The sequence below is a fragment of the Vicugna pacos genome, chromosome 10 (assembly GCF_048564905.1).
Source record: "Vicugna pacos chromosome 10, VicPac4, whole genome shotgun sequence".
NCBI lineage: Eukaryota > Metazoa > Chordata > Mammalia > Artiodactyla > Camelidae > Vicugna > Vicugna pacos.
This window is the reverse complement of record NC_132996.1, coordinates 58,817,782-59,104,320: the sequence shown is the minus strand read 5'-3', so window position 1 is coordinate 59,104,320 and position 286,539 is coordinate 58,817,782. Positions and strand designations below refer to the sequence as shown.

Below are 286,539 nucleotides of genomic sequence, written 5' to 3'. Positions count from 1 at the left end.
CAGGTAAAGTGTCCGGCACACTTCTGGCATATGTTCCTCTAAATGATATTTGTTGTGATTGTTATTTGTATCATTTGTTCTGGGTTAGGCGTTCATGAACTTGCCTTATCTTCATCAAAGTCACCTAGGGGGGCTTGTTAAAAGATGGGTTCACCTCCAGAGTCTCTGATTCAGTAAGTCTGGGATGAGGCTGAGAATCTGCATTTCCCATGAGATCCCAGGAGATACTGCGGCTGGTCCAGGGACTGCACTTCGAGAACCACTGCTCTACTGCATAAGCAGCTTAATGACGGACACAGAGTTGATCTTGAGAAACAGACATGAAAGAAGGAAACTGGAAGATAACTCAGACCCAGGGGAGCAGCGCCTTTGCAGGGGTTGTTGGGGTGGAAGGGGATTGGGAAAGGTCTCAGAAAAGAAGTAATACCTGAGCTGAACTTGAAGGACCAGGAGAAATTCGCCAGGCTGGCTAGATAAGGAGCATCTCCAGCAGAGGGAACAGTGGGTGCGAAGGCAAGAAAGCAAGAGAAAATATGGTGCATTTGAGGAACCATGCCCATTTTTCCTAACTCCTAAGCCATCTTTGGAGGGCATGGTGGAGCTGACGGGACACTCAGAAGCCTGTGTGTGCATTTGGAGACTTTTTGAAGGGCTGGAGTGATGAACAACACACCTTGGAAGGTGTGTGAGTGTCCGTTCCTGGGGTGGACAGCTGGAGCCTTGAAACCAAAGGGCCGCCTTCATGCCCACTGGGCAGGATGTCCTCGATAATCTTCAGGATTTCAGTGACACCACACACATAGGGAGGAGGCTACTGAGACTCAAAAAAGTCTTTAATCCCAGTGCTGCCCATTCCGTGGGTGTATTTTCACATCCTCATGGGAAATGTAGCTTGGCGGCTCAAACGCTGGATTTCCAGGGCATGCTTGGTGGGAGAGCAGGGTAGACCATATAAAATGAGGTCTGGATCCAAAACCCCAGGTAGCAAATTTACCCAAGGAGGCAGCTTTCCTCTTTGGAAGGCTCCTCTCCTCCTGGTCCCCCAGCCCCTCCTCTCTTCCTGTCTCCATCGTGCCTGTTGCCAGGCTATTTCTTGCTCTGCTGTGAATCTAACCCCAGAGAACACAGCTACCTGCCTGCAGTAGCAATTACACATTAATGGAGGGTCAGTGGTGACGCACACAGGCAGTTTCTAGGTGTTTGAAGGTGCCCATGTGGAGCTTGGGGGCCAAGGGGGGCTGCTGGGCCCCTGCACCTCTCTAGGGGATCAGCAGGCTGGAGGCTTCCAAATGTCACCACCTGCGTCCATGTCCCACGTTAGCTCAGCCCCTACCGTGTGTGAGACTGGAGGCTAGTTGCCGTGGGAAGAGGTCGGGGCTCTGTCTGCTCTGTGCAGTGACCTCTCCTATCAAACGCCTGCCGCGCACGGTCCCTGTGCTAGGGCCTGTCCATGCACTCATGATTTTGTTTTGTTCTCTACTTTCCCAAATGTAATAGGCACTAATGTACCCATTTCGTAGAGGAGAAAACGGAATTTCAAGCAGCTTAATTAACCAAGGTGCCTGACAGGGAGTATGGTGTAGGGGTTAAGAGCACAGACTCTGGAATCAGTCTGCCTGAGTTCAAGTCCCAGCTCAGCACTGACCAGCTGTGTGACCTGGGGCAACATACTTAACTCTCTGTGCATCTGCTTCCCCCTCTGTAAAATGAGGGTCCTTCTGCAGGTGATGCAAGTCAATGTATACTGAACAGTATGTCAGTTATTACTAAGTTAATTCATGGACAGCAAGTTGGCTGACCCAGTCTCTCATCTACCCTGCTGCCACTAAGGCTGATTTTGGGGAGGAAGGGGATAAGGACGTGAGGGATTATGATAGTGTCTGCACCCTATACTTTGTAGAGTCAGTCTGCCGTGGCTTAAATCCTGGCTGTGTGACCTTGGTCAAGTCTCCTGACTCTCTGAGCCAGAGTTTCTACATCTTTATAATTCGTGTCATGAAGTGCTTGTGGGGATGAAATGAAACCATGGCGGGTTAGCATCAGAGTTAAGAGCCAGGCTCTGGAACCACACTGCTAAGGTTACATCCCCAGTTCTACCATCTTCCAGCTGCAGGACTTTGGGTGAGTTACTTTCTCTCTTTGTGCCTCAGTTTCCTCATCTGTAAAATGGGAATGATACTGGTTCCTCGTTGTAGAGCTGTTAGGGAGGATGACACGAACTGTCCCATGCAGAGCCCTTTGAACCGTACTGGATGCACAGTAAGTGCTGAGATCACGGGGCACACATAATGCTCATAATGCAGCTCAGGCCCGGTGCAGAGTATGTGATCAATAAACGGCAGCAGTGATGAGGAGGCTGCCAAACCCAGCCTCTCCTCTTACTAAGTGAAAAGCTCAATCCTGACTGTACAATGGATACAACACGGGTTTGTTTTCTTTCCTAAACACCAGCACCCAGGGCCCACACCCCAGAGATTCTTAATTAGCCTACACAGGGCTGGGCACTGAGTGATTTTTTTTAAGTTCCTCTGGCAATTCTAACAAGCAGCCAGGATTGAGAACCACTGAGTTGGCAAATAACTGAGGGGCCCTCTTGGAGGAGACATTTTAACTGGGTAGATCAAGGCAGGCTTCTTGGAAGAGAGGGCATGTGAGCTGAGGTCTGAATGGTGAGAGGGAGACAGTAAGGCAAAGATTTGGATTGGGGTAGGAGAATGGGGCAGTGTTTCAGACACAGAACAAAGCAGGTGCAAAGGCCCTGAGGCATGTATGAGCTTCAAGTATGTTGGAAGAAGAACAATAAAGCCAGGGTGGCAGACAACCATTCTGGACGGAACCACTGTGGACTCGAGCCAGGGTGGCAAATAAGGGATGCTGAATCATGCTCTGGCCAGAGGGACTAAGTTTAACCCTTGGACTAGGCAGAGAGCAGCTGGTGGTATCCACCACTCATATCCACAGTTGATTCAAGTCCCCCAAGTATCCTCGAGTCCGGGAACTGGGAATTCCTTGGGAATCTGCTGATTGAGGACTCAATCTCCCTGGGCAAGTTTCATCCTGGCCATTAGCCCCTGAAGGATCCTTTGGGACAGCAAGGTGGGGTGTCATTCCAGTGACCAGAGAGGGCGGAGGGGGAGAGAGGCTGGGCCGAAGGCCCCCTGGGGCCCATCACAAAGGCCCCTCGGGCTGGTGGCCGCTCTGGCAGCGAGGGGCAGCAGGGCTGCCAGGAAAATGCCGGCCTCCTGTGAAGTCTTAATTAGTCTGCTCCTGCCACTGCCCGGTGATGGTTGGTGGGAGCAGGTGCTTCTATTTTCTGGCACAATTATCTGGAAAGTGAGGGCAGGACCATCAACGGATGTGTCTGCAGCTTTGCGTGTGTGCTGTGAAGAGCGTCTGTGTGGACGTGCGTGTGTGTCTGCTTTGTTGTGTAGAATTGCAAGTTTGTGTGTCGCATCCTCATAGGAGAGTGTCCTACTGAATGGTGTGTGTCTGTGTGTGGGTCTCACGTCTGTCTGTGTCGCCAGGTCTTCGTGTTTCCTATCTTACTGTATCAGTTTTGCCTGAATCTGTCTTCACCGTGTGTGGTTGTGTGTGAGTCTGTGTGTGATCATATATCTACACACATGTGCCCAAACTGAGGGCACAATCTGGCTCTCAAAGCACCACCCTCCCCGGGCAGGCCAGTCCCATGTCAGAGTCCCGTTTCCTCGGCTGTCAAGTGGGGCTGCTGGTCTCCATCCTGGGGTCACGCAAGCATTTGTGCTGATGCTCCTTCCAGATGGCTGAGTCTTATCTCCTGAGGAAGAGGTCTCCGTCCAGCTCCTTTGTCCCAGCATTGGATGGCCATTCCCCAGGCCCCATCAGCGTGCACACTTCCTGCTGCAGGTCCAGGTTGGGCCCAGCTGCATCCGGGCCTGGCCTCTGACGTGGGCTGGGACGGCGCGGCCTGGCCCGGGCCCCGCGTGCTGTCTGTGCGTGCGTGTGGGCGCTCCCCGGAGGAAGAGCCTTCCAGTCCCCACGTCTGCGCGGCCTCTCTGACAGCTGGGGCTCAGGGAGACACAGAGGAAAAGGAAGTGACTCCCTTCCACCGGGGCTCAGGAAGTGTTATCAGCCCAGGGCCGGCCAGGACCAGAGGATATGACACCTTGGGAAGCCTCTCTGGTTATCAGCAGGGAGTGTGATGGGTTCCCATGGATGCGCCTCTCCTTTGTCAGCCACTTGTCCTGCATGAACTGAGCATTTACTCTGGATCAGACCCTGAACCTGGGCTGACATCAATGTCAACAACAACAATAATAAAGCAGCCCCTGTCCGCTTCTGCCACCCGCATGGGCTCCCCACCTCACTCCTCTCACGTCCTTGCAGATCCTCTGGGTTCCTGGGTCTCATCCACCTCTGTCTCTCCTCAGGGCCTTTGCATGTGCTGTTCCTGCTTGCTAGAACACCCCTTCTCCTGATCTTCCTGTGGCTGGTTCCTCCTCCTCATCCACCAGAGACATCACCTCCCTAGGAAGGCCTGCCCTGATTTCCCTCCATCACTTTCTACCATGTTGTGCTTCAGAGATTGTATAACCATCTGCCATTGTCTCAATTTGTATGTGTTTATTCTCTGTCCCCGCCTGCCCAGCATGAATATAGACTCTTGGAGAGCAGAGGCCCTGTCTGTCTTACTCAGCCCCCTAACTCCAGGGTCAGTGTACATGTAGTAGGTGTTTAATCAACATTTATTGGCAGTTTAATAAACTTATTGAACACTTGCTATGTGCCAGACACTGAATATTATTTTGTTTCAACCTTGCAATAACACATAAGCCAAAGGTGTGTGCCATTAGTATCCCCATCTAACCGAAGGAAAATAAAGTTCAGAGAGGTTAAGAAAGCTGTCTAAAATCACACAGTAAGTGGGACAATCAGGATTTTTATCCAGGTCTGTCTGATGCTACTGCATGCTCTTAACACTGCTGTGATCTGGAGACAGAAAGAGTAAGAAAAGTCTGGCCAGACAAACAGCTCTATCAGTTGTCTGTTGCTGTGAAACAAAGCACCACAAAACAAAGTGGCTTAAAAGAACAACCATTGATTGCTCACGATTTAGGATTTGGTAATTAGGGCAAATTTCAGCTGGCATGGCTCCTCGCTATTCCAGGTAGCGTTGGCCAGACTAAATTTAAGCAAGAGGAAAGGTCACTCGGCAGGTTGGTGGGGGGCTGGCTGGTCCCAGATGCCCTTCTCACATAGCCTGGTAATTGGCTGAGCTGTCAGCCAGGTGCCTTAGTTCTCCTCCATGTGGCCCCTCCAGTAGGATAGCTGGGGCTTCCTCCTGTGAGCCAGGTTCCAAGACAGCGAGAGTGAAAGATGCAAAGCCTATAAGAAGTCACACAGCATCACTTCTGCCACATTCTATTGACCAAGGCTGGGCACAAGGCCAGGCCAGTTTCAAGACATGGTGAAATGGATTCTATTCCTTAATACAAGATGTGACAAAGAATTTCACTTTTAATCCACGACAGTACCCCTATTTGACCATAATTATTGTTCCACATGCAAAATACACTCACCTTCTCCCAAGACTTCCTGTGAAAGTCTCACCTCATTATAGCTCTGGAGTCCATGACCTTATAGGGTGCATTTTGGGAATAGGTCCCCTTCTCCAAATCCTTTCCCTCTACAAAGGACACCATGGGGCTAACAGCAGACATTCCCTTGGCTTCTGCTTTTCAGCATTAGACATCCCGGTCTCACTGTGCGCCCTGCGCTGGAGACCAAGGCCAGCGCTTCCTGCAGAAGCCTCAGCGCTTTGCAGACATGCGGTCCCTGCTCCTCCTCCCAGCCCCCTTAGGAAACCAGAAGAGGGGCCTTGCTTCCTCATTTCACAGATGGAGATGGGAGAACCACAAAACTGGAGTAACTTCCCCAAATTCACTGGAAGAGTCCCACGGGGATGGGAACAGAGGTCAGGGGTGCCGAAGTCGCAGTGCAGGTTGCTACTTCAAAATTTAGGTAATGCCCAAGTGTTCACGAGAGTAACCCAAAGCCTTGGTTCCAGGCAAAACTTGTAGTGGGATGATAAATTGATATTCATTCACTCATTCATTCATATAATCCTTCAATCGCAAACTATTTATTGAACATCACTGAGCCAGGATGTACCAGGATGATACTGGGTACTGGGGATATGATTGTGAACAAAGCAGAGGGTCCCCTGTCCTCTTAGAACTCACAGCCTGGTGGCATAGACACACATTAAACACATAACACAAGAATAAATATGAGATTTGATGCAGGACATTACAGTAGTTGCTAATAAGGGAATGACCCAGCCTAGGAGAAGCTTCCATTACAAGGTACTGTTTAAGCTGAGGCTTGAAAATTGAGTAGGTATTTACCAGATATGGACAGGGGGACTGGTTGACCAGATACAGGTTGTAGGCAGTGGGGGGTGGGGAGCAAGTGCAAAGGCCCTGAGGCTGGAATGTGCCTGACATAGTCAAGAAACAGTACAGCAGCCATTGTGACTCCGTAGGCCATGTCGAGGAGGCTGCACTTGATCCTTGCTACAGTGGCAAGCTTCTGAATGTGGGAGAGGCGTGATAGGTCTGTGTTTCTAAAAGTTCATTCTCCTTGCCCTGTGAAGAATAGATTGGAAGAAGGTCTGAAGTGAAGCTGGGCTGATTGATAGCAGCTGCAACTTGTTGAACATGTGTGTGCAGGTGATTCCAGTATATTATCTCATTTAATTGTTCCAACCAGCCAGTGAAGCAGATACCATCAGCCTTGTTTTACAAACTTGGCAAGCAGTGCTCAGAGAGACTGAGTGGCACAGGGTCACTCAGCCATTTTCTTAATGCCCAATATCTAAACAGTGATGAGAAGCCACTGTCTCCCCTCCCCTTGAACTTCAGAGGGCTGGAGGAGATCCTAAGAGGTCACCTCTTCTGGCCCCTGCTCCTGGTTTGAGGGCTTGGGTTGCAAGTGGCACGTTATCTGCAGACCCGTATGTGTGCAGGTTGATCCCATCTCCTCAGCCTTCCTCCTTGGGCCTATTTGATGCCCATCTGTTACAACCTACAGTCCCCCGCCTCATAAACTCCACCAACAGGAAAAGCCACCTGGCCACGCCCCCTCCCCTCTTCCTACACACACATCCAAATGGCCATTCAGTCATTATCAGCTTAACTGCTGTGTGCCTCCGTAGGTTCTGTGCAGTGAGGAGCCACGTTCCATGATCGCTGAACAATTGGATGTTTTCCCAAAGCCTCAAGGGTTTGAAGATGCCAAAACATTAAAACTAGAGCTGCCCCTTAGACTTCATTAAGTCCAACCCCCAAGTTGTTCAGGTAAGGCTACTGAGGGTCAGAGAGGGGCAGGGACTCACCCTCGGTCACACATTGAGTAAGCATCAGAATGGGAGCCAGAGCCCTGGGATCCTGTAGCCGGGGCCTGGCAGACGTTGATTTCCATCCTCCACACTGAACTCCAGGTTCAGGTGAAGAAATGACAATGAGGAAGTGTGGGGCTCTTGCCCAAGGATATTAGGCTACACACACAGGATTGGGCTGCCCTCATACGTAAACTCAGATCCATCTGACTCCAAATTCAATTCTTTCCTCCTCCTTCCCCATGTGTGCATCTGTCCCACAGGAGTGGACGAGAAGATCTGGCAGGCGGGTACCACTCAACTTCCTGGCCCTGGAGCGCCCGCAGCTGCAGAGCCAACTGAACGGATGGCCGCCCTTTCAAGACACTGCCCGGCCGCATGGGTAAGGCTTGTTTCCCTGGTCGTGCCTGGCAGGCATTTCTTTCCTTTTAAAAAGAACTGTCAGCAGCATGTTTATGGTTTGGTTTTTGTCTTCTCCCCCGCATCTCCCCACAAAGCTGCTGGAGGAGGACACTTCAATCTTTGCCTTCTGTCACGTCTCAACATGGCGACACTGGTCTCTCACATAGGCTCAGGCACAGACTCCGCTTTGGGCATCCCCACCTCACCGGACCCCTGACACCTCTAAAAGGTGGGCTGCCGGCTGCGCCTGGCTGTGCCCCCAATCCCAGACCGGGGCTGTTGTTCATATAACTTTTAAAGATGAAATCATTTAAGACTCCAAAAAAATGTCAGTTTCTACATAGTCTTCACCCAGCTTCCCCTGATGATAATATCTAAGTAACCAAAGCACTTCGTCAAAGTCAGGGAACTGAGGTTGGCACAATGTTACTAGCTCAGATGCAGACCTTACTTAGATTTCATCAGTTTTTACAGGCATGCCAATTGTGTTGTTTTTAATTTCCAGTTGTCATCAGTTACCCAGGCTCCCAGTTTAGAGAGTGGGCTGGTTTAGGAAGGTAGTTAAGACAAGCTGCCGTTTCCAGCCCTTCTCCCCACCACTTCCTCTTTTTTTTAATTGAAGTATAGTCAGTTTATAATGTGTCAATTTCTGGGGTACAGCATACATACATACATATATTCCTCTTCATATTCTTTTTCACTATAGGTTACTATAAGATGCTGAATATAGTTCCCTGTGCTATACGGTATAAACTTGTTATTCATCTATTTTATATATAGTAGCTAGTATCTGCAAATTTTGAACTCACAATTTATCCTTTCTTATCCACTTTTGCCCCTGATAACCATAAGCTTGTTTTCTGTGTCTGTGAGTCTGCTTCTGTTTTATAAACAAGTTCATTTGCGTCATTTTTTTCGATTCCACATATAAATGATGTCATATGATATTTGTCTTTCTCTTTCTGGCTTACTTCACTTAGAATGATGATCTCCAGGTCCATCCATGTTGCTGCAAATAGCATTATTTTATTCTTTTTTATGGCTGTGTAGTATTCCATTGTATATATACATACCACAGCTTCTTTGTCCAGTCATCTGTCAATGGACATTTAGGCTGTTTCCATGTCTTGGTTATTGTAAACAGTGCTGCTGTGAACATTGGGCCCACCACTTCATCTCCAGAAACAGCCGCTTCAGTTCCTTTAGCTGATCATTGCATGTTTAGCTCCCAGTGACTCTGTAACACACTTATATCGTTATGTGTATTTTTTCAGGTTAGGCATTATCATTGCTTCCCTGCTCTAGGACATGCAGTGTTAAATCTCTGTCCTCCCCACTCAACCCCACACTTCCATGCCTCCTAACCCCCCCAAATAACTGGGCCGTAATTTTGGTGACATTGATTCTCAGTGTTACAACTGTTATGATTTCTTCATTTGCTTAGTTTTCTGTGCACAGATTACTAATTTTTTTCTCAATATCAAATTCTTTGCCAATTGTTGGATGTTTTCTCAATACTTTCATTCACATCCGACTTTCTATTAATTTCACCATCTTGAAAGCCATCTCTTCTGGAACCTTCTGGCATTCCCAAACTAGACATATTGCTGTCTGTAGCTGGCACTCTGGAATCTCTGACACCCAGCACCCCACCTCAAACCTGACCCCTCACTGCCCCATCATCAGTTTGAGGATCCCTCCACCTCCCTTCTGAGTTGGATTTCCTGCTTCCTGGATTCTACGTCTTCCTGTTTCTTGCTTCATTCCTCATGTCAGTGGAGTACATCCTCCCTCAGTCTCCTGAGAAAGGGTAGGTGGGAGGCAACTTTCTTGAGTCCTTGGTTGTCTAAGAAGATCTCTACACTTTTGGCTTGACCTTGGACTCTAGGTTGGAAATACCTTTTCTTTCAGAATGTAAAGGCTTTGCTCTTTTATCTTCTCCCTACCAGAGTTGCTCTTGATAAGTTTAGAGTTATTCTGACTGCATTTTTACCTCTCTAGAGGTCAATCAACTCTCCCCGCACTGCCGACGTCCTGAGATCCCCTCTTCCCTCATGTGTTCAGCACTGGTGGGGCCTTCTGATCTTGGGATTCATGTCCCTCACTTTGGGGAAATTTTCCACAATTACTTTATTGATATTTCCTCCCCACCATTGTCTTTCTCTTTCTAGAACTCCTACGATTTGAGTATGAGAGTCCCTGTACCAGTCCTCTCATTGTCTCATCATTTAATGCCTGTTTTCAATGGTTTATTGTGCAATATAGTCTTGAGAAATATCCCAAACTTCATCTCTCAAACCTTAAACTGACTTTTATGTTTCTGCTCACATGTGTTTTTCCAAGAGCTCTTCTCTCTCCTGTGCTTCTTTTTTTACAGCATCTTGTTCTTTTTTTGTGAATGCATTATCTCTTATCTCTCTTTGGATCTAGAGGTTTTTGCCTTTATTATGATTATATTTTTTATGACTTTCTCTGGGTGTGCTTCCCACTTGAGCCAATAGAAGTTACAGTGTCTCCTCTCTCGTTTAATAGGTATCTTAAAGGAGAGACCAAAATCAAAGCTCAAAGACTGGAATCTGCATATACAGACCACCGGAGCTCTCACTACCCATCCTCACCACCATGCCAGACATGACTAATCAATTGTGACACCCTTTCCTGCCAAGCCCAGAGAAGAATTTTTTGCCTTAGCATTATTGCCGTTTGGGCAGGATAATTCTTGGTTGGGGGGCTGTCTGACATATTGTAGGACTTCAGCAGCATTCCTGGGTTCTATCCACTAGATGTCATTACCCCATGCACCCTAGCTGTGACAAAGTGTCTCCAGAAATTGTCAAATATCCCCTGGGTGACAAAATTGCCCCTGGATTAAGAATCACTGACCCAGCATCCTTGTTGACACAGCATTCCAAGCAGCCACTGCTAATCTCATTTGGACCATGGAATGAAACCTATCTGGCCAACAGAGCTGCCACTTCACAGAGATTCAGAGCCTAGTAGATCAACAGCCTAATTTGGCAATTCTGTGATTCAAATTAAGAGATTTCTATTTGAGGGTGAGAGCAGCCCCAGCCTGCCACTTCCTGAGAACAGAAAGAGAGCGAGGCAGGCTGGACTTGAGGGTCCCAGCCCTGCTGTATTAAGTCTGATGCTGACAGGTGTGGATGTGGTCCCCCAGGGCTCCCAGAATCACCTAAATATACCAGGGATGCAGGCTAAGGTGTTCTTTGTCTTGTCCGCAGAGTGTGGAGAGAAGATGTGCTAGTGGCCCAATGTCATCAGCATCCCCCTCCAGACCTCTATCTCTAAGAATGGCTAGTGTTTACGAGGTGTTTATCATGTACCAAGCACTGCACCAAGATGGACTGTGTGTTGGCCCTGCTGATCAATCACTCTATATGTAGGTTCAATTTTTAATCCCCACAGTTTAGATGGGAAACCAAGACTCAGGGAAGTTAAATATGTTGCTCAAGTTAGCACACCTAGAAGTAAGTAAAGTTAGGATTTGAGCCACGTGGTCCAATGCAGAGCCCTTCACAATTATACTGGAGTCTAAAAAGCTAAGCATAGGCTCTGGCAGTGGTGATGGCTCAACCCCCAGCAGTGTTCTTCGCCTTCACCAGGGGGAGGCCACAGGGGTGACTTGGCAGAGGCCACCTCTCCCTGGGGCTTGGGTTTAGTAACAGCCCCAGGGTAGACAGACCTTGTGCAATATACCAAACCCCAGAGACTTTGCAGGGACAAAGGAAAATCATTCCAGCCTTAGACCACAGTGTGGGGTGGCAGGTCAAATGGGAATCTAGAAGCATCCTAAATAAAAGGAGAGATCACTCAGCCCATCAAGATGGACAAGCCGTCTTCTCCATGAAAAAGGATACCATTTGGTCCAGCCATTCATCCACCCCATCTGCCCTACCCAAGCTTTTCTGAAAGGCTGCAGTGGAAGAAAGATACATAAGTAAAGAAAGATTGCATAGTCCTGTGCATTCTCACAGCAATCAGAATGAAGGTAAACCAAAAATATCTGAAACTACAGCCAACCCCCTCCTACCTCAAATACTGACAAGATAAAAAAGGCAGAGGATGTTGGTGGTTGGGCTAATTACAGGTAACTGAGAATAATTGAAGCTATTTCTCAGCCCCAGCTCAATTATACGCTAAGCAAAATCTGGACGAGCAGCCTCTCAATCCAGCCATCAGATAGCAGAAAGGGTTTAGACTTTACAGGAAATAAACAAAACAAAACATCAACATGACACTTCAATCTCAGTTGTTCTTTTATATATATTTTCAAGAATATAATAAAATTGAACACTAGGCAAGAGAATAGATAGGAAAATGTGACCCATAATTAAAAGAAAACAGAAGTAATAGAAGCAGACATGCATTGGTTATTAGAATGAACAGTAACAATGAAAGACCTTAAATACATACATGAACACATGAAGACAGTTACAGGAAAAAAAGAAGGTAGATTGGGCCAAGAGATAAGGTTTTTCAGGATATTGATGGAAATTCTAAAGAGTAACCAGATGGCAATTCTAGAAATAAAACTGGAAACATCAGAACTGAAAAACTTATTGGATAAACAGTAGATTTAACATAGCAGAAGAAAGAGTCAGTAAACTTGAAGAGAGGTCAAAATACATTCAAACTGAAGCATGGAGGAAAAAAGACAGAAAAATATGAACAGAGCATCAGTAACCTGTGATATAATATCAAGCATTTTGCAGGTGTATAATTGGGATCCCAGAAGGAAAGGAGAGTGCAGTATAAACACAAAGAAAGTCACAACTTGGCATATTATAGTAATATTGATACAAACTAGTGATAAAGAGAAATGTCTTAAAAGCATCCAAAAAAAAATCAAACAGAAAAAATGCATTACTTGGAGGGACATGAATAATGAGAATGATGGCTGACTTTTTACTGGAAACAGTGCAAGTCAGCAAACAATGGAAAGCATCTTTAAAGTGCTGAAAAGAAAAAAAAAACACACCCCAAACTATCAGTGAAATTATCCTTCAAAAATAAAAGTAAAGATAAAGATACTTCCAGATAAAAAGAAACTGAGAGAACTCATTGCCAACAAACCCACACAATAAGAAATGCTAAAAGAAGACATTCAGGCTGAAGAGAGAAGATACAAAATAGAAATTCATATCTTCAGGAAGGAATATAAAGCATCAAAAAGCTAAATATATGAGTAAATATGAAAGACTACTTTTTTCTCTTTTCTCCTTTAAAAAGCAATTGACCATACATCGCAGGTTAAATATACCATGTTCTAGCCACTTTGTAAGCACTGTTTGGCAGTTTCATTAAAAGTTAAACATAAATTTATCACACAACCCAGCAATTCTGCTCCCTAAAGTATTACCCGAGAGAAGCGAAAACAATTGTCCATGCAAAGGTTTTTACAGGAATGTTCCTAGCAGCATTATTCATGATGTCCAAAAAGTGGAAATAATCCAAACGCCCATCAACTGGTGAATGAATAAACAAAAAATGTGACATAGTCACACACTGGAATATTATTTGGCAATAAAAAGGAACAAAGTACTGATGCAAGCTACAACGTGGATGAGCCTCAAAAACATTACACTATGTAAAAGCAAGCAAGTGCAAAAAATTGTATGACTCCATTTATATAAAATGTACAGAAAAGACAAAACTGCAGACACTTAAAGTATATTATGTGGCTTGAGGGTGAGGAGGGGGAGGACAATGGGAATTTACTAAAATGGACACAAAGGATCTTTTTGGGGTGATGGAAACTTTCTAAAACGTCATTGTGACAGTGGTTGCACAACTGTGCAGATTTACTGAAAATCGTTGAATTACACACTTAAAATGGCTGGATTTTATACTACACAAAGTAAGCCTCAATGAAGCTGTTACAAGTTGACTATAAAAGGCAAAAATAATAGCTATGTGCTGTAGGGTTTCACATCACATATGGAAGTGAAAAACTTGACAAGAGCATAATCGATTGAAGGAGGATAAGATGGGAGTGTAATGTTTTAAAGTCTTACATTATAAAGGAATGTGTATAATATTAATTCAAGACAGAATATGATAGTTAAGGATGCATATTTTAATCCCTGGAGATGCCCCTAAAAATAAGCAAAACAAAAATATGAAGCTTAAAGGCCAATAGAAGAGATAAAATGGAACACTAAAAAATTCATACTTGAGCAAAGTATTCGAAAGAAGGCAGGAGAGACAAAATAAAAGAACAAAGAACAGATGGTCACAAACAGAAGATAGTAGGATAACAGACTGAAACTCAATGTATCAGAAATGATAATTGTATTAAATAAATGGTCTCACACAGCAATTAAAAGCAGAGAATGTATTTAAAAAGCAAAACATGCCATCTACAAGAAACCAATTCTAAATACAAATACACTTTTCCCAGTAAAAGGCTAGGGGATGATTAACGATGCAAACACTAGCTTAAGAAAGCTGACATGGTCATATTAAGACCTGACAAAGTAGAATATATGACGAGAAATATTGTCAGAGCTCTTCTTAATGATTAAATGGCCAACTATTAAAAAGAACTAATAACCCTAAATCTCTAGGTACCTAGTAACAAAACTTCAAAATATGTGAAATGGAGATTAACCAAACTACAGGAAGAAATAGAAAAAGAAACATATTGATCACTGGGAATTTAACACTCCTCTCTTTGTAATGGAAAGGGAAAGCATCAGTAAGCTTATAGAAGATGTTAGCTAATTGACATCTGTAAAACACTATACCCAACAGAATATATATATATATATTTCTAAGTGCATGTAGAAAATTACCAAGAAAAACCATGTGCTGAGCTAGAAAAGAAGTTTCCAGAAAAGTCAAAGGATCGTAATCATTTCTTATAAAGTTAAACATACACTTACCTTATGACCCAGCAATTGTTTTCCTATGTACCCAAGAGAAATGAAAACATGTCTACAGAAAGTCGGATACAAGAACGTTCGTAGCAGCTTTATCTCCAATTACCCTCAAGTGTGAACAACCCTACTGTTTATCAACAGAAAAAATGGATAAACAAACTGTGGAATATTTATACGATGGAATCCTACTTAACAAAAACAAGGGACACACTACCGTATACACAACAAAATGGGTAAACCTCAAAATATTAGGCTGAGCCAAAGAAACCAGACTTAAAAGAGTACATGCTGTATGAGCGTGTCCATTCATGTGAATTTCATGAAACCTTCTAGTGATAGTCACTATCCTAGTGTTCATCACTGTAAACCTAGAGCTATCTTGGGGAGAGGAGATGGCAGGAATTGACTGGAAAGGGGCACAAGGATCTATCTGAGTGATGAACATTCCGTACCTTGATTTGGGTGTGGGTGACGTAGATGGAGACTGTATATAATTTGTCAAAACTTTTCTTGCTGTATGTTTAAGATGTGTGCATTTCACTGAACATAAACTATTCCTTGATTTCGAAAGAGCAAAAGTAAAAATAAAACTCTTAACTATTATGAGCACCAGGCACACACCAAATGGCTTACATGCATTAAGTCACGAAAGCTTCACAGATCTTAACAAATAGGGAAACGGAGACACTGAAAAGTAGTGTCACTTGCTCAGCGTCATGCAGCTCGCTCACAGCAGCATCCAAAGGCAAGGTTTGTGCCTGGCTTGCCCACCTTTCTACCCTGATGCTTGAACAACAATAAAGGGTAGCTTTTGTTATTAAGAACCCTGTGAGGCAAGAATCGTTAGCCTGTTGCCTGAAAGAAACTGAGGCTCAGAGAGGCTAAGTGACTTCTCGTGGAAAGTGGTAGAATCAGGATTTGAACCTATGTCTGTGTGACTGCCCGGCCTGGCCTCTAAGCTTCCTGTGTTGCATCACACCCCTGCCCACTCTTGTGGGGCAGGTATGATCCATATACAGCCCCTCACACACAGTCAGGTGAGTTTGACCTTCACACCTGCCTCTTTGGGAAACACTCTAATGCTCTGCCCAGGAACTCACCCTATACCATCTCCACCTCCACCCAGACGGCCACAGGCACTCTATGGCATGGAGGTGGGTGATTTCAATGAATGTCGTAAATTTTAGGGAAGGAGAGTTTAGGGTTTCTCAGTTTCTCACTAATTCACTCATTCAGCAAATCTTTGTAAGCACCCACCACATGCCAGGGCTGGGGATGCAACAATGAACGAAATAACAGAGTGTACATCCACCAGTATGAGCCAGACAATCAAGGGGATGGTGTATATGATCTAATTTCTGATGGTGCGATGAAAAATAAACTAGGGTAAGGGGGGAGATGGGGAGGGGTGGCCTCTCTCAGGAGGTGGCAATTGATGGGGGTGACCTGCAGGAAACCAAGGAGTGAACTTTGGGGCCATCTGAAGGGAGGTGCCTCAGGAGCTGCAAGAGAGAAAGTGTGAGAGAGGGTCAGGGAGAGGGTGTGCACACAATGTGGGGTGAATAGATGTCATTCCTGCGGAAATGGTCCTGATCAAGTTCACTCAAGGTCTCCGAGACAATGAGGGGAAAAGGAAGACGCCAGCTCAGCCAGACCAAAATTAGGTGACAGCCGAGAAAGGACCAGGGCCAGGTTTTCTGCAAGGGGAGCAAAGAGACTTCCCTCCCTGGTGGCCCTGAGCACTTCTGCATGACAGCAGGCCCGGGACCCCCCTGCTCACCCCCACACACGGAGCACTCAGACAACTTGCAACCATCGAGCAGGTTTTGAGGCTCTACCATACTGTAGGAACTCCATCAGGGCTTGTACACACTGCCTCACTAAATCCCCACCATAATCTGGAGGCAGGAAGTAGTGATTGCATTTTACATTTGAGGAAATTGAAATTAAGCTCATTGCTGAAAGATGGCAGAAAAGAGGCTTGAGCACAAATCTTCGCAGAATCCAGGTTCTTTCTACTTGATGGTACAAAGAAGACCAAGAGTTTAGAGGCAGTTACCCTGGCTGCAAGGAGAGAAGGCCAGAACATCCTGAGGTTTCAGTACCTATTAACTGGATGGATAGATGGATAGATGGATGGATGGACAGGTAGATGAATGGATGGATGGGTGGATGATGGATGAAGGGATTAATGGAGAGATGGATGGATGGATGGTTGGACAGATGGAGAGATGGATGAATGGAAGCTGGGAGGGAGGAAAAGATGAATCGGCAGATGGACGAATGGATAATGACACAAACACAAATAGGAAGTAGACCCTTTTCTATAACTTATGTGCATGTATTTTCAAAAAAATATACTTCCCCTTTTCTGAGCTTCAGGAATCCACCTAAAAAACGAGAGGACTGCACTTGAGCAATTGTTTTCTAACTTCCGTTTTAGTCATGAAATCCTGTCTTTAGAGGCTATCTAATGGGCAAAATTGGGAATGAGAAAGGAGGGAAAAAGGATGCAGAAAGAGGTGGGCAGTGTACTAGAATTTCACCCTCACTCTCTATGGGAAGACCAGAGTCACCTTTGCAAAGCCAAGGAAGGGTGGACAAAGGCAACCCAGAACATTCTGGTTTCAAAAACAAGGACAGATACACTGGGGAAGGATGGCAGAGGGATACATCCTCAGGAGATCTAGAATCAGACATCTCTGTGCTCCCGGAGTTACACTTAGCTAAGCAGGCTGTTGCTGACCCAACAGGAAGTGACAGTTGATGTGGGCAGGAAAGACAAATAGTTGGGCCGAGATCTCCCACACAACATATTATTAGATGGATGGATGGATTGACGGACGGATAAACAGATGTCCAACAGGAAGGACAGACAAGTCTTCCTCCTACAAACCTCCAAGCTTCCCATGCTTCAGCTGCTTCTTGGTTCTCTGAAAGCTGGCGGTGAACTGGAGACACTCTAGTTGTACATTCTTATGACAGCTCTGTGAAAACGCTAAAGCTGAAGGGCGCGTCTTTCTCTTTTTATAGGAAGAACTCCACGAACCCCACCAAGTCACCCCTTCTCCTTTTATCCCCTGAACAATTTCTGTTTTCTCTCCCGGTTCAGCAGACCTCCCCAGAGCTATCGCAGACTCATTCTTGGACTGCAGTGGCATTGCTTCTCCTTTGTAACATTGCTCTATACATGGACCCTGTATGGGGGACTAAATCCCCACAGCAGGTAAGGGCAGGACTGCACCTGAAGGGCGAGATCATTCCTGGGGGCAGTGACACATGGCTCTCAGACCAGGAACTGGGAAGAAGGGACATCGATGGACAAGACAGTGAAATATCTAGGAAATGGTGAGTATGAAGACGACATTGTCTACACAAGAAGATCACCCCAGGGCTAGGAAGCAGAGAGTCTAAGAGCAGACTGGCAGGTAACCTAAAGGGAGGGTGGAAGCGGATAGGGCAGGGGCAGATCTCACTCTATGAGGTCCAGGCTGCCTTGAGGAAGTCACATGGTGTTTATTTCCCTGTCATCTTCCTAGAGTGATTGGTCTTTCTGAATACCCAGTGAGACTCAGGTATGCTGGAGAAGGTCTGTGGTTCACCCTGGCGCCAACCTGCTAAAGGGAGACGGACAGCAGCTGTGAACCACGAGAATCTAAGTGAAAAGGACCACAACCATTATAGCAGCTAAGATTTATTGAGCACATGCTATACACCAGGCAATACTGTTCTAAGCTCCTCACTGGATTAACTCAATTCTCAGGCAGGCACCATGGCTATCCCATTTTACAGCTGAGGAAACTGAGGTGGAAAGATTTGACAACTTGTCCAAGGGCACCAGCTAGTAGGTGGCCTGCCTAGGACTTTACCCCAGAGAGTCCCATCACCCTGGGGCTGGTGAAACTCACACATGTCTGAACCTGCACCTCTAAAGTGCTATCAGGGTGTTAATGTTGGTGTTTTGAAGATCTGATAAGTGTGTCCCCTCTTCCCTGAGTTCTGAACCAACGGAGATCTAAGAGAAAAATATTATCGTTATTACTGATAAAGCTGAGAGTGGAAAATGTAGCCCATCTCCCTGGAAAAGTGAGCTGCCCAACGCTGAACACTGGAATTAGGCAGTGCTAGCCACACCACCCCCTACCCCAGCAAGGAGCTCTGCGCACCATCCGCCCTGGGACAGCTGGGCTGCGGTCTCCGTGCTGAGATGGAGAGAAGTGGGTGACTCTGAGATCTTCAGTGGAGGTGGAGCTGCTGGCAAGGTTTGCTGATGGATTGGATGTGGGTGGTGAGGGAAAGGAGGGAACCTGGATGGCTCTTGTGTTTGTAGCCTGGGGAATCAAGAGGAGGCAGTGCCATTTACAGAGCTGGGGAAAATGGGCATTGGAACAGGTTACCTGGAAGGGAGCAAACCAGTTCAACCACAGACTAAGTGATGGGCCACAGATGGGCACTGACCCCAATTACATTGACCCTTAACCCTGCTTACCCTCTAAGTCCTTTCTCTGCTGATATCCCCAAACTTGTACCTTTGGTTTCCAAGGGTCCATGGATGAGTGTCAGCTGGATGGGGTGGGACCCTGGGAGCACCATTCAGTGTCCCTCCGAGAGGTCAGCTGTTACTGGGCCTCCCTCTGCCCAGGCCCCAGTGGCTCCCACATTCCCAATACAAGGGGCACCTCTAGGACTTACGGTGCACCAGGCCCTCTAGCAGGCCATGGAGACCACAGACAAATAAGACACTGGTCATGCCCTTCAGGAGGGGACAGCCTGGTGGGAGAGCCCCACCCATGCTGCAGTTACCTCATCTTATAAGAGGCTGAGTGGTGGAAACACAGACTTCAGGATCCCCCTACCCCAGGACTCTTTCTAAGCCATCAGCCTTCCATTCAGAGCAACCCCTTTTCTGCCCAGGACAATCCATTCCGCAGGGGCTGCCCTCTCCCCCATCAGAGGGGACAGTTGTAGTGATGGTCCCTGAGGACCTGTATGATGCTGCTTGTGCTCATAGGATACTGAGGATTTCACCTCACTCTCTGCCTCATTCATTCCTTACACATTGTTCCAAGGTCACCCCAGGGAGCTTCACCCAGGTCACAGACAGATTGTGTTCAGGAAAATATTGCTCTCTCCCAGCAGGGAGCCCAGCAAGTGCTGAAGGCTGGGGTGGGATGGGGCACCCCACTCTACTGAACTCAGCCCTACAGGGCAGGGGTGCATCCCTGGCACTAACAGCCAAGGGCAGAGGCCCCGCCCCCATGCGATGAAGTCTGGGCAGCTCTTGGCTGCCTGATCCCGGGATCAGCCAGTCTGACCTGTGAGAGTGGGAGGGAGAATGGCCGTGTGAATCACAATCGGGGTGGAAAAACAATCACAACAAAACCAGAGAACCACCGGGAAGGTGAGCTGAGGCAGAGGGAAACAATCTAAGTTTAATACCTAAATGGTCCCACTGTTGCTGAAAAAAATGTGTTACAACTCAGTGTTACAGCAACCTGGATCTGGGCGAGAGACCAAGCAGCACTGGGAGAGTTGGAGAATCAGGTTTATTACGCCAGCGGGCCCAGAGGAGTGAACTCTACAAGCTCTGAACCCTGTCTGTCGCTTTACACAGGCTTTTTATAGGCTGCCAGTTTACACTTTGCAACATCATATGTAAATAAGGTATAACAAAAGTTGACTAATTAGGAACAAGCTTAGTAGGCTTTGTAGAAATGGACCAATCAGGAGGGAGAGAAATAACCAATCAGGAGTGAAGAAAAAAGCCAATCAGGAGTGAGCTCAGGGAACCAATAGAATTTTAGGGGTAAGTAACCCTTTTCAGAGGCAAAAAGTGAGATAGAGCCTCTGGGCCAGGGAACCAGATGGTGCTGGCAGGAGAGTAGTGGCCCTGCCTGGGGGTCCTGCCAGTATTTTTACGGGGCTTCCCGCCTCACCACCTCCCAGCTGTTTGGAGCTCAGCACCAGCTCCAACTGGGAAGTTGCACCAGGACCCCAGCAAACAGTAACTGAAAGATGCAACTGGCTTTTCCTTGCCCCATAAGCCAGTTAATGATGTACTTATTTTGTACGGTTTTTAGTGAATAAAATAATGTCATCTATGAGAGTTTACTCCAGGCACCAGGCTAAATCCACTTACACTTCAGCTTATTGGATTCTCTCATAAACTCTGGGGCCATTATTATCCTCATATTACTGAAATGAACTTAAAGGAAATAAGCACATAACCTAAGGTCCCGTAGGAAGAGGGAGGCAAGAATTGAACCAGGTTTTCCCATGCAAAACCCACACTGTTTTAATTATTGTCATTTGTCACTCCATAGTGTATTTTGGTATCAATAAGGTAAAATCTAATTGTCATCATATTCTCATTATTCCGGTCCAAAATTTTCTTGGCTATTCTCAAGCAAGTACTCTTCCAAAGGAAGTTTACATTCCCACTGTTCCTTCCCCTGGAATTGCCTTCTGTCTATTAATTATATGAGAGAGAATTGACATCTTGACATTTGGGACTTCCTTTCTAGAAATATGATTACGTCTCTATTCAGATATTCTTTCTTTGTTTTCCTGCAGTAAAGCATTAGTAGTTTTCTCCCTACTGCCCTTGCAACCTTGCAACGCTTCTTGTTAAGCAAATTCCTCATAGGGTTTTCAGCATTTTGTTGCAATTATGAGCAAGATCCTTTTTCGAATAACATTTTGAAATGAAATATAGTGACTAGATGGGAAAACAATTTTTACCTAATTCTCTAATCTATGTCTTTTACCAGATGTTCTTACCAACACCGCTCATTGCCACCCCAGGAGAGTTGTTTGGATTTTTCAGCTTAGAAAATCATATTGTCAGCAAATTGTTACCATTTCTGCCTTCCTTGTCAATGTTTATAATTCCTATTTCTGTTTTTTGTCCTTGTGACCACCCGGAGCAATTCTCTCACGTGCTGAGACTGGAGCCACGTCCTGGCGAGTTAAGAGCATAACACCCTTTTACGTATCATTTGCTTTTCATATTTTGTGAGCACCTTCACATACACTGGCTCATTTGATCTTCACAACGGTCACACAGTCAATCAATAACCATGTGCTGAGCACCGCCTGTGTACTATGGGACCTGAGACAGGTGTTTCCTGTCTCTATGGAGTACACAGTCCAGTATGAACCCAGGAAGTAAACAAGAGCACAAATTAATTAAATGATTACAAGGAAACAAAACATGGGTCATTTTACAGATGAGGAATAAAGACCCACGATGGGGATATGACTTCCACACGGTCCTTGGCAAATTGGTGGCCAGGCTGAGGTGCAAATGCTTCTTTTGCACCTTGAGGCTGGGGGCAACCCCCCAGATTTCTCCAGCCTGTACGTGGTCTCTCCTGGGCCCAGAGGGCCAGCTGTCTTCCAGGCAGCTCCAGTGTCTGGCTGAGGGCCGAGGAGAGAGCTCTCTGCCTTTCCTTGCTGGCCAGCCCAGGAGATGAACATTGCTGTTGGCAGGTTTTCCATGGAAAAACCTTGAACCCCACAGCTGTTGCCACTCGCCGGGCACTGCCTGCCCTCAGGGTTGGCCCTACTGCTGAGACCCACTTCCCTTCCTGGAAGGCTCTGCCCTGGGAAGTGAGGTCTGGCTCTAGATTGTGAACTGGTTCCAGGACCTGTGGCTTCAGGCCCAGCCGAGAACCGAGACCAACGCCAGGCCTTCTAAAGTGGGAAGGAGCATGGCCATTGGAAATGAAGTCACACTCATCTGCAGATTCCCGGTGGCTCCATGGTGGCTCAGAACCTGGTGGGGTGGGGTAGAAACTTCGATGGCTCCTTCCAAAACCAGTTCTAAAGCTCCCACCCTTTGACCCTCCTCCATTTAGTCCGGCCACATTTCACCCTTCACAGCCTTCATGTTCAAGGCCAAAGGGCGCTATTCCCTGTTCTGCATTTGCTTTCCAGACTTACACCCTTGGTGCGTTTGCTCACTCTGTTCTCTCCACCACTAACTTTGTCCCCTTCTCACCCCAAACCCCCCAGTCCTTTCTCTACATGACCAAATCCTCTCCATCCCACGTACCCCAGCCCGGATGTCTCCTCCCTCAAGCCTCATGCAGCCACCCCCACTGGAATTGATCCTGCTTCCTCTGAATGCCAAGGTCTGACAGCCAGGTACCCTGATCAGGGGGAGCCGGTGGACTTCTCTCAGCCTCAGCTTCTCTGTCTGCAGAATGGAGATGCAGGGCCAGCTACCTCGGAGATCCATAGGCTCAGAGGGTAAAATAACCACGGCAGTGGGCACTCGGGCAGCATTCGCTATGTGCCAAGCATTGTTCCGGGTGCTTTACAAAGGTTAGTGCTCTCATTGTTCCTGGTCTATGAAGAGAAAACCAAGGCCTGGGGATGGGAGGGAACAAGTTCAAGGCTTAATCATCAGCCAAAGTGAGATTGTGCAAGGGCAGCTTAGCTCCAGCTCCCTGCTCTAAATCACGGTGGGATCAGCAATAAGCATGTGTGTGTGTGTGTGTGTGTGTGTGTCTGTGCGCGCGCGCGCCTGGGGTAGCACTTACTTTCCATCCCCCCTCATCTCCGCCCCTCTGTTTCAGCTACTTCTACTTCATTTTACAATTCTCGTGATCATAGCTTATCTCTTGACCCAACTACGAGCTCCCAGGGAAAGGGTGCGGGGCTGACCCTAACCCGGGTCTGAATCTCTAAGGCCTAACCCCGGGGCTCAAACACCCTCCCGCCCTCCGCGCTTCCTTTCTGAAGCGCAGACACATCTTGCTGGTTTGCCAGAGAGCCTGGCTCAGCACATAGCCCAGGGTTGGACGCTGGGGAGCCTCTGCTCTGGCCCCTGACTACTGGAGAAGGGCGACTCCTCGCCATTGAGGTCTCAGCTCCTGGGTCACCTGCTCAGAGAGGCCCTCCCTGGCCGCTTGTCCTAGAATGGCCCACTTCTCATCCTTTTCTTTTACTTACTTCATAGATGACCTCAAGATATTTATTTGTTTATCTTTGTCTCCCTCCCACTGGAATCTAAGCTCTGTGAGTAAAGGATCCTTGTCCGTGGAAGGGTGTAGAGCGTGTGCTCATAAATCACCTGGGGCTCTTACTAAAATGCAGATTCCAACTGAGTAGGACCAGGGTGGGACCTGCGAACCTGAGAGTCTGCACTTCTAACAAGCTCCAGTGATGCTGGCGTGGCTGGTCCCCACACTCTGAGCAGCCAAGTCCTAGCGCTGTGGGTCTCAGCCCTACGGAACAAGAAGTTCTGGGGTGGGGCCCAGCAGCGTGTGTTTTAACAGGTGTTTCTGAGGCTCGCTTAACTGTGCAAACCTCTGATCCAGATTTTGTTAAAGCAACCAGCCCTGGAGCCAGGCTGCCTCGGTTCAAATCCTGAGGTGACTCCATTTCCCTGCACCTCTGTTTTTCCGGCTGCATAATGGGGGTGATAACATCCCTTCCTCACAGGACTGTTTGAAGACAGAGTGAGAACACGTGTTCGCCACCACCACTCTGGTGACTTGTCCAATGAGTGATTAGGCATCAGCTGGAAGCTGTCAACAGGAGGTCATGGGAGTCAGAACTGAAGGTGGTGCCAGGCTGGGAATGACTTTCTGGGCCAGCCGACTCCCTGGCTGATGAGGATCCCTGTTCGCACTGACTCCTGTGCTCCAGCAAGACTACAGGGTTGACCTAAGCACCAAGCTGCACCTGCTTCAAGGCATTTGCTGAAGGGTTGGCGGCACAGGAAACGAGAAGCCCTGGGTTGCCAGTGGTGATCCCTCCCATGGTCTTGTTCCAGGGCTGCTGGCTTGGGAGTTGCCTGGGTACCACAGAGGACAAAAAGTGGCTCTGTCACCAGTCCAGATGGATGACATGTCACTGTTTATTATACTCTTTCCCAGGCAACCTCATTGGAGTGTGTGTTAGTCTGTGAACTGGGCCTTATTACCCCCAGTTTACAGACAAAGAAACAGGCTCAGGAGAGCTCCTGGAAGGATCCATGAACCAAGCTACCTGTCCTTGGATGATGGGGAGGCTAGAGGACTGGTCTTGACCCAGAGGAAGGCAGGTACAGATCCCCTACCCTAGGCATCACCACCCTTCATTAACCAATTCCTGCAGTTTGAGGGTGGCCCCGTGAACAAATTCAAGGTCCCAAGCCTGCCTTATAACTTAGCACAGGGCCACAGGCCTGGCCCCTGACAGCCGACTGGGGACCAATACAAATCTGAGAGTGATATGCTCACTGGGGCCAGAGGCGAGGCAGGTTCTAACAGGAGGTCGTGACCTTGTCTCTTCCATAGACCCCACTGGCCGCCTCATGAAGTTTACAGACCCTTTTCCAGAAAAAATTCATTTTCAATTCTTAGAACAAAATACATAGAATTACACAGGAAACAAATTATGTTAAAATATGATCAGAGTAAGCAAAAAATTGTGATACAGTAAGATCGGGCTTTGTTATCAAGGCATTAAATAACAAGATCCAGCAGTAGGTTTAATAACTAATGTGATGTCAGGGTAGTGATGATAAATGACGAGCGCAAATGACATCTCGAGATGCCTGACGCACCTGGCGGATAATATGGAAATACCTGCTGTTTTGTGTGGCAGCAAATCACAGGCACAGCTCATCACCGTGGCTTGTTGCTTACACATGAGGGAAAAAAATGGTAAATTTCAAAGAATAAAGATGGAATTTTTTTCCTCCATTCAAATCCATGGCCCTCGGTCAGAAGCTCTTTAAAGGAGGTTGCGGTCCAGTGGTAGAGCCAGTTGGGTGATGGCTGAGGGAGCAGCGGCTTTGGATGGAGGGAGACAGAGCTTCATCAGGGTCTTGACTGTCCCCACAGATGCTCACATCCCATATTCCATACTGCTTCCTCCACTGTCTTCTCAGCATCATCTGAGCAGCCTTTGAAAATGTCCATTTGGGGAGAACAGGCTCTTGGGAAAAGCCCCCTTCCATGCCCATTCCCAGAATCCCTCTCCCCTGGACTTGCACAGGCTGCCTCGCCCCTACTACCAAGGCCAATGGCACCTGGAGGGCGGGGTAGACGGGGCAGGGAGAGCTGGCTACTGCACTGCTGCCCAAGCCCACCCTTGTCAACAAGTCCTTGCTGTTTACAAGATTTTCCGCCTCGTGATCTCATTTCATCTCCACTGCCTTCCTGTGAGTGAGTACTGCCGTCTCCGTATGACAGGCAAGGTTCAGAGAGGTGGAATATTTGCACATGGTCACAAAAGCAGGAAGTGGAAGTTGCCCCTGTGGCCACTGTCCTTTGCTTGGGAATCCTACTGCTCAGAGAAGGAGACGGCAGGTCTTCTGTTTCTATGGCTGTGGCTGGCTGGGAAGCTAGAACTTCTATTTTGTATTTGGCTCTTTTCATCCATCCATCCATCCATCCATCCATCCATCCATCCATCCATCCAACAAACACATGCCAGGCGTTGTGCTAAGAAAGCCCAAGTGGCGCAGTAGAAGGAGACACGGTCCGGTCCCGTGGAGCTTATGGTCGGGGGAAAACAACACAAACAAGTAGAAATGACAACGGTGCCAAGTGCTCGGAGGCAGAGATGTGTCGCCGGGAGAACGTCTGCTGGGCTTTAGCAGAGGTCAGGGAGGGCCTCCCAGAGCTGAGATGGGAAGGATGAGCAGGAGAAAACCAGGTGAAGAGACGGGGGAGAGCCGTACCAACTGGGGATGGGGGCAGCTGGGCAGAGAAGGGGTTGGGTGTGCAGGCTCTGGGGTCAGGCTGGATTCAGATCCTGAGGGTACCACTGACCAGCTGTGCAGACGTGATAAGCCCTTCACACTTTAAGCCTTGATTTCCTGAAAATCAGGATTATAATAAGCATGCCGACTTCACAGGAGGGTCATGAAGATTTAATGGGGTGATGTGAATAAAACTTCCAGCGTGGTGCCTGGCCTCTAATAAATGCTCTGAGTCAGCATTTTAGCTTTTAGTAAGTGTGGACACGAATAAACAAATCCATAAAAGCACTTTGCACACACAGGTCTGGCCATCACATCAATTTAGAGGGCGTGTGGAAAGTTCTACTGGATTGCCTAGCAGTGGTTCAAACTTGACCTCACTTTAGAATCATCTGGGTGCTCAGGGCACACCCCATATCAGTTAAATAACCAGGGCCTCTGTGGGTGCATCCCACATCAGTAGCTTGTAAAGCTCCCTATGTGATCCCAAGATCCAGTCAGGACCGAGAGCCCCTGTCTGGGAGGGAGGTTTCATTGGTGTCTGGCAGCAGCTGGGGAGGGTTCCAGGGCGGCTGGTGATCGAGGGGCTCTCCAAGAATACAGAAGATTTAGATACACAGAAAAGACCAGGGAGGGAATTCCAGACTCTGGAAAGAGGCTAAACAAAATCCTGGAGATGGGGTGGAGCATGGCATTTGGGAAATGAGGTTGGTCATGGGGACTGGACTGGCTGGGGAGGAGGCCCACACAGCCGGGAGGCTGGACACAGATCAGGAGTCCACTGCTGGGGAGGCTTGAGGGCTGAGAGAGGCCTTTGGTCTGGTTGGACTAGAAACATTTCTTGTGGGTGGATGCGTCTGGAGAAACTGCCATCTTCAGGGCTGCCTCACTGGGAGGAGCAGAGATAGCAAAGGGGCATCATCTTACATGCCAGTTCCCACTGATCTGAGAAGGTCTTTGGAGCACTGCGTTGAGAAGGATTCTGAGCTTGCATCTGAGTGTGGCAGTTGATTCCCAATGGTGGCCAAGGCGTGGAGGCCGTGAGGGCAGCACATACAGCAGGGACTTCCTACTCTGGCTGGGTGGGGCTGCAGGGGCCAGCTAGAGTAGAGAAGGGGCTGGGTCTTTCCTTTCCTTCTGTGGTGCCTTCCCTGAAGTTGCTTCAAGAAAGAGAACCGTTCCCATACCTTGGCGATTAAGAAGCCAGCCAGGAGGAGGGAGCTGGGTCTATACTGGATAAAGTACAGGCAGGAAAAGATACGGCCAGGAAAAATGTGAAGTGGGCAGGGGTGAGAGATTCCTAAGATCCCTTCTAGGTCTGATACTTGGTGGAGAGGAACTTCCCAAAGTACCTTCTAGAGGGTGTGAGACTCCTGTCACTGGAGGCATTCAAGGAAAAAGCTAGAAGACCAGAGGACTGGGCTGCAGACTCAAACAAGGGCTGGTTGAGAGGGGATCCCAACATGGTGATTTCTGTGATACAGCCAACACCTGACCAGGAGACTGAAAAGTGACTTGCTCCTGAAGGCAAGAACAAGGACTGTGTAGGGCTGGGTCTGTGCCTCAGAGGCCAGAGAGCAGAAGTTAGGACCCAGAGCGAGAGGTGTGAGAGAGGAGGAGGACTCACGGAATCCACAACCTAAAATAATGTTGACTGCATACTGTGCTCACCCGCCTGTCCCAGGCACAAGACCTGGCAGTGACCCAATGGCCTCTCTGAGTTTCCTTCCTCTGTGCCAGGTTTTACCTTGGAGCTATTTGGGGCCTGGCTGGTGTCCCTGGAGACTCTCTTCTGAACCAGAGACTTGTCAACATGTGCCCTCTCTCCTCTGCTGCTGGTCCAATGAACACATCCTGGAACAGCCAGCTCTGCTCTGACCCGCCCTGTCTGCCGGGAGTGGGGCAGGAGGACAGGAAAGGAAGTGCTGTCCTCGGGTTCTGATGGGGCATGGTGACCTTCTAGGTCCATCCGTTTCGCTACGAATTTGGGGGAGGCCATGACAATGGAACAAGCATCACCACTCAGTTCTGTGTGCACTCTTCGTGCTGTGTGTGCACGGACTCAGCCTCCAGCCCCAGAATGCAGCCTCTGCCCCTGGATACAGAGCTGCCTCAAGACAGACTTGGCTGCACACAAGTTTTCCTCCCATACATGTAAAACTTAAATTCAAATTCCATGTATGTTTCTGCACAGACTATCTCTGGAAGGGTATTCTAAAACCAAATTTTCATGGTAGATATTTCCTAGGAAAGGAACTGGTTGGCTGAAGGACAGGGTGAGGAGACAGACTGGTTTTTCATGACGTAACTTTTTGTATCTTTTGAATTTTGTACCATAGGCACGGATTATGATTCAAAATTAAATCAATTGCAGAGCACCATCCTGCAGTCAGCCTCTCTGGGGGCAAACGTGAGGCCTCAAGCACATTACTTAGTCTCTCTGTGCCTCTGTTTCCTCTTCTGTGAAAGTGGAGTTTAGTGGCACCTGGTTTGCATGTGGTTGTGAGGACTTACAAGAAAGTGCAGCAGAGGCGCCCAGGTGCAGGAAGCCCTCAGTGATGCTGAGCGACCACGGTCACATGGGTTTAGCAGAACCATTTCCATCCAGGGAGGTTTCTGATGAGGAAGCTGAGGCTCAGAAAGGTTAAGCAATCCGGCCAAGGTCACGCTGTCAGGAGCCTGTTCTGGATGTGAGGTCCAATGGGACACCGTCCGTTCCTGTGTTGGAGGGTGGGGTGCAAACGCTCACAGATGTGGGGTCAGCTGTACCCAGTGGGCTAAGTGTGTGACAGAGACCAGTATGAAGTGCTGTGCAAAGGCAGAGAAGGGGCCACTGATTCATCCCAAGGAAGGAGAGGGCGCCAAGGAAAGTGAGGGGGCTGCTGCAAACTGGGTGGATGGATAGGTGCTTGTCAGGTGGCAGGAGGCGTGCCCGGCGGAAGGCATGGCATGTGCAAAGGCTCAGGGGCACTGATCAGCGGCAGATGAAGGGAAAGTGGAGAAGCTGAGGTGAAAGGAAATAGCAGAAAAGTGAGATGACTGGGTAGGCGGTGAATTAGCACAAGGAAGTAGGACAGGAGGAAGCAAACAATAGCGGGAGACCAGCACGAAGTCAACGGGAGAGGAGGCTGAGCTGGGGAGAAAGACAAGAATAAGTTTCTCTCATCTCCACTCTCCTCTGTCTTCATTATCAATCCATCTAATAGATTAGTGGGTGTTTCCCGTTAAACACACACACACACGCACACTCATATATGCACAGATGCACACTCAGTCTTCATGCTTCTTTTGTCTGGGGTGCAAAAGACAGTCACAATTTGGCACCAATTTTACTGAAGCAAATTCAGGACATCAACACATGGCTAGATGAAGCAAGACAAAGCTCAAACTCGATGTTGTCTTCTCCATGGGGCAGTCCTGACCCCCCCAGTGTAAAGCACAGCACCCCTCCTCCACCGCCCCACCCTCCGCAGCGTTGATCATCTTCTGATCTTCTGATAATCTGCTTATTTGTTTATTGTCTGTCTCCCTCCACCAAGACAAACGCTCCATGAGGGTGTGGGTTTGTTTTGTCCTCTGGTTCATCCCCAGGACCTAGAATGGTGCTTGGTACACAACACTTGCCATTATTGAGCAATTACACGCCAATCAGTCCTCGTGAATACTTGATTTTACTAATTTTCACCATCCCACCCTGTGAGGTGGCTTTCCCCCTCATTTTACAGAAGAGGAAACAAGACTGAGAGGGATCCAATAAGTCACCAAGATTTGAATCCAGCTCCTTGGGTTCAAACCTTGAAAAGCCCCTGGGGCATTTCAAGCCCCTTAGAAGCAGGAAGGAAACAGCCAGGCTTCCCTCGCCCCAAGCTGGGCGCAGACGCCTGCGACTGGCCGGCCTGCAGGGGTTGGTTCCTTTCACCAAGGACCCTTTCTTTGGCAGCCACCCCTCATTTCGTAGCTGGATGCAGCAGCCCACCGGGTGCTCACCCAGGGTTGGCACACACTGGATGCCACTTCTTACTATTGGCTGAGCGACCCAAGCCCCACTTTCCCCTGAAGTGGAAAACCAGCCGTGAGGGGTAAATAAAGTAATGGAGTGCAGTTTCTGACACATGTCAGTAGTTGTGTCGGTTGGAATCCCACAGGAAGTACAGCGCACCCTCCAGGGTTTAACGGAAAGGAACTGAATGCAGAGGGGATTTACAGAAGGGTGGTGTATTCGTTTCCCACTGCTTCTGCAGAAAATTACTACATATTTTTATCCCTTGAAGCAACACAAAGTTACTCTCTGGTTCTGGAGGTCCCAAGTCCAAAATGCCGGTTCCTTCTGGAGGTCCCAAAGGGGATTGTTCCTTATCTTCTCCAGCTTCCAGAGGCTGAAGGCTTTCCATGGCTCTTGGCCACATTTTTCCAATCTCTGCTTCCATCATCAAATCACCTTGACCCTCTGTCTCCCTCTTATGAGGACCCTAATGAGGACATCATTGAGCCCACCAAGATAAGTCAGGATACTTTCGCCATTACAAGATGCTGAATTTAAGAACATCTGCAAAGTCCCTTTTGCCATATAAGGTCACAGACGCACAGGGGCCAGGGAGTAGGGCATGGGCATGTTGGGGCCATTATTCAGCCTGCCAGATTTGGAAATGACGGAGAAGCAGCCAAGGCTTCGCATCAGTGGGGAACTATTGCTACCCCTAGGCCTGAAAGGGCAAGGGTGGGGGAGAAATGAAAACTGACCTCTCCTTCTGGTGCCTCCCATGGGCTACAGCCCAGCCAGAAACAGAGGCACAGAGCAGGGCAGGGAAGGGATGGGGGTGGGGAGACAGAGAATTAATAGCACCGGACTCGAGTTCGTTTTTGCTCTGACCATCCCGGCATTTGAGGCCTGGACTTCTGAAGAGGGCCCCGGGGCCGGGGGGCTGCCTGCCTCTGTCCCACCACCACCTGCTCCAGGAAAAGCAGAGCCCTCCCACACTATCCCAGTGCGCAGGGTGGAGAGTCTGTTCTCTCCCAGCCACGCTGTCAGGATCTGGGGCAAAAGAGCTGCTGGGGAAATTCAAAGCCAAACTGCCAGCAGGCTCTTCAAAGCCCTTCTTTGCAACAAAGGACTGAGCGGAGGTAGGAGGAAAAAGACACTGGCAGCAGGGCGCTGGCTCCGCAGCCGCCGTGGTAGCCCAAGAAAGGTGAGCCATCCGAGGAGGCAATTAGAACCATGCAGGCTCTCTGATCTGCCATAGAACCCCTCACAGACCTGGAAACAAATCCCTCCAGCTGGAGGCTGACCAGTGAGGGGTGGGGAGCCCAGGACTGGGATCCAGCCTAGCTATGTCCTTGACTTGCTGTGTGCCCTTGAACACAGTGTAGTCATCCCCTGTGCACCTCAGTTTGCTCATCTGTCAAATGGGGATAATAGGACCTGGTGACTTAGCTCACATTCTCCAGAAGCAAAGATTTAGACAAGGATTCTTGCACAGGTGATTTACTGGGGGGAACCTGGAGGGGAGTGAGGAAGCAGGACAGGCTGGGGAATAATCCTGGCAAAGCTGCGGGTTCCGCTGAAGTCTGGCCTCAGTCTGATCCCACAGAAATGTGAGGAGCACCACGGAGCTGTTCCCATTGAGACAAAGGCAGGGTTTTCATACCCATCTTGGGGGAGACCCATGCCCCATCCTTCCCTGACTACAGTAGACTGAAAAGAGGGTCAGAGTCAGTCGTGGGAGAGGTGGCAATGGGAGCAAGAGGCTGGCGTGATGTGAGAAAGAGGCCAGGAAACAAAGGCAGCTTCTAGAAGCTGGAAAAGGCAAGGAAATGGATTCTTCCAAAAGGCTTTCAGAAGGAGCTCAGCCCCATGACACCCTGATTTTTGATTTCTAACCTGCAGAACTGTATGGTTTCACGCCCCTAAGTGAGTGGTGATTTGCTAGAGCGGCCATAGGAAACTAACACACCCGTCAAGGCACAGCGGCCACACGGCTTGCCCCAGGCTCCGGGGTCCTGGTCCCAGGTCTGTGCAAGAGATGTCGCTGTTCCCACTTAATGAGCACTTTCCACGTGTCACATGGGTGACCCCGATCCCCTGGATCCTCTTGTCAATTTCAAGTGCCCCCACCCAACCCCTGGCTTCCATGCGCTTTGGCCTCTAAAAGCCCTCATGCCTGGAGCTGCTTTGACCTCAGTGCAGAGAGGAGTGACCCTCAGCCAGTGACTGATGACACTGCCTTGAGTCTGGCCACTTCCGAGGAGGGATCTACACAGGAGAGCACCCCGGCACTGCACCTTGGCTCTACCCACCCCCGGCCCTGCCCCCCACTCCCTCCTCCCTCCTGTTCCCTCAGGTCCCCTGGAGCATGGCCCTAATGGACTCATAACACAGGGACCCCCCACCCCAGGCTCTGTTTCTGAGGGGCCCTGGCCCAGAAGCCATCTCTATATGGTTGTCACAATTACACCCCGAGTTGGGGAGGATGATGATTCTTACTTTATGGACAAGGAGACTGAGGCTCTGTCCAGCCATGACCACAGAGGTTAAGCCAGAATCTGAATCCAGACCCAGGAGACAGTGCTTCAGCCCATGGACTCGACCGCCTCCCCTTCCCCTGGGGTCCTCTCTAGCCCTTAGGAACAATCATCTACATTTCCTGGGGGCGAAGTTGGGAGCAAAGAGCTGGGCTCTGTAGAAGAGGGATGCCTGTGGGTCCCTGCCCATCCCACCCTTCTGGCCCCAGCCTGGGTCCCCGCAGTGGGACAGAGTGGGAGGGGAAGGTCTAGAAAAACTGTTAGACCCTGGAACTTGGTGTCAAAGCCATGGCTCCATGAAGCCATCAATTGTTGAATGTCACACAGGCTTCCTATAGGTTCTTGGACCAAATCCTGGCAGATGATTTATCCCTCTCCTCCCTCACTCTCTCCTCTGCAAGAGGAGGATAATAATCCTGTGCCCAGGATGAAAGGAGTAACAGATGGGAACATGGCTAGGACAGAGCCTGGCACAGTGGGGGCTCCTTCCCTGCTCAGCTAATCTTGCTGAGCCTCAGTTTCTTCCTTTGTGAAATGGGGATGATAATATCTGCAGCTCAGTCATGCAGCAGAGATACTCAGCACCCTGAGAGCCTGCCACGGGGGTTCAGGAGTACAGCCTCGGAAGTCCCATTCCTGGGTGTCTTTGGCCTAGTCACTTAACCTCTCTGTTTCCTCCTCTGGTTAGTGGGAACCGTGTGACTGAATACAGATGAGATGCTCAGAAGGGCACCCAGCTCATAGTAAGGGCCCTTGTATCCAGGGGGCTTGGCTGGCACCTAGTACATTATAAGCGCTCAGTAAACAATGGCCATCTTGTTATCGGAGCTCCCAGGCCCCTGCAGTGAAGGTCACCTCCCCACACCTCCACAGACCTCTGGCTTCAGCCTCCAAGGCCCAGGGCCACAGCAGGCTGATGGCTGTGCTCAGGTCAGCTGGATGGAGCTGATTTTGTGAGACTCATAGACCATCCTTTTCCCTCAACCTCCTAGGGGCCTCTTCACGCCTCCAGCTCTCACCTCAAACACATCCCTTCCACCCTCTTCTCTCTCGACCCAAGGGCCCATCCTTCACCCAGCTTGCTCCCCACCCTCCAGCTAATCCGTGGGGACTCACAGGGACCCGGGGCCAGTGCTGTGATGCCAGCATAGGCGCACCAGCCTTCCCAGAGGCACCTACCTTCCCAGAGCTCCTGCGGGCACGGGGCCTGCCATCTCTGCAAGTTTGCCAACCCCTGGGACCCTCAGGGATGCTGCCTCTTCTCCCCCCCCCCCCAAAAAAAACAGGCTAACGTGGCAGCGCAGTCCCGGAGGCAAGAAGTTCCCTGTGAGGGCCTGCGGACACCCCGTCCTGCTCCCGTGACTCCTTGTGTTTGTGTTGGTGCATTCCTGCCCACATGGGAAAAAGCAGCTTCTGGCATCTCAGTCTGACACGCCTGGAACTGAAAACAGCCACTGTGGGGCTTTTTTCTTTCCTTTTCCCGGATTAACAGGTGTGGAGGGCAGGGCTCATCTTCCACCCTTCTTGGGGCTCAAATGCCTGGGACAGACAAGGCAGCCCAGAATTGGACCAGCTGCCAAGAGTAGGAGTTCCCTTCAGCCCTCTGACCCCTCAGCAGCAAGCTGGCCTTACCCTCCCTCCCCTCCGGCAATTCAGTGGCCGGGCCAGAAGCCCCTCATGGCCTCCTGTCGCACCCAGGAACTCAGCTGGGCACGGGGCCAACCTGAGGCGACCAATCCATCTTCCAGGCAAAACCAAAACCAGGCAGGGGAGGATTTGGGTCTGAATCAGAACCACTTCCTTTGTTAAAAGAAACCAACCTAGAAAACAAGCAAAGAATGAAAACCTCCAAACACGCCTGCATGGAGCTCTGCCAAGCATGGGAGGTCGTAGGAGTTTGAGCGACATCGACCCTGGCGATGGTCCCGGCTCTGGGTGGTGTCCAGGCTCAGGGATGAAGTCATGCATTCCCACCCCGGGACTGTCATACCGAGTGGGAAAGAGGCTGAGGGGGCTCCAGGGGCGTGGGTACACAGACACAAAGTGGGGTCTGGTGAAGAGGCCAAGGCTGCTGCTGAGAGCAGCGCATTCCACTGCACATGTCCTGCCCACCCCGACCCCCCGGCCCAACATGACCCTACTCTTCCATTGTTGTTTCTGCTGGTCCTGCCTCTAACACGTAGGACCTTCTCTTTCCTTTCCTCCGGTTCTCCTGGAAGCAGCCCCAGCATCACTGGCTTCAATCTCCTCTCTCCTAGACCATGTCCCCCCACCAGACACCCGCTGCTCACCTCCTCACGCACTCTGCATCCCCTTGTATCACCTCCTGTTACTCGCATGTCCCCTTTGGCCCTGTGACTGTCACCACCATCACCCTCATCCCCACCAACCAAGAAACCCAGCTGGAGAATCCCAGAAGGGAACTCCAGTGACTACAGATTTCTCAGCCTGGTTTCAAATCGAAAGAAGCTCAGTTTCATCACGGACTAAAATGCTCAGGAGTTTTTAAGATTAAACACAAGACTTCAAAGGCATTTACTCCTAATGGGATTAAATGAGATAACTTGTGAAGCTTGGCTGGCTTTCTGCATGAACAGAGGATGCTTTGGACCGAGCCCTCAGACCACTGCTACCTGAGTCCTTGTGCCCCTTTGCTGTCAGGGCACTTTGGAGAGGAAGTTTGCAAAGCTTCATGGTGTGTAATGCAGGGGACGCAGGAGCCATGGAGCAGTCATGTGGCACCGTGTGTAAAGGGGTTTGTGTGCATGAGTGGGACCTAGAGGTGAGGCGAGCAGCGGGGTGCGCTGTGGGAGCAATCTGACCACGCCCAACTGAATCTCATCACTCCCTTGAGGTCCTACTCAGCTACTGTCTACCTGCCACCACCATGCTGGCCTCAGGAGGTCTCTGTGCTCAGCACAGTCCCTGTTGGCTTGCCCTGAGCCCCCTTCCCGTAGTTCCCCTCAACTGAGCCAAGACCAGCTGTCATTTCCAATATCATTTTGCAGGAAGAACAAGATGAAAACCCGATTCTGTTTCTGCTGGCTGAACGCCCTCTAGTTATTTCTTAAGGCCTAGTTTCTGGTTCCCAGGGACCCCAAGGAATCAGCAAAGACACCTACAGGCCTCCAGTTCTCCACCCTAAGTTAACCACAAAGGCACATCAAGTACCCATCCTGGGCATGCACGTGTTCTTCTGGACACTCTCTACTGAGAGGGGTCAACCATGGTCCACGGGCATCAGGCAGGGGGAAGGCGACTTTCATGTACTAAATTCCTACCCTACCCAGCACTGTGCCAGCAGCTTCATGGTAACTCGCTCATTCCCCATAATAACCTCGTGATCCAAGGCCCAGATAAAGCACGGTCCTTGTCTAAGGGCACAGAGTTGGAAAGAACTCCCACCATGGAACATCCTCTGTGCCAGGTGGAAAGCTAATCCAGGTCATATACGTGCTAGCACTGGACCCTCCCAAACCAGCAGTGAAAGGTTAGGTGCTATTATTGTCCCCATTTTACAGATGAGGAAACCAAAGCTCAGGGCGGGGAAGTGATCTGCCCCAGATCCCCCAGCTGACTGGATGTGGCTCTGGGACCACAGTCAGGGAGCCACTTCCCTTTAGCCTCCCAGGCTTCCTGAGGAGGAAACGGGCAAAACTAGCAGCTCCTAACATTCTGAGGGCTTCCTGTGACGACAGTCATTTCAAGGATTTACAAGGGCTCAAGCTCAGCTAGACAATAAGTGGGGGAGCTTGGCGGTGTGGCTCGGCGCCCAGTTTTCTGAGGGACTAGTGGAGACATGGCCCCTTCTGCGACTCAGCTGGAGCAGGAACTTTGGATGCTGGGTCCTGGTAAGTGTCTGCAGTCCTCCCAACCCTCCCCCATCCCCCAGCCCCTGAGGTCCTCCTGCCCCTGCGTGGGCCGCCTCCTGGGTCTCCAGGCAGCCCTCTCTCCATTCAGAGTCCCCACGGACTCACCCTTTCTAGCCCCCTAGCAGGATCTCTGCTGTCCCCTCCAGAGCAGGGTGGCCTGGCAGGGTAGGACCAGCAGGAATTCCAGTGCCAGGACCCCCAGGCTTCAATCCCAGGCCTGCCACACACGTACCTGTGTGACCTCAGGTACGTTAACTCACCTCTCTGAGTCTGTTTACCCCCAAGATGCAATTAAAAACAGTACTCTACCTGAAGAGATGATGTGAAGCTTTCTTCACCTCCGCCCCTTCTTTTCTTTTTCATTTTCAGTGAACACTATTTATATAGCACTTACTTTGCACCAGGCACGGTTGTAAGCATTTGTATTCATAATTTAATCTTCATTACAACCCTATGAGGGAGGCACTGTCACTATCTAATTTCACAGATGAGGACTCTGAGGTACAGAGAGCTTAAGTAACTTGCCCAAGATCACACAGTCTTTTGAAAAATAATATAATTGACACATAACATTATATTACACACAGATGAAATTTGAAGAGGCAGGGGAAGGACTCAGACTCAGGCAGGCTGGCCCTGAGTTCAGTTTTTGAACTTCCTCCTCCATCCTGAGATAATATGAATAAACCATTTAGTATAAAACTCAACCAAAGGGAGAAGCTTAATAAATAGTAGCTGTGGTGGCTGTGTGACCTTGGGCAGGAGACTTTACTTCTGTGAGTCTCTATTTTTTTCATTCCTAAAATGGGGCTAGTGATGCTTCTCTGACAGGCTTGTGGCAAGAATTCAGTAGAGTAATGGGTGTGGACTGTCATCACAGATCCTAACACAGAGCCACCCTTGGTGGCTCTCCTCTGTAGAAGGGACCGGGCGAGAGGGCTCCGGGCTGACTTTAGTTAGACACATCCACCAAGCCGGCAAGAACAAGGTTTAGAAAACCCACCAGCTCTGGTGAAGCAACAGGTGACAGAGCATAGTGCCTCTGGGGCAGGAGATGGCATCTGGGGATCCAGGCAGGGGAATCGGGGAGAAGGATGTGAACACTTATGGGGCCATCTAAGCCTCACAACCGCCTTGAGAAAACGAATCTGAGAGGGAACTTGACAAGGCCACACTTCTAGAAAGGGGTGGTGATGAGCTTGGCATCCAGGACAACTTTTTGGTTTCTCTCTAGCCTTCAGCAGGATGTAGGGCCCGTCCCAGCTACAGAGTCAAGATCGAGGTCAGGAGTACCTGTTTTCTCCCAGGGTCCAGTGCAAGAAAGGGGAGATCTCGAAGAAGCATCCTGAACAAGCAGGTGCTGCAGCTGGGCCCTGGGCTGGGGGGGAGGAGGAGCCCGGCTAGGACAGGGCACGGGCAGGTGGGTGAGGTGAGCAGGAGCAAGCATGGCTTGGCCCAGGGAAGGGGCAGGGCTGGGCACTCCCCTGCCTCTGCCTATCCCCCCAGAAGACTTTCCCCAAGCACCACCCAGGGACCCAGCTAGAGGGTGATGAGAGCTCTTTCCAGAGAAGCTGTCTGTGTCCTCAGAGGCAGGAAAGCCACTTCCTGTGGCCCCAACTGTGCCCTGGGAGAAACCCGTCCCCAGCCCAGCAGCCTCTTCCTCCCTGTAAACCAGATGAGGCCTGGGATGGATTCACCCAGAGCCATTACCCTAGGAGGGCAGAATCATTTTTTCTGGAGAGCCTCTTCACAGTTTTTGCACTTCCCTTGGTGATAATGACAGCCCAGTATGAGTCTAGTGGCCCCAGAGGTCACAGCAGTGAGGTCTGACCTCATTGTTGCCATGGGGACGCTCAGGATGCCACTGTCGCCTGCCAGCGGCACCTTTCCACCAGGGCGAGCGGGCGGGGACAGTGGCTGATGTTGACTATGTCACTCTGCTGCTGGCTGCTGGGATTGTTTGCCCCCAAACATATGTTGTCAGATCTCAACTGAGCAGGGTGGGCCAAGGGACGTGTTGGGGGCCTGCTGGCTCCATTGTGCACATCTATGTGTTGGGGCAAGAGGGGGAGGTGTTTATGAGACCCCTCAGGGTGCCTCATTTTCCTCTCCGCCTGGGCCCAGCTGGGATGCTGATTGCTGTGCCCCTCATGGACCCAGACTGACATTCTCAGCAACCTGGTCTCCATAGCAACCAGCTGTGACATCACAAGGAATCTACCGACACTTTAGCTGGAGTGGAGGAAGCAAGAATGCACGTTCAGGGGAAGAAAGAGCATCTCCTTCCCCTCCTGCTGCCCCTCCTGTGACAGGGGAAGTGGGCTTAGAAACATGGAAAGGGCAAGGGGCCCAGCTTGCAAATACCAGGTTTTTCTGTGAGTTGCAAACTGAGGCTTCTCTGGAGGTTTGAGTGAACTCTAAATGAAGCCACTCCCTCTTTTCCTCCCTGCTCTCTCCATGCCTTAGAAATTACATCTCAGTTTCCTTAACTGCAAAACGAGGATAATAGAAATCACTCTTTATTAAGGGCTTATTATGAGCCGGGCAATGTTTTTAAGCACCTCGTGTGCCTTTTCTCATTAACCTCATTACAACCCAGTCAAGTATTTTCCTCTCAGTACTGCCCCACTTATAAGCAGAGGGAAACAGAGCACAGCTAAAGAATCTGAACCCAGACAGTCTGGCTTGAGGGTCCACATTCACAGCCTCCCAGGCACTCAGTGGCACCTCTATTTTCAGCCACGCTGTGGCAAACAGTTCTACTTGGGCATCAATTCACTTTGCACTGACAGCATCTCGCCTCATGTGAGCAGGAGGTATGTTTCTTTTTCTGCCCTAGGGCTTGTGCAGTGCCCAACATGGGCTGCTGGCAGGAGTCCACTCAGCATGAGGACGTGTGGAGGGAAGTTGGCTTCCACTGCGCCCGCCTCAACCCGCGGGGTACAGGAGCTGATGGATGAATGCTTCTGCCAGCCTACCATCTGGCTGTCAAGTTCCAGGGTCCTTCTAATCCACTGCTTTTGGAAGGTCCCAGCAGCGCTGAGCCCCAGTCATCCACAGCAGTGACCCAGTGATGCACTGGTAGCTTGGCTTTTTGACTTTTCTTTTTTCAGTTGTATGGGTCCCCCATTTCTGCTCCCTGGGATCACCTCCAAAATAAACTTCCTGTACACATGTCTTTACATTCTGTCCTGTTCTGAGGCGACCCTACGCTAAGACAGTTGGCACTAGAGTGGCCCTGAGAGCAAGAGCACAGGTGGCATTCTGGAAGTGGATCACTCGGTGAGATGTAGTGAGGATCCCATTGCCATACTGAGCATCATAGGTATTAAGACTGTCACCTGTGGTGGGCTGGGATGACGCAGGGGTGCAAGGTGAAATCTGAGGTTACGGGAAAGCCCTAGCATTTAAATGATACAGACGATGGCAATTATAAGGACTGTGGGCTTGGCTGGCTCCTGTTAACTGCTTCGGAAGCCTTAAAGAAAGAGGCTCAGGTCAATCAAGTACCAACTTGTGACATTTGTGAAGGCTTGAACCCCCCCCATGGTGCCGTGTAAAGGCTCTCTTCCCCTGCAGCCAAAGGGCACCTTGTACTGAAGATGAGGTTTAGGGCGGAATTGGAGGGGTGGCAGGGCTGCAAATGAGACTCATGTACAGTCTAGACAGATCTCCGAAGCAAAGTCAGAGCCCTACTTGGGAGAGAGAGGAACCCTGAGACCTGAGATGGGGACCCTTGGGTAGATGCTCAGGCAGAACACCAAGCCCCGCAGCCCAGCTCATTACAGATGAGCTTGGGATTAACTGAATCTTGAGCAGAAACACAGCCTGGGCAAGTGGGGGCTAGAACTGGGCCTAGGGCTCAGCTGGACCTGAGTTCGAATCCCACGTGGGGCCCAGGCAGAAAGCTGCCGCGTCAATTGCATCACTCTTTGGGACTCTTAGGGAAGCTTGTGGATCCATAAAAAAGTATCAGTACCCAGGCAGGTATTTACTATAGATATCAGACTGCAGCCATAAATAGCTCTTGTCTCTCTTTTCAAAGCACTCTCAGTCCAGTGGGGAACACAGACTCGTATAAAAAAAATAAAAACAGTAGCAAATGGGCTTCTTCGAAATTTCACTGAATGCCAGGCTTTGTGCTGAGCTCTTCAGGTATGTGGTATTATAAGGGCCTTACAACAACCCAGCGGGGAGATTTCCACCCGCATTTCACAAATGGAAACAGGTAGTAGGGCTGGGATTCGACCCCAACTTACCTCACTCTGAAGCACGTGCTCTGCCCTTGTCTGCAGTCTGCTTGCTTTGGGAATGTGACAGCCACAGCAGAAAGAGGTCTAGGATGCAGAGAAGACCACGTTGGTCTGATGGGAAGGTCTGGGAAGACTTCCCAGAGGGTGACAAGGCAGCCCGCATCTCTGAAGAGCTGAATAACTGGGAACCATGCTTAGGTTATCATTAGGCGTCTGTAGCAAGGGCTCTGTCTTGGGATCAAGTTTGCAGAAATGGTTCAAAACAGCACATATCAAAGCAAGTATGAGCTCTAGCCACTGCCCCATGCTCAGGCGGTTAGAGGGCCGTCCTTGGCCTCGGCAGCTCCCTGGGTTACAGAGCCTCAGTTCTGCACTCCTCCCCCAGAACCCGAGGAGACCAAACGCTCCCATTCCCAGATCTTCTCTCCCAGGCTTTCTGATGAACGAGCCCTGGAGACGGGGACTCCCCCATTGGGTGTCTTCTGGCCTGGATGGACGTAGGGCTGTACTGGTTGGGCTCCAGAGTTATGAGTCAGAGAAACCAACTCAAGCTGGATTCAGCACGAAGTGGGGACTTCTTAATGAGGCCCAAGTGCTGTCTTCCAGGCTGGGCTGGCAGGAGGGGCTGGGCCTGGGGAGGCCAGAGCCGGGACAGGAGCCGTGGGGACCGTTTCTCCCGCCTCGTCTCAGTTCCTCTCTGCCAGCTGGCTTTGTTCCTCTCCCTCTTTGCCAAGCAGCAGTCTCCATTCCTCAGAGGCCATGGCTGCCCCAACTGGGGCCACTCTTCTGGCTCTGACCCAGCCACGTAGAGACACCAACCGGCCATGTCCTCACCTCACCTTCCCTTCCCAAACCCTGATGTTCTGTTCGAGAAAGGGAACTGATTGGCCCAGATTAGGTCACGGGTCCAACTTAAGTCCAATTACCCCTCGCTAGGGTGGGGTCGTGCAGGAGAATCCCACAGCCTCCCTTGGGGATGGGGAGGGAGAAGTTGCCATAGACTGGGGGGCTTTCCACTCCTAGGCTGTGCAGACCCTCCGCAGGAGTGGCCGTGGCCAGGAACCTACCTCCAAATCCACCTCTCCCCATCCCCACCCTGGCCAACAGCCCACAAAGAACCTTTTTTTCAATTGGCCTTGACAGTAGAGTTGATTTACAATGTTGTGTTCATTTGGGGGTACAGCAAGATGATTCAGTTATACACACTACGTATCACTTCTTTTTCGGATTCTTTTCCATGATAGGTTATTACAAGATACTGAATATAGTTCTCTGTGCTATACAGCAGGACCCTGTTTATCTACTTTATATACAGTAGTTTGTCTCTGCTAATCCCAAATTCCTAATTTATCCCTCCCCCAACCCGTGCTTTCCCTTTAACCATAAATTTGTTTTCTATGTCTATGAGTCTATTTCTGTTTGGTAAATAAATTCATTTGTAGCATTTTTTTAGAGTCCACATATAAGCCACATCATATGATATTTGTCTTTCTCTGTCTGACTTAATTACTTAGTATGATAATCTCTAGGTCTACCCACGTTGCTGCAAATGGCATTATTTCATAAAGAACCTTTTTTAAAATGTTCCACCGGCCCAAGGTCTCAAGCAATCTGTAATTCATCAGCTAAAGCTTTATCCCATCGCTGGAATTAGTACTTTCATCCTTATCATTATTATTGCCTATCATTTATCGAGGTCCTCCTATATTCCAGGCCCTGGGCATAGCCCTTTACATGAATTACTTCATTTAACCTTCACAACAACACTATGAAGTAGATACCATTATTATCCTCACTTCACGGAGTAAGAAGCTGGGGCACAGAAAGAGGAAGAGACACGTTGGCATCAGGGTAGAGAGGCTGACCTGGGATGGGTCTGCTCCGAACGGGCGGGCTGAGCTCTGCGCTGGAGGCTGCGAGACTCAGAGCAGTGGGGTTCTGGTTAGTTAGCGAGGCCCCCACCCCAACCCCACACACCACAATGCCAGGGCCAGGACTGGCTGAGCACATGGCTGTGGCCTGCCTGGAGGAGATCACAGGAGAGAGAGTTCAAAGAGGGCCTGATCAATGAGGGAGGGGTTCCTAAAGGTTGAACTTGAGCCTCAGAGGACAAGGGAGATTTGAGCCGTGGAGAAGAGGCATTTGGGAGAGAGAGAGACCTGACTGGGGAAGGCTTGTGTGAAGACAGCTGGGGGGTGGCCCAGGCTGGCTGCAGAGCAGACTCCAGGACAGATGTTGGGGCAGGTGGGCAGGCACCAGGTGGGCCCTACTTCCCGTTGCTCCCCTGAAACCCAGTGCAGCTGAGCATACCAGCTGCAGCTAGCATTTGTTGTATTGAGTTGACCCGAAATAGCAAGTAAATGTGACGCAGAGCAGGAGGAAGGTGTTTTAAGCTGTGGCTGAATGAGAGCGAGTCCTCACACAGTCCCTGCGTGTGCGTCTGCACGTGCAGTGTCTCTCCACGTAGATCCCCACAAGTCAGTAATGTCCATGAGGATCACTTTTCCCCTTTTTGAGATGAAGAAACCAAAGCACAGAGAGGCGGAGCAAGTTGTCCAAGGTCACACAGCAAGTGGGGATTCAAACCCAATGCTCCTTATTACAAATCCGGGGCTATTAGTAAGAGAGAGTTTCATTAAATGTGGGCACAAGTTTCCAGTATCTAAAAGACGTTATGAAAGGCTAAAACCATGACATTTAGAGACAGAGGAAAGTATTTTGGACCCACGCCTACCTGGTTTTGAATTCCGGCTTTGTCACTTCCTAAGTTACTTATCTTCTCTGTGAGGACAATGGCGGTGCCTCAAAAGGTCCTTGTGAGAATTAAAGAAGTGAATCGATGCCTGTGACGCCCTCAATAAACGTGAACTATGATTTATTACCATCACAAGTTGCTTAACATTTGCGCCTAGGTTTTCTCAGCTATGAAACGGAGGGAGTGTTCTGAAGATATCCTGAGCAGGGCAATTGGGAAGACAAAACAAGACAACACGCCCAAGTCCCGTCCCCTCCCATCGCCTGGCTTAACACACATTCCGTCGCTCCCCGACAATCTTCCCTCATGTCAGATTTACTCTGCTAGCATAAATGACACGCAGATCTAAGAAAAGCATCACTTGTGAACTTGAATGCACAGGCGTGAGCTGAGGAAGCATAAAGCATGCTCCCTCTCCCACCTGATAAGAGAGCCTCCACTAGCTTCAGGTAAAATGGCCGAGAGCTGAGTGGGTGTAGTGGGTACCAGAGGGATCCTACTGGATTCGGCTCCCTCAATTCTCCTGGGATCTGGTGATGCAGGGAATGGGGCTCTGGCTGCAGATGTGGGCAGTTGGGGTGCTTCTGCAAGGAGATCCTTTTGGGTTGACCAGGGGTGGGGCAGAATGTTCTGGGTGCAAGGCAAGGACAACATTCTCTACCAGAGACTGAGCAACAGACCTGAGCTCCCTTTTTTCCCTTTTAAATAAACTACCAATGAATGAGTACTTACTATGTTCCGAAAACTGTGCTCAGAAGTGGATGGATCTCAGCTGCTACCATCTGTGCAGCCTCAGGCAAATTTCTTAACAACTCTGAGCTCCAATGTCTTCATCTGTGGAACGGGCTTAATATGGTGCTTACCGCCTAGGGTTGTGATGAGGATTAAATGAGTTAATACAAAGCAATCTTAGTGAATGCTAGTTAGATTTTGGTATTTTTTTGTATACAGTTCACCAATTTAATCTTCATAATGACCCTGAGAGGTTGAAACAATTGTCTTCTTCCTCACCTCACTCCCAGTTAATTTTTTTGGTGGGGGTGTGAAAATTCAGAGGTTAAATGAGTGGTTCCTGAATGTTGACCTGACCACATATAAATGCACTTGGAGAACATGTGATAAACCAGGTTCTCAGGGCTGACTGTAGAGGGAGATTCCATGCATCTAGGATGGGCCCAAGGAGGCGGTGATGCATTTGCAATGGCTGTAGCATCCCAGGTGATCAGGAAGTGGGGAGCTGGGTTAGGTGATCTGGCAACGGCCCCACAGAGGAGGCAGGACTTGAATACTGAAGTAGCCTCATTTACAAAAAGAGCACTTCCGCTGGTGGGTGGGCAATAACCCACTCTCTTCTGCTCCCTAGGGCTCCGGAGGGATGTGGGGTGGCGGTGTGGTTCTGGCCTGGCCCTCTCTCTAAGGAGGAAGGCTGGGTGGGGCTCTCGAGGATGGTCCCCCATTTGCAGGGCACTCTGCCCTGTCATGGCTTCCCTTCCCCAAAGCCACCCGAGACAAGACAGTGGGGGGCCTGTCAGCCCTGTACATTCTGAAAGGTCTTACCAATGGTCAGGCACCTGTCCCTCGTTGGCTCCCCACAGACTTCTTCTCCAGGGCCCATCTCGGCCCTCTGGTGCCACTGGGCATGTGGAGAGCCTCTGGCAAACGTCAGGAGCTGCCAAAGCATTTGGTTACTTTGCTCTTTTATTAATAAATGTGTACTGATGCCAACAACATGGAAACTGCTGCCTGGGAACAGGAGTGGGAACATGCTCTGGGGAGCTTTCTGGCTGGATCGTGGTGACAAGGAGAAACAGACAGGGATCTATGGGGACAAAGGAGGCGGGCAGCCGGATGGCCCAATTTAGGGCATCTGGGGGCGTCCAAGGACCTCTGCAGTTTGTGAAAACCTTTTTGGGAAAAGGAGAGTTGGGAGGAATTGGACAGGAAGGAGCCTGGTATCCTGACCCTCTGGCCAGAGGACTTGGAGCTGCTTGGGGCTGGAAGCCTGGCTTAGCCCAGCTGCAGGCAGCCAGACACATCTTCCCCCAGGTCTGCTGGACCCAGGGTGTATGGCAAGGGGCAGGGGAGATGGCCACAGTGTGGTACCTGTGGAGGATCTTAAACCCCAAAGAAACAAGAAAGGCAGGGAGGCATCTTCCCCTGGAGGAGCTGCTGGTCTGATGCTCCCAGGAAGAAAGAGCGATTGCACGTGTGACCCGGGGCCTTGCACACAGCAGACACAGTTAGTATCACGAGCCCCTTTCCAAGATGCTGTAGAGAAATACTCAGAAACAATGTGCCCAATAAGGACAGGACAGAAAAGTGGGTGTTGGTGTAGAAGTCGCTGGCAGGCAAACCCCACAGGGGGCCAGCTCCCGGCCTCCAGGGCTCCAGTGCCCTGTGCAGCCACCAGAAACGCCCTCTCCTCCAGCCAGGATATGCATTCACTTCTATTACTGGGCAGTGAATAAATAATCAGAAAGCCTTGCCAGGATCTGCCGTTTACCCTTTAAAGGAATGAACTTCTGTTTCATTTGGGGAGTTAAAAAAAGGATTCCCAGACGGAAGCCTGGGCCCGGGGCGGGGGGAAGTGTTTCTCCCAGGCGCTGTCATGGAGTGGAATGGTGTGGATGCCGGTGGGAACCTGAGCATTCCCAAGAGAGGTTCTCTCACCCTCAGCAGGCTGAGCCCGGGGGCCGTGGCACCCCCTGGACAGTCCCCTCCTGCAGGACACCAGCACTGCCCCTGCCACCCCCATCCTGGGCCCCTCACATCGTAGCCCAGGAGTCTCCACCAAGTTTGCTCATGCCCTTAACACAGCAAAAAGTTTGTTTTCTTTTAATTGATTTATAATCATTTTCCAATGTTGTGTCAAATTCCAGTGTAGAGCACAATTTTTCAGTTATACATGAACATATATATATTCATTGTCACATTTTTTTCCTCTGTGAGCTACCATAAAATCTTGTATATATTTCCCTGTGCTATACAGTATCATCTTGTTTATCTAGTCTACAATTTTGAAATCCCAGTCTATCCCTTCCCACCCCCTGCCCCCTCGGCAACCACAAGTTTATATTCTATGTCTGTGAGTCTATTTCTGTTTTATATTTATGCATTGTTTGTTTTTTGGTTTTGTTTTTTTTTAAGATTTTTTTAAGCGATCTCATATGGTATTTTTCTTTCTCTTTCTGGCTTACTTCACTTAGAACGACATTCTCCAGGAGCATCCATGTTGCTGCAAATGGTGTTATGTTGTCAGTTTTTATGGCTGAGTAGTATTCCATTGTATAAATATACATCTTCTTTATCCAGTCACCTGTTGATGGACATTTAGGCTGTTTCCATGTCTTGGCTATTGTAAATAATAATGCTATGAACATTGGGGTGTAGGTGTCATCCTGAAGTAGGGTTCCTTCTGGATATATGCCCAGGAGAGGGATTCCTGAGTCATATGGTAAGTCTATTCCTAGTCTTTCACAGCAAAAAGTTTTGATCACAACTACTCAACATATTTATTCATTTATAAATAATAATCCTGCATCATTGTCCTAATGTATTATGAATGTTATCAAACATGCACAAAAATATAAATTTAAAGATAAATTTGATTCAATCACATTAAAATAATATTTTAAAATGTTTTAATAACTTAATGATAAATGACCTATTATAAATTATTTAAATTAATACAACTTAATAATTTAATAAGAAATAAAATGTTTTAATAATTGTGAGTGGTATTGTGCCATCATTAACTAAGATTTCAACCCAAAAATCTATACTTATAGTTAAGCTCATTTATAATAATAGTGGATATAGATTCCTATTGCAAATTGTCTTCTCGCTCATATTTGAACTTTGGGGACCACTATCTTGTTAGACCCAGTTGGATCATCTCAGTGTTTGCTTTTCCTGTGGCTGTTGGAGCAGACCCAGCAGGAAGGCAGGGCCCACACCATGCCTCACTCTGGATTCGAGTATTTACGTTATGTTCAGGGTTTCTAACTTTTCTTTTTTGTCCTTCCTTTTCCCACCTTTTTTAAAAAAAAAACACCTTTATTGTAGTATGGTTCCACCAATGTTCATAGCAGCACTATTTACAATAGTCAGGACATGGAAACAACCAAAATGTCCATTGACAGATGACTGGATAAAGATGTGGTATATTTATACAATGGAATACTACTCAGCCATAAAAAGAATGAAATAATGCTGTTCCCAGCAACATGGACGGACCTGGATATCGTCATTCTAAGTGAAGTAAGCCAGAAAGAGAAAGAAAAATGCCATATGATATTACTTATACGTGGAATTTCTGCTTTTTTTTTCAATCCCTTGTCCACTAGGTAAAAAAATCAGTTGAAGGGTATTCTAAACTATAAAACTGCAGAACTGGTCTCACATGAAGAGAACAGTTGTTCAAAATGCTCACAGCAAAGAAAAAGGCCCGGCCGCCAGCCTCTCGGTGTGGTCCAATCGCAGCCTTCCCTCAAACAAATACAGACATCAGCATCAATCTATAAATACTGGTGAAACTTAATTCTTTTCCTTTTTTTTTGATGAAATGGAAATAGAAATAAAAATTTTTAATATTCCTTTCCCCTCACAGAACTACCCTGCACACTCCTGGGGTGATCGCACCCTACTCTAGAGACCTCTGTGTCAGGCTCCTCCCCATTCCCCTCACTTCCCAACCATCTCTGTTGCAAACAGTAGCCAGCAGGAGCTTATGAAAATATGGAAAATGTGGATTTGATCAAGCCACTGCCTCTTCGTTGCTTCCCATGGCTTCCCACGAGTCTTGGGGAAAAAGTAAGGCTTCTTACCTGGTCTGGCTGCTCCTCCCATCTCACCTGCACCCCCACTGCCCCCATCCCATCTCCCATTGCCTCTGCCAGGAGGGCCTCCTGGATCTGCTTGGCCCAATCGTGCACCTCCACCCAAGACAGCACGTGGCTGGCTCCTTCTCAACCTCAGGTCTCAGTTCTACTGTCACCCCTCAGAGAAGCAAGGGTCAGCTCTTCATCTAAAAATTATTACTACACTTCCCCTCTGCAATTATTTTGTCTCCCTGATCCTCTATGGCCTTTAAAGCCTCAATCACATTTTGTCACTATGTAAATCTGTTTATGGACTCTGTTTGCTGTCTCTTTCCCATATGATAAGCTTGGGGACCACTGGGGAGCCCCCACATCTGCCTTTTCCACTGATACGTGAACAGAACCCAACACCGTCCCTGGCATATTGTAGGTGCTAAGTGAATGAATAATGAAATGAATGGATGAGGTCTGGGTGGATCTACAAATGTTTAGTTGGACTGGGCTTGTCTTCTAGCCACAGCTAGGTGCTCCTGGATGTGGGGAACCAGCTTCCCCTCCCCTGGCCTCAGACCTCTCCGGCCTCCCTCACACCAGGGAGGCCAGATGTAGCCGAACCCATCCAAGGTGCTTAGAGGAAGCCTGGAGTGGTCTTCCAAGGGCCAGAAGAGGCTATGAAGAGTGAGGTGGCCACCCTCCTCCTCTGAGGGCTGAGAACCCTGGGGGTCAGAGAGGGATAGTGTCGTACCTAAAGACACACAGCAGGGTCAGGACAGAGCGCACTGCTAGCAGCACAGGTGAAAAGCTAGTTGGAGTTCTCTTGGCTCAGGGGACTGAGGCACCGTGGGAGGTGTGTGTTTGTTGAGGGAAAGGGTGCCTTCACCTGGGCTGGGCCCCTTTGAGGCGCAGAGGCTGAGGCCTGACTCTGCCCTTTCTGGGTACTGGAATTTGTGCTCACACGACCCTCCTGAGATGTCCTCACAGGTCAGGGAGGCACAGATGCGGCTCAGAGACGGTCCAAGCTCACATAGGTAGTAAACAGTGGAGTCAGGACCACACCTCGGTCTCCCCACCCACAGCGTGATGGCCCTCCCCCTCCCCACCCAACTGCTCTTTGTGAGCCAACATTGTGGGGCAATTTGCAGGGCTCAATCACCTTGTGATTAGTTCATACACAGCACACAGGGGAGGCGCGAGCACCGGTCCCACCCGGTGTCGGCAGGTGCGGCTGCTCAGCTGGCACCGACCCCGGCTTCTCCAGCTCAGCACCTGCCTCTGAAAAGAAATGAAATCCAACCCCCTGGGAAACCTTGGAGCGAAAGCAGGAGAAAATCTCTCTTTTCAAGAAAGAGACCCAAAGGGACTTTTTTTAAACCAGATTCCTTGACAGCTTCTGGTGAAGTGAAGCTCTTTTTAATGTATTTTTAAAGAAAACTGAAGCACAGGAGAATGACTGGGGCGGGGGGACAATTTCTGAGCATCTTTCCCTCTTTGGATCTCAGTTAGTTCCTTACCATGAAAGGAACTGGCCTTAATCACCCAAAGCCAACAGGGTGGGCCCCCCACTTCAGACGTTTAGGCTCCAAGATGGGACTGGAAGGTTCCCCCCGAAGTGGGAACTTGACTTGGGTCTTAAAGGATTTGCGGGAGAAAAAGTTCAAACAAACACACAGGTGGAGGGAGGCAACCTGGGCCTGACTCGGGTGGGAGGAGGGAGGAGGGAGCTGCAGAGGGGAAGGGGGAGGTGAGGGACAAAAAGCCTCAACCCGGGAATTGCGAAGCCTGGGTTCCACTCCCAGCTCTGCCACTCACGTGCTGGGTGAGGTGGAGCGAGGTCTCTGCCCCTTCCCAGGCCTCAGTTTCCCTATTGGCAAAACTGGTGGGAGAGGGCTAGACAGAGTGAACCCTAAGCTCTCTTGGGCCAGATGTGGCTGTGACAGCCCCTCCCCTCCCCCACTGGGTGGCCACAGTCCTAGCTGCAGCTGAGGCTGCAGGTGTCACACTTCTCAGGCCTCTTCCAGCAGCCCAGCCGTTGGGCCCCCGCTAATCCCGTTTAAACCCACTTCTTCCTGGCTGCTGTCGTTGTGAGCGGCCTGTGGGGACCTCCTCTCCCAGGAAGGGAGGACTTTGTGACTTGGCAGGGGGGAAGGGGCAGGCCTGGCCTCGGCCCGCCCCCTCACCCGCTGGGGGCCCCCAGGCTATCTGTTCTTCAGACTGGGACCCAACAGAGAGGCCATTCAGTGCTCTGCCTGTGTATCCCCTGCTTCCCCAGCCCAGGCCTCAGCAGATGGCCCACTTGCCACCCCTCCATGGAGGCTGGAGGCCCAGCTGGAAGCCAGAAGTGGTAGGGTCTGCCCTCCTCTTACAGAAGTGGTCAGTGCCTGATTCCAGGTCCAGAGCCCCTACCTCACTGGGCCTCTGTTGCCAGGCCCAATGCCCTCCTCACCTCCCACTGCCCAGCCAGCCCCACCTCTGACCATTCAGAGAGGCACAGAGGGCCATGCTCTCAGACACCACTCAGGCCAGTCCCCTGGGTCCACACAGACGGCACCAGCCACCTGTCTGAGGCCACACAGCTCTTCAGAGGTTAGGCCAAGACTGGAACCCGAGTCTCTGGCTCCTGATGAGTGCTCACTGCTTCACAGCTGTGGTCCTCAGTCTGCCTGCGCATCAAGATGACTTGGGGTTGGGGAGGACTGGTTAGAGTCTGACCCAGAAGGTCTGGGGAGGGGCCTATGAATCTACGCTCTTGACAAATTCTCCAGGCAATTCCCAGAAGGCCTCTCAGATGCTGCTATCCTGGCTGTCTTCTCTGTTTATTTCTACCCTGAATAGTAGTTAAAATTCTGTGATGTTGGCAGGACTGGAGTAATTATCTCCATTTCACAGGTAAGGAAATTGAGGCCCCAACAGGCACACAATTTCACAAAGTAAATTTCACATAGTAAGGTCCTGCCAGAGCCAGGCCTTCATTAGTGACTTTCGGGCAACAGTCCCCTGCCCTTTCTCCCGGGGGAGAGCAGGAAGGGCCCTGGGACCCTCCTGCCATTCCTCCCCTCCCCCAACTTATAACACTTAAAGGCCCAAGTCCTGAAAAGATGATAGTGTTTCCCTTTATCCCTAGTGCGATCCTAAATAAAAACACTAAACTCTAAAATAACTTGTAAGAAAATCCCATGATGGCAATAGCACTTTGCATCTTTTAAAACTATTAAATTCTTTTTTATATAATTTTTATTGAGTCTGTAATTTTCATTTCTTCTTTTACTAAGTGGGAATTTTGATTTTATACTTTTTAAACTTTTTTTTTTTAAATAGAGGTACTGGTGATTAAACTCAAGACCTCGTGCATGCTAAGCATGTGCTCTACCACTGAGCTACAATCCTCCCCCCAAAATTAAATTCTTTAAAAACATCTCCCCTCATTTTACTGGTGGCTCTGCTTCTGTGGTGCCCAGAGCAACATCCCCACTTCCTAAGAGATAGCTCACTGTTGTCAGGGTCCCACCCAATGTGGGGTCTGGGTGATGGGCCTGCCAGCCACTGAGAGCTACACTCTCAATCCCGGGTCTGGTCCCTCCCCAGTTTCCCCAGTCCCACCCAATTTCCTCCCCAGAAGCTGCAAGGCATTCACCAGTGGAGCCTGGTATCTATCTCAGATGGGCCCTGGCAAGGCAGACTCTCATTGATGGGGACTTGAAATGGATGCCTCTCGTCTCCTTGACCATCAAACTTCTGTTCCTGTGGGGGCTCTGAGTGAAAGCAAGGCTCCCTCCTCACCCCTCTGGGGAAGGGGCTCATCCCTAATCCTCTTTAGAGGGGAGAGAGGAGGGCAGCCCCCCAGGGACGCAGCCCAGAAGCTGCTCGCTTTCCTCTTGGAACCACTGGTGTTAGCCGGTACTAGAGAATGAAGAAGTTGGGGCTTCAGGGGCTAAGATAGCTATGCTGTGTGTCCTTGAAGAAGTCATTTAACCTCTCTGAAACTTACTAAAGTAAAACAGGACCTATATTCTAATTCTTCCTTACAGGATTATCCAAAAATGAAAGAAAACAGTACATGCAGAGAAAGCATTTAACACAGAGCCTGGCTCACAGTAAGCATTCAACACACGGCCCTTATTGTCACTATAAGCTAGTGTGACATCAGAAGAAAGAGCACTGGAATTGGAGCCAAGGCACCTGCAGTCTAGCTTGGGCTCTGCCACTAATGGGTGGGTGGCTTTGAGCAATTCCCACAAGCCCTCCTGGGCCTCAGTTTGCCCATCTGTAAAATGAGAGTGTGGGGCCAGAAGAGGTCTCTAGTCTCTCCCAGGGATGACTTTCCATCACTTTCCAGAGCTCCCCTTCGTCCTTTTTAGCTCAGTTAAATGTTACTATTTCTAGAAAGCCTTTCCTCAGACCTCAAAGCTGTGAGCCTTTCTGCCTCGCCCCACTCGGCGCCCCGCATCGATTCCTCTCCCTGGCCCTACACAGGAAGACTGTCCCATGATGACTCCCACACTGGCTGGATGTGTCACCTTGACCTCTGATTTGCAGCCCCAGGGAGAATCATGAGATTAAGGCAACCCTTTGTCACTTCCTTTGGGCCAGTATTATTTCCTCCACTTTACAGATGGGGATGCTGAGGTCCTGGGTATTAGACAACTCAAGTGGCACCACTCAGGGAGCCTGGGAGTCCCAGAGCCTCAGCCTGATTTTCTGCAGTGACTCAGGGCTTCGGCAATCATTACAGCAGCGATTACTCCTTAAATTGGTTATTTTTCACTGTTGATGCCACCGTCACCGAGTGGGACTTTTTTTTTCCAGTTTGCATTCACCAGGCCAGGGGAAGGTGCTGAGTGTGAAACAAAGCAGAAGGAAAAGAAAGAAAAAGAGAGGAGGTGGGAGGACTGGACAGAACGGAGGGGCCAGGGGGGTTACGAGTTTTCTCGCCATCTTCCAGGCTGCCCTGGACCCCTGGTGGGGGCAGGGGAAAGTAGGAGCTGGGGGATAGGGGTGGCAACAGCAGGTGTCTGGGTGGGGCGGGCAGTTCAGGGGTTAGCTGCACCCACTCCAGAGGTCCAGTTCAGGCTTCTTGGACTCCAGGGGGTAAGGCCTGGGCTGGGGCAGCTGAGCCCACCCCTGCTCTCACAGTCTCCCCTTGTCCCCCCAACACTTTCCCCATACTCCTCAGACACCGACCACGTGCCGGCACTGAGCTAGGCACAAAGGTACAGCAGCGAACAGACAGTCTTGTCCGGAAGTAGCTCTCAGCTGGCCCAGGGCACTTAGAACCTAGCTCTTAAATCCACAACAGTGCCCTTGAGGGGGGCTGTAGAGGACGGCTTGAGTATGGGGGTGCTGGTGAGAGGTCAGGAAAGATTTCCAGGGAAAATGAGCTGAGATAAAGAAGCATGAGCAAGAGCCGGCAGATGAAGACTGGGGCGTGGTGGGGGATGCGCAATCCAGCAAAGGGAACAGCACACAGGACAGGTCCCGACGCAGCATAGAGTGATGCACAAGAGGGCAACTGGGAGTAGCTTCTGCGCGGGTGTCTGTCTCCTCTACCAGATTACCAAGCTTCTCTGAGGCAAAAATCACTCATCTTCTGTGTGTACATCCCTGTATTCATTTTAGCTTGAACAATATAAAGTTCATTTACAATCCTGCAAAATGAAGTGGCAGGTCTATGATGGCCTTTACCCTTGGGCTGCTGTCTACTGCTGCACAGGCTGTGCACTGCGACACTCCCTCGGCAATAGGATGAATACCCGGTGTCTCTGCTCTACACTGTCATTTATTAGTAGTAATTATTCTCAATACCTCTCTCTCTCTCTCTCTCTCATGCAGTATGTGTAGAATAAGGTGCTGGGAATACAATGATGAGTGAGACAAGTCAAGTTTCTATCCTCAAGGAGAGTATATTCTAGAGAAAGCAGATAAAAGAAACAGATAAATTTAAAACTGGAAAGTTAATCGTAGATAGTGACACATGCTATAAAGGTAGTGAACAGCTGAAGCAGTTGGGTGATGGGGGTCAACTGTGCCTTGGTGGCTGGGAAGGCTCTCCAAGGTGACCTTCTAGCTGACACCAGTGGTGAGAGAGAGAGAGACAGAGAGACAGAGAGACAGAGAGGCAGCTATGGGAAGAGCATTCCAGGTAGAGGGAACAGCATGGGCCAAGGGCTCAAGGTGGAAACATTTCAGTAGCTACAGGAACTAGGAAGATGGATGAGGTGTGGCTGGAGCAAAGGGAATGAGAGGAGGTCAGAGGCTACAAGGCCATGCTGGCTACAGTGACGAGTCTGGATTTTACTTGAAGCAACAGGAAAGCCATGTTTCACAATCTTGGATCAACTTTTTCAAAGCTCTCTTGGATGGATGAGTGGAGAGTTGGAGGAGGCAAAGTTAAGAGCTGGGGGACCAGTTAGGAGGAAAGACAGCAGCCCCAGGGAGAGATGATAATGGCTTGGGTTAGGGTTGGGTAGCCGGTTAACATAGGTGATCGTAGCTGCATGGAAGAGGCAAAATGGAGATGGGTCCTCTTACTGCTCTCAGTATTAAAAACAACAACAACAACAAGATGATTCATGAATACAAAGCATTTTTACCGTGACTTTTCCACCTTGTGACATGGACTGGGCACTAGTAATGGGCCCATTTTCATCTGTGTAAACGGAGGCTCAGAGTAGTTAAAAGTCCTGCTGAAGTCCTCATGACCTGGAGGGGACACACAGGCACTCTCTCCCTGCCTCAGGATCCCTTCTGACACCTACCTACTCGCCCTGTAAGCCTGGCTGGGGTCAGATGCTCTTCCCCGCCCTGGGACTGCGGGAGCAGCCAGGGAGAGTGGGCTTCTGTTTACTGCCTTGGGCTGAAAACTCATTTTAGCAATTGGCAAAACACAGGGAAGCTGCAGCTCAACACGCTTCGATTGGCAAATGCACACTGTGCCGTTCTCTTAATATAAGGATATAAAACAATAATTTATTCATACTCAGAAAGCAGAATGCTTCCTTCTGCCAGGTCTTTCTGCAACTCCTTCCTTCAGCCCCACCCCCACAAAGGAGCTCCCAGAATGCCCTGGGGGCGGGGAGAAAAGGGAGATCTATCCTGGGAGCTAGAATGGAGGGGTACACACATCATTGAGCACCTATTGTATACTGGTCCTTAACTATTTCTCATCCAATTGTCAAAATAATTCTGTAAAAGGGAGATTAGAACACAGGAGGCCTAGAGAGCAGGGTTTGAAGCCAGGCTCTGTCCCTTATCAGCTGGTGATTTGGGAGAGTTATCTACACAGTGGAGATGATGGCAGTGGCTACTTCTTCAGGACTGGCTGCAGAGTCTATGAAGTCGCCCAGTACAAAGTAAGTGCTCCATAATCACTAACTAGCATCATGAGACTGGGGGTGCCGTGATCCCTGTTTATCAATGGGGAAACAGGCCCAGAGAGGCTACAAATTTGCCCACGGCCACACAGCTGGGAGTTGGCATAGCCAAAGTCAGGGCAATAGAGTTCTAAAGAGCCAGCGTCTGGAGACGGTCACCAAGACGGTCATTAAATCCATCTGAGGGTTGCACCTCTCACCTCAAATACACCCAGTGTTAGGAGAGGCCTACTGTGTGCCAGCTTTGAGGGACAGCTCCGTGGGGATGAGCCAGAAACAGGCCACCATCCCAGAGCTAGTGGTCTAATGGGAGCAGACAGATAACAATAGCTCCTGTAATGCAGTGTGTCAGGTGCAGTCACCAGGTACTCCTGGGGCTGGAAGAGACAGCCTCGAAGGCATCCTGGTACATGTGTGTTGGGATGAGAGATGTGCTGGGAACGGCCTCCCAGAAATGAGACTGCCTCGTGGAGGGAAGGAGGGCATTTCTGGCAGATGGCCCAGCCTGGGCAAAGGCCAGGAAGGCTGAAGCACTGGAGTGTTCCAGGCATGGCAAGGTTTGTTCTTAGGGTCTGGGTGCGGTGGGGAGTGTGGGGGCAGGGCCTAGTGTGCTGATCCCCACTCACCCAAACAGCCATAGCGGGTCCTTGGCACCATGTGCTCAGTGAACATCAGCATCATAGCTGCGGCACTGCCTGTGGGAATCCCGTTTCCTAATGGGGAGACCATCCTATCCCCAGCATCCTGGCACTTGGACCCTAAATGGGGAAAGAGAGGCAATAATGGATCCACGATGGTTATAAAAACCCTTGGGGGTACCAGGGAAAAAACGTGGATTTTGGAGCTAACATATTCGCGGATTGGAATTCTTGGTGCATGAGCCAGCCCTTTTCTGGGCCTCAGGTCCCCATTTGTAAAACGGGCCACGTCAAAGAGGTTTGATATGCGAAGCACCGTTTTTGCACACGTAGTTTTGCCCAAGTGTTGTCTTTTTTCTCTCCCTCAACTCCAGGCGAGGGTGGAGGCAAGGACCGGAGGCCATGATGGGGTTGAGGAAGTCCTGGCTCAGCCTCCGGGGGTGCCTCGGGGACTGGGGATCTGCCCGGGGGTGGGGGGCCCTCGCCCAGGGCGGAGGGCTGCACTCAGCCGTGCAGGCGTTACGTAACTCGCGGCCGCGGGCTAAGGCGTGGGAGGAGGAGAGCGCGGGGTGAAGACTCCTCGGGAGGTGCTCCCTCCACCTGGCGCCCTGCAGGAGCAGCCACCCCGCCAGCGGCCGGCCGAGCCCCTCGCCCGACACGCGCGCGCGGCCGCGGACGCCCTGAGCCTCAGGCACGCCCGGCCCTCTGCTCCTCCTCGGAGCAATTACATAATGATGCCTCCCGTATGGAGCGCGGCGGCGAGGCCGCCTTTGTTATTGCGATCCGCCTCGGCAGCGCCCTACGAGTATTAATAAACCGATCACTCAAAATGCCAGGCTGGGCTTTATTTATGTCGACTTGGGTTGGGGCATCTCCGAAGGAACAATAAACACGGCCCGCCTCCTCCCTGAGAAGGAGGGAAGCGGGTCCCCCCCACCCCGCATCCAGCCTCTCATCTCAGAGCCCCTCCCCCTCTCCACCCAGGTCAGCAGGCTGGTCCCAGGCAGGAACTGTGGGTTCCAGGCCCATCTCTTCCACTTCCCTGGTAGGTTATATCTGGCAAAGGGAGACTTGTTAACTCCCACCTGTAAAATGGGCCGAATGATACCAGAATGTCAGTTTAAATAAGAGCCTCTAGGAATTCAGTTTGTTTTGCAGACTCTCAGGCAATGGTTCCCGAACTTTAGCTGAAGTCAGAAAACACCGGAGAGCTGGTTGAAATTTAGATTGCTGGGGGTGGGGGGACGGGGAATGGTGTAGCTCAAGTGGTAGAGCACATGCTTAGCATGCACAAGATCCGGGGTTCAATCCCCAGTACCTCCTCTAAAACTAAACAAATAAACCTAATTACTAGATTGCTGTCCGAGCAACACAATCCCTTCAAAATTTCTGATTCTTTGTTGTCTAAAGTGGGGCCAAGAATTTGCATTTCTAAAAGTTCCTTTGTAATGTACGTAAATGTAAAGATGATGTTCTTGCCCCAAATTTGGATGCCGCAGGAGGATCAGCCAGAGCCATCTGGGGCACTAGACCTGCAGATTCCAATCTGGACCTCACTGTCCTCTGGGTGTGGCTCTCTGGGGCAAGTTATGTAAAATGGGCCTCAGTTTCCTCATCTATAAAATGGGCTTGATGGTACCAATTTATTAATGTTAAGATTAATACATGTAAAGCACCTAGACCTGGCTTGGCACATGGTAAGGGCTCAGAAAGCTATCTACTGAGATGATGATAGAGCTCTCTGGGGAGTGGTACCCAAGTGGCTTAGCATCTCCTTGGTCGGGAGCCAGGTGAGGTGCTGTCCATGGCCCTAGCTGGCCACCCAGGGTACAAGGCCCTGACCTCACAGCCCATAGTGCTGCTGTATGCTCTCACTCTAAAGGGGTTCTAGGGGTCTCCCAAGGTGAAGATCCACTACCTGCTCCACTCCTCCACCATAGCAATTCTTTCCTGGTGAAGGCATAGCACTTTCAGAGAGTCTACACCCAGTAGACATGACAGCTGTCCCCATGAGAGATAGTTCATACTCCATCCTGAGTTTTGGAAGCTGCCTCCTTTATACCGGCACAGATCAATGGGTGTCCTAGGCCCCTTGACAGCCCCTGCCTTGGCCCCAGCTGGTGGAAGCTGGCTTTCCCAAAGACAGCCACATGCACCTCCCTCTGCCCCGACTCAGTGCCATTTCCACGTGTTCATTCATGCACTGAGTCAATGAACATTAACTGAACACTTACTGAGAGCCAGGCTCTGAGCTCAGGGCTTACATGTTGCACCTCAATCAATCCTCCAGATACCCTGGGCATCATCACGATTTTCCTCTTTCCTTTGACAGATCAAGAAACTGAGACTCAGAGAGGCTGAGTAACTCGACTAAGACCAGGGACCTAATTAAAAAAAGACTTGGGCCTTGACTAAGTCCAGGATGGTCTCAAGTCCTGCATTCACGCGCACCCTTGAGCTTACCCCACTGGAAGCAGGAAAGGGCTGGCTGTGGCCCTCTGGTCCTCAAGCTGTCACACACTCTTCCTTTAGAAGCTCTGAGCCTCACTGCTTCCGCCCCCGCACGAATGGGTTGTCTCTCCCACAGGTGAGGAGCTGCTTGACATTCTGCGGTCCTGGGCAACAGCAGCGGTGGGGATGATTCACTGGAGGAAAGGCATCGGCAGAGGAGCAGGTGGAGGGAAGGAGGCCTGGGCAGTCTCCACCCAACCCCCCGCACTGGAGGCAGGGGCCAGTCAGTGTGGGAAAGGCCTGTCTCAGAGTTCCTGGGCTCCCAGCTGCGCCTCCCAGTCCCCAAACCTGTGCTCAGCCTGGGCACGCCAGGAGTGGAGAGGAAAGGCCCAAAGGTCTTCGGAGGCAGGCTCACAGGGAAGGAAGCCCTAGAGGAAGTGCAGGGAACCAAGAAGCAGAACCAGCAGGAGTTACGAAAGCCCAGCCCCTCTGCCTCACTCCTGTGTCCTGGGACCCTGGCCCTCTGGGCCTGGGCCAAAATGGTGCTCTTGGTGGAAGCTTCCACCAACCCCTGGCTTGACAAATCTCACCCTAGAGCTACTTTTTTACAGTTTACAAAAGCACCAGCTCCTCTGAGGCCCTCTCTCTCCCTCCCTCCTTCTTCTGGGCTTCCTACTAATAATATCAGTAACAATAGTTTACTATGTGCCTGCCCTTTGTTAAGGGTTCAACCTGCATTCTCTCTGTTAAATTCCCAATAACCCCTAGGAGGTAGGATGTACTATTATCCCCATTTTACAGGCCAGTAAAACTGAGGCTTAGAGACATGAAATCACTGGTCTATGACTAGGATTTGAACCCAGGTCATCAGCACCAAAACTCCCAGGCTCAACCACAACGGGGTGTCTGACAACATCTTCTTCTACATGGCCCCCATCCCCAGGGAGGAGTCACTGGTGAGACCTATCCCCAGCCCCTAGCCCTGAAGACTAGGCCCAACCTGCACTCCCATGAGCCTCTCTCCATCTCTTGGGTGCCAACACTAGTCCCACTGCGAGCATCCTTGAAATATTGCAGCTGCATTCTTCCCCAGGGAGTCACAATCCACAAGTGATTTCTAGCCACAGATACTGGCATTCCCTGTGCCCATGTCACCTTCCGACACCTACCTGCACAGGCGCACACACAGACACGCTCATGCACACTCACTCACTCACACACGGGCACAAAGGAGGTGCTGCCGCCCCTGGGGGCTGGGACCCAGGCAGATGGAGGCTCAGCTGCTCCCAGACTCCCATGGGAGGCTGGAGGGGAGCCACCCTCCCCCAGCCCAGCGGCTCTGGGCTCCACCCTCAACCCCATCCCTACCCTCCTTTGAGAGAAACATTTCACCACGATGAGAAACACAATAACAGTGGTAATCATAGAAATCAGCATTTCCAGTTTGCAAACCTCTTCCATCTCATCACCTCACATGACTCTCACCCAGCTCTGAGAAGCAGGTATTTTTATATTTCCATTTCTCAGGAGTAGCAGAGGTTCCCAGAGCTCATTAGGAGCAGAGCCAGGGTCCTAACCCCCTTCTCTGGCCCCCTCAGTTAACAATCCCTCTCAGGTAAATAATGATGACACCTCATGGCCACCACATGTCAACCACCTATTTTGCCTACATTTGGGGAGCACCTTACAAATGTCAGTTTTAAGCCACACAACAGTCCGGTGAGGTAAACTTTTTTTAACGCCCAATGTAAAGATGATGTAACTCAGGAAAGTTAACGGCAGAATGGCAGTCTAAAGAATGTTCCTGAAGTAGAAGCACATCCCTTTAGAAAACTGTATAGGAAGGAAAAGAACCGAACTTCTAATGGGCTCCTTTGGGGAAGTGGATGTCGAAGGTAGTGGAGAATGTCCCTTCCTTCTCCTCAGGCCCCCCAGACACTTTGGCTGTTACTGTGAGCTGGTTCCATTGCTGCTCGACTATCTATGTACGTATCTGTCTCCTAGGAGCTGTGAGCTACCCAAGGACAGGGACTGGGTCCTATTTACCTTGGAACCCTAGTAGCCAACACCTTGCCTGGCACACAGCCCAGTCAACACTGCCTCCTTTGTGAAGGACAGTGGGACAGCCTGTTCTCCCAGCCTCCCATCTGATGGGCTTCGGAAACCGAAAACACAAAATCAAGATATCCAGAGTTCAAAGTTTGTCTACATTAAACACCATCTAAGGTGTAAGCCCCTCCTCCAGCACCCTCATTAGCTCTTCCCTGGCTTCTGCTTGCATGCTGCTAGTGACGGGGTGCTCACTACTACTAAGGCAGCCCCTTCTGTGTTGGAGATCTTGGAGCGATTGCTATAAAGTTCCTCTTCCCACTGATAAAAGTCAGGCTCTCAGGTATATCCAGTGGTCACACATAGGGGAGCATTAGTAGTGTCTCCGAGTCAGGGGGAGCAGTCAGGGGTGGCACTGCACACTAGTGAGGCTGGGGCCCTCCCTTCAGCAACCCAGAGCTCTGCATGCCAGGAAGGCAGGAGTAACAAATGAATTCATTACTTCCATTTGAGCCAGCTCTGCTAAGGTGGTGAGTTGGGACTCTGAGTTGTCACAAAGACGATCATTAAGCCCTGAGACCCAATCAGGTGGATCTTGGGTCTTCACCCAACACATCTAGGAACAATCGTGATCTGTAGTCATATTCATTCACTCATTCATTCATTCACTCACTCATTCATTCATTATTGGCTATCACTGGCCAGGTGCTAGGCTGGGAGCAGGGAAGGGGGCACTATGGGCCACAGTGGTGTCACAGGATCAGAGCTGTTACCTTGGTAATCAGGACAGCTAACAGTCATTGAGTCCTTACTTTGAGCCAGGCACTACTTTGTTTACTTCCAAGTAAAGTGTCTAGCCTCTCCTCCCCAGTCCTAGGTCCAGTGAGGGCGATGGGAGTCTGCTTGGGGTGCCAGCTCTTAGCACTTGGCACACAGTCAGTGGTCCGTAACTGAGAGCTATTGCCATTTAAATCTCCAGAACAACCACTGGTGATTCCTACTATTGGTTGCCTCCATTTGGTACACCGAGAAAACTAAACACTTAGAAGTTAAGTAATTGCTGAGTGCCACAGTCACCAGAAGGCTGAGCCAGAATTTGAACCTGGGTAGTCTATTTCTACAGCCAGCTAGATCAACTCTTAAGGAAATGGCGCAGAAAGAACTCAGACCTGGAGTGAAAATGCCCACCTAGCTAGAAGCCTGGGGAACCACTCACCTTTCTCTACCCCATTTGCTTATCTTGAGAAATGAAGCTTGTCATCAACCTTGCCTTCCTCTTCCCTCCACACCCTCTCTCCCTTTGTGACCATCAGCCGAGATAAAGAGACGCAGGCATTTTTCTAAGAAGGAGGATGGTGGGAGTTGGAGTGGGGGAACATGTTCCTGGTCACACGGGGTTGAAATGAGCTCAGAATCTGGAGGAGGGTGAGTGTTTGCTGTAGGAGTCTAGTTATTTTAGGCTGAAAGGTTCCCAGAGAGCCTCTAGGACCCCCAAACTCCACTCTCACCCCTCTTAGCTCCACAGGATCTGTGGACATAAAAGGTCTCACAGCTGTGCCTTGTCCCTCCTCCATGTGCCAGTGAGCCCCAGGTAAGATCTTTGTCCCCTGACAGCGCAATTTACAGCAAATGGCTGAGGCTGGATTTTAGGGTGGAGGACGTAGGAGGTGTGTGTGTGTGTGTGTATGTTGGGGGCGGGTAGTGGTGTCACGTTATTTGACTAAGTCACACCAAGCAAGGGGAGGACTAGAACGGTGAACCTAGGCTGGAGGCCAGAAGGCTAAATGAAATGAAACATTAATGACCACCATCTGCAAAACGGGATCAGTCATCCCAGCCTCTTAGGTTGTGAGAATCACATGAGTTAATACTTAAGCACTCGGTGCCTGGCACGGAGCGGGTGCTTGGCGGGCCAGGCCCATTGTTGTGACTGTGTTATTACACACTTGGGTATCTACCAGCCAAAGCAGTCCTTTCCATTTCAGACACTGGCCTAGGCCCCAGGGGATACCCCAAGGATATTTAACACATGATGGTTTGCCAACCTATGGGGGTGTTGATAGTCTCACGAAAGGGGAGCAGTCTTGAGAACTTGCCATGGAAGTCTTCCTGGGCGGGGAGGGGGGTGGCCCTCTGTTTGGATTCCCAATCGCCTTCCCCCGAGGCGTGAGCGCGCCCCCCAAAGGCGATCTCCCGGAAATCCTCAGCTGGGGAGCCCGAAGCCCCAATCCCCCCAACCCCTTTCTCCCGCCCGCCCCGGCGGCCACCCTCGGGGGCGAGGCAGCCCGGCGCGTGGGAGGGGACGACGCGCCATTGGCTTGCGCGCAGAACTGAGAGGAGGGACCAGAGCGGGCCGCCAGACTCGGGCAAACCCCGGCCGCGCAGGGCGCCGCGCGCACTCCAGCCCGCCCTGCCCTACCCGGCGCGGGCGGCGCGATGTGAGGCGCCCGAGGGCCCGAGCGTCCCCCTGGCACGCCAGCTCCGCGCAGCGCCGGCGCCAGCAGGCGCTAGGAACGTAAGTTCTGCTCCCCGCCGCCGCTTCGGAGCCTCGCACTTTCCCTTCCCGCCGCCAGCCGGCCGGTGCCTGCGCAGCGCAGCCCAGCGGGGCTCCCACGGCCGCAGGGACCGCCGGGGACAGTGAGGACCCCATGCGCGCGAGCCGGGTGCCCTAGCACCTCTTGGCGCCAGCGGGTTCTGACCCGACCCCAGGGATCACCCCCTCCCTCGGCTCTCCCAGGCGCCGTCCCGAAGCCCCTTCTGGTCCTCTCCTTCGCGCTCTCCGCTCGCTGCCTTTTCCTCTGACTCGGTTTCCCTCTAACCCTCCGGCTTCTTCCCTCCGCCGTCTCCTCCCTCGTGGACTGTTTATTCCGCCCTCGGCCTTTCTCTCTCAGACTCACGCTCTCCGCTTCGGAGCCGGGGAGAAACCGAGCGGAAAGCAGTTTCTCTCCCTGGGGTCTGACTCTGTCCCCGCGCTCGGTTCTCTGTCCCCTCCCCCCTCCATCCCTGCCCCTGTCCTCTCTCCATTGTTCCCGAGTCCGGGGAGTGTGCAGCACAAACTTGCGAGTCCTCTTCCTCGCCCCCGCTGGGTCGCGGATGGAGGTGGCGGAGTTCCCGCTGCCCACAGGTCTGGCCCGACCTTCTGGTTCAGGGGACCATGGAGGCAGGGTGTTGGGCCGGAGCATCCGGGGGCGCCCAACAGCCCGGATCTCCCCGCCTGGGGTCGCCAGCCCTCAGACCCGGGTCTCATAAAGTGGGTGGGTGTCTGGTGCTGGGAGATAAAGGACCCATCGAAAGGGGGAGGATAAAGACCAGGATACCCCAGTCTCCAGGCTGCAGGAGTAGGGGGAGCCGAAGCCGAAGCCACGCCTAAGCTCCAGTTGTTGGGGGGCGGTAGGGGGAATCACAGGTGGAGACCAACGCCCCTCACTCCCCCGGGTAGTTCGCTCAGCAGGACGGGGGCTGTGTGAGGCCATTGTCCTGGCGCTGAGTGGGCTGGGACTGCCCGCCTTGGGCGGTATACCCGCACCCACCCGGGGCTCCGTAGGGGAACCAGCGGAACGCCGCGCCCACCCGCGGCCCGCCCGGCGTGGTCCGGCGCTCGCTTCGCGTTCTCTCTCTCCGCCCTCCCCCGCCCCCACCCGGTCCTGGACTCCCGCCGCCTCCTCGAGGCTCGAGGGGGGAGCAGGTTTCTATGCCGGAGTGGAAGGGGCGGAGGCGGAGCCGGGAGGAGGCCGAGAACCCCAAGGCTTTTCCAAAGCCCAGCGCTGACGACCAAGGCCGCCTCGCCGCCCCACCGCCGCACACTTCCTGGTTGATTTCCTTGACAAACTTTTCCTGGTGGGGCAGTCCTGCGGGAAGAAGGCACCCGGGCTGCAGGGATGCCCACACCAACGGAGCGGCCTCTTGGACCTCCAGCTCTGGCTGCCTGTGGAGGGGGTGCCAATACCCTTTCTTCCTGCAGCCCTCAGAATCCCAGGGACACGGGGCGGTTGGGGATTTTGGGGGGACATGGGAGGGAGGTGAGATGGGTTGTTGGAGACCCAGGAGGGGGCAGTGTCCATTCTTTAGCCTAGACTCACATTCAGCCCAGGGGGAGAAAAGAGTTTTCTTGTTGAGTTGTTAGTAAATAAAGACTGCGTTTTCCCCAGGCCCCTGTTATCCCATCTGTAAAATGGGCCCTCCCCCCAGGTTCCCTCCCAGCCCAGTGTCCTGGGAACTAGCCGCCCTGACTTCTCCTTTTCTGCCCACATGCTGTCAGCTTAATCGATCCTTCTAAATTTGGAATGAAGGGCTGAGGCCCAAAGCCCTCCGCCCACATTTGGCTGTCAACACCTGCTGGATTCACAACTCAGACCTGTTCTTCGCAGGGCCCTGTCCCCAGGTCCCTGTCCCCAGGTCACCCCACCCCCAACCCAGCTTCTCCAACTCCACACTCAGCTGCCTCCCCTCCTCCAGGATTTTATGGTAGCCCCCCCTCAGTCTGCTGGAGACGGACTTGCCCCTCCTGGGGTTGGCGATGAGAGGAGTGGAATTAACAGTGTCCCGAGATATTCACACAGCCCTGGACTGTTCTTTACTTTCACTTATTGAACAAGGTGTGATGACCAGGCCAAAAATGATTTAATGAACAAAATGCCAAATACAGTTCCAGGTACTGGGAGACAGCATTGAACAAAATAAAAAGATTCTTGCCCTCAGTGGAGCAGTCACTTAAGGATGGGGAGAGGCAAATAATAAAGTAAATAAGCAAATTATATAGTGTACTGGGAGGTGAGGGGGAAAAGTTGAGTGTTGGAGGGTGTTGAGGCCAGGGGTAGGGTTGCCATTTTGAGTGTTGGAGGATGGTCTGGGAGTTCTCCCTGAGGAGGTGACTTTCAAGCTAAGGTTTTGAGGGAGTGAGCTATGAGGACTAAAGATCCCACAGAGAACAGTGCAAAGGCCCTGGGGCTGGGGTGTGCCTGCTGTATTTGAGGAACTGTAAGGGGCCAGTGCAGCTAGGGTGGAGTGAAGGGGTGGGGAAGAGATAGGAGACAAGGCTGGCAGAGAAGGAATAATCCTCCCCATTTCACAGATAGGGGAAATGATGCTCACAGATGACATATAAGTCACCCCAGGACCAGCCACCCAGGAGTGGCAGCTGCAGGGTGGGGTGTCTTATGTTCTGACTCCTAGCCCTTGATACTTTCCCTTCATCCTGCGTCTCGACCATTTATCCACAGCACTGGTTGTGCCCCTCCCAGGGCCAGGCCTGGCTGAGTGCTGGGGATCTGAGGGAAGCTACCCAGGGACGAAGGGACTCCATATTCTGCAAACTGTTGCTGTCGCCCTCCCCAGTTCTCCCTGCCCACCTGTCAGGAAGCAGCATCTTCCTACTGAGCCAGAGTGACCCTGTTCTTTCTCTTCCCATTTCCTTCCTGTGGCCACCCCCTTGTAAGCATCCCACTCTGTATCCACATGTAGCCCTGGAAAGGGGCCTGTTCTGAAGCTCAAATGGTCAAAGGGGAAACTGAGGCAAAGAAGTTGAGTTTCCTAGTCTGAAAATAATAGCACCATTATTTTTGAGTGTCTGCTATAAACAGGTACTTGTTCTAGGTGTTTTTTTTTTTTTGCGCATCTTACCTGTGGGAGGTGGGTGTCATTATTACACCCATTTAACAGATGAGGAAACTGAGGCCCAGAGAGGTGATATCATGGGCCCAAGTCCAGGTAGTTAATAATTGGTGGAGCCAAGATAACAGCAGAGGTCTTTTGAGACATGACTCACTCCTTTAGCCACTAAACCAGAGCTCCAAACCCTAGGGAGATAGTTTTAGACTGTGATTCTGGCCCATCAGAGTTCTAGGAAAAAGTATAGGGACCTTCTGCTTGCCTCCCCCAACCCACCCCAAGGGCAAATAACTACTTGCTTATGAAAAAGTTAGCTCAAAATAGTGCAGCTTCTCTCTACAGAAACTCCCTTCCCACCTGTCTCTCCTCCCCTCCGAGTTTCTAAACATCTACAGGGGTGGGGGGAGGTGGGAGGAGCGGAAGGGGAGAGGGGTTTTTCCGCTGCCTTTTCACAAGAGTTCTGGCCCCATGGGATCTAGAAGTACCAGCTGTCTTTGAGGGCCCTGATGTGGTTACTGGGCCGAGGGGGAGGCTGGCCCATTCCTGGGTTGAAAAGGACAAGAATTCTCCCATGTGCTCTGCCCTTTGTGAGTGACAGTAGGGACAGGGAAGTCCCTCTCAGTGACTTCCGAGTGATGGTGGGCACCCCCCACCCCCTTGGCCACAGCAGCAGCTTCAGAGCCCTGGGTGAGGTCCCCAGTGATGTCCCCTCCTTGCCCCTTGTCCTGCCCTGCCCTCTCACCCTCTCCAACACAGTAGGGAATGTTTATTTTTTGTCCCTGAGGCTTTGGAGATGTTTGTTTGGGATGAAAATTTGGGCTTTCTTCTATCCTTCTGGAAATTAGGCAGCTTCAAAAGAAAGAGAGATAGAAAGAATGCGTGTTTCCGGAGCCAATGAGAGAGAGGTGGTGGGATTTGGGGGTGGGGTCTTTGTTGTAGCTGGGGTGTGGCTGGGGAGCCTCAGGGTTTGGAAGCCAAATCACCAATATCACAGCTGCAAGGGGCCCTGGAGACCACATTCCCATTTTTTAGACTAAGAAACTGAGTCCAAAGTCAGGCCCTGGCTTCAGTGATGGCAGAATCTGCTGGTGACCTCAGCTCTCCTGTCTCCCAGCCCAGTGACTCAGGGCTTACCCGCCAGCCTTCCAGCTTCAGTGCAAACCCTCTGCTTCCAGCTTCTGTGTTCCTGGAGTTTCTTGGGATCCCGTTCTTGACTACACAGCTTTGACATAGGGACTGGCTTGTGCCCCAGCAGGATTCCCATCATGTTCCTTCCTTTCCCCAGCGAGTTCTTCTCTGTCATCCTCGCCCTTTGCAGCAGCGTAGACACTGACACAGAGCCCGGAGCCCGGTGGTGATGCTGGGACTGGAGAGAGATGGATGATGCAGTCCCCACCCTCAACTGGCTCACCGGCTACGTGGGAGACAAGGCGGCATTAGGCAGGCTAGCCTTTAGAATAATTACGCTATGCTCTCGAGGGACACACTGCAAAGAAGTGCTGCCGCGTGGCAGCCTCACCTTGGCTTCTGCTCTTAGTCTGTGTGCCCTGAGGACCCCCCGACCAAAACCTGCAGCCCAGAGGCCTCTTTGATAATGTCAGTGTTGTAGCTATGTGACTTCTTAGTTTACTGTAACCCTGCTGAACCTGGTAAATCAGGTATTGTCACCTCCATTTATAGCGAAGGAACAGAGGCCCTGGAAGTTAATCTGCCCAAAGGCACAGGACTAATGATGCACAGCCGAAAGACTTGGACCTTTGAGATTCTGAGATTCACCCTGCCAGAGGGCCCAGGTGGTAGGTTCTGGGGTTGGGACCTTTAAACCTCATCTTGCCTAAGGGGCTGATAAGCTGTCCCAGGAAGGCACCACCAGGAGGGCGATGCAAGCTCTGGACCACCCAAGTCCCATGGCCCCCTTGCTGGGGCTCTCCCGGCCTCCCCTTCTCTCTGGCCAGGGCCAGAAGGCTCTGTCTCTCACTGCCCCCACTCCTGTGCTGCGTGTCCCAGACCCCATTTCCAGCTATTTTGCACCACTGTGATAACAGAACAATGGACCTCCCACAGCCCTTCCCCAGTCCTGCTGGAGCTCTGGGGCCTTAATCCAAGGGAGGCTGGACCTCAGCATGGAGTTCAGAGGCTGGCGATCTGCCAGGGACTTTCAAGGGGAGAGGTGATGGGGGAGATGGCTTAGAGCTTAGTTCTTTTTGGAGGTCAGGTTCACTACACAATACCCACCACCCCTCCCCCGACACACATGCACATGCACACGCACACCATCTCCTCTCAGAATATCCAGCTAGGCACAATTAACTTGATTCAGAATTCAGCTCTGCCACTTACCCCAGGAAACACTTGCATAAGTCCCTTAGGCCTTAGTTTCCTCATCTGTAAAATGGGAGTCATAATACAGCCATTCTCATAGGGCTGTGGGGGTTACACAGAATTCATGGTCTGAAGTACCTTCCCCACCCTCCTTTCCTGGGGCGGATGTTTTTGGGGCATTTCTCCTTACCAGATGGGGAGGAACAGGTGTGCTGCCCCTCCAGCAGAGGAAGTGGTTCTTGGCTGTGACACTCAACAGCAGTGACTCCCCCCTGAATCACCGGAGGCTTGGCAGCTTGTGGGTGTTCTGGGCCCCAGGCCCCTTTCTCTCCCGACTCCTCTGCCTGTCAGATTCCTAGGCCAGCCCTCGTGGGGGCACAGTCTCCATGAAGGGGACGACTCTGCAGTCCATCTGTTTCTATGGAAACCAGGCTTCCTGGGAAGGCTACGGTGGGGGAGGGGTGGAGAGGTCCTCCAGGACCAGCTCTGAATGATGCCCCAGCCCCATATGATACGCTGGCAGGGCAGGTCCTGGACAGCCACCCTGTAATGTGCTTAATTGCTTTTCTTTGGGGAGCACATAACAGGTGCCGGGCCCCTCCACTGCCTTTCTTCTGTCTGATCGCAGTCGTGCGAGCTAAGAAGATGTAGTGTGGTTTCACAAATGAGGAAATGGAGGCTCAGAGAGCTTTAAATAATGTTCTTGTGATCACAGAACAATTAAGAGAGAGGATTGGGGTTTGAGACCAATTTTGCCAAATCATTAAGCACGTGCCCCCCGATCCCCCCTGACACTTGTAATGCCCTCCGGCAGCCCCCATGAGCCCTCCCTTCCTGGTCTGGTTCTGTCCCGGGGGCTCTGCTTGGCCTCTGGCCTCCCCTTCCATCTTGCCACCACTGGGGCTGTTCCTCTTTGGGGATGTTCTTTCCTGACCTCAGAAAAGGAAGGAGGAAGGAGCTGCAGGGGAGGGGGACCTTGGCCAGCAAGGACCCTCCAAGCCCCTCCCCTAACTTAACTACTTTGTCACCAGTGTTTGTTGGACTGTCTAGACCCAGAGAATAAAACTTTCAGTAACCCTCTCCCTGAGCAGTGATGCAGCAGCTTTCTGCAGTGGCAGGGGTCTCACCCTACGTTCTCACCCAACCTCTGACCGTTTCCTGGGCCCCCCAGATGCCAGGCTTTCCACCCACTCTTCTGGAGCCTTCAGCACCCCAGATCTGCTTGCCCAAGGCCACCTGGTCAGTAGGGGGTGCGGATTCCAACCCTGCTCTGCCTGACTGTAAAGCTCGCCTGTGGCTTGGGGCAGAGCCTGCAAGCTCTGGGCCTCCTTCCTGCCCTGTCCAGAGCAGTCTCCGCTCGGGCCCCGCCCGGTCTGAGTGTGATCTGAGTGTCCTTAGCGGGGTTAGGGAGGCCTGCTTCTCTCAGTCGGACTGTCCCTTGTTTGCCTGTGCTGACAAAGTGCCTGTGTGCCCGGGCCAGCGGGGAGGTTCTTGGGCCTGCCTTCGAATCACTGGGTCTCGGGGAGGCCAGCTGGCCATGCAACGATGAGATATATGGGCCGGAAGTGGCCCGTGGCCACCACACTGAGACCCCTGAGAGTCAAGAGCGGGGAGGGCACTGTGCCCTGGGAAGGCCTCCTGGAGGAGGGGGCTTTGCAAAGACCCCAAGGAACAGGGGGCACCGGGATGAGGGGAGCCGAGGGCAGGGTGAGCCTTCCTGGTTGGGCAGTGGTTCAGAAGGGGAGCCAGCTGTTGACAGGACAGTGATTTGCTGGTTTACTGGGAATTGAGGTCAGAGCTGCTGGCCAGGGGCAGAGCGCAGAGGATTGTGAATGAAGAGTCTGGGAGCTGAAAGTCATGTTGTCTCTTCTTGCCTTGGGGGTGCCTCTGAGTGAGCGTGGAGGTGGAGGGGCATGCCTCCTCCTGCCCCGTCCCCTCGCCTCAGGCAGACTGGCACCCGAGGGGCCCTTCAGAAAGCAGTGGGCCTAGGAAAGGGTGCATGATAGCTGTGACAGGCAGGCTTTTTCCACTGTGCATGGCTGAGTGAAGAAAAGGAAGGAGCCAGAGGGCAGGGCGCTTCGCTGCAGGGACCCACCTGTACTCGCTGACACTCCCCCACTGCACGGGGCAGGGCCTGGGGCTGGGAGAGCTGCGGCATCTTGCAGAACCAGGATTCAAACCCAGGTCTGGCTGTTCCAAAGCCACTGCTCAGCTAGTGTGCAGGGGAGTGGGGGAGGCTCCCTCTGTCCTCTCTTAGTAAAAATGGGGATAGTCCTAAAAGAAACACCTGGAGTGGCCTTGTAAGGAAGGAAAGTTCAAGGGCAGATCAGAGTTGGGGGGGGGTGTTTAGAGGCGCATGTGAGTTGTAGCTGCCCGCCTGCCCCCACTCCCCTAGGCAGGGCCCAGTCCCGTGGGTAAAGGAACAACAGGACTCAGGGCTGAGAGCACTTAACTCTGCAGGGCCAGGTGCTGGGTACCCTTCCCCCTTGGAGGATGTAGGGCCCTTTGTTGGTGGGGAGCTCGCTGCTGGGGCTGGGCTCTGGGGGTGGCTGCAGTGGGTCCACCAGTCCAGATACCTGAGGGCAGTGCCTGTGGATGAAGCCCGTCCCACCTAAAGGTGATGCTGGACGTCACATGGAGCCCAGGACACTGTAGTCCCCCTTCTGTACCAGCCCCGGGCCTGTGATACAGAGGGAAGCGCTGTGTCTGTGGTGGTGGGGAGGGCTTACGGGCAAAGGAAGGTGGCTGACCCTCTGAGCAGGGTTTGTTGACACAGCCCAGGCCCGAGTGTCAGCCTTATGCCATGTGACTGAGGTCTGGGGGCTTTGCCCAAGGGGCAGAGAGGTCAGGAAATGCTAGTTGGCCCCTCTCCTGATCCTCTCTGATCCCCACTCCAGAGACCCTGTCACGTGGGGAACATGGGGAGGAGCGAGTGTCTGTGTCTAAGTGCCCATCTCAACCCAGCACTTTGGCCAGGTCAGGCACTGCCCCACACTCTTCACGGATATCCCATCTTGTATTCTCACAGCATCCCTGTGAGGGAGGGCCCTTTATTTTCCCAACTACAGATGGGTTGACTGGGGCACAGAGAGGTTAAGTCACTCGCCTACAGGCACACAGCTAAGCAGTGTAGATGTGGGATTTGAACTCAGAGTATGACTTTAGCAGCTAAGCTCTCCCAGCTTTACTTGTTAGCTGGCACTTCATAAAATACTCCCTGTCCATTATCTTGTTTCTCCTTTGACACGCCCTGGGGGAAAAGTAAGGATTGTTGTTTCCGTTGCACAGATGAGTACACTGGGGCTCAGAGATAAGCTTGCTCTGATTCATGGCTGACAGATCATGTCCCTCTCCCCACCCAGGCTGTAAGCTACCTAAGGGGAGGGGCCAGGTCCCTCCAGCCTGTACCTGGCTCACAGCACATCCTCACTAAATGCAGTTCTTTGATTTAAATGTGCAGGTGTTCTGTTGTGTGTTCTGATCAATCTCTTCATTTTGCCCCTAGAGCTCTAGGAGCTGGGAATTATAGCTCCATTTCACAGATGGGGAATACTGAGGCAGAGCAGTGAGGTGACTTGTCCACTAAACATAGCCAGTAAGGGACACAGCAGGGTTGAGTGAGGCAGCCTAGCTGGCCTGGGTGAGAAGGGTTTAAACACCAGGGAGACCTATATGAAGGGCTAAAGTCAAGTCTGGCCATACCTGGTGCTGGCGAGGACGTGGAGGAACGGGAACACTCGGGCATTGTAGGGCAACATACATGGTTCGCTGCTCTGGAAAGCAGACTGGCACTTTCTCCTCGAGTTAAACGTAGATTTCTCGTATCACTCAATATAATCCCACTCCCGAGTGTCTACCTCAGAGAAAGGAAAACTGGTGCTCACGCAAAACCTGCACGTGAATGTTTGTAGCAGCTCTGTTCGTAATCATCAAACTGGCCACAACTCAGACGTCCTTCACTGAGGGGTAAACCAACCAGTACATCCATGCCAGGGGATTCCACTCTGCTGTCAAGAGAAAGGGACCTTGACAGCATGCACGCAGAGGCCTGGGTGAATTTCAAAAACACGTTTCTGAATGAGAGAAGCTGGTCTCCAAGGTTATATATTGTATGATTCCCTTTAGGTAACATAGTTGAAGAAACAGAACTATAGCAACGGACAACAGATGGTGGTTGCCAGGGGTGAGGGGAGGATGTGACTGGTGATGTGGCCGCCCCGGGCCCTGATTTGGAGGTGGTGGTTACCTAGATCTAGCTATACATGTGCTAAAATTCGTGTAACTGCAAACCACAAAATTGGTCTATTTTGCTGTATGCAAATTAAAAAATAAAAGGCCAGAGGGAAGGCCGGAAGAGGAAGGGTGGCGACCAGGCTGCTGGGTGGAGGGGCAGGTGAGGGGGCCAGCTCTGTGCTGTTCTCTGCAGTGGCTCCCGTGGGCAACCTCCAGTGGGTCCAACCTGGCAGCTGGTGGGGACACCAGGCTGATTGTAACTTCTACCTGGATTCACAGGAAGGTGGTGGCAGGTGGCCGAGGTGTTGTGACAGCGCCCCCTTGAGGAGCAGTGCAGTTAAACCCTGGCCGTGGCAGTGGGGCGGCTGCCCTGCTGACTCGCTTCGGGCAGAGCTGCCTTCCCGGTCACCACCAGCTGCCTCCCGTTCCGCGGGCGTGTGTTTGTGTGGGAGGGAAAGCACAGCTGCCCCCCACTTTACAGAGAGCTGGGCCGGGGGCTTAGGAGGGCGTCGGGCCTGGACATCACTCACCAAAGACCTCCAATGGTGACGTTGGCCATTGTTTCCCAACTGGAGCCGGTAAGCTACCTGCCCAGTTCATCCAGTCTCTTTAGAGACCACGTTATCCAGCACCCTACAGTGCCTTTGTTCTGGTATTTACTTGCTGGGTGCTTTATTTTGTTTTAAGCCCCTGGGAAGCTGGAAAACTGGAGGTGACCTGGGGACATTCCTGCCCCTAGCAGTCCTGGCTGGGGCTGGGAGGGTGCGACTTGCCTGGGCCCACACAACCGAAGGCCTGACTCTGAGGCCTGGGCAGGGGTGTCCAGCAAGCCCACCTCGGGCCCCTGGCTGAGGGACAGGCAGCTTCGGAGCCTTGTGGTTATTGGGGTGGTTTTCCTGCCTCACTGGACGATGGCTGTGGGTGGGGATGATGGGCTGGAATCTGGGAGGCACCCAGAGCTGGCTGGGCCTGTGATAGGGTGGGGGGTGCTGTGCTTATTCGACCTGGTTTCTGTTGAACCTCACTGAACTCGGTTTCCTCGTCGGTAGAGTGAGTGGAAATAATACCCATCTTGCAGGCCGCTGTGATCAGAGGAGCCCGGGGCCAGCTTCCAGAAGCCTTCACCTCGCTGAGGTTTATGCTGTTGTCTCCTCCGCGTAGATTTTGTGCTGACTGAAGGCAAGGACAGCCACTTCAGCGTCTTCGTCACCTAGCCTAGTGACTAGCACACAGTAGGTGCTCAAGAGCTGGCCCGAGGTGGAGCTGGGGTGAGGCCGGGACTAGGGGCCATCGAGGATCATGGGCAGACATGGAGGAGGTCAAGGGGAGGCGGGTGGGGGATTGCTGATGGCAGGGAGGGGCAGGGCCCAGAACGCTGCCCTGCCCCTCTTCTGGCTCAGCCGGGTTCTGGGGTCACCCCCTCCCTTTCTTTTCAGTCCTGGCAGGTTTGAGGGAGGTTGGGGGATATGAGGGAGGGCTTGCTCAGCAGCAGGAATTGTCTGGGTGAAAGTTCAGTGGGGGCCTGGAATTCAGGCCCCAGAATTCAGGAGCTCCTGCCTAGGCTTGGGCAGACATTTCTTCTGGCAGGACTGACCCAGACTTCAGTTTTACAGACGAGGAAGCTGAGGCCAGGAAAGGGCAGTGACTTGCCCCTTTTTCATCACATAGCTGGGTGGTTAGGAAGCCCAGTACTGAGCCTAGGCCCTCCGATTCCTCCTGTGTACACTTGCTGTCCTAGCCTGACAAAGAGGCCTCCCTGGATCCTGGGCCAGAGTCTGGCCACCTTCTGAGATCCGGAAGCCAGGCAGGACAAGAAGCTGAGGCCAGGTCTCCCCCCAGCCCTCCCGCAGAGGCCGGGCTCCAGGACAAGATGGCAGCCAAGCAGCCCCCACCTCTTATGAAGAAGCACAGCCAGACGGACCTCGTGAGCCGCCTGAAGACCCGCAAGATCCTGGGCGTGGGCGGGGAGGACGATGACGGGGAGGTGCACCGCTCCAAGGTGGGCCGGGAGTGGGGGCCTGGAGCCGGCCACACGGGGGACTGCCTCTGAGCACCAGTTTGGGGAGTCAGGTCTGGCCCATACCATTTGGGGAATAGAGGAACTGAGATCCATAGAGCTGCAAGGAGACCCGGAATTTAGCTCATATTTTCTGGAAACTCGATGGATTTGTTAGAAGAATAGCAGCAATAATGAAAACAGGTGCTTAGAGTTAGCTGAGTGCTTATTATGTGCTTGTTATGGCACCAGCTGCTTTATAAGCATTATTTAATCTTGCTAGCCCTGGGAGGTGTTGATACATTTATTAACCCATTTTATAGATGAGGAAACTGAGGCTCAGAGAGGTTAAGGACTTGCCTAGGGCCACACCGGTAAGTGGCAGAGCAAGGCTTCAAGCCTGCATTTAGAAGACCCCTGAGCTTTCATCCTCAGCTACCCTATTGTCAGTGTTTTCAGCTTCCCTAAAGCCCTGTTGTTAAGAGGAGGCAGAGGGGAGTGGCCTCAGTGTGACTCTCCCAGCTTGGGGAACCCTTTAGCTAAGCAGAGGCACCCAGGTGGGACACTGGGCCTCCCAGGAGCTCTGGGAGGGTGTGGGTTGGCTGGTTGCCTCTGATCCCTCTGTGTCCACAGATCAGCCAGGTCTTGGGTAATGAAATCAAGTTTGCTGTTCGGGAGCCTTTGGGGCTCAGGTGAGCATTTACCTGTGAGTTTTGGTGGGGGGAGGGGCTGCGTTAGACCCCGCCTCGTCAGCCTTGCCCCTGTGTAGTCTTGTGCTTGGTACTGCCCCTTCTCATTCCCTCCCCCAAGACCAGCCATCCCCGGGCACCTCGGCTAGAGAGAGGAGGGTCCCAGGAGGCCTGGGGGTGGCAGCGAGGGGTCTGGCTGTGACCTTTCTCTCCACGCCTCCCCAGGGTCTGGCAGTTTGTTTCTGCTGTGCTCTTCTCTGGCATCGCCATCATGGTGAGTCCCAGCCCCACCCCTGGGACCTGGCCCTGGGTCTGATTCCACCTCCCTTGCCCTGGGGCCCCTGCTGCCTCTCCCTACATGGCCATCATGCTGAGGCCCCACGTGTCCAGGCCGCCTCCATGGCCTGGCTCCCGGCACTCATCCCCACCTGTGCCCTGCCCTGGAGCATCCTAGATCCCGTGGTCCATTGTTCCTGTAACCCCAGATCCTCTGTCCTGGCATAGAGGGGTAGGGGCCAGTCAGTGTCCTGACCCTGGAGTGCTGCTGAGGGATGACATCCAGGGGAAGTTTCAACAGTGTCCCCTCACCCCAGGGCTCCCTCCCGCTGTCCACAGGCCCTGGCCTTCCCTGACCAGCTCTACGATGCTGTCTTTGATGGAGTCGAGGTGACCAGCAAGACCCCCATCCGCCTCTATGGTGGTGCCCTCCTCAGTAAGTATTGCTGGGGTGGACTCTGGGGAGATGATGGGCAGCTGGGGGAACAATGACAGCCGAGAGAAACGTGGGGAGCCTTTCATTGTGCAGGGGCTCCCCTTCCCAGAACCCGCCCGTCTGCTGATGTCTGTCTCTGCTGAGTGTGTGCTGCCATCTTGTGGCCACTGGTAGAATGTACCCAGTGGACTGGGGCTCTGTCTTTGGCAGCATCTGAGACAAAGCCCTTATCCAGTGTTTGCTATGTGGAGCGCATCATTGGGGCATTGGGGTACAGAGATGAATGGAGCCCAGGCTCTGCCCTCCAGGGCCTCACAGCCTAGAGGAGGAGGCAAAATCAACATGGTGTTTGTAAAACCCTCACCCTTGGGCCTCTCATTTGAACCACTTCTGTTTCCTCTTCAACTTGAGTTACATCCAAGCAGTACCTGTTAGCAGGGCGAATTACAGCATTAAAACCCAGCACTGGTGGTGTTCCTCCTCTTCTCCGAAACACTCTATGGCTCCCTACTGCCTGCAGACTAAAGTCCCATCTAAAGTTCCTGGTATTCTGGGTCATCTGTGGGGTGGATCCTATCTCCCTTCACAAACCTCCCTCTTGCACATCCCATGGTGGGCCCCGGACTCCAGCCACGCCTCGTCATGCCCAATCCCCAGATCCAGAAGGCCTCCATGCCTTTGCACACTCAGTTTCCCCAATCTTGTGCCGACATCTACTCAACCTTCAAGGGCCAACGCCAATACCTCGCGGGTAGGGGGTGAGGGGGTGGAGACTGGGGCAGCTTCAGGCCCTTCAGCCACGCAGCGTAAGAGCTAGAGTGAGGGGGTTACAGGTTAAATTGGATGACAGATGAGTTTTTATGAGGAGTTGAGTAGGGGCACTGTCTGTTGGGGATCCTGGCCACTTTGCCAAAGGGAAGAGGAACAGGCCTCTTGCCGCTGTCCCATCTCCAGTCCCCTCTTTGTCCCCCACCCCAGGCATCTCCCTGATCATGTGGAACGCTCTCTACACGGCTGAGAAGGTTATCATTCGATGGACTCTGCTCACTGAAGCCTGTTACTTCGGGGTCCAGTTCTTGGGTGAGTCCTGAGGTGGGCAGTGAGGGAGGGAGCAGATGGGGTTAGGGGGTGCTTGGCCCCTGGCCTCCCAGCTCTTGCCACTTGGTTTCCAGGATGTGAGGAGAACCTGCGTGAGGGGGAGGGACTCATGTGGCTGTGTTTACCTGTTCACTGGCACACCTGTGCTCACACAGCTGACATGCACCAATGTCTTCCTGAATACACACACGCCGTGCACCTATAGCTTCCCATCCCCCACTGCTCACCTATGTACCCAGCACCAGCATGACGGTGCACACCCAGTTTTGCCCACCTGCTCATCCTGTACCTGCCACGTGGGGGACATCACAACACACACGCCTGTGGAGTCGGGCAGCTGGCAGGGTGCCCCAGCTCAAGGCGGGGTCAGCAAGGCAGCTGCCCCAGGACTCAGCAGGGCATCCCCTGATGGCGGTGAGGGGCAGCCCCTCTTCTGACCTCTGCCCCCTCCCGGCCTCTCTCCCACAGTGGTCACTGCCACGCTAGCCGAGACGGGCCTCGTGTCCCTGGGGATCCTGCTGCTCCTGGCCAGCCGCCTCCTCTTTGTCGCCATCAGCGTTTACTACTATTACCAAGTCGGCCGAAAACCCAAGAAAGTTTAGCCGCCCTCCCGGCCAGGGGCCCGTCTGGGGCAGGGAAGCCCTGACATCTCGGTTCCCCTTTGGTTCCGGAAGGCAGGAAGGACCCTGCCTCCAGGCAGGCAGGGATGGCCGCCTTCCTCTCCTCCTGGGCACTCCCCAAATGCTGTGATCTCCTGGGCCTTCAGGTTTGGGGAGGGACAGGGCCTCGGCACCCCTGTCCTTCCCCCCACACAGTGACGCCTCCTTTTCTTGAGTCTCTTGGCCTCTGGGTCCCCTGGACAGACACTGACAGAAAAGCCTGAGCCATGGGGCATCTGGCCAAGGCCAGGCCCTGCCCCTCTGCCAGGAGACCCTTCCTTCTTGAGAGAGGCTATGGTCTGCCTCCCTGTCCTCTGCCTACACCCCCAGCCAATCTAATGCCCAAGCAGCTGAACTTGGCTTCTGCCCATTGCTGGAAGACCTGAGAACTTGACCCTGCCCATTCCTTCAGTGTGGGCCCTCCTCACATGTAGGTGTCCCCTCTGTCCCCTAGACACCCAGCCCAGTTGTGGGCTAAAGGGCAGTGTGGCAGTCCCCTTTCAGCCTTCTGTGAGGGGGCCCACGGGTGGCCAGATCCTTGTCCTCGGCTCCAGGCCTGGCTGCCACGGGCTTTCTGGGGGCTTTGCTCTTGGCTACTCTGCCTCCACCCCAGCTCCTGGAGGCCCCTGGTGCCCCCTCCCCTAATTGGCTTGGGCCCAGATGGACACCTGGATAACCCCAGATGAAGGCCACCTGTAAGTGATGGGGCTTGGAGATGAGGAAGAAAGAAAAGCATTTCCTGTCTCTTGGCCTGTCCTCCAGGGTCTGGGGCTCCTGGCCCAGCCCCCTTTTCCGCAGTAGCCCCCTCCCTAGGGTGCTGCCCTCTGGCCTTCCTGGGTAGGGAGGCCTTCTGGCGCAGCCTGGCCTGGCTGTGTAGGACTAGGTGCCCATCAAACTGAGCAGAAGAAAAAAAATAGAAATTACATCAGGCCACCTCCTTTCATGCCCAGCCCCCATCAGATGCCCTGGAGGAAGCCAATGGCTGGCTCCCTCAGCGCTGAAGACCCCTGCAGGCCCAGCGGCCTGTGTGCCCCCATGAGTCCTTTCTCTCCAGCATACCCAGGACCATGGCCCTCATGTCCTGGGGACGGATGGGGAGAGAGAAGAGGCTGAGACCCTACACTTGGCTCCTGTCTTGGAACAGAGTCGGGGATTAGATCAATGGTCCAGGTGACGCCCAGCTCTGGCCCTGCCACCAGGGCCTCTGCCTGGGAACCTGGCCCTGCCTACAGTGGGCCGCCCTGCCCTCCCCTGGGCCCAGCTGCCCCTGTAGCCGCACTCCCAGCCACATGGCCTGTGCCCAGCGGAGTGGTGACACCACCGCTATTAACACAACCAGAAAGAGACGTCCAGCAGGTCGGGTGCCCAAAGCTGCTGCCAGTAACTGGCCGAGCGGGAAGGAGCCGACACTGAGTGAGGGCCCCGCCTTTCCCGGCCTCCGTCTCTTGCCCCTGAGGTTCCTGCCTCTGCAGAATCCTGCCCCCACCGCCGAGCTGTGGGCAGGCTGGGTGCCACCACAGCCTTGGGGAAGTGGTATCGGTGGCTGGTAGGCCGTGCACCTGGGGCAAGACCATGTCCTCCAAGCTGAGCCACGCTTTTTGAGGCCCGGTTAATGTTCCAACAAGTGGTGGAAAGGTTGTCCCAATCACTGCTGGGCATGGTAGATAGGTTCCCTCCCAGGGAGGCTGGCAGGGAACCATTGGCATCGGAGTTGGGCCTTTGTTGGGCATCTGCTGGGGCTGAGCCAGCCAAACTGGGGGCTGGGTGACGTGGCCTTGCCCTTGGGGGTGCTTTTGAGGCCTGCTAGAACAGTGCTGTCCAGCTGTGGCACAAAGCAGTGCTTGTGGAAGTCCATGCTGCCTGGTTAGACATCAGAGTAAGGGGGTGGGGGTGGGGTGCTGGTAAACAGACACGGCCCGGGGATGGGGGACGTTAATGCTAGGAGGAGCCATGGTGGTGGTGGGAGAAGGTGACAAAAGGGGGAGGAACAAGGGGACCCATAAGTCCAGCGAGGAAGGCCCGGTAGGAGCTTGGCTGTCCCTCCAAAGGTTTGAGAAGACCCAGAAGGCCCCTTGCCTGGTTCACTCTTGCCAAGCTCCTGCCTCAGCCCCAGCCTCCCCCTCACCCCTCAGTCAAGATAACCTTTCCTCACGGTCACTATTTATTCTTCGTTCCTTTTCTTTTTGTAAGAAACAGTCACAAAAACCAGTGCAAAACCGTCAGTGTGGGCGTCCTGTTTTATATTACAAAAACTTCTCTTGGTATAGAATATAAAAAAGGGGGGCTCACAGGAAATAAACATGATAAATTAGCTCTGCTATCTACTGCGAGGAACATTTACAGTTTTCAAAATAGACTTTCGACATAGGACCCACCAGGGAAAGGAAGGGGGCTTCTTGGGAGATTGGGGTGCTGGGGCCTCAGCTGGTTTGGGGGATCCTGTCTGGGCCCCTTAGGCAAGGAGGGGGGAGGGGAAAAGGGAGGCTGGGGGGGACCCCAACCATCAGACCCTAATTTTCTTCCCCAAGAGGTGGCAGAGCAGGAAGGTGGCCTCCAGTACAGAGTGGGGTGTGTGACAAAGTGTAAGGTCTTTCCGAGCACTTGGCCAGTTAACAGGGGTCAGAGGAAGCCTCAGCGCTGCACACCCCCCAGCAGTCCCAAATTGCCACCTGCACCTATGATGGGCTGTTGTGAGTGGTGCCTGATTGGGGCCAAGCTCACCCTCTCATCGTGCCCCACCTCGGGATGGCCGCAGACAGCCATGCAAACAGCTACCAGCCTGCGTTCATGCTGCAGAGCACAGACCCCTACTTCCCCTTCCCAGCTCCAGGGTGTGACCAGCGGGGGGCAGATCAGGGCTCCTTGGCCCCTTTCTGGAAAGCCTTAGGGGGTGAGAATCTCGCATCCGTCCTTGAGCCCACCTCAGCCACGCCAGGCGCTCCTCCTCGGCCTGCCCATCCTCCCTCTCACGGGGCTCCGAAGGCTTTTCTACCTTGAAGGTCCCAGATTCTGGGCAGTGGGGACCAGATGGGGCCCAGGAGCCTGAGAGGCCCCTGGGCTGGAGCCACACAGCTGCCCAAGTTGACCTTAAGCTGAAGGGTTTTTTTGTTTCGGTCAGCCTCACATCAGCCATTTGCTTCTGCCAGGAAGTTGGAGCTAAGCTTGTGGGTGGCTCTAGAGAGGGGCAGGCCCCAGGCGGTTCTCAGGCTGGGCTGGAGTAGGAGCTGTCTGCCCCCCACCCCGGGTACTGGGCATGCCCAGTCCACATCACTTGTGGAGTTGCCAGAGCAGGCTGTTATAGGGACTAGCTCAGAGACCAGGAGAGAGGGCTAGGATTGGTGAGGACAGCAGGAGGGTCAAACCAAATCTACAGCAGGCACAGAGCTCTGGCTGCATCTCAGATGGGGGTAGGTGACAGAGCAGGGGAGTACTGGGCTCTAGGCTGCTGCTTTGTTTCCCAGTGGCTGGAAACCTGGGGGGGAGGCTAGAAGCTGGCACAAGGCCTGTGAGACGGAATAGGCTCTTCCCAGACCCTGAAGAGAGACAATGGAAAGAGGAGAGTAGGTACCACACTGTCCCTCCCATGACCATACCTGTGGCAGACATCACCAATCAAGCTTAAGTTGTTTGGCAGACATCACTAATCAAGAGTACGCTCTTCTTCCCCACTGAGCACAGACCATACCTCTGATCCTCACCACAGCCTCCAGCAGTCACTCTTGATTGATCAGGTTCAAGGCATCTTGCAATACAGGTGCCAACACTGGTCTCGAATTTGAGACCTACGTATGAAGGGCTGATTTGTGGGTTCTGTGTGGGTGTGAGTCTGTGGGAAACCTCCCTGCCAGACCTGGAGGGAACACTCAGAAATGTGCTATGGACGGTGAGGGGACAGAAAGCCATGTCACAGCAGAAATGATGAGATGCCCTGGGGTTCGTTAGCCTGGAGATAACAGGGGAACAATGTGTGGTCTTAACACTTCGGGAAGAAGCCAGAGCGTGTGGGATGCGTTGGACGGAACCACAGAAAAACAGAAACCTTTCCTGTGTATTCAGCTGATGCTAAAGTCAGAGCAGTCTAAAGGCAGCAGCCTGTCTTGGGAGGTAGTAAGCTCCCTGTCCTTGGAGGTGTGCAAGAAGGTGGAGCAGTCTTGGCAGGGATCTTGCAGAAGACATCCAAGCCTCAATTCTGAGTGGGGAGAGGAGAACCACATGATCTTGGGGGTTCCTTCCAGCCCCGGGAGCCAGAGAGTTGGAAAACGGGACAGCTTGTGAGGAAAGGCAGGCAGTGCAGAAAAGGGGCTGGGGTGTGTGTACGTGTGTGTATTCCTGGGGTTTAGAAGTGTGGGAAGGTGGGAGAGAGGGCAGAGTCCAGAATTTTCTTAGCTGTGGAGCCAGGAAGAGGCAGTTCCTGACCATCCTGCCCTCTGTCTTCTGGGGTAACCAGGATGCTGAGGCCAGGGTCGGGTGTGAGCAGCAGGTCTGCCGGGACCAAGAGCCTGGGAGGGAGTGACCGGCAGTCTGGGGATGGCGGGGTTCTTGTTCAGAACTGTCGTGTGTGTACTGTGGGCTGTGAATGAGAAACTGCCCCTCTCGCTCGGCTTTCTGGATTATTCGGTCCAACAGATGGGGGAAGCATGGACCCTACCAGCTGGGCCATTCGTGGATCCAGTGTCTGCAGCCCCCTCTCGGCCCCAGTCTGAAGCAGGGACAGCGCCATCCTCCGAGGACCAGGGACTTCACGTGGGTTCCAAATCCTTAAGGACGGCTCTTCTTGGGGCCCCTGGGCTTTGGCAACCTCTCTCCACAATTTCCTTTGGCTGCCTTCTTGTCTTAATCCTTACTTTCTTGGCGTCGGGTCCTGAAGCTAGGAGTTGACAGCCCAGGTCCGGGGCTGCCAGATCCGTCTGGGCCGAGGATGGCGCCTGGCTCTGGTGTTGCTTTGGTCTCTAGTGCAGACTGCGTCCTGGTGCTGGGGCCCCTGCAGAGAGCCCGCAACACTACTCTGGAGTCCGGACAGGCGACATCAGTCCCTATTTTTGTCTTCATTTTGTTTAGTTAAAAAAAATAGCTATTTTCCTCTGCCCCTTCTCCTGGCCATCACGATGGCCTCACCTCCTCCCCCAGGGCCTAGAGGGCAGAGGTGTGGGGGAGGGGAGGGCATTGGGTGCTGGGCGGTGGTGGGCAGGGTGAGTCTTCAAGCTGCAGGCCACGCCCTCTACTGGATGCCCCGGAAGAGGCACATGGCAAAGATCATGGCAAAAAGCTGCAAAGAAAGTAGGAGTTGGCTGGTCAGGCTGTCTGCCCAGGGGCAGGAAGGGGGCTCACCCATCACTCTTGGCACGCTCCTGCTGAGGGGAATCCCTGACATTCCCCTGGGGGCCAGCCCCTCCTGCCAGGCACTGGTCCCCTTCATGCAGTGCAGTCATGAAAAGAAGCGGGCTTTGGACGTGGATTCAAACCCAGCTCCTCCATTTGCCAGCAGCAAACTGGGACCAAACACTTCCCCTCTCTGGGCCTGAGAATGTATCAAGAGCTTACTGGGTGCCTGGGAACAGTTCTAAGTGCTTTCCCAGAAACATTTTCACAGACCAGGAAGCCAGACACAGAGAGGTCATGCAACCTGCCTAAGGTCACACAGCTACCATGGGGGGCATCCAGGGTAAAGTCTAGGCCTTCTGACCATACTCATTGCCTCGTACCCTCCCCCTTGTAGCTCACAGGAAGGTGGTGAGATTGAAGTCTAAGGAGATTAACAACGCAATGAGGCCTGTTACAGAGTAAATGCTTACTGAAAAGCTACCAGGATTGTTAGTAACAGGCAAGGACGATGCAGCCTTTCCCCAGATTAGGAACACAATCACTGAACTTGTCTCAGGGCCCTGGGGTGGGTCGGTGTGCAGAGACCTGGACTCAGGGATGCTCACTGATTCAGACTGGCTGATGCCCCCATGCCACAGTGCTTCCTGCAAGTAGCACAGGGCACAGCCCCCAGACCACAGGCTCCTAGTTGAATCTCCAGGAGGGGCAGTGGAGCGGGGGAGGCAAGGCACATGGTAAAGGTCCCTGTCTCAGAGCAGGGTTCTGCCTCCCACAGGGGCCACAGCTGGGCTTGCGGTCCGGGTGTGAAGACAGTGGATCAGGGACGCAGACACTGCTTAATGAGCCCCTACCATGCGCCGGGCAGAAGTCCTCATCACCTGTAATCCCCACAGTGCCCTAGGGGCAGGCTTTTAGCCCCATTTTGCCGATAAGGAAGCTGTGGCTCAGGTGTCCTGTGTGTAGGGAGAGGCAGAGCTGGGAGTCGAACTCTAAAAGCCCAGGTTCTTCCTGCAGGGGACCCACACCTGCGATTTCCCGAGGGTCTGGCCCAGAGTGACGTTTCCTGTTCATTGTTTCCTCCCAGGAGAGGGCTTGACCACCTAGAACAGCGCTGGCACACAGTTGGGGTTCAGTCTTTGCTTGATGAATGACTGAATAAATGACCCCTCCCTCTCCTCCATCCTCAATAGCTTCCACAAAACCGCTCTAAGCACGGCTGTAGGACACAGTAAGAAATTAAGCTAGGCCACGTTTACAGTGCCAGGTGGGAGGGGGAGGCTGAGGATCCGGCTGCCTGACTTTATTTCCCGCCCGCCCAGGCCCGGGTACACCCCTTTCTTCAGATGGGCGGGCATAGGGCAAGCTGTCCGTCCAACCTCCCAGAGCAGCGGATTTGAGACCCCGGAGAGTGGGGTAGAAGGAAGAGGGCAGCTCGGCCCGATGACTGAAGCGCCACCTAGTGGTGGCTGTGCCAGTCTGCAGCTGCCTTCCTTTTGAGGGGGCTGAGGGGTCAGTGCGCTCCTGGTCTTCACTGCTGGGTCTAAAACTGCTCTTGTGAGATTAACAAGGCCCCACAGGCCCTGAACACCCCACAGAGAGAGGGCTTGATCTAGAAGCACAGGCTGAAGCCCCTGTCTCAAATCAGCTGTGTCCATCCTTCAGTTCACTCTGGACCTTGGGCGGGATGTAGCGGGTGGGTGGAGTGACTCTCAGGGCCTGACCATCCGCACTGCCTAGAGACGTGCTCAGATGTGTCCAGGGTCCCATGGTGACTCTCAGGCAGCAGACAGGCACGGCCGGGCTTACCACCCCATAGTCCTGCAGTGGGAGACCCACTGAGTCCTGCGTTAAGGACCTGGAGACAAAGGTAGGCTGGGGGTGTGGGCTGTGAGGGATTTGCCCCAGACCTCGTGTGGGCATTTTGCTTCTGGGGAGCTGCAGAAGTGGGGTCTTTACTCACCTCGATGGCCAGCACCCCTATGGCGAGGGCTCCGGCCAGGTAGACATAGGTTTCGAAGGCATTGAGGATCACCGTGTAACAGCCCTGGCAGGGAAGAAGGAACAGTGTGAGGTCAGGAGCCAGCCTTAGGACCAGGTGTGAAGCCTGGGAACTGGCCCGTGGCCCCAAAGCCCAGGCAGCAGCAAGCCTACCCTGCTATACCGCTGTTGGGACAGTTTGGTGGGAAGCAGGAGGCCCATAAATGCAGCAACTTTGCAGCATTACACCAAAGACCCTCCAGGCCCGCAGGCAGAGCTGAAAACTGCGTCTGACTGCCACTGAATCAGCCACAGACCCTTTCTGTGTGTCTGCCACAGTGATTGGAATATTGGGAAATTTCCTATAAATATCTGGACTCCCTGCTGCTCTCAAAAAAATCAGAAGATCCAGCAAGGTAGGCTATCATTTCTCTGTGGCAGTACCTGTCAGATGGGACAAGTGCTCCCTGGGGGTCCACTGTCCGATCATTCCCTGTCATTCCACACCCACCCTCTCTACTCATTCTCATTTCCTGCCTTGCAGCTGAAGGATTTTGGTTTGCAGCCTCTGCCCTAAGGAAACACAGAGGATTCTTCAAGACCCAGCAAATATCTAACCTCCTCCAGGGAGACTTCCCGGACTAGCCCAGCTCTCACAGGGCCCCTTCTAAATGGATTGAATTCCTCTGCTATTACTGCTTTCTCAAGCAGTCCTCAGGAGATACAGACTGAGACAGAGATGGAGTCAGTGGGAGAGTGAAAGCAGGGTGGGTAGAGATGGCAAGTGCTCATGCACGCCAGCAAGAACAGAGCCAGGAGCTGCCAGCAGGTGACTGCTACCCCATCTGACGCTGAACACCTCACGCCTTGGTCATCTTCATGACCGTCTCCCTCCACCTGCACATGCTGACCAGAGACTGCTGCAGGATAGTTGCCTTGAATGAAATGTATTTTTAAAGGGGGAGAATTTTCTTTTATGAGAACCCGCATATTCTTTGGGTGTAGCCAGAGGACCTACCTTCCTTTCATTGGAGTTCAGTGGTAAATAGGGCTGGTGGACTAACTCAACACTACAGACAAGTGCCTCTGCCCTAACTCCTGACAGCCAGGTGACCGAGTGCTGGCCAGTGAAAACTAGGCAGAGGTCTACTGGGGCTTTCTGGGAAAGAAACTGGTGTTACCCTTTACCTTCTTTCTGTCCTGAACATGAGTTGGATGTCTGGAACCATGGCAGCCATTTTGCCACCATGAAGTGCTAAACACAAGGAAAGGCCACAGGGATCACAGAGACTGGGCCTTGACTGACATGACAGAGCCACTGATACATGTGAGAAGCCACTGTCTTCCAGAAGTCTTAACATGTGTGAAACACAAAAGCATTTTCTTAATCCCCTTTAGTTGGGATTTTAGTTACTGGGAATCAAACATATTGCTCCCTGACTCAAGACTGTGATGGGGATGTGAGGCAAAGTCAAAACATGCATCCTGGACTTCAAATGAGCTTTGGAGAAAAAACAGATAGAGTCTCTTGGCAGAGGCTTTTAAAAGGGAAGAATACTCAGGAGGGGTGGATGTCAGTGTCTCAGAAAAGGAATCGCAAAAGTCAATCTCTGATAAGCCTCATGAGGAACGGGGAAGAGTCATTGTAAAGAACTAATGGAGCTGCACAGGGACCTGTCTGATGAGCTTCGACTTCAAGGCCATGCCCAGGAGTGGGAAGGAAGCATCACAACGGAGGATGAATCCAGAAACAGGAAGTATGTCAGGATGCAGCCCTAAAAGAACGGGGCCCGTGAGAAGCCTCCCTGAACAATTCACAAGTGGCCTTAGGACATTAGGGCAGGTTTAGGATATTGGGGCAGGTTTGGCTGTGGGCAGCAGGTAGTCCTAACGGCAGCTTCTTCAAGTTAGAAGTCTGTCTTTATCGCCTCCGGAGCTGTGCTGGCCGCTCTGCTCCATGGGGTTGTCCGTGGCCCAGGCTCCTTCTATCTTGATGCTCTGACATTCTAAGGGGTCACCCACCTCTGCAAGTACTGAGATGGCTGTCACCACTAGCTAGGGGCGGGCACAGCGCTTTCTCTTAAGGACATGACTCAGCTGCACAGATCACTTCTGCTCACCACCCTTTGGCTAGAACTTGGTCATGTGGCCCAGCTGCAAGGGAGGCAGGGAAGGGCAGCCTTTATCTGGTGGTCATGGTGTCTTATAAATCCCCTTTCCAAAGAAGAATCATGACCTGAGCCTGGGGACAGACAGCAGTCTCTGCCTCTGTATCGGGAATCTGAGGGCTAGAGAGTGTGTCTGGGCCAAGGTGACACAGCTGTTCACAGCCCAGACCTGGCTGACCTCACAGCCTGAAACTTCCCCCACGTCCTGCAGCCTCTCCTCAGGGCTGGGACCTAACCCCTGGGGCGGCCGTCCCTGCCCCAAGCTCACAGCGGCCTGATCCCAGGACCTTTGTCTCTTTGTTTAAGTTTCTTTCTCCCAGTACAGGAATACAGGGAGGCAGGACTGTAAGGGGCAGAGGAATATGGCTCCCAGGGCCTTGTGAATCCTTTGACATGACGTGGGCAGGTGCGGGGGAAGGGAGTGCTGAGTTCATGAGGCAAAGCTGAGGCTGGAAACAGCCTCCCCAGAGGGCCAGGGTCAGGCCCAGCCCGGCTGTCCTCCTTGGGACTCTCAGAGGCCTGCCTGGAGCCCTGCTCCCACCCCACCCCACCCCACCCCAGTCCCGCCTAGCCCCTCAGGCAGTTTTCCTTATAGTGACATTATGACTTCATGTGAAGTTATTGCTTCACGTGAAGTTATTACTTATTTGCTTCTTGCTTATCATCTGCTCCCTCTAACTAGACTGTGAGCCCCACAGGAAACAGGGGCCTTGTCTGCTGACTCCAACTGGGTCCTCTGCATCTGAAACTCTGCCACGAGATCCTCATTAAAGGCCTACTTAAATGAGGGGCATAGGGTTCAGTTCACCTCATTCTCCCCCCGCTGCCCCGACTAGTCTGGTCTTATACACACACCCGAGGGGCATGGGGACCAGAGGGATCAAGTCCAGGGGCAAGGTCTGTCTCACGGAGGGGGCAAAGCAGGGGTGGCCCTGGTGTCCCCCAGAGATGGCACACGCAGGAAGGGAACGGGCTTCTTCTGAGTTTGAAATGAAATCCTTGGGTTGTAAAAGAAGCCAAGAAGTCAAGGAGCTCCCCTGACCTTGGAGGATATGGTCAGGGAAGCCTTGCTCCCTTGGGGTCTGGAGGCGCTCACACGTGGCACATATGAGCTTCCCCCCAAATAAAGTGCACGGCTGAGGAGGAGCCCCCACTGTGTAGTTCTGGTTCTGGCCCCTGAGACCTGTGTTGCCTGTATTACTACTCAGGGAGTGTTCTATGTGGAACACTGGAAAACTCCTACTCACCCTTTAAGCCCAGCCAAAATGCCCACTCCTCTGGCCCGTGGCTTCACAGGACTGTCTGCCACCCTCCTCCTTTCCCCACTTTGGTTGGATCTCAGGGGTAGGGATGGAGCCTTCATCAGCCCCCATATCACAGCCAACACTTCCATGGGATTCCCCGAGTGCCCTCAGACCCTCTGGGCCCATGTGGCTACCCACCCAGCTCTGGCCACCTGAGTCCAGATGGACTGGTTCCCCCTGCCAGGGAGGAGCAGGGCCTGGTACCTGCTTGTTCAGGAACAGGTCCCTTCCCAGGAGGCAGTCCTCCCTGCTCAGCAGGATCCCATCCCGACTCTGGGGTTCTCTCCGGCAACAGGCCTCTGGCACCTCGTCACTGTCCAAAGTCAGGAGTCGGAAAACTGATGCATATTTAAAGTCTTCAGGCCCATTGACCCCACAGCAACCAAACTAGGAGAGCAAAGAAAAGGGTGGATGGGAGCTGGACCCAGGTACAGGGATGCAGAGACAGACAGACAGACTCTCCAAAGGCCACTGTGAGGCAGCTTGGTGGAGCGGAGTCAAGACCCAGGTGTGGGCTTGGCTCCACCTACTCCTCCTGTGTGACCCTGGGAAAGTCACTTAGCTTTTCTGAGCCTCTAGTGTCCTCATCTGTAAAATGAGGGTGGTGGTAACAATTCCTACTTCACCAGGCACTTAGTCAGCACTCAGTAAATAGTTGCTATGATTACTATCCTTGATGACAGTTACAACTGCTTGAGGACTCAAGTTAGGGATAACAAACAGGTTTCACCCTGAGTTTGGACTGTGATCTTCGGGCACTGGCTGCCCGGGATGCTGTGCAGATGCCGGTGCTGAGGCTGGGTCTGGGCTTGGTGGATCAGTGCCTGATTGATTATTAATGTCTGCATGGGCACATGATCAAGGCGGGCTCTGAGGACCAGACACTGGCTGCACTGGGATCAGGGCTCTGAATGCTCACGGCGTCCCTGGGGCCACTCACTGTGATCATGACAGAGTTCCAGGTGGCAGAGAAGACATCTGTGTCGTTGTTGCCCTGGTAGTGCTTGGTGAGCTCCTTGGTGAAGAACTCGCGGGTGAGCTAGAGGCAGAGGGAGGGGCCGGCTGAGATTCAGGGCAGTTTGGTGCAGCCCCGCTCCCTGGCCTCTCCCTTGATCTGCTTTTCCGGAGGGAGAGGGAAGGCCTCTGGGCCCTGGTGTCAGGGATCCTCCTCCTGAACTTGGGGTGAGGGGCCCATACCCCCTACTTCCCGGGCCTGTGCCTCCCTGCATCGTCAGATCCCCAACGTGAAAAGGAAGTCTACCCACACAGCCCTCAGCAAGCCCGAGGCCAGGGCAGCCTGGGAACCTCCACTGGCCCTGCACTCTTCTCAGAGGGAAGGCGTATCCAGGGTCGGGGGCTCACCCCTTGTGCCACCCCTTCCACCCTGAGCTGTTTCTCAGACAGAGCTGAGCGGATGCGCTGGGTCCCAGGCCCTGAAGAAGCTGTGGTGTGCAGAGGTGGTCTCTGCACATCCACCGTTTCCAGAGATGTCCCCGGAAGTCATTGCTCCCCTCAAGATATTCCCTGAAGGTCTGACCACCCTCCTCCGTGCTGCAGGGAAAGGGCAGGGCCCCGGGTGGGGCTGGTGCCCAGCAGAGGGAGACCGTCCAGGCACCACTCTCTGCCCACAGGCTGCTGTCCCCTCCTCCCCTGTGTCTTCGCCTGCTCACCTCCCAGGCCAGCTGGTGTCTCTGGCCCCCTGGCCCTTCCTCCCTGTCCTCTGTTAGTTTCCAGGCCCCCTTTGCTTGTGAGGTTTGGCTCAGACAGACTCAGGGGAGGGAGCTGGAGTCCCACGTGGCTGGATCTCATCTCTCTGGGATAAGATGAACTATGGGGGCAAGTTGCCCAAGTTGGACACTTACCAGGGCCTAATCTGAGACTTCTCTGCCCTGTCCTGCACATCACACATTCTGTACTTGGGGGACAGCCTCTCTGACTATTCCCCAGACTGTCCAGTGATTTATTGCTGGGCAAAATGTGGAATGGAAGATTCTGGAACCAGATGTGGAGTTGCAACGGATGCTTTGGAAGAGCAGAGACCCTTAAAGTTTCTCTGACTTTGGCCTTCTGGAAAAGCCTTTGCAAGAAGAGGCTTGCTGGGGTCTCTCTGGGCTGCGGGGCCTCGCTGGGGCGATCGGTCATGGTTTAGGCTGCAGTTGCTGGATGGGAGGCTTCTGATTCTGTGAGACCCTTTGAGGAGGGAGGAGCTGGCCATGAATGGCCACCGACCTCTCCCTGGAAGCAGGGGCCAGGGATACACCGGGTCCAGTACGTACATTTTCCCTGAAGATGAAGGCCAGGATGGCCGCCGAGAGCTCTGCCAAGAAGATGATCAGGATGAACAGGAAGAACTGCAGAGAGAAGGGGGCAGCTTGTGAGCCCCAAGGGCAGGCAGGAAGGGGGCAGGTGACTGCTCGCCAAGACACCCTTTCATCTGTCACACAATTGACACTATGTACTGATTTTGTAAGATTATGGAACTTAACTGCCATAAGCCAGACATTTTTCATAATAAGCACATCAACAATCCATCTTTGACAAGGTTACAATATAAATATGGAAAAAGTAAACATATAAATATGCCTTCTGTGCAAATGGCACCCCTCGGATAAAGCCCATTGGGCAGTGCACAGTCTGAACAACCCTACTTGGCAGTCCTGGAAGGAGATCAATGTCGAAACCTGTTTGGGGCCCTTCCAGGTGGACTGTCCAAGCAGTAGGAATCCTGAGGTACTTGGGGATCCCTAATTGGCTTCCCCTGACCCCCTATCCCCTGCCACTAGCCCCAGGGCCACCTCTGCCTGCCCGGCTGCCTTTCATTTTTGTGGGAAGCAGGAGGTGATGTTAACCTTCAGCTGCAGTAAAGGAGCAAGATTGGAGGAAAGGTGGCTTGTCTATCAAAATCCGAGAACCTGGGGGCTGGGAGTTTGGAAACTAACAGCCCCCCCCACCCCGCTCTACTCACTGCATTTCTCAGTGTTGCCCAAATTAACCATGATGCCTCTGGCCTCAGGGTCCGCAGGCTGTGCTCCCTCTGCTGAGAAAGCCCCCACCCTTCCTTGCCAGCTCCTCATTTTCCAGACCCAGTTTGGCCCCAGCTCCTTCCTGGCTCCCCAACATCACTGTGCCCTGCAGAGGTGTCGCAAGGCAGCTGCTGTGCCCCCACGACATCACTACCATCAGCACAGAGGCTGTGACTCAGCATGCTGCGTTCCCGACGCCTGGACAGCACAGGTGTCGGTACACGGCTATCAGATGAGTGAATGAATCCATAAGAGACCAACTCACCATAATGACCTTGCTCTCTGCTACCCTTCAGGCACTGGTCATGTCACCTGGAGGCCACCAGCAGGGTGCACATGGAGACCAGCTTGGGTCACAGTCCTTGGAACTGCCAGCCCACACTGCACATGCCTGGGCTGGAAGGAGGCGAGGGGTCCCGGGCTTGGCGTGGGGACACCTCAGCCCACCCTGCCTCATTTTGTGACCTGAGACAATTGCTCAAACCCCTTCAAGCCTCAGTTTCCTCATCAGTGAAATGGGGATAACAACACCCACTTCCCAGGGTCACCGTGGGAATAATGAAGTAGCGGATGTGTGTTCCGCGGGTCATCAACGAGGATGAGCAGAGCTTGTCGCTGAGGCTCTCGCACATGGACTAGGAGCCCAGGAGCCAGCTCACGTGCAGCTCCTTCCTCGGCCTCCAGAGCCGGGCTCTGGTGCACACTCCGCTCCGGGTTCCTCATAGACACGTAGGGTGTTGACGATGCCCTCGGACCTCTCTCCTGGATTGTATCTCATCCTCTCAGGTTTCTGTCACTTTATCCTTGTCCTAGAAAGACTCCAGTCATATTCCCTCCCTGACTTTTCAGCACTAACAGCGGCTGCCCCGTAGAGGTCCTGAGGTTTCTCTAAACTCCTTGGGCTATGGGGTGATCACTACCGGGGAGAGCTTAGCATGGATGTCAAGTTGATCTGTCCATGATCTGGACATCTCCTGGACTTGCCAGGTGGCTGTTTTGTTTTTTAAATGCCCAAACCCCAGGAGAGTCCCTGGCCTCAATTGATCAGCTGGCACAAGGCATGCATCGTTCACCCCTCAGCCGCAGGGTCAGGGGGTCTCCTCCGGTTCAAGCTCATGGTCTCTGGTCTCATAGAGGTTTGCTTGGCATCAGAACCTGAAGCCTGTTCCACAGTCTCTTTTCTCTTTAGCCCCCAGAGAAGGAAACTGACTTTTCCTTCCAAAGGGGCGCAGTTCGAAAATTTGAGAGCAAATCCTGTCCTCTTAATCCAGCTCTTCTCAGAGCACCACACTACCCCCTCTCTTTCTCTGCTGAAGAGCGAGGTTCAGTACTGGCCCGGCAGTGGCTCTGCTGAACTCTGGGGCTCTGGTTGACAGGTCAGGGGCAACCTTGCTGCAGTCAGCTGTGTGTGGTGACCTTGGACTGAGGGTGGGAGGCAGAGCTCCCCAACCAGGGAGGAGAGTGACAGAAGGCTTCCTGTACCCAGGCAGGCTGCCTGTGGCCACGATACTTGCATTCCACTTGGCCAGCCCCAGCCCCACTCCACTTCAACCAGCTGGCCTTTGGGCTGAGAGGTATGTCCCCCATCCCTGCAGCCTCTCATCCCCATGGCAGTGGGCGAGGCCCATGGCAGGGCTCCTGGCACCTCCGTTTGGCTAGTGATGGGTGGTCACAGCGTTCTATTTCATGTGGCCTCCACGGAGCCCCACCCTGCCCTCTGCCCTCTCAGTGGAGTTGCTGGCGGTCCTCAGGCTGGCAAAGAGCAGCCTCAGACATGGTTTCCACCCTGGCAATGTGATTGAGCTGTCTCTGGCTATCGATCGCGGCTTACACAGTTATAAACTATGGATGAGACAGAACTCGTGAACTCCGCATGCTTGTCACTCTGGGAGCGTGCGTGCACTTTCCAGGGGACTTAGCACCACTTCAGCGAGATGATGCAGCTGAAGTGCTGTGCACAAGACTGGCACGACGTGAAAACTGCTCAGATGGTGGCTCAGAACCAAGAGGAACCACGGCCTTCCTGAAGACAAGTGCTGGCGTGGGCGTTCTCCAGAAGAACAATAGCTACCACCTATTGAGCGCTGAACACCTAAGTGCTGTGGATCTTACATGGATTTGAACCCTCTGGGCGCCTGGGGAGGCAGATGCTGTGATCATCAGCACCTCTGCTTTACTGATGAGGAAACTGGGACCCTGAGAGGGGAGAACTTGACCAAGCTGGCCCAGCTGGTAAGTGGTACCGCTGGGATGAACGTGGGAACTTTGCTTCCAGAACACAGCCTCCCAACACCATGTTATCCTGAACCCATAAGAGCTTCCAGGTCTTAAGACTTTCAGATGGCCTGTGAGGTCCCTTGTGGATCAATGCCAATTCCTTTAGTTCCACGTTTTTCAAATGCTTATCTGCGCCAGGAACAGAGTTAAGTAAGACACACATTTTCTTACTGAACCATGATTACAACACTATGGTTGGGAAGGAAGTGTTATTATCTTCATTTTACATATGAGGACTCTGAAGTTCAGAGAGGCTAAGTAACTGGCCTCAGGTCACACAGCCAGGAAGTGGCAGAGCAGGGATTAGAATCAGACTTTTCTGACTCCAAAGCCCCTGCTTTTATCCATACTTCTGAGACTACCTTCTCTCTGTTCCTTCATTCCAGGGCTGTTTATTGAGCACCTACTCTGTGCCAGGTACTGTGCTAGGGACCAGCAAACAAATCCACACAAGGCAGATGGGGTCCCCATCCTCATGGAGTTTCCATTGAACCAAGAGTCATGATTCAGGAATCTTTTCAAAGCATAAGATTCATGAGACGAAATTTAAGAATGAACCTGGCAACTCATTGATGGGGAAAGCGGGCTTCCCCAGAGGAAGGGAGTCTGCAGATCTCCTGGCCATTGCTCCCACCTGGAGCAGGGCCCCTCAAGCACAGGGACCCAGGGGTGACTTGAGTGTGAGTCGCCTGAAGGAAAGTGCAGGGCTGTGGGGCCAACATCAGTAAGTGTTGCTTCTGCCAACTTCTCCGGCATGAAATAATTTCCTCCTGCTTAACAGGGCTACTACTGGTTATTTAGAGGGGATCCCCCTGTGCCCCGCCGTAGAGCTTGTCCTGATGCTTTCTGGGGCTCCCCCTAACCGGGGCCTTTCCCAGAGTTTGTTCGCCTCGAGTTAATCTGACCTCATCCCATTTGCCTAAGGACACATTCGCCAGTAGTTCCTGAACATCAGATTTACAACACTTTGCTTTAGGATGGGAGAATTAACAGAGGGGTAAGAAACTGCTATTTTGCCTACTCGTGAGCATTTCTAGACTTTTCTAACCTATCTGCCTACAGCACGTCTGCTTTTAGTTCTCATTTCTAATAAATATTTACCAAATGTACATACTTTGTGAGCAATTCAGCTCTTTTATCACTTTCAAATTACACTCGTCTCTTTTTGCTGTTCTCTTTTCCAATTTAGCATGTTTTTGTTATAAAATATTTTAAAACTGTGAATCTTTAAATAAATGGGCTAAAAACATTCCTTGAACTGCTCATAGGTAAGCAACCAGGAAAAAGGGGATGCCACAAATGTCAGTAACAGGCTAAAATTGTCCTATTGTACAAGAAAGTACTGCAACATTGATCAACGAGAGTGTTTGGAAAATGTCTTCAGAAAAGTTGATCATAGGGTGACGTGGATATTAGGCTCATTGTCCCTGGGCTAAGGGTCACCAGGACACCACAGGGTTTAGCCTCAGAGCAGGGGGAGGGGACGCCCAGCTAACTCTGTTCCCAGGCCTCCTTTGTGGCAGGTCTTTGAGCCATGGCTCCAGAGGTGGCTAAAGTCGCTCCCACCTGGCCTCTCTCAGGACAAGTCCTCTCTCCCTCCCCGATGGTGGAGGAGGCATCTCAGGCTTCTCAGAGGAACCCAGTGGCTAGGAAGGGTGAGACTTGGTGCCTCTCTTCAGCTGGAACCACCCCACAGCCAGTCAGGTTGGAGGGGAAAGTGGTCCTTTTTATTTCTTTGGTCATGACTCTTTCTGAAAACCTTCCAGAAGCTGTAGTGGCTCCAAAAACACGCATGCACACATACCACACACACATACAACACACGTGTACAGGCACACACACAGAGGCCCTGATGTAATGTTTTGCATGTAATTTTAGGTGCGTTTGGGACCACTTGAGTCCGTTCCAGATTAGGAGCCCCTGGGCCAGCCCTGTCTGAGAGACAGGAGACCTGGGTCCAAGAGTCCCCTGCCTTTGCCCTGCACTGTGACCTCAGGCCTGTGTGTGCTGGGGGAGGGGAGAGGGAGGGAAGGGGTGGGGAGGGGCGGGGAGGAGAAGAGGGTGGAGGGGGCAGTAAAAGGAGAGGCAGGGAGAGAGGAGTAGAGGCAAGTCAGGTTCAGAAGAAGATCAGGAAAGGCAGCAGGAAGCGAAAACAAGCGATCAAGAGAAAGGCAGAGAGAGACAGGGAGACAGAGGCAGAGAAAGAGCGATAAAAGAAAGGGAGACACATGGACTGAAGAGACAAAACCGAGGAAGAAGGCAGAAGGGAGGGGTGGGAAGGGGCGACATTAAGGTTCCGTGAGCCGGGAGGTCACAGCCAGGACTTAACTCTCTCTCCAGGGTCTTGGGGCAAGCCTCCTCCTGCCCCTGGGTCTCAGTGATGTCCTCATCCAGGGGCAGGCTCAGAGAGAGCCATTTAGCTGGGCCAGAGCCCCAGTCTGCTTCTGGCCCAGAGCCCTAGCCTGGTTTCCTGTCTTGGCTTCAGAGATGAGCCCATTAATGATGGATGAGCCCCGGGGGCCAAGGTGCAAGGGGGTGTTGGGGGAAGGGAGGTTTGGTGTGTCCTGGGTCCCAGACTCAGCTCCTTTCCAAGTCCCCAGGGCTCCCCAAGCCCAGACTTTTCCAAGCACCATCCGACGTGGTACAGAGCCCTCCACCAGGGGGCGCCCACAGGTTTCTTTGTTTCTCTCCAGATGAAAAGTTTGCAGTATTTAGGCAGCTGCCCAAGGCCAGAGGGACCCAGGGCTCCCGTGTCACACATTTCACAGCTGATTTCACTTTCTGTGACACAAGTGGGGGCTGAGCCGTCTGTTCTAATCTGGAGAGGAGGCATTGTGCCAGATCTCTGCCTCCCCAAGCCACTAGTTCTGGCTCATCGGTAGGAGTGGACAGGCCCCTTTTAAGGAAGTCCTCCGGCTGACAAGCCCACGTCACTGACCAGCCCAAGTCTCCCCATCACATAACTCCTGCCCCCCAGCCGCTCACCCATGAGGAATGCCTGCAAGTTGGCCCATCTACACGCACACTTTTCTAAGCTGGGCTGTTTTTAGCTTACCCTGCAGCAGGACAGCGCTCAATCCAGTTTTCCTGGCCCACAGAGCACAGGACCTTGTAGGGGAAGGAGCCCTGTCACCAAGGCCAGGGAAGCAGGCAGAGGCCCAGAGGACCACAGCCCGTGTGAATACCGAAGACCAGAGAAACAGAACATGCACTCTTGGCTTCGTCTGGTTCCAACCTACAGCTGAGCTGGTTGCCCCTCTCTTAACGAGCAGACGATAAAGCTCAGAGAGGCTGAGAAATTAGGCCAGGGTCATATCGTTAGTCACAGGACAGAGCAGGGCGCACACACGCACCCAGGCCTGCCTGCCCGCCTCATCCTCATAGACTCAATGGCCTCCCACTGCCTGTCCCCCAGGGAGGGGATGGCCACCCTTGGGCCTTGATGCAGTACCTAGTGAGCAATGTGGCCCATAATAGCAGTTCAAGGACTATTTATTTAGTGAATAAAGGACCTTCAGAGAGCATTGCACTTCTATTTTACAAGTGGAAATGCAAAAACTGAATGATTTATCCAATAGCTATCTTAGCTCTTTTACCACGGAGTTGTATATTTGAGTTCTTAAAAGCAAGCGGGTAAAAAAGCATCGTGAGTCAATGCTCTCGGTGGACCCTGCCTCAGAGAAGCCTGGCTGTTCAGACCTGGGGGCCAAGACCACTGTCAAGCTGGGAACAGCTCGCCCAGTCGGCAGGCGTGGGTCCAGCGCAGAGTCAGGATGGGCTGGTGTGGCTCCCGCTCCCGGAGGATGGACTGCTAGGCTCAGACCTCAGGGCAAGTCCCCCGCAGAGTGGACACAGGCCCCCCTGCCCACCCCAGGGCATCCGGGGTGGAGTGGGGGATGGGCACTCACAAACAGCAGCAGACACTTGTTCTCCCGGACGGCCCCACAGCAGCCCAGGAAGCCGAGCAGAAAAAGCAGGCCCCCCATGGCCAGGAGGATGTAGGCTCCCGTGATGAGCAGGGGGTTGGCAGCCACAATCTCCCGGAAGCCGGTGGGGTCCACCATGACCCAGATGCCGATGCCCAGCAGGCAGGCACCCCCAAGCTGCTCCCCGGGCCAGTCCAGAGTGGAGAGGAGAAACAGACACGGAGGTTAGATACACCAAACACACACATACACACACACACACACACACACACACACACACACACACACACACACACACACACACACACACACACACACACACACACACACACGTTTCCCCGGGAGGCCCTGGGGCGCAGGCGCCAAGGGCCCAGTGAACTGGGCGGAAACTCCATTTGTTGCCTGAGCCAATGTCCTGGCAGCACTCTCCTCTGCTTTGAATTTCCCTGTTTACCCTGACCTGAAGCACATCACACATCATCTAAGCCCAGTCTCTGACCCACGCCCCACCTCAGGCTGCCAAGAACCATGTTCTGTAGAGTTTACCTGCCACCTTATATTCTCCTTAAATGTCAGGGATGTGGGATAATGAGGTCATTCAGTCCAACCCTCTGATTCCACACTGAGTCCCATAGGGGGCTAATGACTTGCCCAAGGTCACACAGTAAATTCATGGCAGAGCCACGGCTGAATCACAGGCTTCCCTGACTCTAACCCTAAGGACCCTCACCAACTCCGTGAACATGCTCTGACTTCTGTGCTCTGCCTGCACCATGCTAGGGGCCAGGAAAGTACAGACAAAAGCCATCCTCTTTGTCCTCAACAGGAGCTCTCAGTCAGGTGGGGCTCCCCCACTCTCAAATCCGCTCCTAGAAAGCCTTGTTTATGTCTTCATCTCCTTGGCCCATCTCTCTCTGCTTTACTTATCTCTGGAGAGAGGCAGCTTAGTCTAGAGAAAGGGCTGTGTCATTTATTAGCTGTGTGACCTTAGGGAAGCAGCTTCACCTCTCTGAGCCTTAGCTTCCTCATGGTTAAAAGAAGGCATAAATTCCCACCTCCCAAGGTGGCCCCAAGGAATAAAAGGACAGAATGGATGTGAATGTGCTCAGAGGGTTCAATATACATCTGTTCCATTGGTCCTGGGCACAGACAAGTATTGGAAACAGATCCATTGCAGGAGAAATAGTTTGATGTTATCAGATTTTGAAGGTTAGGAAGAGTTTGAAATTCCTGTGTGATGAGAGGACCTGAGGGAAGACAGCAAACTGCTGAGCTCTGGCATGGCTGAGAAGGGCCTGTAAGCTCAGGGAGGAGTTGGTTGGTTTGGGGCAAGAGATACATTTTTAGGTGCAGTCTGGGCAGAGGTGTGACAGAGAGGCCTGAGGGACCCAGGGACAGCCAATGACAGAGTCTACATTTTGGTGTCTGCTGTGCAATGCCTCTCTCCTTGGTCTCCCCACAAACCTCCAGGAAATCCCCCGTCCTTCCTCCTGGCTGTTGGAGGTTTGGGGGTTTAACCACTGCAGGTAGAGTTCTGCTTCAACGTGGGGGTCAGGCCCCTCATGTCAGGTGGGGACCCTGGGGCTGCGCAGGGTCACCCAGGTCCCCAGCTTGGAAGTTAGGTCTAGAATTCCAGTTTGTGGGTCTCCCTACTCTTCAGGATTAGGGGCAGGGAAGGGCATCCAGGAGAGTTGCTGAAATGTATAAAAAATAAATGGAGACAGACAGACAGACAGAATCAGTCTTGACCAGAAGGGGCCTCCCTTTCATAGTGACTCCACCCTAGAGGAGACTAGTGGATGTCCACTCCTCCGGGTCTTCGCTGCACTAGGTCAAAGGTTGAGGTGGGGTCACGAGAGGACCCGGCTCTGCTCCGGGGCCATGCCCTGGGCCTGAGCAGATCAGGCACACTGTGCTGCAGGGCACTGGAGCTCTCGGGGCCTCTGCTCTGTCACGTACAGAATCTACAGGTTGGATGGAGATGGAGGCGACACATTCCAGGCACTTCCTAAACTAATCTTGCTTCATTTTCAATAACCCCACTGAGGTTGGTGATGAAGGGATGAAGATACTGAGGTTCAGAGAGGTAAAATGTGCTTCAGATCACGGAGCTGGTAGGGTGCAGAGATGGAACCCAGGTCTCTCGTCCCAGAGAGGTTTCAGATTTAATCAGGTGGCTGCATCAGCTCAGCCCATCCAGCTCCGATGTCCATAATTGCTCCAGGGGTCAGGGTGGGGCTCCCTGCTGCCCTCTGATCACCCCATCCCCCTTTCTCCCCAGTTCCCTACCAGGGGTCAGATCCTAAGACAGCAGCCAGGACCAAGGCCCCTATCCTTTTATTTTTTAGAGTAGCTGAACCATCCCAGAAGCTGTGCAAAATGTCTCTCCTGTGATGGTGGGCCCTAGGAGTCAGGGCATGGGGGGCACTGCTGGGGGGCCTCCCTGCCAGACTCCTGGCTGGGCAGCTAGAGCTGCTTCTGGCACCAGCCCTGGTTCCTGTCCCTGGGACTCAGCCCAGTGTGACTGTTTCCAAGCAGGAGTCAGTTCTGCCCACCCCACAGAGGCCTAGAAAGACCCGAGGCAAGTTCTGGGAATACTTACAAATATGAAGAAATTGAAAACAAACATTAGATACTTCATGCAGCTTAGACAGTCACCTTCCATGGTTCTCCACCTACAAAACAGCAAGGCCCCTTCAATCCTCCTGCTGGGGGATCCCCTCCAGAAAGAACCCTGGCCTCTCCTCCCTCCCCTCCTCCTTGGGGTGTCCCAGTGGCTGGCCTGCTCTTGTAGCCGGTGGGGGAAGAGGGCACTGATAACAACTTCTGCATCCCAGGGATGGTGCTGTGCCTTGTGGGAGCAGGGTTAGGAGCGAGAACTCATGAGCCAGCCTGCCTGGGTTAAAGCCCCATCTCTACCATTCATTTGCTGTGTGGTCTTGGGCAAATTATTCCACCTCTCTGAGTTTCGCTGTCCCCAGCTTGGAAATAGAAATTAAAAACAGAAGCTTCCTCCAAGCAGGGTTGGGAGGGTTAACTCACATAACACAATAATGGGCTTAGCACCACGTGGCAGGTGCTCAGTGGTGTAACATCATGATGTTACTTGACTGCAGATGTGAACTTTCTATTTGGTAGATGAGAAACTAAGGCTCAGAGCCTTGAGCGATTTGCCAAGATGGCAGAGTGGGATAAGAACCCAGGCCCGACAAACTTCCTACCACCCTACCTGCCCTCTGGCCTGAATGACTGACTGCCCTCTGAGGAGGGGTGTTGCAGGGGAAAGAGGTAGGGGTGCCTACCTGGGGCTCCAAGCCCCGCTCCTGGGACAAGACCCTCCCTCTGCCCTGACTCCCTCCATCATGAGACGTGCAGCTCCCACCTCCCCCCGGAGTCTCCCCTGTCCCTACCTAAGTGTAAGCTCATAGTAGTAAGTTACTGGATACAATTCTGTTCAGCTGACATTTATTGTGCACTGACTGGATGCCAGGCTCTGGGGCTTGAAAACAAGACGTAGCCCTTCCCCATCCGTGGGGGAAGCAGACAGCCTCTGTGATCACAAGGCAGCCCTCAAGGTACACAAGTCACTGTCATATTTAATACACAATAATCACTATTTTCACACTTTTTTTACCCAGGAGGACCTACCCCTTCCCCTGTTCCAGGCCTCATCCTCCCAGCAGGCGGTGGAGGGCTGAGATTCAGTGGGGACCCATGGGTATGGTGGGCCTGTTTAGCTAGCATCTCCCGGTCCCTGCCAGGCCCACCAGTTGTTAAAGCATCATCCTTGACGGTGGGTCATCCTTATCTCCTGTATCATCACCATGTCCAGGCTCTCTTCCTCCAGAACAGGTCCCCAGGCCAACCCAGCAGCCCTTCTCCGTCTCCTCCCCCTCTGACCTTCTAGAAGTAGCACCTAACCTGCATCTAAACACAGTGGTTCCAGGCACAGGCTCTGAAGTCAGACACATGTGGGCTCCAAGCCTGGCTCTTCACACCTCTCTCCCTCTGTGTCTTTGGTAAGTGATGTAACATTTTAGAGCCTCAGTTTCTTCATCTGCAAAATGGGCAATTATGACCTACACTGTGGCATGTTGTGAGAATTAAGAGAAGTCCTATGTCAGGGCCCCCCACGGCACCTGGCTTAGGGCGGGGTGGGCAGCTCTTACTAAGAACACACAACTTTACAGTCCTGGGTGACTTGATGGGTTGTCGTTGTCCATGAGATCAGGACCACAGGACAAGGACCTGCACCCTAGGCACTGCATGATGACCCCCTCTGCCTTGGGCACTTGGCTGATACAACTCCACACATCTGCTGAGACCTTGTGCTGCTTGGAAAGAGGGATGAGGACAGAAAAGAATGTTTACTGAGCAGCGACTCTTTGCCAGCCACTCATGAGCTCCATGAAGCGACTGCCCTGAATCTTTCAACAACTCCATGAAGCAGGAAGCACTGTGTCCATTTTACAGATGAGGACACAGGCCCAGAGAGGTGAAGGTGCCCAACATCCTGGAGCTTGTGAGCACGCCCCTCAGCCCACTCCAGATCCTGTGTTCCCTCTAGTCTGGGGGCAGCTGTTCAGGCAGAGAGACACCCGCTCTGCATATCACTTCCTCTCTGGCCCCAGTGACCTCATCTGCAAAGTGACAGAGGTGAAGTCTGGCCTGTCAGTTCCTGCCATCAGGCTCGGACTTAGGCGGGCCTTTGGAGGGCAGAAGGGGCCACCCCAGTGAGACGCTGGGAAGTCCGCAGGAGGCCAGGCTCGGGGCTCCTCTCTTGTCCACTCGGGCAAAGCTGTTCCCCAGGTTCAGATCTGGCTTCAGGTGGCTCCGGCTGTTTGGCCATTAAGGGACATAATAAATATGGCAGCTCATAAATGGGCTACCTGTATTTATTATGTACCACATTCATTAGATACTACATCTAACGGAGTGCTGGGCTCCCAGATGAATGCAGTCAAAGGAGACGTGACTCCTGGGATCAGCCTCAAAGAGGGGAGGCGGGTAGAAAAAGAGATGATGTGAGCTGGAGGGTGGGTGGAGATAGGGAACTCTGGGTTCCAGCCCAAGGCGGGGTGCACTAGTGGACAGAGGGCTTTGGAGCCTGACAGAGAATCAAATCCCAGCTCTGCCAGGCTTAGCTGGTGGCCTGGGGCAAGCACTTGAATGGCATGCATATGAGTTTCCTTGTCTTTAAAATTAGTATAAAAAATAATGCCTTCCTCATGATGCATGGAAAATACTGAACACAGAGCTTGGCACATGGTAGCTGATAACAGCAACAGCGAGTAACAGCTGGCTCCCCTTGATTCTGACTATATGCCAAAGAACATGCACAGTCTCATTTAATCCTCATAAAGCGCCTGGGTGGTAATGTCATTTCCCTTTTTTAGGTGAGGGAACTGAACCTCAGAGAGGTGGGACCATTTGTCTAAGGTCACACAGGATTGAGCACCTGAGCCAGGATTTGAACCCAGGTCTGTCTTAATCTGGAGCCCCAAATCTTAATCATCATTTTCAATGAATGCTAATTCCCTGGCCCCATTCATCCATTTTCCTCCAAACTTCAGGCCTGTCTTCACATCTCCTTTGCCACTTTATTTCTCATTAGCCAGGGGAGACAGCTTTCTGGGCCATCACCCACCGCGGGTCTCAGGCCCAAAGACCAACAACCACCAGCTCCTGCATCCACAAGGACTTTTGACTATGAGGACACATCTCCATGGCTAATTGGCTAGACAAGAGTGACAGGCACATGGCACCTCAAATCGTTGCCTGGCTCTCCACCCACCCACAGAGCCTTTTGGAAGCGAAGATCATCACCACACAGTTTCCTGATTTACCTTTAAGGAGAGTGGGAACATAAAATCGTCTCTGGAAGGTGGATTGAGAAAACAGTGGAGACCATTAAGTCCAAAGGCTTAGTTGTCCCTCAAGAAAGATGTTCAAAAGGCACTTACGAAGGAGATGTGCGGGGATGAAGGGGAATGCTAAGAGGAAATGACACGCACTCCCTGGGGCGGGGTGAAAGGTCTACTGAGGTTTCCCCATTCCACGGAGCTGACGGTCAGGCAGGGAGAACGGCAGTGTGGGTGCGGGCTGCAGGGTCACACAGGTCCTGGCTCCACCACTTTCTACCGTCGCGACCATAGACAAATCACATACCCTCCCGGGACCTTTGCTTTTGTGTCTGCAAAGTGGGGCCAGGAATGCTGATCTGCTGAGGGAATCCTGAGGATTTAGGATTAAATGAGAGCACACGTAGGGCGCCTCACTTTACACCAGACGCACAGTGGCTCCGCCCCTTCCTTCCTCCGCCCCGCCCAGCTCCCAGGCCGTCCTCCCACGGACCCTGGCCAAGGGAGCCACCATTCTCCGTGTCAGGAGAGGGGAGGACTCCGATGGGGAGGATTTCTCTGCGGAGAGAATGAGCGTGGTTGGTGGTTCTCAAACTGGGTAGCACTATCCTAAAGCCATTTTCAGGATTTCAAATAATAACTCAGAAATTATCCCCTCACCACCGGCTGGATCAAGGGGCAAGTGTCTTGGGTTTTGGAGCAATTAAACCCCACTCCCCCACCTCGGCAGGGAGGGTTGGGGGCTTACAGCTGGTTGTTTTATCATACAGCGTGACCCTGGATGCAACTGTTTCATGTGTAACAAAGCCAGGTGTCTAAGGGCTTTAAGGGGGTTTAAGGGGACCTTTTACGTGACACTACTTCATGTAAGCGCTGATTTAGAATCCAGCCCTTGAATAACTCACATCACCAGCATTTCAATAAAAGATGATGTTCTTGGTCATGAAAAGGTAGGGCAGCACTGGTCTGGCCCAACACCCTCACTGTGCAAATGGGAAAACTTTCATAAAAGGGAAGGGGATTTGGCCAAGTCACAGAACCAATTAGTGAGGGCTCTGGGCCCGGAGCCCTGTTTCCTGAAGCCCAGGCGAGTGCCCTGTGGATTCTCTACACACTCAAATGTTTTATTTATTTTGGTAGCATACACCTTCCCTTGTTAGGATGTCTGCTTAGAAAGGCATGGGCTTGTTTTGTTCACTGCCATATTCCTAGTGTCCAGGGCAGTGCCCGGCACATGTGGGTCCTCAGTTCACACATCTGAATGAATGAATGAATGAATGAATGAATGAATGAATAGTAGGAAAAGAGAAAAGAGCCATAAAGAATAGTAGGGACTTAGCAAATCAGAAAAAAAGACAAAGTCAGAGAGGGAAAGATGGAGAAAGACTGAGGAGACAGAGAAAGACAGACAGCAAAGAAGGATGTAGGAAGGGACAGACGGAGACTGAGAAAGATTTGATGGAGAGACAAGGTGGTGTGTGAGGGGGGCAGAGGTACACGGGGAGCAACTGCAGACTTGTCACCTGGGCAGTTCTTTGGGTGTCAGCAGGACAGAGTCTCCCGGTCACAGGGGTTCCTGTATATTTCTTTTATGGGCCCAGCCTGTCCTGTAAGAGAAAATATTCAGTTACTCTAGGAAGTCAATAAGGAGCAGCTATCTTCAAGAAGCTGTTTATAAAACCCCGTCCCCCCAGACACACACATTCAGGGCAAGGGCCTTGCTGATCTGGGCCCATTAGCGCTAATGAAAAGCTCTCAGCACCTGGTCCGCTCCAGCTGGGGAGGCCCACATGGGGTGCCCGCCTTCTGCCCAGATGGTGGTTCCCAGGTGCCCTTCCTGGGGCCGCGTGGGGAACCACATCTTCAAAAGATTTGCAGTTTCTGGCACGGGCTGCATCTCTGCTGACATGCTATGTGTGGCTGGTGAACCGGGAGGAGAGGATGGGTGTAGTGATCCATGCACCTGGATGCTACCTGGGCATCTGCAGTGATGCCTCAGCAGAGAGAAGGCCAGCACAGCCCTGTTCATCAAACACTCTCCCTGGAAATCCTGACTCCCAGGAGAGAGAAACTGGATGCTGGAAAGCATTCCTTAGCTTTGCATAAGGATCCACCAGAAGGCTCCTCTAGAGAGCCAGCTCTGAGTAGTAGAAATGAGGGCTTGATTTCAGCAGTCAAATGGGCCCAGATGGAGACCCCTGTTCTACCACACCTGTGAGGGAATTCCACAGCTGAGTCCTGCTCAAACACTTCCAGGAAAATTCTGAGGCCCGGGGAAGTTTGGGCTGCAGTGAGCATTCCTATGGGGAGGAAGGAGGAATTTCGGGGTCTCGGGTGCCAGTCAGATTCCCTCCCATTCTCGTCAGTGGAGAAGCAGTTTGTGAAAGATTCCTCTCCATCACTCCATCTCTCCATCCACCCATCCACCCATCCATCTATCCACTCAGCAGCTCCAACTGTGTGCTGGGTGCTCTGTTAGGGAATGGAGACGCAAATAGGCAGGCACTCACACTTGGGTCGTGGCCGGGGTAGGGGACTGGAGGAGACATGGAAAGGGAGGACAATAGGGCTGGGGACCCACAGGAAGGAGGACAAACTCCACGGGTGTAACTCCACTGGTGGCAGTTGGGGAGGCTTCACAGGGAAGGGGAGGGAGTCTTGAGGGCGTGTAGAGGTAGAGATGGGCAGATGGAAAGACAGAAGAAGGGGCCGCCTTCCTGAGAGCTCTCGGAGGCCCTGGGAGCTGGTACCCATTTGACCTAAACACACACACGTGGCAAGCGCTTCAACCTCAGTGTCGGCTGTAGGGCTCTGGGCTATATGTTTACATGCATAACCTCATTAAATGCAAGAACAACCCTAGGAAGTAGATATCGTACCATCACCCCCATTTTACAATGGGGAAGCAGAGACCTGGAGAGGGAAGTGACTTGTCTAACATCACCAACTAGTAAGCGATGGACCGGAAAATCCATGCCCAGGAGTCAGAATCAAAACTAGCTTTCACGGAACGGGCTTCATCCACCCATGTGATTACGGTGAATCCTTGTGACAGCCTTGCTAGGGAGCCTATTGCCTCACTTTACAGAAGGAAACTGAGGCTTAGAGAGGTAAGGGGCAAAGCTGAGCATCCTCCTGGGTTCTAGGCTCTTTCTCAAACTCCAGGCAAGATATTAGAAAACCTGTGTTGGGGGCCAGGAGAGGGGAAGAGGGCAGATGTCTAGCACCATCTGAACAGTGGTGGATCCTTAGAAATTGACCGTGGGGGTGTGGGGAGGGGAGGACACTGTCACTACCTGGCAGGACACTGCTAGCTGAGTGGACATCTAGGGGGAGGAGCCCCCTGGGTCTAGGCAAGGCCCAAGGAGCTTTGGGTGCAAACTCTGTCCAGGAATGGCTCACTGGGCAGCATGAAGCCAACTTAGGCTCCTTCCTAGAGCTCAGGTCTCTGTGGCCTTAGGAAGGGGAGCCCCAATGTCTAGTTCAGGGGTGGCATCCCACACCTGGCCCCAGGGCTCAGGGAAGCAGGGAGGAGGTCATCGTTTTCTCTTACCCCTGCTCCTCCCCTGCCCTATCCCAGCCCTGGTGCCTCAACATCACCATTCTCTGCCCAGCATCTCAGGCTGGGAAGGCCCACCTTCCTCTGGACACTGAGGCTGGGATGAGAGGTGTGGGTGACATAGAGACCCACCCAGGGACAGGGAGGAGGTGCTGAACTCCGTTGGAATCTCTGGTGTCTCCCTGACGCCCCCTCCATCAGGATGCCCCCCTCCCTGATTTTTTTCTGACACAGCAAAGATCTACACTAAGGAGACGCTGGGAAAGGACAGCCTGGGAGACCCCTGCCAGGCTCAGCCATCACCCCTGCCTCTGCACAGCCCAGGTGGCACCTGCCTGGGCCAGCTCCCTTGAGACCTTCAGAAAGTCACTACCCTCCCCAAGATGCTAGGTTCTCCTCTGAAAACTGCAGTTCTCAATTTTGAAGCCAAAGGTGGTTGCAAGAATCTGAAGCTCACGAACAATGAAGTGATATGATGTGAAAACACTTGGAAAACTGCAAAGCACTGTTCCCGTGGGGAGTATTATTATCAGCATCATCATATATGGAAGAAAGTGGATGCCCAAACCACATTCACTGGTTATCAACTGAGGTGGGCGTGGGGCAGACCACGGACACATGGCTTGGTCAGTATGGATATACATTATCTTTCCTCTCAATGGCCCCAAAGTCAGACTAATCGCTACAATTTTGTGATAAACCTAATCATAATTAGCAGTGTTGAGCGTTCACTATGTACCAGACTCTGCTAAGTGTTTCTCCTGCATTCTCTTACTTAATTTCACCTAGGAGGTGGGTGTCATTATTATCCCATTTTACAGATGAGGAAACAAAGGCTCAGCAGATAATTAACTGGCCTGGATTCACTCACATGGTTAGTAAGACATGGTCATGAATCAGACTGCTAGACTCTAAACCAGAGCTCCTGATAAGACACCAGACATTGACGTGGCACTAGAGACAGGACCTCAGAAAGGGAGTTCTATGTCTCAGTCTCCAAAATCTCCAGCTCAGTGCTGCTCTGCCCTGAATCAGGCAACCAGGCAGCATCCCAGGGAGCCAGCTAGCATCCTCCCCCGTGCCAAATGGAGGCCTCTGGGGGATGTCCCCAACCTGCCATCCTTTGACAGATGGGAGCCCTGAGGCCCAGAGAGAGGCAGAGATGGGGTGAGGTCAGACAGTGCCGCTGGGTTCTCCTCTGCAGGCCCCGGCCTGGGCCAGACAGCTTTATTAATCTGCCTCTCCCACTGCCCCCAGATGGCGGCTCAGTCCCATCTGCACAGAGCAGGCCCAGGAGGGGTTCTCTGATTAAGAAGAACAGCTCAGTTCATAAATCACTCCTTTTACTTTCACCACCCCCACTGCCCGGGCAAGCTTTCTGGAGAGAGAGAAAAGGAGGCAGGTGGACAGGAGCAATGGAGAAGCCCCCACCGGAAGAAGCAAAGCTAGACCTGGGCTGGTGGGAGCCCAGAAATGTCTTGTACGAGCCCTGGCCAGGGGAGGGCGCTGTGGTGCAGAGCAGAGTTTCAGGGGGGCGCAAGGGAGCAGCCTTAACTCCAACAACCTGGGTTGCAATCAGTGTGGGCTCTGACTCCAACAGGCTGTAAAACCTGGGCCAGCCTCCTCACCTCCTGAGCTTCTATCTCTTCATCTGTGAGATGGGCGTTCTCAGATCTAACTCCCAGGGTTATTATGCAGATCGAAAGAAATGATGCTGGTGAAAGCACTTTAGTGGCTGTACATCCCGTTCCTTCCTTCCTGGGCCTGCCTGGCACCTGCTAGTGCCAGCACTGGGCTTGGTCCAAGGCATGGAGGCCAGCGACTTCTGTCCCTCAAGGACTCACTCAAGTCTAGTGAGAATCAATAACCCGGTACTTGGAGAGGAGTGTTAACAGCCACATCAACCAAGTATCCTGGGCATTTGCTGGGCAGGACAGAGAAGCGAGCGCTGACCGCCCCTGGGCCTGCAGGGGGCGCCTAGAAGCTGGGGGCCTGTGCATGGGGAGGACGGCACAGGGACTGACATTTATTGAGCCCCAGTGATACTGCAGAACATCGTGTCACGGGCGTTTACCTATAAAGATCCTACTCAGTCCTCCAAAGAGACTTGCAAATTAGATGATATTACCATCGTTCCCTTTTACAGAAGAGGAAACTAAGGCTTTGAGGGGCTAGAAAGGTCCCAGAGCCATTACTGACACTAGGCCTGCCTGCCTCTAAGGCCTAGATTTTCCTTCGTCAGAACTTGGGGCTGAGGGTTGTCAGAATAACAATGCTTCTTGTCATCAGGTTCAGAGCTGATGGGGGTGGGGAGAACTTATTTGCTCAATGGCTGTGCCTGCTGGGCCTCATCCCAAGACAGACGGTCTCATAAACAAGCAATTGGCCCCAAATCCTGCCGTGCCTGGTGATAGCACGGACGCGGGGACACGGACACAGCTGATGGGGAATAACATCTAATTAGGCTCCCGGAGGTACAGCCTGCGGTCGATGTATTGGATCCTAAATGACAGCCTTCCCCAGCCCCCACACTCATGGAGTCTTGAATGTCAAGGAAGCAGAGAGTGGCTGCAGCTTCTGGGAAGGCCCGGTCTCTAGTCTGTGAGCCAAATCAAGCCTGGGCACAGCATCCCTGCCACATGCTGTCTCCTCTGCCCCACAACTCCCATGGAGCCTTTCCATCTGAGAATCTTCAAAGGAGGAAGCCTTAGTGAGGGCTGACTCCAATTTCCTCTTTTCACACTGGGGGATGCTGAGGCCCAGAGAGGGGAAGGGCTTGGCCCAAAGTCACACAGCAAAGCCAGAATCAGGAGATCTTGATTTTAAGCCCACTGCTCTTCTCACCACTCAAGGCCGCCTCCTAAGACTAACATCTTAATTTAGTTTGACTTCTAAAAGCATTTTACCCACATTATTTCATTGAACCTTCCAAACCTCCCCAGGAGATGGGGGTTCCTGCTTTACAGATGAGGAAACCAAGGCTCAGAGAGATGAGATCCCTGGCCTAAACTCACACAATAGGTTGGAGGAATTTCTGGAACAAAGCAGGATTCCTGTCCTTCTGCCCTGGCTGTCCCCCAGAGGTGTGTGGCCCCAGAGACTCTAAGTTGCTGGTCCCCAGAGTGACCCTTGCTGCACTCCACACCCTCTGCCCCATGGACCTGGGCTGGACTCAGGCCACAGAAGGTGCTCATCCCAGACACCTCCTGGCTCCATCCTCCTTGCTTTACACTGAACTGGCCTCTGGGGACAAAGACTCTGCACCCTATTGTAGAGAATTTGACTTGCCACAGTCAGGGTGCTGAAGGCAAGACCACCTGGGCAATCTGAACTTGAGTGTGAGCATAGAAGGGTGAAGGTCGCTCTGTGTATCAGGAAGAGGATTTGGCCTCAGGACACCAGTGTCCAAGTCCAGTCTGGTACCCGACAGTGAAGCGTAGCTGGAGCAGGACAAGGGCTTGAGTTCCAGGGCCAGGAGGGACAGAGGAGGGCAGGGTGAGGACACCTCCCACCTCCTGAGGCCAATCCTGCCCTGTCCCTGAAGCCCAGCTGAGAACCCCTAGGAAAGTTTCCCCGAGACTGGAGATGGGGGAGAAGCAGGTGTGAGGAGGAGACCAGGAGATAATCCAAGCAAACAACGGGTCCCAGGACCCAGGGAGGGCAGGTGCAGTCGGGCACACCTGGGAGATCCTTCTGGAAGGTGGCAGGGACACTCGGGTACTGGGAGGTGTTGTGGGCACCAAGGGGACAGGGAAGAAGGTCAGCCCCCAGTGGGGGAGCAGACAAGCCACAGCCACCTCTAAGGCCCTGGGGAAGAGGCTGCAGGCAGAAGCTGGTGGGCAGCCTGGCTGTTTCCATGAGATCCAGAGAGCGTCTGCCTCGTGACCTCCCTGGATCGCCAAAGGACAAACTCCCTCCCAGCCAACTGTTACTTTTGTGGTTAACTCACATCAGAAGGCATTTCATTCATTTGTAGGTTCTTTCATTCATTCCTTGTTCAGTAAGCACTGTTGGCCTCTGCGGGAAACCCACAGTCCTGCCAGACCTGGGTCTGGGGGATCCACCCGCAGACAGCCTCTGCGGCTCCTCGGGTATGGAGAAGCATCCCTGCGCCCTGAGCCTCCAGGCAGCCCTCTCCCCAACGTGGGTTACCTGCCCAGCCTGGTACAAACAGTGACTCCTCATAACTCCTCTGCCTCACCTGGCTGAGTCTGTCTCCTTCCCCTCCAGGGTGCCTCCCAGAAGCTTTTGTTAAACTTCTTGCTAACCAGAGCCTGCATCCAGTTAGCTCTTACTGTATATCTGGCCTTGAACTAATGGCACAGAGATCCTCACAAGAATCCTAGGGAGTGGGTCTGCTCCCCACTGACCTGTCATTGAACCGGGCTCAGAGATGGTGAGCAGCCTGCCTCAGGTCACTCAGCCAGGCTGTGGGTCTGGTCTGACCCTAAAGCTGAGCTCTTAGCAGGGGTCTCTCAATTTCCCCCCACCCCTTTGGCATGGTCCATGGACCCCCTTTTAAATACATAAAATAAAATCCATAGGATTAAACTATATGAAATATGGTTATCAAAATATTTTTTAATTTATCATATGCAAATGCTTCTTCATTAAAACATTAAGTTCAAGATCCAGCGATGGATTTGATGACTACTGTATTTTCAAGAAATCTTCAACAATTGGGGGGTGATATGAAAATATCTGCTTCTATCTCTTGATGGCAAATGACAAGGACAGCTAATCATGTGGCTGGTTGCCCATGATCATCGTTGGAGGAAATGCTCAATAGCAGTTAAATGTTAGTGAAAGTAAAGATACAATTTTTCCCCAAGTTCACAAACCCCTCGAGTTCCATGTGAGCCATGGACCCTGGAACGGGAATTCCTGCCTTAGACACAGTCCATCCCTGATGGTAACGGCCCTTTCCATCTGTGGCTCATCAATCCAACTTGCCACTCAGTAATTTCCACCCCTCCTCAGACAAAGGATGCCCTTTCCCATCCATCCCCACCCCCAGCACAGGGGTAGAAAGTTTGCAGCAGGAGCAAATGGGACCATGGCAGTAGGGAAGAGGAGGAGGGTCAGAAACCTAAACTGACTGTAGCCAAACGTGGCCCCCTTCCTGCGCAGGGAAGGCCCAGCCAGCTTGGATGGAGGGTAAGGCCTGGGAGTCAGCCAGTCTGAGAAGCCCCTGGAGAACTTATTAAGCCCTCAAACTTCCAGGCTCCAGCTCTGAGATTTGGATTCTGTGGGCTGGAGGAGGGGGCCCGCCAGTCAGTCTTTCCTTCTGGTATACCCCTGGGGGAGCTCCACACTGTCTTCAGAGACCTCAAGGTGAGAAGCCCCCTGAGGTCTATCTAGGAGGCAGGGGCTCCAGGCAGGCTGAACATAATGCCCCCCAACTCTAGGATGGTAAGAGGGTATAACCAGCCAATGGCTGGCTGCCAGTCAGATGCCCAGCATCCTTCCCCCATCACTTTCTGCAGCCAGAGCCCAGGTTCCCCGATGTTACCCAGCATCCAGCATTTGGCTCATGGCCTCTTCCTGGCCTCCCATTTGCCATCTCCCCTCCAAGAGGAGGACACTGGACAATGATTCCACACCACCGGCCTCCTGCTGGGACCAGCCAGCGCGTGTCTGGAGTGGAGATTTTAAGTCTCTGGAAATTCTCTTTTTGGAGAGAGCTTGGGGCTGGGGCAGTCTTTTCTGCTTCCTCCAGGGGTTTGAGAGGGACTGAAATACTGGAAAGTCATTGAGAACTGCTGAAGTGTGCCCCAGCCAGGAGTGGGGGCTCTGGGCCTCTCGACCGCCCACTGAATCACCTTCAAAGAGCACAGTCCCCGTGGAGATCAGAAGGAACTGGCAGGATTGGCCTCATCCCCTCGGGCTCACTCCCTAAGAGGGCACTCACAGGATGAAGTGGGGGAGGGGCAGAAACCTTGCGGTTTGCTGGTGCATCTGTGCCAGCTGGAAAAGGAGGCTGCTGCGGAAAGTAGCTCACAGGCACCCTCGTCCTGGAGCCAAGGAGGCTGACGTCCAGAGGGGCAGGGACTCGCCTGAGGACACACAGCAGAGTCAAGGCTGGATGGCACAGTCCAGACTCCGAGCCTGAGCACTCCCTGCTGCACACGGTGTCGGGGGAACCAGCCTCAAAACACATCCCAGGCAGGGCCAGGCCCCAGGAGCCATCGTCCACTCATGCCGTGATTGGAGGGGACAGGGATGGGGGACACTGGACGTGTCCTCAGAAGTTACCATCGCTGGCAGAGCTTCCCCACCAGATACAAGTCTTTGGTGGCTGGGGCTGAGTCTCCCACTTCCTCTCAGTCCCCTCAGGGCACACAGTGTGTCCTGGATGGAATATTATCCATATAAAAACTGCTCCTTCCTCACAGGTGCCAGGAGCCATGCTGAACACCATTTCAGCATCATCTGAAATGGATGAATTAGCCCAAAGTTACCCAGGAGTACACAGAAGCCCAGAGAAGGTGAGTAAGTTTCCCACGGTGGCCCAGCTGGTGAGAGCAGAACTGAGGTTCAGATTTCAACCCAGACAACACTCTGGCAAGGCGGAAACAAGTGAAGAGAACAAACTGGCAGGTGTGAGTCTTGGATTCAAGTCCAGACCCTTGAAAACTGGGGGGAAGCCTGCTCTCTCTCTGACCCTCGAGTCCTCTGGCTCTTTCTCACGGCCAGCTGCATCTAGAAGCCTCGGTGGGGAGCAGGGGCCCCCAACCCTCCCTCCCACTAGCTCTCCCTTCCCATGTTTCATCACCCCCACCAGGGCCAGAGCAGCAGGAGACCCTTTGAAAGACTGGATAATCCATCCCAAAATATGCAGGACTGTTGCTGGGGCAACCTGGCTGCCACACAGCCCGGATTTAAATATTTAATGGCTTCGCGGGTATTAAGGGACCCTGGGAACTGGGCAGGAAAGGGCACAGGTCTGGGCTTGGCTAAGAGGGTAGGGGAGCACTGGCAGCTCCTGCTGGAGCAGCCCCCCAACCCCGACCCCCATCAGAGAAGGGCGTCCAGGGCTCCTGGCTTCTGTTGCTGCACTAATTGTCTGACAGGACAAAACAGGAACCCAGGCAGTGGATGAGACACAGAATGCCACTGAGGCGGGTAATGGGAGGGGACGGGCCCCAGGGGAGAGAATTTCTCTTTTGCAGGTGGACTGTTTCCCACAAGTGTCTACTGTGCAGTGGACACTGTGCTAAGGTCTTTCTTACATTCTCTCCTTTGAACCCCACTATCATCCGATGAGGCAGGCATATTATTGTTCCCAATTTACAGCTGAGCGAACTGGGATCAGAGAGGTGAAGTGACTCACCCAAGGCCACACAGCTGCTGAGTGACAAACTTGAACTCAAGGCAAGGTGGCTCCAAAGCCAGTGCTCTGTCAGCTACATCCATGCGGAGCCAGGACCAGAAACACTGCTGATAGCTAGTAACTGTAATGGCAGGCAGGCATGAAGTCCTTTCTGCAGGCCGGGCACTGTGCTAAGGGCTTTACGGGTTCTAATGCACTTAACCTTCACAACAACCCTGTGAGGGAGGCACTGTTGCCCCCATTTTACAGATGTAGAAACAGGCCTCAAGAGGGCAGATCAGACACCAAGCTCACAGGCAAGCAGAGAAGCCTGTATTCAGGCCTCAGTGGGATATTCAGGATGGTGTTCTTCATCCAGCTCTTCTTAGCCCACGTTTAGAAAGGCTTTTGTTGTTTAGAATATAACAATGACAAATTAATACAAATCACATCGAAAATGCTTTTTCACCCTGGTGCTTTGTCCACGTCATCCTAAGATGGATAGGAAAGTGAGGGGAACGTCTTTCAACTACTTTGTAATAAAGACTAATCACTTTGAGGTTTGGCTTCAGTGACTTGCTCTACACACAAGACAGAGGCACACAGACGGCAAAACAGACACAGCCTCACAGACACACAGACAAACACATAGACAAACATACACTACACAGACACATATAGACAGAGATATAGGCACACACATAGGTACATACACAGGCACACACCACACATACACACACAGATGTGGCCTCTGGTCACTTTTCGCCTGATTGAACTGACTATAGTGTCATGAAAGAGGTAGAAAAGACATCCAAAGTCATTTGGCCAATGCCTCTGCCAACATCAAGACTATTTTCTTAAAGAGCTTCAGGAAGGACAAGCCCCACAACTTCATTCTGATGTTTCCTCCTTAAGAAGGGAAGTTCTTCCTGGCATCTAACCAAATTCCCTCCTGCTTTACATTACTCACAATACAACTCTTACCCTCAGTACTCTCTGCTTTACAGCTCCCAAGCCCTTCTATTTTTATGCTCTTGCTAGACCCTCACAGCCATCCAGTGAGGCATGCAGAGCAGAGATGATCATAATATTTTATGGGGAGTGGGGCCCAGAGAAGTTAAGGAGCTTGCCTTAGATAACACAGCTCCTGTTGGAGCTAGGCTTCAACCCAGGTGTTATGCTGCTGATTTCACGGCTCCTGGAACTTCACCAGGTGCTGTCAATGTCCTGTCGATTTCACTGTCTTCTCTCTGCAGTGAGCTTTCCTGGATCTCAGCCTCTCAGTGTTCAGTGAGGGGACCACACTGGCTCTGGCTCACTTCCCTCCTGCCTGAGTGATGCCGGGGGGCAGGGTGAAGGGGAGGACTCTCAAAGCTGGATTATTCTGGTGCTCCTCCACCCAGAGGGAACCAGTATCCTTCCTCCCCAGACAGAAGGTTTCCTGTGCTGAGAGCAGACTGGCAAGGCTTCCCCTGACTTCTCACAGCATTGTCCACCTCATGGTGGGGGAGGGGGTGGGTCCTTGAACTCCCCAGGGACCAGGAATTGTCACTAGAGCAGAAATCAAGCCCTGCCCTGAGACTCAGGTGCACGGGGTACACTGCCCCACTTACATTTGCTTGGTAGTAAATATTAACGACACCAGGTCTTCCCAGGGCAACTGCAATTGATTCTAGGCACCTGGCCCAAATTAGGGAGGCCACAACCCCTTCCCATAAGACGAATGACTACAGGTATTTGGAGCTCAAGTTATAGAGGGAAAACAATGGAAAAACAGAGAGACCATGACAGAGAGTCCTGCCTGGCTTGAGAAAAGCCTGAAAGGAAATGAATCAAAGGAAGATTGTGGGCTGGGGCCCTGAGTAGACGAACAGGCAGAGAGACCTGTTTTCTTTCCTCCCCATAAAAAAAATCATCCCAGCTGCTCCTGGAAGCCCTCAAGAAAGATGCGGGTCAGGCCTGAGGGTAGGGAAAGGGCTGGGCTTAGACAGAGCAGGCACCGGCTCAAAGGGAGTGCTTCGTCCTTCCATAGAAGCCTGGTCACCAGTTCCACCAAACATCACTGATTTCCAGGCCAGGAAGGATGCTCGCGGTCCAGGCAGGAAGCCTCAGGGATGGGCACGTATTTGGATCTTACAGAGCTCCAGGAGAGGATTTCTACTTCCTTTTGACAAAATAATAATAATTAATTAAGAAGAAGAATAATAAATAAAACTTCTCCAGGTGTTGGTTTCTCCATCTGTGGAAGGGGACAGACATCTCCACCTTGTTCATCCAATGGGCTGCTGGGGTCTGGGCAGCCCTGGTCAGCCTGCCTGCTGCAGCTTTGGCCCGCCTGCTGCAGCCTTGACCTGTCTCTGAGGATCTGGTGGATGACAGATGAACCATGCAGAGCATATTACAAGCCAAGGATGTGCCTGCCCTCGGATTAGCCAGCTGTGCCTGGAAGGCCTCTTCTGTGCTCTGCTGAGGCCCAATAGTCATTAGAAGGGACAGAGGTCTGGTGTGCGGTGAGCTTGTATCTGAGCTTGTCGTGGTTTCTGTATCCCTGGGGAGTGGAGGGTGGCGGCGATGGTGGCCATGATAAGAGTTAACACAGAGTGTTTACTATGTGCCAGGCACAGTTCTAAATGCTTCATATTTATTAACTTATTCAATTTTCACAACAATCTGGGAGGTAGGTATGATTATTATGCTCATTTTACAGATGAAGAAACCGAGGCACAGAGAAGTGAATTAACTTGCCCCAAATCACACAGCTATTAGGCTGGTATTTGAACCCAGGCAGTTAGTTCTGGTATCTGGGTTCAGACGGTGTCCAAGATGTCCCGAACTTGGTGGGGCAAACCATGGAGTGTTCCAGAATTAGGAAATTCACTAAAAAAAAAAGGTGTTGCAGTGGGAAATGGGGGCTCAGGGTCTAGAACTTGCTATGCCACTAACCAGCCAGGTGATGTCAAGCAAATTACTCAGTCTTCCGGGGCTTCTCTGGAAAGGCGGCTTGCAGAGTGGCCAAAGGCATCTGAATGACCAGATGGAATCGCTACCTCTGTGGCCTTAGCCCCTCTGAGCCTTAGTGAACTCTGCAGTCTTGCAGGTCCTCTGAATGTCGAAGGGACCACACTACCTGAGGCATGTAAAGTTCTAGAAGTGGGAGCTTTCATTGTTCATTTGGAAGCGAAACCTTTTGCTCATCCACCCTAGGCCCTGAGCCACAGTTTCGTGGCTCTCAACGCCAGTGCTGAGCAAACATCTGGGTGTCATTGGCTGTACTTTCAGTGGAAAGGACTCACATGTTGCCCTTTTAGAAGTGGAAATGGTGGCCTGGATATTCGACCAGCAGAGCTCATCATTTAAAAACGTAAATACAGCCCAGTGTGTAGCCTCCAGAGCAAAGAAATGTCAGCGAAATAAAGGGGTCGGGGCTTAAGAAGGCCCCAACGAAACAAGGACTCTGCGGGCAGAGGGCAGGGGGTCCCCGGTGAACATGGATCTCAGGGTGCATGGGATGTGTCTGAGCGTGGCGGTGAGGGAGGCCACACACCCGCTCACACGTGCTTCAGCCTCCCTGCAGAGCACACAGAGCAATGTGCCCGTTGCCTGTGTGCCCCCTACTTGGTTGAGGAGGAGGAACTCAGAGAGGGCCATAGAAGGGGGCTTTAGGCCAGGCTCCAATCAGGCAAATCAGTACTTTTCCCACAGCTCCAGAGGATGTAAGGATAAAAGGTCTGGGATCTGGATTCAGTTTTGAACTTCATGGCCAGCCAGCAAGCTCTGTGGCTGGGCCAAGGCCCCTCTCTCTGTCTTGAGTCCTGGGTGCCAGGCTCCCCCTCTGTCTCTCCATCTCAGAGTCTCAGCTCTTTACTTCATCTGCACTCTCTCTCCTCTGAATGTACACACACAAACACACACACACACACACACAGTGACCACTTCCTGCAGAGGTGAAATGCTACCTGCTTATGGTGACCTGGAACACTTTTCTCTTAAAGCACATCTCACTGGGGGCCTGGACATAAATCCCCTAGTCCTGCCATGAGACTCTGCCCCCCAGCAGGCGGCGGCCACATTTAATTTAGAGGCTTTACATGTGTGAGCCACTGTACAAAGCCTGCTTGCCCAAGGCAACCTCAGGACTGCCGGAGACCTGCTGGGAGCAGAGGTCCTGGGGAGCCTCCTTGCTGGGAAAAGGAAGAGGCTAGCAGGTGTTTCATTTCCCCCTGGCTGCCCAGTAATTAAGAAAGAGGAAGACTCAGCATGTCCGAGGGGCAAGACTGGGGTTTCCCAGGGACCTGGTGAAGCAGAGAGGGGTGGGTGCCCAGAGCAGGCTTTAGAGCTAGGCTGTCCTGGCTCCAGTCTGAGCCTGTCCCTATGTGCTTGTGTGATCTTGAGCAAGCACCTCTGAGCTCCTCCACAGGGACTCCAGAGCCACCAGGGCCCTTTTCTGGGAGGTCCTCTAGGGCCACCAGATGAAGATGGGGGCCTGCAGTCTGCTGCCACCACCCAAAGTAGAGTGGGGGTGTCCTGGTGGGTGGGCTCACACTTTCCCGTCTTAGAATGTCAAGGCTTGAGGGGCCCCTGAGGTCCTAGAGTCCTTCTGCTTCATGGTACAGATGATGGCTCTGAGGACCCGCCCCCAATCACAGCACGTTCTGAAGGGCGTCAGCATTGTGGGTTGGTCTGCAGCCTGTTTCATTCTCTGTAGTTCACTTCTCAGGTGAGCCGTGGCCAGGACCTGTGTCTCAGAGGTGGCACTCAGGCTGGGCCTCAATCCCAAGAGGTTCCAGGGAGTGGGTACCTCTCATGCTCTATGGGCGTCACCTGCCCCCTCATTTAATCCTCACAACATCATTATCAGTATCCCAGCTTCATCCCCTCGGTGAGGCGAGGCTCAGCTGCTCAGACAAGGAGAGATCTTGCCCAGTCGGGGGAGGAGGCAGAGAGCTAAGACAGGAGCCATACCTGACCAACAGCAGAGGGCCCGGCCCTGAGGCTGCCACCTGTCCCTGCCCAGGGACAACTTGTCCCTGAGTTTCCAGAGGACAATGGGACACTTCGTCCTTTCCCTTGTCATTCTGGCCTCCAGGTATCAAGCCTGGGGGACCACAAACAACCAGCTTTGGTTGAAGGAATCCTCTACTCCCTAGTCACTTACTTACCCCCATCACACCCTCACAACAGCTTACGAGGCACCACCCCTACACACACCTTGCTGAGCTCACCTCTGACCACCCACTTCCTCCCTCACCCCATTCCAGCCAGCTCTAGCCACACTGATCTTTTCTACCTGTAAGCACATACCTACCCCAGGACCTTTGCACCTGCTGGTCCTTCTGCCTGGGACTCTCTTTCCCTCTGATATTCCCCATATTGTGTTCACTCACTTCATTCAGGTCTCTGATCAAATTCCTCAGGGGCATCTTCCCTGACCACCCCAACCATGCCCCCTGACAGCCTAAAATAGTCCCTCTCTCCAGTCACCATCTGTCTCCTTGTGGCTGACACTTATCTCCAACAAAGTTTGCTTCTGGTTTTTTTCTCTCCCTTCCCTTGAATGCAAGAAGGCAGCAACTTTGTCTGTCTGGTTTAATCACTGAATCCCAGCATCTGGTACCATGCCTGCCATGAAGTGAGTGCTCAATGGATGTTTGGGGGAGGGAGGAAAAAGGAATAGGAGGGCAGGAATCAAGCTCCTTGTGGACCTCTTTCATATATTTCTGATTTAATCCTTGCTAGAACTCTATCAGAAGATGCAGGACCAGCTAAAGAATCCATGGGGCCCAGGAAAAATGAGGAGTCTCTTATTCAAAAGTTATTAAAAATTTCAAGATGGCAACAGCCAGAGCATTGAACCAAGTGCAGGGCTCTGTGCTCTGCCCAGTTTGCATACTTGTAAAGCTAGCCCCGAGGAGGTGTAGTTACCATTTCCATTGTACAGCTCAGGGATTGGAGGATCAGAGAGGTGTAGTGACTTGCCCAACATCACACAGCATTATATATATTATGGCTTAGAACCTCACAAACTCTCCCTCCTCAGTTCCTGCAATGGCTATGGAAGGAATCCTGTTATCCCCACACATCTGGAAGTCTGGGGACCCACCCCAAAGAACAAAGTGGGAGAGCAAAATTGCCTGTAAATCTCCTGTTTCACCTCACATATTCCTGCCATAGATACATATATATTGCATTTTACAGCAAAATATATCCACAGTTGTTTACTATAAAAATGAGGTATTATCTTCCAAATCTTCCAGACTATTGATGTTCTGTTAGCACACACAGGCCTAATCCTGAGAGTCTGGGTACTCTCCTCTGGCTTGGGGAGGAGTACCCCAGGCGCTGTGGGCACCCTCAACTCTGCTGAAAAAGCACTGTCCTAGGTGGAAGATCCTAGCACAAACTTAGCAGCCAAAATGCATGATAAATGTTGATTTCATCCCCTCACTCATCACCTCCTTCCTGCTTGGTCCAAAGGAAACCTCTTCCAGGATGGCCCCAGACCCAGATGGTGGGGCGCCTTACACAGATCTCATTATTCCCGCGGAGAAAGGGGGAGCCTCCCTCCTGGGGAAATGTGCCTCGGCCTGTTAGCGACAAGAGAAGAGTGCTATTACCCTGCTCAGCCAGCCAGGTTCGCGCGCCATGCTAATTGGAACACGTAATGGTTTGTTAATACGGTCTAATTTGGGGAGGTCAGGATACTGGGGTCTCTGGGGTGGGGGTTTGGCATGGGGGAAGGGGCGTCTAATGGTACGGCCAAGGAGGGCCGGGAGAGCGGCTGAAATGCTCATTGGTTTTTGGTGCTTGCTTTGCAAAATGATGTCTCAATCCAGCATCCAAAGACTTGCAGTCTGTTGTGCTGCTGTGTGTGCGTGTGTGTGTGTGCACACGGTCATTTTGATGGTCAGTGGGTGTGGATGCTGTGTGCACGTTCATGGTGCAGGGGTGTAGGCCTAAGGGGAGTGGGGAGAGAAGAGAACGCAGCTGAATCACACCTAAAGGCAGAAAGCTGTGGTCTAATTTTGAGAATGCAAACAAAGACATCTATTTTCCCAGGACTAGCTCACACAGCCCCTATTAACACTAATTAGGAGGACTGGGAATTCCCTATAACTTCATAATTACTGTTCACAGACTTCACAGGGGCCATGAAGGAAATGGAACACCCCGTCCTGTTTTCATAGCCAAGGTGACGATGGTTCAGGTGGTCACTCCATCCCTCTGCCCCGGCCACCAGGCACCAGGATTCCCCCAGGGGCCCCAGATGCCCAGGCTGCCCAAGAGGGAAGTCAATCTAACAGCAGTAGGGGGCCAGGGGTCCCTCATAGGCTGCTATAGCTGCCTTACGTTAAAGGATTGTCTAAGTAAGTAAGGCCTCTGGGGAAAATTCGCTGACATTGGGGGCTGGGAGAAATGAGGCAGGAGTCCAAGAAAGAGGTGGGCCTACACAAGAAGACACCTCAAGTTTGGCCTTGGACCTGAAGGTCCAGGAGTGAAGAGATCACTCCAAGCGGATGTTGACCCACTGCTGCCGGCCCAGGCCACTTGTCCTGGACACCCACCCCGCCCATGCCCACCCGGTCTTAGCCCCTGTCCATTAAGATGTACCACATTTTAAAGGTGGCGCCAAACAGTTGGCAAGATCACAGCAGTAACTTCACAGTGTCATTAGACCCCCTCCCCTAGCCTGCCGTGCCCTGCAGCCAGACGTCTGAGGAAACCACAGCGAAGCCATTACGGGGACCCCTCAGCTGCTTGGCGGCGGGGTGGCCACTTTTGCCAGCTGACAGGCACGGGGACTTTCCAGAAGCAGCAGTGCCAGCCCTTCCCACAAGCCTCGTTCATGCACACAAAGACCCTCTCCCGGCCTCCCCTGCAGGCACTGCGCCGCGAGGGGCCGTGGGGAGCAGGCACCAACACCGTGCTGCTTCCCCGGGTGTCTGCCTGTGCGGCGGCCCCCACTGGTGTGATCTTCCCAGCCCCTGCCCCCAGGAACCGCTGTCCGTCTGTCTAGGGCTTGGAGCCTGGCTCTGCTTCCAGAAGACGGGTCTTTGTTCTGCTTAGAATTGGAGACTCTCCATTTATTAGGGAGCTTTATTAAAGGCCACTTTCTTAATCATATGAAAAGGACTGAAATGGTATCAGATATTAACTGCCTATTGGTGATCTTCCTTTTATACTTTATATTCAGATGATTTTTTTTCCTTGCACGGAACATGTATTACTTTTATAATTAAAACAAGTCATTGCAAAAGGGCCATTTAAACCCCACACTCTGAAGCTGCTGGGTCTTTGTGGGTACTGCACCCTGGGCCTGGAATACCTTTTCTCCTGTCGTCTGACTGGAGAACTTCATCTCACCCTTCAATGCCCAGCTTGGTGTCTCCTCGGCCGTGAAGCTTTCCCTGATTTCTCCAGCATAAGCACTGGCCTTTGCTGTCTGTTTCTGAGACCCTCATTTTGGAGATGAGAAGACAAGGCCCAGAATGGGGCAGGGGCCTCCCAAGGCCCCACAGTTACGCCACCACGGGTGGTGAAAGTGAACTAGAACCCAGAAGGGCTCCTTTCACAGCACAGGGTGGGGGTGGTGGGGGGAGAGGGGCGCGCAGACCCTACTTGATTCTCAACTCCCCCTTCCTTCCCTGGAGCCAGTGCCTGCCCTGTCTGAGACAGCCTTGACCTCCGTCTTTGTTCTTCTCGGGAATAAGCCAGGGTGCTCTTTGCCCCGCCTCCAGGGGCACAAATTAGTGAAGTGTGGGGTTAGGAGCAGAGAATGGTTTGGTTGTTGTTCCACAAAGGGGACTGGGGACAGGAAGCACTGGGGCCGCTCCTCCTGCTCTGGGCCCGGAGGCTGTGTCTGAATGCCCACCCACCAGGGCCTCCCTGCCCACCCAGCTCCTGCCCTGGGCCCCTCCTTGGGCGGTTGCTTGGAGCCCAGCTCACCCAGGGCTACATCTTCATCACCTTGAGTCTGAACCCCAGTTTTGCCACTGAAATAAAAAGCTGTGATTTTGCCTACCTGAGGCTTATTTTTACCAGAAATACTAAGATTTCAGAAAACAACCTACCATTAATTAAGCACAACTGGGACCCGGGCCCTGGCTGGTTATTTTATATACACCCCGACTCATCTTCATGACCACGTGCTGAGGCCACTCTTATCACCCCCATTTTACAGGTGAAAAAAATTGAGGCTCACAGGGAATGAAGCCCCTTGCCCAAGGTCAAGAGCTAGAAAGTGACTGAGCTGGCACTTGAGTCTGGGTCTATTTGGTGGTCAGTAAGCCAGACTCCCGAGGTAGTTCTATGAATTGGATGAGCTAATTGCAACTGTTCCACACAGAATAACGCACTGAACATTATAGCTGCTTCTCATTTCCATTTCATAATGAGAGCAGGCACTGCGGGGAACTGGGCTGCAGAACCAGCCCGGCCGATGGTGAGCAGGGAGGCGAGACGTCCTGGGGACCTGGCAGGAGATGGCAGATCCCCTGGCAGCCCCTATTCCCGGCAGCCCCAGGGCCCCAGACTTGCTGCTGGACAGAGTATTGTTTGAGAGCAAATATTATTTTACCCTCCAGCTTAATCCAGACCAAGCTTATCTTTCCCACTGAAAAGCCCACAGCCCAGAGAAAGTTAAGCCCTTTGCTGCTTTCCTAATTGCAGGCTTGGAGCTCTGCTTGGGGACACCGGTTCTCTGGAAAAGCCCCATAAGTGGTCTGGTATTTGGCAGTGGCATCAGAGCAGCTGGCTCCGGGCTGGGCTGTCTGGCTTTCCAGGCCCATGCTGGGCTGGGGGCCCCACAGGGGAGAATGGAGGCTGGGGCACAGAGATGGTTCCAGGGGTCTCCTTTCTGCATGGGGCCTGCAACCCCAGCCCCAGGGCAGATCTAGCTACAGCGGAGGTGGGAGAAATGAGTCTTGCCCTGTTGTTTGATGCCAAGTCCCACTTGGCTGGAAAAGCAAAATGGGTCAGTGGGCCGCAGACCCCTCCTTCTCTCCCAGTCACCATGTCTGCTTCCCGCCTGCCTCTCTGAAGTTCAGACAGAACTGGTTCTTCTTCAAACCAGAGGCCATAACACCCCCACCCCCAATTTCTCAAAAAACGTACCATTAGAGGGGAAGGGTCCAGTCTGTGGAGGACTGGGGACCCTCAAATGGTTCAAGGAGCCAGCCCCCACCCCATCCTCCCCATGTGACTGCCGACTGGGTAGTGCCAGCCAGGCCAGCCCTAGACCTGAAGGACAATGTACCCCCACCACCCTAGACACTAAGTATCCAACTAGTTCTCTGGCTGGCTTCCATCTCACTGTTTTCCTCTTTCTCCCCTGTGTGTTTCTAGAAGGATGCCTGGGAAGAGAGGTGATTAGTGTCCAGGCTTTGCAATCAAGACAGACCTGGGTACAAATGCTTACTCTGTCCTCATCATGTGACCTGGGACAACTTAGCTGCCTTCTCTGTGCCTCAGTTTGCTTGCCTGCAAAACGGGATCACTATACTAGGATCTCACAGTGTGGTAGGGAGGACTACATGAGATCATGAGTTATAACTCTTAGCACAGTGCCTGACAAAGGTAGCTTTCACGCTGGCTCTGCCCAGGGTTAAAACAGGGAGGTTTTGCTCAGAGGCACAGGCACAAAGACTTTTGACTTTCCTGGGGCCATGGAAGGCCCTCCCTTGGAGAACCACCCTCTTCTCCATATCCAGGGTCCTTGGCTGCCGTCTCTGGTTGGGTGTGGAGGAGTTAGGGGTCTGGGAAACTATAGTGTGTCCTGCACTGTGCTAGGCCCATTCCCCTTCTTACACTTGAGGAAACTGAGGCTCCCATGGTGGGAAGGAGTGTGTCCAGGAGTGCACAGTGCCTGTGGTGAGGCAGGAGTATGACCTTGTGCCTTCATACAGGGCTCTCCCCGACCCCACTTGGCACCTCGGGCCCCTAGTGAAACAGGAAGGAGTGTCATCCTTATTCTTCAGGCGTGGGTCCGAGGCCCAGACAAGTCCCTCAGCTGGCCTAGAGCAGTGAGTGGGGCTGGGATGAACCCTGCGATGCTGGTCTAGGAAGGCTCAGCTCATAGGAGCCCCCTGAGGGGCTAATGCTGGTGTCAGTGAACAGAAGCATGCCAGCCCCTTCTCGGACAGCCACGACCTCCGGGCCCTGCTCAATGCATCTGCTGGGAGCATCTGAGGAGCGATGCCTCTGTATCCAACAACAGGTGCATCCGTGGTCCTCTCCAAGACACAGGCCTGCAAGTCAGGACAGCGCTCCCCACAGACCTCCAGGAGGTGGCTAATTTTCAGCTTTCCAGAAGGAAACAAACCCTAAGGAATCAAGATTCCCTGGCTTCTCCAGGCTTTTGGAGGCAGAGGGGTTCCAGCCACATCTCCTTAGACTTTCCGCCTGCTCAAGCCTTGCAAATGCACCTCCAGATACAGACCCCTCCACACTGTTTTCCTTTTCCCCAATCAAAGGTTTTGTCTACTATGAGTCTGCACAGTCTTCTTTCAGCAGCCATAAAGAATAGGGCTACAGGACTCTGGAGATGCTGTGCAGTCCTGGGGGTTGTCACAGAATCCCCAGGTTTCAAAACTCCTGGAACCCTTAGAAGCTGCCACAGTGCTCCTGGGAGTGACCAGGTCCCTGGGCTGTCACAGGGCACTAGGACCACACAGGTCCCTTGAATGCCAGAAAAAATTCTGGGCCATCATATAATTCCCTGAACCAGCATGGAACCCTTGGGTTGCCATGGGGGGCTGGGCTGCTTCAGGATGCACAGGATATTTAGAAACACTGTGATGTCAGAGGCTCTGGGCCACCAAAGAACCCCTGTGCTGTCATAGGACCGCTGGAGTATCTTAGAATGGAAATTATTGGCTTAGAAATCCTTCACCAACCCACACTCTTACTCCCAGTTCCTCATTTATGCCATTTTCCCACCTTCTTCCAGACTTCCACTTAAATGTTTCTTCCTCCAGGAAGCCCTCCCTGGTGTCTCCCTGGGCCTTGCTAGGTACCACAGCACAGATGTCATGAGCTCCACGACAGCTCCCTGGATTTGCCACATTAGAACACTCAGCATACGGTACTGCTGTTACCTGGCCACAGGTCTGTCTCCTCTACCAGAGTGTGAACTCCTGGTGGGCAGGGGCTGAGTTCCTGGCATGATCAGATGGCCCTTAATGAGTATATCTTGAAAAAATAACTGTATGCTATTAACTTACTAGGCACTTGATGGCTGTGTGACCTGGGCCAAGTCACTTCACCTCTCTGTGCCCCAGTTTTTTCATCTGCACAACTGGGATACTAAGAATATCTACCTCATAAGGCTGGTGTGAGGCTTAAATCACTTCTGTAAAGCACTGAGATGGAGCCTGGTAGAGGAAGCATGATACTAATATCTGCTGTTTTTAAAAATTTTTTTTGTTTGTTTTTTTGTGGTGAGAACATTTAAGATGTACTCTCTTAGCAACTTCCAAGTATACAACACAGTATGGTTAACTGCAGTCACCGTACTATACACCTGCTGACTTATTAATCCTGTAGCTGGAAGTTTGTATCTTTTGACCAATATCTCTCCATTTTCCTGACCACCTGGCACCAATCTGCAATTTCCACGAGTTCAGCTCTGCTAGATTCCACATAGAAGAGAGATCATACAGTATTTGTCTTTCTCGATCTGACTTCTTTCACTTAGCATAATGCTTTCAAGTTCCATCCGTGTTGTTGCAAATGGATGTCCTTCTAGGATTTCCTTCTTTTTTATGGCTGAATATAGATATCTGTTATTATTAAATGTGTGTACTCACTAGGTTTTCACAGAGTCTAGACTTGCGGAAAGGATAGACAGGGGATTCTCCTACCCCCTGCAAGCTAAATGGGGCAATAGTAGCATACCCCAATATAGCACTTACCACCTGCCAGGCACTGCTCTTAATGCTCTACACACATTTGCTAAATTCATCTCAGAGCAACACTCTGAGGTTGGTGCCTGCTGTGGACTCAATAGTGTCCCCACAAATTCACAGGTTGAAGTCATGACTCCCCCAGTTTAACTGTATTTGGAGATAGGACCTTTAGGGAGGTAATTAAGGTTAAATGAGGTCATAAGGGTGGGGCCCTCCTCCAATAGGATTGGTGTCCCTACAAGAAGAGGAAGAGACACCAGCGACCTCTCTGCTTTCCCTCTCTGTGCAGACCAAAGGCCAAGTGAGGACAGAGTGAGAAGGTGGTTCTCTACAAGCCAGGAAGCGAGGCTTCACCAGAAATCAAATTTCCTGGCACCTTGATCTAGATTTCTTGACACCAGAACTATGAGAAAATAAATGTCTGTTGTTTAAGCACTCCTACCCTCAAGCCTGTGCTATTTGTTTGGCAGCTGTAGCTAACTGATACAGTGTAGTACTATTTTTAATCCCATCTGACAAATGAACAGTGAGGCATGGTGAACTTAAGGGACTCGTCCCAAGTTCACACCTGGTGAGTGGCAAAACTGGGATGTGAACCAGGCTTTGGCTACAGAGTCTACATTCAACTACCTGAACCTGTCTCCAAGGTCAAGGGTATAGGCTGAGTGTCCCAGAGATAGGTGGCCAGGCCTGAGCATCATGGACAGTCTACCACAAGAATGGATGGTGGAACTGGGTACATTTCATCCAAGACTTCTAGGCTGCTTCCAAGACCTGCCTACTATGATCCTGCAGGCTGGTGATGGGGAGAGGGACTCCTATATGGTTGTAAACTGGCTGTGAATACAGGGAGGCCAACTTCAGGCTGGCCTAGAGCCAGAGCAGCTCCACAGTGGAAAAGGTTCCCAGGTAAGGTGGTAAGCTCCTTGTCCCTGAAGGTATTCAAGCACTGCTATTGGACCACCATTTACTGGTGATATTCGGGGAAGAATGAACAGTAAGAGTAGAGTCAACAGTTCTCTCCAGCCTCAAGCAGCTGTGACATATTAGAAGGGCTGGCAGTTAAAAGAGTTCCTGGAAAAAATTTTTCCAGGACAACTCTGTTCATTCTTGCTCATTTTTCAAGTTCCAACCCAGATATCACCACATCCACGAAGTCTTCCTTAACTCTCTCCCCATCTGTCCCCACCCCTGATACAAAGATGAGTCTCCCCCATCTCTCTGAAATCAGAGACCAGGCTTTAAATCGTCGCTTTCCCTGTGTGATTTTGGGTGAGTGCCTCAAGCCCTCTGAGCTGCAATTTTCTCAGCTGTGAAATGATTTCATCCCAGAGGAGGGGGAACCAAAGATCAAATGACATCAGCAAGCCTCACACTTAGCCTGTGATCAGGAAGTGCAAATTTCCTTCAGTCTCTGGTAGGTTCAGAGGGTGGGGGGTAGTGAGCTGCCTGCCATTGGCTGTATTCAAGCTGATGTCAGAGACTCTTGGTGTGGGACTGGGTACTGAGGATTTCTTTCTTGCACTGAGGTAAAGATTGCACTCAGTGTCCTTATGAGTTCTTCCAACTCTAAAAAAACACACTTGTGACTTGGCCTTGGCTGGCTGTGGGAAGATGGGCACATCACTGAGTGGACGCAGTCTCCACCCACCTCCACCAAGCTATAAAAAACCAGGAGTCCACACATGCTGCACGATTCCATTTATATGAAAAGTCCAGAAAAGGCAAAATTTATAGAGACAGAGAGAAGATTGGTTGTTGCCTGGAGCAGGGGTGGGAACAGGAATTGATGGCAAATAGGTACCAGGTTTCTTTGGGGGGTGATGGACATAGTCTAAAATTGGATTGTAGTGATGGTTGCACAACTTTGTAAATTTACTACAAATCGTTGAATCCCTTAAAGTGAGAGAATTTTATGGTGCGTAAATTATACCTTTACAAAGCTATTAAAACAAAAACAAAACAGCACTGCCACCAATAAAATGGGTCCAGAGGGGCCAGTGGCATGGCTGAGGGTGTTGCCTGCACCCTGTGGGGAACATGGCAGTGGCAGGCTGAGGTCAGAGGTCACAAGGCCTGAGGTCACCTCCAGTCTCCTCCACTTGTGGCTTCATATCAGTACTCCTTTGTTTTTTTATTCTATAAGATGCAAGAAAATGAAACGGATTCACCAGCTAACCTCATTAAAACCCTGAAGTGAACCCCAGGTGATGTGAGTTGGTGGGATTCTGCAGAAGGGTGAGGAGCTGGAGGAGGGGGCGGCATAAGGGAGGGGGCGGCATAATGGAGGGGGCGGCATAAGGGAGGGGGCGGCATAAGGGAGGAGGCCCGAGGGGACTGGCCCCCCTGGAAGACCCTGGAGACCAGTGCTGGGCTGCAGCTCAGGTCATCTTGTGGTTCAGGGTCTCTGAGTAGAATAGAATAAAGGCCAAGGACTTGGCCTGGCCTGGCCTTGTCTTTTAAGACACTGATGGGTCCACTTGAGGGAAGAGAGGAGGCAACCAATCATGTGCTGAGCACCTACTACATGCCAGGGAGGGGTGGACATTTACCCTGGTGATGTGACTGACTGGCCGAGGGACCTGGAGACCAGCAGAGAAGCCCTGAATGGGCACCAGGTCTATGCACTGTGGAAAGATCTGATTTGCTCATGGTTATAAAGATGTCTGATTTAAACTTTGCTGTAAATGAGAGGTTTATCGAATCCGTTTAACATGAAAGGAAACCAGAGCTCTGGAAGTTAAGTCACTTGCCTGAGGCCACACAGTAAATGGTAGGAATCACATTTGAACCTAGGCCAATGCAAAGCAGAATAACTTTCAGAGCAAGTTGATCTCATGGTTAGTAGTGAGCTCCCTATCGCTAAAAGTATGTAAGAAGAGGCTTAATGAAACCTCTCAAGAAGTCAAAACCAGTGACCTTGAAACCCCTCCCAGTCCAGTTAGTTTGTGAGGCCACAAATTCTTGCTGATCGGTTCTCTTGAGAGTTAAATCTGGACTCAGAGTCAAGTAGAAAGAAAGGTCTGAGCCATCCTGAGGGAGGGGACCAAGTGGGCAGGGCCTGGCTGGCACCCTGTCAGCTCGCCACACACGACCGCTGATGGCTGGTTGGGGCCAAAGTGATACTTGAATACACACGGGCCGGGCCAGGGCAGGCAGCACAGGGCTCCAGGCAACTGCGCTTTGGCCTAAACTAGTCCGAGGAGCGGGTGCATAGGGAGCAGGAGCCACCTCACAAAGCTGCTGCCCAGTCGGTCAAACGGGGCCCTGTCTGGCCCTCCAGCCAGTGGCCTGTCTCACACCTGCCCCACTGCTGCCCCGCGGGGGCACCCCACTCTCCCTCTCCCCAGTTGCTGCCTCCCTGAAGGACTCAGGATCCCAGCTGAGGTTCCCTCCTCTCAGCCCCGGACTCCCTAGAGGATGAGCTCACCAGAGGCCACGTTCCCAAACAAGAGCCCTGGGCCAGTGAGAGGCCCTGGCTCCCCTTCATTTGCCCACCAGGCCCTGGGACGGCAGTGAGGGAGGCTGGGGCCTCTGAGAAGGGAGCTGGGCTGGGGGCTTCCCCTGCCATCTCCTCTCCACGGGGCTCCCCAAGCCAGCACTGAGGTGGGGAGGCCAGGGGCCCTCCTGACCCACACCGCCATCCACCTCGGGGCGCCACCCTGCTCCACACCCAGAGGGAATCTGGGTTTGCTCTTACATATCCTGGGGCCTCCAGGCCAGACCTAGAACCCACACATGCGGGCGGCACTTTGGCCTCCTGTACCCCAGAAACAGCAGCTGGAGACTCTGGGGGTGGAGGGCATGAATGCGGAGACTAATTGCAGTATAAGAGTTACAGCACTTTTTCAAGATCCTGAGACAGAAAGGGACACGATGGCTTACCTCAGCTTCCCTGAAGGAATATCCTAGCAACAGGGCAGGGCTCCTTCAAGACTCAGGGTATCTCACTCCCACCCTGCCTCCTTCTTTCCATCCACCACAGGTCACCTGCTGTGGTCCAGGGCCCTATACAACAATCCATCTTCCACCATCTCTCCTCTGCATAAACTCTTCCATGGCTCCCAGCACTCCTGAGGAAAAGCCCAAACTCAGAGCACAAGAAGCCTATTGATTATGCCTTCCCTCCCCCCACGCCCTCTTCTCACTCCACCCTAGCAGCACCACTGGTAGCTCCTTGAATGCTTTGGATCTACTGCGCCCCAGGGACTTTGCACAGGCTGATCCCTCTGCCAGGAATCCACTCCCCTCCCCCAAGTCACACACAGATTTCTTTGTCTACCTTTAAGTCATTTATAATCCAAGCCTTCCCAGCACCTCCCCCTTCCCCAGCGTGGGCTCCTTCACCCATGCTATGTGTGGCCACATCACAGTTTATTAGATCCCGGCAGCCTGCCTGTTGTTCTCAAACTTGACCCTGCATCAGAATCCCCTGGAAGACTTGTCCAAGCCCCGATTGCCGGACCTCATCCCTGAGTCTCCAATTTATTAGGTCTGGGGTGGTGGCCTGAATATCTGCATTTCTGACAAGCTCCCAGGCGACACTGATGCTGCTGGTCTGAGGACCACATTTGAGAACCGCTGGTTAGACCTGAAGCTCTTTGAGGCTGATCTTGCATGATGTTTTATGTCCAGACTCTGAAAGAATCTGGTTTATAGTTGGTTTTAATAAACACATAAATGAAAGGTATTGATTCATCTGGTGTAGCCAATGTGGGTGGCAGGAGAATGGACTGGGACAATTTTTCCCAATTCGTCCACTCTGCTGTCGGCACTCTCTTCCCTTTTCCCAAAATGGTGGCTGCGCCTTGGGGGCTGCTGGCTTCTCAGACTGGGCACAGTGGTTTCTGGGCCTAGGAAGACAGACCACCATCTGGGTTTTGGGAATGTCTTCAGAGGCATAAGTCTGGAGCCCATGGCAGTGGAGGGGTGTGAGCCTGTGAGGGAGGAAGGTGGAGCAGAGATAATAGGCCTGGGGAGACGGTCGGGGGCAGGGAGGGTGGCATCTGAGCATCAGCAAGGAGAAGTGGATTTTGTGGGATCCAAGAGCTGCAGGCTCATGTGTCCTGCTCCTGGAATAGCCCTCCAAGAGGTGATAGGACTTCGATGGGGCCACCCTAAGTTGCCGAGAAAGGCTGGGAGTCTAAACACCCAAACCCATGGCTTGGAGTTGCCACCAAAGACCAACCACACTGTATCCAGGCTGGCTTGGAAATGGCCTCTGCCCACGCGCCCTTGCTGGAACCTGGGCCGGGCAAAAGAGGCTATCTGCAGGGTCCTGTGCAGGCCGAGGTCCAGCAGTCTCACCCAAAATGTTCTGGGCCACAGAAAGGCCATGAAGTCTTCCCCATGATCCGAGAGGGTGAGAATCCTCCCTCCCATCATGGCTGGGATTGAATGTCCTTCAAATGGGCAGGGGAGGCTCAGCCGCAGATCAAGTCGGAGCTAGAGAAATAATGGCAGATGGCATGTCTTCAGGGATAAAACTCAAACCTGCTGCGAAGTCCATTTAGCACTGATGATGGGCTGGGCCCTGTGCTAGGCCCTGGCCCCTTCCTGATGAGGCATGAAAGAGTGTGGGAGCAGAGGACATGGCATGGAAGTGCAAACAGTCAGAGGGTGGACAGGAACGAGCAATTGTCTTGCCAGGAACATGGAAGCCTGGTTGCACGGAGCCCTGGGGCACAGAAGAGAGCACCCTGCCAGGCGGCCAGACATGGTATCTATGAGCCTCTTACTCCAAACTTGGCCCCAATGTGGCATCTCAGGCCATGGCCCCAGGACTCCAGGACACAGAGCACTGGAGACCCTCAAGGCTCAGAGCGTACCAGAGCCAAGGATACACAGGCTGCCCCCAGCTCCAGTGGGATGACTAGGGCACCAGCCTCAGCACTTTGGCCTGGATGGCAATTCAATGCAACAGTCATCTGGCCACTGTCCCCTCCTGACTGCATTCCTGCCCCCTACACTTGAGGTAAAAAGAAGGGGAAAAGTTCCAGATTTGGGAAGCTCCACATTCAAAGAGGATACTGCTGGGGACAGAGAAAGAAGCTGGAAGCTGGCTGGGGTGGGGGTGGGGAAGCATTTGCTTTTAAGTCCTTCCAGATCATTTGAATTTTTAAGGAGCATGTATTACTTCTGCAATAATAAATTCCAAAAATAATTTTTGTCTTAAATATGCAAGGCAGTCTGCAAAATTCTGTTGGGAAGAGAGAAGTTTATGCAACAGCAGCTTTAGGGGTCATTAAATACATCATCATCATCCTTTCTTGAACATCTACCACGTGCCCAGAGCGCTGCTCCGTGTTCTAACACCCAGTATTTAATCTAATGCTCATCAGCCCTATGAGTAGGAAGCTATTAGTCCTATCATTTTCTAGATGAGAAAACAGAATTTGATAGAGACTAAATAACATGCCCAAGGTCACCCAGCCTTGCAGCTGGGGTCTGCACTCGCCAGTGTCTGACAGCAAGTTCTCATCCTTAGATCCGGGCACACCCCATGCTGCCTCCTGCAACTGAAACCAAGAAATTGACGGGCCCAAGAGCCATTTGTTTTGAGTCCACTCCACTGCTTGAAAACCACTGGGATTGCACAGGAGCCCACATGAAATTGTCATGGGAAAACCAACCCAGAGCCTGGTGTCACCAACCACTTTGGAAATTTGGGCCGAGGGTAGGAAGATGTGTTTGACTGTGCGTCCATTATAATCCATGCATCTGTCCAAACATTCACCACCCGCTAACTGAAGCCCTGGCATGCCCGGCTCTGTGCTAAATGCTGGGGACCAGAGTGGGCAGGATACCTTCCGTCACCAGGAAAGGACCAGGTGAACACAAGGCAGATTGGACCCCTCAGCACCTTCCAATTTGCCGACTTTGTGTCCTCCAGAAAGACCCCAAACCTTTTGTGATTTGAGATCCAGACAAGCATTACAGGTGGTAAGAATGCAACACAGCTCTGTAATCCATGCCCACTGATAGGCTTCCACTCTCAGATGCCTTAATTGGCATAATGCTGAGCCTGGTTTTGGCCATCCAATCCATCTCGTTGGTCCAGGGACAATGCCAGACCAGCGAAATGTGGTGGGTTCTCTGGCATTTCATCCATTAGCCCCAGGATGGAAAAAGAGGGGTTATGCAAAGCTCCAGGAGCCATGGGAGGCCGGGTGGGATTTCTCCCCTCCCGGGGCTCCAGCCTGCAGACCTGAGTGTGGTCAGGCTAGCCAGGAGCTCCTTTAGCCAATGGTGTCCATGGGGCCAGCTGGAGGGCAGAGGCGGCCCCAAGTGCAGCTTGAATGCAGAGAGCAGGCAACTTGGGTGTCCCATTCAATAGGATCCCATGTGCCCCTCAGATAAATGTTTGATGAAGGAATTAAGTGTGATTTTTGAGGAAGGCTGCTCTGCCCTCACTGGGAGATGGGAGGGGTGTGACTCTCAGCCCTGTCACCAGATTTTGGGGGACAAGGCCTTAGGCTGCCCTCCAGGCATCTATACACCAAAGACTCTGTTGAGGACTCCTCTCACAGAGTTACGAAATTAAAAATATAAATAATAATAACACCAATAGCATCAGTGCTATCACGAAGGACGGACCTTTGGCCGGTGTGCCATCACACACATTATCTCATTTAGTTATTCATTCAATCTTCACATCAGTCCTGTGAGATATGGAGTATTATTACCCTCAATGTATAGATGTGAAAACTGAGGCTCCGGGGGCCAAGGCTGTACTACCAGTGGAACCGGGATCTGACTTGGAATAAAAGTTTAAAGTTGGAAAGGGCTTCATCCCTCATTTCACGATCGACAAACTATAGGACAGGGAGGCTGAGGCCACCAGTAGCACAGCTAGGACAAGAACTCAGGTCTCCTCACTTCCAGCCCAGGGTCTGCTGCTAGGCCTGCTGCTTGCAACACTGTAAGTGAACATGATTTCTAAGATCTGCAAAGGACCTCGAGATGGAAGGATGAACTGCACTTGGCCCCTGAGCAGTCCCATCTCTTCTAAAGCCCCTCCACTCCCCCCCCCCCAAAAAACCTCCCTCTCCTGGGCATGGAGCGGAAAGAAGCGAAAGTGGACCTAAACCCAGGCTGTGATTTAAGGCAGCCCTGAAGATGGTCACAGGCCTGCCTGGCCAAGCCTGGAGGCCTGCAGGGAGAAAGCTGACCACCTTCATCTCACTTCCTGCCTGGCACAGTCTTCGCTCCCACTGTTTCTTCCTCCTGGGTTGCCCAGCATCCTCACCTGTCCCATATCCTGCCCAGTTTTCAAAGCCTAGCTCAAATGCACGGCCGTCTCTGATTTCCCACCACCATCACCACTCTGAAGTGACTTCTCGATCTGGTCTTGGAAACTCCAAGCCTTCCTTTACATTTCTGCTCCAAACCCTCCCATTCTGTACCTTGGATGACAGGGGTTGACTTTCCTGTCTGTCTCCCTTCTAAGGGGCTGGACCCTTAAGGGGCTCTCAGTGCTGGTCTCTGAGGTGTTGCTGAATGAACAGTGAGGGAGTCGGAGCAGAGAGGTCGGCCTGTCCTTTTTGTTGACTTGTATACATGCCTGACCGGCTTTGCAGACAGATCTCTAACTGTGATCTTCCCTCTCTCTCCAGGACCTATGACCAGCTGCATCTTAAATTCTAAGTCCTAGAGGGTGAGGACGAAGTCATTCTAGCATCTCTGCAGCATCAGTCATAAGTGGGGGCTTTAAAAAACAGTGTGGAAAATAATCAGGTGACAAACATCCACCAATTCCGGCTATGGTTTGGCACTGAATGAGATACTGGATGAGGGGTTGGGGACAAGACACCCAGAGGAAGGGTCCTGCCCTCAGTGGATCTCCCAGAGAAGGCAGGGATCCCTAAGGGAAGGGACCTTTCAGCTTTGCCTGTTCCCAGTCCCCAGCAAATGAACAGGGCCTGCCACACAGTCAGTCAATTACCATTGGCTGAAGAAATGAATTAATAAGCATTGACCCAGCAGCAGTGAGCACCCCATATAAGGCAGGGTGGTGCTGAATGCTGAGCTGGTCTGGGCCATGAGTCAGAGCTGCAGAATTCACCGGCGAGAGAGAGGCTGGTACAGGGCCAGGAGGTTTGTGGTTGACCGAAATCAACAAAGGCCAGATCTTCAAAAACACTCGGCCACAGTTGCCTGGGAGGCAGCATTACACACTGTGGTTTCCCAACTGTTTTCTGCAGAGCAATCTTTTTTCAAATGAAATCGTACACCGCACCCTAAATGCATAACAGAGCTTCCACGGTGGACGTCAACTGGGGCATTGAGGCTGGTCTGGAAACCCTGGAACTCCTGGGGCCCCTCAGGGACAGGGCTCCTGCTCAACCAGTGATGGCGTCCTCTCTTCTCCCTCCCTCAGAGAGTCGCCAGGAAGCGGGAAGCAGAGAGGAGGGCTGAGGCCCCGGGCTGGGCCGCCATGGGCTGGGTCTTCAGAGGGGCCATTTAGGTAGATAAATGCTAAAGTGGTTCGAGAAACTTTCCCCAGTGATGAGGGGTTGGGCCGGGGGTTGGGGGTGTGGAAAGAAAGCAAAAGGCCTTCCCAGCGAATGGAGGGGAATCCAAAGTGGCCAGATGTGGGGTGGCTGAAACAGCGGGCTGGCCTCTAGGAGCACAAGGACTCAGTATGTGAAGGGTCTTCTGGGCCGATCCTTTAGGAAAGTGAAGCACCATCTGTAGATACATTGCAGATACACGCCCCTGCAAATCGGGCTTTCAGATACATGAGCCACTGAAACCAAGGCATACCTGTCCGAGAGCGGCTAGCCCTGCACTGTGAGCCACAGCAAGGACCCATTTAGGACAAATCAGCCCTCCTGCTCGCTCACCCACCCACCCCCTGCCATGGCACCAGCAGGGAGCACCTGTTGTTTGGTCTGCTTGGCATTCCTTCTTCTGAAAATAGCACCTGGGTTTTCCCTTTGGAGTACCAGCCCTCTCACATGCTCAGGCTGACTCCTCCCACTCGTAACACCCCCACCCCTAACCACAGACACTCAGCACTGACCTAGTCTGGCCAATCAGCATATTCTGTCTTTCTGGTTTCAGTGAGTGGTCAGAGATGGTCATGTGACCCAAGACCAGCCAATAAGATTTGACTCTAGTAGTTTTGTAAGAACTCCTGGGAAAAAGAAGCTTTCCTTCTACTGGCTTTGTGTTGAGCAGGATGACTGTCCGGAACCACATGGAGAGTGTCTACCAGGGACCCCAGCCCACAAGGAGGGAAGCAGAAGGCACAGACATGGGCATCATTTAAGTCTTGGACACCAGTAAACAAGCCCCAAACTGCCACTCTATTGGAAACCAATAAAAAATGAATAAATCGTGTTTTCTTGCTTAATCAGGTTGAGTTTGGTGTTGGCTCCCAATTGATGCAAACTCTGACCTCAGTTCAGCCTTTGCCTGGCCTCTCATCACCCCAACCCACCCCTACCGGCCCCACCCTGTCTCCCCTGCAGCCAACCTTCATGTCAGGCCCGTCATTGGTTTTTGCTGACCTGGGCGGCAGCTCCAGCCTTCCCCTCAGATCCAAGCACTGGGCACAGATCAGCAGCCTGCAGGGCTCACCTGTACCCCAGCCGTCCCAGGTGTCTAGCCCCTCCTAGGGTTGTGTTTTGGCTAATCTAGTGCGACCTCTCCAACCTGGGCTCTTTGAACTTCAGTTCTACTGGGAGAGACAGATACTACACAGTGAATGAGGGCCCTGGAATCCAGCCACTCCTGAGCTTGGGGTGGGAAGAGTCACCCCACGGCTTTGGTCCATGGTCTCAGAGAGACCTGCTGTGGGCAGAGGCTGTGGGGTGTGGCAGGATAGGCTTGGGCTCAGCTGTCAAGCAGGCGGGGAAAGTTCCTGGATCTCTTACCTGCTCTATCACCTTGGGCAAATTGTCCCCTCTAAATCTCAAGATCTTCAACTTTAAAGTGGAGATCATATTACTATACACCTGACAGAAGGACAAAAATCTACAAAGCTGACAGCATCAATTGGTGGCGAGGAGATGATGCAAAAAGAACTCTCACTCATTGCTGATGGGGATGCAAAATGGTACAGCCGCTCTGGAAGACAGCTTGCAGTTCCCTACAAAGCTAAATATACTCTTACCATATATTTCAGCAAACATGCTCCTAAATATTTACCCAACTGATTGAAAACTTATGTCCATACAAAAACCTGCACATGAATGTTTATAGCAGTTTTATTCATAATCACCCTAAACTGGAAATAACCAAGATTTCCTTCAATAGATGAATGGATAAGCAAACTGTGGTACATCTAATGGAATATTATTTAGCAATAAAAAAGAAACGAGCCATCAAGTCATGGAAAGACATGGAGGAATGTATATGACATATGCATTATTACAAAGTGAAAGTAGCCAGTCTGAAAAGGCTACCTACTATATGATTCCGATTATATGATATTCTGGAAGAGGCAAAAAAGAAAGGAGACAGTGAAAAGATCACCGGTTGCCGGGGGTGGAGAAGAAGGGAGGGAGGATAAAAAAACGAGGTACTCTCTTATCTGGCAAGGCAGATGGCCTCCCACAATAAACACTCTAACTCCCAGCCTCCCTTGCAGCTAGGTGTGCCACATGACTACAACCTGGCCAATGGGACATGACAGGAAGTGATGTGGGCACCCTCTCCTTTTCTTATTTCCCCATTCTTACTGACCAGAATGGAGAAACTGTCATGGGCCACCATGGATGATGGAGACAAGTAACAGTCAGAGAGCCACAGGACAAAAGGAACCTGGGCCCCTAATATATTTGTGTCAAAGACTCCCCTGAGCTCAGAAGTTTCCTTAGAGATAAATCAACCTGTCTCTCATTTAAGGAACATTATTTTTAGGGGAAGGTTATAGCTCAGAGTGCTATGGCGTACACAAGGTCCTGGGTTCAATCCCCACTACCTCCATTAAATAAAGAAAGAAAGAAACCTGATTATCCCCCCAACAGAAAAATTAAATTAAAGAACATTATTTTGCATTTTTGTTACACACAACCAAACCATTATCCTGACAAATGCAAGAACCTTCAAGGATTGTCCTGAGAATTCTGCATAATATACGTAAAACATCTTCACTCACTTATTCATTCATTCATTCATTCAACAAATAATGACCTGTGTACTCTGCTGGGATCTGGGGGTTCAACCAAAGATAAGACAGACAAACCCCTGTCCTCCGGAGTCTGCATTCTAGTGCAGGAGACAGGCCATCAAGATGAATTTATTACAGATTTTCACGAGTGCAGGAACTCTACTAGTATCAGCTAATGCTTATTGCCTTCTGAACTTACTGCATGTCCTGTTCTAAGCCCTTTTCACATGTTACCTCATTGTATCGTCACCACAAACCCAGGAGGTGGGTGCTATTGCTTCCTCATTTGACCAATGAGGAAGCTGAGCCACAGAAAGGTTGAAGCACCTGCCCAAAGTCACACAGCTAGTAGTTGGTGGTTCAGGATCTGAACTCAGGTCTGCTGGACTTTACAGCCTTAACCACCGGGCTCTCCTGCTAATGAAGGGAACACCCAGGACCCTGTGACAGAGAACAGCGGAGTGCCCTGCTGATGGGTACGATTAGCAACAACCACCACAGCAGCAAAAGCAGCATAAAAGCCCGCACTGAACAGCCTGAACTCCTTTACCTGGGTAGCCAGCGTTGAGAAGTCTGGAAAAAGATTGTGTCCACTTTTTAGAAGTTCAGATTCAAAGGGTTCACGCTGCTTTGATGCCAGTGTCAGAAGGTCTGGCCGCTGCAAGCTCAGGGCTGTCCAGGAGATGCCCACCTGTCAGAGACAAGCAGAACCAGCCGTGACTGCCTAGCGGGGGTCGGGGGTGGGGAACCCATCAGCTCACACTGCCCAAGGTCTCTTCTTTTTGTTTGAAATGCGCTTGGGGCCCCTGAGGAGACCGTGTGATGAGCAGATGGCAGTAACCTGGGGTCATGCATCAGGACTGGGGAGCCATCATTAAGGTCCCGGCTGAACTTGCCTGCAAACAATTCCAAGACACAAAGATATGCATATGCCTGTGTGTACGTCCTGAATAAAAATACTTAAGTGTCACACCCACTGTGTCTAGCATGGTGCCCTTTGCATAGAGGGAGGCTTGACAAATGTTTCCTGATTTGCTCTGCTGAAACATAATTTTATATGTCTAAGTGGGGGGGAGGAAACTCTGAGTTCATGCGCACTGGTGGAGAGATTCTTCTTCATGTGAAAATGCATTCCTGGGAGGCTCCATCCAGCCAGACCAGTGGCCTCATTAACTAATGAGGCGACCAATACCCAGAGAGGGGCAGCGACTTGCCTAAAGTCACAGAGCAAGTTGGTGGCAGAGTGAGGTCTAAAGCCTGGTCTCTCCTGACTCATGGCTGCTTGCTCTCTCCAGGGCCGCACCCTCCTTTGTCGTTGTCAGACTGGTACCCCTGGAGCAGCCTGGGCACAGGGTGGGAGCCTGCTGCCTGCCTGACAGCTGGACGCTGGTCACAAGTCAGAGCAGAGAATTGCTTCTGGGCTGTGTTCAAGCCCAGAAAAGGTGCAGGAAGCAGTGTCCACAGTGGTTGGGAGCATAGGCTTGGAGGCTAGTGGACTCATCCACATGGCTGGGGCAACCTCTTTCTGGGGTTGGGACCCTGGGGAAGTCAGATGTCCTCTCGGAGCATCAGTCTCCTCTTCTGTAAAACAGGACTAATAATAGCATCTCTCTTTGAGGACTGCAGGGAGTGAAAACGACTTTCATAAGTCTGTGAAGCCACAGCAGAGAGCATTTGGCTCACAGCAATCGCTCAATAAATGTTAGGGAGGCGACACAGAGGAGGGATTATGTGCATTGCGGGGGGCGGTAGGTGTGTGGGTGGAGCACTGGACTGGGAGTTGCTTTGTGTCCTTGGCAAGATTTTGGACAAAAATCTCTCAATTCCACCAGTGATTCGCTCCCTCTGTTCCCACCTTCCATCCTTGTCTCTGCCTTCATAGACTAGCGTCGGTCCCCAGCATACCTGCTGCTCCCTCCTGGCTGCAACCCCCACCTGCCCACGAGAGTGATCGCTACACCCCAGCCCACTTTTCACCAGCCAGCAAAATGCAAATGTCACTAGCACTCTGCAAGCTGGTGAGCTAATGTCACCAGACGGCAGCCAGTACAGAAGAACTGTGGAGGGGTGGAGGGTGCGGGGCGAATTCCCCAGGAGGGGTGGCATTCTCGGCTTTTTCCAATAAGGGTATGATCAAGAAATAAACAAATGGCTGCAGGAAAGAGGTGACAACGGAGACTGTTTTAGCAGCATGCTGTGAGATGTGACCGCCAGTGGTCCCTGCTGTGGCCCCCATCCAGCTGATGTATGTGTCTTGGCCCCTCTGGGCCTCCTCCCCACACACAGCCCGATGGAGGCTCATCTGAGGGACCCCCCAGCCTCCACCTTTCATTTCCACCCCAGCCCACACTCCCTCAAACCTGCTGAGAGAAGCAGACCACCCACCCAATTAACAGCCATGGGAGTGGGGAGTCCTCTCCCAGGAGGAGGTGGCAGCAGGGGACCTCAGGGATCCACAGGCAGGAATCCTGGGTTCCAGTCCCAGTGCTGCACTAACTTGCTATGAGCACTCTGGCACATCCTCCCTTTGGGGGGGCCTTAGTTTCTCCATCTGTGAAAGGGGGTGTCAGATACATCATTGATCCCTACCATTTCTCAGGGTCAGCTCTAAACCTCCCAGCTCACAGGCAGAGATGCCAGTGTAAGGCTCTTCCTCTTCTAATGTCCTTATGACACTGGCACTGTTGACACCTGCAAGCACGTAAGGCTTCCTGGAGGAGGTGCCCCATATGCGTGTGTGGAGACAAGAGCAGGGCACTGTGGGCAGGAGGCCCAGGTAAGAAAAGATATGGAGATACCCAGAGTGGGGACTTGGAGCCAATGCTGTCTGTCAGGGCGGAGTGGGAAATGAGACAGAAGAGTCCTGTGGTCAGTGCTTTCCATACACGTTCCCATTTTATTGATGAGAAACTGAGGCTCAGAGAGGTTAAATAGCTTGGGAGATGCATGGTTGTTAAATAGCACAGATTGGATTTGAGCCCCATAGTTTTGGGTTTTTTAATTGAAGTATGGTCTGTTTACTAACTTCTGGTGTACACCTGAGCCCATAGATGGTTATGGGGTGCCGCCATCTAGACTCTTTAAAGAAGAACTGGAGAAATTCAGCAGCGTTTGTGTTATAAATACATGTAAATGAGCTCAAGTTCTATGTGAGGGTGGGCAACATCATGTGTGTGTGGGAGGGGTGGGGGAGTTTCCTGTGTCAGTCTGTGTACTTGTAAATGTGAGTGGGTCATTGCTGAATGAAGCTGCTGCCCTGTGGGGATGCCGGATGGGGAGGGTGTGGCTGAGGAGCCGATGATGAGGCTGGGGATCGGGCAGGCAGAAGGTGCTGGCCATCCCATGGCAGCCTAGGAAGCCCTGGTCTGTGGGCTGTGAGCTGGGCCTGTGCTCATGGGTACTGCCTCCTGGTCCTGACCTACATTGCTTGTTCCTGGCTCCCATACTCCCCTCACTGCCGCTCAGGAAAGCAGCATGTCCTGCCCTTGGCCTCTCCCTCAGCTCAGTCTCCTCCACAATCCCTAGGGCTATATGCAGATCCGGCAGATCGAGCCAGGCATACAGACGGGGCTGCTGCCAGCAGACAGGGAAGCCAGTGAGTGAGTGTACCTTGCACCCACTGAGGACTGGCCAGACCTGTCTTCCAGCACTGGCTCTGCCACTAGCCACTGGCTATGTGATTAGGGCATGCAATCCACCTCTCTGAGCCTCAGTGAACCCTCGCAGAGCTGCTGAGATGACTATTTAAGAGAAAAGACATGCAAACTATAAAGTGCTGTGCCCACAGACAGGGCTGTGGTTGTAATCCCAGTGGCCAAGATAACCCAGGAAGTGTAGGGAGTTCCCTAGAGAGTCTTGACTGGGAATCCAGCCAACGTCTTTATGTAAGTCCCCCTTGCCCCTCCCCTGGGCCTCAGTTTCTCCATCTATAAAGCCAAGGACCCTTAAGTTCAGATGCAGAGTGGTGCTCAGCCCTCAGTGTCTAATTTTCTTCACCATGATTCGCTATTAACATCATAGATGGATTTCATTTGCCAGAAACATGAAGGCCATTCACGCAGCAGTAAGCAGTAGGTTGAGTAATTAGGACCCAGGACAAGTAAGTTTTGATGGGAGGAGAGAGGAAGATGATCTCATGTTCCAGTCACTGACCAAGAAGGAATGTGATCATCCTAGGAAGACAGAAGGAAGCATGTGGGAATGGAGGGAGGCGGGGCTGTTGGAAGTTGATAGAATTTGGACAAACTCTCTCCCCAAGTTTGCACTGGGCTGGCTATGATGCCACAGAGAAGACACAGGAGTTCTATTTCCTGGAGACCTCAGGAACAGGAGCATTCACTCATTTGGTGAGTACTCATTGAACAGCTGCTGTGTACCAGGACTCCAGGGGTGCCAGGGATGAGTGAGGCACCAACTATGCGGGGAAGTGTGACAATGCTCTTGTCCCCATAGTTCAAGGTGGCTTAGGAGGGCTTATCACCTTGTTCTCAGTTTAAAGAAGGGAGATGCCCCTTCTTTCTTCACCCCCAGGGAAGGCTTCCTGGAGAAGGAGGCAGATTTGAATGTGCAGAGATGAGCAGAGGGCACTGTGGGCAAAGGGACCAGGGGGAACAAAGACACGGAGGTGCCCAAGTGTGAGGTAAGTATTCAGGACCAGGAGGCAAGGCTGCCTGCAGGAGCAGAATGAGAAGGGGTTGGATGGTTAAGGTCCTTGAATGCCAGGCCAACGATGATGAGGCATAGGCAATGGGGAGCTACTGAAGGTCATACAGCAGAGGTGTGTTTCAGGTGGTTGAAAAGCAGCAAGAAGCCCAGGCAAGTGGATACAGATGATGAAAAGGTGGAAAGAGGATGAGCAGGGACTGTGGGGCTGTGGTGAATAAAAGGATGGTGGAGGGGTCAGTAGAGTAGGAAGGACAGTATTGAAATTGGCAGGTTGTGGGGAGGTGACCCAGATGTGGAAGGAAAGATGATGATGGATTTAAGCATACAGGGTTTATATCCCAGCTCTGCCACTGTCACCGTGTGCTCTCAAGCATGTCATTTTTCCTCTCTGGGCATCAGTTTCCTCCCCTGTAAAGTGAAAAAAAGCCACTTCATAGAGATGTGGGATTCAACCAGATAACACACGAGGAAGCACTCTGAACACAGTAAGTGATTGGTGGATGCTTGCTTTCTAAAATGTAAGCATTTACTGCTTTTATCAATTAGTGGTGACCTTCCCCTGTTACAAATGAGGACACTGAAGTCTGAGGTCAAAAGAGTGACTGGAATTGGCAGTGCTCGCTCCAATCACAGGAGAAGCAAGTTATGAGCAAATAAACGTGGGATGACTCAGAGAAGAGTCTTGATTTTAAAATATTGCTAAAGAAAAGGGCTGTTTTATGACTTTTGTGCTGTGTGCTTATTAAACCCAAGCTATAAATGTGAACTAATAAGTAAAATGAGTTAAGTTAATGAAAAAAATCAACCTTCAGGATGGATCCATATTACCTAATGGCAGTCCATAAACATAAACATAAAATTTTAAAATACAAGAATGAATTACAATGCCCAGCAGCTCAAGGAATCTGCAATTTCTCTGTCTGAAAAATAAAAGCTATTGATTTTAGCTTGGGTTCTCATTGCTCATGAGTGAGCCTTTGAGAAGTCATAAAGGAAGGAATTATTTCCAATTGTTTACTCACTAAGGATCATATGTATTGAATTTAAATTGTCTCTGATTCCTAATTAGTACAAACCAAATTAGAATCTGAGTACAGCAGATCTGGAAAGGCCCTTGGAGACCCGTAAGCTCAGTTTTCTTCATTTTATAGACATGGAACCCGAGGGACAGAGAAGGAGTTAGTTACCTAAGATCACACAGCAAGTAGGGGAAGGATCCAAGCTAGATCGGGGCTCCTGGTCCCCAGGTCAGCGTTTTGCTGTGGTCCTGGCAGCATTAGGGATCATCAGATCATTAAGTCTAATCCCCATGGGTGGGCAGGGGTGTTACCTTGGCCTTAGCCCCCATGGCTCCTACAACAAGGGCCTTCTCCCAGCTCTCGAGAAAAGTCATCTGCTCAGGAAGGGACCCTCAAAGCCAAACAGTCTAACACTGACAGCAAAGTGAGTTCTAAGACAGTCTAGCACACTGCCACATATGGAACCCTGGAGCTCCTCTGCCCATGCTGCTCTCCAGGCAGCTCAGCCGGGAAGAAAACCCACACTGGGGGCCCCAGAGTTCTGTTCCCGAGGTGCTGCAGTGCGGCACAGCCCAGACCCAGGTCAGTTCCTCCCCCTGTTCCAGGGGAGGCCGGGGGCACAAGGGCCTCATTGTATATTAGGAAAGGGAGGGGTGTCTTAACTCAGCCTGGCTCTGTCTCTCTCTCTCTCTCTCTCTCTCTCTCTCTCTCTCACACACACACACACACACACACGTGTATGACACCACAGGGACTAAGGAGCTTTGCGTGTGGCTCTGGCACACATGCGTGATGCGTGCGTGTACGTTAAGCTTCAGCCCACACTCGATTATGAAGCAGATGTTTAATTACTACCTGAGTGTTATTAATCAACACGATTAATACACAACCCATAGCACATAATTACTTTGCAATTACACTGAAACGAAGTATTTTATCACCAAGGGTTTGCTAATTACCCGGCCTTGCCAAAGGACAGGTATAATGGTCAGCAATTTTTCTTTTTTTTTCCTTTCCTTCCTTTTCTCCCTCCCCTGCCCTCTCATTAATTTTCTGAACTGATGTCCCCACTGCACAGAACCGGGAGCCCAGGCAGGCTGCCGGCCTCCTCCCCAAGGTGTCCAGTCTGCACTCACATCGGTTTAATGTGACTCTAAATCGCCCTGGGCCTCGCCTCTCAGCTCCCCAGCTTGGAAAGGCATGTCCTTTCCCCAAGTGCAGCCGGCCTCCTGCAGGCTTGGGGATGGAGAGGCAGCGTCGGGCAGGGGTTACCTGGGGAAGCTCCGCAGGCAGCTGGCTGGACTTGAATCCTAGTTCTACCAGTTTCTGGTTGTGTGATCTAAGCCAAGCTACCTGTGCCTCAGTTTCCCCAAGTGCAAGATGGAGGTGATAACAGTATTTATCTTAGGGGTTTCTTGTGAGTATTTGATGTGATAGAAAACGTAAAGCACTTAGCACAGTGTCTGACACAGAGTAAGTCTCCAGCAACACCTGTTATAACTATTACTATTATCCTCCCAATCACAGAATCTCCCAAACGTTCAGGTTTTTGGATTCCACTCCCTATCCCTCAGATAGAGCGCTCAGTCCCATCTACCTGGAACCATCTCCCTGCATTGCCCCTTCCCGTCTACCTGCCACTTCCATGGGCTCCTCTTCTTTAATCCAAGCCTTCATCCTCTCTCACCTGGTCCACAGTCATTAGCCTCCACACAATCTCCCTGCTGTGCCCCCCTCCACCCACCACCATTCCATCCTCCCCTGGGCAGGGAGACAGATCTTCAGGGAGCAGAGCTTGGACCATGGCACTCTCCTGCTCAACAGCCTTCTGTAGCTCACAATTGCCTACGCAGCAAGGTCCACCTCCCCCTACTAGAAGATCACTAATGCCCCAGATTCCCTAAGTTTTTGATGAGTGAATGAATGAGTGTCTTGCTTTTAGAGACAAGAGGCTTTTAGAGATTTTAGAGGCATCCACTCTCACCAAGCTGGGATGTCCGAGAGCATTTTACAAGCCTGCATATCTCCATGGACTTGGGGTTTATTCTGGAACTCGGGGTCTGTCCCTTACTGTTCATTTCCAGACCAGCTTGTTTCCCGCCCCCTCCGCTGGCAAAAATCTTCCCCAAACCATCTGTATTTAAATACAATCCATCTTTCAGGGCACAGAAACCACAGGTCCAGCTGAGCAAAGAGGCTTTATAAGGTGCAGAGGCCAGTGTGTGGTCTGCTTGAGAGGTGAGCTTAAGGGACATGCTGACAAACTCCAGCACAGACAGCATGTGTTCGAGAGAGTCAAGGGGGTGTACATGGGTATGTATGTGTACGTGGTGTGCACACGCTCTCTCTCCACTGCTCTCTCTGCATAAGTGAGGGCACTGTAGCTACTTCTGAGTGTGACTCAGCTCGTTCAGTTACAAAAATATCAAACACTGAGAGTCATTCATTTACTCGATAATCATAAAATATTGGGCTCTGGCGTCAGACCGCTAGTGTTAAAGACCTACCTTTACCTCTGACTAGGTGTGTGACTTTGGGAAAATCCCTGAACTTCTCTGAGCCTCAGTTCTTAGTTGTAAAATGGGGCTAATCACAGCTCTTACTGAAAGCGTTGTTGTGAGGATGGAACACACACTTTGATCAGTGCCTGGCAGGCAGAAAGAGTCAGATCAGTGTTAGCTATTTTGTTATTATTATTAATAAGGACAATAAACCTTGGGAACATAGAAACTCAATGTCTAAAGCAGAATATGGTATATAGTACTAGACCAGTGGGTGGAGAAGTCCCTGCAGAAACATCAAAACAGAAGGCAATAAAGTGATATGTGTTTGTCATTCGTTTATTTATTCAGCAAACACTCACTAAGTGCCTACTGTATAAATCTCTATGTTATCACCGCGGGAGGGAAGAGGGACTCCCTCTCTTCGCAGTGACGCCAAGTGGAAGATGCAGTTCACAAGTAGCTGGGAGAGGGCAGAGGCTTGGGAATGTTCTAAACCACTAGCTGCTGTTGCCCACCCCTCGCCCTCACCAAAACCTCAAATTGCCTGTCACTCCCAGGCACTAGATGAATGGATAACAGCACTGTTGCAGATGCGGGAGATAGCTCCTGGGTGAGTAGGCTCAAGTCCAAAGAGAAGGGAGGAAAGGCATTCCAAGCAGAGGGCACAGCCAAGGCAGGTGGAGGGAGCAGCCAGCAGGGGGCGCTCTGGCAGAGGCGGGAAGGGGGAGAGGTGGGAGGTGGGGGGTCAAGGGTGCCGAGGCAGAGCTTGGGTGAATGGAAAATCAAAGGAAATTCACAGAGGAGGTGATGGGGGCCACTTCAGGTCCTGGGTTTTCCTTCTTCGTCTGATGTTCCAGTCTTGGTCTTTGCAGCTCTGAAGCCCCCTCCCGGGAAGCTGATGGAACTGTTTCCAGGAGACATTGGATCTACCTCTCTTGCCTGGGATTTACATAAGCTCCCTGCTCAGCCACAGGGCAAGACCACAGGGCAAGTGCTCCGGCCACCGGCCTCTAGGTGGACAGCGGATGCGGGACTAACCCAGATGACAAACCCGAAGCACGATGCTCCAGGTAGGTAGGGACGCGCAAAACCGGGATGTAGCTGTTTTCACTCAGAGCCCGCCAGGCTCTCCGCTGGCCCATACTGAGGCTGTATGTGAAGAAGGTGACCAAGCAGAGATGTTTCCTTCCTTTCCCACGGGCCCCCCACACCCCCTCCCCCAGTACGTTCCGGCTCTTCACTCACACACGCGGCAAAGTCTGATGTTGGATTAAAGCAATAAGGTCAAAAGATCAAGAATGCTGACCGTGAGGCGGAAACTTTTGTTCTAGTCACAAGTTTGAGAGCGCTTTGCTGTGTGCCCTGGGCAGGTCACGTGCCCTCTCTGGGCATCTACTTTCTCCTCTACAAATGAGACAGAGGTATTCAGTCATCTTCAATGCTCGAGTCAAAGGAAGGGGCGAGGTCCCCACAGATGGGTGAACGTGAGGTGAGGGGGAGGCTGAAGAGCCTGAGTCCCCAGAGGCGATGCCCTGTACCTGGGAGAAAGTCAGCCAGGTACCGACGAAAACAAGAATCCTGCAGCCTTATTGGCAGCTGAGGCTGAATTCGAACGCTGGACCCAACATTCATTATGAGACTTTGAAGACCTTATGTGAACCCCTTTGAGCCTCAGTTTCCTCACCTGTAAAATGGGATCAAGGACACTTCTCATTCACAGAGTCAAATGAGAAGACACAAAGATTGCCCAGCACAGTGTCTAGGCCACGTAAGCCTCAGTAAGTGGAAGCTACTATCAGTATTGCAGTTATAGCTCCATCCACATCTGAGGGAACCCTGGCGGCGGCTCCCTCATCTCTTTGTGCCATCTTCAGGCCAGCAGGGACCCTGGGAAGTGGCTGGTCCTCACTGGGATGGCGTGGGTTCCTCCCAGACCCCTGGCAGCACCAGCCCTGAAGGGGGGCTTTCCTGACTACACCTCAGTCACACACAGACATGGCTCTGGACTTGACATCAGTTTTTTTGAGAAACAGTGGCCACTCCTCAGAGCCATGGAGAACGGAGCCTGGCATTAGGGCTTCCAACCTCCCCCTGAAATGTGTCATTTTTTAAATAAGGGAAATTTATCCATGTATCACTTGCAAATAACAATGAGAATAAATCAGTTATTTGGGGACAAACACCTCTGGGGAAATCCCAGGCCTTGGTTGACCCCAGTGCTAAGGCTCTGGCTGTGTTTCTCATTCTTGGAGGAAGGGAGCCAAGAACAATGGCCTTCTCCTGCCTTGGACAGGGGTTATTAGAGATCACTAGTCCATCTCCTGTCTGTAGGGAAGAAAGAGTTCTCACGGGCTGGGCCAGGCCAGGCAGGAGCGACCCATCCTGGGATGGTCTCCACGCAGATGGTAAGAGCAGGAACCCACCTTCAACCCACCCAACAGGTTCTGAGGGCCTACTGTGCGCCAAGCCCGTTGGAGCTGCTGTCCACGTGGCATCACATGTGTCCTCCTGTGGACCCTATGCAGGAGGAGTCACTAAACGTAGACCCAGGGAGGTCGATGTTTCTAGTAAGTGGTAGAAAGGGGCTTCACACTTGGGTCTGTCGGATGTCACAGCTGATGCTTCCTTCCTAATTTCAAACTCAGGGATCCTGGGTATGTGCATCCTTTCCTGGAGGGTGCACCCCTCCCCGAGTCGCAGCACTGCTGGCCAAAGAAGTCCACACCTGTCCCTTCTCTAGACAGACTGCCAGCTCAGGCTGTTTGGAGCCAGGTCACCAGAGATGCTTGGGAGGCTACATCCTTGTTCCCACCCCCCTGCATAGCCCATAGCCCCCGACAGAGGATGCTGAGCACAAAGTCTGAGATGTCATTCACGTTCAGGAGCTCCCCCTGGGATCCAGCTGAGGCTACAGTGCTCTTGAACCTCATCCTTGCTTAGCCTCGCTCTCTGCCTTATCCTCCTCCCTTCCCTGGTCCCGAGAATCTTCCCTCAATAACTCACTTGCACAGCCATCTCTGCTCAGGTTCTGCTTTTTTAGAGAACCCGACCTAAGTCAAAAAGGAGACAGACATGGTTCCTGCCATCTGGGGAGTCAACGCCCAGCGGGAGTCAAACCCGAGACAGGCTGACCATGACAAGACCCCTTCAACCATGACCACTGCGCCCCCCACCTCATTCTAACATCAAGAGCTTATAACACACTGTGCAAATCCCTTTCCCACCTGATGGCACTGAACACCAACAACAACCCAGCCAAGAGGGTTTGTTAGCTCCCTTTTACAGATGAAGAAGCTGAGGCTCAGAGAGATTGTAATTTGCCCAAGGTCGCTTGCAACTTCTATGTAGCCCCACTTAGATTTTACCTCAGTCCTGCTTGATTCCTGGGCCCCAGGGCTTTCCTCCCACTAACCAAGGGGACCTGAATTCAGCTGCCAAAATGGGGACAGGGATGCCCAGTGGTTAGGGCCCTCCCTGTGACAAAGCTCACTGTCCTCTCTGCCACTTTGTATAACTCCCGGGCCCCAGGCTCAGGGACCACAGCCTGGGGGAGGGCAACTTCAAAAAAGGAGAGGGGGTGGGACCACTGGTGACCGCTTCCCTGGTGCCCACATCCCAAGCCTGGCACTCTCTCCCTCTCAAATGACTCTCACTGACCTGGCTCCTCCCCCACCCCCCTCCCAATTCCTGTTATGTCACAGAACATGCAGCTCAGCCAGGCTGGTAACAGGCAGAGAATGGGAATTTTTACCTGTTAATTTGGTTTCTGAACCCCTGCTGCTTGCCAAGCCTGAACAGCTCCATGGCAGGCTCTGAAAGGAGGAGGGGAAAGAAAATGGTTTCCAGCAAATGGGGGTAAATTACGTCGGCAGGCAGTCCCTGGGGGCTCCCCGGAGGTGTGAATCCAGCCAGCCCCCGGGTGAGGGCAGCAGAGGGGGGCTGGGGGAGGCTCGCCTCCCTGGATCCAAAAGCAGGAAAGGGTTCTGGTTCGCAGAGCACCAGCCACCTGCTCACTCTGCCCCACCCTTGGTGAGGAAAGGGCAGAATGCCTCTAACAGCCCGCTGCTCAGGGGCAGAGCCAACCCCACCAGGCACAAGTGCCCCCTGCCCTCTCATCCTTCCTGCCCACACCTCCAGCCCTCTGTCACAGGGCCTCGCCCAGTGCACCTTGAGCCCTTGCTACCATGGGCACCAGACTTCACTGAATCCTCAAAAACCCTTTCCCATCCACCTCATTTGAGAGAGCTATCATTATCATCCCCATTCTATAAATGTAGAAACTGAAGTTCAGAAAGGTGATGCATCTCCAACAAGTTCAACAGAGAATTATCCCAAGACCCAGCAATTCCACTCCTGGGCATCTGACCAAAAGAATGGAAGACAGGGACCAAACACCTGGACACGAATGCTCATAGCAGCACCAGTCACAGTAGCCAACAGGTGGAAACACCTCAAATGTCCATCAGTATTTGAATGGATAAACAGATGGACCACAATATATCCTTTCAATGGAATATTATTTACTCAGAAAAAAGAGTGAACTATGGCTACATGCCATAATATGGATAAACCTCCAAAACATGAGCTAAGTGAATGAAGCCAGGTACAAAAGGCCACATGTCGTATGATTCCATTTGTATAACGTCTCTAGAATAGGTGAACCCATACAAACAGAAAGCAAAGTAGTGGTTGCCAGGGACTGCGGGCAGTGGGTGATGAAAATGTTCTGGATCTGGTTAGAAGTGGTGGCTGCAAAACACTGTGAATGTACTAAATGCCACTGAATTGTTATTTTACAGTGGTTAATTTCATGCTATGTGAATGTCACTTCAACTTTTTTAAATGCCAGGAGAGGATGGTGAGGAGGACGGGGTGTAACTCGCTGAAGGTCAAAGAGCAGGTAAGTGGGGTGCCCTCGGCTACCATCCTCTGCTGCCTGCCCCATGCCTTCCCACCTCTGGCCTTTGCCTCTCCTGTTACCTTGGCCAGGAAGGTCCCCCTCCCTATTTCTGTTCTCAAAATCCTACCCATTTTTCAAGGCCCTGTGTCCTGCCCCAGTCGGCTTTGCCTCCTGCCTCCTGCCTCCTGCCAGAGTTCGTAAAGCACAGGGTTATCCCTTGGTCCCCCCAGCCTGAGGGGCTCATCACATTCTCAGGGTCTTTATGAGGGTTAAATAATCCAATGCCTGCAGAGTTCTCCACTCTCTGGGCTTGGCATGCAGTGAGCGCTCAATCAATGGTGCTTATTAACAGGCCGCGTTCACTCCTGAAGGGCTGGGACATGCTGGCTCATCTCTGCATCCCTGGCCCAGGCCCGGCTCCCAGCAGAAACTCTCCAAACACTTGTGGAATGCAAGGGGGGAGACAGACAAACTCCCTGACAAGCAGGCTCTTTCCTACCTGTTCTCCTGCTGGGCAGGAAGCCTGTCTTGGTTCACAGTTTATAATAAATGCAACTCCATTTCCTCTCAGTGGAGTTGGCCCCAGCACGCACACACCCAGAGTTGGCTGTTTCTGTTAAACGTTTGGGGCTCTTTGGGCCAGCCAGGCCCTGACTGAGCTGTGGTGTTTGTTTTGCTCCACGAGGCACCTCCAGTTCCAGGTTCTGCAGATCAGGAAAAAATCGGAAATTCTGATCTCTGTGAAAGTCTACAGAACATGATCTCTCTAGTAATTGTTGCCCTGCTTACCTCACTGACTTAACTAATGAATATGCAATAAGATATTCATCCTGGAAGTACATTTATTAACTAAAGGAACTATATACGTTTAAGGTATTGGCATTAACAATCATCTCAAACATCAGACAGTGCCAATCTTTTCAATACGCTTTTGGAAGCTCTTTTGAATCTGCAGTGGAATGTGAGTTAAAGATGCCAAGAAATTCAAACAAAACAAGGCAGCCAAATTAGGAAGCCCTCACTCCAAGGAAGGCGAAGAGACATGGACTTCCCTGAATTTGCTCTCTATCTGGTGTTGATGGTAAGACAAGCTAATGACAGGGGGTGGCGGGTGGAGGGGGACCTCTCCACTGTCACTCAAAGCAGAAGAAAGAGCTTTGGGATGACAGAAATCCAGCCTAGCCACTTGCCAGCCCTGAGATCACGGACCAGTTCCTTAAATCCCTTATTGTTAGGTGGTGTGGGGCATGGAGGGGTGGAGGGTGGTGATGCCCACCTCCCTGCATGGTGATTAGCATCAGGCCAGGTGAGACAGTCAGACACACAGAACACCCGGACTGGCAGGAAGGAAGCTCTCAATAAGTATTCATTTTCTTCCCTCTCAAACTATCTGCAGACACAAGAGAGTGAAAAACAAACTGCCGACTGAAAGACATGTTTGCAATACATATGTATTACAAGGAACTTGTATCCAGCATATGTAAAGAACTCCTACAAATCAATAAGAAAATAAGAAAACAACCCAATTGAAACTGGGCAATAGAGCTGAACAGATACTTCCCCAAAGAAATTATCCAAATAGCCGATAAGTAGATAGAAAGGTGCTCAGCATCATTACTCACTGGGGAAATGCAAATAAAAACCACAGTGAGATACACAACCACCAACTGACTAAAACGGAACAGAAGGATGACACCAAGCATGGGTGAGGAGGTGAGCGACTGGAACATCCATACGCTGCTTTCAGGACCATCCAATGGCAGAACCACCCCCTCTGGTACTGTCCATTAAAGTTAAACCTACAGCGGCCACGCATTTCCACTCCCAGTTAGTTATACACCCAAGAGAAATGTCTGCATATGCCCACAATGACCTGGACCACAACGTTTATTGCAGCTTTATTCAAAAGCATCCAAAACGGGAAACAACTCAACATCCATCTACAAAAGAATAGACAAATAAGTCGTCATATATAATCACACAATGGAATATTACATGGCAGTGAAAAAAGAACAAACTGCTGTCATGTGCAACAACATGGATTGATCACAAAATCATTGTGTTGAGCTAAAGAAGCCAGGTCTGGAGGAGTTCATGTTGCACAATTCCATTTATGTGAAGTTCAAGAATAAGAACAACAGCTTGATGGTGATCGAAGCCAGAACAGTCGTTACATGGGGCGTACAGGGGTGGGGTAAAGGGAGTAGCCACTGGGATGGGACACAGGTAGCCTCTTGGGGTGATGGGCCGGGAATGTTCTATATTTTGATCTGCCTGGTTTTTACTTGGTAAATAAAACCATCAATCTGTACATTGGAGATGTAGGCACTTTACTGTATATATATTATTCCTATTTTTTTCAATTACCAGAGGATCAATTGGACCAAGCCATCTCTCAGGCTCATCAGCCCTATCATTTTATGATTCTCAGAGCCTGGAGAATGATTCTTAGGTCCTAATGCGGGAATTCGGAGATTGCGTATTCATTTTATTCTTTCTCTTCCCTTTCTCTTGCCGAGAGAGGCCCCTTCTCTTGCTCATTCTCTCTCTCTGACTTTGTGTAAGTCAGTCAGCCACTTCTGGCCTCATCACCCCATCTGCAAAAAGAGGGTCACGCTGCCAGGACTCCCCTCCAAGAGAGAGAAACATGGTCATGCACGGGAAATGCTCTGTGCATCACAGAGCAAAAATGCTAAATGCATTCCCAGAATTGCAAGCAGATGTCTCTTTGCATGGGGTCAAGCACATCCAGGCATAATTGCAATTACTACGGTGAGGGTGTGGTTTAAAACTCAGACTTGGCCCATGTGTGTTTCTTTGGCATAAAGGGATCTAAGACGGTGGCCATGGAACCAGTCATCATGGGAAAGGGATGGCCACTGATTTGACCTGGGAAGGCACGGATGCTGGCATGGTCCCTATGGCTATTGGGCCAGAGCCGTGCAGGGCTCATCCTCAAAGGAGACAGAAGCAGTGCCTGGCCCTGGGCTTTCCAAGGGAAGGAGTACTAACATAAAAAAGTACTCAATATCACTAATTCTCAGAGAAATGCCAATAAAAACTACAATGAGGTATCACCTCACACCAGTCAGAATGGCCATCATTCAAAAGTCCACAAATGACAAATGCTGGAGAGGCTGTGGACAAAAGGGGAACCCTCCTACACTATTGGTGGGAATATAGTTTGGTGCAGCCATTATGGCAAACAGTGTGGAGATTCCTCAAAAGATTAAAAATAGACTTACCCTATGATCCAGCAACCCCACTCCTGGACATATATCCAGAGGGAGCCTTAATTTGAAAAGATACATGCACCCCAATGTTCATAGCAGCACTATTTACAATAGCCAAGACATGGAAACAGCCTAAATGTTCATCGACAGATGACTAGATAAAGAAGTTGTGGTATATTTATATAATGGAATACTATTCAGCCATAAAAAGTAATAAAATAATGCCATTTGCAGCAACATGGATGGACCTGGAGATTGTCATTCTAAGTGAAGTAAGCCAGAAAGAGAAAGACAAATACCATATGATATCACTTATATGTGGAATCTAAAAAAAAAAAAAAGACAAATGAACTTATTTACAAAACAGAAACAGACACATAGGCACAGAAAACAAACTTATGGTTACCAGAAGGGGAAGGGGGTGAGAAGGGATAAATTGAGAGTTCAAGATTTGCAGATATTAACTACTATATAAACTAGATAAACAACAAGTTTATACTGTATAGCACAGGGAACTATATTCAATATCTTGTAGTAACCTATAATGAAAAACAAAATGAAAATGAATATATGTATGTTCATGTATGACTGAAGCATTATGCTGTACACCAGCAATTGACACAACACTGTAAACTGACTGTACTTCAATTAAAAAAAAGTAAATAGAAAAAAAAAGGAGCACTAAAACTGGAGTCTGGGATCCTGGGTTGAGGGCTGCTTCTGCCCTAATGTGCTGTGTGACATTGGCCATCGGCTTCCCACCTTTGGGGCCTCAGTTTCCCCACCACGCTATGAAGGGGTGGACTAGATCATAGTTAGAGATCCATTCAGCTATAACTGTTTATGAACTTACAAATTGCTTACTGAAAATCAAAACCACGTTGTGTCTCTCCCTGCTTAAATCCTCGTCTACAGCTTCTTATTCAGCATAAAGTCCAAACCCATGACCAGATCCTCATGGTCAGGTCCCTGCCAACCTCCCTGCCCAAGGATTGAACCACGCCCTCATTTCTCACTAGGCCCCAGCCACAATGCTCTTCCCTCCATCCTTTAACACTTCAGTCCATTTCTGCCCCAGGGCCTTTGCTCACCTTGCCCTCTCAACCTGGAACCCTCCTCTCTCCAGTTCTGCATGGCCAGGCTCTACCTGCTTTAGGGCACAGGCTCAGAGGTCCCCTCCTCAAAGCCTCTGCTGACCAGATAAGTAGTCCTTCTCCCTCGTGTTTTCTTTTTCCACCTTCAAACCACAGATTACAACATGCAGTCATTAGAGGAATTTGTGGCTTCCTTATTTTCTGTCTTCTGCCCTGGAGTGTAAGTTCCATGTGGGTAGCCACTGTGTCTGTGACTATTAAACCCTCTGACATAGACACAGTGCTCACTAAATATCTGTGCCTTTTTCCATCCTCTCAGGCAGCACTCCAGAGCCCTTGCTGCCCTAGGAGGCTCACATAAGAATTTCCCAAAGAAAGAAAATGTTCAGGTGTAGCGGACCCAGCAGGTACTGTGAAGATGCCAGGCTCTCTGCATCCTTGTGTCATTTCATTCTCATGACAACCCTTGGAGATACTATCATTTGGGTAACCAAGGCTCAGAGCTGTCAAGAGATGTGCCCACAGTCACATACCAGGAGCCCCAAGCTTGGAGAATGGCTCTGTGCCACTTGCTGGCATGTGATTCCATCTCTCCAGGCTGTGCTTTTCTTGTCTGTAAAGTGGGGCTAAGATCTCGTGCCTGAACTGCAAGCTGTGTCATGATCAAGCAGGATAATTAAGGTGGGATGCTTTGCACACCAGCCAGCAGCATGCAGCTGCACTAAAGTTGAAACGGAAACAGCCTGAGGTTTGCTTTGAGCCTCGGAGTCTGTGCTTGCTCCTCCGGGAGGCGGCCAAGGAGGGGAAAGAACGCCTTCTGGAGCCAGCCTGCCCTGGACGGGAGTCCCGCTCCATCCCAGCTCAGAGCTGGGTGCCCTCCAGCGCTCACCTACTTCACTCCTTTGAACTTTGGTCTTCTCCTCTGCAAAATGCGAAGAATAATTCCCTTCCCCTCAGGCTGTTAGGAGCGTTAAACGAGATCGCCTATGAAAGGGCTTTATTCCTTCTGAAGTGCAGTGCAAATGCTGCTTGTTTGTTGCAAATGTTGATGTCCCACAGCTTCTAGCTCTGATTATGTCAACTCCCCCAAAAGAGGGAGAAAGACACCTCCCCAGGTGACGAGGGCAAGGACACTCAAGGCTGTCCCCCCGCCCCCAGGTGACAAGGCTGGCATGTTTTTATGGGGCCCACACTGCATGCCAGGCACTGCAGGATGCCCTCCCCAAGCAGTCTCCATATGCAGCACCATCAGCCCCATTTCACAGACGGGTAACCTGAGCTTCGGGTAACCTTGCTCAAGGTTCCCTGGCCGCAGTGGTGATGTTTTCTCCCTGTGGAGGATGGCCAAGGCGACACCTTTGTTTCCCATAGAGCAAGGCTCAGGCCGACCTGGGATAGTGCTCGTTCCTGAGGTAGCCCTGGGCTCTGGGGAGGTCCTGGCCGTGGGCTCCTCTCTGCGAGAGGCCGAGCACAGCCACCTCAGCCACCCTGAGTGTGGCATCTAGGAGTGTGCATACAGAACGGGGGTGTGCTTGGGAGGACACGACCCAGGCTGGGCCCCAGGAAGTCCATTCTGCTGGGAGCCCCGAGAATCAAACCACTCCCACCTTGGCCTCCCTGGATGGCAAGTCACTGGCCCACCTCCCACCCTGCCCTCCAGCTGCTCCCCATTGGCCAAAGGCCGCCCTGACCCTTAAATGGCCCTTGAGCATCTAGGGGCATCACTCTGTCAGCCCCCACCCCCCATCACATGCTCAGTTCTGACGGTGCCAGTCTTGGCTCCAGAAAGCAATTAGACAAGATTAGTGAAGCAGAGAGAAGGCAGAAGTGGTGAGGGGGGAAGAGTTGGCAGAAAGAGACCCCTGGGGCAGAGAGACTCCAGGGGATGGGGGAAGAGGGAGGCAGGCTGGATGAAAGGGAAAGAAGCAGAGGAACGTGGATTCCAGAGAAGATGTGCAGGGGAGACACAGAGAGATGCAAGGACTCACCCAAGGCCCCACGATGGGGAGAGAGATGGACCAGAGGCCCCAGGAAATGGGAACGAAGAGCTTGAGGGAGAAAACTCATGAGAGAGAAATAGGCAGACACACACGGGCTCATTTATTTGGCCTTGTCCCACAGGGTGTCTCGGAAGAGATTTCTCCTTACAGGAGGCAAGGGAAGCAGCCTTCGTGGAGGGAGCAGAGGACCAGGAGCCAGGAGACCAGGGTCTAAGGCACTAATGCTCCGAACCACAGGGCAGCTCCCCCATGGAGGCAGAAAGAATGGAAACATATTTGTGTGTCCACAGTGTTCCCAGTAGCACTGTCCATCACAGCCGAAAATACCAGAAGCCACCTGCAGTAGTCAGTTCTCCAGAGAAACAGAACCAATAGGAGTTACATACACACACACACACACACACACACACACACACATGTATATATGATATGCATGATATCACATATATATGATAAATCGTGTGTGTGTGTGTGTTTGTGCATGTGTGTAGAGAGATTTCTTTTAAGGAATTGCCTCATGCTGTTGTCAGGCTAGCAAGTCCCACATCCGCAAGGCAGGCTGGTGGGCTGGAAACCCAGGCACTGATACAGCCTTGAGGCAGAATTCCTTCTTTCTTGGGAAATTTCAGTTTTTGCTCTTAAGCCTTTCACCTGATTGGATAAGGCCCTCCTGCATACCTAAAGTCAACAGATTGCAGATGTCAGCCACGTCTACAAAATGCCTTCACGGTAACACCTAGATTGGTGTTGGGTTCCAGCAACTGGATCCTACAGCCTCGCTCGGCCGACACATCACACCGCCTAGCACAGTTTCCTGCGGCAGCTGTCATCAATCCCCACAAGGGTAGGGACTTAAAGCAACACACAGGTATTAGCTCAGACTTCTAGAAGACAGAAGTCCTTTGAAATGGGACTCACTGGGCAAAAATCAAGGTGTTAGCAGGGCTGTGTTCCTTCTGGAAACACGAGGGAGAATCCCTTTCCTTACTTTTTCCAGATTCTTGACGCTGCCTGTGTTCCTTGCCTCATGGTCCTGCCTGACTTCAAGGTCATGGCCAGCCTAGTCTTTCTCAGGCTGCATCACCCTGAGAGTCCCCTTCTGTAGTCAAACCTCCCTTCGCCTCTTTAAGGACCCATGTGATTAGATTGGCCCCACCCGGATAATCCAGGATCATCTCCCCATCTCAATGTCCTTAAATCAAGCACATTTACTAAACCCCTTTAGCCAGGTAAAAAAATATATTCATAGGTTCCAGGGATTAGGACGTGGACATCTTTGGAGGCCTATTATTCTGTCTACCACTCCATCCAAATGCTCATCAACAGTGGAGTGGACACATCTTGGAATGACCATCCACCCAGTGAAATATGATGCAGCCACAAGAAGAGGAGTCAGGGAGAGACATGGTCAGAACTGGGCTCCAGATCCCTTTCCCAGCAGAATCAGGCCCCCGGGAGTGGTCCAGACCTCCAGGGAAGGTGCAGGCCTCTCAGGAAATAAGAATAAGATCTCAGCTTAGAACTCAAAGGACTATGATGTCTAACAAAGGATTTACCCACTCCAGCCCCTGCATGGATGCACTGTGCATCTTCAGGTCAAGGTCCTGACCTCTCTGTGACCCTTTTCTTCATGAACTGTCTAGTGACTCTGATCCCAGGGACCATGAGCTGCACACTCACTATGTGCCCACTAAGAGCTTCACATATGGCAACGGCATCATCAGGGCTCCTCCTAGGCCGTCTCCTGTGTGCTTTTTCCTCTGAAGGCCTGCACCTGCCACTCTCATGAGAGGACTGCCCTCGGGCTACTGGAGACCTCTGTCCAGCGCACAGGGAGCCCGAAGTGCCTGGGAGCCAACATCCCTCCCACATGCTCAGGGCAGCCCTTAGCCAACGTCTGAGGGTGTGGGAGGATGCGAGCCCAGCTCTCTTGACTCAAATTGAGACAAACTTGGAGATGCAACTAACAGCCCAGAGTTCCTGGCGGGTCAGGCGGTCAGCAACCTTCACAGCACTGTGCCTGGCATCCCTCCCGCTCTTGCCTTCCTCTTCTTCCCTGTTTTGCTCCCCAGACTTCTCACTGGTTTCTTCTGGGAATTCATCCTTAATAAATCCATTGTACACAAATGTTTGTCTTGGGGTCTACTTCTAGGGGACCCAGACTATGATACTTATGTTATCTCATTTAACAGCAACACTTTGAGGTGAGCACTGTGATGATTCCCATTTTTCAGACGAGTAAACTGAGGCCAGGGAAGTTTAACGATATGCCTGAGTCACAGAGCGAGTAAGTAGCCGAGTGGGATTTCAACCCACATCAGCTGACACCAAGCCTGCGTGCCTCACCTCCTCTCTGTGTGATGACTTCCCCCAGCTCCTTGGAGACCTGAGAAAAATGGAGGAGGGGGTGCTGGGGAGGTGCATCTAGTAAAGGACAATGGGGGAAAACTCCTTGTGGGGTCTTGGGTTTCATCAAAGTGAAAAAGAAATAAAAATAAAATAGATTCATCATTTGCCAACTCAAGCCCGCACAGTGCGATCTGAAGCCGAATATGTTGGGCTGTTCCCTGGGGCTGTTTCTTTCCCTTCCTGAGAAGGACCCCTCAAGGCTCTCTCCTTCTGAGCCAACGCTGAGCCCAGCTCAGGCAGGGATTTGTCTTCTCAGCAGGGGAGGGAGGCTCTGGGGTGGTGGGGTGGGCAACGGCGCTGGCAGGTCCTTGTGTCAGAGCGGCCGAGGTACAGGCTGGAAAGGAGTTAATGACCCACTGTTCAGTGCCTCAATCCCCCCATCTCCCTGTGGGTCCCTTTGAAAGAGAGAAAAAAGAATCATAAAAAGCCCCCTCCTTGCTCCTGGTCTCGGAGATCTCACAGTTTGCCTGGGTTTAAACCTTGGAAACAAAGGCTGATAGCTGGGCTGCACGCAGGAGGCAGCAGATTAATGACTGCCTAGCCGCCGTCATAAATTCCTTTTCTGTGTGTTATTTACCTGCCCAGCAGGCTCCATCTGGGCAGGTTATGGGCAAAGTAGCCTCCTCTTCTAGGTAGGAGTGAGTACTTAATTGGAGACGATCAGGAATAGGTCGGGGGTGTCATTATTCCCTGCATGTCCCCAGATCCCAGAGACCCACATGACTTTTAAGAAGGAAAAAATTAAGGGAGAGGTAAGCTGTGGATCCGATCCTGTGTCTGCACGCAGGCCAGAGGGGCCAGTACCTTCTCTGCGCAGCAGGGTGGCCTGCCTGCTCCTGGTGCCGCTTCCCTGCTGGCCACCCTTCTGGGTTGACACAGATCCACAGTGAACTTAGCCACCTCAGCAGAGCTCCCTGAGGTAAGACTATGGCATTCATCCTCATAAGCCTCTAGCATAAAAGATAAAATCATTCAATAACTGTTCTAAGGGTAAAAAGTGGTCATTAATGAAGTGCTGGGGGGTGTAAGAGGAAGGAAGGACTAAGCCTAGGAGGTCAGGGAGGGCTTCCTGGAGGAGGTGGAAGGTAACATCCCTGGCATCAAGGTAGCTAAAGACAAATGAGGAGTAATTATTTAACAGTCACCATTTGTAACATGCCAGCATGGAACTGGAGGCTTTACTTAGTCTTTAATCATTAAACAAGTCCAGCAAAGTAGTCTTATTATTCCACTTTACAGATGAAGGAATGGGACTCAGAGAGGTTAAGCTACTTGCCCAAGGTCACTAAGCCAATAGGAAGGAAAGCTAGGATTTAAACCCAGATCCCATGTCCAGGACCCTGCCCCTGTAGCTGGGTCATGAACAGCCAGGCACAGAAGTGGACAGTAAGGGGAGTATTATTATACAGTAATATTCTATGGAGCTCCAAGTTGGGAGAGGGTGTTTCTGTTGGAGCAGTGGAGGCCGGCCTCCTGGAGGAGGTGTCCTCCAAATGTAGAAGCTTTAGGCAGGCAGAGAAGGGAGGAAGGGCATTCCTCGTGGAGGGGACCGTGTGTGCAAAGGCACAGAGTGGGAGTGCAGGGAGGTATTAATGAACTGCCTTACTTGGTAGATGTCAAAGGGGCATTGTTGGAAAATAAAGTCCCAGGGATATCCAGGCCCATCCTTTTGTGGAAGGTCTGGAAATGGCACTGGGAGGCCATTGAGGTTTCTTTGAATAAGTGAGTGTCTCTGCAGCTGGTGAGGGGAGGCTGTCAGCTGAACGAGGATACGGCTGCTGGGGGTGGGAAGAGCAGGAGCAGGTCAGGGGGAGGGTGTGGCCCAAGGCAGCGGGGATGTGAGGAGGGGCAGCTCCAGGAAGCCTGGCCACGGCAGACCTGCCACCTTGGGCTGTGGGGTCAAGGGAGCGGGGATGGGAGGCCCCTCCCCGGGTCCCGGAGAGAATGAGGATGCTCCAGAGAAACAGATCCCCCCAGGGACAGTGGTGGTTTGGAGGGGAGACGAAAGGCTAGTTCAGGCTTATATTTCAGCTGTCAAGATGGAGACAAGCGGCTCAGAGTTGGGAAGATTCTTTCCGGACTGGGGGAGGGTCAGATTCGATGTGGAAGTTGAGGGTCCTGGGTTGAGATATGGGTGGATATGGAAGCTGGCTGGGCTGGGGAGGGACAGAAGGAACAGAAGGAATGAGGGAAAAAGAAAGAAAGGGGAGCTGAGAATAAAAATGTTTCCTCTCCGTTGAGAGGGAAACTTACAAGAATCACTGATTCATCACAGCATGGACTCTGCCAGGACTCATGCTGGGGGCTAGATATACAGACAGGGGCAAGATGCAGAAAATGTGCTGATGAAAAGGAAGCAACTCAGAGGCGGACTGCCTGGGTTCAAATCCCACACACTGGACACTCAGGATGGATGCCAACTTGGGACACCAAGATATGTTTGTGCAGTAGAAGCAACCTGAGTGTCCATTAACAGATGAATGGATAAAGAAGATGTGATATAGAAAGCTAGCAAGATAGCTACAGTGGAATATTACTCAGTCATAAAAAAGAATAAAATACTGCCATTTGCAGCAGCATAGGTGGACCCAGAGATTAATGCACTAAGTGAAGTTAGGCAGACAGAGAAAGACAAATATTATACATCACTTATGTGTGGAATCTAAAAAAAATACATATGTATTTACAAAACAGACTCACAGACATAGAAAAGAAACTTATGGTTACCAGAAGGGAAAGGGAAGTGGGAGGATTAAATTAAGACTATAGGAGTAACAGATATACACCACCATATATAAAATAGATAAACAACAAGGATTTACTGTATAGCACAGGGAACTATATTCAATATCTTGGAATAACCCATAATGAAAAAAAATCTGAAGCTGTATGCCTGAAACTAACACAATATTGTAAATCAACTCTAGTTAAATAGAAAAACCATACATTTGTGAATGAATAAATGGGTGAGTAAATGAGTGACCCAGACCCTCTGATGACCCCAACTTCTCCAACAGGACAGGGAGTGGTCAGTGTGCTGTGTGAATAAGCACAGTGATATTCAGGTCTGGATTTGTGGGCTTGCTTGTTCCAAAGCCAAGTTCTGGGGTCCCTAGGGCTGGAGCCTGGGTGAGGGACCCTGAAAGCAAGGAATGAAGAAATGGAACACCGCTCATCAGCTCCAGTGCACCAGGAAGTCCTAACATCTTTTCTCTGGGCCACATCTTCTGAATCCAGAGCTCCAAGCACACATTATCTTTTCATTGGTTCCTGAGGTAGGAGACAGTCTTTCAACAGGTCTGATAGGGCAGGACAGACTAGGATTTCCAGGGGAGCCTTCCTGCTTTTCTGCTTCCCATACTCTAAGCCAGAGTTGAAAACCAGTGTCTGGTGAAGCACAGCTCCACTGGCCCATCATAGCAATAGTACCGTGGCATTTTTTGAAATTATGAATGAGTTAGCAGTATTTAACAACTGAAAAATTCTCTCTTGAAAAATCTGAGTTTCTGACTTCTTTTTTTTTTTTTAATTTCAGGAGATCTGAAAATACTGGAGCTGAAAAGTAGCTTCTCTCTTTAGATGGAGTGTGTGTTGAAGTTTACTGCACTCCCCACTGCTCCCTGGTGTCTCCCAGACAAGCCCATCATGGTTAAATGGCCACTATCATTGAGCTTGGGCTCCTGTTTCTTTGTCTGTTTGCCACTCAACCTGCTCACTAACTTGTGTTAGCTGCCCCACCCCCTGTAGGAATTTGAGTGACTCCTCATCTAGCCCCCCTTGCCTCAGTTTCCTCATCTGCAGAGTATAGGTGATCTTTCCTCCTAAAATCAAAGAAGATAATGAACATGAATGTGGCCAGACTACAGCTGGTACCTAACTGATGCTCCATAAATATTTCCCCTTCCCTTTCCTGTCAGGCTAAACCTATCAGCCAATAAATTCTGATCAGCAAATACAGTTTCTAACTAGCAACTAAATACTGAGCAACACCTTTTTGCCAACTACCGGGCATGACCATGGGATGCAATGGTGAACGCTAAACAGACATGTCTCTGTCCCCATAGCACTCGCACACTATTATTAAATAAATAATCCAGCAGATCAATCTGTAAATCCAGTTGGAAATATGCGCCACAAAAGCAATAAGTAGAGTGAATTGAGAGAGAAGAGGAAGAAGGGCTCCCCAGCGAGGTGTATCTGAGCTGAACACTGAAGACTGAGAGGAGCCTGCCGGGTGCAGCGGCTGGACAAGTGCTCTAAACAGAGGGAACAGCCTGTGTGGGGCCCATGAGGCAAGAAAGGGCTCATACTGTTCTAGGACCTGAAATGAGGCTGGTGGGAATGGCGTGGGGTGGGCGAGAGGAAGGGTGTGCGTGGTATGACCTGGGGAGAGGGGTAGGGGCCGACCATCACAGGAGTAGGGATTTTATTCTAAGTGCAGCAGGAGCACAGAACACAGGGAGATGCATAGTTGATTCAAACTGCCTTTTTCAAAAAGGCAGACAGGAGAAATGGCATGATGCAGAGGAAAGTCATGCCCTCCCCCTGAACTCCCAGAGCAACACCCCCCACCATGGCTGACTGATGCTCTGCACAAAACACAGGCACCTGTGTGTGTCCAGCCACAAGCCACACTGATTTTGAGAGGCAGACTCATGGCATGAAGGGCTCTGGCTTTGGAGTCAGACATTTCTGGTTTCTGTCCTGGCTCTACCACCTGCTAGCTGTGTGACATTGGCAAGTTACTTAACCACTCTGTGCACCAGTTTCCTCATCTCTAAACCTAGTGAGAAGAGGTGAGGGAGGTCAAGCCCTGAGCACAGCGTCTGGCGCACAGAAACTCAGGTGCTAGCATTGGTGCTACGTGCAGGCAGCAGACACAGTGACAGTCTGAAAATGCCTGTAGTTCATGTACTGGTGATGCAAACTTTTTTTTTTTTAGCTTTCCTTATTCCAGGAAAGCTCTTCTTTATCCTGTATCCCCCAGACTTGGGGATGTAAAGAGTATTTACTATCCCCTGTCTCCCACTGTCTTTCCTCCAGGCTGTTAAGGGAGATTTTATCATTGTTCCCTTTTAATGATGGGAAATGGGAGGCGGGAAGAGCTGAAGCTCCCTGCCCGAGCCCCACAGCCAGGACAGGAGCAGAGCGAGGGCACACAGGCTGATTCCAAGGCCACCTCCCCTGGGGGTGCTGTAGGACAGGCTGAGGGAGCACCCACCACTAAACACACTGATGGAGACACAAGCCCAGCAGGGCCTTGTGTATAATGGGGGCGGGGGTGGGGAGCTGAGAATCCAGGAAATGGCCTTGTAAAAGAATACAGGCCCCAGGTGATAGGAAACCCGTAGAACTCTCACCCTGATGCATTTCTATCAGGCTCAAGGGCTGACTCAGAGACCTCCTGGAAACCTTTAATGAGACAGCCAGACCCTGGTTCCTGTTTGCAGCTCTCATCTGTCAAGAGCCTCCGCCCGCCCCCCAACAAGGGGACGCCTCTTGGATGCATCAAGTCAGGCAAGACTATCCTTGTCCTAGGAGGGGCTCAGCCTCTGCTGATGCCTGAAAACCCTGCAATAGAGCACCCCGAGGGGAAGGTGTGGTTGACCAAAGGCAGCGGGACACAATGAGAACGCGAGGGCACCAGAGTCATGCAGACCTGGGCTCCCACCCAGCTGCCCACTTCTGCAGTGATGTGAACTGGGCCAGTGCCTGGGGCTCAGTCCCCTCATCTGTGAAATGGGGATAAAAGTCAGCCCTACCTCATAGGGTGTCCTGAGGATTAAAGGATCGCTGGGGTAATAGTGTGTAAAAGCTCCCACGACAGTTTCTGCAAAGTCCTGGATAAATGTCAGCCTCCTAACTGACTGCCTTCTAAATGTCCTTCGGTTTGGAGTCAGACAGAGATTCAAAAAAGGGAAGTCTTTGACCACCTTTGGTATTTGGGAGGCATCAAGGGCGCTCGAGTCATAACACCCTGGCCTCCCAGCCCAGTGCTGACCGGTGCCCATCCCTCAAAAGACAGTCTATTGCTTCACTCTCGGCCCCACTTCTGAACCTTGGGTGCGCTCCTATTGTTCGACTGGCCACACTGACGCGTGAGGATCTGTTTGGTGTCTGTCTGCAGGACCAGAGAAGGGTTTACTGAGGACAGGGGTAGATGGATGTTGATTTTTATATTCCTAGCACCAAGCAAAGCCTTTGGCACCAGGTGGTGCTAATAAATGTTTGTGGCATGAATGAATGAATGAATGATGGCAGCATCCCCCGTGGAAGCATCAGACACGCAGTCTGTCCTTACTCAAGCTTCTGAAATGAAATGACAATCTCAACAGTCACAGTACAAAGAAAAGGGCACTGGCCCCATAACAGCAGGAAGCCCGCTGCACTGGGGTGAGAAGAGCCGGCCTCAGGCATCCCGGCACAGACCCCAGGGCCCTGGGCTTTATCTCCTTCCTCCCATTGTCCCGCCTGGCTTTGTTTGGAGGTCACTGAGGGGCCCTGACTGCCCCGAGGTCCAAAGTAGAGCAGAATGGCTCATTCCCCTCCTGGAGAAACATTCCTTTCAGGATCTTTCCCAGGGACCCTCCCCCTCACTGCGTGGTTTCCTCTGAAACATGGAGGCCACCACATCCCCTGTCCCCACCCCCATCCCTAGCTGGCTGGTGGTTAGAAGTCCCCAAGAAGCCAACTCATTAGCTAAAGTGGGAAATATGCAACAGAGTACCCCACCCAATATGTAACCGTGACTCAGAACTCCGAGTGCTACATGTTGAAGCTAACAAGGGCATGGGATGGGGCACCACCATCCCTCCCTAGCAGAGGGGAAAACCTCTGGAGGAGGGCATGTGAAGGCACTAGAAGCCCATGGATTTCCTAGAACTCAGCTTAACTCGAAGAAACTCAAAGGCCTGAACTCCAAACCTTTAACTGCGGTGGTGAGGCAGCACCTCACTGAGGGAAGACCCAGAAAACAGGAGGTAGTGGGTAGAGGGTGGGGTCAGCACCAAGCCTTGTCTTCTAACTGATTTACAGCAGCTGGCCACAGAGCAGGAAGCCCAGCAGCTGTTAGAGACGGCCAAGCAGAACCTCACCGGTCAAGCCTGGACTTCCAGTGGGAGTGGGACCGATAGACCCAGCTCCCAGTGGCTGACTTCTTTCTCCTCCTCCTCTTCCTCCCCCTCCTCCAGCTACTGGACTCCAATGAGCTCCTCTAACTGTCACAGAGAGTGATGGAACATGCTGAAGAAAAAAAAAAAAACTTCCTGACAATATCAGTTCTATGCACTGTGCCCTTAAACCTGAGTCAAGACCTTTCACTTCCGGTGATGTAATGAAGAGATGATGTGGATACTGGCAGCAGCAGCACCTCACGTTTCCTGGGGGCGACTCTATGCCAGGATTGTCTTGCTAATCCTCCTGGCAACTCAGGAGGATTTTATAATGACTCATAAAGTTTAGAAACTTGACCAATCCCATGCAGTTAGTGTTCATGCTTAGCACACAAACGCAGCTGATGCCATCCCTTAGCTCCTTTATTCCCATTAACTTGGTCCATCAGCAGGACTTAATATTATAAAATTAGGGAAACTGAGGTCCAGATCAATGATTTATCTCTCTTTTGCCCTCGGAAGCAGAGCCTGGTCTTCATTTAAGGTCTAACACTTTCTCAGCTGGATAGATTGTGTCTCCTCAGGCTGCTGAGAAGTGAGTGGGCCTTAGACAGCTGAAAGGGGTTGTCATTCCAGGGAAGAAAGTTTAGCTGTGCCCCAAACACTCATGCTCCTTCCAGAGTGAAGATTATGGCTGGAGAGGGCCTGCTCAGCCAGGAACTACATTTCCCAGGCTCCTTTGCCATACAGGGCCATGTGACTTGCCTCCACCAATGGGAGTGGGAGTGATGTGAGCCTTCCCAGGCTAATGTGACAAGGGAGCAGATGAAACCTCTCTCCCTTTTCTTCCTCCTTCCATGGTGACCTCGGAAGCCACCTTGAAGATGGAAGAAAATAGAGGCCCTACATAATGTATGGAAAGCTGCCCTCCACTTTTATTGAGCTGTTGCTGAGTGAGAAATAAATCTGTGCTGTGTTAAGCCACTGAGATTTAGGCTTTTACCTCTTACAGCACCCAGCACTGCCTTACCCGATACACTCATCGTGGACTTTCATCTATTAGAACCACCTCACCCACAACCATTATTGCGAGTGCTGGGAAAGACCCTGGCAAACCCATGGGCTCAGACAGAATTTCGTTTAATTCAGGCCTCCACCCCCAACCATCCCAAGAAACGGAACCAGCAAAGGCCATCCTTTCTCTAGACCCATCACAGTTTGGAGTAATCCTGACTTCTTGGAACCTCCGTTCCTGCATCAAATGGCCTCACCTTTCAGGAGCACAGCTGTCCACATGGCCTGTCTATGAAGCTGACTTCTTCTGACCCTCCCTACTTCCACATGGGACCATTTAGCTCATTTCTAGAAATTTCTGCAGTTTCCTACTATGTGTTGGACAACCTTCTAGTAGAGGAAGAAGAGGTGAAAAAGAAACCGTACCTGCCCTTGAAAGCTTTCAGTCCAGGTAGGGTAATATATCCTCATTTTTCAGATGAGGAAACTGAGGCTCAGAAAAGCTGTGCCTAAAATAACGTAGCTGGGGGGAGGATATAGTTCAGTGGTAGAGTGCATGCCTAGCATGCACGAGGTCCTGGGTTCAATCGCCAGCACTTCCATTAAAAATAAATAAATAAACCTAATTACTTCCCCCCCCAAAACAAACAAACAAAAAATAACATAGCTGATTGATGACATCTTCCCACTAACCCAACACACAGGAATCATCTGAAAAAGATCAGTGAAGATGATGTACCTCCTTCAAAAAATTAAAACATTAATATGAGCCTCATTCAGAATTCCCAAAAAGAGATGAAGAAAAGAAACAGAACAACCCTAGGCTTATCTTCACTTCTACCTTATTTTATTATCTGTAACATTCTAATAAAAATACAGCAGTCTTAATCATCCCCAATGAGACCTAAGGAAATGTCTTGGTCTTAATTTTAGCTCCATGCCAAATAGTCCAATATTATATTAGTTAAAATTATTTGACCTTAATAAAGGTTACATCCCCTCTCTGCTTATTTCCCCTTGTGTATGATTAGAGGGCTAACCTAGATGGTCACTCAGGCTCCCTACAGTCCTCAATGTCTGTGACTCTGGGATTTTCACATTTGCTGATCAGACACAGGGTGGTGCCTCACCTGTCCACCTGACCCTATTGATAAACATTTTATTGAGGGCCTATCCAGTATATTACAAGATTGAAGTCATTTATCTTTCATAACAACTCTATGAAGTAAGGGCTATTATTTTAGTGATGAGGATACCAAGACACAGGAAGTTTAAGTAATTTTCCTGAGGATGCACAGCAAGAGAGTGGTCGAATCAGGAATCGAACCCAAGCAGTCAAGCTCTAGAGCATCAGCACCTCCCACAGTCCCAACCATTTGCAAAAGGCTCTGTTCATAGGTCCTAAGAAGTGGACAGCAGACCACATGACCCCGCCCACTTGCCACAGCTGATGGGACCAGGGAAGACACCTGTGCCCAGGGCTGCCCACCCCTTGACCTTGGCCTGGTGGGGAAGGCGTTCAGGCTTGCACAGGGAGGCTCTGAGTAGACAGTCTGGCCAGCTGGCTATGGGGAGGTGGACTGAAACCCATGAAAACGCAGGGTCCACTCACCAAGGTCAGAGTCAAGATGAATTAGCAGACACTGCTAGTCAAAGCCGAGAGAGCAGTGAGCCACTCTAAGGGGGCCTGACCAGCGTATAGAATTCTTCAGATGGTTTTCTGGTTCTAGGAGCTCCGAAGTGGTGCATTTTTGCCTCTTGGGTTTCCCGGAACTCTGAATGGATCTTGACAGCAACCTCCCTGGAGGGGCACTAGTGCACGTAGCCCTCCATCCCCCGCCGTCCCAAGGAGCTTGCCCAGACCAGCACCTCTGAGCAAATCAATTCCCCTCCTGCTTGCCAGACACCTTTGCTGGGTCTGACTGCACCTTTCCAAAACCAATACACTCCTAATAAGTAAGCCATTGGCTCAGGCGCTGGACTTTTCTGTAATATAGAGACTTGTGCTGTCACAATATTTACTGTAATAGGATTTGACAAACAGAGCACTGGTGTGAGAAACAGTCTGTATAAAAGGGAAAAGAAGAGAAAGTTTTTTTTTTTTTCCAAAAAAAAAAAAAAAACCCTTCCGAGCTCAAGAAAATGGAAAAAGCAGAGTGCATAACAGAGGGGAAAAAAGTCAATTAAATCATGATAATTACTTCCGCTGCCATGCCCAAGAACAGCATGAGTGTCTATTAATTAGGATTTCCACGTTGACTGTGGCTGTTTGACTTCAACGAAGCTGCCAGTGGGCTCAGTTATAACGTTCTCCTGGAGAGCAAATGTGTGAAAATATTTTCACCCTGACAATTAGCAGTTTCAAAGAAATACACACACACACACACACACACACACACACACACACACAGAGAGAGAGAGAGAGAGAGAGAGAGAACCGGGTTCCCTGGACTTCTGTGACTGGCATGAAATTCAGTAGTTCTACAGTCCCCACCCACCCAGAAGTCAAGGTAACCTAACCTCACTCTTTATAATTACAGCTCCTTCTAACTCTCAAGTAGCATTTGTCAGGGTGCAAATTCCTATATGAAGGCACAGACCAGGAGCCTGAAGGAAGCGGCAGGGTCATCTTGTCCAGACCCCTGCCTCTGGCAAGACCAACCCAAACCACTCAGGAGACCAGTCTGAAGCCGACATTGAAGGAAGGATGTTCAGAACAAGGTGACTCTACCCTGAGAACCAGATTCACATCTAGAAACCAGAAGCTTCAATACCACTGAATGTTCTAAACAAGCCAAAATCTGTGTCTGAGATGATTCTCCCTGTTCAGACAGGCAAAGGCCCATGGTGCTTGAGAGGGGCCTGTCAGGCCGGTCTCTGGAATATCAGGGTCAGGAGTGCTGTGAGCGATCACACGGGCCACTTGGCAAATGAGGAAACTGAGATTCAGGGAAATCAGGCCATGTGCTTTTAGTGGCAGCGCCAGGACCCAGGCCCAGGTCTCTTGAGTCCCAGTCGGATTTCAGACAAATGCAGGACACTGGGCCAGTCACCCTTCAAAAGGTGACACTGAGCCGTGCCACCCTCCCTGATTGCCCTGATCAGCTGGAAACAGAGAATCCTGGCAAAGAGCCTGAGTAGATGCCCTGCCAAATGCCCTCTGGCCAGTTGGTGGGGCTGAGCCAGGAAATCCTCCAGCCCTCCAGCCCCAGGCTGTCCCTGGCCTCAGAGCCAGGGAAAGATTAGGGTCAGGACCCAGGAGAGTTGCGTCCCAGAGGATGTATTGAAATAGCGTCCCCTGCACGGGCAGGGCTCTCAAAGGGAAATGGGCTTTCCTGTCATTCACCGTCTGTTCTGCACTGGCCAAGTTAAACAACAGACTTGCCCACATCACACACCTAGTCAGAGGCAAAATTTGGATATCCTGCCTTGCAGGCTAATGCTCTCTGCCCTCCTAGCCTCATAAATATTTAAGGCGAAAAGGAACAGATATTAGCATTCAGCGGAAAGAATCAGAGGTCTGCGGACAGACTCTCCAGCTTCCTGGATGGATGGGTGATCTCAGCTATGGGACTCCCCTCTCTGGCCTCAGACATCCCATCTACAAAGCACGAATAACAGCAGGTACCTCTGGGGACCATTGTCAGGTTGGACGTAAGCACTTCGGTGGCAGCTGGAGTTAGAGTTCCCAAGTCTTCCCTCCCCTGTAATAGAATTACTCATCCATGCCCTTGCCAGAGCCACACATGGCCAATGACCATCCACCCCTTGACTCTGGGCCTGAATGGGTGACTTGCTTTAACCAAGAGGATGTCAGAGCAGAGGCAAAGATGTACCTGCATGGCTGAGAGGGCTCTCTTGGGCTCTGGTCAAATGCTATGAAAAGAACACATCTCAGCAGCCACTGCCCCTTCAGCCTGAGCTGCAGGATAAAGATGCATAGAGCAGACCACAGGCTCCAGCAGCTGCTGGCCCCAGAAGGCTGGGAGACACGTGAAACAGACGGAAACTCAGTGCGCAGCCAGAGCCTGCAGTCCAAGCCAGCTTAGCCAAGGTGCAGTAGACCCATAGCCCTTGAATATGATAATAAATGTTGCTTTAAGCCACTGAACTTTGGGGTCTTTTGTTCTGCGGCATTATTTGGGAGATAACTCACACAACTCCCATTTCACTATGAGAAAGAGAGGTTAAGTGGTTTGCTCAAGCTCACAATGCTGGCAGACAGCAAAGCCAGAACTGAAACCTGCGACACGCCCTCAGCTGCCCCTGCAGCATGCTGAAACAGCGATGCTCACCAGGTCCCCCTGAGGAGTTGCCCCCTAGCAGCCACATCCACCCCTCCAGCCTCACACTTCCCTGAAAGGGGCCTTCATTAGAGTAGGCCCATCGGACTGTACCAGGGCCGCTAACCAGAGCTCTGAGACCAGACTCCAGCTGGCTACAGGAGTCCTTGCCCTAAAGGTCACCCTCATCCAGGTCTGGACACTGATTTATCACCCTCTCACACCTCCTCCGCAGGGGCAGACGGAGGTGAGATGGAGGAAGAGAAAAAGTTGTCAGGCTCTTGTTGGGTCAGTCCATCTCCTGCACCCAGGCAGCAGGCAGCAGGCAGCAGGCAGCCGGGGAGCCAGATCCTTCTAGCAAATCTACACTCACTTTGATGGGGAGGCAGGATTCACTGGAGACCCCAGGGGCAGGAGGTTGGGGGATGGGAGCAGGAGGGGACAGGAGAAGCAAGCGGTCAGCATCCATTCCCACGAGCTCATTCCTCACGTGATTCTCTGTGTCAGGGCATGGTCTCCAAATGTGTGCAGGGCCCTCCCCTTTTCTGAGAAGGCAGCTGTTACAGGAGGAGGAGCATGGTGTTTGCAGTGAGATGGGTTCCAACCCAGGCCTCTTCCTGGCTGCATGACCAGAAATAAGTTCTCTGGGCCTCAAAACCCTGTGTAAGGAGAAAAGACTTAAGCCCCACACCTAGGGATGCTGTAAGGACTTTATGGGTTGTGTGCACCAGGGTCTGGTGTAAACACCAAGGCAGAATAACACATCAGCAAGTACTGTTCTCTAATGTTGTCTGTGCCAAGGGTGGGCACACAAGTACTCAATTCCCATGAACTGGAGGGGAAAATACACAGATGCTGAGACTGGATACAGTCAGAAACACATCCAAAGTGGTCTCCTATCAGTCTAGTCATGGTGACACAGGAATGGCAAATGTGTAGCATGCATGCAGCTGCCTTCTAATTCCCACCCGTGGCAGACATCACTAATCGATTACAATACTCTTTGCTTATCAGTCCAGAAGGGACCTCAGAATCCTTTCAGCCCAGTGCATTGGCAGCTGATATTACCAGTTTGAACTGGCACTAATAGTAAAAACTATTTCTCTTCCCTGGTCTAGTCCAGCAGTCTTGTTTCACAGAGCAGAAGCACAGAGTGAGCAAGAGACTTGCCCCAGGTCACATGGGGAGGCACGACAATAACTCAGGTCTCAAGATTCTGGTGCTTGCCCCACCTCACCAGCATTTTTCCATTGAGATAATGGGAGAGATGCTCCCAGCCCCCTGGTTCATCCCACTCTGTGCCTGGATCATGTGTCAGGGAAGGCAGGTCCCAAATGGGGCTCAGGAGGCCCCCAGGAGTGCTGCCCACAGCATAGACTGCCATCCAGGTGGGCTTCCATCTCCACACTGGCCAAACCTCAGGCAGACCCCCAGCGTGAGGTCTGTGGGAGCCCCAGGTTCAGGCCTGCTGAGCATTCAGCCCCTGGGCTTTCCCCTCTGAGCTCTGCACCTGCCCTCACTCCCTCTCTCCTCTCCCCTCTTTACTCGCCACCTCCGGCCTCCACTCTGCAACCTTCGTGTTGCTGCTTCCCACACCAAGCCCATTTCCACCTTAAACCTTGGCTTGTGCCATTTCCTCTGTCTGGAAGGTTCCTCAGCCAGTTCTTTGCATGGTCAGGTTCTTCTCATGGTTCAAGTCCTCACACAAATATCCCTCATCAGAGAGACACACCTGACCACCTCCACGGTCACTCTCGTGTCAGCCCGTTCCATTGTCTTTGTATCACTTTCACTCCCTAAAATCATCTTATTTATTTGCTTACTTTAGGTTATCCTTTTATCTGTCTCCCTATCAGACTTTAAACCCCATTAGATGGTACGTAGTGACCTTGTTCATAGTGTTGGCTGGTCAATTGCAGTGGCTTGATAAGCTGTTGATGAATGAATGAATGAATGACTCTTCCTGTGGGACCCAGTCCTCCTTGACGAAATTTCTCTCTGAAGCCCCACTACTAACCCGGGTGCAGTGCATCGCACGGCACCGACACTCAGTACGTGTCATCCAATGAAGGAGTTGTCTTGTTTTCAGGGTCTCAGATTCCACATCTATAAAATTAGCCATTGGGGTAAGTCATTACTCTTCAAATCGTGTGACCAGATACCCCTGGAAATGGTTCGCACTGGCTCCTTTGCTGCCGCAGGCTTCACATCAGCCAATGAGCAAACTCAAGACGTGGCAGTGAGGCTTCAGGAAGCCAAGTATCCTCCTTGCAAAGTCCTGTCCTTCCTGATTGGGATGGAGAGGGAGCAAATCTTCCTTCTGTGTAATAATAGTGATGAGAGATGGTAACTGTCTTTTTTTAACATCCTCATTCTGCAACAGGAAGAGGTTGTCAACCAGATGCAGATGTCAGTTCTGACTTCTTTTTTTTTTTTTGTAATTTTATTGGTAAAGGAAATGAAGTCTGGGCCCCTCCATCCTGGTGCTCTGCCGAGATGCCCCCAAACAATGAGGCATTTTCCACCAACAATGAAGAATTAAAGTGCCCAAGAATTCCTTGGCTTGTGGCTGTTTCCTATTTTGGGCTCCCTTTGAAAAAAGTGGTCATGCTGCTTTATAGTTTGACGATCTCTGAAGGATCTATCTCAAGATCCCATTCCCATGGTCTCTGTGCCTGTGATTCTTGTCACATCTCGGCCCCTGTGTTGCTCAGACGTTCCACCAGGTCCAGTGTGCTTGTAGCCCAGGTGTGCAGAGCCGGGCTGACAGATCTGGAGGACCCAGAAGGACTCTGGCCAGTCCAGCTTGGTCCTCCATGCCAGTCCGGCAGCAGTCACTGCCCTCTACCCCACCCTCCTTGCTGGGCCTCTCAGCTCCAGGTTTTGTGTATCTTGCAAAAAAAGACCAAATAACCACACTTGAGGTGTATTTGTGGTGGATGCATCTGGGGCCCCAGTGCTGGCAGTGTTTGTCCCACCCCATTTTTAGCCTCATTCAGAGAGACCCAGTGTCTTGTTCGAGGTCGCACAGCAAGGAGAGGCACAAGCCAGTTCTTTAGAGGTCTCTTTCCTGGCAGGGCGTTCTGAGCGGAAATTTCAAGAGCCCTTTGGCAGCCTGTCCCGGACATGAGAAATGTAAGCCTGTCTCCAATTTATTCACCCTGTGCGCAAAACCCCCGGCGTGAAGCACTGGGGCTGTGCCAGGCACTTCAGGGTATCATCTCAGCCACAGATGCAAGCCTGTGTCAGGAGCCCCACTCTTCCCTGTGGAAACTGAGGCTCAGGAGGTTCTGTGAAGTGCCTGTGATCACACCGGGTGGCCCAGCCGGGATTGGGGCCAAATCTGCTCCATGCACACTCTCTTTCCTTTCTGTCTGACCTCAAGTCATGGCCGCAGGTCCCTGTCCACAGAGCATTCAGCTGGCCTTTCTCTGCACAGGGTCCTCTCTCTAGAAGCAACCTAGCTGAGCCCCTGTCTTGCAGCGGAAGGAAGCACCAGGCAGCTGGGGCCAGGAGAGGCTGGAGAAAAATCTGAGACTTGGAGGCATCAAAGCTTCAGGGCCACCCTGAGGGAGACCAGGAGCTGAGCACAGAGGGACAGACAGACAACAGGCTCCCTTGAGGTGAAGGATGTGGGGGACGCCTGAAAGGGCAGGCCTAGTGTTAGAAAGAGATACAGAGAGACAAGGCTATGCTCTGTCATTTCGCTAATTAACTCACACACACAGAGTATCTCTGTCACAGGGCAAAACAAATAATTTGTGCCCTTTTGTGTAGTGTGTGTGTGTGTGTGTGTGTGTGTGTGCGCGCGCGCTCGTACTGATAGGTCCTGACATCCCTGGGAACCCAAGAGGGCCCACGGGTGCCGACAGCAGCATGGCTGGGCTGGGAGCAGCCGGCGGCATCCCCTCTCCCACCCTCGGATACCCGCTTTGGCTAAGAATCCACCAGCCCCTCCTCCAGCCCAATGAAGCTATTTCATGAACCTGGCAAGTCGCCTTAATGTTAACGATGCCCTGCATCCTTTGAGGGTGGGGTGGGCGGGCGGTCATCTGCCGTGCTCCCTGCTTCCTGTAGGGCTCCCCTCTTAAGAGTTCCCTTTTTGAGCTGGGATGACTATTTCTGCAGAGAACAAGGGTCACCGTAACTGCTCCTCCCACACCAGGACGGACCCGAACTTCCAACCCTGACTTCTAACTTACCTTAGGCTTTGTGCAAGAAGGCATTATCAGATTTCACCTTAAACACAAAGACATGCACAGCGCGCGCACACACACACACACACACACACCCCTGGAGACCTCCAGCCACCTAAACTCAGACCACACTGCTCACCTTGTCTGAGAGACCTGCCTGCCTCCGCCCATGTGGACCCCTTCCTGGGGACGCCAGCCCCACCTTCTCCACCAGGCAAACTGCTTTTCATCCTCTGGGAACCAGACAGAGAGTCACCATCAGGGAAGACGGGTCCGTGCCTCCCAGCAGAGTTCGCAGCTCCCACCCGATGTTCCAGCAGCACGTAGTACACCCGCTGTGATTCTGTCTGCTTGTTTATCATCTCCCCTGGACTGCCCTCCCTTAGATCGGAGGAGTTCTTTAGTTTAGCCACAGCTTCTGTTATACACCAGAAACAGAAAATGTCTGGAGCACAGAGGGAGGAAGGGAAGGGTACAACAATCATAGAACTTAGTGAGTCCCTACTGTGCACCAGGCACCTCCCTATGCACATGATGAGCTCAAGCTCATCTCATGGTTACTAGGACCTCAGAGAGGTTGAGTTATTTGTCCAAGGTCACACAGCTGGGAAGTGGCCAGGTTGAGAATTTGAACCCAGGCCTACTGATCTGCAAAGTACACGCTTTTTGCCCTGGTTAGGCCTGCCTAGCTTTGGAGGACAGAACCTGCTCCACCCCGGAGGCCCAGCTGGTGGCGACCTGGGAGGCTTATTTTGATTAATTACGGAGAGAGGCGTGTCTACCAGATGCAGCGTGGAGAAGTAGACCGATGGAGACACATGGTGCTGCTGGCCCTGCCCACTCAAGGGGTAACCGTGACAGTTGTCATCCCAGGAAGTGAGCTGACCCTTCTTCTCTCCTCCTGGGGGTTCCTCATCTCACTCACAGCTGTCTTCATCAGGGGGCTTGTCAGCACACCAGTACAGTGCTGTGATTCACTCACTGAATAAATGGTTGGAGATAAAGACAATGTTTTTTTAAAGAGTATAAATACAGTACATGCCATCAAAGAGTTTATCACTGGAAGATTAACTGGGCTTGTATCTCTGACTCCATCTCCAAGGCTAATTGAAGGGTGTGCTTTCTCCCCACTCCCATCTTTTCTCACATCCTCTGAGTGGTGCTGAGTGCCTCGTGGAGGCGGCTACAAACCCAAACATCAGATTATGTCAATAAACATCAAGAGACACAATCTCCCAGTTGGACAGCCACCAGCAGAAAAGCGGTGGCTACAGTGTGAGAAGGCTCAGACTTGTGTGTGTGTGTGTGTGTGTGCGTGTGCATGCACTTGTGTATTTAAAACATGACCAGGGAAGTAGAGGTATTTAAACGGCATTTGCAAAACAGGAAGTCTGTTATTTAGGGGTGTGAGACAGATATTAACCAAATTCTTTAATTATAAATGCCTGCTCATTTAGTAATATTAAGAAATGATAGTGCAGGACACATCTGCCTAATCCTTTAAAATTTAAGGAAAGTGGTATAAACTCAAAAGATTTGAAAACAAGTACTCAAGTCTATGTACACGCATGCTCATAGCAGCACTAGTCACAACAGCCAAAGGGTGGAAATAACCCAAAGCCCATCAATGAATGAATGGATAACAAACTGTGGGATACCTATCCCAAGGAATATTACTCAGCCATGAAAAGGAATGAAGTACTGATACATATTACAACACGGATGATCCTCGAAAATATTACGCTAAGTGAAAGAAAGGTTACATATTGTATGATTCCATTGCTATGAAACATCCAAAATTGGTAAATCTATTGAGAGAGAAGGCAGATTGAGGAACTGGGTGACGAGGGGATGGAAAGAAATGCTTAGTGGGTAAGAGGTTTTACTTTGGAGTGACAGAAGCGTTTTAGAACAAGATAGGTTATCGCACAAGATTGTCAATGAACGAATGTCACTGAGAATGACTTATGAAAATCTTTATTTCATGTTACATGAATTCCACCTAAATAAATTTCTTTTTTAAAAAAAGAAAACAAAATTAAGGGAAGCCTGAGCTTTCCCAATGATAAGAAGGTGGCAGGTTTATGAGTCAGGAGTTCAGGATCTACTCTTGCTCAATCTTTTTCTAACCCTGGAACCTAAGGTGATCACTTTGGTGCTCTCTCGGCCTCAGTTTCCCCCTCTAAAGAATGGGGCCTGCCGGGCTGTGTGGGGGTTCAGCAGATTCTAGACAGGGAAGTGATTTTGAAAATGTAAGACATATTAAGTACACATTGAGGATGAGGACTGATGGGCCAGTTACTGTGCTGAGAATTTATTGCCATTTTTTTCTCATTTAATTCTCATAACAAATCCATTTGACAGATGAGGCACCTGAGGTTCAGAGCTAGACTCAGATTTCAAGCTGAGTCTGCTCTAACCATAATGCCACACTGCCTCACCCGCATCCTACTTACTCCCGTTGTTCAGGAGAGGTGGCTAATGCCGTGCTCAGAGCATCTCCAGATAGACACCAAGAACAACTCCCTCCAGATTCACGAATTCCCCTCAGCTGCACACTGATGTTCTGCATGGGGCAAAGAGCTGGGTCATTCTTCCCCACATCTCACCCACCAGCTGCACCTCTGGGCCTGACGCTCTTTGCTCCTCAAACAGCTTCTTCCTGACTCCTTGGCACCCACTGATGTGAATTTCCCTGAAAGTGAACTTAAAATTCAAATCCTTTCATTACAAAAACAACATCATCAAACACTCTCCATGGACCAAGTGCCATGCTGGGTTCTGGGGATGTAGAACCGAGTAAGCCCAGGCCTCAGCCTCAAAGAACTCACAGTGGTAAAAATAGGAAAATAAACAAGTACTCCCCAGTATCATAAGCTCAGTGATACACATCTGTTCAGGGTATGCTGGGTGCACGTTAGGGGAATTCATGGGAAATTCAGTGTGGCGAGCTGTTAAGAAGGCAATGTCTGGTTCTGATCCTGCTTCTAGCACAGCTGTGTGACTACGGGCAGGTCACCTAACCTCTCTGTGCTTCACTTGCAAAATGAGGTTAATTGTACCTGCCTCAAAGGGTCGTACTGAGGATTAAATAATTGAGGTCGTGTGAAGTCCTAAGAACAGGGCCTGACACAGGGTAATTGCTACTCAATTAGCATTATGTCTCATTATTATTACCATGATCTCAGTGAGGGTAGGCCTGGGAAGGGGTTAAGGCACAAAGTTCAGACAGACACCTGGTAAACCACAACAGATCCAAATGCCAAACTAACTCAGGCCTGTTTTCAAGGGAAAGTCCACGTGCAAATGTGAGTCTTGTATGAATAAGGGCAATCAGCAGTTATCACAACCCTGGTGAAAGAGATGTAGCCCAGGAGACTGTCCACAAATTCAGATCTACTGGGAAGTGAGAATATCAATTTCCAAGAAACGTCAAATCATCTCTCCCCCTACTGCGTAGCTGCCAAGCCCCGGGGAGTAATTTCATGTTCAAATTGCTTTCTAATCCCATGAGATTGCATCCCCACCCACCATGGTCTCTAGGGGATGCAGTTCAACAATTTTACTGGTTTCTATGCTGCAGAGAAATTTGAAAGCCACAGATCAGGTGATGATCCCCAGTGTGTCCTTTCTAGAAAGACAGATGAAATGAAGAGGACAAGCCTGTGGGACACCTTCACCGAGGGGCTCCTTATGTACAAAGAGGTGTAGGATTTTCTGATCAATTTCCTCTTTCTCCTCCTGTACCAGGTCTGTCCATCACCATAGCTGTTTTCTGGATCCATGTTCAGAAACACCCACCCCTAGGGCAGTAGGAGCAGGGCGCTGGAGCAAGACAGTGGAGGTTTCCAACCCTCCCTCCACCTCTTCTAGTTATAAGGTCAAGTTACCTCACCTCTCTGAGCCTCAGTGCCCTCATCTGTAAAATGTGCAAAAAATAAATAACTTTTCCCATGGAGTTTTTGCCAGCATAGTAAAAAATTCAAGTGAAGCACCGGGCACAGAGTAACAGCTTAAAAAAAGAAAAAAACAGAACAACAGCAAATCAAACCAAAGCCTCCTGAATTACTCAGTTTCTTCTCCTGGCCCCATTCCAGCCTCGGAACTGCAGGAGGCTGCCTCCCAGGACCACTCCCCAGGGTGAAGCATCCAAGTACCCTCCAGCTCAGAGCCCTGGAACTCAGCCAGCCCCACATTGCCCCTCTCTTGGCGTCTGGGTCTGTCTTCCAATCTGGATGCCACTGGAAGCCACATCCAGCCCATACCAGCTTTCTCTCTGTGCCCACTGCTCCACAGGGATGGTCCCTGCTGTGCCCCGAGATGGGGAAACTGATGTTTGACGGCATTAAGTGACTTTCCTGAGGTTACCAGGCCAGTAGGTGGTGCAGCCGAGATTCAAACCCAGGTATGAATGCCGAACTCTCCAATCCACTCAACTGGTGTCCACCAAACTTGAGTCGCTCCTATGACCTCATCACAATATTTGCAATATCCACACCCACTGTCTACCACCTTCCTTCACTCATTTTACCTTATCTATCTCCCACCAGAGCTCTGCTTTACTGAATCTTGTTCTTTCAAGTGATTTAAAGCCAACCTATTTTTCCAACCTAACCTTGTCTTAAGCAATACTATCCAGGAAACCATGAACTGCATGTGTTAAATATATTTTGACCAATACTCATTCAAATAACTACGCAACCACTAAAATGAAAAGTGCTCCAGTTTGTGGAAGTTCCACCCAAAATCATCTAACATGTCCCAGGCTGCTGACTGCTGGTGTCCTTCCTCCCTGCTCCGGAAGCACTGAAGGAACTAGCCTCCCAAAGTTCTGTTTGATTTAGATCTGCCAAAGGTTTCTTGGATTATCCAGACAATATTCCAATCATTGTTGGACTGAGAGTCTGTGGAATCAGAAAGTATTCCTCCCGTCCCAAGACAAGTTAGACAGATTCTTACAGTGAAACAAGCAACATAGAAAGGATAGCTTTGACATTTTTCTTTAGACATCCAAGGAAGTTTGAGGATGTCTAATGCAAACGCCACAGATATAGTTAATTGAGCAGCTACTGGCTTCTTGGAACCCGCCCGGCCCCCAACAGGCCCAGTGCAAGTTCAGCAGACATGGGCTTGTTATGAATGAAGCTGACAAGTCCAAAACAGTGTCTTTCTTATCTTTGGAGGCCCCTTCCCTAGCACTCTGCACCCCACAGGCACTCAAGAATTGTTTATGAACTACATATATTGAATTTCATAAAGTGTAATGACTCTTTAAAGGAGGAAGATGTATTGTGTTGAACAGTGTTCCCCCCAAATGCATGACTCAGAATGTGGCCTTATTTGGAAAAAGGGTCTTTGCAGATGTAATTAGGATGAGGTCATGCTGGCTTTGGGAGGGTGCTAAATCCAATGATTGTATCCTTCTAAGAGGAGAGGAAACACAGAAAAATAGACAAACAGAAGGAAGACAGAGGCAGAGATTGGAGTGATATAGCTACAAAGTCAAGGAACCCGGAAACTGCCAGCAACCACCAGAAGCTGGAAGAGGCAGGAAGGAGTCTTCCCTAGACCCCTAGATAGAGCAGGTCCTTTGGGGGCACCTTGATTTCAGACTTTCATCTTCCAGAAATGTGAAAGACTATGCTTTTTTTGTTTGTTTATGGCACTCAGTTTGTGGTAATTTGTTATTACAGCCCTAGGACTAATACAGAAGGCGAGTACAGATACCCAGAGAGAGCACTAAGTTAAGTCCCATGTTACTTAATCTCAGATCCGGGACTGGAACTCAAGCTTCCCAGGCTGGGTCTTCATCTCACCTCGAGAGGAGCAGTAGCCTCCTAGAAACCAGCAGCCAGCACACAAGGTAGGCAGATCCTACCTCCATCCTTCCCTAATTTGACTTGAACACTGGGAAAATCGTTGACACCATATTGCCTGGGTGAAAGCAGCTTTTTATTTTTTGTCACTTATGCATCATGAAGAGCTGTGAAAAATGGCCAGAAAGGCCACCTGTCATTAGCCAAGCCTCTCTGCGTGTTCTCTCTGGCTGTCTGGACAGATGTGCACGTCCTTGGCTCCCACTTAGAGCTGGATTTTAACTCTGCCAAGAAGCCCCACCCAGGCATTGATCAGAACCAACTTTTATGAAAAGCAATAACCAGAGCAGTTCCTTCTGGGAGGAAAATGTCCAGCTGCTTCAGCCTGTGGTTTAGGAGGACCCACTCCCACTATCAAGATGCCCGGCAGGCACTCTCCATGCCTCCCACAGGGTGGCTGCGGTTTTCGCTGCTAAATGCAGCTGGCCAAAAGGTCTATTACTTCTCCATAAACTGATTTCTTCCCCCTGAGCCTTTCCCAGGCACTTCCGTGGCTGGGCTGGTTGCTTACCCCACTTAAACACCCCGGGCTGTTTTTATAGCTCTAACCTCCATCCCAGAAATCAGCAGGGGGTGGGCTAGAGAAGTTCTCTTGTTTTTTAATTCTTCCTATTTTCCTCTGCCCTGCCCCACCACACTCATCCCACCCCTCCTCCGCAGAAATGCAGTCCATGTTTTGTTTTAGTCTGGGGTTTGTAAATGCCTTTGGACTTGGAAGGAAAATGTAGATCCAAATCTTAAAGACAACCACATCATTGACTGCAAGCATGGCAGCTGCCAGAGAGGAGCTCTGAAACTTCAGCCTGCGAAGAATCACTCCTGCACACTGGTCTACGAATACTGGTTAAGAGGGTTTGGAGGGCTAGGCTTAGTGCTGAGATGAACACGGCATCTCTCTTCCTTCCCTCCGTTCCTCCCTTCCTTCTATCCATAAAGGCTTGTTGAACTCTTCTATTACCAGACCCGGGGATGCATTCTGGGTCCACAGGGGTAAAAAGGAACTGATGTGGCCCCTGCCTTGTGGCCGTAATGACGTCAAAATCTAGAAGCAGAAAAAGTTAAAGAAGCCGAGTAAAGATGAGTAGCAATGTAATAAAGACCATACAGACAGGCTTTGGGCTGGCAACATTCTACCCTTATTTTCAAGCCTTAATAAATGCTAGTGGAACTTGCATTTAAGGGCTTAGAGAATACCACTAGAATGGAATTCTGATGTAGGAAGGGTGATGGAGAAAGAATCATAACTTCTCTGCCCAAAGCTGAGTTCGTCATCTCCCTGGCCTCTCCAACTAGCTCTTTCCCCAGCCTCTTAATTCCTGTTTTCCTTAGCAGCCCCAGCAATTTCCTAGGTACCTCAGGTCAAAGACTCAGAGACATCGTCATTTCTGCTCTTGCCCCTTCCAGTTGGTCCCAAAGTCCTACAGACTCTTCCCCTGCATCTGCCCCCTTATCTCTACCACATTGTCCCAGCTCCACTTGACACCTGCATCTTCTATGGCTTGGACCACTGCAGTAGACAAGTTGTTCCAGTGTCTCACCTCTTCAGTCCATCTTCTACACTTCTTATCAGAGCAAGACCCCCCCAGACCACTGGTTTGATCCAAAACCTTCAAAGGCTGAAGATAACTGAACAATTCAGTCCAGATTCAGAAATCAAGGACTTCTATAATTTGGCTCCAACCTATCTTTCCAATTTAATATTTCACTCCTCCTCTACATTTTCCCAGAATTACCACCAAAAGAGATCATTCCTTCTTTGCTGAAAATATACACACCATGCTTTCCCACGTCAAAATGCTGCCCCACCACCTGAAATGCCATCCTCCCAACCCCAGTCCTTCAAGGCCACCTCAATAAAGACTTTCTCAACCCCTCTCTCACTTTTGTCTTCTAAAAGCCTTCACTATCCTTAAGGATTTTGCTTCTGATACCATTCATACCCTACTTAGTGTTATAGTCTGTAATTACTCCCTTTATTTTCCTATGGGACTAACTTCCTAGGGGACAGACACCTGGCCTTATGGACAGCTGAATACCTTTTAATGCCCAGTAGGGCCTTGAAAACATTGGGTACTCAATTAATGGGTGGTGAATAAAAATACCTCCACCATTCCTCTCCCCATACACTCACTGCCTCCACCGCTGTCCCCGACCATAAAGATGTCAGTATACCAGTTGACTATAGCAGTTTGAGGTCAAAATAATAACATTTAAACATATTATATAAAATAACATTAAAATTAATGTTTGCTATCAACATTTAAATAATAAGATGAAAATATAAACAATAATTAAATTAATAGGTTAGTGCCTACTCAGGGTGAGGCAGGAAGCCCCATAAAAAGACCGGCAGGACCCCCAGGCAGGGCCACTACTCTCCTGCCAGCACCATCCGGTTCCCTGGTCCAGAGGCTCTATCTCACTTTTTGCCTCTGAAACAGCTTACTTACACCTAAAATTCTATTGGTTCCCTGAGCTCACTCCTGATTGGTTATTTCCTTCACTCCTGATTGGTTATTTCCTTCACTCCTGATTGGTTATTTCCTTCACTCCTGATTGCTTCATTTCCCTAACTTCTGTTTGGTCCTTTTGTAGTACTTCATTTGCATGGAGCTCACTCCTGATTGGTTATTTCTCTGCCTCCTGATTGGTCCATTTCTACAAAGCTTGTTCTTAATTAGTCAACTTTCCTTATACTTCATTTACAAACGATGTTGCAAAGTGTAAACTGGCAGCCTATAAAAGCCAGTGTAAACCTACAGATGGGGTCCAGAGCTTGGAATGTTAACTCCTCTGGGCCTGCTGGCGTAATAATCCTGAGTTCTCCAACTCTCCGAGTGCTGCTTGGTCTCTCGCCCGGATCCAGGTTGCTGTCACAACTGAGCTGTAACAACGAGCTATAACACTGAACTGTAACACATTTTTCCGCAACAAGGGGAGACCTTCCCTAGTAAAGTCCTCAGTGTGATTTTCTTTCCTCATTTCTTCTTCCCTCCCACTATTTTGGGAACCAGTCTAGACAAACTGAGGTCCCCCTACTTTCTAGCTAGATGCTGGAGTTCTCCCCAACCTATAGCCCCAACATGTTGCCCCCCAGCTGCCTCTCCCCCAGGTTCTGACAGAAAGTGTGTGTGTGTGTGTGTGTGTGTGTGTGTGTGTACAATGCCCAACCCCCACCAGGTCCTTCTGGGAGAGGGGGGCAGTCCTGACTCTATTCCTCTGGACCCTTGGCTCCTACTTTGGCCCCTGTAATCCACTCTCCACACAGCAGCCAGAGATTTATTTAAAATGCAAATTAGAACCTGGAGCTCCTCTGCTTAAAATCCTCTGAAGGTTGCTCATTGCGCTTAGAATAAAACCCAAACTCTTCAAAGCCTGTGCCTCTACCCCCGTCTCCTGTCACTTAATCCCTCAGTGCTCACCCCCCTACCCACACAGCTACACTGAAATTTGCTTCTCTGGGTCTGTGTTTGCTGTCCCCTCTCCTGGAGGGTTCCAGACCCATGAAGAACCCCCAGAGTCCTGCCCAACACCAGTGTTCCCAAACAACACCCCCTCTACTGCCTTCTCCACCTGCTGAGGGACCTTCCCCCGTTCAGAATGAGGCAGCTCCAAGGCCCACAGGGGACTTTACATAGCAAAGGGAGAGAGTAAGACCTCTGTCTTTGTCCAATACTTTCCTGGGTGCTAAGGATGAATTATCATCAAGGGTTTCAAGTTGAGAGCTGGGCACTGAGACCTGGGTTCAAATCCCAGTTTTACCTCTTATAAGCTGTGTCGTCTGGGCAAGTTATCTTTCTGGGCCCCAGTTTCCTCATGAATAAAACAGGAATAAAGATAGGCACTCATCTTTGGATGGGCATCAAGATGACCTCATCAACGAGACACTGCCTTATACACAGGGCACTGTGTACGCGCAGCAGTACTGCTGCCCCTAGAGAACTTCTACCAGACCAGGGCTCTCTGCAGCTTGCCGTGCCCTGGGCTTGCTCAGAAAGAGCACGTGTCTAAATGGCACCCTGATCATCCCACAGACCTCGTCCCTCTGGCACAGAGCTGGCACCTTCACCCATGAAACTTCCTTCCCTCTCAGCCACATCAGGCCCCAGATCTGCAGAGGGACAAACAGCTCTCAGAACTGTAATGGGGCTTGGGGTAGGTGAAGGGCCTTGGCCCTAAGTCACATGGCAGCAAGAAACCAAGCTGGACTCCAATCTGGAGTCCAGTTCCTGGAGTGGTAGACAAAGCAGGTGGCCCCCAGCACTGGTGGCTCCTGGAATACGTCTTCGAGTGGGTCCGCCTGCTCTGAACCAAGGCTCAGCACTCTGCAGACCTCTTTCCTGGGGACCACTGCAGCCGAGTGTCTCCCTTGTTTGAGGAGATGGTGGGCGTGGGACTTTGGGAAACATAGTAGGGGCACTTCTCCTTTGTAGTGAGAGTCAAGTCACAAAGAAAAACCTTTCATGGGGGGAAAGTAGCGTTTCCCTAAAGCCCGGGACCCAGAGAAGTGGCCTAATTCAGCTCGCTCCTTTAGATAATCAAGGCACCAACCGCCCTGCTTCGTGATGGTGGCCAAGAAGGTCCAGGGAGGCTAAATGATGCTCCCATGGCCACTTAGTGCACAGTAGGGGGACAGGAAGCAACAAGATGATTCACCTGCCTGGATGCAGCACTCAGTATGTGCCAAGCGCCTAGAATCATAAGGATGGTCATTCTACAGGTGAAGAAATGGAGGCTTGAGCAGGTCAGAGACTCCCCCAAAGTCAAGGGGAAAACTGAATCTGGACTTCCTCTGTCTTACCCACACTCAGCCACTGCCCTGAGGCACCCAGCCCATGGAGATATTTACTATTTTCTCCACCATCCTCCACCAAGTCCCGAAGCTGGGGAGGTTTCTCCAGATGCGATATCATGCTATTTTATCACACAGGTATTTACTGGCTGCCTTCTGTATGCCCGGCTCTGTGCTAGCAGACATGTGCTAGCAGACACGGATGCACAGTCAACAAGCCAGCCCAGAAGCACACAATCTATGGAAAGACAGATATAAACAAATAATAAAAAGAACTGTGAGCTATCCTAGGTCCTGTGGAGGAAGCAAAGAAGGACTGTGGAGGAGATTGGTAATCTAATATTTTCATTCAGAGAAGGCTTTTCTGAGGAGCGAACATTTAGTTTATGTTCTAACTGATGATTGTGGAAATTTTCAAACTTATACACAAACAGAATACCACAATGAACCCCCGTGGACCAATCTCGCAGCCTCAACAATCCTGCCATTCTTATTCTGATGATATTTAAAAATAAATAAGTTATCATAAGTAGTTTGAAAAGCGTCAGACTGGGGTTTAGAAGATCTGAGCTTTGGTTCTAATGCTGCCCTTGGCCGGCTGTGTGGGCTGGGGCTGGACGTAGGTCAGGCCCTTCAAGCCCAGGCGGGGCCCCTGCATGGTAGAGAGCCATTGCACCTTCTGGAAGTCCCTGTTCCCAGGAGACAGCCTCGTGCCTCTGGAGGGAAAGCTCTGCTGTTGGCTCTGATTTAAGAGCTGACAGATGGCCTGAGAAGTCCTAGCCTGTACTCATCCCCAGTCCTGGGAAGCCACCCTCTCTGGGAGGGGACCGCAGGCGGCCTGGGGGATATCTAGCCCAGGTAGGGAAACCAGAAACTTCCACAGGCAGGGGTCATCCAGAGTGCTGCTGGGCAGCCCAGGAGGAGGCTCTTTGGGGAGATCAGTCATACACGTGCTTTAAGCCAAGCTTTCCAAATGCCACACAAAAACAAGCCCATGGGTCGGTCACTAAGGGCCCTGGACCAGGAGGCTGGTTCTCACAGATAGAGGGGCTCATCTGGATGGGGTGCTGGTCTCTTTCATTAACTTGGCTTCCAGCACACATGTCGTGTTGACGCTGAGCAGAGGGCTCAGCTGAAATTCAGTTGAGCCAGAAGAGGTTCTAATTCCAGATCTGCTAGATCCCCAAGCCCTGGGGCCTCTGGCCATTCCTTTCACCTCTTTGAACCTCAGTTTCTCCATCCTCAGAATGGGCACTGTAATTCCCGCATGGTCATCCTGAAGATTGTGATTCGAAGGAGTATCATTAATCTTAAAGCCTGGGCCCTGGGGAGAGGCTGTTTTGGTGGCAAAGACCATGCATGGCTCACAGTCGCTCACCAGGCATTCTGATAAAGGCAGGGGATGGCTCAGTGCAGCTCTGAACACAGCCTGCCTGGTCTCGAATTCTGGCTCTGCCACTTGCTGACTGTAACCCTGAGGGGGAAGGAGCATCACTCCTCCTGCCTAGTTTCCTTGCCGGCAGGAAGGGAGTGATAGTAACGGCTACCTCCCGGGGTTGCTGTGCTCACACAGATCATGGCTGGCACGTCATGACACTCCATAAATGCTCCTCCTGATAACAAGCCTGGCAGTGGGCATCTGCCCTTCCCCCACCACAGTGCCTCCTCTGCTCTCCCACACTTGGAGGGGCCAACAGATGTTTGTGGAATCGGAATGCAATTGCATGGGGGTTGGGGAAAACTAATGGAAGGACTGGCTGATCTAATAAAACCGCTCTATCCGAGGCTGGTGCTGTGTTGTGTCTGTGTTGTTCGGACCTTGGCTGTGCATTGTACAAGGGCAGTGGGATGGGGTAGGGGTGGAGTACAGGCTCCTGGGGCCAAGAAAACCCCTCTCCCCGCCAGAAATACCGGTTTAGTCTGGTTTTCCAAGGGGACAAGGTTCAGGGAGGTCCTGGGCAAGGCTGAGGAATGTTCCATAGGCCCCTTGGGGAGAGGGCAGGAGGGGTCTACAACCTCACAAGGGTCCCATTGTGTCCTCTCCTCACTGCAGACTCTACAGTGGCCCAGTCTCTGGGGAGCTCCCAGAAGAACAAAAAGCTAAGGGAGGGGAAAGGGTGAGGAGGGGCAAGCACAGGCTGGGACGGAGCCTGAGAGAGGGGGCAGAGGAAGGGGCACCATAGGCCAAGTCACGGAGGCCAGGGGGTGGGAGGTGGGGCTTCCCTGCACTGGGCTCCAGTCAACCCAACCCAATGAGGGGTGGGGGAGACTGGAAAAGCAGGAGAAGGCCAAGCCTGGATGGGGCTGAATAAAAGTCCTTTATTTGTCTTAATATCCCTTAAATGCACAAACTTGAAACCCTAAACCCTCCCTCTCTATTTCCTTTGGATGTGGCTGTGCCTGGCAGAATGCTCCCTCTTGCCTGAGCTCCTGACCAAAATTATACCAGTTTCCTGTTTAAAAGTCTCCAATTCCATGGCCTTCTGAGATGCTTAGCATCAGCTCTGGGATGGCTGGGGGCAGGGCGGGGGGTGGGCTTCCCAGCAAGCTACCAACGCAGACACCAAATTGGGGGCCCCCAGGGTCAGGGATGGTTGGGGGAGGGTACCCAGCCCCTAGCAGGATAGGGTAGTGGTCAGGCTCGGGGAGGGGATGCTGTGGGACCTTCCTGAGATTACATCCTGGTTCTGCTACTTTCCAGCTGTGCGATCTTGGGCAAGCCACTGCCAAGTTTTGCGTTCCCCATCTGTAAAATGAGGATGGCAGCGACGGTATCCATGTCACAGGGCCCTTACAAGCTCTAAATGAAAGACGCATGGGAGCTGCTGACCACAGCGCCCGGTCCAGGCTGTGACTGAGGAAGGAAGGGCCGTGATTATGATGCTAATGATGGCGCCATCTTCAGAATACTCCTCAACCACAGAGTGATTTCCCAGGAGCTAAGTGTGGGAGGCACTGTGCCCCTTGACCCTCTTCAGTGACAGCCAGCAATTGAGCAGATATCAGGGGAGCTGGCCTGCAGAGCTTTTCTTGAAGTGTGTGTTCAGATGTTAAGTGCACCAGCCAAAGAGCCCTGTGATCAGTGAAGTCTGGGAAATGCTGGCTTAACCCAAGTTAAACAGGATGTTTTGTGGGGGACTTACCAGTGTCTTTGTTTGACCCGATAGGCATCTTGAATCTCCAGAAAGGGAGGCAGAATCAACACTGGCTCCCAAACCTCTCTGCTGCCACAATCAAGGGTTAGTGTTCTGTGTTACCCACTTAGGGAAAGGCCGGTTTTTGCTCTACTTTAGGCATGGGACTATTATTAACTCCTGTTTAATTTATTCACACTCTCCTGTCTTTGCGAGCCCTTTCCCCTCCCACATTCACATCTGCACTCCACAAACCATTCCTGAGAACCTCATCCCATTAGGCCCCGCACTAGGCACAAGGGTGACACAATGATGCATCTGGCACAGAAACAGTCCTTAAGAATTTTTTTGGCTCACTGGGGAGACACTGCAGGTAAGTCTACCAGCTCCCCATTTTTGATAATGGCAGGACTATGCTCTCAGATTCTCAGGTCTAAACTCTCAGCCAGTCTCTGTCCCTCTTGCCCATCACCCCTCACATCCATCAGCAAGCCCTACCAGATCTACCCCAAGATCTGTCCCAAATCTAATCATGGCTCGCCATTTCTAAGTACTACTGCACTAGTCCCAGTCCCCGTCATGTCTTCCCTGGATGCTGCAGTGGCCTCCTCGCTGATCTTCCAGCTTCCCTCTTGCCTCACCAGTCTTTCCTCCACAGAGTAAATGCAATCAGATCGGGCCACTCCCCTGCTTCAAACTGTCTAATGGCTTTCTCTCACACTAAACCAAAACCACACTCCTTGCTCTGTCCTCTAAGGCCCCCATGATCCTACCTTACCTACCAACTTGCACAGAATTCACCCTGCCACTCACTGTTCTCCAGCCATGCCAGTTTCCTTTCAGATCTGACCCCAGGGCCTTTGCACTTGCTGGTCCCTCTTCCTGCAATGCTCATCCTCTGGAGCTTCATACAGATGTCAGGAGTCTGCCTAATTATCCACCTCCTTGAGGAAACCCTCCTTGACCACCCCATCCAAAACAGTTTCTCCCGTCCAGATGGTTGCTATCATGTTTCCCTGTCATTTTCCTTCCTTCATAACACTGCCTCCATTTGAAAGTTTTGTGTTTGATTTATTTCCAAGTTTCTTTTCTCTCTTATTGCACTGAAATGTAGGAAGTTCCATGAGGGCAGGGGATTCCCTTATGCATTGTTCTCCTCTCAGTACATAGCCCATACCTATGCATAGCAGGTGTTCCAGCAATATTTGCTGAGAGGATAAGTAAGGGAGAATGCTCAAGAGACAGCGATGGGGACAGTCACTGGGTTGTGGTATCGCCAAGGATGCTCCCTGGTCCTGATCTAGCTGGGAAAATACTCCCACACCTCATCACCCACAGGCCAGATGACAAGGACCTGGGCTCCAGGTCCTGAGCAAGCAGCCAGGAGCCTGCCCCTCTTGGAAAGTTGTAGCTGAGACCAGGTCTGTGTCAAGTGCTGTGCTGGGCACTTTTACACACAGGAGGTAAGTTTAAAGCCTTTCGCATCAACACTGAGAGGCAGGTTTCATCCCTCTAATTACAGCTAAGGTCACACAGCCAATCTGTAAAACGGCAGATCACTAACAGACCTTTCACTCTAAAACTAGTCCACCATCGGAGGCTGTGAGGAATGAATGAATGAATGAATGCATGAAACTTCTAAGCTGCCATGGGAGGGAATGCCAATGGGGAGGGAAATAATGGCAGCCATGGTGGCCCCATCCAAAGCCTTCCCTCTTCTTATTCCTTCCCCACAGCTGCCCCTCAGCCCCTCAGCCCCTCCCCACCCCGTTCCCTAACACCTAACCCCCCTCAGGGTACGGGGACCTCAAGTGTCCAGAGACTGGTTTGTGAACTCACTGGCCATGCTCCTTGGAAGGAGCCAACTTCTTGGAGCCTCTGGGTTCTCATCTGTAAAATGGGCAGAGTTAGCTTTGCTTTGTCTGCTTTCCTGGGTGGTTGTGAGAAATCAAATGAGCCAACAGTGCAGTGTGCACAAAAGGCATGGTCATTATTAGAGACTTCCTCGCGGCCTTAATGAGCAACGCCTCCCGGGGGTGTTTGTGTCAGAAAGAACACCAAGGGCAATACTTATGCCCAAAGAAAGACCCTTCAGGGTTAGGACATCAGGTCCGGTGATACTTGAAATGAAATCAGGGTGCTCCTTGGGGGCAGGGGCATATCCTTGGTGCCCTCAAAGCCAATAACAGAAGAAACCCATGGCCCTGATGAAACCCCAGTCCTGACCACACTCTCCAAGACAGTGTCTCAAGGGGAACCATTTGCTAGAGAAAGCCCCGCAGACTCAGGCCTGGGACCCAGGAATATGCATATTAATGAGCTGTGCTGCCGTTGCTTTCATTTGCCAGCCAGGGTAGGAGCGCAGGGGCAGACAGAGGAGGGGCTCCAGCTGGCCATGGGGTCAGCAGGTCTGGGGTTTGCTAGCTGCTGTGTGACTGAGGATATGCCTGTCCCTCTCTGGTCATTATTTTCCCTTGCCCAAAACAGGAGGGCGGGACCAGTCATCACCAACATTCTGCCCACTCCCATACTCCAGGTTCCACTGTGAGCACCGTGAACAAGCCACAACCCCGAGGAGGTTCACAACTAAATCCAAGGAGGGGCAGCCCAGCCTGAAACAGAGATGGGGGCTCTGTCCGCCCACATGGCCCTGAACGCTGCGTTTTTGCTTTGTCTCCGTGATGTGAAAACACAATGCTTCTTCAGTGGTGGTGGAGGAGCCCATGGTGGGGTGGGGGCAGAGGATCCTGAAGCCCATATCCCATGACAGCAAAAAAACATAAAAAAACATATCTCTTATTCCACGCCCCCTCCACCGCTGAAACACACACCTCTGGCCATTTGCCAGTGAACTCTGAAGCATGAGTATAATTAAAAGGAACTTACAGTTGTCAGAATAAATTAGCAAAGAACCAGGAGCCTCATTTCTCCTCCTCCTTGCCATCCTAGAAGTTCTCAGTTGGCTGTTCTGTAAAAGTGGACGATCACAGGCAGAGGGTCTCTGGGACACTGAGACAGTGAGCGAGAGGTCACGTGATGAGGAATGGGCCTGTGGGGGTGCCTGTGGGTGATGGGGGCACAGAGAGGACCGGCAGGTGTGCCTGCAGCTGCAGCACGTGCCCTTGCAGTTTGAGGTGGGTAGTGCCTGTGACAAGTCGAATCTGCGGGTTGTGACTCCACATTCAGCAGGCCCAAGGGTAAGGGTTCTGGCCAGTTCCTGTTCACCCCAGAGACACCGAAGGCCCTTGGATCAAGTCTGCTGTGGGCTCAGGACATGGAAGTGGTCCCACGTGTCTCCACTAAGAGAACGAGTGCATCCCACAGGTACGCATCCTAAGGCCCCAACTACCTGGGAACTAATCAGATTCCAAGAGGGAAAGACTGATTACAAGTCCACTTTTGTCCCTGTTCCTAGAGCAGGAAATGGGGTCTCAAGCCCCAGGGACCCAGACCAGCAGAAGTGGCAGGAGTAAGGAGGTGGCAGTTACTGGTGTGAACTCACTGGAGGTCTGGTGCACGTCTGATGCTCACTCCTTTGTGCCGCAGGTAGCCACCCCCGCCATCTGCTTGGAATATCGCCACAGCCTCCCACCCGATCTGCTGCGTCACTGTCCCACTACTTGACAGAATGAATGAACGAGTGCAGGTCAGGCTACCATTATTCCCATTTTACAGATGAGAAAGCTGAGGTTTAGAGCAATTATCTGGCTCATGTTTACTGGGGTAGGCAGCAGGTTTGAACTCAGGCAGGAAGGCTCCAGGGCAAACCTCTTAAGCGTCATCTGATGCCAACATCAAAACTAGGGGACTGGGTAGCAGCATCCGCTGGACGATGGCAAACACATTTTATTGCTATGGGCCAGTGAGGAGTCGTCCCAGCAGAGAAGTAGCTGGTGGGAAGACAGGAACAGCAGGTGTGCTGAGGGAACCCAGGGAGGCCAACATGGCCGGAGTAGAGTGAGCGAGGGGAGGGTGGGGAAGATGAGGTTGGCAGGAGCTGGCCCACGTGAGGGGTTTAGATCTGACTTTAAGTGCGATGGGAAGACCCTAGGGGTTTCCAATGGTAGGTACGGCAGCAGCTGTTAGGCAAAGTCCTAGATAATGTCAAATTCCACCCAAAGCCAGTTCTGACTCCATCCTTCATGCATCAGCCAGAGTGGAACCATTTACCTCCATTGATACACTTAATACAAATGTTCATAACTAGCATCTACTAAGCACCTACTGTATGCCAGGCACTGTGCTGAGCACTGTTACATACATTCATTCTCTTATTAAATCCTCATGCAGATCCCATGACACAGTTTTACTTCTGACATGATTTACTTGACAATAATATACGAGTATTCTTGTTATTATCTCATTTTACAGATGAAGAAACTGAGGCTCCCATGGTTAAGTAGCTTGTTCAATATCCCAGCCACTGGCAGAGCCAGAACTTGTACCTCTGTCTGTGTGAGTGCAGAGACTGAGTATGTAATACTAGCCCCCCTGCCACCCCCGAGCTCTACACACACACACACACACACACACACGCATGCACGCATGCACGCACGCGCACACACACTTTGGGCTTTAACTCTCTGGGCATTCGGTTGGGGTGGAGCTGGTAGAATTTAGAGGGCCCTTCTCAAACAAAACTTGAGCATAGCTCTTTCTCTTTTTCCCTCTTGCAGAGCATCCAAAGGCAGCCCCTGCTCTGGCCACTAAGATGGACGCTGGGGATCAGGGTGAAGGGGCCCCACTTTGCCCTCCTCTAATGGCTCACGTTCATTTCTGGATAACGCAATCAGAGCTCAAGGATTAATGGACGTGGCTCTTGCTTTCAAGTCCCACCCGCTGACAGATCGCCTAATTTCTCCCCCTGTTTCTGAACCTTTCAGAAAAAAATACAGGCGGCTTGCTTATCTTAGTGTGGGGTTGCCGTGGAAACCGCATCCCTTGTGAGATGCACTGTCATAACATTTCAGTGCTGTTCGGAACACTTAAAGACACAGCCTCCTCCTCTTCAGGGCCTCAGTCCACGGGCAGGCAGTTGTCAAGTGGTTGGGCAGTGGGTAGGAGGTCAGTGTGGTGGGAGGTGAGGAACTAGGAGGACCTCTGGATTTGGAAATGTCGGCTCTCATCCTCCAAGGCTTGGGGTCACTTGGGTCCAGTAAGTGGAGGGGAGGGCTCAGAGAACAGACACCCTTCAAGTGGCTTCTAGTCCAGGGATCTGCCTGCCATGCGTTTGCTTCTAACTGCACCTGGGACTCTTCAGCAGACAGTCTTTGGGCCCCAGGGCTGTTCTGCCCCGCAGCAGAGTCAGAGTGCCCAGAGTCACCCACCTCCATGCCAGGGGCCCTGAGCCGAGGGCTGACAAGAAAGCCCAGTTCCCTGGTCTTGGTTGAGGATAAGCTCTGAGCTCCCCTATGGAGTCGAGGGGAAGCCGCCTTCTGTGGGATGCTGCCTGGGATCCCCCTGGCTTGGGTCCACCCCTTCCCTCCCTCAGCCATTCCTCTGGAAGCAGACCCTTAACAAACCACTTAAACAGGAACCTTGTCTCAGAGTCTGCTCCTGGGACAGCCTGATCTTGGGCACACAGTAGTCATGCTGGAGCTGCTCTCAGATCCAGCCTCAGCTCTTCCCCATCTCCCGCAAACCCTGGAATTCCAGCCACACCTAATGACTGCCTTTCCCCACAGCCATGCTCTCTTGAACCTCAGGGCCTTGGCACGTGCCATTGGTCTGTGCACTCTGCTTGGCCCCTCCTCCCAGGCCTCCTTCCCCAGGCCAAGGCCCACATGCCCAGCAACGGCTGGCTGAGGCATCCTCTCACCTGGGAGGCCTTCCCTGGTCCTCAGCCACCACTGAAGGGGCTCAGAGAAGCACAGGGATCTCCCTGTTTCTACATCACTTTCATCAGGCCCCATCTTGGAGAGGATATACTTGGTGTCCCAGAGCTGGCTGTGAGCCCCCCAGGGCAGGCACTGTGCCTTCATCTCTGCATCCTCACAGCCCACTCAGGGTCTGTGCTGAGGAAGTGCTAGCAAACACCAAAGAATCGAATGAAAGCACAATCAGGTAGCGCTCACTCTGTGCCGAATAGTCAGTCAGACAAGCCCCATGGTCCTCACAACACCTGCAAGGCCCTGTATGATGGGCCTGGCTGCCTCGCCCACCTCTGTGCACTTGCTCCCCCATCCCTCGCTCACCACTCCAGTCCTGGGATATGGCAGCCATCACACCCCAAGCCCTTGATGCCTGAGGTTCCCCTGCTGCAGCTGTCTTTGTCGCAGAAGCCTTGGGCTTGTTCCCTCACTTTCTCTGATCTGTGATTAAATGTCACCCTCAGAGGGGTCTCCCTGACCCCTGTATTGAAAACAGCTTCCCATGGAGGAAGGGTATATCTCAGTGGCAGAGTAAATGCTTAGCATGCATGAGATTCTGGGTTCAATCCCCAGTATCTCCGTTAAAAAAAAAAAAACATAAACCTCATTACCTTCCCCTGCAAAAAAACAAACAGAAAAAAGAAAACAGCTTCCCCCATCATCACTCACTGATTTTCTTGCTACCACAAATATATATTTGTTTATATACAATATATGAGCCTATGATAAATATGTATTTAATGATATACATACAACTAAGTATATAACATTTATATAACATATAAATTGATTCACACTGACCATATGTTTGGTTGTCTGCCTCTCCTACTAGCGCGTAAGTCCACAAAGAGGGACCTTTTGTTCACTACTGTAATGCCAGTACCCAGAACAGTGTCTGACGCACATTCATTGTAAGTGCTCAATAAATAGTTTTGAGTGAGTGAATACAGTGCTAGCCCTCTGTTGACTGCCGAGAAGCAGTCCTCTGATGTAAGTGCTATTACAAACTGAAGCTCACTGGGTGAAATGACTTGCCCAAGGCCGCACAGCCCGAGGGCACCCTTAGCGCCACAGCCCTGGGGCCTGACTGCCAGCCTTGACCATGAACCCTCTCCAGCAACACTGCACTCTGCACACTGCCCCCGGAGCCCGTCCCCTCTTTCCAGAGCAGACACCTAGACCTTGGTGATGGCACCTCCATGGTAGGGGATGCAGTGGGGACCAGGAAGAGGAAATAGTCCACAGAAGAGGGGACAGGGTCACCTCTGAGCACTTCTCAGTGCCGACAAGGAGGTGGGGCTGGTGGCGGTAATTCTGCAGAATGGAAAGACATCCCCATCAGCTTCTTAATTACTGCCAAGGCTCCCAGATCCTCCACAGTGGGGGTCCAGATGAAAGCTCTCCATCCTCTTCAGGGGTCCCAACATGTCTGTTATTAACTGAACATATGAACCCAATAGCTCAAACGTTTGAATGGAAATTATTATGGATGCACTTCAGGCACACCTCCCTCTTTCCCCTCAAAGCGGAAGGAGTAGGGGCCCAATGAGATGGGTCGTATTGCTCACCGCCCAGATCCTGGAGTCAGCCAATGGCAGGGCATGAAGCCCAGGGACTTCTCCCCTGACCTTGCCTTGCCAGGATAGCCTTCATTTTCTGAGGGCCTGGAGAAGGGCCTCAGGACAGACTCTGCACTAAATGCACTAAAAAAAAAAAAAAAAAACACCTCTGACACAAAAATGCCATTTCCTAAAGGGATCTGCAAGAAGAAGCCATTTAAGATGATGCCATCATCAGCCATCCTGTCCTGGCTACAGTCGTGCCCCTGGCCCTGCACTGATGCGGTCCCCACCCCTGTGAATCAGCTGTCAGCAGCCCCGCTTTACAGATGAGGAAGCCTAGGCTCCTAGGGGGTATGCAGGATACTAAACCTCATGGTGTCCCCTTTTGGGGTATCTCACCTTGCTTGACCAGGTTCCTTGGGTGTCTGCCATCCCATCTCTTTTCTGTTCTCCGAGAGCTCAGAGCAAGTAAGCATGCAGGCGTAGGCGCGCATGCACACAGGTGCACACGCAGCACCCAGGCGCCTTGCTGGCCCCTAATAGCCCAGCAGTGAGGTTGCTGCCCAGGTGATTGACCGAGGGCTCTGGGTCCATGATGCCCAAGGTCTTGGACTCAAGGACAGGATGAGGACTCTCATGATTTCTCTTGACAGCCCAGGAAATCTTGAGAGACCTTGCTCCGTGGAGTAACAGCCAACATCTCCCAGGTCCCGAAAGCATGCAGAAAGGGGCTCTGGACCGGGGTGAGGACTCCTAAAGGGGTCTTTCTGGTCCGAGCATCTCTCACAGTCCCACAGATAAGGGCTGGAAGGAGGGAGCCAGAGCTACATTTTGAACACGAACTGTTATATTGTTTTTCCTTTTCCAGTGCTTGCAGTGTCCTGCTGACAGACTATGAAAATAAAGACTCATTTCCCACTGATGTGGAGTATTTTTTTTCTTTTCGCTCCACAAATACCGTAATTCTGGGTTTCTGGCACACTATCCACCCCGGCTTGCTCCTGGATCAGCGTCTAATCCTGAAGGCTCCTCATGAACACACCTCCCTCTGCCACATCACGGCCTCTCTTTGTCTCAGCAAATTCCTACAAGCCCCCTGGCAAGGCATCCTCCCCCACCTTTGTCAGACAAGGAGACTGAGGTTCAGAGCAGCTTGTCTGAGGCCACACAGCAAGTTCACAAAGGAACAGACAAATCATGGAGAGCTTTTTTCTTCATGGATAGAAAAACCAGTAGAGCTATTTTCCTTCCCAAGCCTCCAAATTGGACAGTTTAATCTGGCTGATGGCTAAAGACGGGAAGAATTCTACAAGATCCACCATCGGGTGCTGGTTTCACTCCTCCACCCATGACTTATTTCTAATGGGAAGTGAGAACCTTAGCTTCTCTGAGGATTGCAGCCCTGCCTCGCGTAAACATTCACAAGCTGTGAAAAGAATTCATTGATGAATTCATACAACACTCCCTGGGTGAATGAAATCCAGCCACTGATGTGAGAGTGGTGCTGCAAGATTGCTGCACAGAGAAAATCTGCACGCCTCTTCCTTCTCTGATCCCAGTCCTCTCTGGATGCCCAGGTGTCCTGCACAGCCTGGTCTGCACAAAGACAAAGGCAGCCAGGTGCGTGGATTCTTCCCTTGGCCTCTCCTCTCCTTGGAGCAGTCAACTCTGACACGTGTCCTCCTCAATCCTGGCCAGCTTCTCCAAGTACAAGAGAGACAAAGCCACTGGCGAGGGGCCCCCAGCTCTTGTCAAACATGTCGCTTTGCAGGAAATCCCTCCTCCAACCTGCACTCTCCAATATGGCAGCCACTAGCCACATGCGGCTACTACATGTAAATCAGTAAAAATTAAATAAAATTAAAATGTCATCCGCCTATGGCCCTAGTCACACTCCCAGTGTCCAGTGTGGCATGTGTCTCATACATTGGAATAGGGAACGCATAGAACATTTCCATTCCCACCAAAAGTTCCACGGGACAGCACTGCTGCAAGAGCTGCTGAGAATGGGGTGGACACGCTGCTAATAATCACAGCCATCCGGGGACCGAGGGTCCCGGGAAAGCCTCAGCCTGCCCAAAGGGTCTCTGGGCCCCGGTATGACCTACGAAAGAAGAGGCATGAAAAGAGTATACCCAGCCAGCTCCTATTTCAAACTCTGGATTCGCAACCTTTTCTTCACCTGTAAAATGGGGATAATGCTACCTGATCTGCCAAGGAGAGTAGGTGGAAGGCACCTGACCTGGGCCAGCCTCTGAGCAGGTCCCGGTGTGACTGCCTGCCCTGGGCTATAATGGGGGGCTTAAAGATAGACACGCAGCCTGGGAATGGCGACCAGGTGAGACTGGGGGGCTTCTGAGAGCTCCAGAGAGCAACCTCAGCAAAGAACGAGCAATTACAGATCACTTGAAAAGCATCTCCTACTAGCCGGAGTGCGGGTCAGCCTGATTCCTGGATTTTGTCTGGTCAGAGATGATATTCACATATGCCAATCAATACCTATTCAGTGTCTGTGTTGGACCTGGCCAGGTGCTGAATGTTTTATATCCTTTGACTTTCATAACAACCCTGTAAGATCAGATTTTTTATTTCCATTTTGCAGGAGGAAATTGAGACCCAGGGAAGCTAAGAAAGTTGGCTCTTGTCCTCTGAGCCCACTGCTTCCCTCTCTCTGCCTCCTTGTGTAAAGAGGATGAGAATCAACCTCCAGTAGCCAGCAAGCCAGCACCCAGAACTGCCCCGAGGGCCCCACCAAATGAATTCTGTCAGCTCCGCACACTCACAGCTGTAGAAAGATCTGAACTGCGGGTGAGAAACGTGCTGTGTCTGGAATCCAGTAGGGCTGCTTTCGAATCCCAAGCGTGCTCCTCACTGGTGGCATGAGAGTTAATTCTCCTCCCTGAGCCTCAGCTTCCTTATCTGTAAAGGAGGGCTCCTAACTATAGCACCAGGTCAACGTGAGGAGTTGAGTGTGTCCTTGAGGGTAATATGAGCTTAACACACAGGAAGCACTCAAATAAGGTTGCTTATGTCATTATTTTTCAAGAGCTGAAATTTTTGCCCCGATTTGTTTAGCTTCAGAATCTACTCTCTCTTTGTTGTACCCTGTCCCGTCTTGTCTCCACCCCGACAAGCAGCATATACACCCCTTCCTAATAAGGCCCTGCTCTGGCTAATAGTAAAAATGGTTTGCATTCCTAAGATCACCATCAACGGTAGGATGGAGAGAAATGGAGCAAGAGTTAACAATATAAGCGGACAAGCCCTGCACAGGTGGTGGGGAAGGGACTACAGTCCTGACACTGTCCCAGATCCCTGGGTAACTTCCACCCACCAGTGGGGCCCTACCCATTGTCCCTTAAGAGTAATAGATGCTACAAAATTGGCAGGAAGGTACTCTGAGGCTGCCACCAGATTTTGCTCTGAATCTACCTAATATGAGGTTTCAAAGCACAGAACCACAGAGCCTCCTTCCCTGCCAGCTTATCCCGCCACCCCCCACCCCTGAAGCTCATCTTCACCCTTCAGCAGGAGGAGGGCTGGGGTGGGAGCCCACGGAACAGAGAGGAGGCTTCAGCTCTGCTCTGTCACTTACCAGCAGGAAACTGCAAGAAAATCTCATGCTTTCAGAGCCTCAGTCTGCTCGTCTGTCAAATGCGGACATCACACGTGCCCCGCCTACTTCACACAGCATCGGGAGCCTGAACGAGCACGGTGGGTGTACAAAGGTCTGTAAACCCCAGACTCAAACACTGTTTAGACCTGTGGGCAGCATCCATGGTGCCCTTGTCTCAACTGATCATCGTAACAGCTAACTAGTACCTCCCACCATATTCAATACTTCATGGGCTTTGGCCGCCCAGTCCTCAAAGCAGCCTAGTCAGTGGGGCACTATTGTTGGACCCACTTTGCAATGGGGAATACTTGGAGTTCAGTGACTTGCCCAAGGTCATGCAGATAGTAAGTAGCAAGGGTCCATAACCCTCGGCCCAAGTCCTCTGCTGCCGTGGGCACCTCCCGCCCCTGCCCTCTGACCTCAGCCATCCATCCCAGCAAGCTGCCCTGTCACCAATGATCAGCAGGCGGCAAGAGTGAGAGGGCCCAGGAACATAGTTCTGCTTTGCCAGGTCCAATCAGTAACCCAATGCATACAGAGTGGAACAGAGCCGGAGGACCCTCAGGACAAAGGGAGCACTATGAATGGTGTAAACCACCTTGCCAAAACCACAAATATTCTGTGGCAAGAACTCGCAGTGGGCTGCAGTGTGGGCCAAAATACAATTTGCTGAATGAATATATCAATGAAGAGAAAGTATTAAAGTAACGGATGTGGAAAGGCCATTAAAAAAAAAAAACAGCAAGAGGGGAATAAATGCAAAACGCGGAATGGGAAAAGGCCAGCTCAGGCTGGGTGGGGCCTTCGGTGTTTCTGGGCTGGGGCAGTGGATACTCATGTGTTTAATGTATTATTGTAATTAATTTCCTACATTTATTAATAAATATCCTTTTGGATCTCATCACTGTTCAACGGAAGCATTCGCACGCGAGCTGTTTTCAGCCCCTTTGAAACATCTGGATTTCGGCACTAACCTTGCCCTTATTTAGAATAATACTTTGTCTCATTATATCGTGGTTAGGGATGATTAAAATCACCATAGACATTTTTAATAATACTTGTTATTTATATAATACTCCACATTTTTATGGTCTTCACCACTTGCATTATTGAGTTGAAACTTAGAAGTCAGGAATGCAGCTGTTGTAGGGCAGAAAATGCTAGAAACCAGAGCTGCCTTTTGCTCCTGATTCTGCCTCCTATCAGCTGTGAGACCCTGAAGAAGCCCTTGAGCTTCCTGGAGCCTCAGTTTCTCAGCTGGGAAAATGGGAGAATGTACTTGGCTGTCTGTCTGGCCAGATGGTTCATTAACCCTTATTGACTGCTCAAGTATCTACTGACCATTTCCTGTGTGCCGGGCTCAGCCCTGAGTGCTGGGGACATGGCAGAAGACTTCTCAGAGGCTGCCGGCCAGGGATGGAGACAGACAGTGGACAAAGAATACTATAACAGTACTTTGTGATGTCAAGAGAATTATGAGAAGTGATAGCACAGGGTCCCCAGAGAGCTGATGGAAAGGGGTTCAACAGGTCCAAGGGGCAGCGGTGGGGGCATTAATGCCTGAACACATTCTCATGATCTGAAGTCTTGTCGGGAAGGTAATGGGTTGACACCACTATTGTAAAGACAAGAATTAAAAAGCTTTACAGAATATAGAGTAAAAACAAGCCCATGAGCCAGGAACAGAAGGCTGACAAGACAGGGCCAAGAGCTCGCCTGTACACACCAGCACAAAATCCTGCCATACGTTGGCACCGGTTGGTAATTAGCTGTTGCTCTGGGCTCCAAAGTCTTCCCACAGCCTCCCGACCCCTCCCCAGGCTCCAGCAGCTAAAGGAGGGACATCTGTCCCTGCAGGGACCTCTGAGATCCAGTACGATGACCAGTGTCTATTCCAGGTGGTCAGTGCCAGCATCCACCTGTCATTAAATATCTGGCATTTTGCCCTTGAGTCAAAGGATGGGGTTATAAATCACACCTCAATCTCTCCACGCAAGCCAACAACGCAGGCTGTATCCTGACCCCTCCCTTCCCATCTAAGCCCCGGCAATGAGCCAGGCTATGCCTCTGGGGTCCAGGGAAGTTCACCTCATAAAGGCACACTGAAGATGAGTTCTGGTGGAGGAGGCGAAGGATCTGCATGAACAGGCTGGAAAAGTGTATTCTAGAGGAACAGCCTCTGTGAAGGCAGCTCCTAGAGGGAAGCGTTTATAGTCTTGAGAGGCCGAGAGACCAGTGCACACAACACTGGCTCACACAGCGAGCGGGGGTGGGCAGAGCCTTGAGGCCACATCGAGGATGTTGGGATTTATCCTGTGAGTGCTGGAAGTTCAATGGGATCTGTAGGACCTCATAGGATTGGACAAGTGCCCAGTGTAAGCCAGCCTCATAAATGGTTCTGGTACGTCCTGGATACATGTGTTGTGATTTTCTTCTTCCAGTCTGTGGCTTTCTGATTCATTTTCTTAACAGAAGTGAGCAGAAGTTTTAAATTTTGATGAAGTCCAATTCATCAGTTTTTCCTTTCATGGTTACTATTTTTAATGTCCCGTCTAAGAAATCTTTGCCTACCACAAGGTTGTGAAGCTATTCTCCCGTGCTTTCTTCCAGAAATTAAAAAATTTCTTCAACTCAATAATAAAAGACAAACAATCCAATAAAAAATGGGCAAAAGGCTTGAATGGCTAGTTCACAAAGGAAGATATTCAAATGAGATCAAGCCATGACAAGATGTTCAATTTCACTAGCCAAATAAGGAAGTGCACGTTAAAACCACAATGAGATAACATTCCACAACTATAGAATGTCTAAAATCAAAAAGCTGTGTTGAGCATACCAAGTGCTGATCAGGCTGTGGAGGAACTGGAACTCTCACAGACAGCTGGTAGAAAATTGCAATGGTACAAACATTTTAGAAAATAGCTTGGCAGTTTCTTGTAAGTCAAACATACACCTGCCCTACAATGTAATCATCCTACTTCTGGGTATTTACACCAGAGGAAAGAAAGCACGTGCCCACACAAAAACTTGTACTTAGATGTTCATAGTAGCTTGATTATACAGTAGCCAAAAATTGAGAACACCCAAATGTCCATCAAAGGATGAATGGATGAACACAGTATTATGTATATGTAAGATGGAATACTATGCAGCAATAAAAAGTAATGAGCTACCCACACAGGCAACAACATGGATGACTCTCAGAAACATTAAGCTGAGTGAAGGAAGCCAGACGCAAGAGTGAAAACTGTAGGATTCCATTTATAGAAAGTTCTAGAACAGGCAAAGCCAACCTATAGTTATAGAAAACAGATTAGTGGTTGACTGAGAAGGGGCATGAGGAAACTTTCTGGGCTTATGAAAAAGTTTTCTATCTTGCTGGGAATGTGGATTACATGGGTATAAATGAGGTCAAAATGGATCAAACACTTTAGATCTGTATATAAACTATACCTTGGTAAAGTTTGTAATTCTTAGGAAAAAGACAAAAAGTCACTGGATGAATATACATAAAAATCCTTTAACTATCTTATTTATTTAATACAAGTGCATTTATTTATTTATTGAAATCTATTGATATATACTATCTTGTAAAGTCGAAGTGTCCTACATGTTGATTTGCTAAATTTACGTATTGTACTATGATTGTCATTATAGCAACAGCCCCTCTATCATGTTACATAATTATCATTGCTTCTTCTAGGTGGGAATAATTAAGAACCAGGCTCTTAGCAAGTTTGGTGATTATAATGCAACAATGTTGTCTCTATTCACTAGAAGGTGCATTAGATCTCCAGGACTTATTTGCCTACTAGTTGCAAGTTTGTACCCTTAACCGACATCTCTTCCATTCCGCATTTTTTAAAGGCTCTGTTGTCTAGCATTGTTACCAAACATGCCAGGGACAGAGGAGGAGAGACAAAGGCGCACACAGGCTGCTGGAACATTCCATTAATTCATTAATTCATTCACCTTCCAACAAAGATCTGCTGACCCCTACTGTGTGCTATAGTAGCCCTGGAGCAACGAAGGTGGATAAGATAGCATCTCACCCATCCAGGAGCTGACAGTGGTCCTGTGTGTGTGCTGTACATGTGAGTACACGTTTGTCTCACTTCTCAAGAAGTTAGCCATCATATTTTCTAATAACCAACTAAAAGTGTAATAATATTTTTAAAAAAAGAAAAAATAACAGCCACTCAGCCACCTCTTCATTCCCCCAGACCATTGGTGGCTCCAACATCTGGCCCCGCATCAAGGAGGCCCGGGGGGCGGGGGAGCTAGGTGAGGAGGGAAAGTGTCTCTCACTGGAACCTAGTGACTGTGGGCTGCCTCCAGCCAGGCCTGACGTGCAGGTACCAGCGAGGCTGCTTCACTATCCCGTCTCTACAGGCGCATGGCTGGCTCGGGGACTTCCAGTGCAGCCGCAGGACGACTAAGCTGCCAGTTTCTGGCTGCTCCTCCAGCCCTTTGCAGAAACCTCTAGAGCATCGTTTTTCCTTAATGTGTGTGATAAGCCAGTCCTTTCTCAATTGCTTTCTCTTAAAGGGACAGAAAAGAAACTGACCAACCATAGCTGAGAAGTAGGCATTCCACAGACAGGCCCAAAGACCCACCAGTACTTCGAAACTCTTCCCCCACGTCCCCACTTCTCCCCCCAGCCCCAGGAAGCTGCTCGACTGCCCAGAGTTTATTTCGCCTCATGTCATCCCTGTTTTCAGGAGGGTTTTGGTGATGGACACAGAAGTCCCGAAGTTGGTGCTCAAGGCTGCCATCCACAGGGCCCAGCACTCTACCTGGGATAAGACACCATGATCCCCATTTTACAGGTGGGGAAACTGAGGCTCAAGGATGATAGGACATGACTAAGGTCATACAGCTAGCAAGTGGCAGAAATTGGATTCCAGAGTTTCTGGGGTCAAAATCAAGTATAAAGGCCCCATGTCATTTTCTCCTTAACAAACCTCAGAACCATGAAGCCTGGTTCACTGCTATCAGTGTGTGCTGGAATGAATGATGGGTGGATGAATGTGTGAATGAATACATGGATGGATGGAGGGAGGGATACGTGAAACAGGAGGCATCAGGAAATGCACTAGCCTCAGAGGGCACTTGCCCTGGGCCCAGGATTATTCCCTGACTCAACCTTCCATCTCTCCCTGCAGCCCTTGCTGGGCTCAGCATCTGGATTAAAGGGTCCCAGATAATGCAGAGTTCTGTAGGCCAGGAGCTGAGAAACAAGCCCGTGGTCCTCATGAGGGCCATAGTGGCCAGACCAGCTCCTCCCTCAGCTCAGCAGGATCCAGGGTATCAGCCAAGGCTCCCACTGCACAGACTGGACCTGATAACATCTGACCAACTGCTTAGGGGATGGGTGTGTGGGCCCAGGGACCAAGGGACTCCCCTGCCACGCCCTCTGGCCACTGAATGGGTGGCCACACAGACTGCCATCTCTCTCTCAAGGCCAGCCCTGCCATTGGTCATAGCTAACCACAACACTTGTGATTTTGAGGACCACAGACTACAGGGCTGTCAGCTCAGACCAGGACCGAGGCCAGGTCTTAGCTGCTTGATGCACCAGTATATTCCTAGGAACCCCTTCCCTAGTGCCAACCATGGTAGGTGCACAATGTGGAGAGAATGAATGAATAAGTGGCTTGACAAATGCTGGCTGGCACTGGACAGTTCCTCAAAGATCAAATGGGCCATCCCACTTCCCATTTTACAGATGAGAAAACTGAGGCCCAGGGAGAAGAAGCAATTTTCTCATCACAAATCCATTGCTGAGGCTACTTTGAGGTCCAGTTGTCCACTGTAAGGCCTCCTCCTTCCTCCCCTGGGAGGGAGTTGACACTGGTTAGAAGTGCCTGCCTTACTTGCTTTACTGAGTTTTCTGGTGTCCAGCGAAAGTGCCATGATCAATTAGTGATGTCTGTCATGAAAAGGGAGTAGGGAGTGACAGCACATCTGCCTCTCATTTGTTCTTCCTGCAAACACAGGAGGAGGGGAGGGGAGGGAGAAACCCCCTCTCTCCATAGAGCCCATTCTTTCCCAACCTGGTCCCTTACAACAGGAGGCGTGTTCAGCCTGGCTACCTCTAGAAATGAGGCTACCCTAGATCACCTCTTCCCTTCTCGGCACCTTCCTTCCCCAGCTCAAAACCAGACGTGATCCAGCCCAACCCATGTTTCCAGCTCCCGTTCCTCCTGCTTCGTTGCACAGGTGCTATGTTTAACCCGCCAGAAGGTTCCCTGCTCCCCAGGAAGCGCCATCCTTCACACCTCCAAGGCTTTGTGTTCTTCTCTCTGCCTGAGTTACCCTTTCTGCTGGGGGAAAAAAAAACATCCTTCCAGGCCCAGGACAAGAGGCAGTCCCTCTGCCCAGCCGTCCCGAGTCATATGGACAGAGCCCATCTTGTCCAGCCCTCCTTCCCCAACCAAGTCTCAAAGCAACTGTTTCCTCCAACAGAAATGCTGTTCTTTGTCCACACGCCCCCTTGACGGGGAGACCCATGATAGTAGATGCAGTGCTCACCTCAGTAGCCCCAGCACCCGAACTGGGGCTGGGATACAGTAGGTGCACGGTGAATGATATTGACCCTTCTACCAGGCTGCCCCTTCTGGAGCTGCAGTAAAGACTACAAGGAATTGCAAGAAAGAAAAGGGAGGGCTGAGGGAGGCAGGCAGTGGGGAACCACAGTGTGATCTGTTAACAGCGGGAGAGGAGAGAGAATGAATTCATTTCCTCCTTGTAGTAATTTGCCTGTAAATATTCACAAACCACACAATTTCTCTCCGCCTTCCCATGAAAGATAAACGCATAAATAAACCAGCCTACCCGAGGCTTTGCACGTAGGCTGTTGTCCCTGCCCTAAAACACCAGGTGACTCTGCGGTTAGCTGCAAACCCCCACCCAGCAAGAGTCCCAGAGGGTGTCTGGAAGTGGGTGACTACAAGAGCAAGGAGGTGACTTGGCAGGAGTCAGCACTGGTCACTCGGGAGCTAGAGGAGATTTGCTGACAAGACCCAGCGAGTTGTGGACCCAGCAGTCCAGAGGCCAGAACAGGTGGCCTCACTGGCCAGGGTCTGGCTTGGCGAAGTGTCCTCCCCAACCCCAAACCCTGGGGAGAATCCAGAGGTCACACACAGAGGCCACTGTTCTCCAAGTATATCCCTCGATAAGGAGAAAAACAAATTTCTTCTTGAAATGCTAGAAATCTAGTACACATGGAGAGGGCATGTGGAGGGTCCCAGACAGAGAGGCTATCGGAGGGCAGTGAGCCCTGGGCAGGGGGCCCTGTGGTGGGAGCCCCATTAGGGCAGAAGTCTTCCATCCAGCGACCAGGGCCTGTCATCAGTTGCCATGGCAGCCTCTCAGCATCTTTCCCTTGCACCTGGGGGGCGGGGGTAGACATCAGCCAGATAGTGGCAGGAATCAGGCTCAGGAGAGAAGGGCTCTTTCCTCCTCCCCAGGCTGGCTATGCAAACTCCTGGGGCACCAGCAGGAGCTTATGCCCAAAGCTCACTCCTGTTAACACATTCAGGATATGGACCAAATCCAGCAAAGTTTGGTTAACCTGGACTCACTGAAGCAAGTCCTAGGATGACAATGGCAAATCCTTGCATCACACTGGCCACAGGATGAGCTCTCCTGCTTTTAATCCTCATGGCAGCCTTAGGAGACCAGCTACTACCAACTCCATTTTCTAGATAGGAAAACTGAGGCCCAGAAATCTAGCCACACAGAGAGTGGGGGAGGAGTCAGGATTCAAACACAGACATTCTGGCCCTGGTGTCTGGCAAAACTACTAGGACACAGAGGAGGGAGGCTGCCAAAGTGGAAAGAAGCTGGATGCAGGGTCCCAGGAGTAGGGTGTGTGTGACTTTGGGGGAAAAGGGGGATGTGTGCCAGTTTTCTTTGAAATATGTGAAGGCCTGAGTGTGCAACCCACCCACATGATGACCTCACTTAATCTCATCAGCAGCTCTGTAAGGAAAGGTTATTATGCCCAATTCACAGATGAAGAAATCGAGGTTCATGAAGCTTAATGGTCTTCTTCCAGCCAGGAAGTGAGAGCCAGGATCTGAAGCTGGACCAATTCACCACCGCCCCTCCACTGGCTTCAGGCCCAGCTCCTCTCCCAGCCAGAGTGACTCGGAGCAAGTCTTTCACCTGGTGGACCTCAGTCTCCATGTCAGTAAAATGGCCCCTTCCTGAGCTTAGGGTCCAGTGTGGCTGGAAATACAGAGTGAGAGGGCAGTGGATGTGAAGGTAAGGCCACTGCACAGCACACAGCCTACGCCCTGGGCTCTAAAGCCCACAAACTGGCTGCACCTGGAGGACTGACATTTACAGCAGTGGTCCCCGACGCCCCACAGGATGCTCTGCCAGCAAAGAGATTCAATTATGGTCATTATGGTGCACTTAGGAAAACCAGGGAGCAGGCTAATCCATTTCAGAAAGATTTGCAACAGCAGAGGATGAATCAAAACGAGTTTTCTACTTAACCCTCAGTTAAACAGAAAATCCATTTAACCACAAGGCAACACTCTGTCTTCCCACTCTCCAGTCAATCTTTTTTTTTTCTTTACTGTCTGCCACTTTGATTTATATTTGCATTCCTTGAAGCTGCCTTAGAATGAAAAATAAGTTCATTGATGGAAAGATGTCATAAACCTCTGAGGGTCTGCAGCCCTGGACCAACATCCTCAAACTTTTGCTCCCTCCAACAGGGCAAGGGCGAGCACACTGCTTGTATCCATGGCTGCCAAAGATGCTGGTGAGCTCTGGAGGAAGCAGCTCCACAGGCCCAAGGGGGAGTGCTAATTCACATCTCCCACCATTCCCTCTTCCTCCCTACAGGGAGCAAACCAAACATCTGCAGCCAATGGAAGCTCCCAGAAAGAGACCGGGAAAAGGATATGCTTAGAGGGACCACAAGGGCTGGAATCCTTTATCTCCAAGTGCTCCACGGAGCAGTGGAGAGCAAGATGTCAGGGAGGAATGATCAAGATGTCAGGGAGGAATGATCAAGAGCAGGGATAGAAGAAGGTAGGATATAACTCAGTGGTAGAGCATGTGCTTGGCACACATGAGGTCCTAGGTTCAATCCTCAGTACCTCCGTTAAATAAATAAATAAATAAATAAATAAATAAATAAATAAATAAATAACCTAACTACCACCCTTCCCCCCCAAAATTAAAAATAAAGTTTAAAAAACCCGGCAGGGATAGATACAAGTTAGGTGAGTGATTCCCACAAAATGGAAAGAAAACATATCAGCCAGCTAGTTTTCTCCATCATTAAATAAAGTAGCTTCAACCACACACGTGCAACAAGGCACTCCAGGCACAGAGTTGCCGGATAAAGTCCAGGATCCTCAGTGAAGTTTGTATTTCACATAAACGATAAATAATGTTTTAGCTTATGTTGCAAATAATCCACGGGACTAATATTGATGGGACATACTTAAACACTGAAAAAGTATTCACTGTCTATACGAAATTCAAATTTCCCTGGGCCTCCTATGGTTTTATTTGCTACATCTAGCAACCTTTTCCAGGCGGCATACATCTAGCACCTAAGTGGGGGCACACTGGAAGCAAGCAGCCTGTCCACAGCGGGGACCTCTAGCCTGGTGCTGCCAAAGAGGGAATCCCACACGGTGTTGGCTGTTACGCAGTGGGAGCCAGTGCCCAAAGAAAAGCAGGAAGCCGAACAGCGGACTTTTGGGGGGCATCTCTGCTGAATGTGCGCCTGAGTGGGAACAAAAGCAGGAAACGAATGGGCCTCTTGTCCTGAGAGGGGGCCTGAATGACTTCTTTTCCCTTCATTTCCCAAGCTCTCTGTAACGTTGTTTTACAGTCTTAACAATAGCAGTGTGCAGTCACACGCACATGCACACAAAGGGCTCCACTCTCCTTGTCTTTGAGAGTAACCGGGTTGTTCTATCAGATTTCGAACTCACTGAAGTCAGGGGCTGTGAGTTTTTAATCCCTATATCCCAGTGGATGCTCAATGAATGATGGAGGGAGGAAGGAAGGAACTTTAAAAAGAGCCAGAGAGGGAGGATCTGTTGGTACAAAAGCCAAGAGCTGGGAAATCCCCACTTGGAAAGAGGCTCCTGGGGCCCATGGGACCTCCCAGGTTGGGGGAGCAGCTCCACCACTCTGGGCTCTCCTTATTCCCTTTCCTGGGTGCAAAGGCCTCTGCAGTCACGGGCCTGGGTCCTGTTTGGACAGCAGGCAGCACAAACCCAGCCTCTGGCCTGAGGACCCCTGCTCCTCAGTGCTCTGTATTTACCCAGAGCCACTGCCCAGCAGTGGGACGCGCTGCCAGACACAGGGACAGACCTGGGGTGCCTCCCCCAGGGACAGAAAGCAGACTCTTCCCCCTCCTGCTCTGTCCTGTCCTTCTCCCATGGGGCTTGCCTGTGTCTTATTTCAAGTTCGGTTTAAGCAGACATTGTGTCAGCTCTGCCTTTGAAGCCTGGGAGAAAAATCTCAGCTCCAAAGGGATATTTCCTACCAAAAAGGCTCTCCAGAGAGTCTCCGCAAAACTAAAAACCAAAAGCCCTGGATCCTTATCTCTTGGTATTTATGAGATTTTTTTCATTAGAACGGCTGTCTTCACGGACTGCTCTGCCAAAAGGGAAAGGGAAGGAGAAAGAGGGAGGGTGGGGGGAGGAGGGCAGGGCTCCCAGTGAGCGGGACTGGACGTGTCCCCAGGAGGTTCTAAACAATTGCTGTAGTCAAGGCTGAGTTTTAGCAATAAGTATGTAAGCTTCAAATGAGCACATTTTTATTACTTCACCTCTAATAAGCATTGTGTTTACATGGAAGTTAGTTCAGAGAATACCCACTTACACAGCCAGACCCTGATACAAGCCGATTGTGCCACACGTGTTCTTTGTGAGAATAAGGATTCAGAATCACTGGAGTTCTCTTTGGACATAGTTCGCCTCTCCGGTCCCTCTGCCGCTAGACGTTCTTGCATTTAAAAGTAGAACTGGGGGACGGTATAGCTCAAGTGACAAAGCGCATGCTTAGCATGCACAAGGTCCTGGGTTCAATCCCTAGTACCTCCTCTTTACAAAAAAAAAAAGAAAAGTAAATAAACCTAATTACTTTCCCTCTTAAAAAAAAAAAAGAGTAGATCTGAAGTAGGCAAGGACAGCACAGAGGACACAGAAACAGATCAACGCCACTGCTGCCACCTCCGTTCATTCCCTGGCCTTGTGGAGCTCACTCGTTTGGAAATTTCCTCATGGATTTTTTTCACTTTTTTGAAAGTATACATTAATGCAGTTAAAAACTGTGAACCCTCCATTAAGAAAAATAAATAAACCGAATTACCTCCCCCCAACAACAACAAAAAAAGTATTTTAAAAAAGTGTGAACCCATGACTTTTCTCCCCTTTTTTATGCTGTAATATTTGTTTGTTTGTTGACTTGGCAATTATATATATGAAGGTTATATATACGAAGGTCACTGAAAGGAAAGTTTCACTGTGTTTCTTTTCTGGCCATTATTAGAATTGGGTTTGATTTCATTGCTATTACTGAAAATAATTTTGTTGCATAGAGGAGGCAAGTATTAACCAGTCATCCTCCCCAGGTGTTGTATGTGCTAGGTGTGCCCTGTTGCAGTTCATGTCAGCACTGACAGCTGAGCAGGGCTCGCCTTCAGGGTGGGCTAAGCCCAGGATGTGCCCCTGCAACTGGCTTCTCTTCCTCGTTCCACGCCACTCAACAGCTTCTGGAACAATGCCAAAATAAGATCTGTTTGTCCTGGTGTCCTAGATGGGCACCTCCTGCAGGTTCTCTGAGATCCTGCATCCCCCCCATCATCTTCTCCATCTACACTCACCCCACTACAATAGCTAAAATGTGGAACCAATCCACATGTCCACTAACAGATGAATAGATAAGCAAAATGTGGTTTGCATACACAAAGGAATATTATTCAGTCCTAAAAAGGAAGGGAATTCTGATACATGCTATAACATGGATAAAACTTGAGGACATTATGCTAAGTGAAATAAGCCAATAAGAAAATAATAAAAATATATCACTCCACTTATATAAGGTACTTAGAGTAATCAAAATCACAGTGACAGAGTGATGGTTGCCAGGGGCTGAGAGGAGAAGGGAACAGGGAGTTATTGTTTAATGGGAATAGTTTCAATTTTGCAAGATGAAAAGAGCTCTGGAGATGAATGGTTGCACAATGTGAATGTACTTAACACTACTGAACGGTACACTTAAAAATGGTCAAAACAGTACATTTTGTTATGTGTATTTTACCACAATAAAAAAATAGGGGGAGAAAAAGTTGAGCTATCAAAACATAAAAAGACAAAGAGGAATCTTAAATGCGTATTACCAAGTGAAAGAAGCCAATCTGAAAAGGCTAACAAACTGTATGATTCCAACTCTATGACATTCAGAACAAGGCGAAACTATGGAGACTCTAAGAAGATCAGTGGTTGCCAGGGCTTTGTAGGGAGGGAAAGATGAATTGGAGAAGCACAGAGGATTTTTAGGGCAGTGAAAGTACTCTGTATGATACTATAATTGTGGATACATGTCATTATACATTTGTCAAAATCCATAGAATGAATGTCCAACAGCAACAGAGAAACAGGGTAAACTCTAGGCTTTGGGTGACAGCAATGCGTCAATGCAGGTTCATCAACTGTGATATATGTACCACTGGGTGCAGGATGTCAGTAGCAGGGGAGGCGGTACTTGTGGGCAGAGATGTGTAGGGACAGAGAGAACATGAGAATTCTCTGCACTTACCCCTCAATTTTGCTGTGAACCTAAAACTACTCTAGAAAGTAAAGTCTATTTAAAAAAAAAAAGGCTTCAGATTCCAGAGCCTAGTCTCCTCCCTCCATCCGACAGTGCCTTTCTTTCATAACATAGCCCTGCCCAAGGCCCAGAAAGGGAGACACCATGGTCACCCCATGAGCCCCACAGCACAGGGAATGGCCTTGTGTATATCTTCTCACATCAGCAGCTCTGGGCAGGTAATAAACCAACTATACTACAGCTAACAAAGCAGCACTGCCAGCCGATTTGGACTTTTCCCTTTATTTGTAGGCTACTAATTAAAACTCATTATTTTACATTTTTAAGTAATAAAAGAGGCAGCTGGATGCAACAGAGTGATCATCAGTTCAGGTCAGAAGACTTGTAGACTAGGCTCATCTCTACCATTTCATAGCTGTGTGACCTTGGGCAAGTCACTTCCTCTCTCTGATGCTGGCATTCGTCTGAAAATGGGGTTTCTACTCCCTCCGTCTCTGCCAGCCTGGCTGTTTGAAAGCTCTTCAGCTATGATTCACAATGTGCATATATGTCAATATTAAAAATAATAACAATACCTTTTAAGGACATGTTCTGCTAATTTTTGCTGCGTGAACAGAAAAGCAATGATTTGTTCATTCTTTAGATGAGGAAATTTAGACTTACTATTACCTCTCCATGATGTAAGGAGTGAGTGGGTTTTTCTGGCCTTGCTCTCACAGCCAACCATGTCGGGGAGAGGAGGCGTATCCGAGGGGAAAAACACCAGCTTAGCCTCCCATTAGGGACAACAAGTTTGTGGTCTGGGGTTGAACTTTCTTGTGCAAATTTAAAACCACTTGAAAAAGAAAAAGAAGGAAAAGGTTTGGGATGGAAACTAGCCTAGAGAGCAGAAAAGGACCAGATTGTTGCCATGAGTTACACGTGGACACAGGGCTGGCCTGAGGTCAGAAAGTTCTGGCAGAGGTTGGGCTGAGTAAGCAGGAAACAGAGGTGATGAGAACCTGTCAACCTGTCCCCTCACATACATGTCCCGGAGAGTGAGGGGGAAGCCAGGAGGGGAAGCCCGGGGCTGTTGCCCCTTCCTGCGCTTAAACTCAGGGCTTGGGCCCCACCAGTCAGAACTGGGCAAAAAGGAAGGCTCGTACTTGGCTGACACGGACACGGGTGATGATATCCACCACTTTCTGGAACGCTGACTCCTTCCCAGGCAGTGGGCTACACACTTGATTTCCATCGTCCCATTTACTCTTGACCTCAAAGCCTGTAACTGTAATGACGGTCTTCATGTACCAGGAGAGTAAACTGAATTCGTTTGCCCAAGCTAAAAAAATAGCCCTGAAATTCATCTAATCCCAAAGCTATGCCCTCCCTCTTGGGTTAAACCGCTTTAGGATTTATAAGTAACACATGGAAAATGTGAGGCACGTAGCAAGAATGAGTCCCTTTTTCTACTGGTCAACGAAAAGATGGGAGCTTGAACCCAAACGGATGTAGGAATCACTGGACCCCCAGGCCATCTCGGCTCCAAGAACAGACATAAAAGGTCTGGTCTGAGGGAGGTGATGGTCCCACCCACCTTGGCTGGGCTCAGAACACAGTGGCCTCAGCTCTGAGGGCTGAACTGTTAAAGTGTCAAGTTAGGCCAGAGTCTGCTCAGAGGTGGGTCAAGAGAGCAAGAAGTCCAGACAGCACCTAGACCTGCACCCTCAGAGGGAGGTGGAGGTCACCACGACCTTGCAGCTGGCAGATGAGAAGGAGTTGGGGTATGGGTGCCAGAGAATGACCTGGAAGGAAAGGGGTGGTGCTTGCTCCCTACAAAGCAGATCTGGGGCAAGTAGACAGAGGGTAGAAGGAAACAGATTTCAACTCAGCACAAGGAGACACTTTGACCCGTCAGAGCCAGCCGAAGGCAGCCCAAGGCAACACAGGCTGCAGTGGAGGCCATGAACCCCAAGTCCCTGGAGACGGTTAGGCAGATACTGGTAATCACCTGGCAGGAACTTTGTGTTCGAGAATCTGCCAAGCATTCCGTTCCCTTTAAGCCCATTCCAGCCTCTGCAGAGCTGGCCCATTTGATTCTCACCCAACTCATTGCATGGGCAGGCAGAGAATACTGATTCCCCTTAGAGAGGCAATGAGGGTGCTCAGAGAGGTTGAGCAACTTGCCAAAGGTCACACAGTAGAGTAGAGGTGGGCTGGGACCAAGATCTTCCTCCAGATCACACTGGGAGGTGGGTGGGAGGTTAAACAAGCTCATGTGGACCATTGACTTCTCACTTTTGGCTTCAAAGCCTTCCCAGAATCAAGGCGAATCAGGACATCTCCCTCACTAACTTCTTTCAACTCTCTCATGGCCTCTTCACCCCCATGACTGAAGCATTAGTTCAGCGCCACATCCTCTCCACCCTGTACTGGCCTGGATCATTCTGGCAGCCTCCCAACCAGCCTCCCTAACTGTGCCTCGTCTTCCTCTAAACACCAGTAGTGCTCAACCTTGGTTGCACATTGGAACCACCTGGGGAGCTTTACAGTATATTAATATTCCTCCAAAAGTTACACACAGGAGCAGTGCCACCCTGGGAGCTGGGGCGAGTCACTGTGGGCGTGCAGGACTCTCTGTGGACACTTGGGGACCACCATGGATGCCACGGGGTGATGCTGCGAGTCCTGGGAGGTGCTTCATGAATGCCTTAGGTGCCTCTGTGTGCTCCGTGGGAAACCTCTGCAGTGCTGTGGGGTGTCTGTGGACACACACGGGGTGCCTCTGTAGGTGTGGAGGGGTGCCTTTGTGGGCACCATGGGTGCTGTGGGGTGCTATGGTAAACACACTGTCCTTAGGGCGGGAGCCCAGTGTTTGGGTCCTAACCTTTTTAGAAGTGAACTCCAGAGTAATTGACCACTGTTCTGAACCTAAGTTGTCCTCACTGAAAAAGAACTTGTTAATCCCTGCCTCCTGGGGTGTGGGGAGGACCAGGGCTGATCTATAGGAGGGGAGCGGGAAAGATCTACAGGAGGGGAGCGGGAAAGATCACCACGAGTGAAGTGTAAACCATGGGATAAAGGCTCAGGAGGAACTGTCCACACCTGAGATGGCCCCACGTCCCAGAGGTGTCAGAGCAGAGAGCTGACACAGCCCAGGCCCTACTCTCAGGCTGTTTTTAGACTACGCATGGAAAGAGGTATGTGTCTCCAGGGAAACCCCACTGTGCAGTCACAAACACCCAGCTTTTATTTCCTGAGAGCCCGGAGCGCTTCAAGGAGGTCACCTTGGGAGGCCACATTATTCCAGGGGGCGGCTGCCCTCGCCCTCGTTCAAAGCAAACAGGAGCATTCACGCTGCTGGTGATTCCTTGCTCTCACAACCACCCAGTGTTGGGGGTGGGGAGGGGTGCACGCTAGCTGCCCATTTGATAGGTAAGAAAACTGAGCCTCTGGGTGAACAAATCACTAACCCAGAGTCAAACAGCTACTGGAAGGCAGAGCTGGGACTCAGCCTCCACCAGCCAGCTCCTAGACCCCACCAAAGGTTTCCCACAACAGCACAGGCCTGTCTGCCTGCGGCCTAGGGTCATCTTTACATTCTCCCTGTGACTCAGTAACATTTCTGCTTCCTGACTTAACAACAGGGGCAAGGCTAAATCACGCCGCTCCCACGGCAACCTTCCTGAAGATAAACCAAGAACAACAGCCCCCTTGCTGTTTTTTTCTGTACTTAAAGAGATTCTTTCCTCTTGTCCAAAACCCACGGCTTCCCCTGATGGAGAAAGATTCTGAGGAAGTTAAGCTTTTTCGGACTCGCTTCAGCACCTTCTCCTGATTAAGAAAACCATGCAGGATCCAGGCACTGAGATAAGGTGATAGCTTCCTGCAGGGATCAGGGCAGCTGCTGCCAGGAGGTTTACAATGAAGATTATGGCCCAGGTGGCCAGTGGAGCGGGGTGAGCTGCAGGAGGGAGGGAGAGAGCGCTCCTACCCCCTACCCAAGCCCCAGGCCTTGCAACCCCTCTGCCACTGTCCACTCAGGAGGGCCTTGGCCTCACCCTGCTCTGTCTGCTGCTGGGACACAGCCACCCTGCCTTGCATTCCAGCCTAAAATAATTCCAGTCAGCCAGTGGGCACACTCCAAAGTTGAGAGGATGAGCTCGGAGACCAGGCAAATATCAGATCAGTGATCTGGAAAGTGGCCAAGTGCTTCCCAATCCTGGACACAAGAGGTGGCCGGGCGCAGCACTTTACAGCGTGTACACCCTGTCCAGCCTCACAGCAGCCCTAGGGGTAGGAAGGCAGGTGGAGGGGGTGTGTGGGGAAGACAGGTGCGGGGAGCTTGCTTCAGCTCCCTTGTCTCATCTTCATCACCCCAAACCACCCCATGACCAGATGTGATATCCCCATTTTAGAGATCTAAAAACCAGGCCCCACAGAGAGTTTATGAAGAGCCCAAAACTTAAAAAACAAAACAAAACAAAAAAACTTTCAAGACAAGGAAACAAATGACTTTTATGTCTTTTCAGGGAACGGAATTTCAGAGAGGTGATTTGGCTCAAAGTTTTTTGTTTTGTTTTGTTTTTAACCTTAAGATTCAAGTCATAGAGCTGGTAAACAAAATACACAAGAATTGCAGGATAGTTCAGGCAGGGGCTTCAAATGCTAGCCATTTTACTCACTGCTATGTGACCCTGAGCAAGTCACTCATCCTCTCTAAGGCCTGGTTTTCTGTTCTCTAAGATGGAGGTGATAACAGAGCTCTTCGTACAGGAAATATGCTCAGCCCTACACCTGGACGGCAAAGCCCTTAATCAATGTTGGTTGAGCTGACTCTTCTGATTAGCTAGGACTCAAACCCACTTCCATCTGCACCTCATACCCTGTGGTCTTTCCACTGAGTCATCCTTTGCCCAAGACTGGCAATCAAATCTCGTCGGAGCTTTCAAAGTCTGTCCCTTCTCCACAGCCTTGACCAAGCCCCCCCCTCCATCTGTGCCTCCCTGCTGCCCCCCAACACTTGTCACTTTCTCTAGTTCAGCCCTGGTCTTGGCACCTCAGCAACTGAGGACATACAGGCTAGAACAGAGATTCAAGTCACTGCTGCCCCATTTTACAGATAAGACAATGAGGCCCAATGAGAGAAACAGCTTGCAAAGACTCCAGAGGCACAATCGTGGCACAGACTGGGCCAGAGGATGACGTCCTGGCTCCTCATTCAGGAACCCTCCACAGGCAACCCAGCCCATCACCAGTTTGGGATTGTGGGCACCCCAAGAAGCTTCCAGAGCCCCAGAAGCAGACTGAGGCTTTTCCGTTCCCAATTCCATCAAGGAATGTGGTGACCGATCCTAGTCTTTGTGGATTTAAACTTTATCCAAAAAGAGAGTCCTGGAATCAGGGGGGGTGGGCTGGGATGGGGAGGGGGTTGAAATCACCTAGGAAGTTATTTCCTTCCCACAATTCCAAGACCATGGCGGGTGTGGGGGAGGGGGAGGCAAAGGAGGGGTCCTTGACAGAGGGGGGACACTCTGTGAGCCCCCAGGAACCCTGCTTTCCCGCAGAGGGCTCACCCTCTTCAACCCTTTAATCTTCACTTCCTGGATCGATTCCAAAGACCAACCATGCCCTGTGGTTCCTCTCAGTGGGCGGTGCCCAGCCTCAGAGAGACCCCACTTTGGCATCAGCCTCTCTTCAGCCCTCAACTTTGCTCCCCATCACTGAACAAACATCTGGGGCTGGGGACAAGAGTAAAGCCACCCTTTGCCTGCCCTGCATCTCCCAGCACGAGCCAAGAGCTTTATCACTCAGAAACGGAGGGTCTGGAGGGCAGGGAGAGGGGAGATTAGATCCTTTTGTTTGAATAAGTTAAGATCCATGCCCCCCATGTTGCCAATCTTACCTTTCTCAGCTGGTGTCTTTTCCTTGCAGGGGTGTCAAGATTCTCTTGAGGTCTCTTTCAGATGGTGGCTTCAGGATAAACTCTAAAAGGAGAAGAAAGAGAAATACATTTTAAAAAGGCAAGGGATGGGGGGCATGTGGCTTTTGGGGACCATCGGTCCAGAAGTGTACCCTCTCCCTCCTTCCATCTCTGTAGGCACAGAAGGTTCCCACGGCCAGAAAGACAAAAGCAAACACCCAGCCCCACAGAGGATCTCAGGACAGCATCCCCAGAGCCCAGGGACCAGGACATATTTTCAGGTTTCCAGAATCAGCCCGGGAGCCTGTACAATGTCCCTGGGTTGACGTGGAGCATGCTAATCATAGCAGCACATTGCGTTTCTTTGCTTCTAGCTAGAACTTTATCAACTTGGTGTGGGAACTCCATTTTCCTCAGGCGGTAAAAAGGCTTTCTGAGTAATTTTGAAAATGCAAAAAAGAATTAATCATGGCTTAATGAATGAAGACTTTGGGGCAGACCAATACTTTCAGGGTCGGTATCCATAAAGAGGTAAGTAATAAGCGGAGAAATCTTTGGTGGTGAAAATGCCAACTCAGCCCCAGAGTTCAGGGGCCAGAAGTCCAGCCTCTTCCTTCTGCCCTCCACCTCCTCTCTGTCAGTTTGACAAAGAGTCCCCAGGTCACGGGAGAAGGAACAAATTCACCAAGTCCAGACCACATACCTGCCAGCCAAGGCTTAAGTCAGTCCCAGGGGACCAGCTGGTTCACATGCACAGCTGAGCAGCAAAAGAGCAAAATTTACTGCAGAGCAGGGAGGGCCAGGTTCCCCCTTCTCTCCCTTTCTCGTCTCTCCCTCCCTCCCACCCACACAGTAGAAGCCCCGATCAAGTTTCATGTTGTGTCAAATAATAATGACAATAACCCAGATGCCCTCTACAACCCCATGAGGAAGTATCGCCACTTGAGGAATGAGGACCAGGATGCATTCAGAGGAGTTAAAACTTGCCCAAGGTCACACCGTGGAAATGCGGCAGAGTCGGGACTAGAACTCAGGTCTGTGGGAAGTCAAATCTGCACGTGCCACCTCCACAGTGGGCGAGGTGCAGGAGAGCAATGAGTTCAGGGTCTACCCTGCAGAGCCCAGCACTGGTGCACCCGAGGCGTAAGAGATATTCTCAGAACTCCCTGCTGACTGATGGGGAGCAGGGCCTGGCCAGAGGACATGACCTTGTTTTATTTGGCCATCTCTGCCTCAGACGTCCACCTAGGCAGTGTCAGCCAGGGAGCCTGATGTGTTATGGGCCGGATTAAGGCTACAGTCAGAGGAATTCATGACACTTACGCACATTTACATACGTATCCAGCCATATCCATGTACATACACATACATGTGGACATCGATGTATATGTATGTGTACCTAGTTTTCATTTTTAACTACAAAAGTGAAAGTTCTTCCATACCCACTCATCCTATTTAACACATAGAACCACTGCAAAATCTTTGTCATATGACCTTCTAGATTTTATTCTATGTATCACATATGTGCTTGCCCATGGGCACTCACATGCAGACAGTGTGAATTTTTGCTCAAATGAGATTTTACCACAACCCCAGTTATCAGTGATACCATGTCTACACCCAAGAGTGAGCACACACGCATCTTCCTGAGTCTTTTTCACAGCTGCACGGTTCCCATAGTAGGTGTGGACCACAATTCATTCACCTCTCCCACCATGGATACGAGGGTTATTTCCAATTCTGGCCGTTACAACGTTGCGGCAGTGAGCCCCTTTGTCCCCACATCTCTGTGTGGAAATGTTTATGCAATTCCAAAGCCCAGATGCCTAGAAGTGGGATGTCTGGGCAGAGGCTCTGCACACTTCACATTTGACAAACTATCTCCCCGAGATACTGGATCAGTTCCCCTCAAACAGCAGAACACAATGAACCCCTTTTGTTGGAGGCAAACTTGAACCCAGGGTTCTGCCTACAGAGTTATTTTTCTGTTCACCTTCCGGTGTCCTGGGAGACCGAGTCCCCTAGGCAAGGGAGGAGTTTATTTCTCACACGGATGTCCACCACTCCGCTTCCCCAGGGCATCTCTGAGTCCCTGGCCCACCTGAGCTAGGAACTACATTTATAGGCTCAGAACTGATAATGAGCTTTGATGAGCTCTGGGGACCGTGAGGAACATGTATTAATGTCAAGTGTGCCCGTCAGCCACGCAGCCGGGGTGAATGTCACACATTAACAAAATTAAAGGCTGCAGCCTTGCAGGGAAGTTGCTGCAGGCTGCGTGTCAGGCAGCGCGGGCAAGGCCCTTCAATAACGAAATTACTTTTCAGGTTCTGCACTCCTGAGCCTGAAGCTGTCTCCCGCCTTCGAAGGAATTCTGCCTTCCTGCAGCCTAAGAGGAGATTAATTTATTACCAGTCTGCCAAGAGAGGCAAAATCCAGCACTAATCCTAATTCCTATTTAAGCAAATCTGCATTGTGTGAGGGAAACCAGCTGGGCTCGGAATTTCTTCCCCCTTTCCCCTAAAATCTCATTCCAGCCCCTCCTCTCCGTGGTCGGCGGAGGTCACTGCTGATGTTAGGCCTGGAGCCCTCCTGGGAGGGGTGGTAGAATCCCAGGGTTTAGGGTCAAGGGCAGGACCAGGGCTGGGTGACCAGAGGCAGCGTTGAAAGATGATGGGCTGGGTGATGGTGGTCGCCGTGGACCTGGTTGTCTCATGCCGTGCGAAGGAGGGGCCACCACCCCCTGGGCCTCAGACTCACTCTCGCTTTGTCCAAAGATCCTCCCAGATTTGAAGAGTCATAGGTTGGAATCCCAAGTCCACCTCTAACTAGCTCTGTGACATTGAGTGAGTGACCTTCCCACTCTATATCTCAGCTCCTCATCTGGGAAACAGACAAAACCACAGCTGATGACCCATAAGGTGCCGTGAAGATGAGGAAGGTGTACACAGCACTTGGCCAAGCACCAGCTCACAATACCCTATTTCTTGAACATAAGACTCCATGGATTATAATTGCACCATTATTTTATGGACTTCTAAGAAAGAGAAAACACTGCCTGGTGAGCTAGTTAATTACAACATGTCACTTTTTGTATGATGCATCATGGTTTCAGAGACTTTAAAACATAAAAAAAACAAAGTGTGCCTTAGAATCATGAAATACATAGTGAGAGCTTAACCAATGGCAGTGAATGGGATGACTACTGGCCAAGTCCTCCCATTCTGCAAGGTCTAGTCCAAAATTGAGATCCTCCTCCTCTTTCTCTTCTGAGCAAAGCAATTCTGCGTTGGTTGGGAGAAACCAGCTCTCAATTTATAAGAAAAATTCAGACAGCCACTTCAGTGTCCTGGATGAGACCCAGATAAGAGACTTAAATATCTACCCTGATGTTTCCTACTCTATTTTAAAACTGGAGTAGAATATACATACACAATGGTACACACACCATGAGTACACACAGCCTTTCGAATTTTCACAAACAGAGCACCCCTGTGTAACTGACACCCAGACCAAAGCCTCTGCTCTGGTCTCATCATCCCTAACTCTCCATCCGCACTGCCTCTGCCAGTCACTGCCTGGGCTCAGCCTGATCACTGCCTACCTGTTTGCCGCAAACAGGCTCCTGGCTGTTCTGCCAGCCTGCAGCCTCTGTTTCTTCCAACCTGCTCTCTCCCTAGCTGTCAGACTGAACTCAAAAATACCTTTCTCTCCTGCTTCAGGGGGTTCCCTGGCCTTCCTCTGTCCATACACCAGGGCTTTAATCATCTGATCCCCTGTTGCCTTTCCAGGCCCATCTTCAGGTCCTCAATACACACAGACCCCACAGTCAAACTGAACACACCCTGCCAACACTTTCAGCCCTAACTCGCTGCTGTTCACTCTGCCTCGAAGTCCTTTCTTCCTTTCCTAATCCTGGGGTGGATGGATGGATGGATGAATAGATGGATGGATGGATAGATGTACACATGGATGGATGGATGGATGGGTGGGTGGATGAATGAATAGATGGATGGATGGATGACTGCAGAGATGGATAAATGCAGAAATGAACAGGAGGACAAGTGGAAGTTGATGTATCTATAAAAGAATGGGTTGACTGAACGGTGGAAAGGCAGAACTAGGATGATGGCGATACAAGAGGGAATGAATGATTCTCAACTACTTGAATAATTTTCTCTGGACCCTGAGAGGCTGAGCCTCTTGCACATTTGAATGGACCTTGCTTTAGTCCTTTATGGATCTGAGCAGAGACCCCTCAGTCATACACTGTTGGCCCTCAGCTCCACCCCTTCTCATCCACGCTCTAGCTGCGGATCTATAAGATGAGGCCTCAGGAAGGTGGGACCAGAGTTACCTCTTGCCTAAGGCAAGATCCAGGTGGTGAAGAACAAGGAGACCAAAGTTTCCTGGTGTCTGGGTCAAGTCCCAGTCTGAGGGGTAGTGGGTTTGCAAACTGTGTGCAACAGGTCAACTTGTGACAGGCCTGGGACAGGCCAGCTGCCTGGTTTTGGGCAGATGGATGGCTGCTGATGGAAGTTCCATACTCCTCTGCAAAGAAGCCCTTTGGGGGAACCCTAAAATGGTTGAAAGGTCAGGTGAGGTAGACAGCATATCACGATATGGATGGTCACTTGTGAGTGGGCTTGTGTGGGGACAAATCCCCCGCTAGAGCTGCACTGGACCCTCCCTGCAATGCGGGGCAGGATAGGTGGCAGATGGGGAACAGCAGTGAGTACTGTGGTCCAGAGACCAGGCTTTCCTACCTCACAGGCTTGGGTTAGAATCTCGGCTATGCCACTTGCCACACGTGGGGCCTTGGGAAAGTTTCTTATCCCACTAAACCTCGGATTATTCACCTGCAAAGTCTGGACAGGGTCCTACCTCACTGGCCTGAGCTGCAGATCAGATGTGCTAGTGGATTGTAAGTGAGCCCCACGGTGCCCAACACAGAATATGCCCTCGGAAGCCACGGGAATTATATAAAGTAGAACCCGCTGCTACTTTCTGTAAAAAGTAGCCATGATCAGTGGTTCCAAGTCATACTCCTCAGACCAATCCCTCTCTCCCTCAAGGGTCTACACTAAGAACAGATGGAGTCTACACCCCATATACATCCTATCACTTAATTGACAACAGCTGGACTTCCTGATAGTTTATATATTGTTTCCAGATAATGTTGAAGGTGACTGATTTAGAGCCTCTTGATATCCCAGAATCCCATGTCAGTAGGATTTCAGAGGAAGAGGAGAGCTGGGAAGTCTTCCTGGAAGAGGCAGTAAGGGAAGGTGGGAGGAAGGTGATCAGCTCATTGATGAGCCTTTTCCTGGCTAGCTCCCGCTAGAAATCTCTCTCCACTTCAGCCACCCGAGGTGGAACAGCCATCCTTCTGAGCCCTGTGAGAACAGGACTCTTGGTCTTGTGCCAAATAAGGGGCAGTGTCCTTAGTGAGGCCTGCAGGCTGGCTCAGCCTCAGGTCCACTGTCCCCACGCTGATGCCAGGCCACAGGACCTAGGCTGAGCCACAGCCAGCCAGAGGCATCGCTTATTAACAGATAAAAGCTCTGCAGTTTATGGTTCCAAAGCAACGCTGGGTCTTTGTTTCGCTTGTTTTAAATTAGCATCACAGGGGGTTGGTGTAGGGGGTGGGGGAGAGGGAGAGGAGCCAAGGCTTGTTCAGGATGAGTTCCTGCTGTGTCCAGCGTCTCAACGGTCCCCTGGGGCAGCCTTTAATGAAGCTGCCTGAGCGCATCGCATTGTATTGCATTGCACGGGGTCTCTGCCTTGTTTCTCCACCTGCACTCGTCTCCCTAGAAGAGGGAGACCGCTTTCCCCGCCCTGTCACTCAACCCAATCACCTTCTGTTCCCATAATGAGTCCCTGAATGAGCCTGCTAATCGTGCCCCACGGTCACAGTGGGGCTGAAGTGGGAGCCATGACATCCCCCAGAAAGACTGGGATTTAGGATTTATTTTTGCTCAGGAAGTGGAGGGCTGCTCCACAGTGCAGTGGGTGCTGGCACTGCTAGCAAGGGCCGGGAGGATCTGCCTGGTGGGCAAAGGACTCCCAACCTGAGCCCATTAGCTCGTGGTGGCTCGGGGAGGGTGGAAGGTCCAGGGAGGAGGAGATGTACCAATCCCATAAGTTAGTATGTGAAGCTGTTTATTTTCAATGCTACTGTTATTAGTAATTACCTCCCCTTCTCTGCATCTGCACATGCAAGCCAGGGTCTCTCGTGCCTTCCCTCATGTTACCTGCACGCACACAGCAGACACCACCAAGATGCTCAGCAGAACAGGAAGGAGACTGTGGCCTCCGGGAGCCCGAGACCTCTGTCACCAGCAGGCATCGCCCTGCATCTGCTCCCCCTCTTTTCTGTCTGGAAGCACTTCCTTGGCGCCTGAGGGGGAAGGACAAGGGCTACCCATCCCCTGGGGCTGCCTTTACTTCTGACAATCACTTCTCTTCATCCCCCGTTGCAAGGGGAACATCATCACTCTTCCCATTTTACAGATGAGGAAAGCGGACCTGAGCCACAGCATTTTTATGTAACTAAACATTGGTGCATTGTTCAAGGAGAAAGGGAAACAGAATCAGCAATAATGTCTGCTCAGTAAGGCTCACTCATTCTCATGAGGCTCCAGCAGACTGCCTAGCAAGTTCCCGGCATTTGGTCCCAGAGGGACCTGGAAGCCCTAATGGTTTAAGAGACTTAGCTCTGAAGATGGAGCCTGGCCTGCTTGGCCCTGGCTCCACTGTGTCATCTTTATGAACAAATAAATGAAAGATGTGAACCCCATAACTTTTGTACCAAGTGGCCAGTGTCCTCCTCCTCACTAGCAAAGGAGGAAGTGATGCTCAGAGAGGTCAAGCAGCTTGTCTGCAATCACAGAGCTGAACCAGGCAGAGAGAGGACCAGAACCCATGATTTTGTCTGCAGGCAAAGTCCCGGAGCCACTTCATCCAAGTCCAGCCTGAGTTAGGTAACCCCAAATTGTCCATCCTCCCAAGGATGCAGTTGAGAAGTTCTCAGGTCATTAGGTGTTTGAACAAAGATTCCTGGGGTTTCAAAGTTTTTAAGAACAATCCAGCACTTTTAGCACAGGGTTTAAGAAGAGCATGATGGTCTCAGTGCTGAAGTTGACTTCACTATGAATTGCCTCCTAACACACTCCAGACCTTGAACTCAACGGGGATCCGCTGTGCGGTCTTATATCTGCGCAACACCTGTCTGATGATAGTCTGCCTCTGAGAGGAGTATTAAAAAGCCACGCAACAGAGATGTTTTCCAAAATGGCTGCCCTGCCACCAGCAAGGAAGCTGAAAGCTAAGAACTCATAACTGAGGGGCTAACCCCACAGCTAAACACAGCTCTCCTCTGCAACGTGGGGCTATTAATTCAGACAGAATAACCCACAGGACTGTGGTGGAACCTGGGAAAAGGGCACCCCAACTCCTTGTAATTCTTCCCTGCTTAAGTCCATGTAAATATATTCCAATGCAGAACAGGGTCTGCGGGAGGTAAGATCCATTAGCATTTTGATGAGTTTTCCCAACACGTGGAACAAGAGAGCTTTAACATTCATAGTACAGAGATTAATCCTTCCAGTCACTTTCTCCCTCCCCAGCTTGAAGCGGCCAAGAACTTTTTACCCCTTTAAGACCTTGATTAGGAAAGAGAGTTAGAACTCAGAGAGCTCAGGCTTAAGAGTCCTACAGAGAAGAGAGAGCTGGGTTTTCTAGACTGAGTGCGGAGAGCCCCGCAAACACAATTAAACAGCAGAATCAGGGATGGGGGTAGTGAAAAGGCTGTGACACTGCATGGGGCTTGGGAGCTTCTTTGTCTCAACAGAAGGACATGGCCAGTCCTGGAGAGAAGCCCTGCTTGTTCCTAACAGTGTGGTGCATCTTTTGTAACTGACAAAGGCCAGCCAACATCCCTGTTGGCTCACTGGAAAAGCATCTCGGAAGAGTCACTATATGCCCCATTTTAGGTGCTTGGGAGACAAGGATCCGGAAGACAGTTCAGCTCAACAAATCCCTGATCTCAAGAAACTCAGTCTAGATGGTGTGTGGGGAGTGAGGGGAGGGGCAGGGAATTGACGAAGACAATAAAATGTGGTAGGGCTCTGAGGCCAGTGCACTTGCCCTGGGGTCCCCAAGGTGGGGGGCACCAAAATCAAGCTGGGTTGAAGCGCAGGTCACACCCTTTGAAGGATTCCTAGTGATTCCTCAAAACTTTCTTTTGAAAATGAATGTAATGAAATATTAAGTGCACAAAGTATGATGAGCAGTTTTCTAGCATATGATCGGAAAGAATTATATAAGTACCGTTAAGATGTTGCAGCAAAGTGTGTTACAGCTCAGTGTTACAGCTCAGTTGTGACAGCATCCTGGATCCGGGTGAAAGACCAAGCAGCACTGGGAGGGTTAACACTCCAAGCTCTGGACCCCATCTGTAGATTTACACAGGCTCTTATAGGCTGCCAGTCTACACTTTGCAACATCATATGCAAATAAGGTGTAACAAAAGTTAACTAATTAGGAAGGAGCTTTGTAGAAATGGACAAATCAGGAGTGATAGAAATGGACCAATCAGGAGTGATAAAAATGGACCAATGAGAAGTGAGCTGCATGCAAATGAAGCACTACAAATGGACCAATCAGGAGTTAGTTCAGGGAACCAATAGAATCTTAGGGGTAAGTTCCACTTTCCTAGAAGTAAGATGTTTTAGAGGCAAGAAGAGATAATGCTGCAGGACCAGGGAACCGGATGGTGCTGGCCGGAGAGTACTGGCCCTGCCTGGGGGTCCTGCCGGTCTTTTTCATGGGGCTTCCCACCTCAAAGACAGATGATCCGGAACTTTCAACATTGTAATGGATCACTGTTTAGCAGATGCACTCTCCTAGACAGGAGATTCTAGAGGCACGTAACTTTGACTCATGTGAGGTTACAGGTGAATTGTAGATTGTTTTCTGGTCTAGTAGAAAAGATAGCCCCAGAGGTCTGGATTTTAGTGCCCTGGAGGCCATTAACCAGTTGTGTACCCAATCCAGTCATCATATTTCAACATTCTTTCCCCAGTGCCCATGTAATCCTTCTTTCTCTAATTCTCCTGAAAAACCAGCTTTACCAATGAGCCTCTCCTGTTGGCTCCCTCATTAATGAAATCAGTCTTTGACCCACGTTCATTTTAGATTTACATGTGATTCTATAGGATTTATGATTTTTTAAAAATTATACTTTGACAGTATATGCCTAATCACTCACACACACACACACACACACACACACACACACACACACACACTATACATAGGGATAAAAATGGGGGGAAAAAAAGCATAGCCAAATGTTACCAATGGGTATCTTTAGGTAGTTGGCCTTTGTAAACAAGTGACTTATATAATCAGAAAAAAGTAATAAGCATTATTTTTTAAATGGGGAAACACATACCCATATAAGATTCCCCAAACTAACAGCTAATGCAAACTGCTAGCTTATCCCATCTGTCCAGTGGGGCTCTTAGCGCTTAGGTGGATTATTGCATTCAGGCCTCACCTTAATACCACCCCATGCGAAAGGTAATATTATTCTTCCCATTCTACAGATGAGGAAATGGAAACACAAGTGGTGATGAGATCACAGGATCTGAATGAGAGCCAGGATCTGAATCCCAGGCAGCCCGGCCCCACAAGCTGCCTGCTTAACCACCCTGCCACATGCATGCCTCCCAAGTGGGAAAGGAAGAAATAAACACATCTGCCGGGCTGCCAGGGTCAGGCTTGGAGAAGACCGTGTCCCCACCTACTCCCAGAGCACACAGCATGCTGGGAAGCCAAGCGCGAGCCTCGCCAGCCTTGAATTGAATTCACGTGTGTCTCTCCCCCATTGCAGGCAGGGACCTGCTCTTCTCCATTCTTGAACCTCCCATCAGCCTGGGATGGGATCACAATGGAGGCTCAACAAATGTCTCAGAACACCTCCCTCCCTGCTCTGATAGCATCTCCTCTCACTAACCCCGTTCAGGGACTCTAGAAGCCAGACTCTAATTCATCATGCACTCCTTCTCTCTCTTTGCCAGCTCAGGCACTACAGACTGCTTTATTACCTAGATCATAAAGAAAAGAGCAGCCTGGCTTCAGTAAAGAGGGGGTTCAGTGTGTTAGAAAGGGTCCCCCCCAAGCCTGGGAATCCTGGAGGCCATGGGCTCTGCCTGTAAATCACTGTGTGACCATGGGCAAGTCACCAAGCCTCTCTGGGCCGTCACCTGGCCTTTATAATGGGCAGGGGGACCCACCGTGCTAGGATGCCCCAGATGTTTGCCCAGCATCAATCTCGTTCTCTCTGCTGGTGTGTTTTATATGCAGCAGGCGTGAAGCCCTCACTGGAGCCCCATGCCTATTGATTCTCACTGAAGCTCTTCACGTGGCAGGTCACTGCTGGTTAAATCTGTGTGGAAATTAGGTTTTGAGGGAGGAATACCTTGTGATCTGGAAAACCGAATTGGGGTAGAGGGCTGCAAAAGGGGGAATGTAGGGAGTGGGGAGAGATGCTGCATTTAAATAAGGCTCTTGGGGAGCCCCTATAGAACACCCCATCTGTGAATTCTTTCTGGTGGCAATTTATTTATTTTATTTTTATTTTGGGGGCCAAACACATTTTCCTATGTCTCCAAGCACCTGCAGAGTTAGGCAGGTTTGTTTGGGTAAACACTATGTTTCAAAAGATTCCAAATAAAAAGCCCCATTTTCCTTGATTTAACAATAAGTATCTATCCAGCCTCTACCTATGGCTGTGAAGAAGGCAGGAGAGAGAATAACTCAGAACAGCCACTAAGTAAGTGTCAATACTGAAAGACGCATCTCTAGGTGATTATTTAGGATCAATGGCCAAAAGAAACATAGGAGAGCCCGCTTTTTAAAATGGGGCATGATTCTGCTAATGAAAATGATTCCAGAGACAGTGCCTGCTTCTGATTCCTGGGTGAGTTCCTGCCCTTTCGGGGTCTCAGTTTCATTTTCTATCACCTCATGGCCTGCGATTCTCAGAATAGGTTTCCCAGGGGTTCCTCAGGAGACACCCAAGCGGAGGCGGATGGCAGGAGGAGGGAGTAGGCCCCTGTGCCTGCTTCCACAGGGCAGCTCCCTTTTGAGTTATTTAATGTTGGAGGCTCCATGGTGAACTTTCTTTGAGTTCTGTGACTACCAGTGAGTTGACTGTCACTGGACTAAATCATCCCAGATCCTTTTCACTTTAGCATTTGGGATGCCCAAAGTGGTACCTTGGTTAAGAAACCCCAAGGCATTCTGTTGGGCAAATGGTTTTTATCCAAAGGCACCATGGTGACCCAATGCACAACGTCACTTGGGGATGGGATGCTTCTGACTCTGGGATGGGCTCTCTATGCCAGGGAGCAAGCCCACATCTCTAAGAAAAGAGTCTGCCAAGACAGGCCATAAAACCTCAGTTAAGAGCTAGCACACATGGGAACACTTACACTGGCCCAGATACTTTCTTTCTCAGTCCTTGTGGCAACTTTATGCAATAGGTTTTGTTCTTCTCTCCATTTTGCAAGTGGAGAACCTGCACATCAGATAAGTTGAGTAACCTAGCCAAGGTCGCTCAGCTCTTCAGGGCATATTGAACCCCAGCACCCTGTCTCTTAATCACTGCCTGAAATCACTGCATATACTGCCCCAGACAGCCACAAAATACCATGCTGGAATGGGATCATTCGGTCCCTCGTCTGTATTTTACAATGGGTGATTGTGGCCCAGAGAAGATCAGAGACTTGCTCAAGGATCTTAATGAGCTTGCAGTAGAGCAGGATTAAAACTACCATCTTAAAATCCTCTGTGTTTCCACTCCACCTTGGCACCACTGGGCTACTCAGGACAGCATGCTTTCGTGGTCAAAGCTTAGCCCAAGTGCAGATCACTGCCCAGGCAAAGACCCAGCAGTGCCACTGATACACTGCATGACACTCAGCCTCCCATGTTCCTGTTTTGCCATCCTTAAAATGGAAATGATTTTTGCACATAACTTGCAGGGCTGTTGCAAGGATTCAGCAGGACTGTATATACCTTGGTTTCTCAGTAAATTCTAACTCTCTGAGAGCCGGAACATGGGCCAGGGCCAGGGACACAAAATGAAGTGGATCCTTCTGATGGGCTTGGTGCAGGAAACACAGGGTCTTTGTCCCAGTTTCCATCACCCCTCCCCCATTAGCAGCAGCAAACTGACCACCATCCCTTCTTCCCTAGTCACTTCTCCTGGGGACACCGAGAGGAAGCAGACTGGGGCCCAGTGAGATGCTATGATGTTGTGTCTCTTTAAAGTCAAGAGTGAATCATCCTCTTGAACTTCCTATTTCCTCCTGACCTCGTGTTAATTTCTAGTTCAAGATAAAATGATGTCTCTTCAGTACCAGGAAAGGGCTAAAAAGTAATTTCAGGTTGGCACACAGTCTGCCTTCTGAGATCAAATCCACTTGTTTGCAGAGTCAGGGAATTTAAGATGCAGAAAGAACGTCATCTCAGGGCTTCTGAGATACTGCATAAGAAAGTGACGATCTCTCTAAATATGAACTGGTAGCTTTGCCTCTGTTATGAGGGAGGCAACCAAAGCCCAGAGAGGTTGAGTGATTTGGCCCACGTCACACAGCCATAGAGTGGGTTGGTAAAAGAGACAGAGTGAGAACCAGGTCTCCTGACCTCATGCATTTGGGGAGAGGGTGGTGGAGGGTATGAGGAAGACTGAGAGAGGGAGGAGTGTTTGAATGTGAAAATGACAGTTCATACATCTGAGTGTAAGTAAGTTAGAGAGTGTGAGCCTCTGAGGTAGAAGGAAAAACCTATGGGGCATCGGAAGCTCCACCTGTACTTTGCGTATAAGAAGTGTGAACAAGTGTGGGCAAGAGGGCTGTGAGTGGGGAGTAAGGGAAGAAGTGAGAGTAAATCCGAGTGCTGGAGAGAGAGAACCAGAGGAGGAAAAACATTCGGGCCATTCTCAAATTCCCACAGTCAAATAAATCAGCACAGATTGTTCTGACACAAAGAGGCCATTTCAAACCGCATCCTTTCCACCGAAGTCAGCCCCAAATGGCCCACCTGATGCTCTCTCACAACCAGTAATAGCTGCAACACTAACATTCACCATTGTATTTAGGATTCTTGAACGGCAATGATGAACGAGTATGATCAACGCCCATTTTCCTGATCAGACCATTGAGGCTTGGAGGCGGGAAGTCACTTGATCCCTACATGTACCTCCCTGTCCCGGTTATTCCTGGGATAAGGAAACCTGGGAGGCAGCAGAGATGCAAGCAGCAAGCATGTCTCAGAGCAGCCGGGCTTCTGAGAATCAGCCCCTGGAGGGAGTGCTGCTCTGGCCGCTACAAGCAGGATGGAGAAGCAAGGCACCAAGGAGCAGGGAGTGAAGCTGGCATGGTCCCGAGCTCCCCACAAGGCAAAGCAGATGCCCGTCTGTGCCAGAGTGCCTGGCGCCGAGAACAGCAGTGTTATGCACTGGGAGCTGCGGTCATCACCTCGCCTGGGTGCCTGGCCCTGACCAGCCAGAGGAAGATTTGCCCAAAGTCTCCCAGATGGTAAATGTAGGCACAGTCAGGACTGAAGCCAGCATGACCCAGAGGCTCTGGTCCTAACTCATCCATCACTCACTGGTAAGGCCCTTCTGTCTGATGGAGGTCGGGAGGCCCAGAGGACAGCATTTGGTTATGGGTTTCAAAGGCAAATCCCAACAAACCTCCTAAAACAGAAGGTTCGCCCCCAGCCTGCCCTTGCCCCTAGGGGCCCAGATGGTCAGTGTCCCATTTCTCAAGGAAAGCAGAAATCTCGCGTTTTATGCTGCATCTCTTTTTCAACCGGTTAAAATTCTCTTCATATTTTCTGTTTTGTTAACAGAATTTACTGAGAAATAACAGATAGAGAAGTACATTTGACCTGAAGTGTACAGCTGGATGAATTTTCGCCAACTGGACACACCTGTAAAACCAGCAGAATAAGAAAAGGAACAGGGCAGCACCCAGAAGCCCCTCGTGCCCCATTCCAGCCCTCCCCAACTTCTGCCCAAACAGAATCACTATCATGACTTCTGACACCAGAGCTTCACTTGGCTAACTCTGAACTTTCTGTAAATGAACTCATTCTGTGTACGGCTTTCACCTCTGGTGTCTTTTGTCTGACATTAGGATTCTGAGGTCCCCCCAGGTTGCCGTCAGCAGCAGGAGTTCATTCATGCTCTGCTGGGTAGCACTCCGCTGTGGGACCGTATCCCTGCTGCCATTTATGGGCATTTGGATTGTTTCCAGGTACTGCCTGTCATGGAGAATGAAGCTTCAAATGTTCTAACACATGCCTTTTGGGGGTGCATAGGTGAGCCTTTCTGTTGAATATACACCTGAGACTAGAATTGTTGGGTCACATGGTATGTGTAAACTTTAGTTACATTTTCCAATATTTTTTAAAGCTTCTTTTTATTTTGGTGGGGGGAGTGGAGGGAGTAATTAGGTTTCTTTATTTATTTTTAGAGGAGATACTGGGGATTGAACCCAGGATCTCGTGCATGCCAAGCATGTTCTCTACCACTTGAGCTATATCTTCCCTTCTCCCAACATTTTCCAATATTTTAGTGTTGGGTCAGTTTCCGTTTTAAACATTGTGTACCTTAAACAAAACGTATCTGCCGTTTGGATCTGGCCTACAGCCCACCATTTTGCACCTTTGGCCTGTGTGTTTCATTCATTTTAGCCACTGGCCAGACCATCTTTCTTGAGAGCGTATCGGAGCCTCACAAATTCATGTTATGTAGTGGGGTAAACCCTAATACCGCCGCGCTACTGATGGGTGAACTGAAGTCTAAATAGGCTGCCATGGCTGTTCTTTAGCAAGGGCTTCTCTACCAGGATGAAATTACATTGAAATGATTTCACAGTGCACATGCCCAACACTGCACGAGTCCAACCCAACTCCAGCGTACCAACCAGACTTCCTGAGGATGCAGACACCCAGGGAGGATTATTTGGAAATGTAGTTTAATTAAGAACCATTGCTTTAGGTCATACAGCAATAAAGCCAGTGACAGCAGAGCACCCGGTTCCCAGCCCCTCGGCTCTGCTCTGGACCCCAGGGTTCCTCACGTCCACCCCGGTGCCAGCACTCCACCCTCCTCCAACCATAACAGACATCAGTAATTGATTTTAGCACTCCTTCCCGCTGAACCCGAATAACCCAGCCTCATCCATTCCTTCAGCTGGGCTCAAGCAGGCCCTACCAACCGATCAGATCAGAAATAGCATTTGAGATGAAAAGTATTTGCCAGCCAGAGACCACATCATGCCACTCCTGCTATTCAGTGTTGACTCCGGAAACCCTTGCTACTTCCTTAAGTGGCTCAGCCTTCTTATACCTAGAATGGGGGAGACACAGAGAATGGACCAAACCTGAGCCTGGCCCCATTCTTCTGCTTTTTTTATTCTGATTCCCATACTAACCCTATGAAGCTTGCTGCAAAGATAATTGCTGCAAAGATAATTTACCTCTGCCCTGGGGTGGTTTTGTTTGTTGTGGGTTTTGGCTACAGGTTTTATGGGTGGCAAACAAGCCCAGAGAGGCCGAGTGCCTTGCTCATGGGGAACTTGAACCACGTCTCCATTTCTAACCCAGGGATCTTTCTCTCTCCTCCGGGGGGCCTCTTACAACTAATCAGGAACTACTGGAAAAGCCAGAAACATGATGGTAACCTCATTCATCTCAAACCAATCACATCTGGTTCACTTCTTCCCCGCTAAGCAGTAAACAGTGGAGACAGTGCCCAGGCTGGCCGCAGGCTGGGATCGCAGCTCAGAGACAAGGCCGCGGCCAAGAGCCGACAAGGAGTCGTTCTCACGCTGATCCCTGGGCTACAAGAAAGAGAGATTCCCTAATGCAGCTGAGACTGGTGTCCCGACATCACTGCAAACTGTCCTTTTCCAGAGCGATAGTACGCACAAGCCCGGGGGGCTCCAACTTGGTGCTTCCAGCTGCAGCCGGGCAGCCTCTGTTTCCCTGTGCTTTCTGTCTTCATTACCTTTGCAGAACAACTGAGTGCGTTTCGCTGCAGATGAAAACCAAGCAATCTCATTTTCTCCCCTCAACTTGGCCAGACGGTGCCTTCTTGCTCTTCTCCCCTTGCTCATGCTAGAATTTTTTTTTAAGCTCAAAAATACGAAAAGTTCCCTAACATCCGCAAATCTGCCTTTCGAGGCCATTTTTAGCCAAAGGTGCCTGAAACCGCATCCTGGGATTGTGTTACAATGGCATTTCCTCCCTGGGGAACTGTAGCTTCACCTCCAAAGTCTTTGCCTTGTATGGAGCTTGGGGGCTCCCGGGGGCGGCAGAGGAAGGCACCCAGCACGCCCGTCAACGTCCATGTACACCGTCCAGGGCCACGTCCAGGTCGGGAAGTGAAGGCAGGTCTCCAGAAATGGCTGCAGCATTTGGGAGATTTCCAGCTACTCCTAGAGGTGGCAGGACTAATGTGACCGGAAAAAGGACCCAAGGGCAACTCAAAATGTGGGGAGTTCCTGCTCCCACACACCCGCTCCCCAAACGTCTGGGGACTCGTGTTCATGGTGGCCCAGCGGCCCCACGGAGGCCTCTCTGGGGCCGTGTTCAGCTCTCTCTGTGTGCTCGGTTATTCAGCCTCCCACCAACCTGTGCTGCTGTTATCCATTTCACACGGAAGGGAAAGAAGTGTCAAGACTTAACCAGCCCTCAGGGGTGGGAAGGGATAAATTGGGAGTTCGAGATTTGCTGATGCTGACTGGTATATATAAAATAGATAAACAAGTTTATACTGTATAGCACAGGGAGCTATATTTGATATCCTGTAGTAGTAGCTTATGGTGAAAAAGAATATGAAAATGAATATATGTATATTCATGTATGACTGAAGCATTGTGCTGTGCACCAGAAATTGACACAACATTGTAAACTGACTATACTTCAATGAATTTTTAAAAAAAAGTAATACGGAAAGACTTAACCAGCCGAAAGTCACACACACCAGAAAGTGGCAGGGCCAGAACCCACCTGTGATTGGCCTGACCCCAGGCCTGGGGTCTAACCACTGACCCACATAGCGGTCTTCCCATTACCTGCTCAACTGGCAGTACAGACCTTGCCCTAATCCTGTTCCTCCTCCTTCCAAAGATGCAGTCATCTGCTGCCTTCCACATAGCGCTTATTTCCAACATGGTCCTGGTGATGCATTTAAAGCACAGGTTCAGAGCCCAGCAGGACCCATACACGTGGGACATTAGCTTCTGAATTCTTTTTTTTTTGGCGGGGGGGGGGAGTGCTATTTCTGTTCACAGCCTCCTGTTAACTGAGAGGAGAAACAAGAGTACAGGTGTGAGCTAGAAAGATGACCTACCACTCCCCACGGGAGGGCTCTTAAGAACAAAGTTCTCGCAAGAACCCCCAGGTACCAAGGCAAAGCCAGTCTCGGAGAATCAGGTGGCATCAGAAGCTCGAGGAGCCCCACCAGGACCTATAAGAAAGCATCTCTGGCAAAGGGCGACTTTGGAGGGTGAGATGGTGCTGGTGAGTTTGTATCCCTATCACTCTCTGCATGGTAGCAGTGCCAAGCCTGAGTCACCCACATAAGGGGTAGGGGACCCCCCCAAGAAAGCAGAAATTCCAGGTCCTCAGAAGGAGGGCCAGAGGGGCCTAAGGCTGGGGAGAAGCTTGGGAGATGAGAGGAGTGGGCGAGAGTGTCCAGCCCGAGTCAGGGACCCGAAGAGGGTTCTTCGTGGTGGTTATGGCGCAGGGGCTTCAAGACCAGAAAAGACTCCATTGTGCAGGGCTAGCTAGATGATTATATGCCCTCTGGATGTACCATCCTCCACCTCAAGTCTTCAGTAAAAGTCTAGTGCAGTCATCCCTCGAGATTGGTTACAGGACCCCCAATGGATAGCAAAATCCTCAGATGCGCAAATCCCTTACCTAAAATGGTCTGGTATTTGCATACGACCTACGCCCATCTTCCCGTAGACTTTAAATCATCTCTAGATTTACTGATACTACCTACTCCAATGTAAGTGCTATGTTGTAAACTATTTGTTGCTGATGCATGGCAAATTCAAGTTTTGCTTTTTGGAACTTTCTGGAATTTTTTCCCCCAAATATTTTCAGTTCCACTTGGTTGAATCCACAGATGGAAAACCTGTGGATATGGAGGGTCAACTGGACACACGATGGAAGAAAGAATGAATGAACACCTACTTCAAGCAATACCAGGACCCCTTTCTGCATTCAACAGACCCCTACAGGCAAAAAAAAATCACCTTATGATGGAAAAGGCCAGCTTTGCAATGGTCCTGACAAACGCTTCCAGTTTCTCACATCCACCTCTACCAACTGATCTGTGAAATTCCATAATCTCAGCATCTCGGGCTCCCCTTCCATAAAGCGGGGCTTAAAAATCTCACCCAAACCAGATTGTTGGGCTTCAAATGAAATCATATATATGGGTCTGCTGGGTACGTGGAAAAATTCTGCTGTAGCTTCTGAAGAGAAAAGGGAAGGGAGAGCAGACGTGGCAGGTCACTGCCCGCCCAGCACTGGGTGAGGTCCTAAATCCGGCGTGTGCTGTCCCTTTGTTCCAGGCGAGGAAACTGAGGCTCGGCTGGGATAAAAAAAACTTGCCAGAGTCATGCAGCTGGTGAGGGGCACAGCCAGGATTTGAACTCAGATCTGTGGGACTCAGAAGCCGGAATTCCCACTTGCTTACAGCCCCATTCAAATGCCACCTGGATTCTACAGCTGCCTTCGGAACTTTTCCTTCTAGAAGAGCGTTTAATTTTAATCCCTTACACTTCTCACCAGGACACATGCACCAGCTCACACTCACAACTTTATTTATATATATTGTTCTCATTATTATTGTTTTGTCAAAAAGATTCTTTATCAGTGAGATCTGTTTTCTTTGTATACACACACACACACACACACACGTACCTCTCCAACAGGTTTGAATAGACCTCTGAATAGAGTGGTAGGGCTACTTAGAAACAAAAATTGCCCATTATTCAAATTCAATTACATAGCAACCACTTTTTAAAAAGAGTATTTTTATTTGAGTTTATTGTGGGCCGAATCATTTGACATTTTCTTTCTTCAAACCACTTGGAGAAGAAAAAAAATGATCAAATGAAAGGGAGGAAATATTATGCATATCATCCCAGCTCTTAAAAATACTGCTGATGGGTTTTCCTCTTGCACTTTTAATTTATTTAAACAACACCCCCACTTCCATCAACAACCACGCCTCAGCTTCCTGATTGCTTTTCTCCAGGGCATTCGAGGCTTTTCGGTTATATGCCCCATTGGAGACTCTGAGGGGACATTCTAGAGTCAGCAGGAGACGCGGAGGTCAGGCAGCCCCACTCCTCAGGGTGTGGCTGCAACGTCAGAAGAGTCCACAAAAGACACGAGTGCTAGTTCGAGCCAAAACAGGATTAGGCCCTAGGCTCTGACTCTCTGGACTCCCCGTCCAGTGCTCTCCCCATGTCTTCAGTGGGGGAATGGTAAGGACAGCAATTCACAGACTGGGTCTAGTCTGTGGTCCAGCCCCGCCCTGCTCCCTCAATTCCCAGGTCTCCTTGGGCCCTTCAGGCTCTGAGCTCGGCCCCCAGGGTCCGTCCCCATTTGGTCTCTGGGCTCAGAGGAGGGAAGGGTCGCTGGGGAAAGTCACCACCTGTGGCCCCAGCTCTAGCCCCTCCGCGGCACCAGAGCCTACCCTCCATCTCCTCAGCCTCGCAGAACAAGCAGGCAGCGGCCTCAGAGGTCGTTGTGTTTGCCTTGGCTCCACAGCCTACTTCCCCAGCAAGAAGCTGCTGGAAAGGAAAATAAAACAACAACAAAAAGCCCTTTGATCTGCCAACGGACATCCTCGTCCAGCCCTGGACGAAGGGGGAAAGCACTGTTTTAGTGACCTGCCGGCCTCCCTCTCACCAGCGCTCTCCACAGGGCCCCAGGGCCTTCCGCAGACCCTGCCTGGCTCGGGCTCCCAGACCCCGTCAGATGGAGGGTTCAAAACGACATCTGTGGAGACCAGGGGAGCAGGATGAGGCCAGAAAGGGCCGAGAAGTACGGGAGAGAGAAGACGGCTGCTGACCCAGCTGGCCAGTCTGCAGTAGGTCTCCACAGACTGTCTGCCTGGTGGAGTGTCAGGAAAGGGGTGTGTTCGAGAAAAGCGGCTCCGTTTACCAGTAGGGAATCGGGCAAAAGCATCATGGCTGTCCAGGCGGTGATATGCCCGGCATCCATCCCCAAAGGACACCAAAGGTAACTGACACCTGAGCTGTGCCTCTCCCATACCCCGTGGTCCACCCTGGAGACCCCGACAGCTCCAGGGGACAGTCCTGCTCACTCTGGTAGCCTCTACTCAAGCACCCCCATCAGTCTCTTGGCTTGAAGGCAGGCTGGAAGTTTCTGGAAGCTGATGTCCCCAGGAGTAACTCTCAATCAATGAGAGATGGGAGTTGGTGACCACGGGCTGGGCCAATTCTGAGGGGTGCTCCACACAGTCCCCGGGAGGGTCCCCAGTGGGAGGCTGCTCATTAGCGCATCTTTCCTTGGCTCCCCGCCCCCCTCCCTGCCCACCCACCTCTCTGGGGCCAACCTCATAAGTAAACTGTACCCAAATCCTTGCTCGGGGTCTGTTTTTGGAGACACCCAACTAAACCAAGGCAGAAGGAACAAATGAAAAAAGGCAAGATGCAGAGTAGAAGGTCTGGAATGCCGCCAGGTGTACGGAAGTGGTGGGCACCCATTTACTGAGGACAATTCGGCAGAGACAGGGTGCTGCTCACACTGCTGTCTCTGGTGAGGAGACTGGCTTAAGACTGCGTTTCCATTGAATATGCTTTTGCTCTATTTCCATAGTCTCTTACTATGCTTACTCGGGTTATTTTTCCCTTAGGTCTTCCACCAGTAAAAAGTGATTATTTTTCAAGGGCTTCTGATAACTCCTGGAAAATCAAATACATGAACTCTGGTGAGGAAGAAAACCTGGGAATCGATAACCCCCCCTCACTTCCTAGGACCCTCCCACTTCCTCTTGCTTCATTGTGGCCTCAGCCTCCCTCTCAGTTCACATCAGGACAACAGGTCCCAATTCCCTTCGAGGTTTGGCAGCTGCCGCTGAACAGGGGATTAAGGACTAGAGCAGAGCAAAGAGCCAGGCGAGAAGCCTCTGGGAACCCCGGATCCTGATTTCCTCCCACCCTGGCTGTTAGGACATGAACGGACTCCAGCAGGGGAGACCCTGGTGTCCCACAGAGCACAGCCAGGGAACAGACCATCTGATGCTTGAAAGTGGGCTTGGGGTTCAGAACAGCTGAGTCTTTAAAGAGATGATTAAATTAAACCAAGGCTTTTAGGGTGGGTCCTAATCCAATCTGACTAATGTCCTTATAAAGAAGAGGAAGCTTGGACCCCCAAGAGACACCAGGGGTGCTCATGCACAGGAGAAAGACCATTTGAGGACACAACGTGAAGGCAGCCTTCTGCAAGCCAAGGAGAGAGACCACAGAAGAAACTGAATCTGCTGACACCTTGATCATGAACTTCTACCCTCCAAAACTGTGAGAAAATAAATCTGGCAAGAATTAACTCATTTAATCCTCACAACAACCTAGTAAATTAGATACCGTTTTTAGTCCCATTTTATGGATGAGAAAATGACACAGAGGTTGAGTAACTTGCCAAAGGTTGCAGAGGTGATGAGTGGTAGAGCTGGGACTGTCAACCATTCCATTGGATGAGATCAGACTTGTAGGTGCCTGGCACACTGAAAGTGATCAACACATGTTAGCTCTGCTCTTTACCCCAAAGAACCTGAAAAAGACTGGTCTGCAGAAGGAAAAATGGTGGGAGGCACCTTGTGAGCACCTGCCAGGTGCCTGGGATCCAAGGATGAGCTAAGACAGAAGGGTCCCTGCTCTCCAGGGCTTACACTAGAGTGGGAGAGATGGATGTTAAATAATCACATGGATAAGTTAACAATCGCCTAACTGTGACAAACTTCTGTTAAGGAGCGGATAGTGGAGCAATCAGAGCCAATAGGTGGGAAATTTGGCCCACTTGGGAGTCAGGAGGGGCTTCCTGGAGGAGGTGATGGGATCCAAAGGATGAGGAGGAGTTGGGTAGCTAAAGAGGGCGGGAAAGCATTGCAGGGGTAGGGGAAGTGCATGCAGAGCAGCCTGTGCAGCTGGTAGGGGTGGGGGGCAGCAGGGTGTTGGCAAGAGAAGAAGCAAGTTAACAGGTATGGAGCAAAGGGAGGCAGGCTCAGGTCAGGGAGGGGCAGAGGCTGCAAGAAGGCCTTCTGAACACAAGTCAGAATCTATTGAAAGGTTTTGAGCTGGAGGTGGCTTGCAGGATCACATTACACAACAGATGTTTTCCCTAACAAAGTGTGTAAGTCAAACTTCAGTAAATTGAATTTTATTTTTAAGGCAGTTGGGAGGAATGGGAATCTGAGAGTTAATCTGTCTGTAAATTGGATGAGGATCCTCTGATCCAGCTGGCGTTTTCCTAGACCCGGCTGCCCCGAGTGAGGTACCCGTTAGGGAATAATACCGTAGGACTGCCCTCCCTTCCGTGTGTCTGAATGTTGGCGAGTGTCTCTGCTGGCCGTGCCCGTCTGTTCCCCCATAAGTGGTGGGGACATCCAACACGGCAAATTGTGGCTCTTCCCACCGGCAACCACATAGCCTGTGTCTGGTAACCACCAGTTTCCAGGCTCCCTTCCCTAGCTCCTCCTTATCCTCCAAGCTTTCACTTGTACTTATTTCTATGGGGAGGCCTTCATGGCCCCAACTCCCAGATGGAAGTGCTTTCCCTGAGTATGGCTCCCCACTGGGTATGTCCCCATGCTGTCCCCAGTGCCCCCACAGAAGGGAGGTTACGGGCAGAGGCCTTGGTGCACAGCAAGAAAGGATGTGATCCCAAAGAATCTATGACTAAGCAGTCATTCATTCATTCATTCATTCAGCATGTTTGTACTAAACATCTGTTCATCCCCAGGCACTGTGCTACATGCTGCAGGTTCCATGGAGAATGAAACAAACAGGTCTCTGCCCTCTTTCCACTGAGTGAAACAGATAATAAATAAAATAATTAGAATAATCCCAACATTCATTGAATACTTTTGAAGTGCCACATTCAATCCTAAAAGATACATTTATGCACTTTAGTCTTATTTTATCCTCATGAAACCTTACGAGGGTGATCATTTTGCAGTAGATACAAACATTGAATAAGTATGTTGCACACGTGAAACTGGTATGTTTTATGTCAATTACACCTCAATTTAAAAAAAAAACCTTATGAAGTAAAATGGTAGTACAGAGAAGTTAAGCATTTTGTCAAAGGCCAAATAAAGGTCATGGAATGTGTCTGAACTGGGACTTGAACCCGGGCTCTTACGTTCAGAAACCATACTCCTACCTAATCTGGATGGCGTGTTGCCTCTCTGCTTTCAAGGTATGGGGATGCAGCTGTGTATCTGAACCCTCGGCCTCCACAGCTGATGGAGACGGAGATGGCGGGCAACTCCAGAAAGACGAGCTGAAATAAATGTAAATGGTGCCCTTCCTGCATTCATTCCAAATCATTATTTCTAGACAACATTCTATCTGCAATTGGTCACAACTCGCATGCGTTGACGTTTCCTGAGCACAGAATAAACACCGTGCACCCTTCCAGGCCTGTTGGGAGGGAACAAAATATGGAAAACAGCGTCTGACCAACGTTAGCTGTGGACGAAGTGTATCTGACACACTTACCTCTTCTGATGCACATAACTAGGCCACGAGGTGGGGATGAATTGATAAGAAAACTGAAAGGTACAGAAATTAACTGACCAATGACTTACTATTTGTATAGTTGTATGACCTTGGGTAAATTACTTAACCTCTTGGGTTGGTTTTCTTGGTCGCAAAATGAAGTGATAACAGTACCCACCTGCTATGGGTTGAATTGTGTGTCTCCCAAAGATATGTTGATGACCTGACCCCTGGTACGTGTCGTGACCTTAATTGAAAACAGGGTCTTTGCAGATTCATTCAGGTTAAGATGAGGTCATAAGGCCCCAATCCACTGTGGCTGGTATCCTCATAACACGAGGAAAGACAAACACAGGGAAAACACCATGTGACGACAGAGGGGGAGACTGGAGTGATGTGTCCACAAGCCAAGGAACATCAGGGATTGCCAGCAGCCACCAGAAGCAAGGAAGGAGCAAGGAAGGACCGTCCCCAAGAGCTGGGACAACACTTTGATTTTGGAATTTTAGCCTCCAGAACTGTGAGAGGATGAATGTCTGCTGTTTGAACACTCCCACTTTATGGGGCTTGTTACTGAAGCCCTGGGAAACCAGTATACCACCTCATCGGGCCCTTGAGCTGGTCCCCAGCTCTGCAGTAGAAGGCCACTCTCTTTAGTGCCCCCAGGAACAAGGCTTCACTATGCCCAGGGGGGCCATGGGCCACCACAGAACCCCAACTTAGGAAGCCATCCTCTCCTAAAGACCCTTCTACCCAGTGTCTAGCCCACCAGCTCTTCCTGGGGGGTCTTTTTCGGGGGACAGTTAATCCCCATTATTCCAGGGGTGTTTATATTTTGGCTGGAGAAGCATCTCATTCCCCTGGGGGCTAAAAACTCAGAGCAGATGAGCCCCTGGGTCTGCCCTGCTGGAGGGATCCTAAACGTCAGGCACCAGGTGGTGGTACGCTGCTTCCCCAGGAGGCCAAGGCACACTTGGCCAGGGAGAGCACTGAAATCTGTCCCAGCAACACAGGCAGGGGGCCTCTCTCGGCAGCACCCCCAGGGCCCTGTGCCAGTGGCGGTAATTAGACTTGAAAAGACGGGCCTGAATCCAAGGGCCAGGGCTCCAAATTCTTCTCCCATTTCAAATGGAAGCCATATTAGTTCAACATGAGAGCTCAGCCCAAGGCCACCCAGGATGGGCACCGAGCCTCTCCATTCAAGAGAAAGGAATGATGGGTGGGTGTGCGGGACTGCGTGGGTGGGACAGGAAACACAGATAACCTTCCACGTTATTTGGGGGGCACCCCAAAGCTTGAATGCACAGCAGTCCCCATAGCATTGTGTGTGGGGCCCAAATTCCTATGGCTTTCACCAGGAACATCTAACACTACGGCTTCTCATGCCTCTGCACCACTCCTTCAGCTACCAGACAGTCCCTGCAGCCTTCCCCTCCCCATCTCCCCCCCAGCCCCTTCCCCCTTGGCCCCATGCACACACGAAGACGAATATTGAAGCTCTACCCCACTAGGGCATGAGAGGAGGAGACAGGAGCAAAAGCAGGTTCTGGAGGATCCTGAAAGTTCTCAGCAGTAAAGTTCAACAAGGCAAAGGAGGCCATGGGAGCCCTGAGCTGAAGGTCAAGGGCCCGGCCCAGTGTCCTTGCAGTGTGCTTACTTGCCAGTCCCTTGGCCTCTGTGAGCCCCACCTCCCTCTAGTGTATTATGGGCACTATATGATCTGCCCAGAGACCATTTCCATGTACATGGTCTGTCATCTCTAAAGAGCAATGGGCATCAGGGTTCATTTAGGAAAGGAAGTTTTCATGTTTTAAGGGCTGACGATGTGCCAAGTCTGTGCTAGAAGTTTTAAATGCATCATCTCAATTAATCCTCAAAGTACCCTATCCAGGAAATATGAACGCAGGGAGTTAGTGCTCAGCAAATATCCAGCCTCCCTTGCAGCTGGTGTGGGGCCATGTGACAGTTCCAACCAATGCACTGGAGCTGAAGTGATGTGTGTCACCTCCTGGCTGAAGCAGCTGAGCGTTATTGTGCCTTTTCTTTCTCCATCTCTCTCTTGGCCTTCTGAGTAACCATGGATGCCACGTCACCCAGGAGGTGCAGCTACAAAGACGGTGGAGTCACCATTAGCCTGGGTCCCTGAGTAACTGCGTGGAGCAGAGATTCATGTTAGACAAGTAATGTGAGCGAGAATTAAAGCCACTGAGCGTTTAGTGTCATCTGCTGTGGCTGCTGGTGTGACTTAGCATAACAATGTTATTACTGCTATTATTCTGTTTTTCACAGATAAGGAAACCAAGGCCACAGAGCCAATAAATGGCAGAAACAAGAAGCAAGTTCACATCTGTGACTGCAACACGTATCCTCTTTCGATTACAACCTCTCATTGCTTAATAAGATCATTTCCCTTCCTGTAAGCAGCCTTATCCCCAAAAACTCCTACCTTTCAGTGTACCCGGGTAAACAATGTAGGATGAAAAAAGAGATGAGGCACTCTGAGACTAGAACACGAGCCAAAAAGTAGGGAGGAGGGGGCCTGATCACATCTCAGGGAAATCTTTCTTGAGGCTTTGGGGCTCACAGGAAGTTTTGCTAGGAGGGGAAATATCACAGAGTAGTTTCAAGCACAGAATGGAGAATCAGATCAACCTAGGATCAAATTCCAGTCCCACCATTTCTTCTCTTGATTTTTCTGAGCCCTACTTCCTAATCTGTAAAATGCGGACAATGGCTGAACCAACTTTGAGGGTGGAGGGAACTTGAAGCCTCGTCTAGCTCCTGGCCAATGGTGAGTGCTCCCAAAACGTCTGCCATCAGAAAGATCATCACTAGGATGGCTCAGAGCACCGGATGTGCTGGGCGGAGATGAGGCAGAGGCTGCCCAGCCAGGACGGCTGATACAGCCCAGACAGCAGACCTGGCCCGGCCCACATCCCTGCAACAGACCAAGGGGTAGGACACGGAGAGGGAAGCAGGGCCAGCCAGACATGGTGCAATGCAGCCAAGGAGCCAGATGATTTATTTTAAAGCCAAAAGTGTCTTCTAGGAGGACGGCCTTTTATTTGGGTGAATATGGGTGTTGTTTATTAGCTTAAACTCATTATCTGCACATATGGTCCTCGTACTATAGTTAAGGGTGGGAAACAAAGGATGGACGGGAAAGGACAGGCAAACACTAGCTGATGAAATGTCATCCCTCACGTGCCAGAAACCAGGGTATTTTCAGTGACGTCAAATTGGGCTCCCTGCCACAAGGATGGGGCTATCGTGAGAATACTCACAAGATTTTAACTCAGGAGTCCCTCAGTAAGGCAAGGAAAGGATGAAAACAAACAAACAAACAAAAAAGCAATTTGTTTCATTCACCCCTGTCTGCCATCTCAAAAGCAGACACACACACACACACACACACACACACCCCATGCCCCACAATATCAGAGCTGGAAAGGATCAGTGTTGATCTCCCCACTGCACAGCAGCGGTGACGATGATAGTGACGATGATAGTGACAATGATGGCAGTCAGTATTGCTGAACATTCTCTACCTGCTGGGCACTGGGCTAAGTGTTTCGCATGTTTTATCCTGTTGCAGTTTCACAACAATCTGATGGAGTATTATTAGCCCCACTTTACAGATCAGGAAACTGAGGCACCAGAGGTTGAATGGCCTAAGGTCACACAACTAATATGTAGGAGAAAGCCGACACTAAAACCCAGGAAGCCTAACCGTCTCGTGGTTAAAAAAAATAGGGAAACTGCAGCTCAGAGAGGGGCAGTGACTCACTTGAGGTCCCACATCTCCATCTGTGACAGAATTGGGGCTCCCTCCTCCTGGTCCAGCTGGTCTAGCAACCTTTCCACTCCATCCTGTTGCCAATCAGTATATACACACATGCATACAACCAATGAACATGTTTTTGCCCATCTCCAAGTTGTTTAATTACTAATTAAACCAACAGTCTTGGATGCAGACAAGGGGCAAGAGTTGGACCTTACAATGACAAGTGCCGAGATGAAAGACCTGCTTTGCCGGCTGCAGACTCTGAGGCTCATCTCCCTCTCCCCTTCTTTTTAATAAGTGTTTCATTATCTACACACACACACACACACGCACCACCCCCATCAGAGCGTTGATGCGCGTCCAAGGTGGCAGCCCGTGCAGCAGGAGGAGCCCGGGCTGGCAGGTTACTTAATGGCATCAGACTGCAGAAATACCCGATCAACCGATCATCTGCTCCGGGGGACTGAAGTGCTAGTTTCCAAGGTCCCCTCCCTCTGCTGTGTCCCAGCTGAGCACGAACAAATGTTCCTGATTTTCCTTCTCAATGGCTGATGAAATAGACCAGAAGAGCAGCCCTCTGGAAAGAGGGGTCCCTCAAAGGGGCAGCCCAGCCTTCACCATTTGCTCTTCCCAGGGAAGGGGAAGGAGTAAACGCTGGCTAGGCATCCAGAGAAAGATAATATGCAAGCTTATGGACAGAAATGGGGCTCCCAGCAGAAACTGGTCGCCAACATCAGCGTCTATCCATAAACTGCAGACCGATGGAGGACAGGCACCTGGCTCACTTTGCTGTGTAGGTGCGAAGCGGCGCAAGACAGCCAGGAGACGTGCCCTCCACTGGACAGAGGGCAGAGCGGGGCTGCCCAGCACCCTCAGACATTAGACTCTCCTGACTTTAAGTTGCAAGCAGCCCCCCCACCCTGCTAAAATCTCCAGGCCAACACCCTCATTTTATATGCTGAAAAAGCAGATTCAAGAGGGGAAGTTGCTGGCTATCAGCATCCCTCGGGGGCTCAATGCCATCTTCTCTACGGGGCTGGTTGGGTATGTAGGGGGTGTAGAGAGCAAGGATAGAACGCAGAGCTGCCAGCCCTCTGGGGTCCCGTGGCCCCTTGCTCATGCCCAGGTTCCAGGGGCGACACTGTTCTGGGCAGGCTTCCCTCAGCAGAAAAACAAGAGTCACTAAAAACAAAACAAAGAAAAACCAAAACAACTCCTCTTTGTTTTCTGGCCCCATGGAATGTCTTGAAGACAAATCCAGAGACAGAGGGCTTCTCCACCCTTTCCTCTGTCTCCTCCCTACTCGTCCTCTTCTATTCAAAATAAAAACCATGCTGATCTTTCTTTATGGCAATTTTGTCCTCGAGCAATTTGAGCGCATCCAACAAAAACATTTGCTGGGCTACACTGAAAGCAAGAGCCTCAACTCTTTTTCAGGGACCACCCCATTTCCATCACCTTTGCAGGGGACTCTGGGGACATGGGAGTGGGGAGGGGGTGCTGCCCAATGAGTGCACGTCTGCAGCCAAGAGAAAGAGGAAAACTTCCACTGGCCACTATGAGGCCACTGAGCGGTCTTGATTTGCTCATTGCTACTCACTTGGGGTGCAGGGAGGAGGGAGGGAATTAGAGAGAAAGATGAGGCCACAGTCCCTTGGATGTCCCTTCAATGTCGAACAGCCCTACACATGACAAAGATGATGCTCTTCATAGAGGCCAGCAGCCGTGTGGCTTCCCAAGGCCTCAGCACAGACGCACAGACTCAACACACCAGGGCCCTGAGGTCACACAAAGGGACACGTACCAGGTTTCCACCAATAATTGTGAAATGACAGAATGAATGTGGCCCCGAAGACCCCAGACACCAAGTGGAGGGGCTCTTGTTGACTAAGAAATTTACCACTTGAGCCTGGACTGCTAAAGACTTTAAGGGACTCCCATCACCCACACCTTGTTCCTCTCAGTTTATTTGTGCCCAGAAAGGAGATACACCCCAAGACTCTCATCCCACTCACATCAGATAGGGATCTGGCCAGATTCGTAGAACAAAGGTACAACTTTTACAAAAAGGGTGCATTCAGCTGTTGAGGTTTCAGACTTCCAAGAAACCTCAAAAAATTAATTCTCCCATCTACTTACTCCACACCAATTCGCTGTTAATATGAAGTTCCCCTCCTTTTTTGTTTTTCTGGGACTGAATTTTTTATTCACCCACACATCCTGCCAGCACCCCCCACAAAAAAACCAGTTCCTGACAGCCAAGCTTTTCAGTACATAGTTTAGCTGACTGTGGGCACTCCCGCCTCACTCTCCGACTCTTTGTCCCATTCCGGCTTGGATGGGGTACTCCTCAGAGCGGGCCCCCGCGTGTGTTGAGGGTTGATCTATGGTTGTCGGTCCCAGGTTTTGGCGCATTTGTCTCTCGAAGGAACTAGGCATCGCCTTTCTGAGAGTGGAAGGGCCAGAGAACGGCGCCCCCTGGCGGGAGACAACTCACCTCAATCCAGCCGGGACCCAAAGCCGGCGCGAACCCACCCGTGCCCGCCAGCCCTGCAAGCGGACTCTCACTACGCCCCCTAAATCTGGACGCGCTCGAGCTTCGGATCCACCGAGCACCCAACGGAGTCTCAGCTTCCCCAAACCGCACACACCGTACGGACTAAAGGGAGCCCTGAAGAAAAGCGTGGCGCCCCCGCCCCGCCCCACTTCCAGGAACCCCGAAGGCGGCCTGCCCTCAGTGCCCCTAATGGGCCCAGCAATCCTCCTGGCCCGGATCCCTCTCCTAATCCCTAGTCCCTACCTGTCCCCGTACAGAGTGGCATGGCGCGCATCCTCTCCCTCAGGGCGCAGCCCTAGCCAACACCCCAACCTTGTAACCACACCTGCTACCCCCGCCATTCTTCAGGCGCCCCTCACTCACCTGCCTGGAGCACCGACTGGCGCTGCACCTGTCCCTGGGGAAGCCCCTGGCCCTTGGCGGATTCGGGGCAGGAATGGGGGCGAGCACGTCTCCCCTGCCCTCTCCCCAGGCTAGTTTAAGTAGAACTTGGTTCCTGGGCTTCCCCAGGACCATCCTGGGATCCCCCCATTCTACTCCCAGCCTCACCGTGCCCAACAGTCGACCGAGGGGAGCGCGCTCGGATCCCCAAATCGTCCAGGGCGCGGCGGGGCGCACGAAAGGCACGGAGGTACAGAGCCCCTACCTTCCAGCGGTAGCGGCCAAACCCCGCGCCAACTCCCGCCAGCGGCCGCGGGGGAAACTTTCCCCGGGCGGAGAGGCGCGCTCGCAACTTGCTCGGCGCCGGCTGCCTTCCCGGCGGTGGCGGCGGCGGCGCGTCCGGGGACCGGCTGGCGCGAGGCGGCGGCGGCGCTCGCTTGGTGATCGGGGCCGGGGCTCGGGCTCGGGCGGCCTCGCGCGGCTCCGCGGTGGATTGCTCGGCGCTGCGTCCTCCCCGCAGCCTGGAGCCCCCGAGACGCCGGCGGCAGCTGCAGCCGCCCGCCTGCCCGCCCGCCGGCCCCACCTCCCCGCCACCGCTCCGTCCCTCCCTCCCTCTCCCCGCGCTCCCTCCCCTCCCCAAACCCTCCTCCCCTTCAGTCTCCAGTTGCCGCCGACACCGCTGCCGTGGCGGCTGCCTTGAAGGCACGTCTCCTCCTGCGGGCTGCTCCTCTCCCCTTCCCTGCCTCGTTCTCCTCCTTCAGTCCGGCATCCAGGCCTCCTCCGTGGGCCCCTGGGGTCACCCTCTGCCCTTCACCCCTTCCTTCACCCCTGCTCACTTTCCCGGTTTGCTCACAGGCCCTCGTTGCTTCGTCTGAATTCTGGAGATCCGTTAGGGACATGCAGAGAGGGGCCCGCTAGATCAGAGTATTCATTCCAGGGAAACTTCCACGCTGTCCCCTACTCCATGACTGGACTGCAGGGTTAGAGGTAGGGTGATCCTCCATCGGGACCTTGCTCCTTGGCTTCCTGCTGCCCTGGTCGTACCTGTTGAAAGCCAGAGGGATTCACCCTCCCTGGGATGCTTTGGACTGTTGGAGATAATGGAGGTAGCTGGAGGGGTTGCAGCAGGAGGTAGGGGAGGTGAAGGTGGGGACTGCCAACCCCGGACCAGATGCAAATGACTTGATTGCAAGAGGCCAAGACCTGTGTCTCCATCTCAGGACTTATCTTTTCATCTTTGTACCACTGCCTCAGCCACATGCCCCCTTCCCCAGCCACTGACACATGACTTCACCGAGACATTTAACCTCTGAACCTCTTCTGTAAAGCAACCACCCACCCGCCTACCCCAGACAAAATGGGCAAGCAAGCAGATCAAAGCAGACAGCCCCAGTGAAAGTGCTTGCTAACCCCACCCCCTCATATGAGAGAGGCTCAGGTTGCCCAATCCTGTTCCCTGGGCAACAATTCTTTGAGTCCCAGCTCTGAGGCTTCCACACTCAGGGCCTGCAGCAACATTCAAACACACACAAGCTCTGCAGGAGGCCCCTTGGTCAACTGAATCAGACTCAAGAGTAAGTGACTGATAGAACCTTCTCCAGTCTTGAATATGAATGTTGGTGATGTCAGGCCACAAGGCAGCATTTCAGGGGCAGGAAGTCGCTGCCTTTCCTTGCCCACATTCCAGGAAAAGGATATGTCCCTCTAAGGACTTCGAAGATGTCTGGTCCTTTCAACTATTTCCCTTAGTAAACTGAGGAGTGGCTAATAGAGTAAAGGTGTGGCCAGGAGAAAAAACAAAACAACCTGTATCTACAGTTTTTAAATGGACCCAGAGTGAGTAATACTTAACCTAAGGGGAGAAAATCTCTGCTAGTGTGATTTCTGTAAAACAAGGACAAGGAAAACTACAAAGGGCTTCAGGCTCCACATTCACCCCTTCAGCTGCCAAAACAAGGCTGGGGGAGAGGCTGACCCTTCGCGCTGAGAAACCCCACAGGCGCTGCGTTTCTGGAATGCTGTTGGAAGAGGCCGTCTGTGTGGGCCTCCTTGGATACAAGGCGCCACATAAATTTAAAAAGGAAAAAAACGTGAACCTCCAGTGAGGGTGCTGGGGCCTGGGAGGTGGAGGCCAGAGGCAGCAGGAGGGCTGGATGGAGTTTCCGAGGGCGAGGGTCCGAGCGATTGGCAGAAGCAGGGAGGAAGAAGTGGGAGCAGAGGGCACCTGGAGATGAGGCCAGAGCAGGCCATTTGGACAGCTCAGACCCCCAGATGGGAGGAGAGCTCCAGTTCCAAGTCGGAGTTTCCCAGACCTCAGCCGTTCTGCCTCCGCTGGGAATCCGGCCCAAGCTGCACACCAGATAGACCCACTTGCTTAATAGCTTTCTTTAAATTAACTCGGGTTGGTTGGTTGGTTTGTTTGATCTTTTTTTTTAACTTAAGTCTGCTTGTTCTTACAAAGAAATGTTATATCATTGCCATAAATGGAAAACGAGCATCACGTTACTCTAAATAGAAGGTAATCATAAAAATAAATACCACGAAAAGAAAACAGTGTTATTAAATTCTAGCAATGTATATTTAACCACAATAAACAAAAATTCCAACAACATACTGCTGCCTAGGGAAGGTGTGGGCCAGGGGCCCCACTCTCTCTGTAAAAGAGAGAACAACAGGGTGGAAAGGTGTTAAGGACGCAGCAACAATAAACTGAGACTCCGAGTTGTGATCAAAAGGGCTGAGAGTTGGGAAGGGACTCCCACCCCTCCTCCTCGGGAGGTCTGTCAGAGTACTGAAGGCCCCCGGATGAATGATCTTACATCTCCTTGAAGATCTCTGATGCCCGGCCATCGTGAAACATGATTCAAAGTGTATTTGGCAAAAAGTGCTTTTGGCAAGAGTCAGGAACTCCAAGAGCTTCGTCCTGGACCAGGGAAGGGGATCCTGGTTGCAAAGAGCAGCCTCCCTCCCTCTCACAGGATGGCCTTGGGGAAGTCCTCCCTTCTCTGGCCTCGGGGTCTCCACCTGCATCACGAGAGGCCAGGGAAATGGCTTCTGGGATCCCTTTTGGAATCCTGTGATAAAAGCAAGAAAGGAACCACAGTCCTGGTTTGCTGGGAAATAAAGGGGGAAGCTTCACTCAGGAGAGGGGTTGGGGAAGGGAGAGGCCAGAAAAGGGAGAAAATATTGGGAGGGGAGATGGACCAGGGTCAGTCCCCAGGAGGGAGTGAAGGTTGACCGACTGGAATCTAGGTTGTCATAAACCAGAAGTTGCCTGGCCCAGAAAGTTCTAGATTCCCCATTTGCCCATCCTGGAAGGAATCTTGTGGAGAATTCACTGGAATCCAACCAACTCATTTTACAGATGGGGAAACTGAGGAAGAACCGCGGACTAGCTCCTAGTCATACTCAGAGAGCTGGGCGCTGAATGAGGCCTCCTGACTCCAAGGCCAGGGACTTTCTACTCCCTTGGTGTTTGTGGTTCTAGTAGAAATGATCCTTCTGAAAATATTCAACTTTCCTCCAAGGGGCTCTTAGATTTCATTTTTCTCTGTAGTCTGGAAAAAACATTGAATTGGCATAAAAGCCCCAAAATTGCCTGAGTGTGGTCAGTCTGGGCAGCCCAGGGGCTGTGCCCCAGTCACCAGACACAGGACACCTGGGGTGAGCATCCACCCACTGGCACTGGGGGCCCTAATGCAGAGCAAAGAGCCCCAAACCATGAGCCCACAGGCCCAAGTTCTGGTCCCGGCCATCTTGACCATTCCCTTCTCTCTCTGGGCCTCAGTGTTCCCGTCTGTAAAACGAGACGCTGGGGTGAGATCTGTGGGTTTCAAGTTGAGCTGGCAGTTCCTCCTCCTGGGTGCGTAAGGAGGTGGAGGAGGGAGGGAAATCTCCCTCCCAGCTTTAGCCGGAAGCAGTTTCCTCTTTCATCTGTTTTGTACGATGATGTCTCACATAAGATTTCAAGGATAAAGTGTCCTTCACTTAAAAAGAATTCAAAATCACTAGAAGGGATGAACTGTTGCTCCCAACATTTCTACATTTATGGCGGATTAGACTGTGAGCCTCTCAAGTGCTGGGGCCCTGCCTTGTTCATCTCCTGCCCTCCGGCACCCAGCAGAGTCGGCGCTCAGGAGACATTAGATGCCACTTCCTAACTGTGCCACCTTGAGCCAGCTCCCTTAAACTCTCTGAGCCTCAATGAGCTGATGCAAATCTAAACGGGAATTGTAAACACACCTCTAGCGTGGGCTGGCTGTGAGTCTCACAGAAAGCTCTTAGTCTGGCCCTGGCACATAATAAATGCTCAATCAAGGTGAGCCTAATGCATGAATGGGTGGCTGGAAAATGCTAGCTAGGCTAGATCCTTTCCCCACAAGGCATCTTGACCTTAGCTTTGTCAAGGCAGTCTGCATTTTAAATATTTAATCACTGCCTTGCTAATAATTTTTTTTTCTGAATTGTCTCTTTTTCTATGTAATCTGCAATCATTTCCCCCAAAATGACAGCTCATTAAATGTACAACTGGGTGTGATTGAATTTGTTTATCTTTGCCATGATTGTCATAGAAATAAATTTGCAAATTCTAGGAACGTCCTTTGGAGCTTTGATGAATATGGTCTTGACCCTCCCAGGCCTGAACCAGTTACAGGGTCCCCCTTCTTTCTCTCTTTTCCTCCCTCCAACAAGCTACCCACAAACATTGGCCAGCCTGAGTATTTTCAGCATCAGGCCCAAGGACTTGCCTGCCAAGGTCCCCCTCCACCCCCAGGAATGCTACTGGCTGGGAGCTGGAAGAAGCACTGCGAGCACTCCCTCCCTGACCCTCTGCAGGAAAACAGTTGGATCCTGGATAGTTGGGCTGGGAGGGGCCCAGGGTCGAGCTTCCTCTAGGTGCTTTGTAGCCCAGTTTTCTAGAAAAGCTGCTCCCCGGAACAGGTCCTGCCAGATGAGGATACTTCCGAACCTACATCATCCACCTTCATTTTCTTTATAACTAACAGCAAATAATACAATGTTAATAGCTACCATTCATGGAGGGCTTACTTGGGTAGAAGCTCAGGTTGTGAGATTAGGTTCAGGTTCAAAGCTTGGCTCCTTTGTTTGCCAGCTGTGTGGCTTTGGGCAAGTTACTTTCCCTCTCTGTGCTTTAGACGCCTAATCTTTAACGTGAGAAATGTGTACTGTATGCCAGGCACCGTGATAAGGCTGTTAAAAGTCCCAGGTCACTTAAGCCTCCAAACAACTCCATTAGGTAGGGATGGTTAGGAAGCCTGTTTAACAGACAGGGAAACTTCTTCCCATAAGTTGCCCAGCAAAAAGAACAGGGATTCAAACCTTTCGCTTTTCACATCCTTTGGGACCATATACTCATGGAGATGGGGAGGGAATTGTGGGCAGGGAAGAAGTCAGGAGACGTGGAGCAATTCAGGCATTGAACTTTCTGGCTGTGTGACCTTGGCCAAGTGCCTGACTTCTCTGAGCCTCCCTCTTCTATAAAGGGAGATGATAATATCTACCCTACAGGGAAAGTTGCAAACATTGAAGGAGATGACATCTGTGAAAGGGCTTTGAAAACCAGAAAGTACATGGCAAATCCAAGTCTTTTTTTTTTTTTAATCATCTTTATCATCCATGTTCAACTGTTGAGATTACAAGTTTGGAATTCCGGGTCCCCCTGGTACAATTCAGTCATCCAACAAATATTCATGAAATTTCAATAGTGAGCCAGGAACTGCTCAGTACCTGGACATCTAAACCTAAGAAGGAAAAGAGAACATATATGGCTCATCTTCATTTACATGATTGATGGGGAACAATCAATGCTATCAGAGAATTTTTAAAATTTGACTCATCTTCGGCCACAGCCCTCTCATTTTACAGATGTAAACACTGAAGTTCAGCCTAGGGTGGGCAGGGACCACTTTCCAAGATCTGCCAGCAAGCTGACTTCAGAATTTAGGGGAGTTTGGGTCTCATTTCCCAAATCAGTTCCTGTTGACCAAATCTCCTGCCTCATTTTCTGCTCTCAGCGCCTCAGTTGGTCATGGATACTACCTCCCCTCTGTGAATGATTAGTCGCCACACCGCTGCTCCCTGAACGTAAGAGTGCATGTGCACACTTTTGCGCCCTGATGCAAACAACTCCCAAAGAGCGAGCTGGCAACGCATGTGAATGGTCAACCAGGGGCCTCAGGCAGCATGCAGGAGTTGCCCAGGAAAGCCCTAGAGGTGGGTCTCTGGCTAAAGGCTCTTCTGCCCATGGGTAGTGGACAACTGATCCGGGGCACCGGAGCCAGCAGGGAATTAATGGTGAGTAAGATCAAGCTCCTTGCAGTATCAGAATGTTGCAGGTCTTGGACTTCGGGGCAGCTTAGACCCAGGCTGTCACTGAACCTCCCTGGAGCTCAGTTTCCTCTTTGCAAAATGGAGATAGTAACTACCTCTTGGGGTTTCAGAAGGTTAATTGAAATGACACGTGTAAAACGCTTACAGAGGGCACAGGGCAAGTATTAAAGATTAGTGGACTTACTTTCCCTGCAGACCAAGTCTTATTGGTACACGAAACATTGAGAGCCTACAGCGTGCTTACAGGGAGGCTAAGAACTTTATCGAGCTCTTACTAAATCCCAGGCACTTTGCTCAACACTGTACCTTTATTTATTCTTCCCAAAAATTCTATAAGGAAGGGTCTGTTATTATCCCCCTTTTACAGAGGGGAAAACTGAGGCTCAGAACAATGAAGTTTCCTGTCCTTGTTGTACTAGCTGGTGAGTGGCAGAGCTGGAATTTGAACCCAGGCAGTCAGTCATATCCCAGAGCCCAGTTTCCATATCCTGACTCACCACTTCATGCCCATTATCTGTTGGTTCTTCCCCAGAACCCTGTAGTTATTAGGATCATCCCCATTTGACAGATGAGCAAAGTGAGGTTCGGCGAGGAGGCGTGACTCACCAAGCAGGGCAGCAGCGGAATTAAAAAGAACCCTAGATGTTTTGACTGCAATGGCCTTGACTCTTGTGACAGAGGGCAGGTGACTGGCCTATGAGTTCCCTCTAATCAGGACGTATTGCCTGCTTTGAAGCTAAGTGACCCTACAGGAGTCACATGGGCTCTCGGGCCACTGAGTGTGTGCTGGATGTGGTGACAAGAAGGCCAGGTCACTTCATGGTCATTGATTCTGATGTCCATTCTGTGTTCTGGGTGCAAGTCAGCTGCAGAGAGCAGGGCTGAGAAACCTGGATCCCTGCTGGGCCAACTCCGGGTTCAAGGACAGATCTGCACCTGACTATCACTGTGGCCGGGCTGCACGGGCCTTGCTCTGGTTACCTAGGTAGCACAAGACAGCGCCTGCTCCCTTGGTCTCTTCAAATTTCTAATCCTCCCACTGCTTCCCTCCCGCTCCATCTGTTATGGTTTGAATGTGTTCCCCTCAAAGATACTGAAGCCCTAACCTCCAGTACCTGGGAGTGGGACCTTATTTGGAAATAGTGTCTCTGTAGATGATAAAGTTAAGACGAAGTCATTGGGGTATGGTCTCATCCAGTATGACTGGGTCCTCATTTAAATGGATAAAGTGTGGACACAGAGACAGACCATGTGAATTTTCACAAAGAGAGAGACATGGGGTGGTGGGGGCAGAGGTTGGACTGATGCAGTTGCAAGCCGTGGAATGCTGAGGGCTCCTGGCCACCATCAGAAGCCAGCAAAGGGCAAAGAAAGGTTCTACCTGGAATCTCAGAAGGAATGTGTCCCTGCCTATAGCTTGATTTCAGACTTCCAACCTTTAAAACTTTGCAGTAATGGCTTTCTGGTCCTTTAAGCCCCCCAGTTTGTGCTACTTTGTCGTGGTAGCCCTAGCAAATGAATACACCCCCCTTTCACTAGCCCTGAGTCCCCATATTCCAAGCATGCACTTCAAGGTGACCAGGCTCAAAAGAAGTGATCAAACATCAAGTTCTCACTGACAAATGTACTCTGCACCTGCCATCCCTGAAACAGATGCATGAAAGGGTATCTCCAGAAGCTTCTCCTCCTCCTTGAAAATGGGTTCCTTATTTAACAGATATTACAGAGCACTTGCTAAGTGCCAGGAGCTCTTCTAAGAATTTTCTGAATGTTTACTACTATCATTATCCCCATTTCACAAATGGGAAAATTGAGGCACAGAATGGCTAAGTAATTTGACAAACATTGCATGGCAAAGTGGCAGAGCTGAGATTCAAACTTGGACAATCAGGCTCTGGGTCCCAAGCTCTAAATTACTTTATCTTGCTGCCTCCAGTAGCTTTCTCTTGGAATGTCAGCTTCCCCATCTGTTAAATGGGAACAACGAACACTGGCAGGAAGAAAACTGCACATTGTTACAAACACTGGGATCCTAGTTCCCATCCTGGAGCTCCCAGGACCTGGAAGATGGATGGAACCATGATGATTGGCTAGTCCTCTGCTTCAGTGTGTGTGTGTGTGTGTCTGTGCTCATGTGTGTACATGCCCATGCCTGTGTGTGTGCTTGTGTGTGTGTGTAAGGGGACATGTCTGTGCTTGCGTATATGTGCGTGCCTGTGCCTGTGTCTGTGAATGTGTCTATGTGTGTGTGTTCCTACACATCCACAGTTTAATGGCATTTTTTTTCAGAGTAAGGCTGATTCGCTTACTCAAATTAATGTTCGCATTTTGATTGACTCATTTAATGGGAACAGCTAGTTCGTGTGCCAGTATGTGAACTGACCCTCAAGACCCTTCCATCAACAAAACACGGAGAGGATCTCGTTCCCAAGTTAACAAACGTTGGACAACAATCAGCTTTTCCCTGACTTCTTGTTTTTCACCACGATGCCTAGTGATTTCCATCTAACATTCTGACAAAAGAGGAAGTGTGAGAGCTTGCGAAGGAAGACAGGGAATAAAAACTCCCAGAAGAGAGGAAGAGGGGAGGATTTCATGGTTTAGCAAAAGTGATTTTACCCACTCGACTTTCTTTGCAGCTGCAGAAGTTCACAGGTGACAGCGGGGTGACGGCAGCCAAGTTTGTGCACTGATTTGCAGCAGAACTGGGGTCACGCCACACTGGTCCAGCTGTCCATGTCTCCCCTGGCTTTTCTTCTTCCCAGATTTTTCTTCCTCTGCTACTGCCTGACTGATCCCTTGCTTTTTATTCCAAAATGTAAACCTCTAATAAACCTAGAGACAGGCTTATGCCTGATTGATCCCCAGTTACAGAGGAGCCCGAGCCAATTACAAGGTGGATAAAAGTCCGCACGTGCAGTTCGTAGAAATGCTTCCCCAGCAGAAACAGCTTAACTCCATAAAGCTCCCCCGGCATGTTTGCTTAGTGGCTCCATTTTTTAAGAGGCTGACCTTTTCAACAAGCCTGGGTTCACTCAGACCTTTGCACCGTAGTGGCTCACGACTGAGTGTGCACGAACCAACCACTTCGGGACAGTCTTGCCTGCTGTCTAATTCACAGCACCTGGTGCCTGGTAGGGGCTCGAAAAATATCTAGTGAATGAAGGAGTGAATCAAATAATCAATAAATAAAAGCTTTAGCAAAACAGAATTTGGAGATGAAATCCTCTAAAGGAAAAAAAACAAATGGCATATTCTTCCCGGCCAAAAAGTTCTTGTTCTGATTATCTGCGCCTCTGAGCCCCCTCTTCTCAGAGATACCAGGCTGCATTCTGTGGCAGGATCCTTCAATTCAGATGGTTCCTTCATCTAGTCAGTATTTTAGAGCCCTGCCTATGTGCCAGCAACTATGCTGGGTAAACGCTGGGCGTACAGTGGTGAATCTGACAGATGCAGCCTCTGCTTCTGTGATGCTCACAGATCAGGAGGAGAGCTATCTGCCTGGGATTCACTAGACATGGGGCTGCCCTGTGAATGCAGAAGTGGCCCCAGTCCCTCCGTATGTTCCAAGGCCGGGAAAGACCCCTGAGGTCCACTTGTGGGAATTCAGTGGGTGACCACCCCCGCAACCTTCCTATGAGGCCAAGCTGAGCATTAGGCCTTTATTACTAGAGGTAAAAACACACTGCAGTCTGTACTTGACTTTCTATAGCCTGGAACCCCTGCCCGCTCAAATAAACTAACAAGAGCTCAAGGGAACAACTAAGCCCAGAGAGGGCTCCTCGGAGACCCGAGTGCACCTAGCGCCAGAAGGCGGGGGGGGGGGGGGGGTGACCGCACTGGACGTCAGTAGATCAAGGTCCTAGTTGGAGCTTTGCTGGTGACATGCTAGTGGCCTGGACAAGACCTTGCCAATTCTGAGTCACCCAGGTTGGATGAGATCAGCTCTAAGTCTTTTCCATCTCGAACCTTCTGTGTCTGTCTAAATACATCTATTTCCCTGTCCTCTCTGCCCCTCTCCCTGTCATCCCTTCACTCAGGGTCCTGCTTCTGCCTGGACTGTCCTGTGTCCTTCTTAGCAGCGCACTCTCACTCTCAAAGGCAAGTTTCCAAGGGAACCACTGGCCATGCCGAGCCCAGAAGACTCAGCCAACCCCAGGTCTGGGAGGGAACCCCCAGCCTTCACTGCTGGGCTTGGAAGTCAAAGGGCAAAGACACCAGTGCTGCTGGTCCCGGGCACGGGGAGCACCTGGGCTGCGGGCTCAGGTGGACCCCAGCCTCTGCACACCCGGCCACCCTGGGGCTTGCCGGAGACCGCGAGCCAGTCCCTTTCTTTCTGTCACCCACGGGATTTTGCTTCTCCCAGGTGTTTTCCCACAAAGCACCCCTACCCCGACACAGACCTCTGGGAACCAGGGTAGAATGCTGATCAAAGGGCAGGCCTGCATTTGTCCTTGCTGCTTCTCAGAGTAAAAGCTGAAGTCCTGACGATGTATATCAGACCCAGCCTGATCTGCTGCACCCACTGCCTTGTATCATCTCCCTTCTTCTCCCACCTCACCTATTCTGCCCCAGCTGTACTGGCTCCAATATCTACGTGCCTGACAGATTCCCACCTCAGGATCTTTGCACTGGCTGTCCCTCCAAATGCCTCTGCACCCCTCGTCTTGATCACTGGCTCTGGTGCTCCCAGCAGAGGGAGGCAACCCAGCTCTTGCTTCTGGGGGCCTCTTTTCCCCACCTGGGCTCAAGTTCCCAGCACAGTAAATGCAAGGACAGAAAAGACAGGACAGGTGAGCTTTCTTGGCCTGTGTTAGGGGGAGGTTCCGTTTGTTAGAGGGGCTTAGAGAGGAATGGGATTTATTTTCTTTAAGGCTTCTTACACCTGCCCTTTCTTCTCAATATCCTCTAGTTCAGCCCCTGTTTACAGAGGCCCAGGAGAGGCACTGGGGACACCAAGAAGCTTGGATAGTAAGTTAGGCAGGCAGGCACATGCTTTTCGAACGCCCGCTGTATGCAAGGCACCATGCTAGAAGTCACACCAGAGGGCAACTTGGTAAACCCATAGGGACAACCAACAATCATCAGGACCTACTATCAGCTCTGCTCCAAGCTGTGCCCGTGTTAGCTCACTTAATCCTCATGACAGGTCTTATCAGCCACTCCTGCTGGTATACCCCCGTTTCACAGAAGCTGTGGCATCGCAGGGAGGGTTAGTTGTCTAACGGACAGTGTAAGCCTAATCCTGACAGCCCGTTTTTAACTTTGAAAGGCCATGAACATCTCTGAGAACACTGAGAAAGCTGAAGACCCCTCCCCAGAAAAATATGCATACATGGAATTGTTATGGACCACATGTGTCCCCCAGATTCATATGATCAGGTGATGGTATTTGGAGGTAGGGTCTTTGAGAGGTTATTAGGTTTATTATGCAGAACTCTCATGATGGGATTAGTGCCTGTATAAAAAGAGGAAGAGACACCAAGCATCCTCTCTCCATCACATGAGGATACAGAAAAAAAAAAAAAAAAAGCAGCCACCTGCAAGTAAGAAAGAAGGTCTTCACCAGACACCAAATCTATTGGCACCTTGATCTTGAACTTCCCAGCCTCCACAAGTAGAGACATAAATGTATGTTGTTCAAGCCACTCAACCTATGATACTTTGTTACTGAGCAGGTGAAATAATTTTGCACACAATTTCCGGGGCTTTAGAAAGCCTTTGTGATCCATAGACTTAAAAGTCAGAATCCCTGGTTTGGAATCTGATTATAAATGCATAAATTATCACAATTTAGATCTGAGCTTCCTGGCAGCCAAGGCAAAAAGGAGATATTGAGTTCTGTAACTCTCATTTATCTTCAGGGTAAAAAAGGCATATTAAGTTCTTTGAAAGAGAAAAATCTCTTTCCTGGCACCACTGCCTGGGAGGAATTTGTCTCTTGGCGGCAAAACTGTAGCTCTTATTTTTCCACTTAGCAGGAGCTGCAGGTTGCCTGGGAATCCCAACCTGCAAAGATGGCAACACCACCTTGAAATGTAAAACACTGCCAGCTTCCTTTCTCCAGCAATAGACTGTCACCCGCCCTGGGTGTAAATACAGCTCCCACTTTGGAGGCAGGTTGCTAAACCATATGCGCGGGACATATGGAGGAAGCGGGGAGTGCAGCCGCCACCAGGAAACACTTCTGCAGCCAACCTGCTGCTGCACCGCCACCGCTGCTGTTCCCTGTGGTCCCCACGGAACAGCCGGGCCCACCGCGTCTGGACCTGGCTGCTCCCCTGGGGAAGCAAGGAGCAGAGTCCCGGTGACCTTTCCCGGAGCAGGCTGGGGTTCTCCCGGGTCCTTCACACGGTGGGCGGGGACTCAAATTCTGCGTGGGGCGGGGCGGCGCCCTCTGCCAATCTGATCATCCTTCAGCCTCTATCCTCCCTCCCCATTTCCTGCTCATCTCTGTTTCTGACTCTTTCTCCTTTTTCTTTTTCTCCTTTTTGGCTATTCTCATTTTTTCTATTTCATTTTTTCCCCCTTCTGCTGGTCTCTCTCTCACCTTCTCTCTGTTTCCCTCTTTTTGATTCTGTTTCTCTGCCCCGTTTTCCTTCCACCTCCTCTTGCTCTTTGTACCTATTTCTCCCTCTATCTCTGTTTCACCATCTTGGTTTTCCTTCGTTCTCCGTCTCTTATTAGCTCTTTGCCTTTGTCTCTCCGTCCGCCTCTCCGTGTGTCTCTCAGTCTCTGTGCCATTGCCTTCTGTTCTGTCTTTCTTGGTACTTTCTCTATGTAGGAACCTGACTTGTTCCTTCTCTCCCTTTCTCTGTGGTTTCTCCACCTAATAATCTCTCTCTCTCTCTCCCCCTACTCCCTCCCACTCTCAGTATTGGGCTCTCTGCATCTCTGCCTCTCTTTTCCCACGATCAATATCTATTTCCATACCTCTCACTCTGTCTTTCTTTCCTGATTCTTGGAGAAGGGGGCTGGGACCCAGAGAGCCCTGCGCTGTGTAAAGCATAAGGACGGTTAATCAATTCAGAGCCCTGAATCTGTGTCTTACAGATTCCCCTCTTTCCCACAGCCAGTTCACCCCCTAGCCTCTGGGGCACTCCCTCCTTTCCTCCTGTGCCTGACACACACATACACACATACACACACAGTGGCCCTGGAGCTCAGCCTGGCCCACAGGCCTCTCCGTGGGCCTGGCTCCATTCCATTCCTGGCTCTGATGCCTGGTTGCCATGGTTACCTCGGCTCTCCTCAGAGGCCACAGGGGATGGCTGGTGCTAGTGGCTTGGACTAACAGGGACCAGAGATACCTCCCGTATCCCTCCTCAACAGGCCTCTCTCCTCCTGTCCAAGGGATTCCAGCCTGGAGAACCCACCGTAATTCTCTAAGAGGCCATACTCTTCTCAAAAGGACATTGCTGACAGTTTATTTGAAAAGCAATGTTAGACCCAAGGCTAGGTCATCTCAGCTGAGTTCATGACCAGAATGCCATTAGCCAAGTAGGGGTCAGACCAAGCTCAAAGCTGGGGAATCCTTACTAACACTTTACTAACACTTATTCATTCAATCATTTAATAATTTATTTATTCAAACATTTGGAGGTAGAGGGATGAATAAAGACAGGTCCCTGCCTTTGAGAAAACCTCACAGATGACAGGGACAGAGGATCCTGAAAACAACAACCTCCTTGAATTCAGAGTATTAAAAAGGTCCCCAGAGAAGAGAGTAATGGCTGGGCCTTAGAAGGTGACTAAGAGTAAGAGAGGTGACTGGGATGTGAGGCATATGACACAGCTTGTGCAAAGGCACTGGGGTGTGTAGAATGCGATGGTGGGAGCGACAGTGAGCTCCTTGAGGGCTGTAGCTTTGATGCCTAATTCAGTGCCTGGCAGAGTAGATATGAAACAAAGGCTGAGTGAGTGAATGAATGAGTGAATAAGCTGCCAGAAGTTCAGTGGAATCTGGACAAATAAGGAGCATGAAGGGGGCCAAGGGAGAAGACCTGGAAAGATATGTTTGACAGGTTTTAGTAAAGACCCTTTCATCCATGCTAGAGTTGGAACTTCACACCTTAGCCACCCAGGGGTTTTGTTTGTTTGTTCATTCATTTGTTTGCCTTTTAAAGAACCATCACTCTATTTTTGTTTTGTAAATAAGCTCACTGGGGAACGGGGTGGGGAGGGATAAGCTGGGAGTTTACAGATACTACCTACTATAGGTAAAACAGACAAACAACAAGGTCCTACTGGATAGCACAGGGAACTATATTTAATGGCTGTAGTAACCTGTAATGAAAAAGAATATGAGTAAGAATATATATGTGTGTGTGTGTATAACTGAATTACTATGCTGTGCACCAGAGACTAACATATTGTAAATCGACTCTACTTCATTAAAAATAAATAATTAAAAAAAAATAACCATCACTCTGGCAGCTGTTTTGAAGATGAACAGGAGTTTGGACTTGTAAACTTGACACAACCAGAAATGAACTCTCAATCCCCCCTACCCTCGCCCCTAGATCTCCAAGAAGCAAGAAGCACCATGGGTTTCTCTACCCAGCGGATGGCAACTCCATCCTTCCAGTTGCTCAGGCCAAAACCCCTGGCATCATCCTTGACTCAGCTCCTCTCCCCACTACATCTGCTCCATCAGGAAATCCTGTTAGCAGCACTTTCAAAATGTTCCTGGAATCCAACCACTTCTCCCCACCTCCACCGCCACCAACCTCATCCAAGACACTGCCTCCTCTTGCCTGGGCTGCTGCAATACCCCCTAACTTTCTGTTCCCCCCTCCCTTCTTCCTTCTCCACCTCCCACCCACCACCCCAAGTCTTTTCTTGCACAGCAGCCAGAGTGATTCTATCAAAATGGAAGTTAGATCATGTCACTCTTCAGCTCCAAACTCTGCTGTGGTTCTCTCTCATGCTGAGTAAAACCCAAGTCTGTGCAATGGCCTAAGGGCCCTATGAGATCTACCCTTTATCCCATCTTCTCTCCTACATACAACACTGCACCCCTCACTCTCTACATTTCTAGCCTCCTCACTTTTCTTCAAATGCTCCAGGCAAATACTTGCCCCAGGGCCTTTGCACTGGCTGTTCCCATTGCCTGTGTGCTCTTCCCCCAGATACCCTCAACGTCTTCACTGCCACTTTCTTCACATCTTCATTCAAAAGTCATCTTCTCAATGAGGTCTACCTGATCATTGTAATAGTTTCCTAAGGCTGTGGGGCAAAGTGACAAAGCTGGGTGCCTCAAACCACAGAAATTCATCGTCTCACAGTCTGAAGTCTAGAAGTCTAAAATCAAGGTATCAGAGGTGTTGGTTGATGAAAGGGCTGTGAGCGAGAATCTGTTCCACGCTCTCCTCGAGTGTGTGTGGTTTGTTGGCCATCTTTGCTCTTCCTTGGCTTGTAGATCTCTGCCTCTCTCTTCACATGGTGTTCTCCCTATGCGTATGTCTGTGTCCAAATTTCCTCTTTCTGCGGCACCCTGGAGGGTCCCATCCTACCCCAGCATGACCTCATTTTAACTAAACTAATTACAATGAGGTCGTATTCTGAGGAGCTAGGGGATGAATGCACTTCAACAAATGAAATTGGTTGGTTGGGGGGACACATTCAACCCACAACAGCCACCAAACTTAAAATCGCTCCCCTGTCTCTGATCTCTCTCATCCGGGTCTACATTTCTTTTTGTACAGTATGGTCACCGTCCCACTTGCCGGATAACTTACTTTTTATTACGATCATTACTTCTCCCCTGCAAGAATGTAAGCTCCACGAGGGCAGGACTTGTTTGTTTTGTCATTGAAATACCTCAGAAGAGGGGGGAGAAGACGGAGCTCAGTGGTAGAGCGCGTGGTTAGCATGCATGAGGTCCTGGTTCAATCCCCAGTAACTCCACTAAAAATAAATAAATAAGTAAGCATAATTACCTCCCTCCTAAAAAAATAAATTAACAAATAAATAAATTAAAATTAAAATTAAAAAAAAAAGAAATACCCCAAGTGCCTAGACCATGCCTGACACATCACAGGGACTCCATGAGCTTCCCCGGGTGAAGGACAATGGACAGCAACCTGAGAGACCATGTAGGAGCTGTGGTGGTTCCCAGGCCTTTGTAGCCCAGAGTCCACACAGAAGAGCTGACAAGCAGGGGACAAACTGAGAGGATATTATGGAATTAAAATGAACAGGAGTTTGTGGCTTTTAGATGAGTTTTAAAAGGGAGGGATGGAGGTAAAGATAGAAGACAGCCCACAATTTTCTAATGTCTGTCTGGCCACTGAGTGTACTGTGGCAGACACTGCTGGCTGACTCCCCCAGAACATGCCCAACCTCTGTCTTACCAGCATAGGGGGAAAATCAAGAGAATCAGAGAGGCTGGCAGCTCTGACGTTGCTATGATATTAACTCAACACCAGCCATCCCATACCCCAGACCTTTTCTTGAATCCCAGGAAATCCCACTTGTGAGGCTCTTGAGTTTCAGTGTACAGCATCACAGAGCTGATTTGCCACCTGAGAGCAATTCAGCGTGCCTCAGATGTGACCAGGGTCCCTCCCCCTCCATCACTAGGTGCTACATCACTATGGATGTGAATGACCTAAAACCCAACTCAAAGTAGCCTAAGGAGTAAGAACATTTCCTCTTCTCATATAAATAGAAGCCTAGAACTAGCGAGCATAATTCATGCTCAGTGATGCCATCCAAGACCCAGGTTTCCTCCATTTTTCTGCTCAGTCATCCTTGCTTGCCTCATGGTGCAAAATGGCCGCAGCAGCTCCAGGTACAATATGCTCAAACAACAATGTCTACTGACCTGAAGGGGCGTGGGCCCTTTCCTCAGGCTGTTCCATCTTTAAGAGGAGGAAAAACCTTCCAGAAGCACCTGATCAGACTTTCCCTTGCATCCCATTGGCCAGAATCACACGCATGTCCTAGCTCCGTGCCTGATGTCTTAGTTTGCTAGGGCTGCCTAGTAAGTACCACAGACTGGGGAACGTACACAACAGAAGTGAATTGTCTCACAATTCTGGAGGCTGTAAGTCTGAGATCCAGGCGTCAGCAGGGTTTCTTCTGAGGCCTCTCTCCTTGGCTTCTACATGGCCGTCTTCTCTCTGTATCTTCTTCCCATGGTCTTCCCCCTGTGCGTGTCTGTGTCCTGTCTCCTCTCCTTACAAGGAAACCAGCCATATTGGAGTAGGACCCACCTTAATGACCTAATTTTACCTTTATTACCTTTTTAAAGGCTCTAAATACAGTTGTATTCTGAGGTACTGGTTAGGTTAGGACTTCAATATGAATTTTGAGAGAACACAGTACAGCTCGTAACAGCTGGTAGTCGCTCAGTAAACGTGAGCTATTGGGATTGGTATTTGCATTTGTATTTACACTTGTGGGGTTTTTAAATTGCTTTCTCCACCTCTACGATGGAAAGTGAAGTCTCTGCTCTATCTGACTTAACTGTTTAAACAAAATTAAAAGATCATATAAGAGATATTATTTTACAAACAAAAATCCCAGCCCAGGGAAGAGTCATCACTAATAGGACTCAAAGATAGTTCCCTGCAGTGGACAGGGGTGCCTTTGTCCCCTGGCTCCTGCTAGATTTGCTAAGTAAAGCCTGGAGGCCCACTTGGTGGTGGTGTCCTGTTGTCCCTGGCCTTCTGGTCTTGCTTGGAGTGATTATAGCTGAGTGGAGCCACTTTGCAGTGAGGAAATCAGCAGTGCTTGGGGGAGTGGGGGAGGCTGGTGGGATGGACCAGTCTCTGGACAGGGCATCAGGCATGGCAGCTGATGGCAGCTGGGACTGACAGGTGGAAGGCACCAGAGCAGTTTTGGCCCTTTCGGGGTAGGCTACATCCTCATTCTGAGCTTTTTATCAGCTATTCCCAGAGGACACCTTCTCTTCCTAATTTGTCTCTGGGAGACAGAAGGCAAGGAGTGTCGAGGGAGGTGCAGCCAGGATGAACAGAGGGTGGGAGGTGCTTTTCATGGCCACACCCCTCAATGCCAAAAGCTTTCATCAGTCATCCATCATTCACTTACCCAGGCACTCACCTATTCAATAAGTATTTCCGAGTGCCTTTCAAGGTCAGGCACTATTCTGGGCGCCAGTGATATGAGGGTGAACGAAACAAAGTTCCTGGCCTCACGGAATTTACAATCTAGGGAGGAAAATAGACAATAAATAAACCAACCAGTATTTGTAGACTGTTGTGTCGGCTGCTATAATGAAAAGAGAAGCTAGGTAAGAGAGAGTGGGGTTTAAAACAGGGGTCCAGGAGGGCCTTCGGAGACAAGACTGTCAAGCAGAGACCCGTAGGAAGTGGGAGGGAGCCATACCCCTGGGGACGGGACTCCAGGCTGGGGACTTCTGCATGCAGGAGCCCCAGAAGAACGTGCTTGGCGGCTTTGAGAAGCAGCCAGAAGCCAGTGTGGCTGGAGAGGGGTGAGCAAGTGTCCTGCAGACCCCCAGAGGCCATGGAGAAGATTCTGGCTTTCACTTTGAGTGGGAAGGAAAACCACTGGCAAGTGTGAGGAGGGAGCTGCCATGGTGTGATGTGGGCAGGACAGGAGGGCTTGTACGGCAGATTCTTGTAAGGATAAGGCGACTTAATTCCCTGCAAGCCTTCATTCACCTCATACAGGAAGAGCTGCCTGAGATGTTCTAGCATTAGGATAGTTGTTATCCCCATTTTACAGAAGAAGAAACCGAGGCTTTGAGTGGTCACTCATTTGCCCAAGGTCAACCACTAGCAAGTGGTGGAGCCAGGCTGTTACCAGAGCCTGGGCTTGGCATCCCTGTGGGTTGGAGACCCTCAGATCCACAATGCAGTCTTGGTCCTGCCACTTATCCGCTGCAACTCTGGATGACTACGTTTCCAAGGTTCCGTTTCCACCTCTGTAGAAGGGAGGTGAGGCAGATGGCCTCAAAGACGGCACCTGAGACCTCGCCTCCTGGGCACCTGGCCTTGCATAGTCCTGTCCATTGAGTAAATTGCTTCTTTTTTTAAATTGAAATATAATTGTTTTATAATATTGTGTTAGTTCAGGTGTACAGCAAAGTGATTCAGTTATACTTTTATGTATGTATGTATGTGTGTGTGTGTATATATATATTCTTTTTCAAATTCTCTTCCATTATAGGTTATTATAAGATATTGAACATAGTTTCCTATGCTGTACAGTAGTCCCTTGTTGTTTATTTATTTTATATATAGTAGTTTATATCTGCTCATCCCAAACTCCTAATTGATTCCTCCCCCACCCTTTCCCTTTGGTAAGCATAAGCTTGTTTCCTATGTCTGTGAGTCTCTTTCTGTTTGGTAAATAAGTTCATATATATCATAGTTTAGATCCCACATGTAAATGATGTCATATCACATTTATCTCTGCCTTACTTACTTCACTTAGTCTGATCATCTCTAGGTCCATCTATGTTGCTGGAAGTGACATTATTTCATTCTTTTTTATGGCTGAGTAATATTCTACTGTATATATGTATACCACATGTAAATTGCTTCTAACCAATAGAATACAGCAACGTTGACAGATGCCATATCCTTGATTTGGTGAGAAAAGATCATGGGTTCTATCTTGCAAGGAGACTCTTTCTACTGCCTTCTGCTTGCAAACGTTGATGAAGAGAGAGGCCCACTGAGGATGGCCTCTGACCACAGCCCACAAAGAGCTGAATTCTGCTGACAACCATGGAGTGAGCTGGGAAATGGACCGTTTCACAGTTGAGACGGGACTGAGACCACAGGAGATGGCTTGATGCAGCCTGGGAGAGACCCTGAAGCAGAGGGTCCAGCTAAGCCCTGCCCAGCTTCCTGACCTACAGAAACTGCAAGACAATAAATGTGTCTTACCTTAAGCTGCTGTGATTTGCGGTAACTCAGCAATAGATCACTAACACAGGGGTTAATACTTGTGGGGACCATTGACAGGTGTTTTGGAGGATCAAACACAATGTTTCATATAAAGTCTGTTGCCTCGAGCTTGGCGCAAAGTGAGTTCTCAATAAATACTAGTAGCTGTTTTTGCTTTAATAATGTAAGTCCTCCCAGAGGGCAAATGAGAAACCTGAACTCCCTGGATTTCAAGCATGAGCGATGCCTGGGTTTGCTAAGATCTAGGTCTGCAAAAGCAGGCGTGGCGCTCCTGCTCCGAGGACAGGACTATCCCTGGCTGATTCACTTTGCCCCCCTCCTCTCAGTCACCCTGATATCCATGACACGGCAGATCCTACACTGGGCCCTGGACCGGTTTACACCCAGAGTGACCCCAAGATTTGTGCTCCTGAAATCCACCCTTCTTAGGGCAGAGACCTTCCTCCCCAACCCCAGAGAGGAAGGGGTCGGGGGTGGGAGGAGGGCACAGCCTAGCCAGAGGCACAGAAGTGAGCTCAGCCAGGCCACTCCTTTGGGGGCCAGCCCCTCGCTGTCAGTGACTACGGGCAGGAAGCAGGCCCTGGGGCACCTGGCCTTGGCTCTGGCATTCCAGCCTTGGAGCCAGAGCTGTCCTGGCCTTGTTCTCTGCGCGGGCCAAACCCCCCACCACGCACGCACAAGGCAACAGTCTCCAGCCGTGAGTCATCGGCTCCATGTAGGTCCGATGACCTGACCATTTTTCTTGAGGAGGTTAGGGGCCAGGCGTCCGTCCACTGTCCCAGAGCAGGAAGCAGGACACGCCATAGCCAGACACCTGAACCATCGTCTGGCCTCCCTCAGGACATCACCTGGCATGTATGGAGGTTTTGGGACCTCTCTCGCTCTGTCTCTGTCTCTCTGGGTAATGTTCTCTCTCCCCCCCACCACCTCCATAATGCTTCATCGCTCTCCCTCTGCCTCCCTTATTTCAGGAAGGCCCCCTCCAGAGGCCTCCCACTTCCTGACACCACCTTGCACTTTCCCACCTGTGTGTCTCCTGAGCCCACCCCTTGTCCCACTGCCATGTCCACACAGTCAAGTTCCAGCTCAAGAGCTGCCTCCTCCTTGAAGCCCACCCTCATTACCTCCTCATTCCCTCCCCCTAAACTGATAGCTCACTCCCCTGAAGTCTGAAGAGTCCATCTCTCTCCTACCTGTGTCATGCAGTTTGTGGACAGGCCCTCACTCCCCTCTCCTTCTCCTCTACTCCCACCAGGCTCAGCCATCCTCAAGGGCAGTGACAAACATCAGACCTGGCTCAGGTCAGAGCTCAGAGCTTCAAGGCAGGAGGGAAGGCGGGAAGAGAGAGAGTACAGATGTGGACATAAATATGCCAAATGAATTTTTTGAGCATCTACTATGTGCTCAAGGAGCTACAGAATTACAAGCCCCCTCAGATTGCTGGGGAAATGGAAGCCAACATAGAAACGGAAGACCTGGGCTGTGGGAGTTGATGCGCTATGTTCCCTACCCTGGATTTGGGGGTCTGAGAAGACTTCCTGAAAGATGTTTTGTCTAGGCTGGGACTTAAAGGTCAAGTCAGCAACGTGGAGAGGGAGGAAAGAGTGTTGTGGATAGAAGGAACAGCAAGTGGGAAGGCTCAGAGGCAGGGAGGGAAGCAGGATGGGTAGACGGATGGATGAACAGGTGCGGTGAATGGATGGCTGAATGGAGGGATGACTGACCGAATGGGGGAGGGGTGGATGGATGGATCTAGGGATGCACGGAAGATGCAAGAATGTACAACATGCTGGACCAACTATAGGATCAGATCACCTACCTCAAGCAGGAGGCAAGGGGGAGGGTCCTGGGTAAAGCCGTTATCCTCTGTTTGGCCCTTTGATCTGAATCCCAGGCAGATACTAATGACCATTGCCCCACCCCCAGCCACTGAGACCAGACCCTCTGGCCTCAGCCCCTTCCCTCCTCTCCTGGGGATCCTGCAGATAGAGTTATTTATAGCCGATAACCTCCCTGCCCCCGGCACCTCCATGCAGACTCTTGTCTCTCTCTGGCCATTTCCTTCTATTCTGCCCCATGGTGGGGAGGCAGCAACTCCGGCTCCACAGACGCCTCCCCCCTCCTTTCTTTCCTTCTTATCTGTCCTGGCACATTTCCTGCCCCAGGAGATAGGGAGAGAAAGGCAGACCCTCCTGTGAGTGTTAGTGATAGTGGGATTGAGGCTCTCAGAGGCTCCAGGGCGGGGTGGGGAGGGAACTGGCTCAGGGCCAAAGGGACCACCCCCCACCGCCAGTTCCCTCTGCCAGTGTGGGGCATCCAGACATGTGGGGCTGGGATGGTGATGATGGTGCATGTCGCAGATGACTAAGAGCCTGTGATTTGCCTCTGCCTGTCTCTGCATCCTGGTCCCCAGGTTCCCCATCTGTGAAATAGGGCTGGTGATGGTGCCCATCTCCCAGAGCTGGCGTGGTAATTAAGGAGACAGTGGAAGTCACAGCACAACTGAGGACATTTAACTTCTATTATGAAGGCAGAAGATCTTTTGAGGAGCTCGGTGGGGGGGAGTAAGGGGGTACAGTACAGGGCCTTGAGCAGGTCGGGGGCGGGGATGGGATAGCGGGACATCTCCGAAGCCTGGGATTTCTTGGGAGAGCCTACCTCTGGCATGCTGCCTCCAGCTTCCAGGAAAAACCTGCACTCCAGGCTCCCAGCCCCCTCCAGCCTCCCACCCCTCACAACCCCCACAACACACACACACACACACACACACACACAAACACACACACACACACACAGAGCAGGGATGGTGGGGATTCTCTCCCACTGTCCTCTTGCAGTAGGTGGAAGAAAGGTCCACAGAGACCCCCCACCCCACTCCAGTCTTCTCCTTGGAGCCTGATACACCCCTTCCTAGGTGGGTGGCTCAGAGAGAAGGGCTGACATCCCCCTCTGTGACTTTAAAAGACCTTGAAGTGAGGAGAGAGCAGGACTGACATTGAAAGAAGGAGCCCACATTGTGGCTTTCGGGCTGCAGGGGCATTTCTGATTGATTCTAGGCATTTCTCTCCTGGTGGCCTTCTGGTATTTCATTTATTCATTCAACAAACATTTCCAAGCACCTACTATGTATCAGGCACAGAGCTAGGCCCTAGGGATACAGAAGTGACCTAAAATAGAGAAGAGCCTAACTCTCTCATAAGGAACAGAAAACCAGGAGATCAAGAATAGTAGTAATTACTGGCTGAAATGAGTGTTAAAACAGGACCAAGCAGGGCGCAGGGACATGAAATAAAGGAGGGGATGGCTTCCCTAGACCGGGTGGTCGGGACAGCCTCTCTCAAGAGGAGACCTTTAACAGCCCAGGCCACAGTGAAAACTGGGGGAAGAGGCTCCAGGCAGAGGGAACATTGGGTGGAAAGACATTGTAGGAGAAAAGAGCTCCACACTGAAACAACCCAGATTGTAGCTCTGTCAAATTTGTTTCTTCTCCAGCTGCTACCTGCTGTCTTGAGTCACTTGAGGCTCCTTCTCACTGGGTCCCATAGCCGGTCTGTCACAAAATGTCTGCCTCTGAAATGGTTCTGCCATCACGCTTCCACCCCCATCCCCAGCCTGGACTGTTGAGACACCCCTCACTGCTTCCATCACTCATCTCCCTACCCTCCAGTTTAACCTCCTCCCTGCTCCCAGGATTTCTTCTAAATCAACCCCCTTATGTAGCTGCCCTGCTCTAAAACCTCCCATGGCTCCCTTTTGCCTACTGAACCAAAACCACACTGCTTCTCTGGGCCTCTTTGATGCTTCACATCAGATCAGCCAGGACGATGTCCTGGCACCACCCCTTGCCTCTCACAAGGAGATTTCCATGCCCGCCCCCATCCTTCCTGCCTTTAGTCACGCAGTACCCCCTGCCCGGAACACCCGTCCCCAGTGCTCATCCACCTGCACTAATGGGAGAGCCCTTACTCTGAGATCACTCCTCCGTGCACGTCCCTGCACTTCACATGTTCCTCTATTTCCCCACCGTAAAGTGCGGGGAAGCATCTAGGCATCTGTGTCCCACAGGAGGACTGTGTTTCCCATATCCGAGCCCCCAGTGCCAGCGCAGGCCTGATAGACAGGAGGGAAAGCAGTGTAGCCAACTGGATGGACTCAGGACAAGCTCAGGCAAGGGTCCTGGCTCAACCTTTCCTACCTGGGTGCTTATCTGTAAAATGGAGATAATATTAGTGTCTCTTCCATCAGCTTATTGAGATGATCAAATGATACTTTTAATTGGGGAGCGCTGGCCTCCAGGGGATGTTTAGGAAGTGGACTTCAGCATTTTGGACGGTCACAAAGCTGAGGGCAGGCAGGGAGTCCCATTCTAGTCAGTAGGTGGGGAAGGCAGGTAACAAGCAAATAGTGGGATAGCCACGCCCAGTGAGAATTGTCCTGTAATCTGCATGACATTCCAACGTCCCACCGGACATTCATGTAGGGAGGAAAGATGTTTAGTTACATGAGTCTAGACTTTGACTCTGCTTTACATATAAATATAAAGTGTTTTTGCACAGTTTGAATCTAAGCTGAATTTTCCAGGAGTGCAACTAACTAAAGACAAAAACAAGAGAAGTCTGTATTTAGATTTCAGAACATGCCAGGAGTTGCTGGCAGTTTTGGACGATGACACTGTTGGAGCATTGGAGTCTCGTCTCTGGACCCCATGTTCCTGTACATCTGTAACAGCCACCTTCCCAGTGGTTCTGCAGGGACCGCAAGCTCCTGACAGCTTCGTTACCTCTTCTGGAGCAGCTGCAGGCAAGCACTTATGTGTTCAAACAGATTTTATTTTATACGACATTCTTTATACTTCTCCTTTACATTACAGTTGGGACTTCTATACGAATATTAAAAAAAAAAAGGAGTGTGTAGGTAGGTTATAGTATTCGTGGGGTTCATTTCAGAGCATTAAAAAGGATATTACATATTTTAACATAAGTAGAAGGTGTTGGATGTGAGAGGGTTGGGACCCAGTGATGCAGAGCACTTAGAGGGTCGTAGAAATTCAGACATAATTGTCAGGGGCTCAGAGCACATTTGGTGAGTGAATAGATGGATGACTGGAGACAAGTTGAAGGAGGTTCTTTGGGCTGCCTGGGCCTGTCTGCTCCCAGTTCCAGAAACTTCCTTGGGGCCAGCTAAGCACAAGGCTTCCTTGGTCCTTGTGGCCAGCTCCTCACTGGGTCAGGATGCTCTGGATTCCTTTAGCCCTGCCTGCAGAGTTCCCAAGGAGAAGCTACCTGGATTTGAAGGCCCTGCCAGGAAAGGACCAGGTGCACTGACCCACCTTCCGGACCTTTGCACTGTCCTGGGATGCAGGTGGGCGTTCCTACCCGGGTCTGGTCAGAGGTGAGGGGAAAGGGGGCGGAGTCACTCTCCTTCCTGCTGGGAATAAAAATCAGCACATTTGCTTCAGATTTATTGCTTTATTTAGACATGTTCTCTTTATAGGTAATTCATGCTCGCTGTCAAACACTTTAAGCGGTGTGGGAGTGTGGAATTCTCTCTTGCATCTACTCTGTCTTTCTAACCTGAGGCAGGCTGGCATCGCTAATGTCTGCGCACGTGTCCTTCTCCGCATTTTTGCCAAACACCCAATCCATTCACTTAAATTTTGTTTTGCCTTTACAAAACCCATATCATACTGAATCTAATCATCTGCAGTTCATTTTTACGTTAAATATTGTGTGGAGGAAACTTTCCAAGGCAGCACATACAGAGCAACTGTTTGTCATTGGAGAGACTTACTTCATTTGTTTGGCCTTAAAATTTTGTTAAACTTTCTTTTTCTCCTGGAAGGAATACATGCATATGGTAAAAAATAATAAAAAGTAAATTCCTTTATTTTCCCAAACACTCCAAGGTTGCTTTTCATTTTTCTGAACTAAACTTTTAAAAACACACTCCTGTTTCTTTATTCATCGTTTTTAGTGAGGAGCTTCTAAGAAAGGTGAGGAAATTAGTGACCAATCCTTAATCTGTGCTGGCTGTGTGATTTTATTATATTTTTATTTTGTTAATGGAGGCCCTGGGGATTGAACCCCGGACCTCATGCATGCTAAGCATGTGCTCTGCCACTGAGCTATACCCTCCACCTGCTCTCTTTGTTTTTTGTTTTCGTTTTCTTTTTCCTTGTATGTGTGTGTGATTTTATTTTCGTATTGGCAAGGTTAATAGCATTTACATTCCGTTTTACCATGGTAACTATAATTGATTGGAAAGATCAAAGGCTAATAACCAGACTTTTAGTAACAGCTGACACTTATAAAGTCCTTCACCATATCCTGATATCATTCAAAGCCCTTCACAGAGAGATGAATTCGTTAAATCCTCGCAACAACCCTAGTAGGTGGCAACTATTACTGCCCCCATTTTACAGATGAGGAAACTGAAGCACATTAAAGTTGAGGAATTCACCCAAATCACACTCTGTGTGACAGAGTGGGGACCGGAACCCCAGCTGGTACCGGGGTCTGTGTTCCTAACCACCACACTGGTTTGCGTTAAGTCCCTCTCTGTGACTGTTTCAGTCTTACAATTCCCATAGCATGGACGCACCCCTTAGCTCATTGGAGCCTCCCTTTTCCCCACATCACAGATGGAGAAATACAGCCTGAGTTCACCTCACAGCACGTTCCTAACTGGGATCTACATGTGGGATGAGGACATGGGGGGACATAGGTTAAGAAATTGGAAGAGAAGGGACCTGAGTGTTCAGGGCAGATGGTAGGCAGCGTCGTGGAGTGAGGCCTGGGCTGTGACCTGGGGCAGGAATCCAACCTCTTTGGACTTGGAATTCCCCAACATAAGTTCAACATGTCGATCAAGTTGAGCCTGAGTGACTCCGGCCCTAGAACCCTGCGGCTTTGCCTGAACTCGCTTAACTGTGTGACCGTGGGCAGGTCCCTCCTCTTCCCTGAGCCTCTGGCTGGTAGTAGTGAGCCTCTCATACAAAATCTGGGCAAGGAATAAAAGCGACGATGTGCTCAACGCCCTGAGCACACAGTGAGGAGGAGGAGTCAGAACTGGAGCCCAGGACCCTGTCCCCCAGCCTGAGCCTCTCCCTCCCCTAGTACCCCCAGAGGGACCCCCTTTCCCCATTCCAGTGGCTGAGGTGCAGGCGACGGGCAGGAGGATGTGGGAGAAAGCAGTGTCCAGGAGGAGTCAGACCTGCCGCCTGGCAGCCGTCCTTCCCACAGAAATTCTATCGAGGTCAGAGGGTGCCAGGCGACTCCTTTGTAGACCCAGAGTGAGCTGTGGGGCTGGCGAAGACATCTGGTTTCTGGATCTGGGGCCCCACACCCTCAGGTCAAGAGAGGGAGGGGTGCAGGCTCAAGGGGGACTCCGTGTATCTCCCCCACCTTGCTCCCCTCCACTCCGGCAACCTCGTCCCAACCTGTGCACTGCCCAGGTAAGAGTTTGAGACTCAGTGGCTGGCCCAGCACCAAGGGCAGACCCTGAACTGGCGACCATCCAGGAGGAGCCCCTACCCCCAACCTACTTCAGGACCAACTCACGTCCCCTCCCCAACCCGCCCTCCCGCCCCCCCGCCCCAGGCCTGTGGCAGCTCTCCACTCATCACCTGAAGTGGGACTGACTATCCTCCACCCACAAAGGGCGGGGCCTTAGGGGGCAGCCTTAATGAGAGAAGCAGGTGGGCTGCATAATGGGGCTCCAGGGAGGGGACGTGTTGAGTGCTGGAGGGGGTGTGGCCTGAGAGCTAATGGTGTTAACAGACCCTAAAGGCGGACAGGGCTGAGCTCTCATCCTGGGGCCCTGGGAGGGGACAAAATGTGGTACCAGATGCTAGTACAGGTGCCCTGTGGGCCCAAACCCCTTCACTTAAGCGACACAGTGTCCTAGTGCAGGCAGTGGTTAGCTGTGACATCAATAATCATAATGAACGGAGTAATGGTCACTACCGTTGGCGGACGCTTACCAAGCAGATTCTGAGCAATTTCTCCGCTTGGCCGTAGGCGGCCCAACAACCCTCTGAAGTAAGTACTCTGTTGTTCCCGTTTTGTCTCCCATGGAACCAAAGAGGTTAAGTCATTTGCCCAAGGTCACCCAGAGTCTAACCCAGGTCAGAAGAAGTCCATAGCCTGCTCAGTCTCCATGGCTACGTGACTCTCCAACTTTACTGCTGGTAAAAAGCAGACTCCCGGGCCCTGCCTTGACTCACTAAGTCAGCATGCAAAGGGAGTGAGGCTCTGGAAGCTGTATTTTTGACAAGTGCCCCAGGCGGTTCTGGTTTGGAAAATCCTGCACTAGGCTGCCCAAAGGAACCTACTCAGAGAAAGCTAGGAAGTACCCAGATGGCAGCGTTGCTGAGGGAGGGAAGGAGGGCTTCCTGTGACAGACATCTCGGAGGGGATGGACAGGAGGCTGCCCTGGGGCTGCTGGAGGTAGGGAGCCATTACCTCCCCGCTTGCCTTGCCTGTGCCCCCTTGTCTGGCAGCCTGGACAGAACTCGAGGTCAAAGGCCTCATCTAAAAGGCTCTGGCGGGTGGGGCTCGGGGCCTAGTTGATCAATAGGGTCTGGTGGCCCTGGGGTGAAGCCTTGCAGAGGGTGGCAGATGGACACCCCCACACCTCTCCCAGGAGTCAGGCAAGAGCTCTCCTGGCTGATCTTCCTGGGGCTTCCCTGCCCCCACTCCCCCCTCCCCTGTGACTCCCAGCTGGTCCCCCAACCGCAGCTGTAATTCCACCTCCTCCTCAGAAGGACACAGCAGGTTCAAAACCCTGGCACTGTCATCCCCACATCAACAGTGACAACCACCCGCCCTGTTGGACAGGTGGGGGGCTGTGTGACACCCGCCCACCCCCATCTAACCAAACAGGAGACTGAGGAGGTCCGGAAAGATGGGCAGAGTGTGCACTGCAGAAGGGCACCCACCTCAAGGGGCAGGTGGGGCTGACATCCAGGCTGACCTGTCCCGTGCCTGGCATGGGGCTGTGTCCCAGGGTGGGGGGTGGGAGGGTGGCACAAGGGCACTGGGTGGGCAGATCCAGTCTGCAGGAGGAGGCTGAGATTTGCCTGGCATCACCTGGTTGCCAGGTCACTGGTCTTCAGACCCCTGCACCCTCTCTGTTCCAAGAGACCAGTCATTTCAATTTCCTTTATCCAGAGAACCCTTATTTCAAAGTATATCTTACGTAAAATAGGAAGTCACAGTAGCACTAGCCAACAAGGTTTGAGTGCTGCCTGTGTGCCAGGCTCCGTGCAGAGCACTTCACGTGGGCTGTCTCATTCAATCCTAAAGATGACCTGATGGATAGCTACCCTTGTTATTGCCAGTTTAAAGCTGCAGAGACCAAAGAAGAGATAAATCAGGTACAAATAGCACTGCTGCTCCGGCTCCGGTGGGGCCACCCCAGCCAGACCTCTACCTCCAGGGGTTCCTCAGGGCACAGTTTGACAATCTGTGTACAGGCAACCCTGAACACGATATTTGTACCTGAACCAGAAAACACATCAAAACAATGACCCACATCAAGTTTACACAGGGACAGTGCCTCTTGGAACCTCAGCAGCTTTCTAGAATCCCGTCGTGCCCACCTCGTCATCCTCATCCTCAATACTACCTTATCATGCCCACTTTGCAGTCTTAGTAAAGAATCGAAATGCTCGCCTGTTGCTTTATCTGCCCAGGCTCCACCCTGACCCTTTCTTCTGGTGGTACTACCCTCTCCCAACGCCATCTCTTGTGCTTTGAGGTGGGGTTGCCCTGTTCTTACAGGACCCCATCCCTAGATCACAGCTGATTGGTGGATATTTGATCCCAGCTGGGCCAGTCAGAGTGCGTCCACCCTTGACTGGAGGAAGTGCTCCTGCCTGGTGAGGGGACCTCCAGATGCCTCTTCAGAGATCTCGTTGGCCATGTTGCCCATCTATGGAGGATTCAGTCTGCAAGGAGAGGGACACAACACAGCCTGCAGGGGGATCAGAGAGCCCTGTGGTATTTGATTTTCTGCTTTGGGTCCTTGAGCTGCAGCGACATTTCTGCCTTTCTCACTGATTGCTTGTTCATCCCTTCTTATGTTGACCTAGCTAAGCAGACAATTTGAGTTGACCACTTAATAGCCATCCTTGCCCTTCTTTTTTCCTGGCAGAACCTGCATCTCAATCAGGCTTCCTTAAAGATAGGGAAATGGTCCAGTATGAACTGTGCCCAATGAGATGTAAGGGAAGGTCTGATGGCAGTGGTAGGGGGTACCTAAGAAGCTTTTCCTTATTGTTCAAGGGGACATAGGACAGGTCCTGTGAAGAGTAGTTTGTTGTGGGCAGCTATCAGTTGTACCCTTTTCCCATGTAAGAGGAGTTTTTAGCTGGACACACGGTTGTCCAGCCAAAGATTGCATTTCCCAGCCTCCCTTGTAGCTGTGTGTGGCGATGTAGCCAAGTTCTAACCAATGATATAAGTACAAGTGATGTGTGCAAATTTTGTGGCTGTGCCTGTTAAAAGGAGGGGTGTAGCCTCTTCTCCCTTTCTTCTTCCTTCTTGAGACTAAAATACTTATGTGATAATGAGCCATCTTCATCCTTGTAGATAAGGGCAGCAAGCTAGAGAAATCTAGTCCTTAATTTCACTGGCTGCCATGTTAACCCTGAACTGGTGTTGGAGAATAAAGGGGCAGGAAAATAGATTTCTGTGTTGTTTAATCCCCTACTATTTTGGATCTTGTTATAGCAGCTATCCTACCTGATACAGGGTCTTCTTGCTTTAGGTCTTGCTGTGTTGTCTGGAGCTGTGGCAGCCATCTTGTGACCATGAGGGGAAACCCAAGGGGATAACTAAGAAGCCAAATGAGAGTCCTCCTTCCATTGAGCTGCTCAACTTGCTAACTCTGCAACCACTCATTCCAGACATCTTTTTAGGTGAGACAATACATATCTTATTCAAGCTAATTTCGTTGGTCTTTTTTTTTTTTTTTTAATCATTTTTAGGAAAGCATGCCAATTGAAGTACTCTAGGAGGTCTGTGGTGGAGTTGCCTAAAGTCATGCCCTGGCCAGGGACAGTGTAAGGCCACAGCCTTGTGGGGAGTTTTGTGACCCAAGCCTACTCTCCCATCAGGAGGTTCTGCCCCTTCCATACAGTTGGTGCAAATCCAGCCTCAAACCTTACACAAATCAGCTATTAAAAGAGTGTTGAAAAAACAGAGCCTCCCTGTTTATCCATTAAGGAGGGAGAGAGAGAGAGAAAGAGAGAAAGAGGTAAAGACATCTCACCTAAGGTGTATGGTAAGGGGAGCGTGACTTGTGTCCTCTGACTGGGAATATGAGTCTCTCCTGGGTCCCTGCTGCTGGCCATGAAGCTTTACCCCGAGAGCTTTATTTCTGTCCACAATTTCCATTTCATGGAGCCAGGAGTTCCACGGATCACTCAGGATCTTGTAAGGAAACTGAAATCACATAGATATGACTTTGAGGAGGATTTAGTGAAAGGACTTTACAGAGATGTGCAAAGGGCTAGGGGAATGTGGAGGCAACCACAAACCAGCAACAGCTGGAAGCTATGGGGAGAGACGGACAAGGGCTGGAGTGCAGGAGGGGCCGCCCCCAGGAGCTGCCCCTGTAGAGGGATGCAACCAAAACCTTGGTGGGAACATCCTCCTTTCCTCCCACCTTCTGATCTCCTGCCCCCCACTAGAGTAAGGGAGCCTGGGGGATAAAGTCCTTAGAGGTCAACATCCTGGGGCAGGGAAGGAGGCACAGAGCCTGGATTGGAGGGAGAGGCAGGTATGAGAGAGGAAGGCAGAGGCACAGTTGGTTCAGATCCACTTGCTCCAGAACCTCCCAGCCTCCCGTTGTTGGGAGAAACAGACAGGAAGGAGGGAAAGCCAAAGATCCCTCGGCCCTGGCGGTTCTGGTTACAGAGGATCCAGGTTCAGAGGCCACTGAGCAGGCAGCTGGTGCCAGGCTGCTTCACAGAAAGAGGGAGAACCCCAGGGGTGAGGGAGGCAAAGAGCCAGCTATCCTGCCGGTTAGGCACCAGAGGGCATCTCGGGAAGGGTCCTTGCAAATCATGGCAAATGATGAAAAGTGCAGGCAGATAAGTAACTTAAAAGACCCAGGCTTGCTGGAAATGTTCTCTGATCTTGGCTCAGCTGCTGGGCAGCCAGGCTTACAAGCTCTATTTTTAATCAGGGACAGTGGGGTGGAGACAACTGGTTCCATTGGGTGGCTTTGAAAGGGAGGCTCTGCCTCTGTCTTCCCTGTGGCTGCCTTTGCTCTGTCCCCAGGAGCTCCTCCACTCCAGCCCCAGAATGAGAAAGGTCACCAGAAACCCTTCCCAGGTAGACAGAGGAGGTGGAGATCATGCGTTTGGACTGCAGAAAGCAGTGGGTTTGAGTTGCAGCTCTGCCATTTAAATTATGGGGGCATAATTTCATCCTGCAAAATTTCAATTACCTCATCTGTGAAATGGGGTAACAACAGTGCCTACTTCACAGGGACATTTTGAGGATTCAGTGTGACTGTGTGTGTGCAAAGCTTAGCACACGCAGGACCTGCAGAAGAAGTGCTCAATGAGCTCCCCATCTTCCTGTATCATCTTTTCTGGCGACCATGAAGGGACTGCCTGAATTTACACCCTAGCTCTACTCAGCTTCTCTGAGCTTCAGTTTCCTCATCTGTAAGATATGCATACTGACTGTCCACCTCCCATGGTCAACATGACGACTAGGAGAGTGACGGCGCCAGGCTTGTAGTAAGCACTAAACAGACGGCAGCTGTCATGGTTATTGTTGCTGTTATTATTATTTTATGAGAAAATTGGGATGAAAGAGCAAACAGCCCCAAGTCACTGTTATGGGGTGGGGAGTCTAGACTATATAGTTGGGGAGGATCTGTTGTAGGCTGGACCCCTTCCGATGCCAGTCCTTCATCTCTCATTATCAGAGCAAGAAATGACATTGGAAGTGCCCTTCATGATCATGAAACGCATCCTTGGGGTAGGGAGGGGGGTTGGCCAGTTCAGCACTATGAATAAGAGCTGGAGCCTCAGCCTCACATGGGCTGCACCTATGGGCTGTGGAACCTGGAACAAATCACCTACCCTCTCTGAGCCTCAGTTTCTTCATCTGTAGGACTCCTCCCAGCACAGCTGTTATGGTTAAATGTAAAGGACTTAGGGCTCAGCTCAGAATCAAAGATGATCTTTTTTTTAAAAAAGTATTCCTTGGACAGGACTAAGGTCCTGAGTACCCCAGAGGGAGGGAAGCCTAACTGTCCCCTCGAAGGTGGAGAGGGCTGCACATCAACACGCCTAGCCATCAGGAAAGTCCAAACCAGAACCCCGGTGACATGTCAGCTCATGCCTGTCAGGATGGCTACTGTCAAATAGACAACAGAGGTTGGCGAGGATGCAGAGAGCAAGGAACTCTTATACGCTGTTGGTGGGAATGGAAAACAGTGCGGAGGCCCCTCAAGAAATTAAAAATAGAACTACCAACAAGCCAGGAAGAGTTAACAAGGATGCAGCGTTATTCATA

The 286,539-nt window shown here is 50.9% G+C and overlaps 2 protein-coding genes and 1 long non-coding RNA gene across 11 annotated transcripts; 2 read left to right on the top strand and 1 right to left on the bottom strand.

Annotated features, from left to right (window-relative positions):
• Window positions 1-38,786: 38,786 nt before the first annotated feature.
• On the top strand, window positions 38,787-39,952 carry LOC140699027 (uncharacterized). The gene is made up of 2 exons (XR_012077061.1): window positions 38,787-39,149; window positions 39,614-39,952. It is a non-coding gene; the product is annotated as an uncharacterized lncRNA (long non-coding RNA).
• Window positions 39,953-63,462: 23,510 nt separating this feature from the next.
• TP53I11 (tumor protein p53 inducible protein 11) lies at window positions 63,463-80,645 on the top strand. Of its 5 annotated transcripts, none has more exons than XM_072969838.1 (8): window positions 63,463-63,622; window positions 74,431-74,501; window positions 75,109-75,268; window positions 75,899-75,957; window positions 76,180-76,228; window positions 76,570-76,666; window positions 77,645-77,746; window positions 78,233-80,645. In XM_072969838.1, exons 3-8 carry the CDS (start codon window positions 75,140-75,142, stop codon window positions 78,364-78,366), a joined length of 570 nt encoding a protein of 189 aa, XP_072825939.1. In that variant the 5' UTR covers window positions 63,463-63,622; window positions 74,431-74,501; window positions 75,109-75,139; the 3' UTR covers window positions 78,367-80,645. The 5 variants fall into 5 exon arrangements, with proteins under 5 accessions (XP_072825939.1, XP_072825938.1, XP_072825935.1 ...); XM_072969837.1 differs by having other exon boundaries at window positions 74,348-74,448; XM_072969834.1 differs by having other exon boundaries at window positions 74,348-74,501.
• TSPAN18 (tetraspanin 18) lies at window positions 80,643-253,332 on the bottom strand. 5 transcript variants are annotated; one of them, XM_031690591.2, is made up of 12 exons: window positions 253,012-253,332; window positions 222,152-222,233; window positions 152,112-152,172; window positions 140,723-140,863; window positions 105,805-105,888; window positions 101,023-101,095; window positions 98,403-98,597; window positions 91,471-91,545; window positions 90,135-90,233; window positions 89,399-89,581; window positions 85,706-85,789; window positions 80,643-83,689 (listed from the first exon to the last, which is right to left on the bottom strand). In XM_031690591.2, exons 6-12 carry the CDS (start codon window positions 101,083-101,085, stop codon window positions 83,642-83,644), a joined length of 747 nt encoding a protein of 248 aa, XP_031546451.1. In that variant the 5' UTR covers window positions 101,086-101,095; window positions 105,805-105,888; window positions 140,723-140,863; window positions 152,112-152,172; window positions 222,152-222,233; window positions 253,012-253,332; the 3' UTR covers window positions 80,643-83,641. The 5 variants fall into 5 exon arrangements, with proteins under 5 accessions (XP_031546451.1, XP_031546450.1, XP_015101672.1 ...); XM_031690590.2 differs by lacking the exon at window positions 152,112-152,172 and having other exon boundaries at window positions 252,915-253,332; XM_015246186.3 differs by lacking the exon at window positions 152,112-152,172.
• Window positions 253,333-286,539: the final 33,207 nt, after the last annotated feature.

Coding starts and splice junctions, on each gene's coding strand:
- TP53I11 (XM_072969838.1), top strand. CDS start 75,140: ATGGCAGCCAAGCAGCCCCCACCTCTTATGAAGAAGCACAGCCAGACG. Junction 75,958..76,179: donor CGGGAGCCTTTGGGGCTCAG/GTGAGCATTTAC, acceptor ACGCCTCCCCAG/GGTCTGGCAGTTTGTTTCTG. Junction 76,229..76,569: donor TCTCTGGCATCGCCATCATG/GTGAGTCCCAGC, acceptor CGCTGTCCACAG/GCCCTGGCCTTCCCTGACCA.
- TSPAN18 (XM_031690590.2), bottom strand. CDS start 101,085: ATGGAAGGTGACTGTCTAAGCTGCATGAAGTATCTAATGTTTGTTTTC. Junction 89,582..90,134: donor GGAACTCTGTCATGATCACA/GTGAGTGGCCCC, acceptor TTGCTCTCCTAG/TTTGGTTGCTGTGGGGTCAA. Junction 85,790..89,398: donor ACCTGTTCCTGAACAAGCAG/GTACCAGGCCCT, acceptor CTTCCCTGCCAG/GGCTGTTACACGGTGATCCT.